The 288358-nt window shown below is 40.4% G+C and overlaps 1 protein-coding gene across 4 annotated transcripts; it reads left to right on the forward strand.

The window, feature by feature from the left end:
• Positions 1 to 278: 278 nt before the first annotated feature.
• Positions 279 to 178021, forward strand: LOC126249058 (uncharacterized). Of its 4 annotated transcripts, none has more exons than XM_049950699.1 (11): positions 279 to 965; positions 22572 to 22758; positions 35750 to 35798; positions 54214 to 54485; positions 80551 to 80785; positions 96615 to 96804; positions 99547 to 99668; positions 139658 to 139781; positions 156144 to 157136; positions 157821 to 157970; positions 175759 to 178021. In XM_049950699.1, exons 3-10 carry the CDS (start codon positions 35792 to 35794, stop codon positions 157951 to 157953), a joined length of 2076 nt encoding a protein of 691 aa, XP_049806656.1. In that variant the 5' UTR covers positions 279 to 965; positions 22572 to 22758; positions 35750 to 35791; the 3' UTR covers positions 157954 to 157970; positions 175759 to 178021. The 4 variants fall into 4 exon arrangements, with proteins under 4 accessions (XP_049806656.1, XP_049806657.1, XP_049806655.1 ...); XM_049950700.1 differs by lacking the exon at positions 22572 to 22758 and adding an exon at positions 45466 to 45703; XM_049950698.1 differs by lacking the exon at positions 22572 to 22758.
• Positions 178022 to 288358: the final 110337 nt, after the last annotated feature.

Below are 288358 nucleotides of genomic sequence, written 5' to 3' on the forward strand. Positions count from 1 at the left end.
CTAATCTAACTACTTAAAACAGTAGGTTAGCTTCAAATCTATTGTACACCTGTCCGTAGTCTACCGCTAACATTTCCTTAAATATCGTTAATGTCATTTCTATGTTAGACCTTAGGTACATAAGGATCTGACGAATAAGTCTGTTGAGATAATTTCATTCTGACTAAGCTATGAAGTAAGCAATTTCGGAGAACAATAAGGAACTACCGACAGATAACGTACAACACGTACAAGCGGATGTCACTGAATGTGGTGGGGGAAGCAGTTGACTCAGTGTAAGGTTTATCTTCCATTTCAGTGGAGGCTGCACAATGAATGAAAATTGCGTGTCAAATTTGACATAGTAACTCTGCACTAATTTAAAAACTCGGCTAGGAATTAAAAAAGTGATTTGAGACGAAACGTAAAAATACAGTCTATTTTTCTACATTATTACTACAGTGTGCGGTAATTATATACTTTCGAAGTGGGAAGTGAACTCATTGTTTTGGTTGTACCCTGATAATGTTTGAGATATAACAGTGAATAAGACTTGCAGAAAAAAGATAGAGTGTAACTAACATGCCGGGAGGAAATCAGTACAATTTCTTGTACCGACGCCGTCGCAATGAACATCTCGTGAGAAATAACGTTCGTTTTAAACAGTAGTTGTGCATCAGACTATGTACTGTGTGTGTGTGTGTTAGTTACGCATCCCAGAATGATTTAGTGCCAAAGTGCATGTGGACATGAGCCTTTCACGAAGTAAGGCCCAAATTTTGGACGGTTTTGAAGGATCTCACAGATACGTTTTCCAGAGGTTTGTTTATGGACCTCTGAGAGACCAAATCCAGTGTTCGGCAGACGCCCACCGATGATGAATGCATTTCTTGTTGTTTAACACTAATAAATTGTTTTCCGGTGGTATGCAGAAGCAATCCGACGGCTATGTAATTGATCAGCACCAGGGATTTTTAGCTTGTAAAGTAAGTGGAACAATTATATGAAGATAAAATCTTTTGATCTCTGAACTAGAGATGTAGCAGAGTAGTTTACAAATAATGAAACCGACTGAATGAGGTGAAATTGTTGTGTGTTTTACGTTACTTAAAACTGCCTATAAACGCTCATACAAATTGAAGGTAAACAACACTTGACAGGATACATGTAAAGAGATGAAAAAGCTGCCTATGCTGAAGACAAAGATTTAGATGTGACCTGTGAGTGATACTAATATTTGCTGACATTTGTCTGACATAGTGTGTGCGTTGTGTCTAGTATTCTACACATATTATTGAATGTGTTATTTCTTTCTTGTTTCAGTAGCATCAGATAACCTATATTGTTATTAGCATTTTGAGTAACTGGAAACATATCATTAAATGATATTTTTATATTACTTGTACAGATAACAAATAGAAGTAGTGTATACACACATCATAGAGCACTCAAAGTATGAATCCAAGATATCTTTTTCTATGGTTCTCATGCCTGTATGCTGTACACTAATAGATATTTGAACATTATAATCAATGTAGGCCTGAATATAAAACACTGTGGGCATGGAAAGTTGACAAGGGCTGATTTATTTGGGAAAGACAGCTGTAATAATTGTGTACAGTTCACAGCATGCAGTTCATATTTTTCTCTTGTCCACTTGTCTCCTTCATATTAGAAAATACAGAGAACACCACTCTTTTCTTTCAAAAGAGGGAATGTGGAGGTATAGTCTAGGTATGGAGACTAGTTCTTTCTTTATACCTTTTCCACAACACAAGAATGTATTGGTTGAGTTCCAAGCCACAGTTAGGTGGATATTGCAAATTACTATTGTAGGTAAGCTGTCATGGTGGCGGTCATGCCACACTGTACTAGTGAATGGTGCAACCAGTACAGTAGGCCTACATTGAGACAATACACATGTGCAAAGCAAATTGTTCACTACAGTACTAGACAATACACACATTGCTGTCATTTGCAAATTATTTGTTTTAAATTTAATAACTTTTACACGTTCTACATCTTTTGAATCTTTTGTCCCATCTAATAATCTAATAACACATGACAAAATTCTAACTTTCTGCATGCCATTTTATTTGTTGTTATTTTGGCAAATCGGCTTTGGTGTGTTTTATACTTGTTTCTGTACCAAAATTGGATTCATCATATTAGTGTGATGATAGATTTCCTGTAGTATTATGAATGCCACTTTCATTCTTTGCTTGTGGTGAATTGTTGATTAGAAAATAATATGAATTTGAGAGGATTGAAATAGTCCATATTTCTTAAATATATGCACAAAAAAATATAGGGCTTTGAAATACACTCATAATTATAATAGTTTTATTTTAACCAGTCCACAGTTACTGACTCAATGGTGGTTTCCTCAAAAATATTATTCTTTGGAAACAAGAGTAATATATTGACTCTGTATGGTATTCTGGTACTGTAATAGGGCTCAATCTCCAGTTGGTGCTAGGATATTCTTTCTTTCACTTGCGACTTCTGCTGATACTGACATTGTTTTGTATACTTGAATATGTCAGCTTGTAACATGGTAGGGAGTACATAGTGAATTTATAATCCCCCCCCCTATGATTTTCTGGGTCAGTCAGTTCAAAGGTCGAAAGAAAGCAAGGGCATTCCACCTCCAGTAAGATCACGCTGATTAAATCACTGTCCCTGTGTGTGTGTGTGTGTGTGTGTGTGTGTGTGTGTGTGTGTGTGTGTGTGTGTGTGTGTGTGTGTGTCCTTCCTCATACTGTTCTTTATCTTATCATACAGAATATTATGATGTGCCTTACCAAAGAAGACACAAACTAATACTCAGAATGACTGTAAAAATTATTAATGTATGTCAAGTTATCCACCGTACAGAGGTCTAACAGTGACTTCCTTCAATTTGCCATGCCCGTTCCCTTAATTACTCATGCAAATTGTGAGCCAATAAGAATATATTATAAGGACACCAACATTTTATGATTTATAAGTCCCAAGTTCCTGAAAATTATCATTTGAGTATTACTTGTACAATCAAGTTTATATGCAAGTAAATTGCATTATACAGAGTTGTAGTAAAAATATAATTGTAGAAAATGTGAAATGTGCTGGTGTGCATGTGTCAGAATTATTTCAGGAAGGCTACCCTGACTAAATGGGACAGGCTATGGTTTAAGCTCCCATGAGACAGACATTGCTGCAGTATGTGAATGCCATCCTACCTCGGCCCATTTTCAGTCAGTCAGTGGGTGCAAGAGGTTCCTTCTTACTTGTACTCATTATGTTCTCCAGCTTCAGTTGATCCATTTACAATAATGGTAAACTGAAGAGAACTGGTAACTTAATTGGTGGTATAGTCTAGTAAATCTAACTTTACCGGTATGGAAAATAGTCTTCAGAGAAAGGGGCTCTCTTATATATTGTAGATGTTTTAATTATGCAGAAATATATCCCTTCTTTGAAGTGATTGAATTTTATAACCATATTCTTCTTCCTGCCGTAAATCTTTACAAGATGAGACTTGTTGTGCACTGGTTGTGACTGTGGATTCTTATTTATGATTTAGCTGCTCCTCATCAGATAGCAAATGCCTAAATAGTTCTTTAAACATCACAACTTCCTCTTCCCCCCTCCAAACTGAGTAATGCATACCACTTGGTGTCTAAATTGGTAACTGTCAGAGTTAATGTGAAATATGTTAAGTTACACCATGGTTTGAAGTCCACTATAAACTGATTTTTCTGTAACTAGTAATGTAAATCAGTTCATAATTCGGAAAAAAGGTACTGGCATACCACAGTTGGGACCATGTCTACTAAAGCACTACAGTGCTAAAACAGACATTTGGATTGAGCACTGCTTTATTTTTTAATGGAGTACATAGTACGAAGGGACCACACCATACTGTCTGTTCGAATTTCAGAATTTGTTGTTGTCAATGTGGTGTCAGTGTCAACATCTCTACATCTACATCTACATTCATACTCCGCAAGCCACCCAACGGTGTGTGGCGACACATTTTCTAAATCTGGTCCACAGTGATTTGCAGATGTTATCTAGGCTAAAATTAGTATTACATGCATTTAGGTGCGTACTTGACAGAGATGACAATTTTTGAGCAGGTGTGCTTATTATTGTCCACTTACTGAATTTTATTTTCGAGAGAGTAGTAGTCTTATTCCCACAGGAGATGAGGAAAGCAGTGCTTTCTCCAAATTTCCAATGCAGTGCTTGTTTGTTGTACTACTTCACTTTTTCTTCCGAATCCTTGAACACATTTCAGTCATTTAAAAAGTCATTACAGTGTTTCAAATACAACTAGTGTCATTGATGAAAATTTTAATCTCCATAGTAGAAATGTGGACACTGAAAGTCGTGAGTGGAATACAAACAGTGCATAGACTAACGATTTTCACTCACCACCTGGTTCAGCTGTTTCATGTAGACAGGCCTTTAAACAAGATTTAATTGTGTAGCTAAGTTTCAAATAATATCCTTCCTGAGAATTATCTCTTCTCTTCAAGGAAGATGTTGTCATAAAGGCTTAACTGTAGGTTCAGTCGTATTTATGTGCTTCTCCACTCTTCAACTATCTTTGGTGTGTAAGTATTTTTATATGGAAGGATAATACATCCATTAGACGTCGAGAACTTGTTTTACATTTCGTTTATGTGAGCTAAAGAAGATACAAAATTTCCCGGCAGATTAAAACTGTGTTGCAGTTTGATACTAGAACTCAGAATGTTGCAATGATGGGCAAATCAAAGTTTGAGTCCTGCTACATCACACAGTTTGAAACTGTCAGGAAGTTTCAAAACAGCTACTGCTGCTGAGTGAAGGTTTCATTCTCTAAAAGTAGGTATAATTTAGCTGTGGATATTCAGGGACAAAATAAATATGTGGCCCGCAATGAAATGAACTCCCTCTTGCTAATGCTGTCACACCATATATTTTACGTCTTTGTGCATTGTGAATGTTTGGTATAAAAATTAGTTTTTGGGGCTTGTCTTTCATTGTATCTATTGACAACAAATCCACATATGTACGTAATTAGATTACTGCTGCATTTTCCCCACATTTTGCATTTTATTTGCATACCAGATGTCCCAAAAAATATGTACCGATACCATACCTGTAATTTTAATGTTACAAACACACTGTGCGAAAATAAAACGTGTCACTGCAGATATGACTTGAACAATTTCTTAAATTGTCAAGGTTGGAAATATTGCTTCAGTTGTAAGATTATTTTCTCGCTGATGGTACACCGCGTCCTCTACTTGTCCATTGCGACACTTGCAGTCACAGCACAAAGTTATCACACTTGATGATGGGCGCGTTGGAGCTTGAAACTGGTCTTGGTTTAAGCTTTGTAAAATAAAAAGATCATTACAACTGGAGTGGTATTTTAAAGCTCTGCTATAATTCTCAATTGCGGATATTCCTCCAGTGGGATTGTTTGTTCTTAAATAGTTCTTTTGTATATCTTGTTCATACTTTGAAAGAGATTGCTATAAATTTTTGGTCATTTTTAGTGTGCATTTTTAGCACAAACTAGTATTTTTGCATGATTATGGTGGGATAGTAGTATCACTTTCCTTTAGGAGTGTATCATTTTTTTCTGTTACATTGCTGTTAAAAACTGCAGTGTCTAGCTAATGTAAATGCATGTTAGTGAAAGAATATTGAAAGCTTTGAAATTTATTTCAATTCAACATTCTTAAATTCTTGTTGTAGATATTGAATATAGTGAGTAGAGCCATGGGTGTCCACAGAAATTTATGTAAAAGGGGGCAAGGTCCTAAAAATTGCAGTTTATTATAGAAATAGCAATCTGCCAAGGCTTCATCATGAGTAGCATCAAGTATATATGACCAAATGACTTGTCTGGTCTAACTGTATTAAATTAAATACTTGAACCGTCCATTTGAATCAGTCTGTTTATTTGTGAGAATGTATCAAAATCTCTAAAGTAGTTCCTGAGATTCGCCTTGATGTACAGACAGAGAATGTGGCAGAAGGCAGGTGCCTTGAATTTAGTGATAGGCCTATTTATGGACTATTTTTTTTAGTTTCACACCATATCTCACACGAAGAACTAAGTCTGTTGAGAAGTACAAAACATGTTGTGTTTCATTCAATTGACAGTTATCCAGTCACTATTGTTTTTTGAAGATAAAGTACTCTGATAGCTGAATTTATGTTTTATTCATTCTTAGCCTGTGTATTCTAGGTGACAAGCTTCAGCTTATCTTACTGGGTATGTCATACAATTTTGTGTGCAGACACTCAAAGATGAAAGAAATATCAATATTATGACTGCATACACCATTTTACATTCTGTCAGGGCCTGATTACAATGAACATAAATTAAATTTACAATGAGAAATCACATTCTAATGGTGCATAAAAGGTCTTTGAAACATATTTATTACATATTTCCTGCTCTAATGTAACAGCTGAAATTGTTACATTGAACTCATATGTAAGTGCATTTCTGTGTAAGATACACATCAAACATTTTTTAATGATTTTTAATTCCTATGATTTCTTTAATTTAGTTAGATAGCTTATTAAAAAAACTGCGTGCCCCTTCTTCCTCTGGAGCATTCATTGTCAGGAGTTTCACTGTCTTGTGTAATAATTTTCCTTCCCTTTTATTATGTAGTTTTATTAAGAAGGTTTCATTCTCTCTCTCTCTCTCTCTCTCTCTCTCTCTCTCTCTCTCACACACACACACACACACACACACACGGGGGGGGGGGGGGGGGGGGATAAAACTGTCATTGTATTGTATACAGGACTATCTGAGCGGTATAGCTACACAGTGTACTCTCTTATGTAACAATTGAACAGAACAGATGTGGAAATATAACAAATTTTCCTGAGAACTTTCTCTTCCACACAATTTGTCATTTTTTGGCTCAGGAAGATCTGCGTGCTTGTCATTTTACATACAGCATCTACAGGCTCTCCCCACCCCCACCCACCCATATGTCAGATACTTATCGATAATAGTTACCAAAATTGCTGCATGCTACATTAACTGCCTCTCCATGTATTTCAGTTTTTTTTCTCTGTTCAGTTTGAAACATTTTGTATATTTTTTTAGGTTGATTATAAAATATTGTTTTGTCATTGATTCTTATTTGCTTTTCCAATATTCAGGACTGCTATCTTTTGAAGCTCCTCCTTTGTTTGTGTAGAACAGCTAAATTATCTTTTCATCAGCATACATTGTAAGTTTCTTATTTATATTGCGTGGAAAATTGTTGGAGTATATATTTCACAGTCCTTTCCAAGGCCTGTTCTAGTTTTGAAAACAGAAATCATAATCCACTATTGGCTTGCTTAGCCTATCGTAGCTTCACCAGAGCCCTGTTAGCCATCACTTTTCACGGTTCCTGTAGGACCTTCACAGCTACCATAGCGGTCCCGAGGCACACACAGTCCCCACTGTACCTCATTCCTACAGCCAATCCCCTACTTCATATGGGATGAAATTTAGTATAAGTAAGAGTGAGATGATTATCACAACAAGAATGAAGAAGAGAGGAAAAACTGGAATAACAGTTGGTGGGGAATGATTGAGGAGAGTGGAGAGTTTAAAGTACGTAGGAAACCTGATACAGGAAGATGGAAAAAATGACAGTGAAATAAACGAGCAGGGGAGAAAAGCAGAAGCATTTCGGAAGAGTGTCAGAAGCCTGATATGGAGACATCTGAAACCTAGGGTATGAAAGGAAGAGAGCAAAGCAAAGTACAAGCTAGTGAGATGAAATTCTTGAGGAACAGTATTGGATTGACAAAGATTGACAGGTTAAGAAATGAGAGGATCAGAGAGTTAATGAAGGTGGAACCATCACAGGAGGAGATAGAGAAATGAAGGCTGAGATGGTATGGGCATTTTAAGAGAATGGGTGAGAAGAGGATACCCAGGAGAATACACAAGATGAAACTGGAAAGAAAGAGACCAAGAGGATGACTAAGAGACAGATGGCTGAAATGAGTGGAGGAATGCATCCAGAAGAAAGGAGAAGACTGGACCAAAGTGAAGACAGAGAGATGGTGGCAAGACAGAAGACAACGGAGAGGCTTATGTTCCAAACAGACGTGGCCAGAGGCTGGAAACTGTCCACAACTGGAAACTGTCCACAACTGTCCTAGATGATGGTGGTGATGATGATGATATTTCACAGTGAAGTAATGTTGATGGAGAAACACTATTTAGGAACATATATTTTACTATGTGTAATGTGTCCCCAGCACTATACAAAGGCATATTAGACAAAGATGTATAGCACAGAACATCTAGCATACACATTTAAGAATACATATAATGAGCAAAGAGATCCATACACATAAACTCACTATCGATATAACAAATATTTTGTTCACCAAATCCCAAAATCTGCCCTTGAAAATATTTTTGTGCGCTCACAATAATACTGGATACACCACCACCTCAAACCACTGTGCATGGAATGTTATGTTGTTAAACAATACAGTTTTACCGATTTCTGGAATATGTCTTTACCGAGAGGCTTGGTCAATAAATCAGAAAGCATTTCCTCTGTACACAAATAGAGTATTTTAATATTTGTCTGTTTGTGTGGTACCTAATAAAATGTTGCCTAATATAAATGTGCTTGGACCACACACCTGTTGTTTGGTTTTGACCTAACTTGATTGCTCCCGTTTTGTCACAAAACATGTTGGTTGGCTCAATAATTACGTGGCTCAATATCACCTATTAAGAGCCCTTACCATAGCACTTCTTGTATGGTGAAAGACAATGCCGTATATTCAGCCTAAACAGTACTCAAGTCACTATTCTATGTTTCTTGCAAGACCAGGATATTAATCCTCCTGTCAACTTGAAATAGCTACCTGCAATAGAATGTCTGTTATACAGCTCATTTCCCCAGTCTGCGTCACTGTAACATTACAGATTCCAGTTTCCTGTCTTGGAGTACCTTAATTCCCCCCCCCCCCCCGCCCCCCCCCCCCCCCTCCGTTCCTCTCCCGGATCGCGCGAGTGAAAAACGACTGTCTGAATCCCTCAGTACGAGCTCTAATTTCTCTTATCTTTGAATGGTGATCATTGCGCGATTTCAAAGTTGGTGGTAATAATATATGCTCGACATCCTCGGCGAAGATCGGATTTTGTTATTTAGTGAGCAGCCCCCTCTGTTTAGCACATCGTCTATCTGCAAGTGTGTCCCCACTTCAAACTTTCTATCAGATTTGTAACACTCTCGTGATGGCTAAATGTACCAGTCACGAATCTTGCCGCTCTTCTTTGGACCTTCTCAATCTCTTGAATCAGACCCAACTAGTAAGGGTCCCATAGAGATGAACAATACTCTAAGACTGGACGAACTAATGTATTGTAAGCAATTTCCTTTGTTGAAGGACTGCATCGCTTCAGGATTCTACCTATAAACTGCAATCTAGAGTTCGTCTTGCCGGTTACTTATGTAATCTGATCATTTCATTTGAGATCATTTTGAATAGTCACACCCAGATACTTGACGGATGTTACCGCTTCCAAAGACTTTGCATTTATTTTATACTCGTACATTAATGGGGATTTTCGTCTTGTTATACGCAATAGGTTACACTTACTAATATTAAGAGATAACTGCCAGTCATTACACCACACATTTATTTTCTGCAAATACTCATTGATTCATTCACAACTTTCATGTGATACTACTTTCATGTGATACTACTTTCATGTGATACTACTTTCATGTGATACTACTTTCATGTGATACTACTTTCATGTGATACTACTTTCATGTGATACTACTTTCATGTGATACTACTTTCCTGTAGACTAAAGCATCATCGGGAAACAGTCTAATGCCCCTGTCAGTACCATCAACCAGATCGTTTACGTAAATCGTAAAAATCAGCAAACCTATTACGCTGCCCTGGGGCACACATGAAGTTACGCTTGTTTCTGTTGAAGTCACCCCATTCAGGATGACATACTGCTCTCTGTCTGTCAGAAAATTTTCTCTCCCACCGCATATATCATTGGATAGACCATAAGTGCGCACTTTTTGGAGCAAGTGACAGTGCGGAACTGAGTCGAACGCCTTTCAAAAGTCGAGAAATAAGGCATCAACCTGGGAGCCGGTATGTAGAGCCTGTTGTATATCATGCACAGAGGGCCAACTGTGTCTCACATGACTGCTGTTTCCTAAAACTGTGCTGGTTTCTGCAGATGAGCGTCTCAGAGTCTAGAAAGGACATTATGTCTGAATACAAAATATGTTCCCTGACTCTACAACAAATCGATGTCAGTGAAATTGCCCGGTAATTATGAGCATCTGATTTTTTCCCCTTTTTATAGATTGGTATGACCTGGGCCCTCTTCCATCCCCGTGGAACTTTCCGCTGTTCCAATGATCTCTGATAGAAGATGGATAAGAATGGTGCTATTTTTTGTAGCGTGGCCTTCCTGGCGTATAAGGATCTTAACTGTTTTACAATTCCAGATACACTAAACACTATGTCAGCCATCCTTGCATTTGTTCAATAAATGAAAGGGGTAATGGTGCGCAGTCCTCTACCGTAAATGAGTTTTTAAAAGCTAGGTTTAGAATTTCTGCCCTCTGTTTCTCATCATCCATTACATTACCCGTACTGTCAGCAAGAGAAGGTGTTGAATTATTTGTAGTGTTCATAGATTTTACGTACGACCAAAATGTTTTGGGGTTATTTTTAGAATCTGCAGATAAAATATTGCTTTCAAATTCATTAAAAGAATCTCCCATTGACCTTTTGACAGCTGCTTTCATTTCGCATAATTTCTGTTTGTCGGTGGGGCAGTGACTACGTTTTAAACAACTGTGCAAAATTCTCTGCTTTCTCAGCAACTTCCAAATATGTTTGTTGTACCAAGGTGGATTCTTTCCTTCCCCTATATTTTTGCAAGGCACATACTTCTCTAGCACGTGGTGGACAATACCTTTAAATTCCGACCAAAGATGCTCAATATCTTTGTGTCCCGTGGTGAATGCTTGGAGCTGACTATGAAGATATTCATTAATGACACTTTTATTTGCTTTCCCGAACAAGAAAACTCTGTGATGTTTCTTTGGTTTTTTGTGCAACTTCCACTGACATAAAAATAGAAGCCACAACGACATTATGGTTGCTAATACCTTCTTCTAGATTAACTTCTTTATAAAGATCAGGTCTGTTTGTTGCCAGGATATCTAATATGTTCCCATATCGAGTTGGTTTTCTAACCAATTGTTCAAGGTTGTATGTTGAGAGCACTTCTAGAATAACTTCACATGAATCTTTGCTTCTGCCCCCTGTGATAAGAGTGTAATTCTCCCAATCAATGTATGCTAGATTAAAGTCTCCACCTATAACTGCCTCCCCATGAACCATGGACCTTGCCGTTGGTGGGGAGGCTTGCGTGCCTCATCGATACAGATAGCCGTACCGTAGGTACAACCACAACGGAGGGGTATCTGTTGAGAGGCCAGACAAACGTGTGGTTCCTGAAGAGGGGCAGCAGCCTTTTCAGTAGTTGCAAGGGCAACAGTCTGGATGATTGACTGATCTGGCCTTGTAACAATAACCAAAACGGCCTTGCTGTGCTGGTACTGCGAACGGCTGAAAGCAAGGGGAAACTACGGCCGTAATTTTTCCCGAGGGCATGCAGCCTTACTGTATGATTAAATGATGATGGCGTCCTCTTGGGTAAAATATTCCGGAGGTAAAATAGTCCCCCATTCGGATCTCCGGGCGGGGACTACTCAAGAGGATGTCGTTATCAGGAGAAAGAAAACTGGCGTTCTACGGATCGGAGCGTGGAATGTCAGGTCCCTTAATCGGGCAGGTAGGTTAGAAAATTTGAAAAGGGAAATGGATAGGTTAAAGTTAGATATAGTGGGAATTAGTGAAGTTCGGTGGCAGGAGGAACAAGACTTCTGGTCAGGTGACTACAGGGTTATAAACACAAAGTCAAATAGGGGTAATGCAGGAGTAGGTTTAATAATGAATAGGAAAATAGGAACGCGGGTAAGCTACTACAAACAGCTTAGTGAACGCATAATTGTGGCCAAGATAGATACGAAGCCCACACCTACTACAGTAGTACAAGTTTATATGCCAACTAGCTCCGCAGATGACGAAGAAATTGAAGAAATGTATGATGAAATAAAAGAAATTATTCAGATTGTGAAGGGAGACGAAAATTAAATAGTCATGGGTGACTGGAATTCGAGTGTAGGAAAAGGGAGAGAAGGAAACGTAGTAGGTGAATATGGATTGGGGCTAAGAAATGAAAGAGGAAGCCGCCTGGTAGAATTTTGCACAGAGCACAATTTAATCATAGCTAACACTTGGTTTAAGAATCATGATAGAAGGTTGTATACATGGAAGAACCCTGGAGATACTAAAAGGTATCAGATTGATTATATAATGGTAAGACAGAGATTTAGGAACCAGGTTTTAAATTGTAAGACATTTCCAGGGGCAGATGTGGACTCTGACCACAATCTATTGGTTATGACCTGTAGATTAAAACTGAAGAAACTACAAAAAGGTGGGAATTTAAGGAGATGGGACCTGGATAAACTGAAAGAACCAGAGGTTGTACAGAGTTTCAGGGAGAGCATAATGGAACAATTGACAGGAATGGGGGAAAGAAATACAGTAGAAGAAGAATGGGTAGCTTTGAGGGATGAAGTAGTGAAGGCAGCAGAGGATCAAGTAGGTAAAAATACGAGGGCTAGTAGAAATCCTTGGGTAACAGAAGAAATATTGAATTTAATTGATGAAAGGAGAAAATATAAAAATGCAGTAAATGAAGCAGGCAAAAAGGAATACAAACGTCTCAAAAATGAGATCGACAGGAAGTGCAAAATGGCTAAGCAGGGATGGCTAGAGGACAAATGTAAGGATGTAGAGGCTTATCTCACTAGGGGTAAGATAGATACTGCCTACAGGAAAATTAGAGAGACCTTTGGAGATAAGAGAACCACTTGTATGAACATCAAGAGCTCAGATGGAAACCCAGTTCTAACCAAAGAAGGGAAAGCAGAAAGGTGGAAGGAGTATATAGAGGGTCTGTACAAGGGCGATGTACTTGAGGACAATATTATGGAAATGGAAGAGGATGTAGATGAAGATGAAATGGGAGATACGATACTACGTGAAGAGTTTGACAGAGCACTGAAAGACCTGAGTCGAAACAAGGCCCCCGGAGTAGACAACATTCCATTGGAACTACTGACGGCCTTGGGAGAGCCAGTCCTGACAAAACTCTACCATCTGGTGAGCAAGATGTATGAAACAGGCGAAATACCCTCAGACTTCAAGAAGAATATAATAATTCCAATCCCAAAGAAAGCAGGTGTTGACAGATGTGAGAATTACCGAACAATCAGTTTAATAAGCCACAGCTGCAAAATACTAACACGAATTCTTTACAGACGAATGGAAAAACTAGTAGAAGCCGACCTCGGGGAAGATCAGTTTGGATTCCGTAGAAAGACTGGAACACGTGAGGCAATACTGACCTTACGACTTATCTTAGAAGAAAGATTAAGGAAAGGCAAACCTACGTTTCTAGCATTTGTAGACTTAGAGAAAGCTTTTGACAATGTTGACTGGAATACTCTCTTTCAAATTCTAAGGGTGGCAGGGGTAAAATACAGGGAGCGAAAGGCTATTTACAATTTGTACAGAAACCAGATGGCAGTTATAAGAGTTGAGGGATATGAAAGGGAAGCAGTGGTTGGGAAGGGAGTAAGACAGGGTTGTAGCCTCTCCCCGATGTTATTCAATCTGTATATTGACCAAGCAGTAAAGGAAACAAAAGAAAAATTCGGAGTAGGTATTAAAATCCATGGAGAAGAAATAAAAACTTTGAGGTTCGCTGATGACATTGTAATTCTGTCAGAGACAGCAAAGGACTTGGAAGAGCAGTTGAATGGAATGGATGGTGTCTTGAAGGGAGGATATAAGATGAACATCAACAAAAGCAAAACAAGGATAATGGAATGTAGTCGAATTAAGTCGGGTGATGTTGAGGGTATTAGATTAGGAAATGAGACACTTAAAGTAGTAAAGGAGTTTTGCTATTTGGGGAGCAAAATAACTGATGATGGTCGAAGTAGAGAGGATATAAAATGTAGACTGGCAATGGCAAGGAAAGCGTTTCTGAAGAAGAGAAATTTGTTAACATCGAGTATAGATTTAAGTGTCAGGAAGTCTTTTCTGAAAGTATTTGTATGGAGTGTAGCCATGTATGGAAGTGAAACATGGACGATAAATAGTTTGGACAAGAAGAGAATAGAAGCTTTCGAAATGTGGTGCTACAGAAGAATGCTGAAGATTAGATGGGTGGATCACATAACTAATGAGGAGGTACTGAACAGGATTGGGGAGAAGAGGAGTTTGTGGCACAACTTGACCAGAAGAAGGGATCGGTTGGTAGGACATGTTCTGAGGCATCAAGGGATCACCAATTTAGTATTGGAGGGCAGCGTGGAGGGTAAAAATCGTAGGGGGAGACCAAGAGATGCATACACTAAGCAGATTCAGAAGGATGTAGGTTGCAGTAGGTACTGGGAGATGAAGAAGCTTGCACAGGATAGAGTAGCATGGAGAGCTGCATCAAACCAGTCTCAGGACTGAAGACCACAACAACAACACCTATAACTGATGGCTAATAGGAATATTTATTTCCTATGTCCTCAAGACTTTCCCTGAAATGTTCTGCGACGTTTGTTGCAGATGCTGGTGGTCTATAAAAACATCCTAATACAAAGGTCAGCTTTATCCAGACTATTTCACAGTCCGACCCAGTATTGATCTCAACTGCAATGAACTGCAATGAACACACCACCTCCCATTGCATCAGTCCTATCCTTCCTAAACATTGTCCAATCCGAGTTCAAAATTTCACTGCTATTTATGTCTGGTTTCAACCAGCTTTTGGTACCTAATGCAATATTGGCATTCCTACTCTTTATTTCAGAGAGTAACTCGGGGACCTCGCTACAGACTCTTAGACAATTTACTAACATTAGATGTAGCATATTTAAATCCTTTGGAATGACTTGTTTAGACGAACTAACAATTTTTACAGTTGGCACACCCACATCAGTGACATGAACTGGTAATTTTTCAGGCCAATGGTGTGTTTCCCGTGGGGAAGAACCTAATCTGAAAAAAAAAAAACCCATGTGCACGCCACAAGTACTGTGCTACCCATATAGCTGCTTCCTGTGTGTAGTGCACCCCTGATCTATCGAGGGACGTCCTACAACCCTCCACTCCATAGCGAAGGTTGAGGAATCTACAACCATTTTCGTCACAGAGTCGATGTTGCCTCTGGTTTAGATTCTCCACTCGACTCCAAACCAGAGGACCCTGATCCACCCAGGGTACAGTGCTGCAATTCGTCAGCTTGGCTTCCACTCCTAGAGAGATGAAGGCCACCTTTGCCAATTTAGCCAGCTGTCGAAAGGACCCAAGGATTTCCTCGGAATCCCAACAACAGACATTGTTGGTGCCGACATGTCCAACAATCTGCAGCTGGCTGCACCCTGAACGCTCAATAGCTGTCGGAAGAGCCTCTTTCACATCCTGGAAAGGCCCCCAGGCAAGCACACCGAGTGAACATTGGAATTTTTCCTCACCCTAGCCGCCTAACATTGGAGCTCCCAGTAACTAGCTAACCCCTGCCCCCGCATGCTTGTCCAGACCTTGCCGAAGGAGCGGCCACTATCCCGGCAGAAGGCGCATTCTGATCCAGCTCAGCCTCCCCCCCCTCCCCCCCCCCCTGCATCAGATATCACACTAAATCTATTAGCAAAGTGCATGGGATTTGGCAGGAGCCTGCGTCCGCCATGCAGCCTTTGCCTCGTGGCTCGAGACCTCGACACAATCCGCCACCCACAGTGAGGTGAGAGTGGGCCGGCTGGCTCAGTCGCACCTGATGGTGGCTCAGTGACAGAGAGCTGTGACATCCCCCCCTGCGCATCTAGTACAGCAGAGGCTGCCCCAGACACCCCATCCCCACCACACCTCAAGGTGGCACTCAGGAGCTTGTTGACTGTGGTCAACAAAGCTTCCAGCTGCGTTTGGACTGTGGCCAACTCCTCCTGTATCCGCACACAACAGACACAGTCCCTATCCATCTAGCTAATAACTGATTTACTATAAGAAACGTAAGGTGACCTACTGCCACACAAGGTTTACATTTACACTCTAGTTGGCAGAAAGGACACTCAATAATGAAAATAAAAATTCATGGCAAAAGCTAGATCTGGTGCTTATTTTCCTGCTAGGGCCTATCTAGTGAATACTAAAGAATAAGACAGTGACCTACAGTAAACTGCTATGGGCTATCTAGTGAATATTATTAACGAATTGAAGAGTAACCTATGGTAAGCTACACCTACTGATTATCCCTTGTATTTATAATGTAAAGAAACATTTACATACACACAGAAATGACCTAATAAAACTATAAAACTGCTACCTTAAATGTACCGAGTCTAAATGACACTAATAAACGTAGATATTGAGTATTGTACACTGACAGAGGCGGGTACAAACCAAAACCTTTAGCTAACAATAAGAGTTCAGAATGTAAAGCACAAATACGAACTCTACTTTATAGGAACCGATGGGTTTACAGTACACGATCACTAAAGCTCACAACAAGCTAAGGAACTTAAGCAGATGGCGAGGTGAGTTTTAGATTTCTGCTAACTAAACTGTAAGTAAGAAGGGCTCAGAAGTTGTATTGTAACACTGATTTACTCAGATATTGTAGTGTAACACTAATTTACGCTGTATTTTACGTGTGCTTAACTGTTAATGGTTGCAGGTTGCACTAGTCAAACGTATAGAAGTGAGGTTAGAATTCACTGTCAGTATCATTTTTCCGAATAAACTGCAACCCAGTGTTTAATTCTTGGGTCTTTGCAAAAACTACTTAGAGTATTATTATCAAAGGCAATATCTTGCCTCAATATAAAAGACTTTCCACTGCCTCCAAATAAGTTACTTTATTTTTACATTTCATCTTCTTCTGCCACTAACAACTTCACACCATGTTCCATAGGTGTGGAAACTGGCTTGCAATTATTCGTGCCAAATTCTTCTAGTATTCCCTTCCTGTACATTGATTGGTCACTTAACAAGTCTTCTCCCTTGTCACTTCTTATGATCTTCATACCAAGATACTGTTTCACTTCACCTAAAGCATGCATATCAAATTCAGATTAAAGTTGTTTCTTGGAACTATTCTTTGAACTATTGTCCACCCATATAGCCAAAATTATAGTTTCTTTGCCATTCCTTCTGTGATATATACCAGGATGTTTTATCATAAGCATTGATTCCAACATACATACTCCTTTCCGGATGTCAGTTCTTATTCTTTTCTTTAGGAGTTTTCTTGGCTTCCTCTGGCAGAATCACAGAAATGTCCTCCTACAATTCTCCATCGAGCTATGTGGTCTTTTCTTCCATATGGCGGATTAATAAATTTTCTTTTACAGCAAGGAGCAGGAGATAGTTTAAAGAAATGTATTTCACTGGAGGTGAGAATGTTCATGTATAGTCTATGTTCTCTGTGTCATAGCAGCCTTTAACTATGAAATGAGCTTTAAAATTTTGTTTTGAATCTTCCAGGTTTTCAATACTGAAGACCCATCTCACTCGTATGGGTTGCTTTCCTTGTGGTGTGGCAACCCATTCATAAGTATCAGTCGTGGAAAAAGACTGTAATTCCTTTTCTATACCTTTCTTCCAATTATCTGCATTTGAGCAGGTCAAGGCTGCTTCAGCTGTAAGAGGGTCATTGTTAACATTTGAGGAGCCACATAAATCTCATAATCTGGATACAGCTTAGGTTTCATTGTATGTGATTGAAGGCCTTAAGTTTACATCCTCACTGCGGGTGTTTCCTGGATCTCATTATCCATTTCAATAAACGTATCTGGTTGTTCCTGAACAACTTCTTCAGGTCCTTTAGTTTCTAAATTTACTGGTGACTTTGCATATTATTGGACATCATCTTCATGATTAATAGCTACAAATACTTTTTCACCATTTGTTTTGTTTTCACCAGATTCTAAGAATATTACATCTCTATTAGTTCGTACCTTTTGGTTTTAGGATTAATCTGTAACCTTGGAATGTTCACAGTATCCAATAAATATAGATTTTTCAGATTTAGAATACCATTTTCTTGTAAGTTGTTTAGGAACTTGTACTGAGGCCTTACATCCAAAAATTCTTAGATGATCAAGATCAGGTTTCTTTCCAGTCCAGACTTCATATGGATTCTTGTTTGGTACAGCTTTAGTATGTGATCCGTTATTATAGATACACTGCAGTTGATACTGCTTCTGGCCAGTAACATTTTGGTAATCCTGCATCCTTTAACATGCTCGCTGTTTTCTCTACAGTCATTCTGTTAGCCTGTTCTGCTACTGCATTTGAGCAGAACTATAGCGAATTGTAGTTTGATGTCAGATTACTAATTCACTTAATTATTGCTTAAACTGTTTTTCGACATATTTGGTACCATTGTCTGATTTGATAACTTTTATCTTCTCATCTGTCTGCCTTTCAACTGGCACGAAAACTGGAAAATATTTAACTCACTTTGTCCTTGGTTCCAAGGAAATAAACATGGATGTATCTTGAAAAATCATCAGTCAAGGTATGAAATAACAACTGCCTCCTATGGAATCTTCTTCCATAAGCCCACAAAGGTCTGTGTGCATCAGCTGCAGAAGCTTAGTAAATCTATTTTTACTTGTTTTAAATGATACTCTGGCTTGCTTTCCTTTTGGATGCCATAAAAAAAATTTTGCGGAATGTACTGGGTAACTATTTCCAACTGGAAAACATCTAATTTTTAAAAATGCCTTTCTTTACTTTCTGTGGCTACCATCCTGCCATTCCAATCAACTATTTCTTCGCCATTTAAATAAAAAATTACCTGGTTGCCCTTATTCACTGTACCACTCACTGAAAGCAAATTTGTAGCAACGTTCTTCATTTAATGTACATTATGTGTTGTAATATCTTGTGATTATCCTTTAACATTTAAATTGAAGTTTATCTTTCCAACTAGTTCACATTTGTATTTGAGGACCATCCACTGTTTAAACGTCAATGTTTATTTTTGGAGAAACATCATACAAAACTGAGTGGTCTTTGGTAATATGCATAGGAGCTCCAGAATCCAGGAACCAATTTGTACTCTTGCTTTCAGTTTTGCCATAAGAATAACATGCAGTAACTGCCTTTACCTTTATTGTCTGGATTGCTTGTCTTCCTTTCTGGACCTTTTGAAACTTGACTTTTTTCTTGTGTACTTGTTTTTTTCCATGCACTGTGGTGCAAAAGTCCCATTCCTTGGCATTTATAACGTGAAACACATTTCTTCTTTTTGTATTTTGAATATAAAGCTGTTTCCCTATCCTGGATAGAGTATTCTTGTACATTCTTGCTTTTGCACAATCACCTGTAATTGGTATCCCTGAACTCTCGAAGCCAATTATCATGGGGGAGTACTTATTTGGTAGTCCCACTAGTAACAAGGTACTAATTCATTCTTCAGCAGTGCTGAATCTGATAATTCTTAGACATTTCAAAGTGGATATGATTTCGTTTACATATTCATCACCATTTTTACGTTCATCTAAAAGCTTGATGATAAGCTTTAGCAACCCACTTTCCTAGTTTAACCTCTGTCTTCAAAAGCTCGTCCTAGATTGTCCCATACTTCCTTGCTGTGCTGACCTTTTCTATATAAACATAGTTTACAGGATCAATTAGAGGAATTAATTTGGATTTTTCTTCATGATCTTTGTTTTGAAAATCTGAATCCATGGACTTTAAGGTTTCATCAATGACATCCCAAAGGTCATCCAACTGTAGATAAGCTCCTACTGCAAACTTCCAAGTTGTGTTATTCGTTTGATCCATGAGCATCTCAGTCTGTGGTGTTTGCTAGTCAAACTTATTTAATTCAGTCTTCCTAGGCCCATAACGTGTTGGATTATATATTTGCACAGAGAAATAATGTTGACAGAGAAACACTATTTAGGGACATATATTTTAAAAATTTTAAAGTGTTCCCAGCACTATACAAAGGTATACTATACAAAGCCACATAACACAGAACATCTACCATAGATCATGTAGCATAGGCATTTGAGAATACATGTAACAAGCAAAGAGATCTATACACAAAAACTCACTGCTGACGTAACAAACATTTTGTCCAACAAATCCAAACAGAAATAATTTACATAGAGAATAAATAATATTGGTCAGAACATTGAGGCACACTGTGTTTGTCAATTTTTGCTCAGCTCTGTAATTGATTATTTCTGTGTGCTGTTTCGTATTCATCATGTATAAATTTGTTATGTAATAGCATTTCCCTCAAACCCAATGCTGATAAAACTCCATTAGTTTGAAATGATTCTAGCAGATTTCATTGGTGTATACTAACTTCATCTTATTGTATAATTAATATGAATATTAATGCCACATTTTGATTCAGTGATCACTCCTCTTCTTATCCGATGCATTTGGGTCGAAAGGGGTATAGATGTACATACCTACAGAGTAGTATGGCTGTTTTTTTTTTTTTTTTTTTTTTTTTTTTTTTTTTTTTTTTTTTTTTCTTGCTTGTAAAACTGAATGTAGACTCAGGAAGTCATCATGGGTATCATTCATCCACTGAAAAATGGTAACCTAATTTTGGAATTGCATTGTACAACAAGAAGAGGGTTTGCTTGAGAGAATTGGGGATGGAAGCCAAGCAGCTGTACTGCAGTCATGTTCATGATATGCTAGGATTTTTTGGCAGTATACGGGTGCCAAGGTCTACCTTCTCTGCATCTTAATAAGAGCTTTGAGATGGAGTGATAGAGAGAAGATTTGGGTGTCAATTTTGGCTCTACTCTGTACAGATTTCCGTACACTTTATATGCAGGATAGTGCCAAGGAAATGGCATAATATCCCATGAACTGCATGACAAAACACAAATCCAGTTTATGCAGTAATTATTAAAGCCACAGCAGTATTTCCCATTGGCTTTTCAATGCAAAATCTACTGTTTAATAGACTTGCAAACAGTCATTGGTGGCAGTGTGTGAGAATATTGTAATAAACAAAAATGTATACACTCCAGATTCCAGTAGGGGATCAAGCAGCCCACTTGCACCCCCTCTCCCCCCCATAACCTTACAAGTTGCCAACAAGTACAGCTGAGAGTTTTTTTTTCCCAAATTAATGTAGGGTTTCAAAACGCATAAGCTCATAGGAGGTATTTTCATGTTAAGTGTGTTTAGTGCGGCTGTCATTTTGCTGAGTGAGACCGACCACATAATAAAATTCACCAACATGGGAGTTCTGGCTGTAGAGAAGCACTATCACACCTGCTTGTTCAGAGACACTGTAGAAATACGAAAACACAGGAATAGCTTCAACAAGAAAGAAGAAAGCCTTAAGGTAAATGGATCCTGGCTTCCCGTACTGCAGCAAATGACCATCACAGATAGCAACAGGAAAACCGCTCTGGAAATGACCGCGGAGGAGCCCTCGGACGTTGGTTTGCCAGGTACATATAGTCAGTGCCTGCGAGCTTAGCTCCAGTTTACCACCGACAATATAGGGGGAAGCTTTGACAATGCCAGCCACTCGTACTGTTGAAGTCAGTAAAATCATCAGACAAACGTCGGCCAAAGAATCCTAGACAGACGCCAATAGGCAGTTTGAAATTAATTATATTCAAACTGAGAACGTGTTCAAAAATTCTGGAGCAAACCGATGTTAAGAATATTCGTCTCTAATTATGTGTATTTTACCCTTGTTATATATAATAGTTGCCACACGCTAAATAAGTAAATATATATACAGGAGTGACTTGTGCTTACTTCCTATTGTTTGGGATTTTGCACTGGTTGAGAGATTCGTGATAAATGAAAGCTATTATGGTGATAATTGCGGAATTTTGTTGGAAAGTGCTTAAGCAGTTATTTGCAGAACTGTTCATTTGGTGTAAGGCATCATTTACTGGCCATTGGCCTTCCTTCTCCCCTGAATGTTTATATCATTGACAGATGTGACAATTTTGTTAACATCTACATTTGAAATCAAATCATTAGTGCAAAAGGAGGAAATAGTAAATGTTTAAGTTACTGAGCATGAAGACCTTGTCATATCATGAAGGAATTTCAGTGGCTTGTTTGAGTTTATTATCTATGTACTCCAACCTGAACAATTACTTTTATTTTTAAGAAACAACATTGAACTTGTTTTAGCAAGTGTTATTTCAGTATTAATTAAGCCCTTTTAATGCATATTCTACTTACAATAGTGTGATATAATATATGATTCACTAGTATTGACTGTTCTCTGATGAGAATAACTTGATAGGCCTACAATGAGCTGTTAATGCTGTGCCTCATGCTACTTTCAGTCTTCAGAGAAGAAAATGAATTATCGCAGTTTAAGTAAAATTTATGTAGCCTGAAATTATTGTAGATTAGATTACATGTACTTTTCGTTCCAGTTGATCCATAGTGAAGAGATCCTCCAGAATGTAGAACATGTCAGAAGAACAAGAATACACAATATATATTTCCAATGAAAAACACATACAAGTATGCTAATGAGCCTTCCAAAGATCCCAAGTGGAAAGATCGTCATGGATGTAGAATGAGTTGAAAAAAAATTTTAAACATATTTTTGTGCATGAGGTAATGAACATGAAAAGAAGAATAATTTTACAACACTTAATTACGGTGATCTCATTACTGCACTGAATGTGTACAGAGGTCAGATTGTTCTAATATTTGCATTGTTTTATATTATTAATAATATGTGCTTGCGCGCGCGCACACACACACACACACACACACACACACACACACACACACACACACACACACAAATTAGTTGTTTGTACTGAGTAATTCATCAGAGGAGTTGGAAGAGTTGGCCACCAATAAGCCCTTTATGCTCCTCTTAAACTGACACACAGACACACACACACACACACACACACACACACACACACAAATTAGTTGTTTGTACTGAGTAATTCATCAGAGGAGTAGGAAGAGTTGGCCACCAATAAATAAGCCTTTTATGCTCCTCTTAAACTGAACTTTATTGATAGTTAAACTATTATGGCTGCTAACAAGCCATTGAAAATGTGTATTCCTGAATAGTGATCACCTTTCTGGACCATTACTCACATTTATAGAACTGATTCCATTAATTGAGCTGTTGGTTTAAGGAATAAATACATTGGGAAGCAGTGGTTAACCTCCCTAGCTCCCTAAACAGGCCTCTGCATGATGTTTTGGAGTTCACACCACAAATAATTATTACATGTTTTTGTACCCAGAAAACTTAAGCTTGGCTTATGAGTAACCCCCTCCCCCCCCCCCCCCTAAAAAAACAACCTCATATGACATTATGGAATGAAAGTAAGCACAGTATGTCAGCTTTTTTTATTTTTATGTCCCCCATGCCTGACAACATTTGTTCTGTGGTGTGCTCCTCCCAGTTAAATTTATCATCAAGCTGTAATCCCAAGAATTTAACATTGTCCACTTCTTCAATCTCTCTGTCATCATATTTTGGGCGCATGCTGGTGGGGAAACCTCTTCCAATTCTGATTTGTGTTAAGTGTGTTTTTTTTTTTCAAATTTTAGTGACACACAGTAGGCTAGGGACCATTTATTAATGTCCATGAAAATTCCATTAACTGATCTTTCTAAGACTCCACTTCATTTACTATTTATTGCAATGTTTGTAGCATCTGCAAACAAAACGAACTTGGCATCCGGTAATGTTGCTGATGAAAGGTTACTGATATACACAGGAAAAAGCAGTGACTCTAAGATGGAACCTGTGGGATGGCACATTTAATTAGTTCCCAGTTGGTTCATGCGTGGTAGCTTCATTTATGTCTCTTACCTTATGACACCTTTTGTTTTCTGTCAGACATATAGGAATTGAACCCTTTTGCAACATTTCCAGTTACACTGTAATATTCTAATTTACTGAAAAGGATATTGTGATTTACTCAGTCATGTGCATTTGACAGATCACAAAGCATACCAGTAGCCTGTAATTTATTGTGTAATGAATTAAGAACATTTTCACTGTATGTTTAGATAACCTTCTCAGTATCAGAACTATTTAGAAATCCAAACTGAGATTTGGACAATATATTATTTGGGTTAGATAGAGCAGCAATAAGTCATGGAATTAAGTTGCTTTAATATGACATTGATAGTCACAACGCAGATCAGATTTCGACCTGTGTCAGGTCATTATCAATGCAGTGCGGAATTGTTACAGTTGCTCGTGCTCAAGTGAATTCTTACACAGTTCAACCCCATGGAGGGCAACCTCATGAATATATTATTTGTTGGCAGGTGGTTAAGAAGCTGACTGTATATTACCTTTTCGAAAAGTTTTGAGAATTCTGGCAAATGTGAAATTGGACAGAAATTTGACACCATTCATTTATCTCCTTTCTTGAACAAAGGCAAAATTCCATCATCTTTCAACCACTCAGGAAATGTCCCACTGATAAACAGCTGGTTAAACAGATAGCTTAATATGTTACCAAACTCAGAAGCACACTCTTTAATAAACTTCGTTGATATTTTATTGTGGCCACTAGAATTTTTTTGATATTAAATTTTTTATGATGGGCATTACTTCTGCTTGGGTAGTGAGGGTCATATTTATGTTAGTGAAGTTATGTGTACTGTATGGCCTGAGGTCCTCCATTACACCATCTACTGAACCTGACAACACCATTTTTTCAGTAACAGTTATGAAATGTTTGTTAAAAGTTTTGCAACATTGCACACATCTGTTACAAATCTATCATTTACTCTTTGATGCTATTTGCCCCTCTTCATGTCTGGTTCCACCAATCGCCTCCTTCACTATATGCCATATTGTCATTATTTTGTTATCCAATATGATTATCTTTTTCTTGTAATGCATTTGTTTTGATGTCCATATTAATATCTTAAATATTTTGCAGTATGTCTTGTAATGTGCTATAGCATCAACATCAGAGCTGTTTCTGACTGACACATGCAGTTTTCTTTTTCTTTTACACAATATCTTTATTCATTGAGTAATCCATGGTTTCTTTGTAAACTTTAGTCTAATCTGGGTTATTTTTTGGGGAGAAAACAGTGTTCAAATAAGATATGTAATTTTAATGAAAGTGTTGTATATTTCATTCGTGCCATTAGCACTGTATACATCACTCCAGTTCATATCTCTGAGGAGTGTCATAAAATAATCAATTTTTTGCTTACCAACCAGCCTCTTGAATTCAGATTTAATATATTTTATATCCTGTTCAGTATTAACAATTAACAAAAGGAACTGCATGTTATGGTGTGATTTTGTTATATAACTTCGTTCATTAGACCTGTCTATAAAGGTATGTGGCTGTTAGTGAGCAAGTAGTTACCCTGTGACTTTTCATTCTTTCCCGACGGATCTGTTGCAAATGCACTTCTCGGATTTGCCGCCGGATCGTATCATGTAGCTCGCTCAGTATTTCATTGATGCAACTGCTCGACGTTGTCAGTTGATGGTAGCTGCTGCTGTCGCTGCTGCAGTCACACCTTGCAGCAGTGACAGCAGCAGCTACCACCACCTGATGATGTCTAGCAGTTGCATCAATGAAATATTGTGCGAGTTACACAATATGATCCGTCGGCAAACCCGAGAAGCGTATTTGCAAGTAGTTACCCTAGTTGGGAAGTTTACAGTAGGAATTAACTCAAATTATAGTGTTACTGACTGTATTAGATTCTACCTGAAAGAGTTTTTAAGAAAATCTACATTAAAGTCACCAGCAACCACTGTTTCTTTGACCAGTTGATTTTCAAGGTGATTTATGAACAGATTAAAATTACCTGCAGGTGCTCAATATACACTTGCTATTACAAATCATTTATTATTAAATTTTACTTCTGTTGCATATGAGGTTGGTGATAGTGCCTGAGAACAGATACAAAGTCAATATTGGTATGTCTTGATGCTGATGCAATCTTTGCCAGGTCACGCTTTATACTGTACCCAGGACCTCTATGTCAAAGCAATTACCTGGCCCATCTGCTATAATCATGATGTCTTCCTTGGTGAAGCCTTTGCAAAGTGGTCCTAAATCCTCATGTCACCTGCTCCAGACCAGCACTAGGTTAAAAAAAAATTTGACCTGGTATTCAGATTCAGGTTCATCCTGGAAAAGTTGGCTGACATCTGTAGCATGAGAACTACCTAAAAACAAAACTTTCTTTTTCCTTACTGCCTTCTCTACATTTTTAGTTTTTAATTTGCTGCTGAAAATTTGTTGTTCCCTGTCTACACTTGCATCTGCTTGAGGCTCTTGAGTTACTAACTGAAGTCACAAGTCAAACTCATTTTTTCACATTCACCACAAAGCTGTCAGATGTAGCTGTAAGCCTGTTCCTCCTGTTGCCTGTTTCCACTTCCCACCTCTATTTATCCTTCTTGTGAGCTTATTCACCAGACCATCATGGCTAAACAAGATATTTGCAACAACAGAATCACATGCTTCAAAAGCAGGATAGATCATAGATGTGCTTATTAGTGTAATAGTGTTCCCAAAAACATATAAAATTTGAGTTGCACATAACTAGGTGCAGCCAAAAAAATCTCACTTTTTACTTTAAAAACTTCCTAGTAACTATAAATTTGAGCTGGAAGTACTTCTCAACCCAACTGTTCAACAATAACAAACAGGAACTGAACCTGCATAAGCCAACATAGAAACATTTGTACAGTCGGATTCATATCAACACTTTCATATTATAATCACATTCAGCCAGAGAATACATGTTGATTAGAAATTGAGAAGTTCAGTATGACTCAGTAGTACAATGAGTTGTAACGGTTATTCCACCCAATAGAAAGACAATTTTGAAGTGAATTATGCTATGGTTGTGTAATGCAGCAAAAGGTAAGCAGTTAAAGTTACTGCTGATGAGTAAAAAACTTTGATTTTATTGAAAGTATTTCAGTAGTATGCTGTTAACTATTTTCATATAACAATGAGCAATGATGGTGGAATAATGAAATTGGATAAATTACTATGTCAAGAATTTATAACTGAATGATACCTCACTTCAGTGGAAGAGAGTTTACTGTACTGACTGAAGTTGGTTAGTTTGTTGAGGTTTCGCCTTCATGTTGTGTAGGTATTCTTGTTGCTTTTAAAGTTCTTGGGCATATCATAACATGTTGTTGTAGAAACTACATATTATTTCAATTAAGCAGATGCTTTTCATCTTCAGCAATAAACAGTTGCTGTAGCACCTGAGGATGAACAGTTGCCTCTTTAATATATTGTGTAGTTTCTACAATAACATTTGCTGCTATACCTGAGAACCTTGTAAGCAGTTATTATGCCAAGGGAAACTTAAAGGAGCACACTATTCTTACTGTTCATTCATAATTTTCCCATTTGAATTAAAGGAATATAATTGCTTTTGCACATTAGTGGCTATACATATAGAATCCATCACCACTGTAGCTATTTTTAAGACTCAGTGGAATGACAACAAGTACACCAGACAATTTTAGATGATAACAGACACGTTGCACTGCTACTTCTCGGCACACTTTCTGAGCATCAGTGTCATAGTACTCTACGCCCGACTCCTTTCCGTATATTAATTACAGATTATGTACAAAGTATTTTTTGAAGATTTTGCAGGGAAATAACTAATCTGTTTTAGTTTAAATAATTCTTATACTGAGTGGCAGCATATAGATGTGCACTTTCTGTTAGACTTTGGACCGAGTGAGGTGGTACAGTGATTAGCACACTGTACTCATATTAGGGACGATGACGGTTCAAACCCACATCCAGCCATCCTGATTTAGGTTTTCTGTGATTTCCCTAAATCGCTTCAGGAAATGCCGGGATGGTTCCTGTGAAAGTGCATGGCTGACTTCCTTCCCCATCCTTCCCTAATCTGATGGGACAGCTGTTTGGTCCCCTCCCCCAAATCAACAGACTGACCTTAGACTTTGGAATCGCACATGCTGCTGGTTAACATATGGACCCATTGTATTTTCTGTACAGCTAAAATGGACCTGCTGTAGGTGGCTCAGTCGGCGTTTCATGATGCTTACACATGTGCAAAAATCTTTCTTCGTGGCAAAATGTATACCTCGGTAACTTCCGTGTTTTACAGAAATGACAAGTATTCCATTTCCTAAAGACCCAGTGAAGGAATACCAAAAAAGGATGAATAAGGGGAAAAAAGTCATGTAGTCACAATTTTTTTGTACAGTGGTAGGAGGGAGTGTCATGAACAACATACTAAAAACCCTGAGTGGTGGGGTGTGAGCATTGAAAGGTGGGGAGGGAGGAGGGGACGAGTGTTTAAACTACATTAAATTTTCTACAACAAAAAGTCCTATACATTTTTTCTCTAGAACTAATAGTTTCCATGTTGCAGAGGATGGAAAAATACATATTATTAAAAATAGTGCTTTAATGGTATAAAATTAATGTTTGCTATTAAATCAAGTGAGTTAAGAACAAATATTAAACATGTGTACCACATCTAAATGCAGTAGACTGTATTAAGGGAAAAAATTGTGTTCTGAGGACATAACAGGGTAGAGGGATAGGAGAGTAGAAGCACAAGGGAAGGCAGGCTGCCAGATTGTGATCATTCAACTCCTTCCTTCATAGGTCTGCAGACAGAAGAGCAAGGAAGTGATTCCCCACTCTGTCTACACCACAACATCACAAGAAACAACTACACGATGTTTCATGAAGTTACACCTACTCTCTGTAGCACACCTTATGAATCAGTGGCAACACAATGCGTGGGCATGTTCGGGGGTGTTTCATTTCCATTAAGTGCATTAACGCTACATGCAATGCCCAGTATGAGTTACTAATGATACTAATGCAAGAAACTCTTATGGACCAAATCTATGCAAAGTTCTACACCCTGCTAGAGGGAAAAGTGATTCTTAGTCATCTGGTACATCAGCTGTAGAATTCTTCCGGGAAAGGCAAATTCCCACCCACCACAAGCACTGCTCACTTTTCGTTTTGCAGACAAAATATACTCCCCAGCATTTTCTGTCAATCTCCTTTATGTGAGATGGTGAAGACAACTACACTAAGCTTGTGTTTATGTAATAGTTATTTACAGCTCATTAAATGAGTGCTTACTTGCACTTCTTAAGTCAGCTATCATGTGAAAATGTCAAACGGATGAAGCTGTCAACTGTCTACCGTACTGAATAGCCTGTTACAAGTGTAACATGCTGTCAATAAATGTACAACAATGTCAATTTAATTGTTTCCGCTATCACTGGCTAGAATACTTTTCACAGCACGAGGGGTGTCAAACGTACTGCCTCAGCCTCAGCTCTCCCAACATCTGAAGAGGCCCAGAGGCTTAAACTGCCTCCTCTCTAGATGCTGTTGAATTTTATGTATCTCAGTATTAGTCAAGCAATGTGTTGCAGCCATTTCTATTCTAGACTTGAACATAATCAGTCCCATTACTTCAGACATATTCACATCTGCCTTGGAAGGTATACAGTGGATGTGAGATAACTGGCTCTGCTCAGGGCAGCCCACTCTACAAGTGATAGCAATTCCTAAGCGGAAGAGATTTATCCAGTCTGCCAGTAGCACAGTTAGTGGTGAGAGAAGTGCAGTATCTTCCTGGTCAGCCATTAAGTCACCACTAAGTGACTACAACCCAATTGCATAGTTTCATGATATGTTGTCAACAACAGATAGCAACAAGTTGCTACATTTACCAGTTCAGTCCCTTTCCCACCAACACTGTATGGATCACTGACAACATGACACAAATTATACACTTTTCCATTTTCTTTTGAAATGTCTGGAATGGTCTAGTGTCTGATAATTTTAGTGTAACATTTTATCACCTTCTTTTGACAGCTGTTTTGAAACTAATGTATATTGATGTAATGTCTAGTGCTTGCTCCATTCCAATTAGCAGGTCTGCATGGATAAGTGAAATGCTATCAAAATCAGCAAGTCCCTTATCCCCATTTGAAACTATACAAAAGAATTGCAAGGATAGTTTTATATAGGTTTGGAGGACACTGTCAATCCCAGCCTGGCACAAATTTTCAGCTTTCCCCATTGTTTTCAGTCAGTGCGTGCTTGCAGCCAATGTCTGTAATTCCTTTGTGTCTTAACCTTACATCTCTTTTCTAGCTGTTTTTAAGATTGTTTGCTGTTTCAATTGAAAATGCTCATTTGCGTGTGTGGGTGTATTTAATTGACCAGCAAGGTAATTTCAGTTTTAATGACAAATCTTTTTACATTTAAACTGTCCAGGATGTCTACTTCATGTAGAGTTTCCAGGTCTCTATAATGAGGCTGCAAAAGTGCTACAATATTTTGATTGACATATTTGTGTGAAAAAAGTGTGAAATTTTTGTGTCTGTCCATATGCTGGCAGTTCATACCAGACAAAAATTATATTATGTCTTCATCATGCCAAAAATAATTAAGTAACACTGAAAATTTGTTTTGTTTGTGATCTATGATGTTGAAAAATGTGGAATATAAAACAAGTCATATGCGGTGTGACAACACTGCTATTTAAATGCAGAGTATTTGCTGCAGTTTTCCCCTCTTCCCCCTCCTTGGGCTCAGACAGCATGGTGTGGCAGGAGATAAAATGTGCAGTGAAGCCGAGTGATTTGGCATTCAGGCTTGGGAATGGCCCACGGGCAAAAATCTTGGCTACCCATGCGATATGTACTCACATTGCTTCAGATGGAATGAAATGTTGTCTGTATTTCTAATTTCATTGACACACACTCCCAATAATATTAACCTTGCTGCATGCTTTATTTGGTCACTACAGAATTGTAAAGCAGTAATTGAGGATAGCACAAATTAATCCTAGCAGTTAGCTATTGTAGTGGCCTGACACATTTTTGGGAACATGCATCATAGATTTCATGAAAATGTCTTTGAAACATAAGTCAACAGGTGCAGATAAAGGGATTGTAGCTAAAAATTAAGGACAGGAGCAGATGTTTTCTGAACCTACTGTATGAAATTTGTCAGCTGACATTTACTTTCTTTGCCGCTTCATGCATATAAATACACTCCTGGAAATTGAAATAAGAACACCGTGAATTCATTGTCCCAGGAAGGGGAAACTTTATTGACACATTCCTGGGGTCAGATACATCACATGATCACACTGACAGAACCACAGGCACATAGACACAGGCAACAGAGCATGCACAATGTCGGCACTAGTACAGTGTATATCCACCTTTCGCAGCAATGCAGGCTGCTATTCTCCCATGGAGACGATCGTAGAGATGCTGGATGTAGTCCTGTGGAACGGCTTGCCATGCCATTTCCACCTGGCGCCTCAGTTGGACCAGCGTTCGTGCTGGACGTGCAGACCGCGTGAGACGACGCTTCATCCAGTCCCAAACATGCTCAATGGGGGACAGATCCGGAGATCGTGCTGGCCAGGGTAGTTGACTTACACCTTCTAGAGCACGTTGGGTGGCACGGGATACATGTGGACGTGCATTGTCCTGTTGGAACAGCAAGTTCCCTTGCCGGTCTAGGAATGGTAGAACGATGGGTTCAATGACGGTTTGGATGTACCGTGCACTATTCAGTGTCCCCTCGACGATCACCAGTGGTGTACGGCCAGTGTAGGAGATCGCTCCCCACACCATGATGCCGGGTGTTGGCCCTGTGTGCCTCGGTCGTATGCAGTCCTGATTGTGGCGCTCACCTGCACGGCGCCAAACACGCATACGACCATCATTGGCACCAAGGCAGAAGCGACTCTCATCGCTGAAGACGACACGTCTCCATTCGTCCCTCCATTCACGCCTGACGCGACACCACTGGAGGCGGGCTGCACGATGTTGGGGCGTGAGCGGAAGACGGCCTAACGGTGTGCGGGACCGTAGCCCAGCTTCATGGAGGCGGTTGCGAATGGTCCTCGCCGATACTCCATGAGCAACAGTGTCCCTAATTTGCTGGGAAGTGGCAGTGCGGTCCCCTACGGCACTGCATAGGATCCTACGGTCTTGGCGTACATCTGTGCGTTGCTGCGGTCCGGTCCCAGGTCGACGGGCACGTGCACCTTCCGCCGACCACTGGCGACAACATCGATGTACTGTGGAGACCTCACGCCCCACGTGTTGAGCAATTCGGCGGTACGTCCACCCGGCCTCCCGCATGCCCACTATACGCCCTCGCTCAAAGTCTGTCAACTGCACATACGGTTCACGTCCACGCTGTCGCGGCATGCTACCAGTGTTAAAGACTGCGATGGAGCTCCGTATGCCACGGCAAACTGGCTGACACTGACGGCGGCGGTGCACAAATGCTGCGCAGCTAGCGCCATTCGACGGCCAACACCGCGGTTCCTGGTGTTTCCGCTGTGCCGTGCGTGTGATAATTGCTTGTACAGCCCTCTCGCAGTGTCCGGAGCAAGTATGGTGGGTCCGACACACCGGTGTCAATGTGTTCTTTTTTCCATTTCCAGGAGTGTATGTGGACCACATGTAATGTTATAATATTATAATATTTACACTGTTCTTCAAGTTTTATCCCAAAGGTGTTTAATACTGCAAATATCTGCATCTGTGCACATATTTCTGTGGATAGCTAGCAGATCCCATCTTGTGGTTTAATGTAATTGTCCTGTTGTTGTGCCATTGGTTTTTGTAAAGATTCCGGTTCTTCATATGCACCCAAGGTATTTGTAATATGCTACGAGGTGACAGAAGTCGTGGAATACCTCCTAGTAATGTGTCAGATCCTGACATAGTGCCAGGAAGTTTCATAGTGCAGCAACTCGATATGGCGTGGGGTCAACAAGTCCTCGGAAGTCCCCGGCAGAAATATTGAGGCACGCTGCCTCTGTAGCCATCCGTAATTTCGAAAGTGTTGCCAGTGAAGGATTTTGAGCGTGAACTGACCTCTCAATTACGTCCCATAAATGTTTGATGGGTGTCCAAATAATTCACTTGAATTGTTCAGTATGTTTTCAAACCAATCACGAACAATTGTGGTCTGGTGACATGATGCATTGTCATCATTAAAAATTCCATCATTGTTTGGGAACATGAAGTCCATGAATGGCTGCAAATGGTTTCCAGGTAGCTGAACATAACCATTTCCAGTTAATGATAAATTCAGTTCTAGCAGAGGACCCAGCCCATTTTATGTGAACACAGCCCACACCGTTACAGAGCTATCACCAGATTTCACAGTGCTTTGTCAATAAGTTGGATCTGTGGCTTTATGTGATCTGCACCACACTCGAATCGTACCATCAGCTCTTACCGACTGAAATTTGGACTCGTGTGACCAGGCCACAATTTTCGTCATCTAGGATCCGACCGATATGGGCACGAACCCAGGAGAGGCACTCCAGGCATCTGTGTCAGTCGTCTGCTGCACTGTCCTAACGGATACATTCATTGCGTGCCCCACATTGATCTTTGGAGAAATTTCACGCACTGTTGCTTGTCTGTTAGCACTGACAACTCTATGCAATTGCCGCTTCTCTTGACCGTCAAGTGAAGGCCGCCAGCCACTGCGTTGTCCGTGGTGAGAGATAATGCCTAAAATTTGGTATTCTCTGTACATTCTTGACATTGAGACTCGGAATATCGAATTCCCAAATGATTTTAAAAATGGGATATCTCGTGCGTCTAGCTCGAACTGCCATTCCGCATTCAAAGACTGTTAATTCCCATCGTGCAGCCGTAATCGGGTCAGAAACCTTTTAACGTGACTCATGTGAATACAAATGACAGCTTTGTGAACGTACTCCCATTTAATACCTCGCGTATGTGATACTGCCGCTATCTGTATATGTACGTATCGCTGTCCCGTGACTTTGTTAACTTCTGTGTAAATAATTGGACACAGTGGTCTAAAAATGCATTTACAGTATGTGAGGGGAGGAATAGGCATATATTTGTGTAACACGAGCATGCTGTGTTGGAACAGTGAATGGGACACACTTTTATGAGCTGCTTGAATAGTGAATTGGGAAATAGTAACTTGCAATCATTAGTGCTTTGCAGCCAAACAGTGTGGTTATGTTTGTGTGAACAGTTGGTGTTGTGTCTATTTCTATACGGTTTTATCGTGCCTTTCATTTTAGTGATCAGTAGGGCATCCTGTATTTACTTTGAGATCTGTAATTAAGAAAGTTATAGACACTGAGAGTGTATACAAGAGTCGAGTACACTGACGAGCCAAAACATTACGACTACTGTGCGCCAAGACATTTGATGCAGTCTGGTGGCAGTGCAGGCATATGACACGGTAAATAAGTACATTAGCTGAGCAGAGACGAATGGGAAATCATTCTAGCAACAATACCAGCTGCAAGTTGGAAAATCCAGTGACATAAGTGACTTTGACAAAGGACAGATTGTCGTGACCTCGCATCTGGGAACAAGCATCTCAGAAATAGTGAAGCAATTCATTGCTACTATCTATGCAAAGCAGTTGAAGGGCAGTGGAACCGGGAATAGACAACAAGGTGTTAAATGTCCGTGCCTCATCAAAAAAGTTGAGATCTGAAGGATAGTTGGCAATTTGTGACAAATATGGTGATAGAGTACACTGCTGGTTCGAGCACATGTATTTGTGAGCACAGTGTTCGTTATTGAACTTGGGATTCTGTAGCAGATGAAATATACGTGTTCCCACGTCGACCCAATGACGACGTCAGTTACAATTGCAATGGGCGAGAGATCGTCGAGATAGTACTGTGTATCAATGGACACGTGTCACTTGGTCATTACAGTTCTTGCTACACTATGTCAGTAGTTATGTCCGTATACACTGTCATCCAGGCGAGAGTCTGCTTGAAATGTGCACTGGTGGAGGCCAGTGGGGAGGGGGGAGAGCTTTACATTATGTGGGATGTTGAAGGCACCGTGATGGACGTGGACTACATGAACATATTGTAGACCACCTGCATCCTGTTGTGTTTGATATCTTCCCTAACTATGATAGCATCTTCCAGCATAACAACTCTCCCTGTCACACGGCCGGAACCAGGATACATTGATTTGAGGAGAATGCTTGTTAAATCGCGTCGATTTCTCGGCTGCCAAATTCACCTAATGAAACGTGTCCCAGATGCTATCGGGCACCAGCTCTGTGCCCACAAACCACTGGAGTGTAATTTACAGGAACTGCATGACCTGTTCATAGACATTTGGTGCCACATACTTCTCAAAATCTACCAGGGACTTTCCGAATCCGTGCCACGCTTAATAGCTGCTGCATAGCGTTCCATAGATTAATCGTCACACTATTGAAGAGGTGTTCGTAATGTTTTGGATCTTCATTGTATATGTAATTGTTTATCGAACATATTTGATGAGGTTCTTCCTAGATAAATTTCTCACGTGTCAGGTTGTTGCCCACATCTGAACCTTCTGGAAAATGTAGGAACCAGATTTTACAGTCTATGTGACCCTTGTGTACAGTCTTTGCTTGCTAAAATTAGAGTCATCATTTATTTGTTGGAATGTTTGCTAGTTTTATGATTATTTAAAATGCAGTAGCTTTCTTTGTTTCCAGTTGAGTAGTATTTTTATAAAAAATTTACTTCAAACTTTGTTTGATAAAGTTCTTCTAATTTACAGATGATGGCAGAATTTTAAGCTTCGTGGCAGATCATTTCTGATATGATGGGTACGTAGATCATCTCTTTGTTCAAATACTTGAAGTATTTAACTAGTTTTTCCCAAAGTCTTAGCAAAATTTGAATGCTAATAATATTTGTGTCAAAAGAGATGCATTTACTTACCTTGGGAGTAAATAGGAAGTACGAAATCAATGCAGACAGGTGTATTCAAATGTACAAATGTGGTTAGTCTCGTATCGCTTTTCACATTTTTAAGACATTGCTTAAGGGGATCTGGGCATCGTGGTCTTTATTTTTTTGCTATTATTTTAAAATATAGCAACACAGAGACTTCAGTAGATACTGACAGGAGACTCTAACCAAATAATTAGTGTATTGTCTTCGATGTGACAAAAATTTAAATATTGTGGAGTCCATAATGAAGTGAAAATTGATTTTTATCTTACACTCTGAATTATGTAGGGTCTTGGGATGGAATAACAACAATATTATGAAAAGGATAGATTGCTACGCACCATATAGAGAGACGGTGCATTGCAGAGGGGCAGACTGCTATAAATTTTAAGCTTTGGGCCAAAAGGCCTTCTTCTGAAATAGAAAATACATACACACACACACACACACACACACACACACACACACACACACATTATGGCTGTGGCTGGACTGCAGACAGTAACTACACTTGATGATAGCAGCATTCTGATGTAGATAGTGGAGGTAAGGAGAGGGCATGGGGTGGGGAGGGGATGGAAGCAAGATAGGGGTGAGGGGAGGTATAGTGCTGCTTGTGCGAGCATGCATGAACATAGTGGGGACAGGATATGTCCTTCCTGGTCACCATGACCAACTATATCCTCACCCACAATTACTTCTCCTTTGAAGGATTTGAGTGCAAACAAATCCATGGCACAGAAATGGGTGTCCACATGACCCTATCCTATGTCAACCTATTATGGGCCATCTAGAGGAATTCTTCCTAACCACTCAGAATGCCAAACCCCTCACCTGGTTCAGATTCACTGATATCTGTGTGTTTTGAACTGAGGGTGAAGACACCCTATCAACATTCCTCCAAAGCTCAACACCTTCTCCTCCATTACTTTAACTGGTCCTCCTCAACCCAACAAGCCACCTTCCTCAATGTTGACCTCCACCTCAAGGATGGCAACATCAGTATCTCTGTCCTCATCAAACCCACCAACCCCGAGCAATACCTCCACTTTGACAGCTACCACCCATTCCATAGTAAGAAGTCCCTTCCATGTGGCCTAGCCACCGTGTTCATCACATCTGCAGTGATGAACAGTGCTTCTCCAAATAAACTGAGGCTCACACTGAGGACTTCACAGGCCAAAATTACCATCCCAAACTTGTACAGAAACAGATCTCCCATGTCATGTGACCCCAGTCACCTACCACCTACCGCCTCCCATCTCCGACATACCTTCCGTCCAGCCACAAAGGAACAATCCACTCATCACTCAGTACCACCCAGGTCTGGAGCAACTGAATCACATTCTCTGTCAGGGTTGTGATTAGCTTTTTTGAATTGAGCAGGTGAGAACTCTCCCTGCAAGACATCTTGCATTTCCTAAACTCCCTTGCCTCAACCTTCGCTAGTCGCTGTCCTCCACCTGCCTATAGAATTGCCTCATCCCACTCGACACTACACAGCCTTTTATTCAAGCATTGCACCCACCAGTCTTTTTCCCCTTCTGGGTCTTTCTCTTTTTTCTCTGCCCCCCCCCCCCCCCTGCCCACAACCTCCTGACTGCACTCCCTGCCCTACCCTGTTTCCACCACATCCCTGCACGCTCACACAAGTAGCACTATACGTTCCCACACACGTACTCTGCTATCCGTCCCTGTTCAATGCCGCTTCCTTAACCCCACCGCGTACAGAGATTGCTGCTACTGTCTGACACAGTTGCTCTCTGCAGTCTGGCCACAGCGGCCACACGATGGTCATGTGTGTGTAAGCTGTGTGTATGTGTGTGTGTTTTCTGTTTTGGAAGCAGGGCTTATGGCCAAAAGCTTAAATATGTAGCAGTCTGCCTGTTGTACCTGTCTGCTGCAACTCAGTGTCTCCTCTATATGGTGAGTCCTTTTCGTAATATTGTTGTTATTCTGAATTCTTTGTAATTTTGATTTTGGATGCACTGTGCTTCCTCACGATTCAAAATAAAAGGTCAGAACAAATTTTAGTCTTTTAATTATTAACTCATTAAACAATAAAGCAGGAACATTTACTACTAATTTCTTGTTTTGTGTATTTAAAAAAATTTAGAAGTTAATTTTTTCTTCTAATAATGTAAGGACGTATGAGATGCTCCAGCTTAAAATATTTAATACATTATTAAATTATCTGGTTCATTATGTGGGCACACACTGCATTATTATTCATGCTTTTTGTAAATATTAGATGAGATAATGATACCTAAGTATGCAAAAACATTGATTACAGGAAACTGAAACTAAAGGTTTGCATTGCTTTTCTTCTCAGTAATAACATGTCAGAACACTCCAGCTCCATAATCTACTCGATTCTGTGTATCTTTTTCATCATCTTCAGTTTTCTCTCTTTTCTTCGTTATTCTGGCTCCTTTGTTGGTTTTCAGCAGCTTTTTCACCTACAGCAGCAGGTTGCCTGTCCTTATGTAGAAGCCAATCTTTCATATTGTCCCTAGTTTTAATGCCTAGTCTGCTCCCGGTTTTTAATCTGCTTGTTACTCCATCATTAAAACATATTATGGCATCCATCCTACCAATACCAATACAATGCCTCTCTCCTGCCAGGAACTGTAAAATGCACCAACAATATCAATAGATTGACAAATATTTACAGTACTGTTTCACAGTATATTTATTCTCTCATGAAGTTTGTTCTAAATAATACACTACAGTTCTAAGGCACAATGAGGTACATAATTGCAATACCAGAAGGAAAAATGACATTCAGTAGACCACATTAAGGTTGTTTTTAGCACAAAAAGGGGTGCACAATGCTGCTCCAAATATTTTTGATCACTTACCCAGTGATATAAAATGTCTGACATACAGCAAAGTAAAATTTGATAACAAACTGAGAAAGTTTCTCATTGGCCACTCCTTCCATTCCATAGAGGAATTTCTATTACTATAATGTGTAAAAAGGTTGTGGGTAGGAATTAAAAACTTATAAGTGTTCAGAATGTAACCGTATGTACGACTAAATTTGCAATGTGAATGTAAAATGACTCATTCCACATCATTAGGATCTGTCATGCAAAATGATCCGTGGAACATGCAACTAACCAACCAAACAACCAACCAACCAACCAACTTTCTAACTTTCTTTTACTGCCCTCTGTATAGATGCTTCACTGATTTCAATTAGGGCAATATGCAACTGATTATAATACCTCTCAAATTTGACAACTGGTGGTAAGAAATCCACCCAGAGCACACTGCTTTTCTTCACTTCTTAATACACCTCACAGAATAAGTGAGGCGAATATTCACTTCACAATTCTTTGAGCACAGTACAGATATCATTGTCTTTTCATAATGTTACATACTTGGCATTCCATTACATTTTTTCTAGATAGACCTCTTCTGTTACTTATGTCCTCACTAAATATAAAGGATTTTTCACTATTACAGTATTTACATTTATCAACAGACAAAAGTAATTTTGAAATCTTGCACTTACTAATTAAAATATTACCATTATTCTCATTTTTTACAATGCCAATGTCTTTTTCACTTTCTGTAAAATCTTTCAACTTGGGTTTTGAAGCACTGCCTGACAAACTTTGAGGCATAATCTCGCTTCACTGCAGCATAATGATTTCTTCATTTTTGTTACAATACCCAACAACACACTTGTATTGATTAACTTAAAATTTACAACTGCAATTAAGCATCATAGTTTTTGTCATTTTGGGATGAAAAATCATTTAAGTACACCTGAAATGGTCACAACAACAAGTTTACCACACAAACACCTGCAAAAAAAAACAAAATAACCTGAAGTAAACAACTTGTATTATCAGAAAGACAAATTACTCACATTACAGTCAGTTTGTTCTTAAAATGAGTTACTATGGAAGTATTGGCAGCAAAATTAAATAACAATGTTTTGTGTTTGACAGTAGTATGACAGCTAGCCATTTAAAAAACACACACTGCATCTGCTTTAGAAAGGCATTTAAACACGAAAATGATGATGTAATATACATGAAATATATATTTTTAGAATCAGAAACAATCACAGAATTTTATTAAATAAACCCAAATTTCCATTTTTTTAAATTATTATTATTATTTTTTTTTAATATGCTCATGACGCCCAGGTCCCCCTTAATTGTGAGAAAAAGATATGGAAACTGCACAGCTTTGTAAGGGAATGAAAAAGTGCCCCCAAACACTGGATCAGGAGACAGACATTGGGCAAGAAATTATTTGGAAGAATTTACAGGCTATATTGTAGGATAATTTGTTCCTGTTGGATATTAGGTGGTTGTAAAACTCTGTACTCAGTACTCCTGAATGCTGGGGCAGAGAAAACTTTCCTTATTATAATTTGGAATGCCTTCATTTCCTTTAGCATTTGCACAACTTACCCTGTTTCACTCCTTTCTTTTCCCCTGGTGAACAAATTATTCAAAATTCATGAAAAATAATGTTTTTAATTTTCTCACTATTGCTTTATGTGTAGTAGTGGTATTTGGTAAATGTTTCTTCCAGTATTTTCCCATGTAAGTTCCATGGGACCTTTGAACTATTTTAGGTTGTAAATTGCCGCGTACAAACTGTAGTTGACATATTAAAATTGTTTTTAACACTGGAAGAAGAGCCATATCTCTTGCGAGTCCTGGATAAATACTGTTCAGTGTTTATGATGTGGCTGATGACGGGCTTCACTAGGCACTATGGCTGTGTGCTATGCAGAGTTATAATTTAAAATTTTCTCTTTTGTACGTGCTTTAAGAAGTCAGTTACAGTCACGTTTTAAGATTACATTACATAAGAGTTATTTTCATTTTAAAACTAGATAGACATACATAGATCAAGTGGCAGACTTAGCTATACCTTGTCTGTATTTTTTTCTTGTCTGCACTAAGAGTTTCATTAAAAAAAAAATCAGCAAGTGATTTTGTTCACATATTGTTCAACAAATGGCGTTTGCTCCAGAGAGCAAAGAATGTGAAATTGGATTTTACTATTGATGTAATTAAAGCATATTGTGTTCTGGAGCTTGAAGACACATTTACTGTGAAATTATTTGAATCTGCCTCAAACTTGGATGAAAGAAGAAGAAATGAGTTAACAATAAGAAACAGATTTGCTGTGACTGATTATTTTTTAAGTGAGGCTGGTAAAAATTCCTTGGTAGGACACCAGAATCTGAGGTCTTACAGAAAGTATAATATGAGTTCGCATATGAATTTCCATTTACATGTACAATTTTTTTTAATTTCATTGTTCCACCTTGCTTAGTACTTTTGGTAATTGTATCTGTAAATACTTCTGAAACATAATAAAACAAACTAATTGGCCGTGTCCTCACACTGTCTAGCAATCCATTTTAAAGCAGTGCTTTCTAAACATGGTTTGTTGTATGTTCTATTTTTATTGACATATCACTAGTTCCAATAACATAATTGTCCAAGGCTATAATGTGGTGTAATTCCTGTGATGCAAAGGAATCGATCCCTTTGTCACTTGTTCACGAAACAAATGTGGGAACAGTATCCTTTGTCACACCTTGTAAGAAATTATAATGGATGCTGCCACAGATGCATTCGTGCTGTCTTGTTACTTGCCGTCTTTTCATATCGATCCAGCAGAAACACAAATGTTGCACACATAAACACTGTGTCACATGACCGTTACTGCAACTTGTCAAATTGCATATCGTATTGTCTCTATGGGAACCGTGCCTACCACTCACATACAACCCATGTGGAGGGAGATCATCCTTGATACTCACAAAGCTAGTGGCTCATTGGTTAAAGAACTGGATCCCATGTAGGAGGAAGAGGATTCAAACTCTCATTTAGCCCTCTAGATTTGGTTTTTTAACAGTTTTTCTAAATTGTGTAAGGCAAATACTGAGATGGTTCCTTTGGAAAGGGCATGGCTGTTTTCATTTCCAATTTTTGTCTAACTTATATGACTTTGTTGTTGAAGAGAGATTAACATTACTCATCTCTTTGATACCAAAACCAAATTTTAGTGTATTATTGCGATAAATATTATTATGGAGTGTTCTGCTTATGAGGTTGAGACATATCATCTCTTTGGGCTCTTACATGTGGTCCTTTGCTCAACCCTAATAAAGTCTTCTTGCTTTCCAGACTACTTCCGCACTCGAAATATATACTGACTGTCTAATGCTGTTAGTACACATTGCACAGGTGTGTGGTGATTTATTGTGAATATCAAATTATGATTTGGCCAAGTTTACAGGTTGGCAAGCTTGTCATCCTTCAGTCATTTCTCATCCTTTTGAATATACTTTATTTTGTGCTTTTTCCTGCAAGATTTAGGATTTTAGGATGGAATAATTGGTGCGGTAGGGCTGTAGTGTATTTTTTTATACTGTAATTGCACAAAATCATCAAGAATGAACTTCAGATAATGTAAATGTAATTACTTCTCAACTTCTCCTACTTTTGGCACAGGTATTGAAGCTATATGAAGAAAAAGTAAACAGCAGCAGATTTTTCTTTAATGGCAATTCTATAGTCTTCTTGGATCTGAAATACACAGTGTAAGAGAGAGGCTTGTTGTAGTGCTGTTATTTCAGACCCGCTATTGTCAGTGCGATAAGAAAATCTTACATGGTTAAAAATAAATTTCTTTGGGTCCTGGAATTTTGTTTGCAAATATAGTAGAGCTGGTACAGCAGGTAGTGAAAGTCAGTATTGGGAGGATTTGGGGGGAGGGGATAAATTTGATCAAATATCTGGAAAATCTTAAGAAATAAACATGTGAGCTTCTGAGTAGTGAGACTGAAAATAAAATCTACCTTTTTTACTGAAGCAAAGTAATTATGTGTTTGAGTTAAGGACTGATCAAAGAGGCACACAAAGGAAGTAAAATAATTTGGCATTAGTGCACAAGGTTAATATGAAAATCTAATTGAAAATGAAAATTTACTATATCATAGAGACTGTACAGTTCAGTGTTCTTCTAAAAATGTGAGGAATGTAAAGTTATTGTTCCTTATCCAACAAAAGAGAAGTTTTATAGTAAATATTGAATTTAGAAGGAAGGTCAGTGTTGACCGTAATATTGATGGTTTATTGACAGCAAAATCGATTTTCAATCACATAGTGATCATCTTCAGTGCTGTGGTGTACAAATTAAACTCATAGGCACTGGTGTCAAGTTGTTATCAGTAAAAAGCTAAGAAACAATCACAATAAAACAATAAAAATCGATTTTGCTGTCAATAAACCATCAATATTACGACCAACACTGACCTTCCTTCTAATTTTAAATATATGGTCGTTGTGGACACAGCACTCTATGGAGCCACCAATCAAATATTGAATTGAATAGAGAAATTGCCTACAGTGTATCTGTCTATTTGGTTTGTGCTTTGTCAGGGGGGAAAATGTGTTGGTATAAATTTCCTGGGCTCCATGTTAAGTGCACTGAAAGGCTCCTCTTTGCCAGACTGACTCAGCATGAAGCCCAACAGTTTTTATACTAGTTTAGCTCACTGGGTAATCCTATGATGTTGTATAGTTTTGTTGTCTCTTCCAGGTACAAATTTAAATCGGCATGGCCTCATTAAGAATGTGATGTGGCTCACTTACCCGTATATTTAATGTTACAGATTTACTCCTTCGTAAAGCATTTCAAAAATGAAGTGACGAATGGAGATTTATGGTGGTTATCTTCTGTTTAATAACAGAAAATTCAAACATGTAACTTAATTTAGTCATCAGCATCAGTTATCAGTCTTGTTAAGTCTGTTCCATCTTAAAGAATTGCAGAATTGGGCTTTCCGTCTTTTCTGTGGTCTTCCAGTACTACAATTCATTATGATTCAACTATTTTATCAGATTTACTGCAATTTCTTCCATGTACTCTTTATACCCTATGTGGATTTTGTATCTTCATTTCAGATGTGATCAACTCTGGTAGCTTACCACTATCATTTCCTCGTTTCCCTGTTCAATTTGCGAATGGTACATGGGAAGAAGAATGATGGTTGATAAACCCCCTTATCAACTCCAGTTTCTCCAGTTTTTCTCATTTTACGACATGCATGTGGGGAGAAGTAACACGACACCCAACTCCTCTTGAAATGTACGCTTGCAGAATTTCAACAGTAAACCTCTCTGTTGTAGCATTGCCACGGGAGTTTGTTGAGCACCCCCGTAACACTCACATGCTTACTAAATGATCATATGACAATGTACTGCTCTCTATTGGGTCTTCTCCATCCCTTCTATTAATGCAATCTGGTAAGGTGCCCAGGATGATGAGTAGTACTCAATTATCAGTTTTGTAAGTGTTTTGCAAGCCACTTCTTTTGTGGATTAACTATTCTTCCAATTAATCTCAACATGACACCATTTTTTCCTGTAATTCATTTTATGTGTTCTTTTCATTTTAGGTCATTCAAGACAGTTACTCCTAGGTATTTTATGGTAGTTACTGTTTCCAGTGGTTTGTCGCCAGTAGTGCAATCGAAAAATAGTGGATTTCTTCACCTTTTAATATGCGAGACATTACATTTATTCACATTAAAGCTTAATTGGCAGTCACTGCACCAATAATTAATCCTCTGCAAATCATCTTGCATTTCACTACAGTCTTCTAGTGTTGCAGCCTTCCTATAGATAACAGCATCGTCTGGGAACATTTAAGTATATATTGTAAACAGGAAAGTTACAGGCACTATAACACTTGTGAGGGATACAACTAAAATTACCTTTATATTTGTCAGTTTCATCATTTTAAGAGCATTGTGTTGAGTTTATCTGCTAGGAACTCCTGAGTCCAGTCACAGATCAGGTCCAATTCTCTGTCACTAAACAACAGTGTTAATCCGTATCAATTGCTTTTCGGAAGTCGAGGAATACAGCACCGATCTCGGTGTATTTCACAGCAGTGTTCTATATATTTCATAACTGAACAGAGCTAGGTGTGTTATGCAAAATCTCTATTAACGGAATCCGTGTTGACTTTTATAGAACTTTCCCTTCTCAAAAAATGTCATTATGTATGGACATAAAAAAATGTTCCATATTTCTACACCAGATAGTGATATAGACTTGTACTGTGTGCATCTGTCAGATGATCACTATTGAAAACTAGCGATTTGCCCAAGATTTGCATGGGTGACACGAAGTATCTATGGCCAGTGACTTGTCTGGCATAATGGTAACAAATTATCTGCACAAACCTCCCTCATGAATCAGTCTATCCATTAGTGAAAACCATATCAGTATCCCTACATCAGTCCCTGAGCTTAGCCTTCACATGCAGACAGGAAAATACAGCAGGAGACTTTAATTTAGTAATATGAGGTGATTACAATTAAACTGTCCCATGAAAAACAAATGAATATAGTACAATGAAACTTCATGCAAACCTATGTAAAGACATGCAGAAGAGAAATAATGAATAAACTACTGAAAGAAACACATTTTAATTTCCTCATAAGAGGGTAATGTTTGTTAATTGCGTACCATGTCTACATTCCAGGTTACAAACATTCCTCAATGTGATGACCACCTGCATCCATGACAGCCCACAACTGCACGAGAGATTGCTCTACTGCTGCCCAAAACATCCCAGATGGGATGCTGGTTACCTTCCTCACTAAGCTCATCTTCAACCTCCAACACTTTTTAGTATCCAACACAAGTTCAAATCTGATAATCTTGGTGGCCACATAGTTTGGAACAGTTGGCCAATGGCGGAGTTATCTCACAAGCAAATGGCAAGTCATGACACTAACAACACAAATCCTGCAGCACACAGTCTGTACATTAACCCTATAAAGTTGGGTGCCTATACTGTAAAGAGTTTTCTGTCTATGCTGTCTCAAGTACCGAAATTTTAATTACAGCCACCCTCTATGTATAAATAGGAATAACGTGTGCTTTTTTTCTAATTATTTGTTATCCCTCATTGCTCCAGAGATTTGTGGTATACTGCTGTTAGAAGGGAAGCAAGTTTTTTCTCATAATCTCTATAGAATCACCGAAGTATGTCATATTGACTAGATTTTTTGCTTCTGTTGAGCTATTTTAATTGCTTTTCTATTCCGTAATCTGTCATTTCAGCATTTGTACAATGATTGGAAGGAGGAACCCTATCACAGTCTTCTGCAAAGAAACCATTTTGGAAGAGTAAATTCAGTATTTCAATTTTCTTTCTGTCATCTTCTGCTTTGGTGCCAGTATGGTCACTGATCAACTGAATACGTGATTTTGATCTACAAATAAACTTATGTAAGACCAGTACTTCTTAGGTGCTTTTATCACATTGGTTGACAGAACTTTACTTTAAAGTTCATTGAACTCTTCAGTCATTGCCCTGCTTATGCTCATTTTGGGCTTGTTCAGCTTTTGTTTGTCAACTAGATTTTGACATCACTTAATTCTTTGATTAAACTTTCTTTGCTTCTGTAGCAACTTTTTAACATCATTATTAAACGTATTCCCCATCCCTCACAATTATGCTGGGCATGTACTGGTGTAAAGCATATTGTACAGTGCTATGAAAGTTAATCTATTTGTGCTCTCCATCATGCTCCTCAGAAATAAATATTTGTAGAATGGAAATTCTAAAATAGGTAAGTGCCATTAAACTGGATTTTAGTTATAGTGAAAAACATAATAAATACCAGAGAACAAGATCGGTATATTTTATCAAAATTTTGTATTGAGTTACATTTCAAATTACTCTATAATATTTATAGAGATGTTTTCTTACAGTCAATGGAAATAACGTTTTGGAAAATTGTCCTCAAAAATTGGAAAGGGCTATATGCCATAATGCAGATACTGTAGTTATTTGCTAAATACTTGTAACCTGAAAAAAGTGTAAGGAGATGTTTAGAACAATTCAGTTACATTATCAAATGCTAAGAGATAACACGCATTACAATATATTGTGATACTGAAAACAGTGAAACAATAAATCCATAAAATAAAAAGTGACACTTATTTTGCACACAAATCAAGATAAAACTGTTTGTTTCCTTCAAGATAGTCAGTCATTGAAAGCAAGTTCTTTTAAAGCTATGATTTCTTGCTCATCATTCAGCAAATCTTAACTCAGTGACTCCTGCTGGTCCGGGGGTTAGAATAGGCCCGAGGTATTCCTGCCTGTTGTAAGAGGCAGCTAAAAGCAGTCTCTCACATTTCGGCCTTTATGTGATGGTCCCCTGTAGGGTTTGACCTCCATTTTTCAAAATTTTCCTGAAGAGTGAGCCAATTGGGAAAGGGTGCCTTACACGGTGCATCGAGATCTTCAGCCCACTTTCTTGTCGTCGCATTGCAGTCCCACCCGTTCTCCATCTCTTGGGCGAGGACACCTTTCTGGGTGCGTTTTCCACCGTGCACTACGCAGTGTCACTTTCTGTGCCGACGATGACCGTGTACTTCTTTGCACCTCATATCCAGCACGGTAGCCAGTCCGTTATGGTGGGGCCGTCGTGTACCCTGTTGTAAAACAGTAAACTGGTATCCGAGATTGCAGGAATTCTTTTTATTCCACGATTACCGGTTTCGGCGAAACTAAAGCCACCGTCATCAGATCTTATGACACGTACAGGTTACAACATCGAGGCAAACAATGGTCATAAGATCCAATGACGGCGGCTTTAGTTTCGCTGAAACCAGTAATTGTGGAATAAAAATAATTCCTGCTATCTTGGCTACCAGTTTGTTGTTTTACAACCGTCTAGATCACTCCCACACGAACACAATGTGATCCCTACAAAATGTACCCAGTCGGTTGTAGCCCCCTGACTACACAGGGACCACTCTGCCGATGCCCGCACCGTTAACTCCCCACGTATGCCGAGGAGTAGATGCCCGTCACCCCGAGTCGTCGGGACTCCCGGCAGTAGCCGTCCTGCCAAGTGGCCTTTGCTGCGGCTGGGTGGCACTCGTGGGGAGGGCCCCAGGTCGTAGTGGGTGGCATCAGGGTGGATGATACGCCAGGAAGCATAGTATGTCATCTCTTGCTGGTGGTCCACTGCCAGCAGTCTCTAAGCGGGCAAAGCCTAACTACAATGCTAAGAAATATGACCCCAAGTTGTTCCCCTCCCTGGCTCCACCATGGGAGGAATGTCAGGCTAAAGATGGTAGTGAAGCTTATTCGCGCCGGTACCTCGTATATACGAGAGTTGGAGAACATTTTGTGTTCGTGAAGCCTCAGTTTTTTGTGGAGCATTTAGAGAACAAGTTTGGGGAGGTGGAGGGCTTGTCCAAAATGCGCTCTGGGTCAGTTTTGATAAAAACAGCATCCTCTGCCCAGTCACAGGCATTACTCGCTTGTGGCAAGTTGGGGAATGTTTCTGTTACCATCACGTCTCATAAGAGCTGAAATATTTTCTAGGGTATTCTATTCCACAGGGACCTTCTTTTGCAGTCTGGTGACGAACTGGATGCCAATTTAGAGCAGCGAGGTGTTCATCGTGTCCGGCGCGTCCATTGGGGCCCGAGGGATAACCGGGTTGCCACCGGTGCGTTCATCTCGGCCTTCAAGGATGACACATTGCGTGAGAAGGTCGAGGTGATGGTCTACCGCTATGACGTCAAGCAATATATTCCTTCCCCGATGCAGCACTTACGTGTTGGAAGTTTGGCCGTATGTCTTCCCGCTGTACTTCCGGCCCCACCTGTCGAGATTGTGGACGTCCGTCGCATCCCAATACTCCGTGTGCCCCACCTCTCATCTGTGTCAACTGCGGGGAGCACCATTCACGTTGCTCGCGAGACTGCAGGATTTTATAGAAAAAGAGGAAAATCATGGAATATAGGACCCTGGACTGACTGACCTAAGAGGAAATTTGAGCACCTACATCCTGTTTCTATAACCTCCTCATATGCCGCTGCTACAAGAACAGTTGTCACTCCATCAGTTCCTTGAATTCCTGTCGACTCTCAGAACCAGGAGATACACCTGCCCACTTGATGGTGGGGGGCACTTCTCTCCCTGTTGCTCACGCGGGTATCAGACCCCAACAGGTGTCCCTGGCGTTACCATCAATGGTGTGCCATATACCGTGAAAATGTGATTGCCAAGTTTGAGCCTCTGTGTTGGAGAACTACCCCTCTAGCCTTTTGCACCCTCAAACGGCAGATGGAGAGGAAAGTCCTCTCGTTCACTACACGCCACAGTGAACCCTATAATGCCCCATTTACGGAGTGGCAGCTCCTCAGCGCACCTGCACATTGTCCCAACACAGCTGCTGGGCCAGATCGGATCCACAGTCAGATGATTAGACATCTCTCGTCTGACTACAATGTCATTTCCTCGTCATCTTCAACGGGATCTGGTGTGATGGTGTCTTTCCATCGCAATGGGGGGAGAGCACCATCATCCCGGTGGTCAAACCCGGTAAAAACCCGCTTGATTTGGATAGCTATCGGCCCATCAGCCTCACCAACGTTGTTTGTAAGTTGCTGGCATTTGCCTAGTGACAGGAGCTTTTAGAAAGAGTCCGGTGACCAGTGTCCTGGTGGAGGCTGGAGGCCCTCCATTGCACATCTGATGTGCACAACTGCTCACCAATTAAATTACACACATTCGTAGTTCTCCTGAGCATCAAAATTGCTGTCTCCTTTTTCCACCTGTGTCAGTTCATCTCCCACATTGGCGGCCCAGGTTAGGGCTAACGATTGCGGTTCGCATGCGATCCCTTCTGTCTGAACTGGAGTCCTTCCCTTTACCACCTCCTATCCAGGTCCATCTGCATACACCTCCAGGCTGCAGATTTTTCTGGACCTTTCGCATGACACTTAGGACTCAGTTACTCCTGCACTCTCTGATGTCACTTCCTCTTGATTCTTGATGTATTCAGGGGCTCTGAAGTGGTTTACACTGACAGCTCGATGGCTTATGGTCATGTTGGCTTCGCCTTCATCAAGAGACCATTTTGAACAGCATTCCTTACCCGATAGCTGCAGTGTATTCACTGCAGAGCTGGTGGCCATCTCTCGTGCACTTCAGTATATCTGTTCATGTCCCAGGGAATCGTTTCTCCTGTGCATTGATTCCTTGAGCAGCCTACAAGCTATTGATCAGTGCTACCCTTGCCATCCTTTGGTAGCATCCATCCAGGAGTCCATCTTTGCCCTGGACAGGTCCTGTCGTTCAGTGGTGTTTGTCTGGACCCCAGGACACGTCGGCATCCCAGGCAATGAACTTGGTGACAGGCTGGCCAAACAGGCTATGTGGAAACCACTTCTGGTGACGGGCATCTCTGAACCTGACCTGCGTTCTGACTTACGCCGTAGGGTTTTTCGGCTTTGGGAGACGGAATGGCATAACAGTACACACAACAAACTGCGTGGCATTATGGAAACTACAAATGTGTGGAAGACTTCCATGTGGGCCTCTCGCAGGGAATTAGTTGTCCTCTGCCGGATCCGCATTGGCCACACTTGGGCGACCCACGGTTACCTCCTGCGCCGTAAAGACCTGCCTGAGTGTCGATGCAGTGCCTGGTTGACAGTGGCCCATATTCTGGTGCACTGTCCCACTTTCACTGCCCAATGACAAAATCTTGGGTTAGCAGACTCGTTGCCGCTAATTTTATCTGGCAACACCCTAGTGCTTCTAGGGTGGAGGTTATAATGTGTTGCAGGCATCTCCTTTTTTATTCTCGTGGTCTGCCAGCCATGGTAATCTGCTTTGCTGTTTTAATCTCTTCATCCTGTTTCTTGCGTTCCTGTGGTTTTCTTGTCCCCTTTTGTCCATTTACATGTTTGTTGCCCTTCATCATTGTTGTGATTTTTCCTTTCATTCCATTTTGAGTTGTCAGTCTTGTTTATTTTATTCTCACACTTGTGGCATTGTTTTATTCAGAACAAGGGACTGATGACCTCGTAGTTTGGTTTCTTTCCCTCTTTTTTTAATCCAACCAACCAACCAACTTAACTCAGTGGACAGTATGTCAAATAATCTACAATCTTTCTTAAAAACATTGTAGTGTGACCACATTTCCATTTTATTGAAGTATTTCTTGTATTTCACGACACCAGGATTGTCGCTATCTACTCGTAGCCACACTAATTCTGATATCTTCAACTTGTTGGTGTCAGTAACTTTTGCAGGTACTTTATAAAGTCAATAATCTTTCCCATCATTTTTACAGTTGTAAAAGGCCGCATTGGCCGTGCACTCGGACAACTTCAGCTGGAACTTGACACTTTGTTATTTTGCCCCAGCACTTCTCAACCAGTGCAAAATCTTGGTCGGAAGAAGAGAAACTGTGCCCAACCACTAAAAATTTGTTATTGATTCTTTTAAACAGTCCTGCACTGACCAGAAACATGTAGAGGAATAAGATCGTGCATTTTTTTAAATTTTCCTACAACAATTATCACACCAAACACGGTTCTTTTTTGTGTTAAAGGACTGTCAGGGTCATCAGCAACTTGAAGCACATAAGATTCCGTCTAGTTTCCACCTCGAGAGGACTCTCCATCGTGCCAAACACACATTATCCCATCTCCAGTATTGCAAACACGAATGCTGAAATTGTATGAACAACATTCCGGCTCGAGCTGCCGGAGTTGGCTGTTAACGTGTGCATGAGGTGTGCTTGCTTATGTGTGTGAATGGTGTGTGTTTCTCTTTTACTGATGATGGCTGTGGTGGAAAGTTTTATATAAGTGTCTTTTAATTGTGCCTTACTGCAACTTAACGTGCCTTATTTACGATAAGAAGCAATCTATCTTTTCCTTCGTCATTGAAATTGTATAAATTGTTGTTGTCAAGAGTAATAAATATTTAGATGTTTGAGTTTAGGTAGCTGAAACACTTTCTGTATGTCCATGATTATATTGCATATATTGCTGTCAAGTAATGTTGAGGCAATACTGTCACTTTTCGTGGCATTGAAAGCTGCTTCAGCTTTTCGATGGTGTAGTTCCAATTTTAATTTTGCTGAAGCAGCTTCAGCTGTGTGTCTATTTTTCATGGCTATATTGTAGCAGTCACAGCCTTTGCAAGTGTCTACATGAGATTTCTGAAAGGAAAGTTGAGGAAAGCCATTGTGCAAAAACCTGCAATAAAACTTATATGTCACCTTACCATTTAGGGTATTTGATCAGAAATGCCTTCCAAGCCTTTCCATATTTAAATCGCAACTCAAATACTGCTTCTGTGTTTTCCTTCTTTTTTCCTCTTCACCAGGGTTTCAGTTAGCTTTGTAGTAATTCCAAAAATGTCCATAAAAGTCTTCTTGCATAGCCTTAAATGATTCTCATTTTCATCTGGAACAATGAAGCTTATCAGACATTAACTTCGACTCTCGGTAGGCTCAGTATATGAGGCATCTCAGTGTCTTGCAAATGGCAATACTTGCAATGAGCCAAGTAAGTAGCTACCATGACTGTTCATGTCTTGCTTGTGAAATGCATGAAAGAGAGCCTTCATAATATTAAAAGTGATGTCCTTGCATTGATATTGGCAGCTACATATAACCTGAAAGTAAAAAACACTGTGATTGTACATTACTTGACAATTACTTTAGTTGACACAGTATTTTTATAGTTTCAGAAGACTTATTCTTTCATTGCCTTCAGATATGCAGTTGGTGCAAAATACGGTTTTAGAGCAGTTTAGTTACAGTAGAGTTGGGTGATTTTTCTCATTGACGTGCACATTCTCTTTGTTTTCTCTAAATGGCGTAACAGGAACTGTATTCACACCGTGAAATTACTTCTTCCTAGTTGAAATATATTTATTGCTCCCCACATACTATTTCAGATGACTGTATGACAGTCTACATTTCAAGATTACATACCTCAAAAGATTACTTATTAAAACTTAATGATGTATTACTGCAGATGATGGTAATTTCTTTTCTTGCTTATCAACATTTCTGTAGTTATGATAACTTTCACCACTAATTCTTGAATTGTGTTGTTGTTTCCTAAGACTCATAATTTTCCATTAAGATTTAAAAATCATGTTACTAGTAGCTACTCAATCTATGTCCATTGTAGACATGTTGAGTGGAAATGAGAGATGTGCGTAACTTCACACATTAGGTGACAGGCACATAGTGCTACAGCTTCCAAACAGCATGGACGTACACCAAGAGCCACGTGTAGCCATTTCAACTAGTTGCAGCAGAAAGATGACATAGAACTTTTAGAAGAGAACTGGAATTGACACACAGTTCATTTACATGGCAATAACTCATTTTTAATAAAAGTAGCACTTATTACATTCAGAATTCCAGCTCTACATTTTTTTGTTGACTACTTGGACACTGAGCAGTTTATCAGGTCAGTATCCTATGACTGAGTGTTGAAGCCTAATTTCTGCTGCCTGGATTTTTCAATTTTGTTGTGTCCAGCTCTATGCTCTGTACAGGAGTTAGAGGTACTGATGTGGTTCTATAAAATCTCATCATTGATGAAACATTGGTTTTGCAACTTAGGTTCTTTTAATTGTGCCATGTAAACTAGAATAGGATTTAATTTTGGTGCCAGTCTCACTGGAGCTGTTTAAAGTTTAAACTACAACCAAGGCATCTAAAAACATTGGCGTGTTCCACCAGTTTGTCTCCTATGAATATTTTTGCTGTTGTCAGTTGTATACCAGTGGATATTTGTATCTTAATTTTATGCATAAATATTTCAAAATTACCTTTTTTGTTATTTCCAGTTTGTGGATTGACTTCTGTAAGTTATCTTCTGATTCTCTTGTAATGAGGGGAAAGAGCCACTTTCCTCTACCTGGATGATGGATGGAACATAAATGCACGTAACTGCTTAGAACATTGCTCTATCTTCCAAACAATTTATTGTCCATTTTCTACTACTACTCGTGCTGCTGCTGCTGCTGCTGCTGCTGCTACTACTACTACTACTACTACTACTACTACTACTACTACTACTACTACTACTACTACTACCAACCCCCCCCCCCCCCCCCCCCCCCACACACACACACACACACAGGGTGGTTTTCCACAACTGCAGAAAAGCTAGTGAAATGTTTTGATCTATTACACATATCAGTCTGTGCCACCCATCAATTAGCTGCAGTTGAGTGCTTGTCTGTTTTCATTTTGTATTGTAGTGACACATGTTCATCTTGTAGTCTGTAGCATTGAGTGTCATGGCTGGGAACTGGAGATATTTATTTACAGTAAAATTTTTAAAAAAGTTAATTTTTTATTATGCACCATTTAATAATTTAGACATTTAGATTAAGTATAGAATTACACTATTATGTTTGCCCTTGGCTGTGTAGATGGTGAAAGTCTGGATGCACAGCAAAGTAGCCAGAGAGAGTTAATGGCCTCTTTAGAATCGCGCAAGAATTCAATAGAGCTGAAACTGCAGGACTGCACTCAAGAATTGAAGGAGCTGTGTATTAAAGAAGCTGAACTAACAGGAGTTCTTCCTCCTGAGATACCATTAGAACCAGGCGAGTCTCCTCCACAGTTTCGCAAGCGTGTGGGCACAGCTTTCCAGTACCCAGAAAACTTAATAAATGGATGCAAGATATCAAAGTCAAAAGAAGTAAGTATATTTGTATATACATTTACACAGTAAGTTTGATGTAATTAGTTATATATATACTGCAACAGGAATGAAGTGATGTAATTTCCCATGTTGTATGTTTTAGCTTAGTCCCCCTCCTCCTTTTTTAATTTATCAAATAATTATATCTTAATTGTGAAGTATTTCCTGCAGATTTCCAAATTGAAATAGTCTGTAATTGTTGCATATATTGTTTACTTGATAATATGTATTTAACCCCCCCCCCCTCCCCCCCTCTTTTCCTTCTTACTAGGTGCTGTGTATTTATTTAACAGTGGAGGTGAAAGTCGTGGCACAAATTGAGAGCCTTTGATGTAGCAGCCTTAAGCAGTGTTCCATTATTGTGTTCAAAATTAATCAATCATTTTCATCTTCATAGATCACACAGTATCTAGAGATGTTATTGGAGAGTTGCTGTATAAGATATGTATTTAGTCTCAAGATTCTCCATCATCATCATTAGAAGTTACCCATAGGCTGTGCAGTACTTGATTTATTTGACTGAATTATGTCACGAAGATCTCACAAAGTCACAGAGCTTCCTTATTCTACCTGAGGTTATGTCAGATGTCTGTGATGGAAAACCATTGGTAGTGATTGTGATTTCTTTAGATGGTGGATGACTCAGCAGATTTTACTGTTGCATTTCAGCATCAAGCACCCATTTCCATGCACCACTGAGGTATATCCAGTGTCCTGGTTAAAGTAATTGTTACACATTCTGATCCCAGTGGCTTCTCTGATGACAGAATCCAGAATCCCAGTAGGTAGGTGCATGTTCTGTGCAGAATTCTTATTGACTGAGCAGTGTAGCTACTATGGCAGTCATAAGAACAAATAAATGAAGTACTACATTGCCTACGGATAACTCCTGACTGTGACGTCAGAAAAAGTTGGTGAAAGCTGTGGTTGAATACATACCTGATATGGAAAGAACTCCGTGAAGCAGTCATTCAAGTCTGTTGCTGTGAAAATGTACGTTGTTATGTTAATATGATGCTTTTATAGACCACGTTCCTCAGAAGCCATGATGACAACATTTTAGGAAAAAATTAGGTTTTATCACAAATAAATTTTCTGCTCATGCTGTGGCAAATACCGACTTGTAGCTTAAAGGCTCATGATATGAACAAGTGGTAGAAACAGGGACTTATGTGATATTGTACTAAGTGTCTTATACAGAAATTATCTTGAACAGTTAGAGAACTGACCCTTAAGAGTAATTTCTGAGATCTGATTGCCAAGGGATCACAAACTTTGTGATTCACTAAACATAGAGAATTCAATTGATGACCTTATGGCTATTATAGCATCAATAACTATATGCGTTAAAAGAAATTTGAAGAAAGGCAGGAAAATTTTGCTGCTGAGCAAATGCAACAAAAAAGGATGACAGATTACCTGAGTAGTCAGCATCAAACATTCATCTCAAGCAGTGGAGGTATGGAATATCAATGCATAAAACTCAACAGTATTGTACAGTACACTTCAGCAAGATTGTGAGGGATGAGACATACCTATCCTGGTTCAGTAGTCATGTTAAAATGTTGCTACAGAAGCAGAGAGAGGTTCATCAGAAATTCAAACAGAGCCAAATTCTTCTTGTCAAACAACAGCTGAACAAATCCAAAGTGAGTATGAGGAGAACAAAAATAGAAGAGTTCAATGAATTAGCAGGTAACAGTCTGTCCCTAATCTGACAAGAATTCATAAGAAATTTAGCCTTGCATAAATCAGTAAACATTTTAAATTCATCTATCAGCTAACTAGTATCAAAATGGATGACAGCACAGACAAGGACAAAATTTTTGATACCATCTTCCAGAATTGTTTCACTGGGAAGATCATACTACAGTTCCTCCTGTCTGTCATTATATGAGTACTGATGTGGTTCATTATACTGATGTGATAGGTACAGAGAGAAATAATTGTGTAATAGACAATAAACTAAATTTTGTCAATACAGGTAATGTAATTGGAGCTTATGGCATATATGCAAAATTATATATAGATTAAGCAAAAGAACTTTCTCCCCTTACAGCAGCAGTTTATTGTCAGTTTCTGTGCCAAGTAAATGTTCTAAGCAGGGTGTATGCAACCCGGGAGATCCGGGAGAAACCCGGGAAGTTTTCATCCAGGAGAAAACTGGGGAAAAAAAAAACAGGAATTTTTTAGAATTCTGGGAATTTTTTGTTGTTTTAGTTTTGAGTTAATTTTTTGTAATTTTGACTGGTGAGAATCAATACTCTAACAAAGAATATTACTGTATCCTGCTACTGCAGAATAATACTGTAACAATAAAATGGAACAAGGAAAAAAAAAGACATAAATTGCAAAGGAAATGTGCCATATACAACAACAAAACACAGTGCTCATACAAGTGTTTGCCAACAGCAAAATGTGTCAAAGGCTTTAGGAAGGCTATGCAATGCTTCATAACAACAAATTGCCTCCAATGAGCGTGACATCACAACTGTTTACATTAGTTTCGTTTTAGCAGTTACGAGCGGGCTCATGCGCAGTTGAGTGACGTGTGAGTAGTACCTTCTCCCGTTTCTGGCTACAGAAATATTGCTGTTTGCTATGTAGCAGTCGCAACAAGCAGCTAGATGCAACCTGGAAAAATTTTACTGCCACGCCCAAGCTGCCAGATTCACGCATGCGCAGCAAGCCCAAATCTATGAGGAGGGGGGGTGTCAAATTCATATTCTTATATTCTTGAGAAGAAGAAACCTTGTTTCACAAAGCACCTAGTATCCAGCGCACATTGGTCTATCAATTACTCATATGATTTTGATGCGTATTCCTGTTGGATTTGACTCTGTAAGTTGATTTCTGAATGAACCATAAGCCGCGTGGGGTAGCCGTACGGTCTAAGGCGATTTGTTACGGTTTGTGCGGCTCCCCCCGTCAGAGGTTCGAAGCCTCCTATGGGCGTGGGTGTATGTGTTGTCCTTAGCATAAGTTAGATTAAGTAGTTTGTAATCCTAGGGACCGATGACATCAGCAGTTTGGTCCCATAGTAAAAAAAAAAAAGAAAATAATAATAATAATAATAATAATAATAATAATAATACCCGTGGAGGCCCGGGAAAAGAATAGGCCTCCGGTATGTTCTGCCAGTCGTAAAAGGCGACGAAAAGAACAAACCACTAATAGGGCTAACCCCCCTTTAGTGTGATTAGTTGGTTCAGGACAGAACTAAAGAAGCCTCGGACAAGCGCCGTCATGGTCGGGGACGACGCTTGAACCCTATGCCCGCCCACAATGGTAACGACACTGCTAGCCAACTGGAAAATGATTTAAATCCAAATAGAGGTGTTTTGCAGGATATGCTTCCTGCAACCACCCTAGAAGGAAAACAAAGACAGAGGATGAGATGGTCAGATGAAGTTAATCGACACCTCATGTTCTGTTATTACCAAGCAACAAACCTAGGAACCAACACAACTGGATACAGATCACAAGTATACACAACATTTATTACCAGATACCCAGAATTAAAATTTTTAACAGAACAACGACTAGCTGATCAGGTCCGTGTAATAATCAAAAATAACAGGATACCCCAGTCAGAATTAGAAAACATCAAACAACAAGTACAACAAATACTGGAACAAAATAATGTGCAATCAGAAGAAGAAGAAAATACAGTAATGGACTCAAACATCCCAGAGCAAACAAACAAAGAACAACACGCACCAATTAAACAATCAGAGGAAAACGAAATCTTAAGACAGCCACCAGAACAAGCACAAATAGAACACAAAGTGACACACATGTTAGATATAGAAGAAAAATTTCAGCTGACATATATAGAATACAAAGACACAAATACAGACATAAGACCATTCTTGCATAGACCACCAAATAACCCACAAGTCGAAACAACAATAAAAACTATCAACACAATCATACACAACAAAATAAATGAAAACACAACTATGGAAGAGTTACAACTACTGGTTTATATAGGAGCACTCACTACACTAAATATACACACTAGACAGAGATCAGAACCAACCAACACACAGAAGAAACCCCCAAAACCAGCATGGCAACACAGGCTACAGATCAGAATGGAAAAACTGAGAAAAGACATCGGACAGCTAACACAATTTATAAGAAATGAAATCTTGGAAAAAAAACGAAAAAGGTTAGGTAAAATCTCACAACAAGAAGCGACAGAGCAATTAGACGAAAAGAAGCAGAAATTACAAGCATTAGCCAAACGACTCAGAAGATACAAAAAAAGTGAAAATAGAAGGAAACAAAACCAAACATTCAACACAAACCAAAAGAAATTTTACCAGACAATAGATAACACACACATTAAAATAAACAATCCACCAAACATAACAGACATGGAACACTTCTGGAGCAACATATGGTCTAACCCGCTACAACATAACAGGCATGCACGGTGGATACAAGCAGAAACAGACACATACAAGATGATACCACAAATGCCTGAAGTGATAATTTTGCAACATGAAGTCACCCAAGCAATTAATTCTACTCACAATTGGAAAGCCGCTGGAAATGATAAAATAGCAAATTTCTGGTTAAAGAAGTTCACCTCAACACATTCACAACTAACTAAATTATTTAACAGTTACATTGCAGACCCATACACATTCCCTGATACACTTACACATGGAATAACTTATCTGAAACCTAAAGATCAAGCAGACACAGCGAACCCAGCTAAATATCGCCCCATAACATGCCTACCAACAATATACAAAATATTAACCTCAATCATTAAACAGAAATTAATGACACATACAACACAGAACAAAATTATAAATGAAGAACAAAAAGGCTGTTGCAAAGGAGCACGAGGATGTAAAGAGCAACTGATAATAGATGCAGAGGTGACATATCAAGCTAAAACTAAACAAAGGTCGCTACATTACGCATACATTGATTACCAAAAAGCTTTTGATAGTGTACCCCACTCATGGTTACTACAAATATTGGAAATATACAAAGTAGATCCTAAATTGATACAGTTCCTAAACATAGTAATGAAAAATTGGAAAACCACACTTAATATCCAAACAAATTCAAATAATATCACATCACAGCCAATACAGATTAAGCGTGGAATATACCAAGGAGACTCATTAAGTCCTTTCTGGTTCTGCCTTGCTCTGAACCCACTATCCAACATGCTAAATAATACAAATTATGGATACAATATTACTGGAACATACCCACACAAAATCACACATTTGCTATACATGGATGATCTAAAACTACTGGCAGCAACAAATCAACAACTCAACCAATTACTAAAGATAACAGAAGTATTCAGCAATGATATAAGTATGGCTTTTGGAACAGACAAATGTAAGAAAAATAGCATAGTCAAGGGAAAACACACTAAACAAGAAGATTACATATTGGATAACCACAGCGACTGCATAAAAGCGATGGAAAAAACGGATGCCTATAAATATCTAGGATACAGACAAAAAATAGGAATAGATAATACAAATATTAAAGAAGAACTAAAAGAAAAATATAGACAAAGACTAACAAAAATACTGAAAACAGAATTGACAGCAAGAAACAAGACCAAAGCTATAAATACTTATGCCATACCAATATTGACCTACTCATTTGGAGTAGTGAAATGGAGTAACACAGACCTAGAAGCACTCAATACACTTACACGATCACAATGCCATAAATATAGAATACATCACATACATTCAGCAACAGAAAGATTCACATTAAGCAGAAAGGAAGGAGGAAGGGGATTTATCGATATAAAAAACCTACATTATGGACAGGTAGACAATTTAAGAAAATTCTTTATAGAACGAGCAGAAACTAGCAAAATACACAAAGCAATCACTCATATAAATACATCGGCTACACCACTAAAATTTCATAACCACCTCTACAACCCTTTAGACCACATAACATCAACAGATACGAAGAAAGTAAATTGGAAAAAGAAAACACTTCATGGCAAGCACCCGTATCATCTAACACAGCCACACATCGATCAAGACGCATCCAACACATGGCTAAGAAAAGGCAATATATACAGTGAGACAGAAGGATTCATGATTGCAATACAGGATCAAACAATAAACACCAGGTATTACAGCAAGCATATTATTAAAGATCCCAATACCACAACAGATAAATGCAGACTTTGTAAACAACAAATAGAAACAGTAGATCACATCACAAGCGGATGTACAATACTAGCAAATACAGAATACCCCAGAAGACATGACAATGTCGCAAAAATAATACATCAACAGCTTGCCTTACAACATAAACTTATAAAACAACACGTTCCTACATACAAGTATGCACCACAAAATGTACTGGAGAATGATGAATACAAATTATACTGGAACAGAACCATTATAACAGATAAAACAACGCCACATAACAAACCTGACATCATACTCACCAATAAAAAGAAGAAATTAACACAACTAATCGAAATATCCATACCCAATACAACAAATATACAAAAGAAAACAGGAGAAAAAATTGAAAAATACATCCAACTGGCTGAGGAAGTCAAAGACATGTGGCATCAGCATAAAGTTGACATCATACCAATTATAGTGTCAACTACAGGAGTCATACCACACAATATCCACCAGTACATCAATGCAATACAGCTACATCCAAACACATTTATACAACTACAGAAATCCGTAATTATTGATACATGTTCAATTACCCGAAAGTTCCTAAATGCAATATAACACATACCGTACAGTTAATAGGAAGTGACGCTTGATCAAGGTCCGCGTCACTTTCCATTCTCAAAGTAGTAAAGTAATAATAATAATAATAATAATAATAATAATAAAATCCCGTGGAGGCCCGGGAAAAGAATAGGCCTCCGGTATGTTCTGCCAGTCGTAAAAGGCGACGAAAAGAACAAACCACTAATAGGGCTAACCCCCCTTTTAGTGTGATTAGTTGGTTCAGGACAGAACTAAAGAAGCCTCGGACAAGCGCCGTCATGGTCGGGGACGACGCTTGAACCCTATGCCCGCCCACAATGGTAACGACACTGCTAGCCAACTGGAAAATGATTCAAATCCAAATAGAGGTGTTTTGCAGGATATGCTTCCTGCAACCACCCTAGAAGGAAAACAAAGACAGAGGATGAGATGGTCAGATGAAGTTAATCGACACCTCATGTTCTGTTATTACCAAGCAACAAACCTAGGAACCAACACAACTGGATACAGATCACAAGTATACACAACATTTATTACCAGATACCCAGAATTAAAATTTTTAACAGAACAACGACTAGCTGATCAGATCCGTGTAATAATCAAAAATAACAGGATACCCCAGTCAGAATTAGAAAACATCAAACAACAAGTACAACAAATACTGGAACAAAATAATGTGCAATCAGAAGAAGAAGAAAATACAGTAATGGACTCGAACATCCCAGAGCAAACAAACAAAGAACAACACGCACCAATTAAACAGTCAGAGGAAAACGAAATCTTAAGACAGCCACCAGAACAAGCACAAATAGAACACGAAGTGACACACATGTTAGATATAGAAGAAAAATTTCAGCTGACATATATAGAATACAAAGACACAAATACAGACATTAGACCATTCTTGCATAGACTGCCAAATAACCCACAAGTCGAAACAACAATAAAAACTATCAACACAATCATACACAACAAAATAAATGAAAACACAACTATGGAAGAGTTACAACTACTGGTTTATATAGGAGCACTCACTACACTAAATATACACACTAGGCAGAGATCAGAACCAACCAACACACAGAAGGAACCCACAAAACCAGCATGGCAACACAGGCTACAGATCAGAATAGAAAGACCGAGAAAAGTCATCGGACAGCTAACACATCTTATAAGAAATGAAATGTCAGAAAAAAAACCGAAAAAGGTTAGGTAAAATCTCACAACAAGAAGTGATAGAGCAATTAGATGAAAAGAAGCAGAAATTACAAGCATTGGCCAAATGACTTTGAAGATACAAAAAAAGTGAAAATAGAAGGAAACAAAACCAAACATTCAACACAAACCAAAAGAAATTTTACCAGACAACACACACATTAAAATAGACAATCCACCAAACATAGAAGACATGGAACACTCCTGGAGCAACATATGGTCAAACCCGGTACAACATAACAGGCATGCACGGTGGATACAAGCAGAAACAGATACGTACAAGATGATACCACAAATGCCTGAAGTGATAATTTTGCAAAATGAAGTCACCCAAGCAATTAATTCTACTCACAATTGGAAAGCCCCTGGAAAAGATAAAATAGCAAATTTCTGGCTAAAGAAATTCACCTCAACACATTCACATCTAACTAAATTATTTAACAGTTACATTGCAGACCCATACACATTCCCTGATACACTTACACATGGAATAACTTATCTGAAACCTAAAGATCAAGCAGACACAGCAAACCCAGCTAAATATCGCCCCATAATATGCCTACCAACAATATACAAAATATTAACTTCAGTCATTACACAGAAATTAATGACACGTACAACACAGAACAAAATTATAAATGAAGAACAAAAAGGCTGTTGCAAAGGAGCACGAGGATGTAAAGAGCAACTGATAATAGATGCAGAGGTGACATATCAAGCTAAAACTAAACAAAGGTCGCTACACTATGCATACATTGATTACCAAAAAGCTTTTGATAGTGTACCCCACTCATGGTTACTACAAATATTGGAAATATACAAAGTAGATCCTAAATTGATACAGTTCCTAAACATAGTAATGAAAAATTGGAAAACCACACTTAATATCCAAACAAATTCAAATAATATCACATCACAGCCAATACAGATTAAGCATGGAATATATCAAGGAGACTCATTAAGTCCTTTCTGGTTCTGCCTTGCTCTGAACCCAGTATCCAACATGCTAAATAATACAAATTATGGATACAATATTACTGGAACATACCCACACAAAATCACACATCTGCTATACATGGATGATCTAAAACTACTGGCAGCAACAAATCAGCAACTCAACCAATTACTAAAGACAACAGAAGTATTCAGCAATGATATAAGTATGGCTTTTGGAACAGACAAATGTAAGAAAAATAGCATAGTCAAGGGAAAACACACTAAACAAGAAGATTAAATATTGGATAACCACAGCGACTGCATAGAAGCAATGGAAAAAACAGATGCCTATAAATATCTAGGATACAGACAAAAAATAGGAATAGATAATACAAATATTAAAGAAGAACTAAAAGAAAAATATAGACAAAGACTAACAAAAATACTGAAAACAGAATTGACAGCAAGAAACAAGACAAAAGCTATAAATACTTATGTTATACCAATATTGACCTACTCATTTGGAGTAGTGAAATGGAGTAACACAGACCTAGAAGCACTCAATACACTTACACGATCACAATGCCACAAATATAGAATACATCACATACATTCAGCAACTGAAAGATTCACATTAAGTAGAAAGGAAGGAGGAAGGGCATTTATCGACATAAAAAACCTACATTATGGACAGGTAGACAATTTAAGAAAATTCTTTATAGAACGAGCAGAAACTAGCAAAATACACAAAGCAATCACTCATATAAATACATCGGCTACACCACTGCAATTTCATAACCACTTCTACAACCCTTTAGATCACATAACATCAACAGATACGAAGAAAGTAAATTGGAAAAAGAAAACACTACATGGCAAGCACCCGTATCATCTAACACAGCCACACATCGATCAAGACGCATCCAACACATGGTTAAGAAAAGGCAATATATACAGTGAGACGGAAGGATTCATGATTGCAATACAGGATCAAACAATAAACACCAGATATTACAGCAAGCATATTAATAAAGATCCCAATACCACAACAGATAAATGCAGACTTTGCAAACAACAAATAGAAACAGTAGATCACATCACAAGTGGATGTACAATACTAGCAAATACAGAATACCCCAGAAGACATGACAATGTAGCAAAAATAATACATCATAATACATCAACAGCTTGCCTTACAACATAAACTTATAAAACAACATGTTCCCACATACAAGTATGCACCACAAAATGTACTGGAGAATGATGAATACAAATTATACTGGAACAGAACCATTATAACAGATAAAACAACACCACATAACAAACCTGACATCATACTCACCAATAAAAAGAAGAAATTAACACAACTAATCGAAATATCCATACCCAATACAACAAATATACAAAAGAAAACAGGAGAAAAAATTGAAAAATACATCCAACTGGCTGAGGAAGTCAAGGACATGTGGCATCAGGATAAAGTTGACATTATACCAATTATACTATCAACTACAGGAGTCATACCACACAATATCCACCAGTACATCTATGCAATACAGCTACATCCAAACTTATACATACAACTACAGAAATCAGTAATTATTGATACATGTTCAATTACCCGAAAGTTCCTAAATGCAATATAACACATACCATACAGTTAAAAGGAAGTGACGCTTGATCAAGGTCCGCGTCACTTTCCATTTTTAACCAGACTTAATGTCTGAGAAAGTAAAGAAAGAATGAATAATAATAATAATAATAATAATAATAAATTGATTTTTGAATACATGCATAGTGTATGTGATGTCTGTGTAAGGGGAATCCTTGTTGCATCTAGAAATAAACTTTCCTGCAGGCAAAAGGGGACTGGGCTATACAAGTTGAGCGGAATAAAGCCGAACGAGTGAACGCCAATCACTGTCTGATTATGTTGTTATAAGTACTAGGGAAATCCATAGATTCAGACTACCAGAGTGGAAATAAGCGACTAACAGGAATAACAAGTTAGAAAGATTACGTTTTATCTTCTCGGTGTATCCAGGAAAATGAAATTTTGTCAGAAAATTTTAGGCCAGATTGCTAAACTAGTAAGGACCAGTTGTACACTCCCCGTCTAGCAGCCGCTTAAGTTCTATTGTGGAAGTAGCGCAGAAAATGGTTTGTACGGACATAACAACACCTAACCGCAGAATAATCATGGCTAACTAAACCAGTGCTTCTCGCAGGGTTAGTGAAGTTAACCGGCGAAAAAGTTTTGACAAAGGTAGGAATAATTCCAGAATTAGTCATGACAAGATTGTTTGTTAGAACAAGGACGGAGAAGAAACGGGGCCACCACACAAATTAGGGAAGAATATTTATATTTATATAATTTATATAAAAATCTCGTACTATTACTTTTCGATCTAATGCTCGCGAAACTGGAGCATCTGAATGAAATGTGAAACTATTTTCTAACATAAAGCTTTTTGATTGTAGTAGGCCTAATAGGCATTTTATGTTGGTCTTCGTGAAATATAATCTGCCATGTTATAAAAATGACCATTTGTGCCAAAACAGTCTCGTTTATTTGGTGTGTGTTACAATTTCTGCAGTGTTAGAAAGACCTGTATTGTTTTATCTAGCAGACATTGACAAAATAGACTTAATCAAACCGAGAAACCATGCCAGTCTTGGGTACTATTTGTATTAACAGCTTAAGCAGTATTAGAAAACGATATTTCGATGTTTCGTGTAGCAAAACGTTTGACGAAATTTGATGAAATAATAGATTCTTTCGCAGAAAGGAAAGCACGCCATGTAAAGCTGTAGCAAGGTTAGAGAGAAAACAATGCTAGGAGCTAAGGATTGAAGAAATTTGTACCGTATTGTTTGTCTCTTGTCTTTACTGATTTTATGTATCCTATATTTAATTTTGTCACCCAAAACAGAAAGTTATTAGTTAACAGGCAATAAAGAGTGCAAATGTTCTGAAGAGTTCTTGTTCTCAGATTACAAATAATCCCATCCAGTATTAATTGCGAGGTTTTTTTTTTTATTTTATTTTTTTTAAGAGGGGCATAATGTCAAACCGGGCGACTGGAAGCAGGAGAGGCACCACATGAAATTTTAATTTCCACTGTCGTGAATATAGTTTGATGGCATCCAGTACAAAATATACACTTTTCAATCCCACGGAGCGAAATGGAGTGACATGCGATAGAAGAATGCTGTATGAAGAGGCACTGCACTCTGGCACACTTAAGACGAAATAACATGTCTTACATTTCCTTGAACATATATGTTTTATGTATCAGACTCTTCAGAAAGATGTGCCCAACAAAATGAACATATTTTTGAAAGTTCGATTTTTAAAATTTTTGACATCGTATCTCAAACGCCTGAGGGAGGGGGGCTGGGAGGGCCCGGGGGCGCCACTATCTTAGTATTGCCCCGGTTCGGAAATATTGTAGATCCGGGGCTGATGCACAGAGCAGACTTAGTTATAGTGAGGAAGTGTGTAGTCTCCATGTGACCCGTGCTTACATTTAGTGATTTTGCTGTTTCCTCTTCGTTTACTGCTCTCAAATGGTTCAAATGGCTCTGAGCACTATGGGACTTAACATCTGAGGTCATCAGTCCCCTAGACTTAGAACTACTTAAACCTAACTGACTTAAAGACATGACACACATCCATGCCCGAGGCAGGATTCGAACCTGTGACCGTAGCAGTCGTGCAGTTCCGGACTGAAGTGTCTAGTACCGCTTGGCCACAGCGGCCGACCATCAGCAACATTTCCATCACTATCGCGCAGGGACAGTATTGAATGTTTTTTGCCACTGGTGTACTTTACTTACCATCAGAATCTCTCTGGGTTTTCTACCATATTTTGAGACAATATTTCATTGTGGAAACTGTTAAAAGCATCTCGCATTGATGTCTGCACTAAATTTCGAGCTTCAGTGAAAGTTATCCAGTTTTGGGGATTTTGCATTCTTCTGAATTTGGCATGAACATCCTCTGATGTATTTTTTTCTTTTATGACATAATGTAAGATCTTTTAATGTTCAACACGTATGAACACAGGGCTTCCTGCATCATAGCAGCTGCCAAAGCGTGGTGGCACCTGTTATCTGGCGCTCTCTGACGACTACTGAAACGAACCTATTTCTAACAGGTCACAGGAAAATATTGCTAATGGTGGTTTGAAAAGCGTTACTTTCAAAGTAAATTTCCTTTCACGCAAGTTGAACTATATGCGAGAATGTACGATGAATTTCTTAAATCACACAGCGTTTGACGAGCCATTTAGAAGTATTTTGAGCCCAGAAGATCATGTCGTTATTATGAGCAAATTGATGTAGTGCTATGGGAAGCTCTCTCTCTTCGGTAGCTAATTCATTTGTGGAAAACTTTAAGGACAAGTCACTGGACTTGGGTAAAAATTTTATGGCACATTTGTGTGATATATCTTAAAGTGTAACACAAGCAAAAAATATCAACATTATAAGTGAAAGCTTAGCTTCTCTTGCAGCTTATTAACCTTAGAGCCAATATTATATGTGAAAGCTTTGCTTTACTTGTAGCAACACTATGTATATTAATTTAAAACATTAACTTTTCCTGTTTGTGTATCCATGCTGCTTAACAGTGAGGTTTCTATTAGCTGACTACATCAAGTGTCCTGTGGTCTGAATATCCGCTGCCATCGGCTGGCGGGATCACGTGACATGAGCTACGACTAGCTAACAAAAGTGCATTGCAATCTCGATTACAATGATTTGGAAAGTAACATGTGGTGTTTGGTGGAATTCGAATTTATACTTTCGTAATACGAAAATATGCAGCGTACATGTTACTGCACATCAAAAATTTTTCCGAAAGGAGTTTTCTTCCCTGAGTTTTGTTTTCTAAAGTGCCGGGAAATTCTACGCCAGTGTATAAAAACCTAACCATTCAAAGGATTGATAACTTTTACAGTTCCGAGGGAAAATAGTCTGTTACTTAATAACACGGAAAAAGTTATTTTCATCCAGGAGAAAATGTATTTTTAACCGGGAAATCGAGGAAAAATATGGGATTTTTTTTTCCTTGTCTGCGTATGCACCCTGTCTAAGTGATTATGAAAAGTTGCAGGTCATTTTTGTTTTCAAGAAAGGTCAGCTTATAAATGCACAAAACTATACTCTTATAGTACTGATATCAGTATGTTATAGATCTATGAAGATGTTTTGTGCTCACATAAAATTATGTTTTTGGAGACTGAAAGTCTCCTCAACAGGAATCAGCATGGGATCTTCAGACAGTGATCATGCAAAACTTGACTTGCGCTCATTGTCCATGAGATCTAAATGCAGTGGATGGTAGTTTCTAGGTAGATATAATGTTTTTTGACTTCCAGAAGACATTAGTGTATAGTTGTACACTTTTGCCTATTGAAAAGAATATGAATGTATAAAATACCAGACAAAATTTGTGACTGGAATGAAGCTTTCCTTGCACGTGCACTTGTTACATGGAGAAAATATAAACAATTTTAACATATCGTGCATAAATAGCTGGAAGGATGAACTATTGTTGGATTACATGATTGAGGCATCTTGTATCAAAACTAGCCAAATCATTGAAGGCATATTTTTCAGTGTGGATGAGAAACCTCTAGAGACAAAACGATAATGGTCAGAAACATTTTACTTTCATAGTTACATCCTTAATTGTTTAATATTTAAGTTCTATTGTTTTGTGAAAATGATTCACAGTAATTTTTTTGATGTTGTAAGTTTTGGTCATTTTTGTTCCAATTTTATATAATTTTATTCTTTCTTTATTAAACTATATCCTTTTTAAATTGCAGAACCTTGTGAAAAAAGCTGTTAAGTGAAAATAAAATGCCATTGTAATTAATTTTCTTTATAGCAGTAAAAAAGCATTTCAATATAAATTGGATACTAACATATCAAAAGAACATCAAAACACTGAGGAGAATACGAAATAGGATTTTTCTAACCAAAAGTTTGTAGTTCACTTAGATCTTGAACACAATAAACAGAAAAAAAATATTCAAGTATGTCAACAGAATCATTATTATGATAGACACTGTTAACACATACTGAGTAATATTGTTGTTTTAAGTCTTCAGTGTGTCCTCATTTAGATTACAAAATCAGGACTTTTATGTGAACCATTGACACAGGCTTTGGTGATTGTGTTTTAACCCTTATTACAAGTGCAAGTTGTTTCACTAGTTAATATAATTGCAATGACTGAATGTCTTTCCGTGTTGGGCCAAAGTGTTTTTCTGGGAGATTTTTTGTGTATTTTGTTTTAGAGACAAGAAGTGTAATGCCTTTGGTCACTGTGCAAGGTACCATTTCAACCAGCATTTTTCTTTTTTACACCAACATTGGGACTTCCCAATATCGTGTTTGCAAAATACTTTACTTTTTACATAGACAGAATTTTGTGCATTCTCTGTTTTCTTAATAATAATTCTTTGGGTGTTAGCTAATGGAAAATGCCTTTGAGAAGGAGATTTCAACACATCGGCAGCCTTTCATTTCCAATCATTGAACTCACAAGCCACACCCAAAGGAAAAACAGTTCCATGACTAAATAACATTTGTTCATATTCATTTGGAAATAGGATTGCTTTCACATCAGTTTTGGTAATAAGCCCATGAATATGGAAATTAGTGGAAAAGATTGGTGTTGCCAATATACAGATGAAATATTATGATGTCAAAGAAATAAAATAAAAGGAATTATTTTTCCTACTGGTATTGTCACATTGTTATTAAAAAAAATGCTGTGACATGAAAATTGTTGCTCTTTCCTTGACATGACTGGTTATGAATTCACTGCCTGCAAGAGTTGGCACAACCAAGAATACAGTGCTCTGAAACATGAGGACATGACCGTGTTTGAAACATTTTCTTGTTTCACCTGATAGTGATATACTTCTACTTTAAATTGATAACTTGGATTCATTTTTGTAAATTTTGTGACTTGTCCGGTTATAATATAGACACCTCAGTTGGTTATCAGTTTTTGGGGATAGTCACAGTTATGAAACATACTGAAGTACGACTTTGAAGTAATAAAAGGGGCAGTGACCACGTAAATAGATACCTGACTTAGATTAATTGAAAACACCTCAATGAGATGTAACTCTCCAACAAAGGAGGTAGCTTATGGACTCTTTTTTCTACCAATTCTTGGGCATGGCTTGTTTGTCTGGAAGTAGACAGGGAAGATCCTAAGAAGGGCAGTGCATTTTGCCACATCCTCATTTAACAAGCACGAGAGCACCTCCAGGGACAGATATTGCAAGAGAGTCATTGTGCATCATTCTGTGATATAGTGTTGAAATTCTGAGAATGTGTGTTCCTAGAAGCAACCTTTGAGCAACATATTACCCCCCCCCCCCCCCCACACACACACACACACATGCACGAAGAAGAAATGTAAGTGGTATATGAGATGTACAACTATTGTGTGTCCTGAAATGTTACTAACACTATTGATTATACTGTAGTCATCCTAACTCAAGTTTGTGATGTCAACTGGCTCCAAATTAGTGGACTGTTTTGGACATCGAAGTTTGAGTTTTGTGCTGCATGTTGTCAGAATGTTTGAAAGTAAAATATTTGTGAAGTTCAAATTTCTGCTGAAATTCTCTCAGTTCTCACGACACTTGATAAATATTACTACTTTGCCAATGGGGTGTCTTTTAATGGGACCAAAAACACATTTTGGAGCTGCCAAGCAGTTTGGTGGGGTAATACTAAGGTGATAGAGCCATACATTACTTTTATTATTCATTGCTTGCTGTTAAGAGTTACAGTTTCACATGGATTAGAAGGCAGATTTTGTGTTGGATATCTGTCATGGAAAGACACAGTGGCCATTGCACAAAAATACTAAATACACTAACCTATGTTAGTTAAAACTTTGTTGTCCACTTTAAGACAGAAGTGTCATTCTCATTGCTATCTTTATCTTCCTGACTCCATAGGTACTCTGCAAGCCATTGCATAATGTTAGACAGTTTTTTGAGTGATTTTTCTGCCCTATTCAGTTTTGTATGTGGACCTAAGGAAAAATTACTTGTTTTGTACCTTGGTACGCATTCATATAGTTTTCTCTGACTGGGAGATATTTGATATGTATAGTATGGCCACCTTTTGCTACTTTGTTGTAGCATAATATTGCATATAGTTAGAGATTGTCTGTGCGTCTTGCTCCACCAACTTTCTATTTGTGATTTTGAAGGAAGTTGGGGAGCTAATTGAACACTCTCAAGGACTGGCGAATCAGATTAACACCACCGTACCAGAACCAGGCATACAAAATGCAAAGCACCCCTTGGGATATAAGGGATTGTACATGGACCTGAATGTGATTTTGATGCAATGGAGCAAACATTAGAATACATTATCAGTGAATGCCCAATAAGATGTCAACTGAATTGAAACAACTTTATAAAAGCCTCTCTAAAGGACACTGTCTCATTAATGTCCCTGTAGATAGAACTTGTAATGTGACAACGTGCCATTTAGTGAAGACCAGGCATAGTCAAGGCGCAACGGTAGAGAAAGTGGACGCTTATGCCATCTGTGGACCAGAATCGAAGGCAAAGTGGAAGTGCTTCCACCTGGTGGCAGCTAAATTAAAGAATGCTATGGAGGAGACAGTGTCTGGCTTGTGCTGCACTCTGACAGCGAAATAACAAAAGAATTAAACTAAATAATACTGTTACGTGTAGTAAAAATATAAATGTAATATTACTTTAATATATGAAAATGACTGTAATTGAATATTGTAATGCTATGGTATGTTTAATTTTAAATAGAGAACTTGACGTAATGTAAAATAATGTTTAGGTGTGGGGGGAATCCCCGAGAATGAGAACAGTGTACAGGTTGACGTGTAATATTGGAAGTAGAAGTAAGTTGGCATAGCTCTGAGGCAGAACAAGTGTTAAGTGGTGTAAAAATGACTGCCGGTGTGTGCTACGGTAACGTTGCTAACAGACCATTTAGAAGTGAGCTGAAAACAGATATGGACTTCATTATCATATGGCTACAAGCTAAATGGACACTAAGGCTTGTAAGACGCGGTATTTCGACGGAGATGGACTGTGAGCGGCAAAATAGTACGGTTTCCCACTCTGGGCTACATGGCACTGCACGGTGCAATGCTGTGTTAATTGCGACGAGTTACTTGTGCCAACGGCGAGGTGTGAAGGGACCAGTAGCCGCATCCAACGGCATATGGTGATCTCAATAACCTGATGAGGTCCATTGGTGAGCTCACTTCGGTAGCAACAAACTAGAAGTTATCTTACAGGAGTATCATTATGAATAGTGGTGGTTATACCGACGCCATTACCAGTACATTTATATTCTCTGAAGCATTTTGTGTAATAGTCACACCAAGTTCTCTACAGTGTGTAAAGTTTGGAGGCAATAATAATTTTGTGGTTTAAATTGCATTCCCCAAGCGTAATCAGTTATTTAAAGGAAATAGCTCATTATTACCCCATATCCAGTGATTTGCATGTGCTGCAGCATCAGTGAAAAGTTATGGTGCGTGAGTATCGGCTTAGCTATATTACAAGAGAAAATAGCCAGAATTAATGCCGAAATCGCCAGCAGACGCCGCTTCATGCGTTGGATGGAAGATGCCAGGTACTGTGCCACCTTAATTACTATCCAGCTCGATGTGGTGGCTTTTCAGTACATTGCCATAGTCAAAAATTACTCGGTTCCGTCCAAGCAACGTAATTCTAAATTAGTGTTTTCAGTAACTATATTGACAAGCAGATCTATATTGTTCTTTAATTAAGCGTTCAAGGAAATTGCTGCCTCCACAGTACACATTGTGACTTCAGCACAATGCAAGCTCAATAACATTAAATTCAGTAATTACAATTTGTATAGTTTACATTAACCTAAAACAAGTTCAAGTGTTTATCATGTGTGTTTATGTATTGTGAAATGATTTCAGGCCATGGTAGTGTTTTAAATGAATGATGTCCTCCTGCTAGGCAGTATCAAACATACAGAATTAAGTGCTCCCTGTTCAGTCACTTCAAAGAGATTATCAGTGCTACTAATAATCAAATATAGTCGTAAAAATAAGTTGGTTACACGCCATTATCATTACTTATTCCAAAACCTCCGTGTAGTAGTTGGCTCACCATAGGTTGTCTATTTAAACCGATTACACGTGAGAGCTGCTTTCCGGAAGTCCGATGCAGCATGGTCTAATAATAATAATACAGCAAATTCTGGTAGTGGCATCGCAAACTATGATTGAATTGTGATGTTAATAATATGAGCTGCTATAATTTTATACTTGTTTGTTAATTTTTTCATGTTCGTTTTTATATCTAACTTTCCTGTTGTACATGTGTCACATTTTTCTGTAGTTTTCCCACATACAAAACTAACTAAACATTATTTTTATTTTTATTATTATTACTCAGATTATACAATTTTGCCCATAAGACAGTGTTCAACTTGAATGTTACATGATTATTCTTTTTTTTTTTTTTTTTTTTTTTTCTTTCGTTCTTCTTTTCCTCTTCCCAAAACTCTTCATTCTTTGACTGTGTTCGTGTTTCCTTTACTCTGTCCAGGTTTTCCTTGTTTTCTTACTTTCTTTTATTTCAAATTTCATGTTCATAGTTGTGTTCCTGAATTTGTCTTTCATTTATCATCAAGACACTCTAAAATTTCTAAATAAAATCCAAAACTTCACCATAGCTGCTAGTTACTGCAGACAAAATAAATCACATGGAGGCTCATGTATACTTGACATTCTAACATAACGTTTAAAATAAGAAATGAGTTTGATCATTTGAATGAGGAATGTAGCTTTGAAAGTTGCTGTGTAGAACTTGTACATGTAGGTATTATTGTAATTTCAATTTACAGAATCTTGGGAAATCAAATAACGAACCACTTCCTATAAAAATGAGAAAATATGCTCAAAAGCCTAATTAAAGAAAAAAGTAGTACTAGCAGCTGACTTCAACATCAATGTCATAAGTGAATGCCATGAAGCTGACAAATTCACTGATCTAATAAAAAAAAAAAAAAATGCGGCTTCAAACTAAGCTTCTTAGAATACACCAGAGAAAATGCCCAGTCAGCAACCAGCATTGATAACATTCTGACAAATTATGTATTTGAAGACGTTCATAAATTTTGCTTAGATGTAGGAATCACGTGGGTGATGCTGGGGAATTAGATTAGGAAATGAGACACTTAAAGTAGTAAAGGAGTTTTGCTAACTGATGATGGTCAAAGTAGAGAGGATATAAAATGTAGACTGGCAATGGCAAGGAAAGCGTTTCTGAAGAAGAGAAATTTGTTAATGTCGAGTATAGATTTAAGTGTCAGGAAGTAGTTTCTGAAAGTATGTGTATGGAGTGTAGCCATTTATGGAAGTGAAACATCAGTTTGGACAAGAAGAGAATAGAAGCTTTCGAAATGTGGTGCTACAGAAGAATGCTGAAGATTTGATGGGTAGATCACATAACTAATGATGAGGTATTGAATAGAATTGGGGAGAAGAGGAGTTTGTGGCACAACTTGACTAGAAGAAGGGATCGGTTGGGAGCTGCATCAAACCAGTCTCAGGACTGAAGACCACAACAACAACATAGGAATGTCTGATTATAAAGCACTGTTTATTGAAGTGGCAAAAACAAACACAGAAACCTCACCTAAAAGTAAGCCTAAGTACTTTAAAAGAAATTTCCACTCAGGAAATTTAACTGTATTCCAGTGTATTTGTGTACGTAGAATATTAGCGTTTCCTAATCATGTCTGCAAGTCTCTGTGCGTGGATCAAATAAACCCATTAATGTCTGTTCTGGCATCCAGCAGTTAGTGGTCATTGTCTGTTCACCAAGTTGGTGTGGCTGCTACAGATATGTCTTCATCCAAGCAATCAAGTCTAACATTTCTAATCTCCAACAGAGATCACCACAACCACCTTCAATTTTTAAAAAAATCATGACGGAGCAACAGGTAAGGTATCCAGTACCCCAGGCCCCATTAAATGTACTGGTCTTTCCTGGTCATTGGATTCTGGGGGATCAGGAACACCGTGAAAAAGAGGAGAGTCAGAGCTTCTCGAAACCTCTTCACAAAATGTTAATAATAATAATAAGTAATAATCATATGATGATGATGTAAACATACTTTTGGTTCATGCCTTAATCCATATCATGTCATTCTCATGACCACATCATCAAATATACAAAGGAAGAAGTAGTATTTTTTCACAAGAATGTCTCATTTATTTTAAACATTTCCATTTAAGTTCCTCGAATGTCAACACTGGCGTCTAAAATTGAAGCAACAAATGGAAATTGTTAAAGGTTGTGTTTATTTTGCAACAAAACAATATAAACAGGTGATAGTAAAGTAGAAACAATGTAAAGAACACAGAATGTAAACATCAGCATGCATAACGATAGACAAAAATGTTCTTCATTTTTTTCCAATTTAAAGGATTTGCACACGCATTCCGACAACTGGTTAATGTGCTCAGTATCGAGTGTGACCACCTCTAGGAGCAGTGCAGGCTCGATAGTGATGCAGTATGCTCTCAATGATGTCATCAGTCTCATGTTGCGGCAATAACATCCGTTCTTCCTGCAGAGCTCCTCGCAAGTCTTGGACGGCAGTTGTGGATGCTAACGTGATGTAGCCTGTCTCCCTAGTTTGTCCCAGACAATCTGGAGAGTGAGCAGATCCATGCCATGCATGCAATATCTTCCGTTTCCAAGAAAATGTCAACCACCCGTGCTCTACGAGGTCGAGCATTATCGTCCATCGCTACAAAATCTGGACCCAAAACACTTCGCAACTACCGCACGTCGGGTTTCAAGATCTTGTCGCAGTACCGGACAGCAGTTACACGTTGCTAATTCACTCATACAGTTTCCCGAAGAGGTGTTTGAGTGGTAAACATAATCCGTACTCACACATCTTTAGGGACTCTCCTTGAAATCTGTCTCTTTCCACTATATTTGGGTCCAAATATCGTGTTCAACTTTCGCTCCAGATCGAATCGGGACTCATCTGTGGAAAGAACATTGAACCACTGTCCGACAGTCCGGGTGGCATGTTAGTGACGCCACTCTAGACATTCCCTTCTGTGAAGATGCAGCAGAGGTACATGTACAGCAGGTCTGTGACAATAAAGGCCACTCTGCTGCAGCCTTCTGTACATTGTTTGCCTCAATACAACACTTCCAGTGTATACTGTGAGGTCAGATACCAGTTGCTGTACAGTACTGAGGTGGTACCGTCATGCCCCTACAGTCAAATAACAGTCTTCTCTTTTATGGTGTCACACCTGGTCAGCCGTGTCATTGTTTTCAGGATACAGTTTCAGTCTCCATCGCCACATCTGAGAAACGACAGAACGATTCACATTAAGCTGTCGGGCCATGTCAGTTTGCGCTGGTCCTGCTTCCGTTCTTCCTGTGGCCTTCCGCAGGGACTCTGGTAGGCATCTTGTCTGTGCCATACTGCACCATCTCTGATTGTGTACAGAGGGATTGTGGATGTGGGACTAACTGGCAAATGCTACCCCATTTGATAGGTGCCCTGACATCATCGTTGGCGTGGTTGTCTGTTTACCGGAATGCCGTCTTTCGTGCAGAACACAAACATATGGACATCTGTTGGCAGTTCGTATTATTATATCATGAATTAGACACAGGATGGGGAAATAGCAGTTTGTTGCTTTAATTTTGGACGCCAGTGTCTATTAAACTTTTATATTGTTGATACTGGTATATTATGATTGTAAGTGCATGTCTGCATTTGATTCTACATCTACAGCTACATCTACATATACACGGATACTCTGCAAATCACATTTAAGTGCCTGGCAGAGGGTTCATTGAACCACCTTCACAATTCTGTATTATTCCAATCTCGTATAGAGCGCGGAAAGAACGAACACCTATATCTTTCCATACGAGCCCTGATTTCCTTTATTTTATCGTGATGATCGTTCCTCCCTATGTAGGTCGGTGTCAACAAAATATTTTCTCATTCGAAGGAGAAAGTTGATGATTGGAATTTAATGAGAAGTTTCCGACGCAATGAAAAACGCCTTCCTTTTAATGATGTCCAGTCCAAATCCTGTATCATTTCTGTGAGACTCTCTCCCATATTTCGCGATAATACAAAACGTGCTGCCTTTCTTTGAACTTTTTCAATGTACTCCGTCAATCCTATCTGGTAAGGATCTCACACTGTGCAGGCAGCAGTAGTCTAAAAGAGTACAGATAAGCATAGTGTAGGCAGTCTCCATAGTAGATCTGTTACATTTTCTTAGTGTCCTGCCAATAAAACGCAGTCTTTGGTTAGCCTTCCCCACATTTTCTGTGTGTTCCTTCCAATTTAAGTTGTTCATAATTGTAATGCCTAGGTATTTAGTTGAACTCGTGGCCTTTAGATTTGACTGATTTATCATGTAACCAAAGTTTAACAGATTCCTTTTAGCACTCATATGGATGACTTCACACTTTTCGTTATTTGGAGACAATTGCCAATTTTCACACCATACAGATATCTTTTCTAAATAATTTTGCAATTTGTTTTGATCTTCTGATGACTTTATTAGTTGATAAACGACAGCATCTTCTGCAGACAACCTAAGACGGCTGGTCAGATTGTCTCCCAAATCGTTTATACAGATAAGGAACAGCGAAGGGCCTATAACACTACCTTGGGGAACACGAGACATCTCTTCTGGTTTACTCGATGACTTTCCATCAATTACTATGAACTGTGACCCCTCTGACAGGAAATCACGAATCAAGTGACATAACTGAGATGATATTCCATAAGCCCGCAATTTCACTACAAACTGCTTGTGTGGTACAGTGTCAAAAGCCTTCTGGAAATCCAGGAATATGGAATCAATCTGAAATCCCTTGTCAGTAGCACTCAACATTTCATGCGAGTAAAGAGCTAGTTATGTTTCACAAGAACGATGTTTTCTAAATCCATGTTGACTGTGTCAATAGAGGTAATTCAAAATGTTTGAACACAATTTATGTTCCAAAATCCTACTGCATATCAACATTAATGATATGGGCCTGTAATTTAGTGGATTACTTCTACTACCTTTCTTGAATATTGGTGTGACCTGTGCAGCTTTTCAGTCTTTGGGTACAGACCATTCGTCGAGTTAACAGTATACGATTGTTAAGCATGGAGCTATTGCCTCAGCGTACTCTGAAAGGAACCTAATTAGTATACAGTCTGGACCAGAAGTCTTGCTTGTTTTAAGTGATTTAAGTTGCTTCACTAATCTGAGGATATTTACTTCTACGTTACTCATGTTGGCAGCTATTCTTGATTTGAAGTCTGGAATATTTACTTTCAGAAGGCTGTGTTTAGTGACTCTGTCTTCAGTAGTATCTCCATTGCTATCGGTAGTGTCTCCATTGCTATCATGCAGAGAAGGCATTGATTGTGTCTTGCCGCTAGCATACTTCACATACAACCAGAATCTCTTTGGATTTTCTGCCACGTTTTGAGACAAAGTTTCGCTGTGCAAACTATTATAAGCGTCTTGTATCAAAGTCCGCACTAAATTTCGAGCTTATGTAAAAGATTGCCAGTCTAGGGTATTTTGCATCTGTTTAAGTTTGGTACCCACTGTCATGTCCATTTGTTAAACACTAAAAATGCTGAAGTAATACTCAAGAACTGATCACTCTAGTGTCTTTGCATACAGTTTCCTTTAAGTTTGTCCTGCTGTTTCCCAAAATCCTCCCAACAAATCCAACTCTTCCATTTCCATTCCCTACTTCTGATTTTAATATTTCATATAACTGCTTACTATTAGCCTTAAACGTTTGAATTTTCCAACACATCCCAAAAGTTCACCACTGCTCTTGTAATTGGATACTATCAGGGTTGTTCTCCTTGTTGTGGACATTGTTTTGCATTAATCATGTATTTGAACAGGATTGATTTTAAGTAAGTCAAGTGGTGCATTTTCATACTATCATCTGGAAAGAATACTTTTCATTAGACTATAGTAGCAACAGATAAAAATTACTGTCAGCTGCTGATCTTTTCTGTTAAATCTTGTATGTTTATTGATAATATTAGTGGCCCTATCATTCTTCTTCGGGGTGCAGCTGATGTCACCTTCTATTCTGTTGAATATTTACCATCCAGTATAATGTACTGTTATGTAAAAGTTCTTTGAGGCAGTCACATATTTATGAAGCAACTCTTCATGGTCATATCTTGGTTGGCTGTCAGCAGAATGATACAGTGTCAAACCCACCTTGTAAGTCTAGAAAGATGGAATCTGCTTCATCACCTGCATCTGCCATTTGCAGTATATCATTTGTGAATATAGTGAGCTGTGTTTCATACATATTAAACCCATATTGATTCTTTGAGTGAAGATTTTCCTTCGGGAACACCAAATTTTAGAATATGTCGGAGGATACTGATACAGGTGGGTGTTAGTGGTGTTGAGTTGTAATTCTCTTCATCTTGGTCTTTTTATATAAAGGAATTAACCCTGTGTTCCTGTTACACAAGACTCTCTGCCTCAAAAAGACATTCTTTAAATACGAGAACAGGCAGCTTACTATAGTTTCAACACTAGAGTGATCTGCGAGGGTGAGGATTGGAGGATAGATCAATTCATCTACTTTATATAGGACCAGAACTTCCTAGTAGATTCTGGTTAGATTTTGCAAGCACCAGGCTGTGAAAATTGTAGCTTTCTTACATAGCCCTTCTTATGGATTCAAAAGTTGCCACTACACTTTCTCTAGGAGTTTCTGTATATTCTCTTCAGTAGTAAGTGTGTAGCAATCTCTGCTTTCAGAATATTACCCAGATGGTACATATAACCAAGATCAGTCTTGATTATCAGTTATTTACTTATTTTGTGCATATTTATTTCAAGTGCTCTTTATTATGTGTTTTGGCTGATTCATAGTTTGTTAAATAAATTCTTTAATCATCAGTGATGTGAATGTCGTATGACAACAGAAATATGCTAGTATGAAAGATAACTTAGTGCAGTTGCTTTGTGCCAGTAATAAAAGCTGCCTAATATTGTGTCAAATAAAAAGTAAGAATCATTGTCATAAGTTCAATTTATTTTCCAGGAAGAAACCATTGATACCTTGGAACTGGCACTGAAGATTCAGACAGGTATTGTGGAAGTGGCACTCGGTCTAGCAAATGACCCCAATGCAAGTAAAGCAGTACGCCGTAAGCGTAGACAAGACTACCAACTTGCATATGAACGTCTTCAGGAACTGAAGGCACAACTGGCTAACTGCCGTCAGGCACACAAGACACTGAAGCAAAGAAAAAAGCCACGACCACCGCTTGACTGTGGTATGTTTCTTAACATTCTCTATCTGTTTCCAACTTTTTGTTCCACTAACATTTTTTTATAAATTTTATATGCCTTGCTGTTCTTGCGTCAGCTTACAGTAAGACCATTTTCTCATAAATAATTTTCATATTTTCACCCAAAAACATTTTTATTAATCTCACACAAATTGGGAATTTTTATCATTAAACTGCTTAAAATTTTGGACTAATGAGATTTAGAGAACACAAGTGTTCTATTTCATCATGTGTGACCTTAATTCTAAACCTTTTCTTGCTGCAGCATAAATATCTGCAAAAATTCACTGAAGAGCCAAAGAAACTGGTACAGGCATGCTTATTCAAATACAGAGATACATAAACAGGCAGAATATGGCGCTGCGGTCGGTAGCGCCTATATGAGACAACAACTGTCCGGCGCAGTTGTTAGATTGGTTAGTGCTGCTAGAATGGCAGGTTACCACGATTTAAGTGAGTTTGAATGTGGTGTTACAGTCATAGCATCTCCGAGGTAGCGATGAAGTGGGGTTTTTCCCGTACGACTATTTCGTGAGTGTACTGCGAATATCAGGAATCCAGCAAAACATCAAATCTCCGACATCGCTGTGGCTGGGAAAAGATCCTGCAAGAACGAGACCCACGACAACTGAAAAGAACCCTTCAGTGTGACAGAAGTGCAACCCTTCTGCAAATTGCTGCAGACCTCAATGTTTGGCCATCAAGCGTCAGCGTACCAACCGTTGAACAAAACATCATCGATATAGGCTTTCGGAGTCAAAGGCCCACTTGTGTATCCTTGATGACTGCACAACACAAGTCTTTACACCTCACTCACCTGGGCCCCCAACATCAACATTGGACTGTTGATGACTCTAAATGTGTTGCCTGGTCAGATGAGTCACATTTCAAATTGTATCGAATGGATGGATGTGTACAGGTATGGAGACAACCTCATGAATCCGTGGACGCTGTCAGGGGACCATTCGAGCTGGTGGATCCTCTGTAACGGTGTGGGGCATGTGCAGTTGGAGTGGTATGTGCAATTTGAGTGGTATGGAACCCTTCATACATCTAGATATGACTCTGACAGATGACACATAAGCAAACATCCATTTCCATTGTGCATTCCAATGGAGTTGGGCAGTTCCAGCAGGACAACGCGACACCCCACAGGTCCGGAATTGCTACAAAATGACTCCAGGAACAATCTTATGAGTTTGAACACTTCCGCTATCCACCAGACTCCCCAGACATGAACACTGTTGAGCATATCTGGGAGGCCTTGCAATGTGCTGTTCAAAAGAGATCTCCACCCCATCATACTCTTACAGTTTTATGGACAGCACTGCAGGAATCATCATGTCAGTTCACTCCAGCATTACTTCAGACATTAGTCAAGTCCATGCCACGTCGTGTTGCAGCACTTCTGCTTGCTCGCAGGGGCCCTACACAGTATTAGGTAGGTGTACAGTTTCTTTGGCTCATCAGTGTACATACAACTGGATGCTGTGTCAAATACTAATGTCACAAGATATGTAAGTAGAACACATTCTAGATTTTCTAAATGTTTAATGTGTGTATTGGTGTGTTTATCATCGTAGCTTTTTTGGTCATATCTGAACAGTTCAGGTCATCTCAACCTTTAGTTGTGCATTTTCGCTTGTAACAGCTGTCCACCATTTGTGTACCAGTTTTTTCCTTTATTAACTTCACATATGATATATGTACACACCATCGGCAGGTACATAAATAATTTGAGCTGTTCTCTGTGACTGGTAGAATGGCCACCAGAGTGCATTAGTGTTGTTTGTGTTTAGTGTTGGTACCAGGCCTCATGGGTAATGTGAGGAACACGAACAATATTAAAGTTAAGTGATCATTGTGAAGGACGTGGAGATGCCACACACTCGTGTGAGACAGCATTATTAGCACCTGAAATAGTTTGAAAGGGGAACTCAACATGGGCTCCATTTGGCCAGCTGGTTGAGTTGTGCAATATCCACATTTATGGAGCACTTAAATGTAACACTGCCCATTGTTGTACTCCCTGGGAACATGAGAGTAGGCATTCTCATCACCAAAGATCTGACTGACCACATTTGACCACCACAAGGGAAGGCTGCTGTATTGTGCACCAAGCATACTATAACCCCTTCACACCTGCACCTGCCATCTGGAACATCGTGTCAGCCCGCACCACGGATCAGGCTAGCAGCAGCTGGACTAGGGAATTACCATCCCTAGTGTAGGCTGCTGTTAATACCAAAACACAAATGGCTGAGTTGGAAGTGGTGCCATGACCAGGAAGCATAGACTGCTGATTAATGGCATTGCATTGTGTTCAGTGATGAATCACAGTTCTGAACTACAATGGGTGACCACGACTGGTGACTATGTTATCACTGAGTGAGGTGGGCTCAGTCGTTAGACCACTGCACTCACATTTAGCACGATGACATTCCAACACTGCATTCAGCCATTCTAATTTAGGTTTCCTGTGATTTCCCTGAACCATTCTCTCGTGGAGCATGAGAAAACATGTTGATGAGGTGCTGATGATATCGCAGCATGGAATGCCACGTTCCACTACAGTGCAGAGTGTGAAATAAAGAATCAGGCATGTCACAATTTTGCCTAATGGAGAGGATTGTGATGCACTCTTCTTGATTTTGTCACCTCCAATGATGATTCATCCACTTTCACTACATGCACTCTTATGTGCTGCATACAAAGCCTTCATACAGTTCATTCTGGGCTTAGTTCCTATTTCCTCTAAAACACATTTTCTACTTGTTCAGTGTCATTAAAACATGAAGCTGCATCATAAACAGCAACAGCAAATGCATTTCTTCCCACAAAAGTGGTTCTTGGCAATCTTCCCCATAAACATTGGTTAAAACTCTCATTTGGGTTTTGGGTACTGCCATGAAGACATTTATTGAATAAGTTTTCATTTTAAATGTTCCTGAATATTGGTTTGATGGCTTCCATTACAGCAATTGGTAGAGAATTTCTGCAATGATATCCTTCATCACCAGCAATTGACCTTTGGTAGCCACACCATGATTCACTTCCCTTTGGACACAAGTTGTGGATAGTGTTATTGTCTGTAGACATTTTGTGGAAGTATAAGGCCAAAACTGCCTGTTTCATGTTTCTCAAGTCCCTTTTATTCCTTCTTATTGCCAAGCCACAATGTGTGTCTAGCTTGTCAATTTCTGCTTCAGTCAGTCGCTCTCTCCATTTTATTCATTTGCGATCAGATAATTTTTTTCCTGACAAATCTTGTCTCATCATTCTAAGCCTAATGCCAAATCTTTTCTAAACATGCCCCACACATTCGATCTTCTGAACAATAGTGTCAGTTTCATATGGAGCACATCTTTTAACCTCAAGGAAAGCTTTACTTTCACTGCCACCAAGGTACTTCACCTATTGCAGGCCATGGGAGACAACTGATATGGCAAATAAGCTGACAACTCCTTTTGCTTCCATACCTCCACTTGATTCTTTATAGTTCATATTACATTTATGATCTGGAATCCCTGTCACACAACTGAGACAAAATTTACTCAAAACTTCAAGTTGCCACTATGTCCTTGTCGCCATCAATTTTGGCAATAGATTCTTCAGTAGCGCTTTTCATTGACGATTCTACAACTTCTTCTCCACTGAGTGGTAAGCTATAATATCTCTCAGATTTTACTGGAGGCAGTAGAATATCACAACATAAAACATTTTTGCAGCCTTCTGTCCCTTACCATGTCATACAGTACTCTCACATTTACATCATAACCTTTGTTTATGATTATAGATGTCTAACAAGGCGCACCAAGGTTGCATTTGCTGCAGAGTACAGATAAGTTTGTAACAAGGCCTTTCCTGCCATTCTAATATTTCACCATAGAAAGACACTGCACACCAAAGCAAAGCTTGCACATAACGTTGTCCAATATTAACTGTGACAGTATATTGATATCAAAAATAACATTGCATGAACCCTCATATTCACAGTGTCTGTTTTCAGTAGCACCAAAAATAAGTTTATTGCTTGAAGCACGTAGCAGTGATTCGTTTACTTGCACTGAGGTTGCAGTCTCTTGCCACTGGTGCAACATTTGTTGAAGCATGCTTTACTGCATATCTGCTGCTCTGGTGATGTTGTTTACGGTTGAAGCAACTAATTCTAGGCATCTTGTGTGATAATATGCCACAAATGAGCACGAAACAATGTAGCCATATGAAAATCGATTTGAAATTCACAAAGTCACATTGCAAGACTTTCAGAACAAATCATAAACAAAACTATGCACGTCGATAGCAGTGGATATCGGTAGTCCTTTGTTTTAGGTATGACAGTCCCTGAGGAAAATATATATGTTTGAATTCCACAGAGTGAAATACAATGACCTTGACAGAACATATTGTGCAAAGGAGTGTGGCACTGCACTTCATTACTTTTAAGACCAAATAACATGTCTTATATTTCCTCAACCATGTATTTTTGAAAATTGATTTTAATTTTTGACATCTTACCTCCTTAATGCAGCTATTTTATGTGTATCCGTTTTTGTAAAGAAACTGTGTAATTTACATGCCAGATACGGCGAGAGCACTAAGGTTGCAAACCACAATGAGCAGCACATTCTGTGAGATATATCAGGTTATTTCAGAGCGTGCAGCAAGCTTGACAGACACCACATCTGGTGTGCTTTGTGGTGAGAAACATGACCCACGCGAGGACAATCTAAGTCACTCCAGGCAAATGCTGGGATGGGTCCTTTGAAAGGGCATTGCCTTCCTCATCCTTCTAAACTTTCTGAACTTGTGCTCCATCTCTAATGACCTCCACATGCATCCAAACCACCACGGATGCAACATCGTACTGATAAGTGGGCTCATACTGCTGAGTTCTTTGTAAATTCGAGTCAGATTTGTAATCACTGAAATAACATTACATACCCTCTCAAGCCATGAAGTTTCATTTCATTTCCTCCTCCCCTTCTGGGTGCTTCACTGTTTTATCAGTTTTGTAGTCCAGTATCTATTGATGTTAGCAATGAGGGGGTTCAAGTTTCAGTTTTGGCTTGTAAATGATACTTAAATTCTTATTGAGTAAGGTCACACAGGGTTTATCATACTAAATTCACATTTAGGAAAACTGGGGTTCAAATCCTCACCTGATCATATCAATTTAGGTTTTTTGTCATTTCCCTTAATTGCTTAAGGTCAGTGATAGAATAGTTTCTTTGAAAAGACATAACTGATTTTCTTCCTCATCCTTGTTCAACCTGCACTTGGGCTCCTCCTCTGACGACCTTATCATTGACAGGATGTTAAACCCTAAACTTTCTTCCTTCTTAAATTCTGTATGGTGCCAGGAATGTCATTCATCTTATGAGGTTGATTTAGGAACCAGTTAATGTGGAAGCTCTACCATGCATTTCTCAGCATAGCACTGATTCACAGAAATTACACCAGAGAAGTTACCAGTCAGAAGTCATGTTGTGCAACAATTTAAATTCGAGAGGTGTAAGTATTATGGTGAGCTTTATTAGATCATGTAGTATGTTACTGGTCAGTTTTGGCCTGGTCAGTTTGTGTCACTATATTTAAAAACTATTTAGTGCTACATAGGAAAAGATATACCAAAAAGCTGTATATATTGTATTGTGTAGCCCACCATATAACTGAAATGCTGTTCACAATTGGTTTCCAAGTCTTTGCTTAAGATATTTAACAGTACAATCTGACCTTTGACTTCAAGAGACATAAACCAAGGGAAGTCTGTGGAAACAAAAGGACACATTGTGCTGTTGAATACTTTAAGCAAGGACTTTGCAAATGATCTGTCAGCAGTGTTTTAGTTATATGACATGCTAGACAATGCTTTCCCGTATACAGTATGTGATATTAACATTGAAATATATGTTGTGAAACATGTTCCCATATTGCACTGAATAATTTTTAAATGTAATGACACATATTTCACCAATACAAATGCATTTAAAAGTAAACATAGGCTGAAACTGTCCAATAAGGTACTACATGATGTAATAAAGTACATCTGTATATATAAAAAAAAAAATCAATAACCTGTAGCGGACAAAAAAAGGGTGATAGCATACATAGCATTTGTTATTTTTGTTTTCGCAACAGATATGAACATGAAATTTAGCAAACCATTTCAAAGTATAATACTCAGTCTCAAATTTTCTGTTGCACATTACAGAAAAATTAGATGTTTTTAACTTATAAGAGAGAACTGGTTGCTACCAAACTTTCCTGTACTCAATTACGAAAGTAATGCTTATGTTGTCTCTGAGCGACATTCTCCTCCAGAACTAACTACTATGAAGAAAAAAAAAAGAAGAAAAAAACCACACACACACACACACACACACACGAATGAGGGTGGAGGGAAGGTGGGACTGGGGAGGTAGAGACAGCAACTGCGCTAGATAAGAATATGAGGTTAGTTTGGTGTAGGCAGAGGGAGTGGAATATGGTGCACAATGACCTGAAGGAGTGAATCTGATGGCAACAGAAATAATCTGATAATTCCAGAATGAGATTTTCACTCTGCAGCGGAGTGTGCGCTGATATGAAACTTTCTGGCAGATTAAAACTGTGTGCCCAACTGAGAATCGAACTCGGGACCTTTGCCTTTCGCAGGCAAGTGCTCTACCATCTGAGCTACCGAAGCACGACTCACGCCCGGTACTCACTGCTTTACTTCTGGCAGTACCTCGTCTCCTACCTTCCAAACTTTACAGAAGCTCTCCTGCGAACCTTGCAGAACTAGCAGTCCTGAAAGAAAGGATAATGCGGAGACATGGCTTAGCCACAGCCTGGGGGATGTTTCCAGAATGAGATTTTCACTCTGCAGCGGAGTGTGTGCTGATATGAAACTTTCTGGCAGATTAAAACTGTGTGCCTGACTGAGACTCGAACTCAGGACCTTTGCCTTTCGCGGGCAAGTGCTCTACCATCTGAGCTACCGAAGCACTACTCACGCCCGGTACTCACTGCTTTACTTCTGCCAGCACCTCGTCTCCTACCTTCCAAACTTTACAGAAGCTCTCCTGCGAACCTTGCAGAACTAGCACTCCTTTCTTTCAGGAGTGCCAGTTCTGCAAGATTCGCAGGAGAGCTTCTGTAAAGTTTGGAAGGTAGGAGACGAGGTACTGACAGAAGTAAAGCAGTGAGTACCGGGCGTGAGTCGTGCTTCGGTAGCTCAGATGGTAGAGCACTTGCCCGCGAAAGGCAAAGGTCCAGAGTTCGAGTCTCAGTCGGGCACACAGTTTTAATCTGCCAGGAAGTTTCAATCTGATAATTGATTGTCAGAAATATTACCTCAGGTTTCAGCTATATTATCATACAAAATGGTTGTTCTCATAGAATAATCAGTGCATTGGTACTCAATATGTTATAGAGTCCGTATCCTTTGTATCATGGTAATTTACTTGTGTCACAGTTGGAGGACAGCTGCCAAAGGTAATGGACACCCATGCAGTGCCTGTTTACGAAGTAAGGTGACAAACCAACTTTAGGACCACTGCCATCAGTATCTGCACCCACCAGAATCTTGGGCAATATAAGAAATTGTATCCCTCATTTCAAACCCAGTTCTGTAAACTAATAGTTCAGTTTGTACATCTCTCACATGTGGTACAAGTAGTAACATATTAACTTTTCAGAGCCACGGGATTGTGCAATAGTATGTTTATACAGGGTGAGCCAAAAGTTATATCCCATAGGACAAAATCTACATTGGTGATTCAATTGTCTTGGCCCATATGACAAAGTCATATGAAAGGAACAATCATTCAAAATAAAAAAGTCAAGTAAACATGGGTGCTAAAATGCATACCTTAGAAGCTGTGACTGTTTGTTCAATAGAAAAGATGGGTTTCACAGTAATGAAGATGAACAAGTGCTCACAGCTCTTAATGTATGCACTTTAGAGCCGATGTTTACTAGACATTTTTGTTTCAAATTATCATTCCTGTCCTATCCCTGACTATGATTTTGTTCCATGGGTCAAGACTATTGAATCACAAGTGTACACCTTGTCCTATGGGACACGACTTTCAAATCCCCCTGTATACCAGACTGTGTGAGTTTAGATAGATAGATAGTCACATTCCGTAGGTAATCTGAATAATTTTTCTATCAAAATGTACATCTACATTGATACTCTGCGAGCCACCATACGATGCTTGACGGAGGATACCCTGTACCACTACTTGGCATTTCCTATCCTGTTCCACTCACAAATAGTGTGAGGGAAAAACAAGTGTCTTTATGCCTCCAATGAGCCTTAATTTCTCGAATCTTATCTTCACAGTCCTTATGCGCAATGTATGTTGGCAGCAGTAGAATCTTTCCGCAGTCAGCTTTAACTGTCAGTTCTCTAAATTTTCCCAATAGTGTTTCTTGAAATGAACGTCACCTTCCCTCCAGGGATTCCCATTAGTTCCCAAAGCATCTCTGTAACACTAGTGTATTGTTCAAACCTACCGGTAACAAATCTAACAGCGCACAGTTGAATTGCTTCGATGTCTTCCTTCAATCTGACCTGGTATGGATCCCAAACACGCAAGCAGTGCTCAAGAATAGGTCACACCAGCATGCTATATGTGGTCTCCTTTACAGGTGAACCACTCTTTCCTAAAATTCTCCCCATAAACTGAAGACTACCATTTGACTACCATGTGCCTTCCCTACAACAGTTTTCACATGCTCATTCCACATCATGTCGCTTTGCAACATTATGCCCAGATATTTAAACGACCTGACTGTGTCGAGCAGGACACTATTAATATTGTATCCAAACATTACAGGTTTGATCTTCATACTCATCCTGCATTAACTTTCATTTTTCCACATTAATGGCTAGCTGCCATTCATCACACCAACTGAAAATTTTGTCTAAATCATCTTGTATCTTCCTATAGTCACTCAACTTCGACACCTTACCGTGCACCATGGCATCCAAAAAAAAAAAAAAAAAAAAAAAAAAATGCAGATTGCTGCCCACCCTGTCTGTCTAATTATTCGTGTATATAAAGAACAACAGCGGTCATGTCATACTTCCCTGGGGCACTCCAGATGATACCCTTGTCTTTGACGAACACTCCCCCTCGAGGACAACATTCTGTGTTCTATTATTTAAGAAGTCTGAACCACTCACATATCTGTGAACTTATTCCATATGCCCGTACCCTTGTCAGCAGCCTGCAATGAGGCACAGTGTCAAATGCTTTCCGGAAATCTAGAAATATGGAATCTACCTGTTGCCCTTCATACATCGTTCACAGTATATCATGTGAGAAAAGGGCAAGCTGAGTTTCGCACAAGCAATGCATCCTAAAATCATGCTGATTCGTGGACATAAGCTTCTCTGTCTCAAGAAAGTTTATTTTACTCAAACTGAGAATATGTTCAAGGATTCTGCAGCAAACGGAAGTTAGAGATTTTGGTCTGTATTTTACAGGTCCTTTCTTTTACCCTTTTTGTATACTGGACTCATCTGCACTTTTTTTCTGGTCACGTGGGATTTTGTGCTGGGCAAGAGATTCATGATAAATGCAAGCTAAGCTAGGTAAGGGGACAGTGCCATAGAGTATCCATTGTAAAATCGAACTGTGACTCCATCTGGACCTGGTGATTCATTGGCTTTCAAATCTTTCAGTTGTTTCTGTACACCAGGTATGCTTATTACTATGTCATCCATATAGGAGTCTTTCAAATGGTCAAATGATGGTATGTCTGTATGATTCTCCTGTGTGAACGATTTCTTGACTCTGAAATTTAAAACTTCAGCTTTCATTTTGCTATCTTCAACAGCCACACCAGACTGGTCAACAAGGAACTGAATGGATGCCCTTGACCCACATAGCGATTTTACATAGGACCAGAATTTTCTTGGGTTCTCTGTCAGATCTTTTGCTAAGGTGTGACAATGGTAGTTATATGCTCCGTACATACACTCCTGGAAATTGAAATAAGAACACCGTGAATTCATTGTCCCAGGAAGGGGAAACTTTATTGACACATTCCTGGGGTCAGATACATCACATGATCACACTGACAGAACCGCAGGCACATAGACACAGGCAACAGAGCATGCACAATGTCGGCACTAGTACAGTGTATATCCACCTTTCGCAGCAATGCAGGCTGCTATTCTCCCATGGAGACGTTCGTAGAGATGCTGGATGTAGTCCTGTGGAACGGCTTGCCATGCCATTTCCACCTGGCGCCTCAGTTGGACCAGCGTTCGTGCTGGACGTGCAGACCGCGTGAGACGATGCTTCATCCAGTCCCAAACATGCTCAATGGGGGACAGATCCGGAGATCTTGCTGGCCAGGGTAGTTGACTTACACCTTCTAGAGCACGTTGGGTGGTACGGGATACATGCGGACATGCATTGTCCTGTTGGAACAGCAAGTTCCCTTGCCGGTCTGGGAATGGTAGAACGATGGGTTCAATGACGGTTTGGATGTACCGTGCACTATTCAGTGTCCCCTCGACGATCACCAGTGGTGTACGGCCAGTGTAGGAGATCGCTCCCCACACCATGATGCCGGGTGTTGGCCCTGTGTGCCTCGGTCGTATGCAGTCCTGATTGTGGCGCTCACCTGCACAGCGCCAAACACGCATACAACCATCATTGGCACCAAGGCAGAAGCGACTCTCATCGCTGAAGACGACACGTCTCCATTTGTCCCTCCATTCACGCCTGTCGCGACACCACTGGAGGCGGGCTGCACGATGTTGGGGCGTGAGCGGAAGACGGCCTAACGGTGTGCGGGACCGTAGCCCAGCTTCATGGAGACGGTTGCGAATGGTCCTCGCCGATATCCCAGGAGCAACAGTGTCCCTAATTTGCTGGGAAGTGGCGGTGCGGTCCCCTACGGCACTGCGTAGGATCCTACGGTCTTGGCGTGCGTCGCTGCGGTCCGGTCCCAGGTCGACGGGCACGTGCACCTTCCGCCGACCACTGGCGACAACATCGATGTACTGTGGAGACCTCACGCCCCACGTGTTGAGCAATTCGGCGGTACGTCCACCCGGCCTCCCGCATGCCCACTATACGCCCTCGCTCAAAGTCCGTCAACTGCACATACGGTTCACGTCCACGCTGTCGCGGCATGCTACCAGTGTTAAAGACTGAGATGGAGCTCCGTATGCCACGGCAAACTGGCTGACACTGACGGCGGTGGTGCACAAATGCTGCGCAGCTAGCGCCATTCGACGGCCAACACCGCGGTTCCTGGTGTGTCTGCTGTGCCGTGCGTGTGATCATTGCTTGTACAGCCCTCTCACAGTGTCCGGAGCAAGTATGGTGGGTCTGACACACCGGTGTCAATGTGTTCTTTTTTCCATTTCCAGGAGTGTAGATCTTTTCACATATGCACAAATCTCTACTAACCTTAATCTGTCATCATTTGTGCATTCCCTTTTGAACCAGAAGTGCAACAGCCCCTGCTTCCTCAGAATCCACTGAATTGATAAACTTCACTAAAGCACCAACATACCACTTAGCCAAACACACACACACACACACACTCTCTCTCTCTCTCTCTCTCTCTCTCTCTCTCTCTCTCTCTCCTGCAGACAATATACAAATACACTCAAAAAAAAGTCTAAAGAACTAGAGTGACTTAATAGAAAAAATAAGAAATGAAAACATACCAAACACAGCAACGTTGGTTTCATTTGACATAATTTCCATGGACACACACATCCCAACAGAAGAAACCATCATCATAATAGAAAGAAACCTCCAACTACAAAGAACATACCCACAACAAACATACAAGAAATATCGACTATACTCAGGCTCATAACAGAGCAAAACTACTTCACATTCAACAACAGATTTTACTCTCAACAAGATGGACTACCCATAGGATCCCCAATCAGTGGCCTCCTAGCTGACATTTGCCTCAATCAGATAGAAAAACAAATCTTTGACAAAATAGTAATATCAAAACAGTACAAAATAATATATTGGTAAAGATATGTAGATGACATAATTTGCTTAATAGATGAACCACAGCCTCACATAAAAGAATTTCATGACAACATAAACTCCATCCACCCACAAATACAATACACCATTAAAACACAAACAGATGAAAAACTTAATTTCTTGCATCTCGCCATACACAATAGGAACAACAAACATGAACTCACAATGTACAGAAAAAACCCACAATCACAGCACTATTATTCATAATCAATCCAATCACCCCATAACTCGCAAAGAAGCCAGCTTCAGATACTTACTTCACAGACTGAATAAAATACCCATGAACAAACATGATTACGCACAAGAACTGAACACAATAAAACAAATTGCATAGAAGAATGGATATGATGCAAAGAGAGTAAACAGAAGAAACCACAAAATACAAAAACAAACAACACATAACCATGAAACACACACACAAACAAACACAACACACAACAAATCAGCAGACAGTAAGCAAAAAATGGCACATAATGACTTACAACAACAAAGTCACACGCAGGGCGGGTAATATACTGAAGAAAAAAGGACTCGAACATCGCATACAGAACCAACAACACAATACAAAGCAGACTTGGAAGAAATACCACCAACACTGACAAATACAGCCAGTCCGATATACACCAACTTACTTGCAACTGCTGTCGATCTGTATATATGGGCCAAACATGTAGGAATTTCAGAACCAGGTATACAGAACACCTCACAGCACTGAAAAGCAATAGCTCACACTCAACATTTGCAGACCACCTGATAGCACACAATCACCACCCAACAAACATTGAAACTGACTTACACATCCTAAAAACTAGTAGCAGCTTATACCAAAAATTAACCATAGAAGAAAACTATCACATCCAGAAATCAATAACCCAAGGAAAGAAAGTACTCAAAGAATACACATCACTGTGTAACAAAACCCTCTTCACCACAATATAAGAACTATACAAATAACACCCACATGAAAACTACTCATGGGGGGGGGGGGGGGGGGAACCTCTCTCTCTCTCTCTCTCTCTCTCTCTCTCTCTCTCTCTCTCTCCCCCCCCCCCCACCCCAGTACTCAAAACACACACACACACACACACACACACACACACACACACACACACACACAAACAAACAAACAAACCATACACCACTGATACCAAATACAATTCAAACTCGTGCGCCTCAACCAGCCAAACATGCTACAAAACAAATGAATCCCACACAGCCACAACAACATGTAATGGCAGCAAAAACTCCGCCTGTGTTTTGAGAAATCGAAAAAGTGCAGTGCCAAGCTACCGTAGGTCACAAAGTAAGCCTATTTACTTCGCCAACAACATAGGGGAATGCACCACAACTGTAAGTTACACACAAAACACATGATTTAGACTCATTTCCATCCGTAAATGCATAACAAACAGAAAAATAAATTACATTTTGCTGTTTACAGATGACAAGTTGTATATTGTGTAGCAGAAAAGCTACTAAAATAAATGGACAATAGCTTCATGTAAGGTATGTTAACTAATGCATACATCCACTTTTCGCCAATTGAGCTATAAATGGAACTTTGACATTATGTTATAAACAACACAAATGTTAATATGTAACAGGGTGCAACAAAACAGGAAAAAGGTGTCTTCCATAAGGCGGAACTTCTCATCCCATTTTCGTAGCACGCACGGACATAACAAGAAGAACTGCACCACGAGATGATTATTACATGTCCACCTGCAAATGGATGGACTTCCTAAACGTATTGGCATTCCTGATGTTGTCCAGTGCTTCTCCATACCCTAACACTTCTAGTGACTAGTCTTGTCAGCAAACATGATATTACTCTGTTCTGAAATGGTCCACTGTTGATGTGCAACACCACAGGTCTTTCAATTGCGCTGGTTCCTTTGGTTCGGTGAAAAACTTCTCATTGGTCTTCTGGGATGGAAACCACCCTGATGCAATCGTCTACACACTGTTTGGTCTGAGATACAAATACCTGTTGCCTAGAATAAATCATTTCCAATATTTCTGCAGATGATGTTGGGCGCCTACATTGGTGTTGACATAAGAGGATGACCAATGCGAGGTCTGTCATTCACATTTCCCACCCGTCAGCATCTTTCGACATCTAAGGCACACCACTTGAGTGCCGTGTAACTGACTGGCAACATCTTCCTGTGTATGACCTGCTGAAAGTAAAGCCACTATCCTGGCTATGTAAAAGTATTGTATGCCTCTATGTGGCTTGTTACTGCAGTGTTGAACACAAAATTGTGTGAAGTTGTTGTCGATACTGCTCACAGTTTGCCAGGGTAGCAGAGGTATGTTTTGATGACTGGGAAACGGCTACAAAGCATGCCAGTAGTAAACACCTTCCAGTATATCGGCAGTAACTAGATAATGCCTGAAGTGCCTAGGTGAGTGAGATTTCTAGTATCATAGACTACATTTTACAGTAATATCCCAAACTTTTGTTGAGTAGTGTAGGTATTATGCAGTAGTCTCGGTTTCTTTAGAAGTTTCCTTACAAGTTTCTTTACAGTGACTGTATACCATGGAGGATCCCTTCCATTATGAACTGTCCTACTGGGTACATACCTATGCAGAGCATTGTCAACTATTCTCTTAAATGTGAGCCACAGTTCCTCTACATAATCATGTCCTGAGCTAAAAGTTTCGAGTTCCTCATTGAGGTATGACACTATTGTCTGTCCAGTTTGCTGAACATGCAAATCTCTCTGCTTGTTTCAGTTGCTGTCTGTTTTGGTATTCATTGTTGCTATAATTGTCTCGTGGCCATTGATACTAGTTTGTAAGTAGACTTCCTCAAAGAGGTCAAGTCTGTCTGTTGCCATTAGATCCAACATATTTCCATCACAAGAGGGGTTTGGAACAATCTAGGTAGTTTTCAGAGAAGGAATTTAGTAACATTTCGCATGATGTCTTGTTGCACCACAACTAACAAAACTGTAGCTGTTCTCATTGATTGTTGGATGATTAATGTCTCCTCCAATGATCATTGTAGTATTAGGAAACTTATGTACAAGCAAACTGAGGTCTCCACTTAAGTTTAGGTTAACTCTGGGTTGGAGCAGCAAATCAACCCTGGCATTTTCAAAGTAATCGTACAGCCATTCAGGGAAACCAAAGAAAATCTAAATCTGTATTCCAGGTGTGAACTGGAACATCACTCCTCCAGAATATGGAATATGGGTCCATTGCCAAAAGAGGGACAATTTAATGGCTTACAGGCAGGTAGTGAGTTGAGATAGCTGACTGACTTGCAGTTCAATGTACTAGATTCTGCTCAAGATAATTTTAGGAATAATAAATGATGCATCAAGTGGAAGCTGCATTGTTAATCACACGTAAACCTAGCATACCTGTAAGAACATTGTGATTCTAACAATCAATATCATACAAAATCATACAAAAAATTTTTATTATTTGATTGCTGGAAATGGAAAAGAAAACAGTTGAGGGTGACTTTATTTGAAAGCATTGAGGCTAACTCTATTCAATGCCACAATTATTCTTGCTATTAGGGCAGTCAACATCACATTACTACAACAGCTGAACAGGAAAGTAACAATATTTATAAATTGATATCCTGAAAATCAGAGCTGGAGTTTTTTTTTCCACTGAAACATTAATATGTAATATAAGTGTTTAATTCACTTGATAATTTTTGTAATATATATTTCCATCTTGCTGAATAAAATGCTATAATTGCTAAAAAAAAAAAAGAAATGTACCTGGAATTTATTTTACACATTTTTCTTTGTTTGGATTTTCAGAAATAGGCACCAGCACATTGCCAATCCAGAAGGCAGAAAATGAAACAGACTCACGATGCCCAAATTATTGGCACCAAACTCATGATGATACAGTTGATGGTGTAGCTTTATTCAGACATTCTGCTGCACAAAATGTCTTTTTGAGGCACCCGCAGGATGCAAAAGCTGTTTACACCCTTCAGCACCACAGGTACTTTCTTTTCATTATGCTAATAGTAGTGATGATGACACATACAGCAGCAGTAGAAGTGAAGGTATTCTGGATAGCTGTAAAATATCAAGTCTCAAGAACTTTGAATGATAGAAAACCTGTCTTTGGGGTATTTTTTTTCATTTGGTGTGTGTGTGTGTGTGTGTGTGTGTGTGTGTGTGTGTGTGTGTGTGTGTGTGTAGGGGAGATTGGGGGACTTAGACTATTTAGAAATTATTTATTGTATTCTCAGGATACACAATATTGCCAGAATATGAATTGTATAAGAAGTATACAAAATGATGTAGCAAGGTAAGTGACATATACTGCCAGCAAGAATGGTACATTAACAAATTTTACACTTTATAATGTTCCAAAAGAAACTGTTGAAAGATGTGACCGAGTATAGCATTTATTTTGTTCAAGCTATTCCATTTCAACTGTGAAAATCTGTTTGTTTTCTGTATGGTCTCTCGTCAGCTAATAATTCCCCATTAAAGGCAAGAGGTAAGGCAGTGACAATACTTAGCCCTCATATTGGACCCTTCCATGATTAGGTTATCATAAACAAACACCTCCATTTCTGATTACATCTAAAGAGGATGGGAAAGTTGAGAAATTGTAACACTGTTTAGTGTTGTGCAATAGTAACACTTCATTCCATGTGTATCAAACAGTGGTTTGTCAAATGAAACATACCGAGTTTTCCTTCATTGTTTAGAGCTTCTGTTGGTAATAAAGAAAGGGGGAGAGAGGAATCTTGGATAATGTGACTGCCTGATTGAAGGTTGGTTCTTTATTTGTTGCAACTTGAATAACTGTATTATGGAATAGAGTTTACTGAGTTTATTAATCTCTAGATTACAGATTTCCACTGTATTTTAAGTCGATATTGAATATTATAATATAAGTATTTTCACTGCATCTCTGTAAAACTGTTTGCTGATGTAAGGTATGTGACTTTTGCTGCCAGTGCTGCTCTACTACGCCAATAAAATTTATATTGTAGTCTAGCTCATAGTTTCTAATCAGTTACAAATGGTTTTTTTTTCTTAAATGTTTGTTCTCCATTTGTATTTGTATTTATATTTTTTATTGGTCCTATTGTCTACATAGAAGCTTAAGCATAAGACATTGGACAAGTCAAGTTATAAATGTACAGGCTGATAGTCATTTCAAGGCATACATATTTAAGGTTGCAATAATACACTTTACACGTAAGTATTTATATAACACATTTCATAAATTTAAGTATTCTTCAATGGAGTAAAAGCAGTGATGCTGTAAATATGACTTTAGAGATTTTCCAAATGTATTGACCTTTGTGATAGCTTTTACGTTTTCAGGAAGTTTGTTATAAAGCTTAACTCCCATGTGAAAAGTACCTTTTTGGCACAGTGCTGTGCTGATTTGAGTCATATGTAAGTTTCTGTTTTGTCTTGTAAAGTGATCATGTATATCACAGTTTTTTGCAGTCTCCAGTCCTTACCTATCACATTTAATTTAAAGAACAAAAGGGTTTCCATAATGTATACACATGGTAATGGAGGAATACCAGGTTTCTTAAACAGGGGTTTACAAGAGTCTCTAAACTTGCACCCAAACAAGATTCTAATGGCCCCTTTTTTATAGTTTAAAAGTGCTATTAACTTTTTTAGAGTTTCCCAGAAGATGACCCCATATCTAAGACGAGAATGAAAGTACCCATGATATGCATTCAATACTGTTTTCTCACTACAGCATGATTTTAATGAACAAAGAAGGTAACATGTTTTGCTCAGTTCTGCATTGAGATATTCAGTATGCTTATTCCATCTGATGTTACTCTGCAGCCAAAGTCCTAAGAATTTGGTTTCAGTATTGTTACCAACTGGTTCGTCATTGATAGGGACTGATGGGATAAACATGTCCTTGTTAGGAACAGTGTGGAATTTTAGAGCAATAGTTTTCTTACTGTTTATTACAAGCTGATTACTCTGTGCCCAGCTGCTAAGTTGTTTTGTGACCGCATTTACTGTCTGCTGTAACTGTTCATCATCGTCTCCTTTTAGTAGAATCATGGTGTCATCTGCAAATATGATTGTTTTGTGTGCATCAACATTGAAGCTTAGATCATTTATGTACAGAAGAAACAGAAGGGGTCCCATTACTGATCCTTGGGGTACACCACATTTAATTTGTTTATAGTCAGATAAGTGATTAGATACAGTTTTTAGTTCAACATTTGTGTGCTTGATCTGCCTGCTTACGATTAGTCAGGAAGGAACGGATCCACTTGTTGGACAGACCTCGAATACCGTATCTTTCAAGCTTTGATAGCAGAATTTTATGATCCACCATGCCAAAAGCTTTTGACAAGTCAATGAATGCTCCTATTGTTTCCTGTTTTTTGTCCATCAGGTTTAAGATGGAATTGATGCACTCATAAACGGCAGTTGTCGTTGACCTCTTATTTCTGAATCCATGTTGTTCATTACATAGGATGCTGTTTTTATTTATAAATTTCGTAAGTTTGTCATACATAACTTTTTCCAGTACTTTAGAGATGCAGGAGGAAATTGTGATGGGTCTGTAGTTATTTACATTGTCTTTATCCCCTTTTTTATATACAGGAATAACTTTTGATGTTTTCAACACATCGGGGAAAGTGCCTGCCTGAAGTGAGCAGTCACATAACTGTGTGAGTACTGCAATTAGGTTTGATGCACTCTCCTTTAACATTGTTTTTCATTGTGTTTGCAGGCATGGGTACTATCAATCACATTTCGTACCAGGCCAATATGGAGGACATCACTATCCAACACTTGCTTCATGTGCCCATCCAGAGTTGGAACGTATGGGATACTGGACACATCATGATCATAGTAAGAGATTTCATACATTATCATTTGAAGTACGCTTACAGTTTGTATTCTTAGGACAAAAATGTTAAAGTGTAACAGAAACTAAAAATGGACTCACTTTTGTATAATAAAAATAAGCATGTATCAACTGAAGAAATAACACTTCAAGGAGTGGTACTGATGTAAGGGCAATTAAAGAGAATGGGAGGTTTCATTTAACCACCAAGTGAAATAAAAGAAATCAGAACAAAAACAATGTACCAATAAGTTACATATGTATGAACATTGGAATTACAAAACAGATTTGAATATCGAGGGGGATTACTCTCATCTCATCCACAGAATTCAGGAAGCTCCTAGGTCATCCAAAATGACAAGCTCCTTGAGTAGACAACCTATATATGCAATCAGTGTGTAGGTGTCAATGTGCACTACTTGTCAATAGCTGCATATTAAATTTGCTCAATCACTTTTTTTGTTTTAATTTAGTTGTCAGATTTTGTGGGCCAGTCTGAGCTTAAGCTACTTGATCATCAATGAAGTCACTTCATTTTTCATTCAGTGCTGATACAAATAATTCATCCATTGTGAAAAATTGTCACCTTCTTCATAAAAAGGTCTCTAAATTCCATTAAGGGATTGTTTCTTCTGCTAATGTTCCATTACACAGTGACATCTCAATAAGCCATTAACTAACCTTATGAAATTCAGACAATTAGTAAGTGTCCCATAGTAGCATAACTGTATCAAATCATTAACTACAATAAAGGTGTGATAATGTGCAGTGACATTATGCACATGTTGAATATGGAGATCAAAGCTTGAGGTGAAATGAAGACAGCTAAATTTACAGTGCTACTTGATATGCTGATTTTGCAAATCGTGTAAAAACTGGATTTATGAGGCTGAAAGTAAAACCTTGCATTTGAAACCCGTGTTGTTGTTTCAAGCATCAGAAATTTGAGCTCTGTGACATTTAAAGGTCAAATGATATGCAGAAAATACGATTTGGCAGCTCGTGCTGAAGAAACTGTATGCCCCTGACTTCTGTGTCAATTACTGGAGCAAACACAAAGTTTAGAGCGTGAAATGATCCATTCTCCTAAAATAAAATGGAAATATAAGAGCTGAAAATCACTTGGCACAGACCATGTGTTGAGGCAAAGACAACTTACAAGTCACATTACCCCCCCCCCCCCCCTTGCATTTTTTATATATTTCAGTGTTCTGTCATAAGAATGGGATTTATCTAACAAGAAAATAAGAAATTATACAGAATGGCTAAGGATAACAGCTATATCAGAACAAAGTGGAAATTGGCCACAAGTGACCCAAACCATAGATCAGATACTTAGCACAGTTCATTATCAGTTAGTCAGGATAAGTACCAGATATTTATGCCACTAGGTGTGAACTCCGATAATGCTGTCGTCAGGCTGAAACAGTGGCTGTGATGGTGTACGGATAGTGGTAGCCCTGCTGTCGAAGTGCTGCAGTGGTGCTGTGCTAGGAAAGACTGCTGTAGCAGAGGTTTATCGTACGGTGTGTCTCCGGTCTCCCTACACGGTGTGACATCTGTAATGTGCCGAGTGTAGCATTTGTATACAATCCTGCACGTAATCGCCTTCACTGTCCTTACCTCAATGTCAGGTTAAGATGCGAGCTCTCTGTTTCCCGAAGACTGAAGTGACTCACCCTGTGGCGGCTCAATCGTGCAGTAGATGGGAGCACCCTATCTACACTGGCAGCTACGTAACAGTGTCCGGGACAAGTTGTTCCTTCAGTGTGATTATGTCACCAGGAGACAGTGGGCAATATGTGTTACTTACACATCTCAGTATCCTCTGGATTAATATTACTTTGAGGAGTGGCAGTATCGTGGCAGAGGACTGACACGATTTTGTGTTGCCCAGAAGATAACTGCATCTGGACAGTGACCCTCTTTGTTTGTCCCAGGCATGCACAGTTAATGGGCACTGTAGTGAAGACAGTAGATGCAGCAATGACAGTCGTAGATTTAGTGGTAGCTGCTGCTGTGTCTGACATGGAGGTCTGCTTGTTACCTTGTTTATTGTAGGTGCAGTTGGTTTCAATGGCAGGAAAACTTTGTGAAATCAGCATCAGTGATAAACACCCAGCATCCACGTGTTGCAGTGACCAGTATCAACCTTGGCCATTGGCAAAACACTTGCACCCAGTCAGAAGCACCCAGGTAGCCATGACAACACATCAACATTTGTGCTGTGCTGTTGGTTTGTAATGGATATCATAGTTTATAATTGCTTAGAAAGAAAGTTCACTTATATAAACTTTAGGCTGTTTCCTTGATAAGCTGCGGGTATGAGTCAAAAAGTGGCTGTAATGGGTTATAGTTTGTGGCCAAAGTTGTTACCTTTTAGGAAAATGTGATTTTTTTTTTTAAACTAACAGTGGGCTGCCCCAGCTGGTGGTGACACTTGTCTCTGTACTTTGGTGATGGGGACACTTTATAAATAAATCACCAAAATGAGGTGAAACCTTTGGAATTGTTGTGGCAGAGGCAGTGTGTCAGATATACCACTACATTTCAAGATATTCAGGAAAAGCACTGAAAAATGAAGTGCATCAACACAGATTGTAGTTATTGATACATACACAACAAATTTCTGATGAAAGTGTATGTACAGAAGTGCAGTGAATGAGCTTGCTGTTTGTTAACTGTTGACCAGCTACAGCAACAAGGGAGTAGTAACACCATTAGAAACAAAGGAAGAAAAGTAGTACCACCATCTAAGCCAGCCAGCTCCATGAAATCAGGAAGAGACAACCAAGTAAAAGAATCAAGAAATGTCAGAAAAACAGACTCAAAAACAGCATATCTTTAGATGCCCATAATCTCAAATGCAAATCCTAATCAAGTAGTAAAATAATTCTACTTAATTTCTGGTGCACGATAAATAATATAAATTTAGGATATCAGTTACAGTCAAGTTAAATTGGAGTCATCACATAGAAAATGTTGTGAGGAAGCTTGTAATAGTGTGAGGTGGTGCCATCCTACTTCTTCTCCTACCACTCCTGCCATCCAGATAATATTTTTGTTTATTTGATCTCGTGTCGTAAGTAACATATATACGACTACTACACAAACTGGTACTTAAGCAGAAAATTATAAAATTTTATTAGTCACTATCTAATTTCCAGATTACTGATGCCAGTAGCCTAATTAGTTTACTGGGAAATAATTTGTGTGAGGAAATAGCCATAATTTAAGATTAATCAACAACACGTGAAGATGAAATTTTCAGTGAGCTAATAGATGTATATTTGTATAGCTAATTTTCAAAGCTTCATTCTCCTGTTCTCTGTAGCTATCTTACTTTTCCCAAAAAGTTCCATTCAAGAAATTATTCGTAATCAAAGTTCTCAGGTTCCGGAACATTCAAATCCTAAATAATTTGTATATCCCAAATTCATTACCATAGTTTTGTAGCCCAGATTTTTCTGATTTTAAAAATGCTTACTTTCAGTAGGAGAAATTGCAAATCATTCAGTCTAAAAATTTTCATTTTTAGCCATTTTTAGTGGGCTCCGTGTCCTCAGAGATTATAATTTTGCCTTTTATCCCAAATGAAACTATATACTTACCTTAACTATATACCTTTTCAAGTCTCAGACATCTGTGATGTATCTGTGCAGACTGAAGCGATGAATGAAAATTTGTACCAAGGTCAAAATTCAAACCTGGGTCTCCAGCTCAGTAGGCTGATGTGCTAATCATACACCAACTTGGCACAGTGGCTTTGCGCAACTGCATAGACTACCCTAGCATGCCTCCCTCCTCAGTCCAATAGGGTGAATATCATGTAGGCTGTGGCGTGAATGAAAATTTAGATTGAGGAAGGAGGCATGCTAGGGTAGCCTGTGCACTTGTGCAAAGCCACTGTGCCGTGGTGGCATAGTGGTTGACGCATCTGTAGTGAGCAGGAGACCCGGATTCAAATTCCAGCCTTGGTACAAATTTTCATTCATTGCTTCATTCTGCATTATATATCATAGATGATTGAGACTTGGAAAGACCTCTGGAACCATATAATTTCATTTGGTTAAAGCACCTATGCCTGGGTTTTAGGCGGGATCCCCCGTTTCTTTCAATGCTGAGGTGCTATTCCAATACAGCTGGAAAGCCTCTGTACTGCTGTTTGAGTTTATGGGGAAATGACATGTGGGCTGAGGCGTGAATGACAATTTGGATTGAGAACAGAGGTGTGCTAGGGTAGTCTGTGCAGTTGTGCAAAGCCACTTTGCCAGGGTGGTATAGTGGATAGTGCAACTGCCTAGTGAGAAGGAGACCCAGGTATGAATCCTGGTCGTGGTACAAATTTTCATTTGTCACTTCAGTCTGCTTTTATACATTTTTCCTCTTTGTTAATCATACCACTAATAGTTAAAATGACTTGCTGTGCTGTTTATTATAAAATTATATTCTCTGATTTTGCTTTCTTTCCCGTTATTAACTAAGCTGGCCACTGTGGCCAAGTGGTTCTAGGCACATCACTCCGTAACCGCATTGCTACTACGGTCGCAGGTTCGAATCCTGCCTTGGGCGTGGATGTGTGTGATGTCCTTAGGTTAGTTAGGTGTAAGTAGTTCTAAGTCTAGGGGACTGATGACCTCAGATGTTAAGTCCCATAGTGCTTAGAGCCATTTGAACCATTTGATAGTAATTAAATGCAATAACAAAATTTAATTATTATTCTTTTGTCTATCTAGTAGTAGTTGTTCAGGATAAGGGTTAAGTCAGTAGTCAACCATAATGTCAACGATTCTGTGTCACCATTAGTCATTTGGCACCTAATAGCTAAATTATCGACATTTCTATGTGCCAGCCGACATGAGCAATCCTGATTTACTTATCAAAAAGTACCGAGTCTGCAGGTATTATGTTAACATTATGTATTTGTGAATCACTGTGTTGGAGAAGTGTATATGTGCATAATTTTTACAAAACAATTCAAAAGCCATTGATTAGCAAGAGCAATGGCCAAAAGTCCAATATGGTCCAAATCATAGGTTGTGAAATGGCTGTGAAAACGTGGCTAGTATGGTTTGTGGCCTTCTTGGAAGACACACTGCATGCACAACAAATGGCCATACTGTTCACAAGTGAGTTCAAGGGTGCCTGTGGAAGTCGCACCAATTCCACCTCCAGAGCAGTTTTTAACTCCGGAATGGTTCCGGGGGTGAGAGGGGTGGGGAAAGGGGAGGGGAGGGGGTGTTGCTACTGCCCTCCCAAGAGCATCTCAAGCATGTTCAATAAGATTCAGATCAGGTCATTTAGCCAGTCAAACCATGCAGTGAATAGCCTTACTTTGCAGATATTCATTAACCAGTCGGGCCCTTTGTGGCCATGCGTTGTAATCCATAAAAATGAAATGAGAGCCAACAGCACTCTTAAAAGGCTGCACATAGTTTTTTAGGATCTCCTGCATGTACCTCTGGGCATTCACAGAACCATTGCCAAACACATGGAGCATTGTGTGGGTATCGTGCATGATCCGTGCCCAAATTGGCACACCTCCACCACGTGTCTGTTTCCCTGATTATGTGGGGATGCTGTCATGTCCCATGTTCCCTCCATATGAAGACTTGCCAAGAGTCAGGTTGTAGACTAAATCTGGACTCTTCCATGAAGAGATCATTACCATATTGAATTGTCCACTGTCTGTGTTGTATGCACCACCATTGTAAACGCTCTCTTTTGTGGGAGAGGGTGAGTGGGAAGTACATGGCCAGCTTTCTAGCATATACGCCCTGTCTCATGTTGCCTTCTGGCAATTGTCTTCATGGAAACTGATTTTTTGAGGCAACAGCGAGGTATGAAAGAGTTGGGTGATTGTAGAAGTCCTCTGGCGCTTGTCTGAAAGCACCAAATACTGATTGTCATTGGCTATTGTGGCTTGTGGACAACCTTGTCCTGAAACTTCCTGGCAGATTAAAACTGTGTGCCCAACTGAGAATCGAACTCGGGACCTTTGCCTTTCGCCGGCAGAAGTAAAGCTGTGAGGACCGAGCGTGAGTCGTGCTTCGGTAGCTCAGATGGTAGAGCACTTGCCTGCGAAAGGCAAAGGTCCCGAGTTTGAGTCTCAGTTGGGCACACAGTGTTAATCTGCCAGGAAGTTCCATATCAGCGCACACTCCGCTGCAGAGTGAAAATCTCATTCTGGAAACCTTGTCCTGGTCTTCTGCTCAGTGTCCCACTTGTTTTAAACTGCACCCACAAATTCGAGATGACACTTGGTGTTACATCTGGTTGTCTTGCAACCTGAGCTTGGTACTGCCCTGCCTCAAGCCTACCAACGATTATCCATCTTATACCATTGCCTAAGTGATGATGTGTACTCATTTCACCTAAACAAACAGAAAGGAAATGACATTATTCCTAGAAGGCAATGACTACTGTTCTGTGGTGTGGACGTAGCTGTGCAGACTTTTATACTTCCCACTGGCATTGGACAGCCCACATGAACATGTAACCTTATCTCAGCAATGCCAGGACCACAGTGTTTGTGTATGGCACCCCACAGTCCCGGTTTTGTGTGTGTGTTTTTTTTTTTTTTTTTCGGAGAAATTTGGGAAAATGGCACCCATCTCTTAATTTTGTCCACCATTGTAGCAGGAGGGTGATCCAAGATGACAAATTTATAAGATTGCCAACAATGAATCATCAGGTCATGTAAGCTACAAAGTGAACCAAGGCTTGCATTTAATTGGCAAAACAAATAGAAGATGCAAGAAATCCACTGAAGAGACTACGTACACTACACTAGTCCATCCCCTCTGGAGTGTTGCTGCATGGTATCTGATCCTTTGCAGATAGATTGACAGAGGACAACAAACAAGTTCAAAGGAGGACAGATTGTTTTGTGTTATTACAGTGTTATGGATGTGAGCAGTGCATCAGGGTGGTAATCATTAAAACAAAGGCATTTTTTGGTGCGGTGAGAGCTTTTCACAAAGTTTTAATCACCTCCTTCCTCCTCCAAATATTTTGTTGAGTCTGACTTACATAGGGAGAAATGGCCATTGTAATAAAATAAGGTAAATCACAACCCACACGAAATAGTCTGAAAGTGGTTCTCTGAACCTTCTGCGAAACACTTTTAAGTGTGAATTGCAGAGTAATCATGTAGATATGGACTTCAGTGTACTATGGGGCTCTAAGCTATCCTACACCAGAGTTGTGTTGTTGAGACCTTTGTTACCTCAGAAGATTCCTGTCTTCTAAATGTCAGTGGTTATGCTGGAGTCGGGTCATTCTTTACCGTTGACTTGACAGTCTGCTCTCCTACATTTTCAGTGGAAAATGGTCACAGACTTGCATTCACGAGACAACTTCCCTGTCTGGATCCGCTCCACGGTTAGAGTAATACCAAAATGCATACCGTATTTACTTGAATCTAAGCCGCACTTTTTTCCGGTTTTTGTAATCCAAAAAACCACCTGCGGCTTAGAATCGAGTGCAAAGTAAGCGGACGTTCTGAAAAATGTTAGTAGGTGTTGCCACAACTAACTTCTGCCGTCAAATATATGTAGCGCAACACAGGTATGCTTTGCAGGCACAAAGATAAATACTGGCGCCAAAACCTCTGCGTCAGTAAATAAATTAAAAGAACAGGTAGAAGAATGTAAACATTATGCCAGGTATTCTTTCGTGTTTGCTGCTACCTCATTTAAATCCTGTCTGCCTAATAAACTACGAAACTAGACCGAGAAGACGTGGAAGAATATACATATCATGTTATGTTTATATTCGTATTATTCTTATGCTGTATAGTGATACAGTCAGAAATGAAGCACGGCAACTGCCTAAATTTTTAAATCTAAGATGACTAATTTCTGTGTAGACTGTAATGTACTAAAGAGGTGTCTGCAAAGATTTTCTAACGGAGAAAAATTTTCGCTAAACTCTCGTTCAGAACATCTTCTATTATACGCAGCTATTATTTGGTTCTTGTTGATCATTATCAAAGAAAGCGGCAGTGTAAGTAACAACAAAAAGCAGTCTCTTGCCATTGTTTCGCTAATGAGATAATTTCTCTCTTTTTTTATTGTAAGCGGTGGTAGTGCGCACTAAGCAAGCCACGCCGCGAGCGGCGACAGGCCGTAAACACTTGTTATCAGAATGCGACAAACAATGCACGACACAGTACAATAATGCATTTTCAGCTTAGAGTGACGTAAACAACTATAACAAAGAGAACGGCACTTATCAGATCAAAGCAAAATAAGCAATCGATTCAAACCAGACAAAGCACGTGAAAAAGGAAGGGTACCCGTATAAATACGGACGGAGCGCCTGACACACAGCAATGGCTACTTGGTAAAGCTTAACTGTTGAGCTTACGACTCAAACCAAACTACTGTAGCTGTATCTTCATCCATTCGACCTCAATTGTGTTTCACGTTACAATGGACCAACTTTGTTTCGATTTGGAGGGGCGGTCTAAAACTTTTCTCTCACCTTGAATTTCGAGTCTCAAATTTCAGGAGCGGCTTAGATTCGGGTAATTTTTTTTTCCTTGATTTCGAGTCTTATTTTTTAGGTGCAGCTTAGATTCGAGTGCGGCTTACATTCGAGTAAATACGGTAGTCAGTAGAGCAAACTGGAGGGGGGGGGGGGTGCTGTAGGTATAGGGAGCATCTCATTACTAATGTGAACCTTTTTGTATGTAATGCATCTGTCCCAAAGTCCTCAGTCCAGCTTCAAAGGTAGCATGTCTCATCTAGCAGGGGATGAGTATCCTCCACAGTTAGTCAGGCAGGCAACTATGAAATGCTTCAGGTACCAATAGTCTGCTTAGAACCTCACAGCCTTTCAGATCCTGAAGCCAAAGACAGTAAAATATAATAAATCACACTAAACAAGAAGATTCTGTGATATGTATTTATGAACTTCTTACATAATTTCATGAATTGTGTAAGGTTATGGGAAACTAAAAAGAGGATTTCTGGCAAATTTGTTGTGAATCAGTAACGGCTGTACTGAAACAGAGGTGTTTCACCACTGCTCTTGAAATCATTACCCTCATGATGGCGAAGTACTTCTCTTTGATCACTGTCACGTGAAACCAGAATCCACTCTTCCACTACTGACTGGCATTAAAGGTGACTGGTGACTGGAACTTCCTTTTCAATAACCCTGAAAATTACAGCTGCATCTTTTCTATGTGGGAGCTGGATTCTTCATTGTCTGTGGCCTTGAAAATGTCGTAGTTGATTCCTTGGATGATTAGAGACTTCCTTAACTGATGGAGGGAGCAAGTTTTGACATCCGCCTGAAACGGGGAAAGACTGTACTGTGTCCAGTAGTTATTGTGGTGCTGCTCCTCCAAGCTATATAATGAAGTGACTCGCAGTTAACTAACATTTGACCAGGGTTTTTAAAACCGGGAAATTACTTTCCTCACTTTCAGTGTGTGTTCAGGAGGTATCATTTAACCTCTGACATACTTATATGGTTCCCATACCTGAAGCACATAACTTGAAGACCTAAGTGTATAAGCACATCAGCTATATGTCATTTGGAACAGAATGAATGTGTCTGTTCTAAATCTTTTCAAATGGAATGTGTTTTTTTGTGGTCGTGGCTTTACAATGGCTGAATTATTTGCATTTGGGCTTGACCATTTTATCATTCGTCCACTTCGCCATGAGAACATTAGGCCAGTAACAGGGCATATAAAACACTTGCCATACAGAATGATTTGTAATGTACTGACCCCCCTCCCAGTCTTTGGCATTCCATATTACTGTCTGCTCTGCAATAAAGCAATAAAGAACTTTAATGATTCAGCTGAGCATGATCTACGGTATTGTTACTGTGTGTGACCCATATAGTTGGGCATAATTCAGCATGACATTGTTCACCATTGAGATATTTTGTTGCTTACAGAGGGAGAAACCGTTGGCTACTCTACAATATTCTCAAAATCTGTCCTCAAGATTTGTTTACCATGTTTCATACAGTATTATATTTAATCAAAATAGCACTGGACAGGTTAGATGTTGCCATGCCATTATATTCCTTATCTGCTTTGATTCCCCTTCACACTTATACAGCAAATAAGATCAGCCACCCCAGGACACCTCTCTCTCCCTGCTGTGGTAGAGGAAAGCTGTTTGTTATATATAAAGGCAGGCTTATATTCAAGGAAACTAAACTGCATACAAAGCAGCTGAAGATATTGGCTTAAAATACATTGTAGAACTGGTTACCAGGTCCTGCATGCTAACATGGTTTTTTTGTTTATTTTGGGAGGGGGGGGGGGGGTTGTGTAACAACAAGCTGCAGCCGGTGAAGCCAGTAGTATAGCTGTGGCTTTCAACCTTCTAGCAACTGATGTGAGAGCCAGTAATTTAAATGTGCCTTCAAGTAGGATACTGTTAAATGTGACAGAGATTGCTACTCTGGCCAGAGGACTCACCAATGTGTCGTGCTTGGGATGTGCAGATTTCTGTACAACACATTTTAGCAGAAAATATTTTATGTCATAACAAAAGGGCAGAAACCAGTTTACCAGGTGCTCTGGGCTTTAGTTTTGCTGGCAAGGATACGAACGCCCCCAAGGGCTCAGCATTTGTTTGCCGGGAACGATCTCGGCGACCCTCGAGTTCCCGAGCTTCCCGAACTGGGGACTGGGAAGTACCGCAAGTCCTCTGTCACCGTAAGCTCAGAGCATGCTTCACACGATGGTGGAGTGTTGTTTGTCACAGGGTCCGAGGATCTCGGCTCAACTGCTCAAATTGCGAGGATGGTATAACCCTCATAAAAAACCCTCAATCTCGACGTGTGCTGTGCAGTGACGAGGTGCATGGCTCCCGAGGAGGCACGGCACAGTCACTAGCGGGCAAGTGGGTCTCTGTCTGGGTTTACTTCTTTCCCCAGCTGCTCGTGGGAATTCCGTGAAGCCTAGATCTAACATTTCAACTCCCAGCAGTTCGGGTGGTCCATTTGGAAGCATTTACACCCGAACTCCTAAGAGGTGTCACGTGGATAGTCTCTCCGCATTCTCTCCGAATGTCGGAGAAAGTCAGTGTTAACGGGCCACGTCCTGTGGTAGCTAATGTGTCTGTTGCGATGGAACGTGTGGGCAGTTCTTTTGAAAAATTGTCACCCTTCTCTATCTGTAAAGCTCTGGAGGGACTCGCAGGGCAATTCAAATCTGTCAAGAGGCTGCACAGCAGTACTGTCTCGCTCGAGACTCACGAGGCTCCCCGAGTAAACGAGCTGTCGAATGCCGAGCTACTCGGAGGATATCCCACCGACAGTGAGCTGCACACTGGGTAAATAGTGTTAATGAAGCCGAGACATTACAGATACGGATACAGACGAACTGCATCAGGGATGTGTAACAGCACAGATGACTCAAGTCCAGAATGTTACGAAAAAAGTTGACGGTGAACTTCAGAAGTCAGCACCTTATATCCTGTCATTCAGTCAGCTGAAGTTGCCCGAGTATATTACAGCGGGCTTTCTCCACCTTAAGGTCATGCCTTATGTCCCAAATCCGATGCACTGCTTCGAGTGTCAACACTTCGGTCACACCACTGTGGGTTGTAACGGTCGGGCTATGTGGTGACGCGACCCACGGACCGGGTTTTCAATTTACTGTCCCACGTGCCTTGTACTCTGATGCGAAGAAAGAATTTATTCACAGTCGGGCACCAAGTTTTGTGAAATCTCTTGCCTCGACATTGGAGCAGCCTGCCCAGAAAATCAGTGCTAGCACTCGGACTGTGAAGGTTGAGCAGCACACGTGTACCTGTACCTGTAAATGCCTACCTATACCTGTAAAGACAACTGCCAGTCTGCACCGCTGGTCCTATCGCTGAAACGTTAGTAGTTGCAAAATGTAATGTCAGTGAAGATAGAAAACCCTCTTGGCAGACATCAGAAGAGATCCAGCAGAGTGTTCCTATTACATCAGCCTTGCTACCATCCCCAAATCCTAGCAGGGGACCATACATGCTCGAGTAGTTATTGTAGTGTCTCCCCCCCCCCCCCCCCCCCTAGCTGTGTGGCGAAGACCTTGGAGCAAACGGTCAACTGCCTCCTTGTCTGAATCATAGAGTCCAGGCAGCTCCTTAATCGCTTTCAGTATGGACCCGGGTGGCTCCGTATTTGATAACCTGGCCTTCCTGGAGGTAGCTATACTAAAGGGTTTCCTTTACTGGCGTCACCTTCTGGGTAATATTTTGACACAACTATGTGGAGGTATCTCATTCTCAGGTAGCTCCACGAATGGTGTTTTTATGGATGTCTTCCGATTTTTGTTTGGTCTTTCCTCTCACCACGCTATTTTCGATACAGAGTCGGTGATGCCCACTTTGCTGTGTGACCAATTGCCAGCCTAGATGGAATTCTGAATACATTTGTTTGTGTGGGGATGGGATCTCCTCCCCCTCTGTCTTTCTTACACCCGTATTGTGGACCTCGATTCTCCACCTCGAGTTGTAAAAGTGTCCTTGGCAACATGCATCCCACAGCGAAGGGCTACCTCCGTCGGAGCTTACTCGGCCCGACAAGTCAGTGGTTGAAGGATGCACAGGTTATGAGTGAAGAAGAATTTGCTCATCCTCAGTTCCAGACTGACTTCCCAGTAAATCCCAAACTTAGGTAAAACTCCATAAGGGGAACAAAAAGAAAAAGAAAGAAAGAAGGCAGGCAAGGAATAACCCCTCCCCCAATCCTTACACACACACACACACACACACACACACACACACACACCAAATTATGCATGTTGATGTTATTCCTAGTCAACAGGTGATCGTTGAAACGTGACCCATCTTCTTGCCTTCTTCCCACAACCCCTGGCTACACTTATAGCCATCATCCAGTGGAACTTTTGGCTATTTTCTCTCCCTAGTGGAACTTGGACAACTACTACTATAATTTTATGCAGTATCATATATTGCCTTTCAAGAAACATTTTTTGCTGAAACATATGCCATTATTCTAAGCAGTCACTGCCCCTAGTTTAGAAGTAGAGTAACCCTGAATGAAAATCAGCTCATGTCTGTACATTGATACTTGCAGATATCTTATATACAATATACTCAATACAGCTTTAGATGCTGTGGCTATTTGCATACGGGCAAGTATGGATTTTGTTCTCTCTGGTTTCTGCCTTCTACCAGATACTATAACTCTAGCCTCCTCCCCTCAATAAGAGGGTACACGATAATCTCTGCTCGAGTGACTGTTTCCTGCTTGTCATGTCTGTTTTGCATGGGCATCCAGCTCAGTACCCACCGTGATGGGACTTCAACATGATTTCACACTACCACCTGCTGCTAATTCTCGAGCGTATTTTGATAACATACTACAGGAGACAACTAACACAAGACCAAAAGCAGTGGAATTAATTAGCCCCCTTTTGTTCGGAATTTCTCATCAGGAGTCCATCCTATTGTGGACACAAGAAAATGCCGAGATCAACAAACAGTGTAGATGGGAACTCCAATGACACAGGTGTCATTCATTCTAAGAAAACTATATTGCATTTAAAAGACTCCATGCTGGGGCACTCTGTCTCATTAAACATCAGAATAAGGGACTACTAGGAAAGATATGTCACTACCATAGTGATCCATGCCACCTCTTCACAGGCCAAGTTGTGTTGTGTCTATGTGCCACCAGCTTACAAACAGTACCCCTGGTTGGCAGTGTTCACACTAATTGTGCTGTTAACATGTGACCCCTTATAAGGCTCCTTTCAGTTACTGGAAACTTCTCTGCACTCTGAGAGTTGATCACAACATGATACTGGTACGTGACAGAACCCACAACCACTTGCTACAACATCTATCCATGCTTAACAAACACACAAATCTTGTGGTCTGTAATGGTATTGGTTGTGAGAATGTGTTCCCAACCCAGTGAAGGGAAAGAATTGGTTGTCTCAGTCCTGAAACAAGGTAAAAGTGCAAAAGAAACAGACAGCCTAATGCAGGATTGGCTCAGGTGACTGTTAACATAGGGGGGTTATGTAGAATTTTACTAAAGAGGTTCAGGTAGTGATTGTGGGTGGGGCTGGTAATAGTATTGACAGGGATGGGGAGTATGACATAGATGGTGACCTGGAAAAGATAGCCACTCATTCACTAGACATGGCCTGCACCTCAACTGGTATGGAAAGGGGAGGTTGGCAAAGCTTAAAGGTGACAGCATAGGTGGAGGTGGTGGGATCACTCACGGCAAAATTCCGGTAGTTGTGGGTGTTAGAGCTGTACGTTTTTTAGATTGAAGTCAGCTGATAGGTATTCCTGCTTAAGGGAAGTCTCTCTAACAAAGAAACCACTTTCGACAAAGCTTAGGTATCCGATTAATGAGGGAATTAGTATATTGCATCAAAATATACCAGGTATTAGAGATAAAGTTTGTGAACTGCTTATAGATGTTGACTCTGAAATTATTGGTATATCTGAACACTTCTTACATAAGGAGATAATTCAGAGGCTTCCTTTACCAGGATACAGGTTGGCTGGCAGCTTTTCTAGGAGCTCTTTGCGGTGTGAGGGAGTAGCCATGTATATGAAAGACCGTATCCCATTTGAGTCAATTGATCTGACATGTTCCACATCCTGGAGGACCTCCTCACTACAGATCAGTTGGAATGAAAGTAAATTTAATCTAACCTAATCTAATCTGATGTTTCAAAGTACTGCACTGAAAAGGTGTTTGAATGTTGTGCAGGTGTGGTTAAATTTAGTGGAGCTAAACTTCTTACTGTTGTTATTTATAGATCCGCAGACTCCGATTCCACAACATTTTTGCTAAAGCTAGAGGAGGTTCTTGGTTCACTTTGTAGGAAATACAAAAAGTTAGTTATATGCGGTGACTTCAATATTAATTGTATAAGTGATTGTGCAACGAAAAGGATGCTGGTAGACCACCTTAAGTCATATAATCTTATGCAAACCCTATTCTTTCCAACAAGAGTGCAAGGGAACAGTAGAACAGCCATAGACAATATTTTTGTTCATTCCTCATTACTAGAAGGGCATTCTGTTAGCAAAAAGGTGAATGGCCTTTCAGATCATGATGCACAAATTTTAACTCTAAAAGATTTTTGTGCTGCAACACATGTTAAATATAGTTATCAACTTTTTAGGAAAGCTGATCCAGTTGCTGTAGAGACCTTTGTAAACCTTATCAAGGAACAAGAGTGGCAAGATAATTATAGTGCTGACACAGTAGGCGATAAATATAATGCTTTCCTCAAGACTTTTCTCGTGCTCTTTCAAAGTTGATTTTCGTTAGAACGTTCAAAACAGGGTACTAGCACAAACAGGCAGCCTGGGTGGCTGACTAAAGGGATAAGAATATCTTGTAGAACAAAGTGACAATTATATCAAAACCTTAGAAACAGTCACAATCTAAATGCAGCAGCCCATTACAAAAAGTATTGTAAGGTGCTTAAAAAAGTTATTAGGAAGGCAAAAAGTATGTGGTATGCAGATAGAATAGCTAAGTCTCAGGATAAAATTAAAACCATATGGTCAGTCGTAAAGGAAGTGGTTGGTCTGCAGAGACAGGTCGAGGATATAGAATCAGTGCGTAGTGTGGATGTCCGTGTTACTGATAAGTTGCATATGTGTACAGTATTTAATAATCACTTTCTGAATATAGCAGGTGAACTAAATAGAAACCCATTCCCAACAGAGAATCATATAGCGCTCGTAGAAAAAAGTGTTCCGAGACTGTTACCTGCAATGCTCCTCCATGATACTAACAAGAGGGAGATTGAGTTAATAATTAAATTACTAAATACCAGAAGAATGCTGAAGATTAAATGGGTAGATCACATAACTAACGATGAAGTATTGAATAGAATTGGGGAGAAGAGGAGTATGTGGCACAACTTGACAAAAAGAAGGGACCGGTTAGTAGGACATGTTCTGAGGCATCAAGGGATCACAAATTTAGCATTGGAGGGCAGTGTGGAGGGTAAAAATCGTAGAGGGAGACCAAGAGATGAATACACTAAGCAGATTCAGAAGGATGTGGGTTGCAGTAAGTACTGGGAGATGAAGAAGCTTGCACAGGATAGGGTAGCATGGAGAGCTGCATCAAACCATTCTCAGGACTGAAGACCACAACAACAAACAAAGACCAAGAACTCGCATCGATATGACGGGGTATCTAGCAGAATACTGAAGTATTGTTCTATGTATGTTAGCCCAGTACTTAGCCATATCTGTAACTTTTCCTTTAGGAGTGGTCGGTTTCCTGACCAATTAAAGTACTCGGTAGTGAAACCACTTTTGATAAAGGGAGATAGGGATAATGTTGACAATTATAGACCTATTTCTATGCCATCGGTGTTTGCTAAAGTTATCGAGAGGGTTGTATATACAAGGTTACTGGAGCATTTAAATTCACATAATTTCCTGTCAAATGTACAGTTTGTTTTAGAAATGGCTTAACAACTGAAAATGCTATATTCTCTTTTCTCTGTGAGGTTTTGGATGGATTAAATAAAATGTTGCGAACGTTAGGTGTTTTCTTTGATTTAACGACGGCTTTTGACTGTGTTGACCACAAAATGTTACTGCAGAAGTTGGACCATTATGGAGTAAGGGGAGTAGCTTACAATTGGTTCGCCTCTTACTTTAAGAACAGAAAGCAGCAGGTAATTCTCCGCAATATTGAGAGTGGTAGTGATGTTCAGTCCCAATGGGGCACTGTTAAGTGGGACGTTCCCCAAGGGTCGGTGCTGGGGCCACTGCTGTTTCTTATTTATATAAATGATATGTCTTCTAGTATTACAGGTGATTCAAAAATATTTCTGTTTGCTGATGACACCAGCTTGGTAGTGAAGGATCTTGTGTGTAATATTGAAACATTATCAAATAATATAGTTCATGAAATAAGTCTATGGCTTGTGGAAAATAATTTGATGCTAAATCACAGTAAGACTCAGATTTTACAGTTTCTAACTCACAATTCAACAGGAACTGATATTTTGTTCAGACAGAATGGGCATATTATAAGCGAGACGGAACAGTTCAAGTTCATAGGCGTTCGGATAGATAGTAAGCTGTTGTGGAAAGCCCATGTTCAGGATCTTGTTCAGAAACTAAATGGTGCTTTATTTACCATTAGAACAGTATCTGAAATAAGTGACATTTCAACACGAAAAGTAGCTTACTTCGCATATATTCATACGCTTATGTCATATGGTATTATTTTTTGGGGTAATTCTTCTGATTCAAAAAGGGTATTTTTGGCTCAAAAACTGGCTGTTCGAGCCATGTGTGGTGTAAGTTTGAGAACCTCTTGTCGACCCCTATTCAATAGTCTGAGAATTTTGACATTGCCCTCACAGTATATATTTTCTTTAATGTCGTTTGTTGTTAGCAATATTAGCTTATTCCCAAGAGTTAGCAGCTTTCACTCAGTTAATACAAGGCAGAAATCAAATCTGCATGTGGAATGCAGTTCCTTGATTTTTGTGCAGAAAGGAGTGCAATATTCTGCTGCATCCATTTTCAATAAGCTACCACAAGAACTCAAAAATCTTAGCAGTAGCCCAAACACTTTTAAGTCTAAACTGAAGATTTTCCTCATGGCTCACTCCTTCTATTCTGTCGTGGAGCTCCTGGAAGAGGTAAAAAATTAAGCAAATTCCACATTGTTGATTTTCTTTATTTAAACTTACAACTTGTTGCCTGAATATGTTTCTTATATTTCATTTTATCTGTTTCTACAATCGTGTTATAATTTCATGTATTGACTCGTTCCATGACCATGGAGACTTCTCCTTAATGTGGTCCCACGGAACAATAAATAAATAAATAAATAATAAATAAACAAACAGCTATACACCCATCAGCCTCACATTTTTATCAAGACACAAGGGAATTAATGACATTTAGCTGAATTAATGGCATGTACATTAACTGGGAAACTGGATTATTTGTGCCAGACAAGAAGTCGAACCCGGGTTTCGTGCTTACTAGGCAGATCCTCTGACCACTAAACCTCTAGACACAGTGGTCATCGCAACTGCACGGACTACCCTAGCGTGCCTCCCTTCAGACCAAATTCTCAACTTATCCACACACTACTAACATAGTGCCCCTGCCCATTATGCTTATCACTCACAATGTTTCGCCAATTCCCATGAGAGTTCTAGCATGGTGTGCATCTGCACTGAAGGGATCATTGGCCAGTCTTGGCTTAATTAAGTATATGTGGTGTCTGTTCTTTCAGACATCTTGGAAAGAAGAGGCACTATTTTGATCCTGCAGCCATTATAAATCAAGACACAAAGGGATTAATGGCACTTAGCTGGTAGTGGGCATTGATTTATATCAATGGAGAAAGTTGAAAATCTGCGCCAGATCAGGCTTTGAACCCAGATCTCCTACTCATTAGGTAGATGCTCTGACCATTAAGCCATCCAGACACAGTGGTCACTCAACTGGTCAGACTGCACTAGCACGCCTCCCATCAGACCAAAATTCTCAGCTTATCCACTCACTACTGACATAGTGCCCCTGCCCCTTATCCTCATTACTCGTGGTGTTTTGATTCCCGTAAGAGTTTGAGCATGGTGGCTGCAGGATCAAAATAGTGTCTGCTCTTTTGGACATGTCCAAGAGAACAGAAACCACATATATATCACATTTTTATGTAAGATGTTTGAACAAATGGTGAACCAGTGGTGATGTTAGTCTTTCGAGGTGAAGATTTTTTGTCCAACTCCCTGTGGTGATTTCAAGAGGGCTGTTCCATAACTATCCATTTAATTCACATAAATCTGCTATAAGGATGGCTTTTGCCCACCGTCAATACCTAATCTCTATATTCGTTGACTTAAGAAAGGTCTATGAAACCTCACGACGATACCGCATCCTTACTACACTGTATGAGTGGGCTTTCAGAGGGTCCTTTCCAATTTTTATATCTAATTTTCTGTCTGTCTGGTTGTTTCATATTTAAACTGATGCAGTCTGTATTACCCTCCATATCCATTATAATAATCTGGGCTTTTACGCCGTGGTCGGTTGATGAATTCTGTGTCAATTCCCAACGTTTTGTCCCCGTCTGCGGAGAGCATCTTCAAGGGGGTCTGTAGCTTGATGGAAGGTCCAACACACCAACTGGCTCGCTACTGACTGCCGCTAAATTCCGTGTCCACACACTCCCGCGCCGAGGCGTGATGTCTCGTGTTTTGAAAACGTCAGTGCAATTGGCCGCTGTCCGCTGCCGTCGATCGCAGTTGCCATCACCCCGTAGTGGACGGGTGGTACACATCTTCTTCAACACCGGCATCCATATACCGTTTAATTTCACGCCCTCCTCCTTTTGATTGAAATTATTAGGGTTTTTGGCGATTTCGATTGCCTTCCTGTAGAGCCTTTCATAATACCCGCTTGTGGCCGCTAGTACTTGCGTCTCCTCGAAACGAATATGGTGGTTACCTGGCTGGAAAGCGTGCTCCACAACAGCTGATCGTTCCGTTTCTCCTCTTCTACAATTGTCCTTATGCTCATCCAAACGTTTTGAAACAGTTCTTTTAGTGGTACCCACATAAACATCTCTACAGCTGCATGGGATCCTATACACTCCAGCTTTTTCCAATGGTTTGCGAGCGTCCTTGGCAGGCTTAAGGTATTCCTGTATCTTTCTGGTGGGCTTGTAAATTACGGTAATATTCCGCTTCGTCAAGATCCTCCCTATTCTTTCCGTTACATTTTTAACAAATGGCAGGAAAACCTTAGATTTTGCAGTAGCCTGTACGTCACTATGATTTCTGCGTGGCTGTCTCAATGCACGTTTTATTTCGATGGACGAATATCCGTTTTTCATTAGTGTATTGTGGAGATGTTCCATCTCAGTGTCGAGCTACTCAGGTTCACAAATATTTATAGCTCTGTCCGCTAACGTCTTGATAACACCCCGCTTCTGTTGTGGGTGATGGTTCAAATCCCGGTGCAAATAACGGTCCGTGTGTGTGGGTTTGAGGTACACTGAGTGGCCGAAACTACCATTTTCGTTTCTAAAAACAAGCACACCAAGGAAATGTAATTTGCCATCTACCTCCTCCTCCATTGTAAACTAAATTCTCGAGTTTATAATATTCAGATGTTCGTGGAACCGGCTTAGTTCCTCCCTGCCATGTATCCACAGCACAAACGTGTCATCCACGTATCGGAACCATACATTTGTTTTTTTGCTGGCAGTACCTAAGGCCTGTTCTTCGAATTTCTCCATAAAGAAGTTTGCAATTACGGGACTTAGGGGGCTTCCCATAGCCACACGATCCATTTGTTCATAAAACTGTTCATTCCACTTGAAGTATGTAGTCGTCAAACAACACTTAAACAGTTCTGAAATATTGGCAGGAAAAATTCGATCCAGCTGTTCCAATACATCATTAAGTGGAATCATGGTAATCAGCGATACCACAACGAAGCTGACCAATATGTCCTCCGGCTGGACCACTATACCATTCAATCTGCTGATGAAATGTGTCAAATTCTTTATATAAGAGTCCGAATGGCCCACATGTGGTTTTGACAGCGTAGTCAAAAACTTGGCTAACGAGTAGGTGGGCGAACCAGTGGCACTTAGTATCGGTCTTAACGGAACATTGTCTTTATGAATTTTGGGCAATCCATAAAGCCTTGGTGGTAGCGCAACCGAATTGCAGAGACCTTTCTGTACACTCTCTTCAATGGAGGACTTTTTTATTAACCGCGACACAGTTCTAAGAACGTTGTTAGTGGGGTCCTTATTCAGCTTCCTATATGCTTGCAGATCCAGTAGATCAGTAATTTTACTCTGATAGTCAGCCACATCCATAACCACCGTTGCGCTTCCTTTGTCAGCTGGGAGAATCAAAATACTATCGTCGTCATTCAGGAGTTTGAAAGCTCTTCACTCACCCACAGTTATATTACTCTTTGGTGGTATTGCATTGGCTAATATTCTCCCTGTTTCTATATGGATTTCTTCAGCTGTTACAGAATCCACACTGCGAATTCCTGCTTCTACACTGGCTACAATTTCTTCCATGGGCACAAAACGTGGACTAACAGCAAAATTTCCTCCCTTGGCAAGCACAGATGTCTCATCGTCAGATAACGAATGTTTGGATAAATTGATAATGATTCGGGAAATGTCTAAATGCCAAACAGTCTGATTAGGTAGCAAATTATCAAACTTCTTCTTCTGCCTACTAGACGTTGTTAACATACGCTTCCCCATGGTATCATGCAGCAGTCTATCAATTTTATCCCAGTCACCGCTGCACAGTTTATTACTGATAGTAATATGGAGAGACATTAACTTACAGTTTGTGCTTGCCAAGTCCCATCGTATCTGCTGAATGTGCTCTCATAGTAAGGCCCCCTCAGTCCATTTGAAAATGCGTTGTGCCTTTCCCGAATAGAACAGTCACTTTATCTTCAGAAACTTCAGTATAATGCCGACGACTCTGCAATGAGACTGGAATGTGAGGGAACACAAAACCTGCACTCTCTTCTTCTGGAGTCCTTCCAGGCATCGCACTTCTCTTGACATCTCCTCCCCGTAGAGGCATCTGATACTAAAATGTAGACTTTCACGGCCAGAAATGTCATGTCCATTATAATTATCCGGACTGTTATGCTGTGGTCGGTTGATGAATTCTGTGTCAATTCCCAACGTTTCGTCGTGCAGTAGCGTTCTCGCTTCCCACGCCTGGGTTCCCGGGTTCGATTCCCGGCGGGGTCAGGGATTTTCTCTGCCTCGTGATGGCTGGGTGTTGTGTGCTGTCCTTAGGTTAGTTAGGTTTAAGTAGTTCTAAGTTCTAGGGGACTTATGACCACAGCAGTTGAGTCCCATAGTGCTCAGAGCCATTTGAACCCAACGTTTCGTCCCCGTCTGCAGAGAGCATCTTCAAGGGGGTCTGTAGCTCGATGGAAAGTCCAACACACCCACTGGCTCACTACTGACTGCCGCTAAATTCCATGTCCACGTGCTTTGAAAAGGTCAGTGCAGTTGGCCGCTGTCTGCTACCATCGATCGCCTTTGCCATCACCCAGTAGTGAACGGGTGGTACACATCTTATTCAACACCAGTATCCATATACCGTTTAATTTCACGCCCTCCTCCTTTCGATTGAAATAATTAGGGTGTTTGGCAATGTCAGTTGCCTCCCTGTAGAGCCTTTCATAATATCCACTTGTGGCCGCTAGTACTTGCGTCTCCTCGAAACGAATATAGTGGTTACCTGGCTGGAAAGCATGCTCCGCAACAGCTGATCATTCTGTTTCTCCTCTTCTACAATTGCCCTTGTGCTCTTCCAAACGTTTTGAAACAGTTCTTTTATTGGTACCCTAATAATTTCAGTCGAAAGGAGGAGGGCGTGAAATTAAACGGTATATGGATGCTGGTGTTGAAGAAGATGTGTACCATCCGTCCACTACTGGGTGATGGCAACGGCGATCGACGGCAGCAGACAGCGGCCAATTGCACTGACCTTTTCAAAGCACGTGGACACGGAATTTAGCGGCAGTCAGTAGCGAGCCAGTGGGTGTGTTGGACTTTCCATTGAGCTACAGACCCCCTTGAAGATGTCCTCCGCAGACGGGGATGAAACGTTGGGAAATGACACAGAATTCATCAACTGACCACGGCATAACAGCCCAGTTTATTATAATGGACATGACATTTTCAGCCATGAAAGTCTACATTTTAGTATTACCCTCCATAGGCAGAATAATGGAGTCCCACAAGTGTGTGTGCCGAGTCTGATCCTCTTCCTGATGGTCTCATCATTTTTATATGTCAACGACTTTTATATTTAGTACAGTCCGTCAACCACAAGTGTTGCTGAACATTAGGCACAGGGCACCTTAAGGTAAGCCCAGTCCAGTGCCCCACCAAGTGAGGTGGTGCAGTGGTTATCATACTGGCTCGCATTCAGGAAAATTGTGCTTCAAATATGCATTTGGCCATAAAAATTTAGGTTTTCCATGATTTCCCTAAATTGCTCCAGGCAAATGCCGGGATGGTTCCCCTGAAAGGGCATGGCCAATTTCCTTCTCCATTCTTGTAATAATGTGTGCTTGCAGTCCATCTCTAATGAATATAATGATGTGTTAAGCATTCCTGCTGATGTAGAAATGTTCATCCAGATCCAGAACTTTAACTTCATAATAAACTGCTCAGTTGATGAGTCATCTCACTTTTTGGGATTTTTAATTGCTGCCCTGTTGACCTGCCTAGGACATATTTGTTACCTTAAGTGCCAGTTGAAACTCGACACACTCCTGTGCTTCACTAACACTGAGAATGATGTGGCTGCTCCTACTTGTTGTATCATTATAAAGCCCTTGTTGTAGCTTTGACAGGATTATGGGATTTGGCTTATGGATTAGTGGCCCAACAGTGATATGGCTGTTGGAACTCATGTACCATTATGTGATTCAATTTGTAACTGGTACCTTTTGGAAAAACTCTGTGGACAGCTTCCTGGCAGAGACTGGACTTACAGATCAGAGGCCAGAAAGTACTACTGAATTATGCAAGCTACGCTGAACTCCCAAATTAACATGTCAATTTTTAGTGAAAAGGGGCTTCACCTCTCACAAAGGTGAGCCATATCCATTCTTCCAGAATCAGTGTATCTGAAGTCTCTTCATTCTGACCTTCGTATTTCCTTCTTGAACCTTCCTGTCAGATCATCTTTGTGTATCCCCCATGGAGCATACCTCACCCAAAGATCCATCTGGACCTATCCTTCAGACCGAAGGAAATATTAGACCTGTCTACATTTTAGCACTTGCTCTTCTTCATTCCTGGCCAATTTCCTGATTCAAAAGTCATCAGTACTGACAGCTTGGAAGTTGACAATTATGTCAGCTTTCCCTCACAAAATCAGGGAGTCTCAAGCAACACTCCTTACCCCACGTGCAGTGCTTTTACTGCAGAACTAGTGGCCATTATCCAAGCCCTTCATTACACTTCCACTTAAACTCATGAGAATTTTCTAATTTGCAGTGACACACTAAGCAGTCTACAGTCCATAAACCAATGCAGTCCTCAAAACACATTGGTTTTAGTAATACACTATCTCCTTTCTGACCATTGTGGTGTGCTCTGTTTGTAAAGACCTCATCTCTGGTGGAACATTAAACCCAAATTCGTTTCTGTGGTGTCACCACTAGGTGGTAGCTTAAATCGGCCGCGGTCCATTAGTACATGTCGGACCCGCGTGTCGCCACTGTCAGGATCGCAGACCGAGCGCCACCACAAGGCAGGTCTCGAGAGACTGACTAGCACTCGCCCCAGTTGTACGACGACTTTGCTAGCGACTACACTGACGAAGCCTTTCTCTCATTTGCCGAGAGACAGTTAGAATAGCCTTCGGCTAAGTCCATGGCTACGACCTAGCAAGGCGCCATTAACCATTTGTAACGTTGCATGTACCTCAAGATAGAGTCTCACTTGTATCATCCAGAATGCTGTATACCAAAGGACGATATAAAAGTTAAGTGTTCTAGTAGCTACGTTCTTTTCTTTATCACATTCATTACGAATCCTGTTCCAGATTTAACGCCAGACGGCGTGAGTTGACGCGTGCCCTTTCGGCTACTTCACTGTGGACTGGCTGCCTTAACAGTCCACAACAGTTTCCACATCCACCCACTAACCCACGCTGTCTACTAACTGATCTGATTTAGTTTTGTATGCTTTAATTGCCTTGACAACAAAACTATACCATTGGAAATGAGATGTAAAATGGAGAGAAAAAGACAAGTTTGTACTTGCATATTTTATTTGTATAACCATCTTCAGCTTTAATTATTTTACCACAGTAAATGACTAGAAATTGCATAGAATATATTGTTGATATATCATTTCTGCCACAAATGGTTTGTTTTTGTGAATACAAATGGTTGCAGAATTGGCACTTGATGCATAGCGAGTAGAAGAGAAAGTGTGCTTACTCCCACCCGTTAACACAGGCAGCATAGGGCGGGTGGCGTGCTTGTGAACTACGAGCAGCACTGTCACTTGAGACTCAAGTTCGTGCGGTTTTGCTTTATCCGAAGGTGTGTTTCGCTATTGTCTGTGCTTATTTTGAGTGTGTATTTATGGTGTTGAGAGTGAACGTTGAAGCGTTGAATTCTGTGGTGAATAAGTGGTGTTTAGGGATACAGTTACTCGTATTTGAAGAAGGATAAAAAATGCCGACTTGTTTCATTCCAGCGTGCAGATCTGGCTACCGAGAAAGTAAAGGTAAACATTTTTTTAGGCCTCCAAAAGATGAAGTAGAATTTGCAAAATGGGTCAGAGCAAATCCTCGGAAAGACAGCATTCTAACTCGCAATTGTTTCGTGTGTGATTCACATTTTTATGAGGAACTTATTATAAAAGCTGACGTGTTTATCATCGAGGGTAAACAAGTTAAAATTCCTAGACAAAGGTGGTCTCTAAAATCAGGGGCAGTTCCTCATTTATTTCAAAATGTACCAAAATATCTATCGAAACTATTACACAAAAGAAAACCACCGCCAGTAAAACACTCACAAAAGAGTAGCTGCTGTAAAGAAAACGTTCAACAAGAAGTTCCGATGTTTCCCAGTGTTTCATTTGTCGAGGAAAATGTACAGAAGGTACCGGTGCAGTGCTCATTTCACGAAAGAGAACATTTAAGTGTAAGAAGTTGGAAGTTGTGGGGTTACGTAATAAACTAAGAACAGCGAATGCAGAAATCCATCTACTGTGAAAGCAGGTCTCAGACGAAAAGCGTAAGACAGCTCAATCAAATCTCCTAGATCATTCCGAACTGAGTAAGAAACAGAAAATGATAGTAGACACTATGATAAAGACATGCCAATTAAAAAGCACTAAGGGAATGCGGTATGATGACGAGTTTCTTCTAGAGAGCGTGCTCTTAAAAATTTGAGTCGCCCAAAGGATACAGACATTGTTTGAAGCATGATTTGTTGCCACTTCCTTCTGAAACACACCTTCGAAATTTAGTAAAGGGTCTCAAATGCTCATATGGAATCAATACACACGCTGTGAAGGCCATTAAGAATTATTTTCGGGAAGAACAAGATGAAAACAAACGCTTAGGTGTGCTGATTTTTGATGAAATTAAGCTCCAAGTAGAACTGCAGTTTAATAACAATTCCCTGAAAGTGGATGGTTTCTTCAATTTAGGAGAGTATACTCCGGATGACTGTAAGAATAAACTTGCCACTCATGCTCTCGTGTTCATGTTTTCTCCTCTGTTGCTTAACTGGATCCAACCTGTTGCTGTGTATGCAAGTCGCAATGCAACTCCAGGCGACGTCGTCTTGCAGATATTAATTCAAGTGATTATCCAGCTGGAACAAGAATTATTGCATTCACTTGTGATGACAGTCAACCGAATAAAAACGTCTGGCAATGTCTTGGAATTAGTGGCAAAAAAAAATAAAGTAACTTGCTCTATATCAAATCCTCGTGACGAAACCAGAAGAGTTTGGGCATTTTCAGATGCTGTTCACGCAATAAAGTGCGTAAGAAATAATTTCTGTGATAAAACCGAAGTACTTTTTAACGACGAGATCATTAACTATAATTTTTATCGCAAAGTCTATCAAGAGGATAATTTCCCAGGGTTTGCTGGATTGATAGTTTGCCACAAGTTAACTTCCACCGACTTGAATCTGACGTCATTTCAGAGAATGAATGTAAGATTAGCCCTGCAGTTATACAGGAAGTCACTAGCCAACGACATAAAATTCTTCAGGGAATTTAAAGCAACAGGATTCGAAGGTAGTGAATCAACGGAATCATTCACTAGATGTATGAACAACGTAGTGGATGCACTTAATTCTTAATTTCCTAAGGATGCATTTTACAAAAACTCAGAGGCTCACAGAACATCAGTGAAATGGAAAAGTATTCTCGCCGATAAAAATAACAGCTTTGCTTCGGAAAGAACTCTCCAGTGTCTAAGAGTAACCATTGAAAGTACATTGGCGATATCTGAATATTTGTGGGGAAAAGGTTTCAGCTATGTCTTGACTGCATCAGTATTGTAAGGTCTCCGAGTTGCAATGATCACCCGTCAGTAATAAGACTTCTTGAGCATTCACATGTTACAGTGTGTTTACATTCCTGTAAAACTAGCCCTATCTTCCAGCGGAAACTGCAAATGTAAATGTGAATTTTCATTGACGTCATATGTATGTCAAGTGAGGACGTTAGCCAGACATTTGCAGCAAAAGAACAGAGACAGAGTTCTGGAAAAGGAAGACATAATTAAAAAAATGCTCCCATGTTCCACATAACTTCAGAGGCTCATCCCAGTCCACAACATATTCCGGAGAGTCTCGAAAGCACCACAGGAAAGGAATGTTTAGTTTATCATCTGGCAGGTTCCGTGGTGCATCGAGCAAGAAAAGCCGTAAAATGCCGTAAGTATTTGTGCCTTCTAAGTGGAAATTCCTCTGACATCTCATTCTCTTTACTTACATCTATTAGAGATTACGGCTCTTCTACAGAAAAGGCATTGCTCACATATCCATCGAAAGGCGTCTTCAATGTTGTTATGTAGGTGGAAAATATAGTCGCGGTAAACTCCGTGAGGACATTTTATGGGGCGACATTTTTTATGATTGCCTCAATAGTTTGGACCACATAAGTGTTGAAATATCTAATGTTGGGTGCTGCAAAGATCATGTAATGGACATCGTTCCCTAGCTGATTCTTCATTATATGAAATGCCGGTTTTTCACTGGCATTAAACAAATTTGGAAGGAGCTGAAGTCTTCAAAAACTTCCAAGACTGCCTGGAAGCTATCCAGACTAGCTGACAACTGATGTCTACTTAGGTAAGTTAATTAAATCCATCTACTTTTCACATGATTACATAAATGTTATGAATGAATAAGTTCATGTGCAGCGTTTGGCGTAATAACATGTATTTCCGTTGGTCACAAGCGGAGCAACTGACATCTCACGGTGGAACCTGTGAACTAGTGGAGACGGCACACTTTTTCTTCTACTCACTATGTTTGATGTAATTTATGTATTTACTATGATAAAATTTTTGTTAGCAGATATGCCTGAGCATGAAATACCAGAAATATGAAAAGAATAGAATGCTAGTCACCGTGTAGGGAAGATGTTGAGTTGCAGAAGGTACAGTGAAAAAGACTGCTAAAATATTAAAGCTTTCAAGAAAGTCTTTTTTTCTGCAGTAGAAACACACACACACACACACACACGTCCATATGTAGGATGAATGTAACACAGATTGAGGCTCTAGTGTCCTGAGACAGTGGCTATGTGTGTGTAAGTTGTACTTGTGTGTGTGTTTTCTACTGCAGAAGAAGGACTTTGACTGAAAGCTTTAATATTTTAGCACTCCTTTTTTCATTGTGCCTGATTGTGGCCCTACACCTCCACTAGATAGTGAGTAACAATATGTCCTTTCCATATTGTTGTTATTCCAGCCTGGAGTTTCCATTGTTTGAATATGTAGTAACAAATTCTGAAATCAGTTGCATTAATAAAGGCATTTTAATTGCAACAGAGATGGTGTTGTGATAATATGTTTCAAGTGACAACCAGCTGTCACAGAATCTATTCGGTACACATGAATAAAATGAAACTTAAAAAATAATTTGCAAACTCGTTACATTATCACAGTTGAAGACTGAATTTGCTTTGAGAATGATGAAGGGTAATGTGTTTAGTTACTAATACATTGTTTCTCACCAATATTAGTATGATTTGTACTGGCATGGCGTGGAGGTAACCAAGCTTATTAGTTAGTAATGAAAGTACTTCAGTGTGAAACACACAAATATATTATCTTCATAGAAATTGCTTCGCATTGCGTATTAAATATGCAAAGCTCTGAAATGAAGCTCTGATTGCCAAATAGCTAAAATTAATGGCAAATATCTAGTTCGCTGGATTGTTCCCCTGAAATTTATATCTTCCATTCCAGTGGTGCTCCTTTTCTGCCAAAATTTCAAAATCTTTCATTGACATCTGTAGTGAAGTTTTAGTAATCAGCAACATGTTTTATGTTCATGCCATACAACAAATAATTCCCACTATCTCTTCTACAGTATGTTTTTGTCTTCCAACAATGACTACATGTTTATCTGTCTCTTTTTGTACTGTTTGGTGTTACCAATGAACATTACAGATTGCTAAACCATCACCTTCACTAGACAGAGCATAGCAGAAATTGTGAATACACAATGAGGAATTGGGACTTTGCTTTTTAGAGTATCACCATTGCAGCAGTTGGTAATGTTTATTTTCCATACTAGTTTTGGAATATACTCATTCCATATTTGAATGGATGTACACCATATTATGCCAAGCGTGCCTCATGGGGCAAAACCTTTTGCAAACAGCACTGGAAAAAGATTGACAATTTCTGATACTTGGTGTGATTGCATCTAAAATAAATAAATCACCATGTCCAGATGGAATCGCAGTTCCATTTTACAAAGAGTACTCTATGGCATAGACTCCTTACCTAGCTTGCATTTATTGTGAATCTCTCACCCAGCACAAAGTCCCGAGCGGCTCAAAAAAGGGCAGGTGACTCCAGTATATAAAAAAGGTAAAAGAACAGAAGCACAAAATTACAGACCAATATCCCTCATTTCTGTTTTCTGCAGAATCCTTGAACACATTCTCAGTTTGAATATAATAAACTTTCTTGAGGCTAAGAAGTTTATGTCCACGAGTTAGCATGGTTTTAGAAAGCACTGCTTGTGCGAAACTTGGCTTGCCCTTTTCTCACACGATATACTGAGAACTGTGGATGGAGAGCAACAGGCAGATTCCATATTTCTAGATTTTCGAAGTATTTGACACGGTACCCCATTGCAGACTGTTAATGAAGGCACAAGCATATGGAATAAGTTGACAGATATGTGAGTGGCTCGGAGACTTCTTAAGTAATGAGACCCAGTATATTGTCCTTGATGGCAAGTGTTCATCAGAGACAAGTATAGCGTCAGGAGAGCCCCAGGGAAGTCTAACATGACCACTTTTGTTCCCTATAGACATAAATTATTTTGAAGGCAGGGTGAGCAACAATCTGTGGTTGTTTGCTGATGATGCCATGGTGTACGGTAAGTTGTTGAAGTTGAGTGACTGTAGGAAGATACAAGACGACTTAGACAGAATTTCCATTTGGTGTGATGAATGGCAGCTAGTCCTAAATGTGGAAAAATGAAAGTTAATGTGGACGAGGAGGAAGAACAAACCTGTAATGTTCGGATACAGTATTACTAGTGTCCTGCTTGACACAGTCCAGTCATTTAAATATCTGGGCTTAACGTTGCAAAGCGATATGAGGTGGAATGAGCATGTGAAAACTGTGGTAGGGAAGGCAAATGGTTGACTTCGGTTTATGGGGAGAATTTGAAGAAAGTGTGGTTCACCTGCAATGAATACTGCTTGAGTGTTTGGGATCCGTACCAGGCTGGTTTGTAGGAAGACATCGAAGCAGTTTAGAGGAGGCCTGCTAGATCTGTTATATTAGGATTGAACAAAACATAAGTGTTAGGGAGATGCTTTGGGAACTCAAATGGGATTCTGTGGAGGGAAAGTGGCATTCTTTTCAAGAAACACTATTGATAAAATTTAGAAATCTGGCATTTGAAGCTGACTGCTGAACGATTCTGCTGCCACCAACATAAGGTACGAGAAATTAGGGCTCATATGGAGTCATATAGATAGCCGTTTTTTCCACACTCTATTTGTGAGTGGAACAGAAGGGGAAATGACAAGTAGTGATAACGGTACCCTCCGCCATGCATCTTACGGTGGGTTGTGGAGTATCGATGTAGATGTAGATCTATGTATAACGATGTTCTTCAGTGTGGAACATATTAATAGTAGACTTAAGTAATCACTTCACATGTTTGCTTTGGTGGATACTTCACATGTTTGCTTTGGTGGATAGTACAGGTTTTACAAAACTGAGGTCTCTTCTTTGTATTCACCTGATTTAGAAGTTGTTTGTCAGTAGCAGTTCAACTGCAAATGTTTTTGTTTGTGTAGCTCCAATCATAATATTTTCTTCTTCTTCTTCTTCTTCTTCTTCTTCACCTTCTATATGCATAAGCTCAACAGTCTGTTTCATTGAAGGGATTTCCTTGTGAGAGGTGAAAGGCCTCTTTGATCTCTTCTAGTTTTATCAGTAACTTTAATGGTATTTAGCTAGTGACTTATATTAATCAGATACCCCTTTTCTGTGAACTTTGTATATTGCTGCGAACTGTGCCGCATGCATTGTGTGCTGCATCCTTTGTGGCATCGCTGGCTGGCATGCTGCGGGTCGCCACTTCAAACCTAACCACAAGTAGTTATTTGTTATTCAGTGTTTATCATTTGTGGAAGGTTGTCAAGATTTCTTATGCTTGTCACGTTTTTGTAATCTGGAATATTTGATGTTCATATAAATAGCAGCACACACTGTCCACGAATTAGGGTCTCTTCTGTCTGTATGTTGATGTTTGTAATAAACATGCTTTCAGTGCTAACCATTGTGCTTCATTGATGACCCTGATTTCATATTGTGATTTGATTGTGGTTACTATGTGACATTGTTTGGTGGAGATGCCTGGCACTTCAAAACCTCTACATGACCATGGCTCCATTATGCAACATCAAAGCTATCATCTACATGGACAGACCAGAATCCAAGCAGTATATCATTCTCCTGGACTGTATATTCACAAGACCAATGGATAAAAGGCAAGCCAGCAGTATGTTAGCTGTACATCAAGCATTCATCAGTGTTCTCCGTAGATGATACGAGGGCTATCCACAAAGTACATTACGTTTAGGAATTAAAAATAAATAAAGTATTGGAATTTTTTTATTATATACAGATGAAAGCCACACTTAAATAATACTTTTCTACATAGTTGCCATTTAAATTAAGGCACTTATCGTAGCGATGGACGAGCTTGGAAATTCCTTCGTCGTAAAATTCGGCCGCCTGCGCCTTCAACCACGTGGTTACCTCTTCTTGAAGCCGTGCGTCATCATCAAAACGCTGCATAGCCAACCACTTCTTCATTGCTGGGAATAAGTGGAAGTCGCTCGGTGCCAGGTCGGGACTGTACGGTGGATGAGGAAACAACTCCCACTTAAAAGATTTGAGAACTTCACGAGTGGCATTTGCCGTGTGGGCCCGGGCGTTGTCGTGAATCAGCAAGATCTTTGAGCCCAACTTTCTCCTGCGCTTGTTTTGTATTGCTCTTCTGAGGTTGTGCAGAGTTTGGCAATATCTTTGAGAGTTTATTGTAGTGCCTCTTTCCAGGAAATCCACAAAAATCACACCTTTTCTGTACCAAAAGAGGGAACCACGTGGTTGAAGGCGAAGGCGGTGGAATTTTACGACGAAGGAATTTCCAAGCTCGTCCATCGCTAAGCTAAGTGCCTTAATTTAAATGGCAACTATGTAGAAAAGTAGTATTTAAGTGTGGCTTTCATCTGTATATAATAAAAAAAAATTTTCAGTACTTTCTTTATTTTTAATTCCAAAACGTAATGTACTTTGTGGATAGCCCTCGTAGAATGAAGACGATGAAGTGGCCGAAAGAATTTGACTGAGTCACCAAATATAACAGGTCGGATGACGTGATGCGCTTGGCAGATGTGTTGTTTTACTTGCACACCACAGCTTTGAGAACAATGAAAAGAGGCTTGTTGGCCAGGACAAATTCCAGGCTGAACTAAAGAAAATGTTATGCAACAACAGCGGGAAGTCCACTTAGCAGAACATTTGGAGAATAGAGCCCAATGTCATGGGTAAGTGAGTTTTTCATACAGAATGTCACAGTATGGATTCAAATGTAACATAAGCCAATAAAATCTCACACTCATGAAAGTAGTTGCAGAAGACATGCACCAAGATCTTCTGGTAAGGGATGTTACAACAACTGAGGGATCCTTCAGGTACGAACTGACTCTCTTTCTCTCTCTTTATTTTAATTGACAATCAAATTCGTGTGGCCCGACTGTTAACATTTTGTGAATTGTCCAACCTGTTCTCTAAAACTTTGAGGTGATGTTTTTAAAATGTTATCAGGGTGGCTGGCTCAGCTGTGTTCTTTGTAAGTGATCAGCCAGCCACATATTCCTGTGAAACAATTTTACCTTTGTCTTAGTAGATTTACCTATCAGTTTTCAAATGTTGTGGCTGTTTCTGCCACTGAATGTATCAGGATGACCAAATGTAGTGGAAAGACATCAAATGTAGAGGATGGGTGCCAAATGTAGTGGGTGATGCCAGGAGGTGTCGTATTAAAACTCAGCGAGAACTTTCCGAGTGATTTATTGTTTTTTTAGCTACAGTGCCCTCGTTCCTCTTGGTCTGCATCACAGGCCCCCGCAATGCTGAGAAAGCACCCCAGCGGCCCTTGTAATGCAATGCTGTGTCAAGCCGGCCTCGTATGCCAGCAGGAGTTGTGTCGTTGTCAGGATGCCACAGTTGACTCGGCAGTCTGCGTCCCTGCTGACTCAGCTGTGACCGTCCTCGTTGCCTCCGCGCCGCTCCGAGGAGCCGCAGAGCGGCCTGCTGACAACTGCGAGATGGTCCGTGCCGTGTTCCTTCGCCGGTGTGGCTTAGGACACGTCGACAACAGGCGGCGTGTGTCGGAATCCGGGACGACTGCCCGCAGTAGTGAGCAGTGGAGTGGCCTGCCGCTGGCTGGCTGGCTACAGACCCCGCGTCGGCCTCAGGGGGTCGAACCGATGACCCACTGTGGACTAGAACACTGACGCCCCATCTGCTGCTGTGTGTAGCCGGTGGTGTGACACGCCCTGCCATCCAGGAGAGCTGCCACACTTTAATGAATCTCGTTAGAAAATGGCACCTATTTATACTCGGTTGTGCGCCTCTGTTTTGCTAAGCGCATCGCTACGCATCACGTACACATAACATGCTAGGTTGGCCAGTGGCCCCCTTCTGCATGCGCCATGCAAACTGCTGTGTGTGCCTTCTCCAGCAGTGCTATGTCCCTGTGGCCTCTATTTGCCTTCGCAACTGCCGGTATGCGTAACTCACTGCAGTCCGGCCCGCACCTTGTGCTCAGAATATCGCACAAAACTAACTTTCCCTATCCTAAAAGGTGGTGCCGCTACACAAACATCCAAACAATTTTAATGCTATGTCCTATGGTGTAAGCTGCTAAGAATGTATGAGCGATCATGGATGAGATTCAGGGAGAGTGAGTACAATTATATCTCTTTTCTCACATTTTCTCCATTTTAACCACATTCGCCTCTATTTTCATATGGCCACTGATAAACTTGTCGTTGAATGCCCCTAACCCACAAAGACACACATTCTTGGATGGGACTTCTTGCAGGCATCACAAGCAGTTGAAGACTGTGGAAGATTGAAACTCCAAATTAATAAAGCTATTCCAACAAGCATACATAACAAAGAATTCTCTGTGCAGTTGTTTGCCACTGAAAATGTTGTTATCCTGCCTTCATCAATGAGATGCATTCCAACCACCAATCTAGGTGCTCAGTTGAACTATGAAGCTTTTGTTGATTACAAAAAGCTAGTCAGGCTCATAAAAGAAATCCAAATGCCCGCAATGATCGTAAGCATTGTAGTCAAGGAGAGCATTAAATCACTAATTGTCATAAGCAGCCACAACTAATCCCTCAAGGTACATGTGAAAGAACAGCTGAACCAGTCTGGGAAGGGCGGCTCATTGCAGTTAATAAAGGATCGTGCTCTGCTATCACTGCAGGCAACACAACGGAGGAACCTGTTAATGAACTGCCAATGGGATCTGGCTTGACTGAGGAACAATGTCAGTGAGTTTTAGCTGTTCTACACCAGTTATCATGCTTTCAGATCTGAAGTGGAAAAAAGACAGACCAAGCAGCCCAAGGTAAAACACCGTATCAACAGTAGGGATCATCCACCAACTAGCCAAGAGTCCATGGTCCTCTCTTATGAACTTTGCGAAGAAGAAGGATGGCACGGTGTTCCTGTTTTGACTACTGGCCATTGAACAAAATCGTGAAGAAAGATGTGTACCCACTGCCATTCGTTGATTACACCCTAGATTGCCTGAAAGGAGCAAAGTGTTTCTCAACTATGGACATGCAGGAGAGCTAACAACAGATCGAGATTGATGAAGCTGACTGGGAAAAAGGCTGCCTTCATAGCTTCTTATGGCCTCTATGAGTCCAAAGTTATTTGATTTGGACAACCTGTTGACACCTGAAATGGAAAATGTGTTTCCTATCTGGATGACACTGTAGTTTTTCCAAGACATTTGAAGAACATCTCAGCTGCCTGACAACCATGTTGAAGTGTGTTCAAATCACAGCTCCAATTGAATCCCAAAAAGTGACCCTTCACCATCCAAGAAATAAAAATCTTGGGGCACCAAGTTAATGTTGAGTCCATCCCGATCCAGAGACAATAAGAGCAGTCACAGATTTGGTGACTTCTTGGTATATTTATGATGTGAGGTACTACCAGCAATTCATAAAGGATTTTTGCACCAAGGCACATACATTGCAAAAAACTACTGCAGAGAGATGCCAAATTTTTGTGGATTGAGTTGCAAGTAAGATCATTCCTTGTTCTCAAGAAGGTTCCACCATCATCTTCAGTCTTAGCACTGTATGATGAGACTGCCGAGATAGAACTGCATAATAATGTTTAGCAATTATGGGACAGGGGCAGTTCTGGTACAAATTCAGGAAGGTTTTGTAAAGGTAATAGCTTATGCTTTCAGAGTACTGTCCAAGTCTGAGGTCAACTACTCTACTACTAAGAAAGAGTACATTGCAGTTGTGTGGACCATCAACCGTTTCTGGACATATTTATTTGGCAAACCATTCACAATTGTTATGGACCATGCGATGCCACTATCTGAATGTACTGTAATATTTTTAGACCATGCGACATCAGACGTCTGGAAAGTGGCTATCGCATGTAATAAGCCTGAATAGCTTTAGTTCAAACTACTACACAGAATTACTGAATAAATATTGGCTATGGCATACAAGAAATCAAATGTTAAATGAATTCTGATTTTCATTAACAAAAATAACCTCTTTGAAGTGACTGAACAGATTGCACTAACTGATGTACGTTAATCACGCCTAAAAGGCGAACAACATTTACGTAACACAATATACACACACACACACATGATAAACACTTGAACTTGCTGTAAGTTAGATTGATGTACACCAACTGTCAGTAATGATTTTAATGTTACTGAATTTGCATTGTACTGATGATACAATGAGTACTGTGGTGGCAATAAATTCTTTAATTGAATAATCAATGAACACTATAGAACTGATGGTTACTAGAGACATTAAAAACATTACTTTAGAATCATTTTGTTCTAATGAAACTGAATGAGTTTTTACGTTGATAATGTACTGAAAAGCCACCACATCGAGTTGAAGTGTAATTAATGTGGCATAGTACATGGTGTCTTCTGTCAGTTGTATAATCCGGCGTTAAGTGATGGATTTGGGATAATCGTGAACTATTTTCTGTAAATAATTGATGACACTCATGGAATGCACTTTGAATCACAAACTTGTTATTTCACTCAGACATTACACTTTAGAGAACTTGACTTGATAAATACATAAACTGGTTCGCTACGGATAAATCCACTTGTTATGGCGGCGGTATAAAATGCACTGTTCATAAAAACACCGTCGTACGATAACTACTAGTTCGTTGCTTGTGCTTGCGTGAGCTCATCAATGGATCTCATATGGTAGTAAGATCACATTGCAACATAAGCTGCAGACACTGGTCACTTCTTTCCTTGCTGCTGGTTGCTGCAGTCCGTCGTAAATCACGCAGACTTCCACAAGGCGTGCCATGTGCTTTTTGAGTGGGAACAGCAACTATATTGCTCACAACCTGTCTCCGTCGAAATGTTGCATCCTGCAAGCCTTATTGTCCATTTGACTTGCTGACACACCATAAATCCAGTTCGTGTTTGTTGTAAGCTCACTTTTAACTGTCTATAAGCAACATTACCGTACCGTGCTTAAACCTTCACATTCGCGCCGTGTAATCTCTGTTCTGCATCTGAACAGTTCCAGAACACATCTCTCTCTACTGCCAAATTGACGCACCAACCTGTATTGTCCGCGTTCTCGGGGATTTCCCTCACATTTAAACATTAATTTACACTACGCCAAGTTCTCTATTTACAAATGGACATACCATAACATTACCATATTCAATTACAGTCATTTGATATTTTTTACCATATGTAATAATATTATCCTAGTTTCATGCTTCTTTATTTCGTCGTCCGGGCGCAGCACTATTCAGATAATGTCTTACTCGTAGCGCTATTTCATTTGACTGCCACCAGGTGGAAGCACCTGTGCTTTTGTTTGCGCAACTATCCAGCAGATGGCATGAGCGTTCACTTATTCAACTGCTGCGCCTTTGCTACGCTTCGTCGTGGCATTACAACCACCATTCTCTATACTGGCTCACTAGGCAAAAGGATCCGTTGGATCGACTGATGAGATGGCATGGAGGGTTCAGAAGTATGATGTTACAGTGATATACGAAAGCAGATGCAAATGCAAGGATGCCAACTGCATTTCAAGGGATCCATTGGTGGAACACAGCAGCAAGGATGAAATCTCAGTCGTCTCTGCACTAAATGACATAGCTGCTGAACAGAGGGAAGATCCAGCATTGTTGAACACTATAGAAGCCTCAGAGAAAGAGGAACTGACCAGAAGAGAATTTCAGTTAATAAACGGAGCATTGCATAAGAGGAACTAGTGCTTGTCACATGAGCTCATCTATGGCTGGGTATCACGGCCAGGTTTCAGCCGATCTGTTAGTCACTGTGTGAGGCACTGTAAGCAATGCCCCCAATGGAAGCACATGCCGCATTTACCTGGCGCTGTAAGCAATGCCCCCAATGGAAGCACATGCCGCATTTACCTGGCGCTGTAAGCAATGCCACCAATGGAAGCACATGCCGCATTTACCTCTGAGGCTTCTCATACAAATCTTGCCTGTAGCAGCACCATTCCATTGAATTGGAATTGACCTTTTGAGGTCCTGAAGTCAACAAATGGGAATTGACTACCTCATGTGCTGCACTGCCACCAAAGCTGATCTGACTGCTTAAGCTCCAGAAATTACAAGGTTCCCCGTATAGACATAATTCTAAAGCGTGAAGCAATTTGATGATCTATGATAGTGGAAAAGTTTTTCTGTCAAGACAAGTATCAGAGGTAATTTGATATTGTGGCATAAACCACAAGATAACTGCCTACCATCCACATATGAATGGCCTCGTAGATTGCTTTAATAAGACGTTGGCAGATACGCTCTTGTGTACATTGATGTCAAACGGGGAGACTGGGCTACAGTACTGCTCTTCATGTCATTTGCATATAATGCAGCAAAGCAAGATGTTGCAGTCTTCACATCATTCTTTCTACTCCACAGTCATGGCGCTGAAACAACAATGGGTACACTGTTCCCATTTCATCTGGACAATACTCAGGATGACTACATGAAACATCTCATCACCAGGATTAAGCAAGCAAAATGGCTGGCTTGCATACACACTGTGGATGCCCATGAGGGCTAGGAGCACTAGAGGCTAGAATGCCAAGCACTGGCCAGTGAGCTACAGCCCAGGATATTTTTTACGCTTTTGCAGAAAGTGGGACTATCAGAAAAGTTACTAAAGTGTTACTTTGGGCCATGTCATAGCCTACGTCGCTTGTCAGTTGTCACATACGATGTAAAGGATTATGACCCTTCATCAAGAAGACAAAAGCTCAAAGACATTGTCCGTGTCCTCCATATGAAGCCACACTGCAGTACCGAGGTGCAGATTGACAATGGGTGCTTTCAATTCAAGGAAACTGAAGACACTCTAGGCGACCACAAAGCTTTGACCAGAGGAGCTACTTTCGATGGTCATCATCACGAAGAGGATGTGACAACATATAGAACACAAGTATCCACCAGCACTTTGATACAGAGGACGTTTGACAACATCTAGATCCAGGGTGCTGCAGTCGACTCCAATGAGAACTTCTGAAACAGCGGATTACTGTTTCTCCAGCAGAGGGAGCAATGCTATGAGCTGTGCTGCATGTGTGGCGTAGCGGTTAGCATCACTAACTGGTGTGCTAAGGGTCACCAGTTCAAACCAAACCACAAGCAGTTATTTGTTATTTAGTATTTACCATTTATGGAATGTTCTTGAATTTTGTTATGGTTTTTATGTTCTTCTGTTCTGGGATTTTCAGTGTTTGTATAAATTGCCACATGCTCAATTGAGTAATTTAGTTCTGTTCTGCTTGTATGTTGGTGTTCATAATAAATTTGCTTTCAGTGCTAAGTACTGTACTTCATTGATGACCCTACTTTGGATATGGATGTGATTGTGGGAACAATATGAAGATATTAGTATGCCTATGTATACAGTAGTTCGAGGTGCCCCTAATAGTTTTGTGACTGCTCTCACTGATGCACCAACTAAGTGGGAACTGATAATGGGCCTTGATTGAACTATGTAAGGTCAAACATGACCATAGATCAGCACAGCATCACAACAATTACAGATGTAATAGTGTCTCAGGACTTTCATAGGGGTGTTATACTGAAATGGGAAAATAAAAGGTGGTGTCAGTCTGTTACAGGTAAAAAAATGGATTCTGTAAGTGAAATATTTGTATCTGGGTGTTCATATTGTTGCCCAACCTCTGTGTATATTATGAGAATATGAAAATATAGTTTATTTTTTGTAGGTTCTCTATTTCTATTGTCTCAGGTGAGCTGCTAAATTTATGAATTTTGCTAAATTCTTTAGGATACAATACTTATAGGATCAGGTATTACATATACTTACTTCAATTACAACATATACTTACTTCAATTTAAAAGGACTCAATCTTTATTTTTTTGCTGTTAAATTCCCAGGTCCAGTTTCAGTAAACAGGATACATGATGTCCCAGATCAAGAAAAATCTTGGTACTCTTCGACTCATCATCCAGTTCGTGGGGTCTCGTCTGAATGTATTGAGTCACAGCATGATCGTGAATGGTATGAAGTATTATTTGTAATTAAAACCAGTAATATCATAGTTCATTAACAGTGATGCAATTTTTTCATCAGATTTCATCCCCTCCTCCCTCAGATGGCATGCGGCCATTCAACAGTCTTTTATGTAAAACAGTAAGATGTATCAGTTCATTATGAGATACATAATATGTGTGTCAAGTCAGGAATCAAACCTGGTCTTGTAACGCTGGTCTTTAGCACTTTGACCAAGAAGTACTTGGGAAGCTGTGTTTTATTTGCATTTTTTATTTGGTCAAATAAATTGTAGAAAAAGTGCCGGCTATTAATTCTCTGTATCTGTGAAATGTTTTTCATATTTTTCTTGTAGCTTAAGCCTGAAATTCCTGTTTTGCCAGACTGCTCCTCCACCTCCTCCTGATACGATGAGGCTTTGATGTAATGAACTCTGAGTACCTGAATTGAAGTGATAGAAATCAAATGGCATTGACTATTATTGGCGGCATTGTGGCCACAACTGCCTTTAGGTAATAGATAGCTCGACATTTTATGTGGTTAATAATGTTCTTGTTGTTGCTGTTGTTGTTATCACCTCAGACTGAAGACTGGTCTGATGCAGCTCTCCGTGCTACACTATCCTGTGCAAGCTTTTTCAACTCGGACTAACTACTGCAACCTACATCCTTCTGTACCAACTTACTGTCTTTATCTCTTGTGTTTATGATTTTTATCTGCCACATTTCCCTCCAATACTAAATTGGTGATTCCTTGATTTCTCAGAATGTGTCCTATCAACCAGTCCCTTCTTTTAGTCAAGTTGTGCCACAAATTTCCTGTTTCCCCAGTTCTGTTTAGTACCTCCTCGTTGATGTTGTGGTCTTCAGTTCAGGGACTGGTTTGATGCAGCTCTCCATTCTACTCTATCCTGTGCAAGCTTCTTCATCTCCCAGTACCTACTGCAGCCTACATCCTTCTGAATCTGTTTAGAGTATTCATCTCTTGGTCTCCCTTCACGATTTTTACCCTCCACGCTGCCCTCCAATACTAAACTGGTGATCCCTTGATGCCTCAGAATTTGTCCTACCAACCAATCCCTTCTTCTAGTCAAGTTGTGCCACAAACTTCTCTTCTCCCCAATCCTATTCAGTACTTCCTCATTAGTTATGTGATCTACCCATCTAATCTTCAGCATTCCTCTGTAGCACCACATTTCGAAATCTTCTATTCTCTTCTTGTCCAAACTATTTATCGTCCATGTTTCACTTCCATACATGGCTACACTCCATACAAATACTTTCAGAAACGACTTCATGACACTTAAATCTATACTCGAGGTTAACAAATTTCTCTTTTTCAGGAACTCTTTCCTTGCCATTGCCAGTCTACATTTTAAATACTCTCTACTTCGACCATCATCAGTTATTTTGCTCCCCAAATAGCAAAACTCGTTTAATACTTCAAGCGTCTCATTTCCTAATCTAATTCCCTCAGCATCACCCGATTTAATTCGACTACATTCCATTATCCCCATTTTGTTTTTCTTGATGTTCAGCTTATATCCTCCTTTCAAGACACTGTACATTCCTTTCAGCTGCCCTTCCAGGTCCTTTGCTGTCTCTGACAGAATTACAATGTCATCGCAAACCTCAAAGTTTTTATTTCTTCTCCATAGATTTTAATTCCTACTCCGAATTTTTCTTTTGTTTCCTTTACTGCTTGCTCTATATACAGATTGAATAACATTGGGGAGAGGCTACAACCCTGTCTCACTCCCTTCCCAACCACTGCTTACCTTTCATGCCCCTCGACTCTTATAACTGCCATCTGGTTTCTGTACAAATCGTAAATAGCCTTTCCCTCCCTGTATTTGACCCCTGCCACCTTCAGAATTTGAAAGTGAATATTCCAGTCAACATTGTCAAAAGCTTTCTCTAAGTCTACAAATGCTAGAAATGGTTTGCCTTTCCTTAATCTATTTTCTAAGATATGTCGTAGGGTCAGTATTGCCTCACGTGTTCCAACATATCTACGGAATCCAAACTGATCTTCCCCAAGGTCGGCTTCTACCAGTTTTTCCATTCGTCTGTAAAGAATTTGTGTTACTATTTTGCAGCCGTGACTTATTAAACTGATAGTTTGGTAATTTTCACATCTGTCAACACCTGCTTTCTTTGGAATTGGAATTATTATAGTCTTCGTGAAGTCTGAGGGTATTTCGCCTGTCTTATACATCTTGCTCACTAAATTGTAGAGTTTTGTTAGGCCTGGCTCTCCCAAGGCTGTCAGTAGTTCTAATGGAATGTTGTCTACTCCCAGGGCCTTGTTTCGACTTAGGTCTTTCAGTGCTCTGTCAAACTCTTCACGCAGTATTGTATGTCCTATTTCATCTTCATCTACATTCTCTTCCATTTCCATAATATTGTCCTCGAGAACATCGCCCTTGTATAGACCGTCTATAAACTTCCACGTTTCTGCTTTCCCTTCTTTGCTTAGAACTGGGTTTCCATCTGAGCTCTTGATATTCATGCAAGTGGTTCTCTTTTCTCCAAAGGCCTCTTTAATTTTCCTGTAGGCAGTATCTATCTTACCCCTAGTGATATGCGCCTCTACATCCTTACATTTGTCCTCTACCTACTCACATAATGTACCCATCTAAACTTTATCATTCTTCTGTAGCACCACATTTCAAAAGCTTCTATTCTTTTCTTGTCTAAACAGCTTATTACCCATGTTTCACTTCCATACATGGCTACACTCCAGACAAACACCTACAGAAAAGACTTCCTAACTCTTGAATCTGTATCCAATGTTACCAAATTTCTCTTCTTCAGAAATACTTTTCTTGTCATTGCCAGTCTACATTTTATATCCTCTGTACTTTAGCTGTCATCAGTTATTTTGCTGGCCAAATAGCAAAACTCATCTACTACTTTTAATGTCTTGTTTCCTAATCTAATTCCCTCAGCATCACCTAATTTAATTTGACTACATCCCATTATTCTTGTTTTGCTTTTGTTGATTTTCATCTTATATCCTCCTTTCAAGGTGTTGTCCATTCCGTTCAACTGCCCTTGCAAGTGCTGTCTCCGACAGAATTACAATGTCATCGGCAAACCTCAAAGTCTTTATTTCTTCTCCCTGAACTTTAATTCCTACTCCAAATTTTTCTTTGGTTTCCTTTACTGCTTGATCATTCTACACATTGAATAATGTCAGTGACAGGCTACAACCCTGTCTCACTGCATTCTCAACCACTGCTTCCCTTCCATGCCTGTTGACCCATATAACTGCTGTCTGGTTTCTGTACAAATTGTAAAATGTCTTTTACTCCCTGTATTTTACCCCTGCTACATTCTGAGGTTATTTTGCCTGTCTCATGCATCTTGCACACCATATGGAATAGTTTTGTTATGGGTAAGTCTATCAGTAATTCTGATGGAATGTTTACTCCATGGGCCTTGTTTTCTTTTACACCTTTAAGAGCTTTTCAAATTCTTCTTGGAATATCATGTCTCCCATCTCATCTTCATCTACATCCTCTTCCTGTTCTACAACATTGCCTTCAAGTTCATCTCCCATATATAGACCCTCTATATATTCCTTCCATTTTTCAGCTTGCTCTTCTTTGCTTAGTATTGGTTTTCCAACTGAGCTCTTGATATTCATATAGCTGCTTCCCTTTTCTTCTTTAATTTTCATGTAGGCAGTATCTATCTTTCGCCTAGCAAAATTTTCTTCTAAACCTTTACAGTTAACCTCTAGCCATTGCTCCTTAGCCATTTTGCACTTCCTGTCAATCTCATTTTTTAGGCATTTCTATCCGCTTTTGCCTGCTTCATTTGCTGTCTTTTGATATTTCTCCTTTAAGCAATTGAATGCAATATATCCTGTGATAGGCCTTGTCTTTTTACCTATTTGATCCTCTGCTGCCTTCACTATTTCTTCTGTCAAGGCTACCCATTCATCTTCTGCTGTATTTCTTTTCCTTTTACTAGTCAGTCATTGCCTAATACTCCCTCTGAAACTCTCAGCAACCGCTGGTTCTTTCAACTTATTTCCTATCTTCTTGCAATTTCTTCAGTTTTAATCTGCAGTTCACAATCAAAAAATTATGGTCAGAGTCCACATGTGGCCCTGGAAATGTCTTATAGTTTGAAATCTGGTTCCACATCCTCTGTCTTATTTTATATAATCAGTCCGAAACCAGTTGGCATCTCAAGGTCTCTTCCACATATACAGCCTTCTTTCGTGGTTCTTAATGATAATTAAATTGTGCTCTGTGCAAAATTTTGCCAGGGTGGCTTCATCTCATATTCCTTTCCTCCAGTCTACATTCGCCTGCAATTTTTCCTTTTCTTTGTTTTCCTGCTGTTGAATTCCAGTCCTCCATCACAGTTTAATTTTCATCTCCCTCAACTATTTGAATAAATTTTTTTTATTTCATCTTACATTTCCTCAATTGCTACATCACTTGCGGAGCTAGTTCGCCTGCAAACCTGTACTGCTGTGATGGGTATGGGCTTAGTGTCTATCTTGGCTACAGTAACATGTTCACTATGCTGTACATAGTAGCTTATCCACATTCCTGTTTTCTTATTCTTTATTAGACCAACTCCTGCATTACCCCTATTTGATTTTGTATTTATAACGCTGTATTCACCTGACCAGAAGTCCTGTTCCTCCTGCCACCGAACGTGACTATTCCCACTATATCTGACTTCATCCTCTCTATTTCCCTTCTTATATTTTCTAAACTACCTACCTGATTAAGGGATCTAACATTCCATGATCCAACCTGTAGAATGCCAGTTTTGTTTCTCTGATGTTGACATGTTCCTGAGTGGTCCCTATTTGGAGATTCAAATGGAGGACTACTTTACCTCCAGAGTATTTTATCCAAAAGGATTCCATCATCATGTAACCATACATTAGAGCTGCATGCCCTCAGGAAAAATTAGAGTTGTAATTTCCCCTTGCTTTCAGCTCTTCGCAATACCGGCATAGCATGGCCTTTTGGTTGATTTTACAAGGCCAGATTAGCCAGTCAACCCGACTATGGCTCCTACAATAATTGAACCGAGCGAGGTGGCGCAGTGGTAAGACACTGGACTCGCATTCGGGAGGACGACGGTTCAATCCCGCGTCCGGCCATCCTGATTTAGGTTTTCCGTGATTTCCCTAAATCACTCCAGGCAAATGCCGGGATGGTTCCTCTGAAAGGGCACGGCCGACTTCCTTCCCCATCCTTCCCTACTCCGATGAGACCGATGACCACGCTGTCTGGTCTCCTTCCCCAAACCAACCAACCAACCAATAATTGAAAATTCAAGTGCCCTTCTTCAGGAGCCACACATTTGTCTGGCCTCTCACCAGAGGTGTTTGCACCTATGGTATGGCTATCTGTATTGTTGAGGCACACGTGCATCTGTAATCTATAGCATCCGTAATCTCAAGTGCAATTACATGTAACATTTTAGCAAGTGTTAACTTTGCTTTGGCTAGCTAAATTTGATGGTGACCAGAAAGCTGTTAATACTAGCTAGTGTCATTCAGTTTCCTGTGATTCTGCAACTCCAACTCCCAGTTGTTTGGGTTGGCAGTCAGGGTGTAGTAACATCCAGTGAAACAAGGGGACAAGCTGTCTTCAGCATATTAACAGAACATATATAATGTGTCAGAATGTAGTTGTTGATGTTAAAAGAGAGAAGTCAGAAAGGGAGGGGAGATTTTTAAAATTATCTGCAGTTATTACTTAAAACAAGGGAGAAACTGTGTACTGGAGATTTTTGTGTTGTAACAATTTCAGCACCTCAGCATAACCCTGACTGTCATATGACAGTTTGAATTGCAGAACTCCTTGATATGTCTTAGAGACATTGCAATGTGACATTACATCAAGCATATTTCTATTTCAAAACCACAGAATGTGAAGAAGTTTGAGAAGATTTCTGAATTATGGAAGATTATGAGAGGAGAAAGAATCATGAATTTGAGAAGATGATTGGTTTCAGCTTGGCATTAGATTTACCTGTTCACCAGAATGCACAGCAGATGACTATGTATCTTAAACTGTGGTGGTATTTTCTCCATCTGGTGAGTGCTATAAATGACAAGAATTTGGTTCTTGTGCCATGGTATGTTAATGTTTGGTGGGGTAAAGGAAAGTTATCAGATTGGTGATAAGATGATCTCTTATCTGTCCATTCCCACAGGCATGTTTCAACTGTTCAGCAGAAATATAGCTTGGAGAAGACCATGAACAAAATATAAGAGTAACAAAACATGTAACCAAGTGATGTGGCTCAGTGTTTAGCACACTGGGCTCACATTTTGAAGGAGTGAGGTTTAAATGGGGACAGTTTAAGTAATCCTGATTTAGATTTTATGTGGAAAATGCTGGGATGTTTCATTTCTAAGGATATGACTTATTTCCTGCTTCATTCTTGCCCTAAATGACCTCGTGCTCTATCTCTAATGATTTCTGTCAGTGGGATGTTGAGCCCGAAACTTCCTTCTTTCATTTATCAGAATATGAACTGCAGTTGTTCCTACAAAGGTTTACAGATTCTGTAGATGGAAGATGCAAAAGCAGAAAGTTGCAGAAGCAGAAATGTCTATGTTGAAGGCTATGGAAGCAAGTAGAAATCCAGTGATATGTAATTGCACTTGTAGGTGTGAATCTGCTAACCAATCTGTTGTCTTCAAACCAAAGGTAGGGCATATTGCACATGGTGTTCCTGAATTTCCTGCTGTCTCACAGCAAACAATAATGACAGTGCCACCATTATCATCTTCTGCAATGAAAGCAGCTCTGTCTCCTCTTTCTCTGCAGATTGAGGTGGTGTATGAACGATTGGAACACATCTACCTGAGTGTTGATTAGAAATGTAACTTCACGTGGAAGGTATCCAGCTATACCTTCTAATCTATTTCTCTTCATCCTTATGTTTGACAAAACAAAGAAACAAGAAAAGATAAACTTTGGAAGTAATTAGCTTCCATAATATAGTGGAACTGGGCTTCATTTGAAGGAACTGATCAGCCCATAGAAGTGTGTGCTTGTGAATTAATACTGAGAAATAGTTCACTTTTAATTGTAAATATATATAAATCTACACTGGCCAATTTTGAATTGTTTCTGAGGAATTTGGATTCCTTACTATACTATCTGTGAGACAGCAGCGGGCAGTTAATAGTCTGTGGTGACTTCTGTGCAGATTTTCTGAAGTATTCTGATAGGAAAAATGATCTGGAAACCTTATTTGAATTCTGCAATATGATCTCAATAATCAACTTTCCAACACTGGTGGATAAAGACAGTAGGACCCTAAGTGATAATGTTTTCTCTGGTGAAGCTCAAAGCAAGAAAATGACTGTTTACTGAGGAACAAATGGTATCTCTGATCATGATGCACAGTTAGTTAGGATAAATAACATGGTGCCTTACAGTATGGATACTCCTCAGGGAAATCAGTTAGAATAATTAATGACTCCAGGACAAATGGTTTTTTAAGAATAGTGTACAGATGACGACATGGGATGAAATTTATGATGAACCAAATGCTAACATAAAATTTAATCATTATAAATTCATATCATCATTTGAAAATAGCTATCAACATAAGCTAATCAGAAGGGACATTAACGATTTAAAACAACCATGGATCGCTAGAGGGATTAAAGTATCATGTGAAAGGAAAAGGGAAAATGTACTTTTTGCCAAGAACAAGTAGAGATCCTGCAATAGTTGCACACTACAAAAACTACTCAAAATTAGTAAGAAAAATTATCAGAAAATCAAGGCAAGTGCACATTGTCAGAAGTCAGTGATTCCAACAACAGACTGAAGGCTATATGGAATGTAGAGAAGTGAGAGACAGAACAGGATAACATTACTGTTCAACTGAGTACAAGGGCTATCAATGTGTCACAGATAGCAAATATATTTAATACTCATTTATTAAATGTAGCAGAAAGGGACAAACAGTTCCAGAGAAACATCACACCAATATGTTGAGAAACCAACTCTGATGAAATTCAGTCATATGAATATACCACCAACTTCTCCTTGAGAAAGTAAGAAAATTATACATTCTCTTAAAAACAAAAGCTCATCTGGTTTTGATGGTGTTTCCAATAAAGTACTAAATATTTGTTCCCATATAATAATACCTGTCTTATCTGAATTTGTAAAGAATCACTAACTCAAGGCAAATTTCAAGTGAGACTGAAATATGCCATTGTTAAACCCCTCTTTAAGGAAGGTGATAGGAAGGACTTCAGTAAGTACTGGCCTGTTTTGCTACTGACATTTTTCAAAATTTATGAGAAGGTGATGTATTCTAGAATAGTATCTCATCTTAGCAACAGTATTTGCCTCAGAAAATCACAGTTGGGTTTTAGAAGAGTTGTTCTACTGAGTTGCCATTTACATGTTAACTCATCAAATTTGCATTAAATAACAAAATAGTGCCAGTTGGTATTTTCTGTTGCCTATTAAAGGCATTTGACTTTGTGAATCACAATATTCTCCTAGATAAACTGAAGTTTTGTGGGATTAATGGTATAGCCAACCAATGGATAATGTAATATCTAACCAAAACAATGCAGAAAGTTTTCTGACTGGTGAGAAATCACATATGGGGTTCCCCAAGACTCAATCTTAAATCTGTTATTCCTCATATGTGTAAACAATCTCCCATCCAGTATACAACAAACAGAATTAGTGCTTTTTGCAGATGACACTAGTGTTGTAATCAATCCACCCCGACATACAGCAACAGAAAAAAATGGTAAACAAGTTTCTTAAAAGTATCATTGACTGGTTTGCTGCAGATGGTCTTGCCCTCAAGTTTAAAAATACAGAACATATTAAGTTCTGGACAGCTAAGGCTATTACACCAGTGATAAGGTAACACATGGTGAGGATTTAATAACTAGGGCGGAAACTCAAAATTCTTAGGTGTCAATACTGATGAGACTTTAAACTGGAAAAAGCAGATCTTGGAACTCCTAAAACAACTTAGTTCTGCCATATTTGCACTGAGAATCATTGCAAACTTTGGCGAGAGAGAAATTAGTAAGATGACATATTTTGCATATTTTCATTCAATAATACCACACGGAATAATGTTCTGAGGTAATTCATCTTTCGGAAAGCAAGTCTTCTTTGCTCAAAAATGTGCTGTAGGAGTATGTGGTGCTCACCTATCATCATCTTGTAGAGATTTCTTTAAGGAGTTGGGCATTTTGACTACTGCTTCACAGTATATTTATTCCCTCATGGTTTGTTATAAATAATCCACTGAAGTTTAAATGAAACATTTCTGCACATAATTGCACTGCCAGAAGGAAGAATGACATTACTCCACATTAAAATAGTCTTTAGCACAAAAATGTTTGCATAATGTTGCAGCCAAAATTTTTGGATCACTTAACACAGTGATATAAGAAGTCTGATAATCAGCAAAGTAAAATTTGAAAATAATCTGAAAAAGTTTCTCTTTCACAACTCACTCTGTTTTGTAAAAGAATTTGTGTTACAGTGATGTGTAAAAGATGATGGTAAGGAATTACTAACACACATCTGCATATAATAATAATAATAATAATAATAATAATAATAATAATAATAAGTATGCACCACAAAGTGCACTGGAGAATGATGAATTCAAATTATACTGGAACAGAACCGTTATAACAGATAAAACAACACCACATAACAAACCTGACATCATACTCACCAATAAAAAGAAGAAATTAACACAACTAATCGAAATATCCATACCCAATACAACAAATATACAGAAGAAAACAAGAGAAAAAATTGAAAAAGACATCCAACTGGCTGAGGAAGTCAAGGATATGTAGCATCAGGATAAAGTTGACATTATACCAATTATACTATCAACTACAGGAGTCATACCACACAATATCCACCAGTACATCAATGCAATACAGCTACATCCAAACTTATATATACAACTACAGAAATCAGTAATTATTGATACATGTTCAATTACCCGAAAGTTCCTAAATGCAATATAACACATACCATACAGTTAAAAGGAAGTGACGCTTGATCAAGGTCCGTGTCACTTTCCATTTTTAACCAGACTTAACGTCTGAGAAAGTAAAGAATAATAATAATAATAATAATAACTTTTAAATGATCAACATTAGGCACATTTAGAAAATAATTATGATGTAATATAAAATGACTGGGCCCATGTCATCACTGTTTTTTATGCAAATGATCCATAGAACATGAAACTAATGAAGTAATTAGCTCCTAATAGGTAAGATAAGTTTTTGTTAGCGTGAAGAGGTGTAGGGGAAACCTTTATACCATTCCTGTTAAGGCTGTGGAGTTTGCCCCAGAAGCAAGATTAATCACAGAGATGGCGGGCTTCAAAGTGTAGTTATTATCCTTCTTTCTCCATTTGATTCCCTTTAAATTCAATTAGAAATACAAAATACTGCTATATGCGTGTTCCAGAATATAACAGCATTCTCTGTATTCTGTGTCACCTTGTAAAATACCTTATTATTGTGCAATCATGCTTTAATTTACTCCTTGGAGACTGAAGTTCACATAGCATACTGCAAGGTTTGACATCAGCTTATCCCAGGTTAATACTGTCAACAACCTAATACAACCAAAAGACACTTGTCTCCCAAATTTGTATCACATGGCTGACTTCATTGTTGTTCATGCCATTCTTCAAAATTACACTGTTGTATTTGCTCTCATTCCTTTGTGTGCAAGAGACCATTAGGCTTTCAAAAGTTGTGACTAAAGACTAACAAATTACTAAAGACAAGAATTCTGCAAATTACGGGGAGGGGGGGGGGGGGAGTACATGAGAATATTTAATAGAAAAGCTTGATGTTATACTGGAATTGTCATCTTACATAGTAGTTTTCCAGAAACAATTCCAGCACAAGAATTTTGGACGAGTTTCATGATCCAGTGTTTCAGTATCAGATGTGAAATGATACTAAGAGTGAATGGGTTTAAAGTCTGTCAGAAGAATACTTGACATTTAGGAATTTCAAAATAAGTTGTGTAGTGAGTGACACATCCACAGAAGCAATGACATGCGTTATAAGGTTATTTGAGACTATATCTAGGACAATCACACCCTTCCCAATAATTATCATAGTATGGCACTTACCGCGCCCTCCCGGTTAGCCGTGTAGTCTAACGCACTGCTTTCCGGGCAGGAAGGCATGCTGGTCCCCGGCACAAATCTGCCCGGTGGATTAGTGTCAAGATCTGGTGTGCCAGCCAGTCTGTGGATGGTTTTTAAGGCAGTTTTCCATCTGCCTCGGCAAATGCAAGCTGGTTCCCCTTATTCCGCCTCAGTTACACTATGTCGGCGATTGCTGCGCAAATACTTTCTCCACATTCGCGTACACCATAATTACTCCACCACGCAAACATTTGGGGTTACACTTGTCTGGTGTGATACGTTCCTGGGGGTGTCCACTGGGGGCCGAATCACATAATAACCCTGGGTTCGATGTGGGGTGGCGATGAGGTGAGTGGACTGCTGTAGCCTGTTGTGGGGTTCTGAACCACTGAGGGCTATGGCGGGGACAAAGCCTCTCCATCGTTTCTAGTACAATACAGTGGCACTTACCAGTAGCATTGGAAAGACTACTGAGTGTTAAAAAAAACTACTGCTTGCTATGAAGTTTTGTAGGTGGAAAGCTTAATAGTTGCTTTCAGTGGGGAGTTTGGAAGTATCATTTCACCCTTAATGTTGGAAAAGGACACACAGGATTTCCATACATAAACATTACCCTAATAGGGTATTTCTCTCTTTTTTTGTGGAGACATCTTGCATCAACTTTTTAAATGAGGCTTGTGAGACTATGCGCTTCTCCCCCTCCCCTCCGCCCCTCAACCCACCCATCTCTCTGTTCCCTCACCCTTTTAGTTGATGAGTAATAACTAAAAAATTTTGTGTAGAGCAACATATGGAAGCATGTGCCACTGAACTTAAACTCAATGATGGCACTTTCATAATTGTAACAGTGTGTAGGTCCCCTCAGGGAATTTCCAGCTATTTCTAGAAAACTTGGATGCTTTGTTGTGCTATCTGTCTGACAGGGGGAAGCAAATTATCATTTGTGGGGATTTCAATGTTGATTCCCTGAAAGAGTGTAATAGGAAGAATGACCTTGTAGTATTACTCAGTTCTTTCAATTTGAGCTCCGTCATTGATTTTCCTACTCAGATAACAAAGAACAGCAGTATATTGATAGATAACTGTTTTATAGACCAAGATAAGTTTAAGGACATAAATGCTTATCCTGTTGAGAATGGTCTTTCAGATCATGGTGCACAGCTAGTTACAGTACATGACATAGCTCCATGCAGTATATCAAATCAGACTTTCAAAGCAGTGCGTTCAATTAACAATATAAATATTGCAAACTTTAGGGAAAGCCTACAGCAGCTAGACTGGGATGAAGTGTATAAGGAACCCAATGCAAACTTGAAATATAACTTATTTCACGATACATTTTTAAGGGTATTTGAAAATTGTTTTCCCAAGAAAATAGTTAAACATAATTCCAAGAAAATATATAAAAAACCTTGGCTAACTAAAGGAATAAGAATATCTTGCAACCATAAAAGAGAACTGTATCTAACAGCAAGAGGGAGTACTGACCCCGAAATTGTTCAATATTATAAAAACTTTTGTGCGGTACTAAGAAAAGTTATTGAAAAGTCCAGAAGCATGTGTATCATGTCTGAGATCAGTAACTCTGATAATAAAATTAAAGCAATTTGGAATATTATTGAAAGGGAAACAGGGCAACCAAGAGCACAGGAAGACTTTAGTGCCATTTTCTAAATGTTGTGGAGAAAATAGGATCTAGATCTTTGATAGAAGAGGCAAGGCTACTAATAGAGGAGGCCATACCTGTGCAGTTTGAAACGACTGTAATTCCACCAACCTCTCCCTTTGAAATCAGTAAAATAATAAACTCACTGAAAAGTAAAAGCTCTTACGGAATTGATGGCATTTCCAGCAAGGTACTTAAAGCTTGTTCCCCACAGATAAGTAGGATTCTCAGCCACGTATGTAATAGCTCTTTGGAGCAGGGTGTTTTCCTCGATAGACTGAAATATGCCATTGTAAAACCATTGCATAAAAAGGGGGATACGTCGGATGTCAACAACTACCGCCCAATCTCTCTTCTGACAGCTCTATCAAAAATTTTTGAGAAAGTAATGTATTCAAGAGTAGCCTCCCATATTTGTAAAAATAAAGTACTATCAAAATGTCAGTTTGGTTTTCAGAAAGGCTTTTCAACAGAAAATGCTATATACGCTTTCACTGATGAAATATTAAATGCTCTGAATAACCGGACATCACCCATTGGTATTTTTTGTGATCTCTCAAAGGCCTTTGATTGTGTAAATCATGGAATTCTTTTAGATAAGCTAAATCATTACGGTTTGAGGGGGGGCAGTGCACAAATGGTTTAATTCATACTTAACTGGAACAATGCAGAAAGTTGTAATAAGTGGTTCATGTAATGTTAAAACAACAGCTGATTCCTCAAACTGGGGGACTATCAAGTACGGGATCCCACAGGGTTCAATCTTAGGTACATTAATGACTTACCATTCCACATTGATGAAGATGCAAAGTTAGTTCTTTTTGCTGATGATACAAGTATAGTAATAACATCCAAAAACCAAGAACTAAGTGGTGTAATTGTAAATGATGTTTTTCACAAAATTATTAAGTGGTTCTCAGCAAACGGACTCTCTTTAAATTTTGATAAAACACAGTATATACAGTTCCATACAGTAAATGGCACAACTCCAGTAATAAATATAGACTTTGAATAGAAGTCTGTAGCTAAGGTAGAATTTTCAAAATTTTTAGGTGTGTCCATTGATGAGAGGTTAAACTGGAAGCAACACATTGATGGTCTGTTGAAACGTCTGAGTTCAGCTACGTATGCTATTAGGGTTATTGCAAATTTTGGTGATAAGAATCTCAGTAAATTAGCTTACTATGCCTACTTTCATTCACTGCTTTTGTATGGCATCATATTCTGGGGTAATTCATCGTTGAGTAGAAAAGTATTCATTGCTCAAAAACGTGTAATCAGAATAATTGCTGGAGCCCACCCACGGTCATCCTACAGACATGTATTTAAGGATCTAGGGATTCTCACAGTATATATATTCACTTATGAAATTTGTTGTTAATAATCCAACCCAGTTCAAAAGTAATAGCAGTGTTCATAGCTATAACACCAGGAGAAAGGATGGTCTTCACTATGCAGGGTTAAATCTGACTTTGGCACAGAAAGGGGTAAATTATGCTGCCACAAAAGTCTTTGGTCACCTACCAAACAGCATCAAAAGCCTGACAGATAGCCAACTAACATTTAAAAATAAATTAAAAGAATTTCTAGATGACAACTCCTTCTACTCATTGGCTGAATTTTTAGATATAAATTAAGGGGAAAAAAACAACAACTTAAACATTAGTGTCGTGCAATATTTTGTGTAATTTAATATCTTATACAGACATCTTTTATTAACCTGGCGCGTTCCACATCGTTACGAAGTGTCGTATTCATGATCTATGGAACAAGTATTAATCTAATCTAATCTAATCTAATCTATCTTTCAGACCACTTTGCCACCATTTGGTAGAAGCAGTAACAAGAGCAGCAGTAATGACAACAACAGAGGAATATGTTTCTTCCATTTATCATAGAAGTAAAAGCTATACATTGCCTCATATAGATTCACTAAAGTTTAAGAGGTCATGAAATTGCAGTTAGGTGTTTTTACTCTTTCTCTACTAGTAGACACACTTACCATCACACAGCCACACAAACATGCAGACGTTGTTCCTGTGGTGTTCTTTTAGATAAGATTACTCTATATCCATGAATTCTGAAGAGATGGATTACTGGGTTGTGGAAAGAAGTCAAGGATGCACATTTTGTTGTGCTTGATATCATTTTTTATTACTGTGTTCATATTAGTAATAATACAATTGCAGTCATTAACTTTAAGACTTTCTGTGAAGATGCTGTTTCATGGAATAGATGGAGCTGCCCACCAGAAAATTTTGTAACTCAATCATAAATGCTACCACATTATCCATAGTACATTTAAAGTGCTCTGGCAGGTTTTTGAATACATGTGAACTCACATATGACTCATTTCTGTACTACCATCAAGCAATAAAAGTCTTTTTAAAAGTTGTTCAGTTGCTGTTAGTCATGGAGAAAATTATTTCAGTTTTGCATGTGCACTGGTTTATTTATTAATTTATTATTATTATTATTATTATTATTATTATTACTTTTTTATCAAAGCAGGGAAACACAGCCCCCACTTGCTTGTCACCAATTTGCAGTGGCTAAAAGTTGTAAGCAAGCTGAGTAAGCTATGGCCAGTAAAAACTTAAAAAATTGTCATTAGTGGTCTTCTGACAAAGGTAGAAGTGCAGTATACTGGGTACCTACCCCAAGCTAAATCAGTCTATGTCTTGAGGAAGGCTGTAACATGGTCAAAACACAGGTTGTTTTATTATTCTACTATTTTCAGTATTACTTATGCTGAAATAATAGTACATCCAGAAGAATTTTAATGAATGGGAGCCTACATATTTGTCATGTTAAATGTTCTGTAGGGCCATATAAGCAGTAGTTTCCCTTTAATCTGCCTCTAAATGTTTGAGTGTATCAGAATATTGATGTCCTCAGTATTCATTAATGACTTAGTTTGAGATTTCAAGTGAAAGATGAGTCAAACACCACTAGATTTTTTAGAATAAGTAGTCTCTTGTAGGCTTGATAATTTAAAATGATTAGTGACATGATAACATTATGAAAAGAAGAGATTGCTGCTCACCATATAGCAGAGATGTTGAGTCACAGATAGACACAACAAAAAGATTATCAAACAAGTAAGCTTTCGGCTAGAAAGGCCTTCATTGATTTTGACAAAACACACACACACACACACACACACACACACACACGTTGTGTGTGTGTGTGTGTGTGTGTGTGTGTGTGTGTGTGTGTGTGTTTTGTCTAATTTGGATGAAGGCCTTTTTGGCCAAAAGCTTACTTGTTTGACAGTCTTTTTGTTGTGCGTATTTACTACTCAACATCTCTGCTATATGTTGAGTAGTAATCTATCCGTTTCATAATAGTGACATGACAGTTTGCTGAAAGACAAAATTTTGCTGGCTGTGATTACTTCGACACCTCAAATATGTAGGGAGAGTTGTGCTGCCTGACTAGTGACAGTGACAACAATGTAGAGTAGATTTAATGAGCCTCTATTATTTTTACGCTTTCATTTTTTTGTGATCTAATCTTTTGCAGGTTTGGAAGTCTAGATAGAAGAAAGGTGGTTGGCTCAACTCAGAGTGATGCCGATTATAGCTCAGACCCAAGGTGCACAGACAGAAATAATGGATACTGTCTCGTTCCACCGCATGGACATTTCACACACAAAGTGTCATTGCCTCAAACACTGCTCCCAAATCAGATGTACCCTGAAGCTGCGAGCATCGATTCCCACGGTTTAGTGCGTGCACACTCTCTTGACAGTGTTGGACAACAACATAGTGGAGTGGATCACTGTTCTAGCAACAGAAAGCCCAAAGAGAAGGAGTGGTACGAAACATCATTAGATTCAACACCTCGACGCACGAAGCTCATTTCTCAGCGACACGGTAGCCCCATTTCTCAGCGACACGGTAGCCCCATTTCTCAGCAACACGGTAGCCCCATTTCTCAGAGGCACGGTAGCCCCATTTCTCAGCGACATGGTAGCCCCTCTGTAATTAGGACAGGAGGAACTACAGTGAAAATGATGAGTGAAGATATAGATGTCATTTCCCGTGATCCATCTGCTCTCAAAAAGTGTGAAGTGAGCGCCGAAGTTTGTAATAATGATGTGTCACATAATGGAGAAATATCCGTACCTATTAGCGTTCGTGGCTTGTTGTCTTCACCTGTGTCTGCCACTTTAGATGGTGCACGTTCCGAAGGTAGTGATACTTCTGTTACTATGATGACTGCAAATACTGCTACTACACCCACGATGCTCACTGTAGGTAGCTTTGATACAATTGTTCCTTTTGAATCCCCAAAGAATCATACTGTAGTTCAAGCTGGTATGTGGCAGCCATACCGTGAAGTGACAAAGCCATTTGAAATGTCAGATTTTTATAAGTACAGTACAAAATTCCGCAAATCAGCAAGTAATACTTGTCAACAGCCTCAGGCCTCACCCCAGCAAAAAGGAATATATCAGCCTCTGCAGCCCATGACATGTAAACCTTTGGATCCTGCTGCATCGGATGAATTAAGGTAAACTACTAATCATTTAAGTGAGAAGTTTCATGTAGCCATCAAATTGAATGTTACTGCAATAAATTTTTATCTTAAGTAAGTAGTGCATATTTGTTTCATGTGTCTATCTCAGTTGTTTTACGGTGTGAGATAATATATACATTTGTATGAAAAAGAAAGTTCACTTGAGAAAAATGTAAAATTATGGGATAGAACAGCTGGTTAGCACTTACCTCCAGAAGCTGAAATTCTTAGTACTGCCAATAGGCACACAGAAGAGTACAAGAAACTATCCTAGCTTTGGGAAACCTTTAGTTCCTCCCTCCAGGAGGAGAAACAGATAGCTTGAGGATGGGTAAAAAAGGAAGGGCAGATCACTCGAACACCGAGGTGAGAGGAACCCACCTTTTGCGAAGACGGCAGGATCACAACGTATGAATCCCTCTCATCATTAGATCTGAATGACCTTCCATTTCTTTGCATTCATTAACAAATGCCATTCTCTGTCACCAAGGAAGAAATTATTAGTTTAGTTCCAAAAGATAGGACAGTTCCTTGAACTTTTAGCCAAATATATGTACATTTGCAAATACTGGTAATAAACCATATGCACACCAAAATACAAAATATATCTAATGAAAAAGTTACCTTCTCAGTAACAGTTCAGTAATTCTTGGTGTTTGCTAATTTGTCTTGAAACAGGGTCCAGGATGCATCCCCAAATCCTTCAGTTAAAGATACTGTAACTCCAGAGTCAGTTGGAGACACATTCTCAAATGAAATGTTGGCATGGTATCAAGATCAGAATGTTCCTCGATCTGCAACGTTGGTGTGATAAATACTAGTTTCCATGTAAGTACTTTTACTGTTGCTCAAATGTTCTGTTTAGTATTGTTCAAATGGCTGGTGTATCAAATACTGATTGTGTACATCAGTTGCATGGCTATTAATTACAGAGAACAAGTTGAGAACATGTGAAACGTTATCTTAATGTTACTAATCAGGTGGAAAGAAGGGAGATGTTAAATGTGGAATTCTTTGTCTAAAATAAATAAATAAATAAATAAATAAAATGAGCACAAGACTTGAACCAGACTAAGTACCACAATGGCATGGACCTACCAAAATTAACGTTTCTTGCTGTCACTCGACGATACTTGGCAGTTTGGACTAATCCAAGATAATGGTACACAGCTTTTTACACCACAAATTAAGCTGCCATAACTGTGAATCCTAGACACCATGGTTTTTCATTTCTTGATTGCTATAAATGAGGTTATTTCCAACATTCTCTTCTTGCAGTGACCATACAAATAAAACCCACTCTCAGATGATAAGAACTGAATGATGGTAGTAATAATATTGAAAGATATAAATACACAGCGTTCTGCGATTGGTGTCACTCCTTCTGAATCATCTTAGAAGATACTTGAAATACTAAAATAACTGACCTTTCAACCACGTTGCAGCAGCTTTCCTCAAGACCTTTCTCATAGCTGAAATGTCAGTTATTTTAATGTTTTAAGTGTTTTATATGATGATGTGGCACTACATCCAAAAATATATTAATAAGAATGTTGGAAAAGTTTGGTGTGGATGATAAAGCAAGAAACATAATTTGGCAAACACTAATAAACACATATCTACATCTATCTACGTCTACATCCATACTATGCAAACCACCTCAAAGTGCATGGCAGGGCATATGTCCCATTGTATCAGTTAGGGATTCTTCCCATTCCATTCACATATGGAGCACAGGGAGAAAGATCATTTGAATGCCTCTGTGCATGCTGTAATTATTCTAATCTTGTCCTCATGATCCCTATGTGAGCGATAGTTAAGGGGTTATACTATATTCCTAGAGTCATGATTTAAAGCTGGTTCTTGAAACTTTGTTAGTAGACTTTGTCAGAATAGTTTATGTCTATCTTCAGTTTCTTCAGTGCCACTGCCACTCTCTCCCACAGGTCAAACAATCCTGTTTCCATTCATGCTGCCCTTCTCTATGTACATTCAGTATACCCTGTTGTCCTATTTGGTATGGGTCCCACACACGTGAGAAATATTCTAGAATGGGTTGCACGAGTTATTTGTAAGCAATCTCCTTCATAGACTGATTACACTTCCCGGTGTTATACCAATAAACCGAGGTCTACCACATGTTTACAATGTGTTACACCCAGTCAGTTTTATGTGTTGGCCAATTCCAACAGTGACTCGTTGAAATAGTCGTAGTATACGATATTTTTTCATTTTGTGGAGTTCACAATTTTACATTTAACCTAAGGTGCCAATCTTTGCACCACTTTGAAAACTTATCAAGATCTGACTGAATATTTATGCACCATCTTTCAGAGTACTTCATTATCTATAACTGTAACATCTGCAAAAAGTCTGTGGTTACTATTAAAATTGTACGCAAGGCCATTAATATACAACATGAACAGCAAGGTTCTCAACACACATCTGTGAGCACACCCAAAGTTACTTCTAACATCTGATGATTACTCTCCGTCCAAGATAACATGCTGTGCCCTCCCTACCTGAAAGTCCTCATTCCAGTTACAAATTTTACTTGATACCCCATACGACAGTACCTTTGACAATAAGTTTAGGTGTGGCAGTGCATCATATGCTTTTCTGAAATCAAGAAATACCACACCTACCTGACTGCCTTAATCCAGAACTTCCAGTATGTCATATGAGAGAAGTGCAAGTTGGGTTTCACATGATCAGTGTTTTCGGAAACCGTGCTGGTTGGCATGGAGGAGGTTCAAGGTAACTCCTTATGTTTGAGTCAAACAATGGAAAATCCAGGATGGAGTGTAACAGTATTGTGAAAAAGAAAGTTGCTACTCCCCATATAGCAGAGATACGGAGTTGCAGATAGGCACAACAAAAAGACTGTCACTAACATAGCTTTCAGCCAGTAAGGCCTTCATCAGAATTAGACAGCAAACACACACACACACACACACACACACACACACACAGAGTCTTTTTGTTGTACCTATCTGTGACTCAGCATCTCCGCTATATGGTGAAGAGCAACTTACCTTTTCACATTATGTTTGAGGTCAGAATATGTTCTAAGATTCTACAACAAATTGATGTCAGAGATAGTGGAGGTTAGTTTTGTGTATTACTTGTACTACTATTCATGTAAACAAGTGTTACCTGTGCTTTCTTGCAACTATCTCACTGCTACCAATTTCAGGTTTCAACAAACTTTCTGTACTTAGTATTATATGAGCTTCGCTGCTTATCGGGAGTGCTTTGAACTTTGGCACTTTGTTGCAAATGCTTTGGCAGTTAACAACTAGGATTTTAATACTCTCACCTGTGAGAGCTATTTGTTTTTATCTTATAGTGATACTTCTGGTTTTCCTGCAGCTATCACTATCTGGATTGGATGGAGAGTCTCCCAATCTAAAGGGAAAAAAAAATCTTGTGTCCACCTCACACACAGACAGCTATCTGGGTAGCAGCTCCTGGCATGTAGTGCACCATTTACAGGCACCGTACAGTTCTGCATCCTGTGGTGCAAGTCTGTGAGGTTGCAACCTTGCTTGTCACAGAACATTCAAACTCTCTGATTCAGCTCTTCCACTCTATTCAAAATCGAGGGTCCATTATCAGTTCTGTGGACAATGTTGTAAATTGTGAGCTTCGTTGAAACTTCATGTGGTAGGCTGGTCTTCTCAGCCTCCTATGCCTTTTGTTGGAATGATCCGTGTATGACCTCGGAGCCCAGACTACAGGCATCATTTGTTCCAATGTGTGCCACAACCTCCAGCTGCTTGCACCCTGCTCTCTCAGTGGCTGGAATAGCCTCTTCAACATGTTGCGTGAGGCTCCCAGGCATACATACTTAGAAAATTAATAGGCTGTACCTTTTTGCATTTGACTCCTCCTGACACCTGACAAAAAAGATTTCCCCAAAACAGGCGAAGTGAGTTCCACTGGCTCAGTTTCAGTGAAAGAGCACCTCGAACTTGTTGGTTAGAGGGATTGATGTAACACCTGAGTCGTCCCTAGTGCCTGTCCACACTGTAGAGGAGCCTAGATCTACAATTGAAATGTCACTCACAGTCAAGTGGATGAGTAATGACAGATTCTGTACTTTGTACAGAGGAATTAGGATCCACAGGAGAGGATAGTACTCGTGGTACCTTTGGTACCAATACCACAGGTACTTGAATCTTGGGGGCTCTCCAATACACCGATTCACAGCAGCTGCCAATCATTTGACTGTAGTCAGGGCAATTTCCAGCTGCTTAAAAACATCAATCAACTCATCCCGTGTTCGAGAACAGCATTCACATTGGGGCTGCATTTTATCTGGTGCAATGTATTACAGACCAGTGAACAAATAACTTTGAACGAAACCTGCTGATTACGTTTAATATGCTTTTTTTTATTTATTAGGGCAGCTCGTTTTGTATTATCACGTAATAGGGGAGAGAGTGTGGCAGATATGATACGCGAGTTGGGATGGAAGTCATTAAAGCAAAGACGTTTTTCGTTGCGGCGAGATCTGTTTACGAAATTTCAGTCACCAACTTTCTCTTCCAAATGCGAAAATATTTTGTTGGGCCCAACCTACATAGGTAGGAATGATCATCAAAATAAAATAAGAGAAATCAGAGCTCGAACAGAAAGGTTTAGATGTTCATTTTTCCCGCGCGCTGTTCGGGAGTGGAATGGTAGAGAGATAGTATGATTGTGGTTCGATGAACCCTCTGCCAAACACTTAAATGTGAATTGCAGAGTAGTCGTGTAGATGTAGATCTATTGAGCTAAAAAAAAATTACTAATTCCCTATGAGAATTGCAACAAATACACAAAATGAGATTTCTATTAAGGCAACAGAAAAACCTGTGCTATAAGCTAAACTTTTTGAAGTTAGTTATAGTTATTAGAAAACCCAAAAATAGAGTTAATTTATGATAAATATCAGTAATAATACTCCTCTTTAAGGGAAAACTAGATATAACACAGTAAGTTAGCTAAATATCTACTATGGTAACTAAATCGCAAACGCCAAGTTACTAAAAATTAGATTATGCACAGGACAATGGTAACTCCGGAAAGTTCTCAAAACTGTGTTGATATAAAATGAAATTTGAGGCAATCTGTTCTTAGGCAGTAACTGTGACTCATAAATGCTGATTTGCCATGAAATAAGTTATCAAAAAATACTCATACTGTTGTAGTTGTTGTTGTTGTTGTGGTGGTCTTCAGTCCTGAGACTGGTTTGATGCAGCTCTCCATGCTGCTCTATCCTATGCAAGCTCCTTCATCTCCCAGTACCTACTGCAACCTACATCCTTCTGAATCTGTTTAGTGTATTCATCTCTTGGTCTCCCTCTACGATTTTTACCCTCCACGCTGCCCTCCAATACTAAACTGGTGATCCCTTGATGCCACAGAACATGACCTACCAACCAATCCCTTCTTCTAGTCAAGTTGTGCCACAAACTTCTCTTCTCCCCAGTCCGAATCAACACCTCCTCATTAGTTATGTGATCTACCCATCTAACCTTCAGCATTCTTCTGTAGCACCACATTTCAAAAGCTTCTATTCTCTTCTTGTCCAAACTATTTATCGTCCATGTTTCACTTCCATACATGGCTACACTCCATACAAATACTTTCAGAAACGACTTCCTGACACTTAAATCTATACTCGATGTTAACAAATTTCTCTTCCTCGGAAATGCTTTCCTTGCCATTGCCAGTCTACATTTTATATCCGCTCTACTTTGATCATCATCAGTTATTTTGCTCCCCAAATAGCAAAACTCCTTTACTACTTTAAGTGTCTCATTTCCTAATCTAATTCCCTCAGCATCACCCGACTTAATTCGGCTACATTCCGTTATCCTCGTTTTGCTTTTGTCGATGTTCATCTTATATCCTCCTTTCAAGACCCTGTCCATTCCGTTCAACTGCTCTTCCAAGTCCTTTGCTGTCTCTGACAGAATTACAATGCCATTGGCAAACCTCAAAGTTTTAATTTCTTCTCCATGGATTTTAATACCTACTCCGAATTTTTCTCTTGTTTCCTTCACTGCTTGCTCAATATAGAGATTGAATAACATTGGGGAGAGGCTACAACCTTGTCTCACTCCCTTCCCAACCACTGCTTCCCTTTGATGTCCCTCGACTCTTATAACTGCCATCTGGTTTCTGTACAAATTGTAAATAGCCTTTCGCTCCCTGTATTTTACCCCTGCCACCTTTAGAATTTGAAAGAGAGTATTCCAGTTAACATTGTCAAAAGCTTTCTCTAAGTCTACAAATGCTAGAAACGTAGGTTTGCCTTTCCTTAATCTAGCTTCTAAGATAAGTCGTAGGGTCAGTATTGCCTCACGTGTTCTGATATTTCTATGGAATCCAAACTGATCTTCCCCGAGGCCGGCTTCTACCAATTTTTCCATTCATCTGTAAAGAATTCACGTTAGTATTTTGCAGCTGTGACTTATTAAAGTGATAGTTCGGTAATTTTCACATCTGTCAACACCTGCTTTCTTTGGAATTGGAATTATTATATTCTTCTTGAAGTCTGAGCGTATTTCGCCTGTCTCATACATCTTGCTCACCAGATGGTAGAGTTTTGTCAGGACTGGCTCTCCCAAGGCTGTCAGTAGTTCTAATGGAATGTTGTCTACTCCCGGGGCTTTGTTTCGACCCGGGTCTTTCAGTGCTCTGTCAAACTCTTCACGCAGTATCATATCTCCCATTTCATCTTCATCTACATCCTCTTCCATTTCCAAAATATTGTCCTCAAGTACATCGCCCTTGTATAGACCCTCTATATACTCCTTCCACCTTTCTGCTTTCCCTTCTTTGCTTAGAACTGGGTTTCCATCTGAGCTCTTGATATTCATAAAAGTGGTTCTCTTTTCTCCAAAGGTCTCTTTAATTTTCCTGTAGGCAGTATCTATCTTACCCCTAGTGAGATAAGCCTCTACATCCTTACATTTGTCCTCTAGCCTTCTCTGCTTAGCCATTTTGCACTTCCTGTCGATCTCATTTTTGAGACGTTTGTATTCCTTTTTGCCTGCTTCATTTACTGCATTTTTGTATTTTCTCCTTTCATCAATTAAATTCAATATTTCTTCTGTTACCCTACTGTATTTCTTTCCCCCATTCTTGTCAATTGTTCCCTTATGCTCCCCTTGAAACTCTCTACAACCTCTTGTTCTTTCAGTTTATCCATGTTCCATCTCCTTAAATTCCCACCTTTTGGCAGTTTCTTCAATTTTAATCTACAGTTCATAATCAATAGATTGTGGTCAGTGTCCACATCTGCCCCTGGAAATGTCTTACAATTTAAAACCTGGTTCCTAAATCTCTGTCTTACCATTATATAATCTATCTGAAACCTCTCAGTATCTCCAGGCTTATTCCATGTATACAATCTTCTTTTATGATTCTTGAACCAACTGATAACTTACGAAAATATACCAGGTGTATAAGTATGAAACTGGAATTTGCTGCAATAATTACACATCTGTTGTTTGAAACTGATAAACAATATTTTATTCAAAATAATCTCCATTGCTATTTATACATTTCTCCCAACTTTCTGGCAGGCTATGAACACCACGCATAAAGAAAAGGTAAGTTCCTCTTTTGAAGCAAACCAATCAAGTAGCCATTTTCATACATTCTCATACAAATTGAAGCACTGTTCAGTGAGAGGATGTCCCAGTGATGCAAATAGGTGATAATTGGATGGAGCCAAGTCTGGGGAATAAGCCACAGTTGCCAACTGAGTGCCTTGATCCTTTCCCCGACCCGTTTTGCTGTGTGTGATGGGGCGTTATCATGGAGCAGTATGACTTTGTGTTGCCTTTTTCCATATTCTGGTCATTTTTCATATTATATATTGATTTAAATCGATCATTTACTGTTGGTAGCAATCAGTGTTAATGTTTTCACCAGGTTTTAGCAGCTCATAATATATGACACCCTTCTGACCCCACCAAACAAAGAGCATTGTCTTCTTTCCAAAGTGTTTCAGTCTTGCAGTGGATGTCGATGGTATTCCAGGATTCGCCCACGATTTGCAATGCTCAGGATCCATTTTTCATCACCTGTCACTATTTGATGGTGAAACTACTTTCTTTTGTATCTGGGCAGCAGCATTTCACAAGTGGTCTTTCCAGTTATTTGCTGTCTTTCATTCAGTTTGTGCGGAACCCATTTTCCCACTTTCTGCACTTTTCCCATAGCTTTCAACCGAAGAGAAATGACTTTCTGCGTCACATCCAATTGTTCTGCAAGTTCCTGTTGAGTTTGAGGATCATATTCATCCAATAAGACCTGCAATTCATTGTCTTCAAACTTTTTTATTGGTTTTCCGCACTCGTTGTTTCTCAGGTGAAATTGATCACTTTTGAATTTTTTGAACCACTCGAAACACAGTGCTTTCCCAAGAGCATGTTCGCCGAAACCTTTGACAAGCATTCGATTAAATTCTTGAGCAGTTTTCTTCAAATGATAACAGAAAAACAATGCTGTTCACAAATCGTAGTTTGTAGGCACAAAACTTGACATGTTTACGGGTTTGAAAGGGATACCAGTGTATGGAATTTGGATTACTGTGCGTTGACATTTTTCGTCAGCCATTACAGAAAACAGATAGCACTGCAGATGCAGTCTCATGGGCGCTACACTGACAACTAGCGCCATCTACAGGGAAATTCCAGTTTCATACTTCTACACCTGGTAGTTTTGTAAGTGTCAACAGATTCTCAAAAATAACCTTTTCCTCATGTAATTATACAATGACATTAGAAAACTATTGTTTTGAACAGGGATAGACCTATTGTTCTCAGAAATTTTAAAAGAGCACAAACAAGTTAAAGCGTACAATTGACGATAACAGTAGGAATTTATCACAGAACTCATGAATGTTCGAAATTTCTCAATATATCACAGTAAAAGCGGGTATTGTTGCAATCTGTGAAAGATTATGCAGAAGCACTGTGACAGTAGAATACGCGAATCCAGAACTTCGAATCAGCACATAAATTTTGCATCCACAGTCTCACAAAGTAGAAAATTCAGAAATCAGCTTTTTACATATAAATACATATGCAAATTGCATGGCTTTTTTACTTAGCTGTTCTGTGCCAACTTCTACACTGGCGTACCAAAGAAGAGTAACCTCAGCATGAGTTTCTTGGTCAAAGTCTAGAAAAATGTGCAGCAGCAACAAAGCATATCTTCTGCCAGTTGTAGGTAACAATGTATAATCTAAAGTTACAATTTTTAGCAATGTATTTGCAACTTTCGAGAAAACCTAGAATGACATATTTACAGCCAACTGGTTCACATATATGAAAAAAGGTTATGCAAGAAAAGTTTCAAACATATCAAGTGGAAAAAAATCTCCCTGATACAAGCCGCTCCAAGAAATTGGAAGCAGTCTGAAAGAGATGAAGACTGAAGAACATGAAATTCTGAAAGAGAGAAATTTCAAAATAAGGTTTTAGATTCCATTTCCTTGCCTTGGTGGCTCTGTGATAAAGTGCAAGACTACAAATCCAAAATCTTCGTTGATCTATTATGGATTGTGGGATGACAGCTGGCACAAACTACTTGATGCAATAATTTACCAACAGCCGTATGATTTGTAGAAGTTTATTTTATTTTATGAACTTCTATGTGCTACCAGTTTCAGCATTACATTGATGCCATCTTCAGGCCTCACTCATCATAGTCGTAAAATCGCTATACACAGAAGGCGCCATATAACTGGATCAGTGAATCAATCGTCCTGCAACAGCTCTTGGTGGCCAGGCGACACAGACTGAGGCGGTTTGCAAACATCGATGTGTCCAAAACAAAAAAAAACAAAAAAAAGTCTCAGATTGAATCCCCAGTTGATCCTAGGATTTTTATCTATTGATTATCATTTCTTTCACTGCAGGCAATGTTGGTTGATGGGGAAAAATGCCAAGTCGCACTACATTTCAGAATCCTTATTGAACTGTAGGTCACCCTATAGCCGGCCGAGTCGGCTGTCAGTTCTAAGGTCAGAGGAAGGCAACAGCATACCACCACCAACAGAACCATGCCTAGCGAAACACTATCATTCAAAACAGTCTTCAGAGTGATGACTGCTTTACTATCTCCAAGAAAATTAAAACAGCAAACTGGAACAAATTGGTCAGAAGCTCAGAAACGCCAGCACTCTGATGTAATGAAAAATTATTGGAAAAACTAGAAGCTAAATGATAAGTAGTTACTTATGTGGTTCATAGGGGGACCAAATTGAGTAGAAATGTGAAAATTGCCTTTTTTTTTTTTTTGGGGGGGGGGGGTGTAATTGTGCAGCAGTTTTAAAGCTAAAAAACTATTATAATAGCAACCCAATGTCTACACAACGCCTGTCTGCATGTTTTCCAGCACATGCTGTAACTTTGGATTAGAAATAGACTGTTCAAAATGTTATGACCCATCCCCATGTCTTACACAGTTTGTGTTTTTCATCAACTTCTTCTTCATTCCCCTCCTCTCCCTCCCCTCCTCTCCCCTCCCCTCTTTTTGCCCACAAGAAACCTCTGACTACAGCCAGCAGTAGTTTTCTGTCTCAAGGAACAATGTAGCATATGCACACTGTCCAGTCTGTTAGTAGACCTTGAAGGATCATTTCATGCTTAAACCATACATGCACTGTCACTTCATAGCAAGAAGGCTCGTAAACACAGGAAGTTTCCTGTCGAGTTGGAATACACCACAGTGAAACATCATCAATCAAATATGTTTTGTTTTTATTTGAGAGGAAAATAAGTTATTTAGTTTCAAGAGGCTGCTTCTTAAAATCCCTGCTCCTTTTAAATATAAGCTCACAACCACTTGCAGATATGCAGATGGTGCAAATGATGCAAAAACTCATTTTTAGCAGTTATACCAGTCATTACTGGTGCCATTAAATTACAGATATCTGTCCGCATTAAGGAGGACATATCTGTATAGTACAATACAGTCAGATAATAATGTTATTTATTCTGTTGCAAAACAAAACCTCTTTGGATGCAATGGTATTTTGTAATCGGCTGCTTCTGTCCTCAGGAAGATAATCTGGACATAGATGTAGTCAACTTCCACAGAAACAACAGATGATTACACAAACCGACTGGCTTTCACTTCAGTTAGGTAAATCATGGTCTGTGTCTTACTCATTTTACAAAATACGCTGTCCAGTCCTATTAATGTGATCACCTGTCAAAAGCCCGAATAAGCAGCTTTTTCCAGCACAAGACGTGCAGGAAGAGTGTCGGTGAGGTTCAGGAATGTACCGACAGGGATCTGGACCGTGCCAACTTCAGTACTGCAGCCAGCTGCGCTAGATTTCTCGGTCGGTAATCCGTGGCGCACACATCTCGATAGAGGTGGTCACACGGATTCATGACTGTGTTTAAATCTGAGGAGTTTGGTAGCCAGAGGAGTACTAAACTCATCCTGGTGCAATTCAAACCACACACATACACTGTGAGCAGTGTGTGACATTGTGTTGTCCTACTGGTAAATGGCATTGTGCTAAGGAAAACTAGGAAAACTGCATGTAGGGGTGCAAATGGTCCCCAAGGTTAGATGCATACTTGTATTTATTCATTGTGCTTTATAGAATGATGAGATCATCCAGGGAATGCCACAAAAACATTCCCCATGCCATAATGTTCCTCCTCCTGTGTAGATCCTTCCAGTGGTTGTTGCAGGGTGTTTGCTTTCATACATTTCACACACTGCATGCCTATGGCCATCTGTCCAATAGAGCATAAAATTGTGATTTATCTGAAGAGGCCACCTGTCATCACTCAGTGAACGTCCAGTTGCGGTATCGGTGTGCAAATTCCAGCCTTCATCGCCGATGAACAACAGTTAGCACGGGTGCTCGAACCAGGCACCTGCTGCAGAGGCCCGTGCACTGTAACGGCCACTCGGTTCATCTGGGTGGTCAGCTGCTCAACAGTTGTTGCACGTCTGTTCGCCCGTACGCATCCCCCACAGCTGCTGTTCACCCCTGTCATCTGAGGCCCATCGTCCACCGTAGTTGCCTCAGTGCCAGTTTTGGATAGTGCCCTTTTGCCCTGTACGGTATAGTTTGATTGGCGTGGTGTCCACAAATTGCCAAAAACATGGTCAAAATGTATAGAAAGCAATGGTCAGTACTTTGAATAAAATGTTTTTACTTTTCAATTCAAAATTTGTGTTTTATTTTCACAAAAAAAAAAAAAAACGCTCATTTCATACCAGTACACCTGGTAAAACGTGTTCATGATGCAGGAAAGAGTGCAGTCATTGTCCTAATGTGGGAACAGAGTGATTTATCTGATGTCCAAAAGGGCATAATCATTGGTTTTGGGGTCAAGGGTGGAAGCATTTTGAAATGGATAAGTTTGTAAACTGTTCGCGTGCCAAACTATACCGTACATACGTGGCAAAAGGGCACTATCCAAAACTGGCACTGAGGCAACTATGGATTTTAAGAAGCAGCCTCTTGAAACTAAATAACTTACTTACCTCTCAAATAAAAACAAAACATATTCGAGTGATGATGTGTCACTGTGGTGTATTCCAACTCGACAGGAAACTTCCTGTGTTTACGAGCCTTCTTGCTATGAAGTGACAGTGCATGTATGGTTTAAGCTTTAAATGACCCTTCAAGGTCTACTGACAGACTGGACAGTGTACATATGCTGCATTGTTCCTTGAGACAGAAAACTACTGCTGGCTGTAATCAGAGGTTTCCTGTGGGCAAAAAGAGGGGAGGGGAGAGGAGGGGAGGGATAGGAGGAGAATGAAGAAGAAGTTGATGAAAAACACAAACTGTGTAAGACATGGGGATGGGTCATAACATTTTGAACAGTCTATTTCTAATCCAAAGTTACAGCATGTGCTGGAAAACATGCAGACAGGCGTTGTGTAGACATTGGGTTGCTATTATAATAGTTTTTTAGCTTTAAAACTGCTGCACAATTACACCCCCCCCCCCCCAAAAAAAAAAAAAAAGGCAATTTTCACATTTCTACTCAATTTGGTCCCCCTATGAACCACATAAGTAACTACTTATCATTTAGCTTCTAGTTTTTCCAATAATTTTTCATTACATCAGAGTGCTGGCGTTTCTGAGCTTCTGACCAATTTGTTCCAGTTTGCTGTTTTAATTTTCTTGGAGATAGTAAAGCAGTCATCACTCTGAAGACTGTTTTGAATGGTAGTGTTTTGCTAGGCATGGCTCTGTTGGTGGTGGTATGCTGTTGCCTTCCTCTGACCTTAGAACTATGGTGCAAAATTTGACAAATGGTTTTTTGGTTTTCCATCTGTCTTTCATTCAATTCATGTGGCACCCATTTTCCACGCTTTTGGATCTTTCCCATAGCTTTCAAACGGTCAGAAATTGTTTGTTGTGCAACATTTAGCATTGCTGCCATTTGCTTCTGACTCAAAGTATCACCTTCATCCAATATTGCTTGCAATTCGGCGTCTTCGAACTTTTTTGGTGGTCTTCCACGTTCTTCATTTCTTACATCAAAATCATTATTTTGGAACCATTGAAACCATCTTTTGCATGTTGCTTCTGATAGAGCATGATCACCATATGCCTCGACAAGCATTTGATGCGACTCTGCAGCACTTTTTTTCAAATGAAAACAAAAAATTAATGCTTTCCGCAAATCATTACTTTCTGGTACAAAATTCAACATTGTTAACATGATGAAAACATGATGATGTGTGTTCCATGATTTGATGTATACTAAATATCTTTGACAGGTGTCATACCAACCAAACAAAAAAAAATTAAGGCTCGTTCACAACAAATGTTCCCTATCATACACATTTGTATCTTAACGCTCATTTCATACCGGTACACCTGGTATATGCCCTCCACTGCTAGTACTACCATCTGCCATCTGAGTGTGGTTATTGCACATTGGCATTGACCATTGGCAATGGTCACATTAATGCTACTGGCCTGTGTGTATGGACAGTTTGAATGTGTTTCCCTGGAACTGACACTTAATCTGTTACCCCTTATCATCAGTATATTTCTGTTCATGGATGCTGTTATGTAAATTTGGTTTCCTGATAATTTGCACAACCCAAAAAATCAGGTTTCTAACTTTTTCCATATGAAAGTGAAACTATCAGTATTCATAGTGTCCATACTTTGAAGGCATTTTGAGAAGACTGTTGGGTTGATGTGTAACAAGTCATCAGATAATATAATTTCTGCAGTTCTACACTGCTGCGTGTTTCCAGTTGTCAGTGACTTTCATTTCAGTTAATTTTTCTCTGACTTTGACCAGTTTTGTCCATTGATTGTTACAGAATTGTTAGTGTGTTACTGAATATTTCACAGAAAGTACTAAAAATTTTTCTGAATTTTTTTCTGTCTCAAAATTGTTGTCTTTCACATACCATCTGCTCAGGTTTCCCTTACTCCTTACTTCAGTGGGGAGTAACCTCCCCCCCCCCCCCCACTCCATCCTGCATGGAGAGGAGCCTTGGGTAACAGAAGAGTGGTCTGAAGTTAATTCGTATTGTACTGCCTGCAGTAGAAATGGGACCCGTGTTTTGTGTTTCATGAAAGAGAGAAAACCGTCTTACAGAGCTTTTCAAAGGAAACATTTACAGTGTTGCAGGTGAAGGACATTTTGAAAATCAAATATGCTGAATGCGGCAAAAATAAAAAAATGTTATTCATCAGTTGTAGTGAGGCTGCACCACTTATTCACAAATACTCATATGATTTGAATTACTATTTGCGTGAAATCTTCAAGTTATAAGGACTCAGTAGCAAGCCAGAAAAAATGGGACATATCTTATTATGTGTATCATCTTGACTATACTGTGAAAACAGATACAAATCAGAACACATCAAGTTATAAAATAAAATGAGATAATTTCTTTCCATGAAACAGCACTCTCATGCTCAGTCTTAAACATATTTTGAAGTTCTGTGGCAATAATGGTTGCAATTACGGTTGGACTCTTAGGGCATACCCAGTGAGAGCTGGGTGAGGGTAGCCACTCTCCTCCCCCTCTCAAAGAAAAACACACTATGTGATCTAAAGTATCCAGACACCTGGCTGAAAATGACTTAAAAGTTCGTGGTGCCATCCATCGGTAATGCTGAAATTCAATATTATGTTGGCCCACCCTTAGCCTTGATGGTCGCTTCCACTCTCACAGGCATACGTTCAGTCTGGTGCTGGAAGGTTTCTTGGGGAATAGCAGCCCATTCTTCACAGAGTGCTGCACTGAGGAGAGGTATCGATGTCGGTCGGAGAGGCCTGTCACAGAGTCTTCATTCCAAAACATCCCAAACATGTTCTATAGGATTCAGGTCAGGACTCAGCGCAGGGCAGTCCATTACAGGGATGTTATTGTCGTGTAATCGCTCTGCCACAGGCCGTGCATTATGAACAGGTGCCCGACCATGTTGAAAGATGTAATCACCATCGCTGAATTGCTCTTCAACAGTGGGAAGCAATGAGGTGCTTAAAACATCAATATAGGCCTGTGCTGTGATAGTGCCATGCAAAACAACAAAGGGTGCAAGCCCCCTCCATGAAAAACATGACCAGACCATAACACCATCGCCTCCAAATTTTACTGTTGGCACTACACACACTGGCAAACGATGTTCACTGGGGATTTGCCATACCTACACCATGTCATCGGATCGCCACATCGTGTACCGTGATTCGTCACTCCACACAATGTTTTTTCCACTGTTCAGTCATTCAATGTTTATGCTCCTTACATCAAGTGAGGCGTCGTTTAGCATGTGTGGCTTACGAGCAGCTGCTCGACCATAGAATCCAAATTTTCTCACATCCCGCCTAACTGTCATAGTACTTGCTGTGGACCCTGATGCAGTTTGGAATTCCGGGAATTCCTGTGTGATTGTCTGGATAGATGTCTGCCTATTGCACATTACGACCCTCTTCAACTGTCGGCAGTCTCTGTCAGTCAACAGGTCAGCCTGTACGCTTTTGTGCTGTGCAAGTCCCTTCACATTTCCACTTCACTATAACATCGGAAACAATGGACCTAGGGATGTTGAGGAGTGTGGAAGTCTCGCATACAGATGTATGACGCAAGTGACACTCGGTCACCTGACCACGTTCAAAGTCCACGAGTTCCGTGGAGCACCCCATTCTGCTCTCTCACGATGTCTAATGGTTACTGAGGTCGCTAATATGGAGTGCCTGGCAGTAGGTGGCAGCACGACGCACCTAATATGAAAAATGTATGTTTTTGGGGGTGTCCGGATACTTTTGATCACGTAGTGTATCTTAGAGAACCGAACTTGTATCCTGTTGTCCCACCAGACAATTCAGTATCAGTGTGAAGAAAGATCAAATCTTCTTTTTCTCATGCCTTTGACCCACATTGGCAGAGGGTCAGCACGGTTATTTACAGGCTTGGCAAGGTTAATTTAAGGGATAGCAGATGCCATTCTTGTCACCACCCCATTACCTCCCAGAGCAGAATTTGTGCACCCCAACGGTCTGCACGTAGTATTATTCATGTGGATGTGAGCGAAAGTTTTTCTGAATGTTCACAAATTGTGTCACTAAGGTGGGACTTAGGTACCAGCCCAGTATTCACTTAGCAGGATGTGGGAAAGTGCCCAAAAACCACATCTAGGCTGGCCAGCGAACTGAACCCCCTCATTAATGTGTTAGGTAGATTCAGTTTGGGGCCAGCACAATTGTCTGTCCTGGAAGTGGCACTTCAGCTCACACGGTTGTCTGTGTGGGTCAAAGAAAGGTAGTATATGTAATGGGTATTGACTAATAGGAAGTTCACCCAGAATCATCCTCTGCAACCCCTCTCCTCTTGTCACGAGTTCATTACCGGTTGGACTGCCAATGCTCATAATGCTTTGTGACCACAAAAACCATTATACGTGCTCATATTGAAACAAATGAAAGAAGATTGCTCGTGATCAGGTGTGTCGTACCTCGCTGCAGTTCACTATTATCTTGCGAGCATTCCGTGTGTAACTTTTATTTGTATTCTGTGTTGTACGACAATCTTTAACTGCAATTATTTTACTGTGGTGCAGTTCCTCTAGCACTCGAAAAAACAATTTGTGAGTTATTCGTGGCAACACTGTAGAAAAGGTTTTTCTTTTGAAGGGTGAGGAAGGCTGTATGGTTGTAGGTGGTATATTCTTGGTGGAGTATAGATAATGGAAGGAGTGAAGGTGACAAATCATCATATAGTCGAGCAGTCGATATGTATGCAAACAAGACAGAAATCGTTGCTAAGCTTTCAGACAAATCCTTCTTCATAGCCAACAGAATACACATACACTTATACCTACACCTGCACAGCTTCATATCCTAGCCGGCTGCACTGTACCTGCACAGCGGTGCCAGTACAGTGTAATCGGCCAGGTCAATGTTGGCGTGCAGGTGTACGTACGTGTGTATTCTGTTAACTCTGAACGAGAGTTTGTCTGAAAGTTTAACGACATTTTTCAACTCATTTATGTGCCTAACACTCTCTCAACACCTCAATTATAAGGCAAGTTGTAACCTTTACTCTTTCCATTATGTAGATGTTCATTAGTAAAGATTAATTTCAACAAGCTATATGCTGTAGTGTAATTTACACGATTCGATCACTTTTTAGTAAGCTTTCAATCACCATTCAACGTCGCTCAAGTATTTTAATGCGAGCCACTGTATTGCTGCTGATCGTAGCCAAACAGTACGAGGGGCATTCGGTAAGAAATGCGTCTCATTTTTTATGAAAGCAGGTCGGTTTTATTCAGGATTCGAATACACAATATTATTCCCCACGTTTGTGGCGGCCTTACGCCACCTTACCGGAAGGTCGACGTTCGGGGCCAGTGCCTTGCCGCACCAATAATCTCCGTGACACCCACGTACCGCTTCCCGTGGAGTGCATCCTGCGTTGCGCCAAACAGATGAAAGTTGGAAGGTGTCTGTGGCCTTATGTTGTGCCGTGAGGAAGCTAGTGAGCACACACTTTTGATTACCCCAACTGATGGATACGTGTACCGGCACTACTAGCAGAGATGTCCAGCTGAGCAACGAGCTGTTTCATTGTGATTTATTGATCACCTTGAATGAGATTATCCACACGTGCCAACATTGCAGAAGTGACAGCTGTGTAGGGCCCACCAGCATGCGGGACATTTGACAGGTTAGCACGACCTTGTTGCAGTGATGACACCCACTGACTCATTGTGCTTTTATTCACTGCTAGATCTCTGTAGACACTCTGCATGTTCCTAAGAATAAGTGTGTTATTTTGGTTTTCCATCAAAAGTAACTAATTACAGCTCTCTGCACGGAATGAAACTCCATTAGAAAACTCCATTAGAAAACTCCATTAGAAAACTCCATTAGAAAACACCATTTTGAAGGCTAGATGTAGTGCTGCAATGTATTAGAACCCCGTGAAACTGTAAGGGCAGAAGCGGGAATATTCCGTGATGTCACTCGACAAACTCCGCATTTTTCGACTGAAACTGGGCGGAGAAGAAATGTTTTGCATTACTTGCTGAATGCCACTCGTAGTAGCTGTGTTTTATGTATGTCCCTCTTAAAATGTAATCTTTATGTTCCAGGATGCGAGGAGCTAACCGTGGAATACCTAAAGGCATGAAGAATTTGTAAACAGTTATGACAGTGTGATTTGAGAAATGTGCAGTCGATTGTGATGAAGTTAACGAGTCCGTGTACTCCCCGTCTTCAATAATGTGCCCCCGCCCCCACCCGGCCGTGTGGCCACACTGACCAAAATGATTTTGTGTAACACATAGTGCCTTATATGAAATTGTAATTTTTTAAGAAATGTTGATTTAGTGCAACAATCCCCGTGTTTGAGTACAATTGATGCCTTAAAAGTGTGATATTTAAGTGAATGAAAAATAATTTTAGGAATATTTTGATGAAATCAGTATGACTGATATTTTATTTGAGATGAAATTTCACCTTAGATTTGTGTGGGAACTTCGATCTCTCTCTCTCTCTCTCTCTCTCTCTCTCTCTCTCTCTGCCTGCCCCCTCCCCTTATATATAGAAATGGCGGATAAAACCAGACATGGAACAAGATTGAACAGTTTTGTGAACCAGAAATTTCCAATTTTCATATAGTTGAAGCAAATTATACAGTATCATGTGTCAAATTAAACAGCAACCTCATCAACAATGTCCACCTCTGTGTAACTAATGGAGGCTGTTACTGCTTAGACTTAAAATATACAGGGTGGCCATAATAGAGCTGTCTTGGAAAATGTTTATAAATCTGACACAAAGTATATTACCCTAGTTAATGGACAGGAGAACCATTCTTTAAATAAGAGACTGAAAAAGGCCACCATTGATATTATTTCAGAAAGCTCTTTGCTGCTATCATTACAATGTCACAAAATATCAAAAGAACTTTTTGCGCGAGTTGGAAATTTGGCTACCGTGTTTTGAAATGTGAGCAGCAATACATTAATGATTTCAGTTGCAAACTGTCCACTGTCTGTCTGGTAAATTTTTGAGTGTATAGGTTGAGATTAGCTGATATTGTTGAAGACATTTATTATTAAGAATTTAATATAGGATAGGCATTTTTGCATTTGTTGTTGAATGTGCCATAGAACTGGAGCATTCACATGTAGAACCTTTGTTTTTCATTAATTTTCCTGTTGTAATGATTAGTGTTACTGAACCTATCCTGATAATTTTTCCCAAGGCCAATTTGAGTTCCAGTGTTAGTCAAAGTATCTACATTTGGCCTTCTTCCTTTCATGAACTTTTGCTGATTTTTGTCTAATGCTGAAACAGTTGTTGAGATAGTCAAATAAGATGGCCCAGGGGTATCAGTTTTATTTCATTTGACATGGAATTTGTACTATTAATATTGAACCCATGAAAATGAAAGTTCTGTACCTGCTCAAAACTGAAGCCTATTGCTGATAATTTATTGAAGTTATTTTCTTTCCTGCTGAATATGATAAGTAATTTGTATTATGTCATTAATAGCAAGGCCTCTAGGTTGTGTGGCAATATCTGAAGTTTCTGTATGACTACTTCTAGAGTCAGATAGAAAAGAGTATAGGGAGGACATCCTCTTGTCTGACTTTTGTACTGATGCTAAACCAAGTACTTAATATTCCGTATACTCACACAGCAGTGCTGGAATCAGCCAGTAGTTCTTGAATGAGTGAGAAGTGTTTAGATGGTACACCAAATAGTTACACGTGATTTAGCATGTCTGCCTTAATATTATCAAAGCTATTTCTGTTTCTAATGCGTTTCATATTTCTTATGAGTGATTCTGTCAAATATCTGTAAAAATGTGCTTTTTTCCCCCAATAAGTAGATTATACAAAATGTGAAACTGCAGTGCTTAACTTCGACTAAGCAATTAGATATGAAAGAACTATTAAGAAAGGTCTGCGTAGAGAACCCAGTAACTCAAATGTTTCATATGTGATGTGATTGTGATTATGTAATCCTTTTCTTTCTGTGTGTAAAGTGTAAAGCTGAATCCATTGTAAGTACAGCTACACCTCATTCACAAAATTTCATCTGTTACTGTATAAGTTACTTTCAGATTATCATTTTTATCTAATGTGTGAACTCTAGTTTCATCATCATTAAGTAATGTTCCCATGCAATAATGTTCATGTATAAAACAGGATCATAAAAGCAGTATATTTTTCAGAACATCAATTACCTCTTGTCTTGTGGCACAAAGTTATTACATTATTACAGAGAGGAGAAAACTGGAAGCAGGGAGGGAGATGGTTATGTATTTTGTACATAAATTATGCTTGTACATATCAACAGACTGTATAACTTATATTTTTATCACAATATATATTTTTTGTATTTTGTACAAAAAAAAAATTTATTAACCTCAGATATAACATACCAATTCCTATTCCCACCACTTGTATTTACCAACTGGTTATGTGAAATAGTGCAGACCTTCTGTCATAGGTTTTATTGTTTTCTAGTTGCAGGTATATATAGACCTAAAGATGTGTGTTATACATCCTATGGGGAGCCACATGGCAATATATTTCCTTTCAGATAAGTTAAGGGAAGTTATCTCTCAAATTATAATGAATTCATAGCACAATCAAAGCACAGTTTGCAGTTAATAATGAACATAAGTAATTTAGAGAGAGTGAAAGAATTGCAAAAATTGTAAAATCATTCCAGAGTAGAGATGAGTATTTTTAACAGTAATAACAACTCTTAACTCGTGGTCATAAATACTTTAGCAATGGGAAAACTGAGAGATAAATACTTGGAATATCCATCTTGTTCACCAGCCTTGCCAGTGACAGATTTCAACAACTAAAGGCATCTTGGTTGGATAATGCTTGGAGTTAAATGTAGAGGTTATGGCAACTTCTTATAGGTATTTTTTCAGACTTTCTTGAATTGCATTTCAGGGATGCAGTCTTTTTCATTGAAAATGCACTGAACCCAGTGCATTAATATGAAAGTGGACTGTCAGAAAGCATGTACATTTTTACCTAAATGTGATTGCTAAGCTAAGAACTTATTTGTACTATAGTATTCTCATGAGCCTTCTGAGAGTAAGAGCTGTGATAGATGAAGATATATTCTGAAGTATAGCGGCCTCTTTTCTTATTTCTGTAACTTAAAGAAAATATTTTCATTTATCCAAGGAATCGCTTACACCTGGTGGGGGGAGGGAGGTGGTGGCACACTTAATGGAAATTTTACTAACAAGGTGAGGGTATGACACTGATTTTGATCAAGTTTTCCAAGGACATTCCATACTGAAAATAAATACACATGTTTCACCTTTTCATTAGACACTCTAGTTTTTGAAAAAATCCAGATCAAAGTTGATGACAGAAAATTGTATTATTTTTTTATTATTAAAATATGGGGTCCAATGTTAAGTCCGTGTTCAATTCTCTGTTACTGTTTCATTTTCAATTGATATTTTGTTAAGTGTATCTGATAATATTCTGATAATTTGGATACTTTTCTTCACCTTTTTTTTTAAGGAAAGCATCAAGAAGCATGATTAATAATCAAATAAGTGTATATAATGTATTTACAGTTATTTTCATCATGATACATACTACAAAAGCTGTGTAAATGAAATCACACACTTGTACATTGTGCAATATTCTATCACTGCATCCGGAAAACTGCTGCTTACAGTGGTTTTATCTCTGCAAGGATCCAACGGAAAATTGAGGCCGTGGCTCAAGAGGTTGAAGCTCTCCAGAGGGATTTGGAAAAATTTTGCATGGTATTCAATTAATGGGGTAGCCCAACTGACATGACACAATATGATAGGACTTTCGTAGATAATGATGCTCACCGACCTGTACAGTGAAAGTGGTGCCACCAAAATACACTACTGGCCATTAAAATTGCTAGACCAAGAAGAAATGCAGATGATAAATGAGTATCCATTGGACAAATATATTATACTAGAACTGACATGTGATTACATTTTCACGCAATTTGGGTGCATTGATCCTGAGAAATCAGTACCCAGAAAAACCACCTCTGGCCATAATAACGGCCTTGATACGCCTGGGCATTGAATCAAACAGAGCTTGGATGGCGAGTACAGGTACAGCTGCCCATGCAGCTTCAACACGATACCACTGTTCATCAAGAGTACTGACTGGCATATTGTGATGAGCCAGTTGCTCAGCCACCATTGATCAGGCATTTTCAATTGGTGAGAGATCTGGAGAATGTGCTGGCCAGGGCAGCAGTCGAGCATTTTCTGTATCCAGAAAGGCCCGTACAGGACCTGCAACATGTGGTCGTGCATTATCCTGCTGAAATGTAGGGTTTTGCAGGGGTCGAATGAAGGGTAGAGTCATGGGTTGTAACACATCTGAAATGTAACGTCCACTGTTCAAAGTGCCGTCAATGCGAACAAGAGGTGACCGAGACGTGTAACCAGTGGCACCCCATACCATCACGCCGGATGATACGCCAGTATCGCGAGGACGAATACACACTTCCAATGTGCATTCACCGCTATGTCGCCAAACACGGATGTGACCATCATGATGCTGTAAACAGAACCTGAAGTTATCCGAAAAAATGACGTTTTGCCATTCGTGCACCCAGGTTCGTTGTTGAGTACACCATCGCAGGCGCTCTGTGATGCTGCGTCAAGGGTAACCGCAGACATGGTCTCCGAGCTGATAGTCCATGCTGCTGCAAACATCATCTAACTGTTCGTTCAGATGGTTGTTGTCTTGCAAACATCCCCATCTGTTGACTCGGGGATCGAGACTTGGCTGCACGATCCATTACAGCCATGCGGATAAGATGCCTGTCATCTCGACTGCTAGTGATACGAGGCCGTTGGGGTCCAGCACGGCGTTCCGTATTACCCTCCTGAACCCACTAGTTCCATATTCTGCTAATAGTCAGTGGATCTCAACCATCGCGAGCAGCAATGTCGCGATACGATAAACTGCAATCGCGATAGGCTACAATCCGACCTTTATCAAAGTCAGAAACGTGATGGTACGCATTTCTCCTCCTTACACGAGGCATCACAACGACGTTTCACCAGGCAACGCCAGTCAACTGCTGTTTGTGTATGAGAAATCGGTTGGAAACTTTCCTCATGTTAGCACGTTGTAGGTGTCGCCACCGGCGCCAACCTTGTGTGAATGCTCTGAAAAGCTAATCATTTGCATATCACAGCATCTTCTTCCTGTTGTTTAAATTTCGCATCTGTAGCACGTCATCTTCGTGGTGTAGCAATTTTAATGGCCTGTAGTGCATATTTCTGTGTCAACGGTGTGAAGTTTACTTCTTCTGACAGGTAAAGAATTTTGTCGCGTGACCTCAAAATAATGTTACATCACAGCAGAGCAGAGAATTACAAGGTAGGGTAGATGCTATCAAAATTCATTCATTGGTTCATAACCAGTTGTCTGCACCTGTCTTCAAGATATACTTTGATACACACAGTGTGAGAAATATTTATGTTTTGTCTGTTTCCATGATAAGTTTCACCCCAGTGATTGTGCAAACACTCACAAATAGTCGATCAGCTTGGATTATGCAATAATATACCTTATATTTATTTTGTACTATGTATCATGGTGAAAATACCTGTAAATAAATTATATACACTTACTTGATTATTAATCACACCTCCTGATGTTTTACTTTAAAAAGGCAAAGACAAGTTTTCAGATTACCAGAATATTATCAGGTACATGGAAAAAAATGAGGAATGAAAACAAAGTCCTGACCAAGAATCAACCTCGGACCAGTGGTTAGGTATTCTAATGCCTCTATTGCTGAACCGCCGATCTCACTTTGCTAGATGTCTAGAATGATGGGTACCTGTATTACAGCATGAAAAGACAACGATGTTAATAACTGGGACATTATTACCTTTGGAACCCATATTATAGTAATAAAAATGTTTGTTGTTAGACCATATTTCTGTGTGTAGCATTGAAAATATTATTTTCTGTCATCAACTTTGACCTCGATTTTTGTCAAACCTTGGTGGTGTCTAGCAAAAAGTCAAACATGTGTCTCTTTGTTTTCCGGATATAATGTCCTTGCAAAACTTAGTTGAAATCGGTGATCTGCATGTCAGACTCTCCGTTTGTAAGTAATTACACACCATTTTGACAACTGACTTATTTGTCTTCATCAACTGCTGTGAATGATAGTCTTAAATGTTACACAGCAGCATTGGATAGCATAAGCCAAGCCAAGTGAGTGGTTGCACGAGGAACATTAGCTGATGGTTTTATCCTCCTCAGTCAGTAAACTAAGTAATATGTATGTCCAGGGTGGTTCTGGGCCAACCTCTACTTAGCGCATACCCAGCTCCAACTGCTTCTCATTATTGAGCTGTGTTTTAATTCCTAGTGACTTAACCCAAGTCTATTTTGTCCAACTAATGAACTACAATGGATGTCACTGGACAGATCAAAATATCATTTTATTTGAATGTAAATTTTTCTGGCACATATTGCTGACAAAATCTTGTTGAGCTTCCATCTGTGTGACTGTTGAAATTCCACAATGTTTTGATGAGTGTTACTATTTTGTAAGAATTGTAACACTGAAACAACAACGCTAAAAGAAGGAATTGCTAGCTTACAATTCATAGTCAGTTCCTTAAGAAGCGATATTGACTCACTCAAGAAAGAAAATCGGGATCTGCAATCGAAGCCAACACTAAGTGAAGTGATGCAAGACAAAAGTAATATATCGTCCGAGTGGGTAAAAGTGTCGTACAAAAATAGTGTCCCAACTACAAAAAGAACAAGAAAGTCTGCTAAAACTGTCACATTTTCGGAAAAAACAAGTATCATGTTTTGCAAACAAGTGACTGTGATAACGACTCTCCAAATGATCGTGAACTTGAAAAAGTCAGTGAACTGAAAATGAATAGCGGTTTTTCAAATAATGTCAACAACAAACACAGATCATCAGGGAAACAGAGTAATGTACTATTACTAACAGACAGAATCTATCCAGCGTGCTCCGTGAGAAAAATCGCGACATAGCAGTGACTAGTGTAGTGAAACCGGGAGCGGGATGTAAAAATGTTGTAGACATTAACTCTCAGACGAAATTAATGCAAGAAAATGACTTTCTCGTCTGTATAATGGGTTCAAATGATGTAGCAAAAAATGAAGCAGAGGTTTGCGTGAAAACGCTACAGAATTTTTTACAAGCTAATAAAAGCAGAAACACAGTAGTTGCCAGACTTTCTCATAGGCATGATCTAATTTATAGTTCATGTGTAAACAAAGAAATTCGGAAAACAAACATTAAAATAAGGAAACTGTGTTCTTAATACGCTAAGTGCGATGTACTGGATATAAGCAAGCTGCATCGAAATCTGCACACGAAGCATGGAATGCATTTGAACTATGAAGGGAAAAGTTTTGTTTGTGATCGTGTTAGTGAAATAATTAAAGAAAGACTTGCAAGGGATAGAACAATTTATCAGCTTGCTGAACATCCTTCCCACAGCGAGGAAAACAAAATAAACAAGAAAGAAGAACGAAAATACAACACTGCTGACGTTCCTAATTTAAACTAGAGGTATGTGATGCTGTAAATGTGATTCCCAATTACCAAATCGTGAATACGCCCGAACTAAAAACTTATCACCATAATGTGCAATCCCTGCGTAATAAGATCGATGAAATTAACGTTCTATTAACACATGAACTTAATGATGTCTCAGTGTTATGCATTTATGAGCACTGGCTTAACCCAGAATTAATCCAGAATACGAAAATAAACAAATTTGTCTTGGCTGCTTACTACTGCAGGAAAAACAGCAAGCAGGGTGGGGTAGCAATTTACACAAAGGATAATGTAGATTTTATTACACTACCTGACTTAACTAAGGCAAATGTCGAAAAGGATTATGAAATTGCAGCTATAAAAATTACTCAGTTCAACCTGGTTATTGCTACAGTTTACCGATCACCATCCAGGAATTTTAAACTTTTCTTAAACAAAATGGAGTCATTGCTAAATAAAGTAAATAAAATGGATTGTGAATTGATAATCTGTGGTGACTTCAATATTGACTTCCTCACGAATAGTGGAAATAGGGAGACCATTTTGAACCTACAATTTAAAGGCTGAAGTAAAAGCAGCTACCTGAGTATCAGAAACTTGCCAAACAGCTCTTGATCAGTTTCTAGTCAAGAAGAGTTTACACAACACCTCACTAAAAATTTCCAATGCAGGTTTTAGTGATCATCTTGCTCAAATATTAAGCATAAAAGTACAAGGCAGTATTGTTAACAACATGTCTTTCATAACAGCATATCGAAGTTATAATCAGCATAATGTGAACTACTTCAACAACTTATTACAGAAAGAAAAATGGCTAGGAGCGTACAAAATGAACGATATAAATGAGAAATTCAACACTTTCATTGATACATTAACCCATTTCTTTGAACTTGCATTCCCACTGAAAACATTAACCATACGGGGAAACTCTAGAACAAACAGCTGGATCACAAAGGGAATAAGGGTTTCATGCCAGAAGAAAAGACTACTTCATGAAATATGTAACTCAAAAAATTCCTCACCTGTAGTACGCGCATACTATAAAAAATACTCCAAAAATATTAAGAAAAGCAATAAAAGCAGCAAAAATAATGCATAATGATGAAATCATTTATAATTCAGCTAATAAATCAAAGGCTATGTGGAGTGTTATAAAAAAAGAATGTGGAGAATACAGACAACCTTGCAAAAATATAACACTATCACATAAAAAAAGTAACAAACCCCTTAGAAGTAGCCAACACATTTAACAACTTTTTCACAGGTGTTGCTGAAAATATGTTACAATCAAACTTTAAGAGCATCCAGGCAAAAGAATATAAAATAAGTACATGTAGAGGATCAATGTACATCAATTCTGTTTCACAAGATGAAGTAGCTAAAGCAATAAAAGGACTAAAAAATTTCAAATCGGCAGGTATTGATGGTATATCTGCAACAATGTTAAAGAAGAGTGCATCAAACCTAATTGAAGTACTCACACATTTATGCGACTGCTCACTTCAGGCAGGCACTTTCCCTGATGTGTTGAAAACATCAAAAGTTATTCCTGTATATAAAAAAGGGGATAAAGACAATGTAAATAACTACAGACCCATCACAATTTCCTCCTGCATCTCTAAAGTACTGGAAAAAGTTATGTATGAGAAACTTATGAAATTTATAAATAAAAACAGCATCCTATGTAATGAACAACATGGATTCAGAAATAAGAGGTCATCGACAACTGCTGTGTATGAGTGCATCAGTTCCATCCTAAACCTGGTGGACAAAAAACAGGAAACAATAGGAGTCTTTATTGACTTGTCAAAAGCTTTTGACATGGTGGACCATAAAATTCTGGTATCAAAGCTAGAAAGATGGTATTCGAGGTCTGTCAAACAAGTGGATCAGTTCCTTCCTGACTAATCGTATGCAGGCAGTGTGCATCAAGCACACAAATATTGAACTAAAAACTGTATCTAATCACTTATCCGACTATAAACAAATAAAATGTGGTGTACCCCAAGGATCAGTATTGGGACCCCTTCTGTTTCTTCTGTACATAAATGATCTAAGCTTAAATATTGATGCACACAAAACAATCATATTTGCATATAACGCCACGATTCTACTAAAAGGAGACGATGACGAACAGTTACAGCAGACAGTAAACACGGTCACGAAACAACTTAGCAGCTGGGCACAGAGTAATCAGCTTGTAATAAACAGTAAGAAAACCATTGCTCTAAAATTCCACAATGTTCCTAACAAGGACATGTTTATCCCAACAGTCTCTATCAATGACGAAGCAGTTGGCAACAGTACTGAAACCAAATTCTTAGGACTTCGGCTGCAGAGTAACATCAGATGGAATAAGCATATTGAATATCTCAATGCAGAACTGAGCAAAACATGTTACCTTCTTTGTTCATTAAAATCATGCTGTAGTGAAAAAACAGTATTGAATGCATATCATGTGTACTTTCATTCTCCTCTTAGATATGGGGTCACCTTCTGGGGAAACTCTAAAACAGCTAATAGCACTTTTAAACTACAAAAAAGGGCCATTAGAATCTTGTTCGGGTGCAAGCCTAGAGACTCTTGTAAACCCCTGTTTAAGAAACCTGGTATTCCTCCATTACTGTGCGTATACGTTATCGAAACCCTTTTGTTATTTAAATTAAATGTAACAGGCAAGGACCGGAGACTGCAAAAAAACTGCGATATACATTAGCACTTTACCAGACAAAACAGAAACTTACATATGACTCAAATCAGCACAGCACTGTGCCAAAAAGGTACTTTTCAGATGGGAGTTAAGCTTTATAACAAACTTCCTGAAAACATAAAAGCTATCACTGAGGTCAATACATTTGGAAAATCTCTAAAGTCATATTTACAGCATCACTGCTTTTACTCCATTGAAGAATATTTAAATTTATGAAATGTGTTATATAAATACTTACGTGTAAAGTGTATTATTGTAAGCTTAAATATGTATGGCTTGAAATGACTTTCAGCCTGTATATTTATAACTTGACTTGTCCAATGTCTTATGCATAAGCTGCTATGTAGACAACAGGACCAATAAAATACAATCTACAATCATCTACACTAGAAGATTGCTAGATTGACATCTTTGACTGAAGATTATGAGGGACACTGATTGAAACATCAAGGAGTTCGGACGCAGCCATCTGGATGGAAGCCCAAGATGATTTCATCTTCCTTTTATTTTACTTTCATTACTGAGCAGTTTCAGCTATGAAGCCATTTTCAAAGCTTTGAATAGTATAACATATCATAATAGACATCCTTAGATTAGAATCTAAGAACTCATTAAATTATTCAGTGGTAAATAAGATAGTGTGAACTTGAACCAATATGATGTCTATAAACACTAAACATTATATTTTTGAATGCCCTGCTGCAAACTCTCTCTTAGCAGATAAGGGAAACTTAACGGTAGATAAATTGTTTCTCCCATATATATTCTTTCTCCATAAATACAATTTTAAACAAAATGTGTATACACAATAATGTGCTGTTTCATTTTCTCCCTCACAATCGGGTTTAACAGATAACAGGTAAGTTGTCTTTATGGCTTATTGGGTTATGATTAAAATACTACTCTGAAATCTGAAATGTCCGAACTTTGTAATCCAACTCGTTTGGAGATTAAAACCACGTGAAATACTGTCACTGAAGCTTCTGCCTTCACGGATCCAATTGCTGGAGTCAGAGCTATTTTTATTGCTTGAACAGCCGACATTTTCCTAGTACAGCAGGTCGCTAATAACGCTGCTGATACTTTTATTCCATGTATCGCAGGAAACCCATGTGCCTACACTAATTCTTATTAAGTCAGACGGACGCCCTTAGGCCCGCTGTACCACGGTATCGCAGATAGCTCCAATGCACTGCCTACCCCTCAATTATTAGACAGGTTGCCTTAGCACTGTCCGCCGGTTGCTCCATTGCCCTGCAAATTATATAATCGTCAATCCAAGTCTGCAGATTGCACTAATGCACTGCTGAACTTATTAGTCGAGTCACTCGCAGGTAGCTCATTCGCACCGCGAACTTGTACTTACACGTCACCGAATCCTAGGCTCCTCGGTTGACCACAAAACAATTCATACATCAATTACCATGAGACAATTTGCGCTCACACTACGCCTTTGGCACTCAACCACAAATGAACTGAGCCCCAGACGCTCTTTTATTACATTTTATACAACGCCACTTTCTCCTACATGGCAATTCCATTGCAAAATCATCGGATTCTGCCAAAGATTCAGATACCGTTCCCGAAATGACAGCCTTTTCCGTTGCTGACGGATTCGTTGCTTTTCACCATCTGACAGTGCAAACTGCACTTTTAAGAACAATGTTGTTATATACACTGTCGGATTCTACTGACGTAGTCCCTTATGCACTTCGTCGACCGACTAAGAAACAACAATCCCCTGACGGATTTCGTATCCGATTCGGAAGTTTATGTTCGGGAAATAGTCCCTTTATTTTATTTCTTGTCAGTTATTATTACTTCAATGTCATGTCTTATTGTTATCAATTTATAGTTATGATTAATGTTAGTACACTTTATGGTTGTTTCTCGACTGGAAGTATCTCTGATAGCACCTATTGGCCTTCAATTCGTACCCGCCATCAGCTACCATTAGTCACACATTTACACAACACTTCATAACAACGCCGGCCGAAGTGGCCGTGCGGTTAAAGGCGCTGCAGTCTGGAATCGCCAGACCGCTACGGTCGCAGGTTCGAATCCTGCCTCGGGCATGGATGTTTGTGATGTCCTTAGGTTAGTTAGGTTTAACTAGTTCTAAGTTCTAGGGGACTAATGACCTCAGCAGTTGAGTCCCATAGTGCTCAGGGCCACTTCATAACAACATTTCATACGCCCAATAACAACTTACAACACACTCACACTGTTCATATCGACACTACCTTGGTGTAACCTGTTGATGTTACCAGACCCCTATTGTCATATACTAAGTACATGAACAAGGCTTTTATCGTTTATGCCCTCCGCTCTTCGGAAGGGGAAAGTGAAGTACGTACGTATGTACGTTATGTTCAGTAGCAGATTCTTTTAATCAACAACGTAATCAATTTACCTGTTAAACACTTAAGTTGTTCTGTTAAAATGGAATCAAACGTCTTTGTGACATCAGCTATTCGTTTATTATTGCTTTGCAATAAACTGTTACTTTTAAGTTGCACTTACGATGCCTTAGTCTCGGACGCAGAGCCACTAGCGCTCTCCGACGCTGTTATCTGAGCTCAGCACTCTGCCGGCTCAGCGCTGATAAAGCTGCGCTGCGCCGCCTCCACAGCTTCAGGCCCAGCCTCTGTATTCACGAGCAACAGACTCTCTCTCGCTAACATTCATTTCCGACTTCAGTACAGTTAATCTCTCTATTGACCACTTCTCTAAGTAAAGATCCTATGATTATTGAGTTAACTTGAGTTGTCCTACCCTCATTCGGGTTTTCTACAGCTGAAAAACCACTCAATATTATTTCTGAAATTTATAAAGTACTTCACCTGTCTCGCCGTGTCGAGCCTTAGTGGGGTGGGTGCCCCTGCGTAGTGGCCAATGCGTGGGAGGTGCCTAGGCTGTGCAGGTTTACACCGCGATCACAGGATTCCTTCTCATTTTATTCATTAAAAAAAAAACTTTCTTCGTACAAAATCTCAAATTAATTAACGACACTTGGCCTTCGTCCCATAGCAGGTTGAAAAATTTTTTCCAGCGAGCTACGCTTAGTCTGCGCTGCGTGGTACTGCCTCCGCGTTCAGCGCCTTTTTTGCTGACGCGTGATTGATCAGCGGATACTCAGTATTGAATTACACCATTGTCTTGCCGCCTTGCTACCCCCACGGCTGCCAAACTGTTGCTTGCCTGCCGTGATTCTACTTCGTGGCCTTCTTCATCAGTAGGCGTGACTGAACTGGTCCATCGTCGCTTCTTGCCAGGTAATTATTGCTACAACGTTCTACCCCCTCTGTCATCTCTGAATTACTCATCAAGTAAGCCAGGAAATTTTTACTTGTAGGGTCACTAATACTTTCTCTCGCAGTCGACCGTTATCAACATTGGAAGCTGAAAGCAACCTCCGTTCAAATGGCTGTCAATTTACCATCCGCAATGGGAAGCATGTTAACCTCAATGGTTGTCGTCGTCGCCGTTAAGGCTCCTCCATTTCACGTCTACCCTTCCACATCTTGCGTGCTTTTTGGACGTCGTCATAATCTGGTGCATACCCCACATTACGCTATTGTGTTAGCTGATGTCAACTTAACACTATTAGAAGAGGAAGACCGTGCTTTATATGATACAGCTCAGCAATTGTCAAAATATGAAACCTTCTTGACGCAGACGAAGGAACATGAGTTTCTCCGATCTTTGTGGGAAGTGACTAGAATTATTTCAACCCTTCGAAGTCAATTGAACAGTATTAGGGATGCAGTACCACGGCCTCGTTTCAAACGAGCCTGGTTGCCCGTTGGAGGTACATTATTAAAAACTGTCTTTGGGACTCCTGACGAAACAGACGCAAAACGCTGGGATTTGGACACACAGCAAGCGCTTTCGGAAACACAAGTTAATCACGAAGTGTTGGTACATCAACAGGTGCGCCTGACACATCTTGAGAATAACCTGTTAGCCACAACTAGACAAATACAAGTTGTAGCCGACAGATTAACACGACACTATGGTGCACTTGAACAATCCTTTAACCAAGAGTGGACTCATCTTCGCTCGGGATTACGTAATCTGACTATCACATTGGACATTGTGAAGACCACGCAGATTCTTTTATTTAACATACACACAGCACAGTTACACGTGCACATGTTACACTCGGCCATTCAACTCGAACTGCAAGGAAAGCTCAGTCCACATCTGTTACCCTCAGAGCCCTTCTTGCACATCCTTTCACCACCATGTTGTTTGACAGACTTAAGAATTTTTAATAGTTAGTCGGGATCGACAAACTCACGCCACTCTCTCTCACGCTGAACTATCCAGTTGCTTCCATACAACACATTACTTATGCTCCACGCTAATTTTACACACTAACACTACTGAGTGCGAGATGTCACTGTTTTTAGCTGAAACTACTACACCTCCATGTCCTCGTGTTCTAGTCTCATTTCGTCAACCAATAATTCAGCCTGTTGGCAATAGTTTTCTGTTCGCTGTTCCACAGACTGTCACCGCCACCCTGGTGTGCCACCGTTCAATGTCAGAGACTGAATCGTACCGGGTAACACCTAATAATAGTGGCCTAGTGTATAATAGTTCAAGATGTGACGTATAAGCTGCTTCTATGAGGATATCAGCTCAATTGCACTCCACCTTTCAAGTCACCATTCCCAAATTTACCTTATACCTTCCTGAACTCTCTTTTAAACTCCATCACCATGAGAAGCTAAAGAATTTACCGAATACCAATGATTCAGATCTACTCCAATCGATCAGTCATCTCCTTACCCAGAACATAACCAAGTTGCTCTTGACCGAGTGGCCTCACATATTGCTGATTGGCACCAAACCAAGCGATTAACCACCGTTGTATTACCAGGCGCTGGTTCGGTAATCATCATTGTAATGATTCTGATTATAGTATCCTGGATACTCTGTAAAAGAGGGTTTTGCAAACGTTTCACTTCCTTCTGAAAAGTAGTACCACCCCCACAACCTTAAGGTGAATATCACACCTGAAACTACCTGCCAACCTTGGTACATGCGATCAGGTACGACCCCCCCCCCCCCCCCCTTAGAATTAAGTTGTAGTCTAGGTGTCAGGTCAATGAACTAATTTTGTAATGGATTTCTATTTCTATGTAAAGTCTATGGAATTACAATTTAACTGTCGAGTGTTAACCCTCATGTAAGTCATTTTGTTTTCTCTTTAAATTTTTGTCATTTTGTAATGTTCTCATTCACCCACTTGGGCAATTACCATTGTAATCCTAGATTTAAGAACTCAAAGTAATATTACGGGGAAAAACCCCCTTGTGACTGCTAGGCCTGGGAGCATTCTCTCACCACCACGAGGGTGGAGTGTTTCAGTGTGCTGTGCTCCGGTGTCCCTCATCATCGCCTGGGTACCCACCACCAATGATACCGCCGACACACACACACAGTATGGCGCCGCCCCACTGCCGTCGCACCAACTTCACAAGTTTGTTATTCAAGAGCCTTCCTTCAGGCCCTTCAGGCCACTTTGTAACTTTTGCACATATTGATATTTATACTATGTTATGGATGTTAATTTCTGGGACCCTTTATAATGATCATATATTTTTTAAATGGAATAATCAATTAGAATAAGCTCATTCATTTTCATCCAGAGAGCCTTCTTCGGAAGGGGAAAGGATGTGCAGGGAGGAGACCCCCCAAGAGGGATCATTGCCGACAAAATTTTATTAAATAAAATTTTCCATGCATAATGTTTGGTCGTAGCCGGCTTGGGCATACTGTGGTGGAAGATGCTGGCCGGAAAACCATGGTCGGCACATTCCTGCCACGTGCTCCTCGGTCAGACTCAAGTCCCACGGGTTGGTTGCGCTGACGGGGGTACGCTACTAGCAAGGCGCGTTGGCGGAATCAATCCTCCAATCAGAGACTAATCGTGTGATCACGTGGGGACGCGGCCGGGAGCGGCGAGGGCGGCTTGGAAACAGGTCCGCGCTCTCTTAGCTTCAGACCTCGGCCCCGAGTAGTCGCTCCTCTAGCCTCTGCCTCTCTGATGAGCAGACGGCAACTCCGCTTGGGGCTGCTCAGCCCTACGTAGGCACCAATGTATCATCGTTACAGGAATAAACTGGGTCCATTCCACTTCATTACTTTTCAATTTACAACGCCCTCCGCTCCTGACCTCTATCCTGACGAACAAAACGATCTTCTTCTTCCTCCCACATGTTTCTGTTTGATCGCATTTTTAGCTGTATACGTCGCTGTCAGTATACAGCTCTTCAAACAGCCCATCTTGTTCCTGTTCTTCTTCTTGTTTAGTGCGCAACGTACAGCGTTCATAACTCGCTCGAAATTCAGCACCCCTACATCCAACTTGATTTTTCCACGCACGGTTTTATCAAATGCAAATGCTGCAATGCGTTTACCTATACCGATATCCTTGCTTCTCCGTATCGCCTTAGCCTTATCAGCTAAAATCCTATCTGCAATGTAACGACTTGATAGGTCTTTATTTGCTGTGTATGCAATGTCGTGTTCCATACGTGCTTCGTCGAGCAGATTGACTCCCTTATCACCTCGGGCCAAGCGTTTCTGCAGCTTTGTCCCAGGCCCACAGTAGTTATACGCAGGGATGTGTAATTCCACAGGTAGTTTGTCTAGAGTACCACCGCTTCCTCTAATGTGTCTTCCAGCGCGCATGTTACGCTACTGTGGCGGCTGCGGACAATGCACGCAAATCGCCGGCATCAAGCCAACTGTTTCGTGTAGCAGGAAAACCATGTGCCTTATTTCCTCGACGCCTTATGACTCTCTCCACGAGAAAAACATCCGGTTCTCAGCTTTTCTGCATCTCCTCAGTGTAGAAGGAGCCTGCAATTTCTTCACCTTTAATGTCCTTCAATATATAAGTTCTTGGATTCGTTCGTTGCACTTTTGAAACTGTAAATATCTCAGTTAACCAGTTCGGTAAGTATGATTTCTCAAATATCCTCTTGTGTTTTGAGATACGCACCAAATCACCTACATTAAATTTCTGTTGCGTGGATCCAGCATCTTAACGCGATAGTACACGGTATCCACGAGACCATTATCACTAACATCGATTGTTCTCATTTTTCGTCATTCGTCAATTCCATCCTGGGACCAGTGACCTTGTGGTTAGTATCCTACCCCAAATCAACCAACCAATTCCATCAATTCAAAATACAAGAAAATGATACTTTATACTGCAACTGCGGAAACACATCACCTGGATAATGCTGTCTGGCCATTACATACTAAAGAACAGCTTGCAATACCTAGATTAAGATCTACTTTCACTAAATACAATCAACTTCAGGAATGTCTCGGGTGTGTGTCAGGAGCCGAGACGACTGCCCTCGGTAGTGAGCCGAAGAGTGGCTGCTGGCTGGCTGCGGACCCTGCGTTGGCCTCGGAGGGTCGAACCGACGACCCGCTGTGGACTGGACCCTGGCGCCCCAACTGTTGCTGCGTATAGCCGGTGGTGTGACACGCCTCGCCGTCCAGGAGAGCTGCCACACTTAAATGAATCTCGTTAGTAAACAGCACCTATTTAGATGCGGCTGTGCACCTCTGTTTTGCTAATGCACCGCTCCATGTCACGTATGCACACCTCGGTTGCGCCAGTGAGCCCCTTCTGTCTGTAGCTTGCGCCATGCCAACCTCTGCATTTACGCTTTTCAGCGGTTCGACGGACCTGCAGCCTCCATTCTACTTCGCAACCGCTGGTCAGCGTAACTTACTGTCGACAGGCCCGTGCCTGGCTGTAACTTGTGTGCTCAGGAATGTTGCACCAAATCTACCTTTCCTATCATAAACGTTGGTGCCGCTACATTATTCTCCTCTTTGGAAAGACCCAGTCCCCAGGTCGACCTTTAATTAACTCTTAACTTGTTTCGGTCGGCATCTATGGCATATTTCCTTACTACTAGAAAACTTAAATGTGGTCTAATGCCCCTTAAAACCATGACATGAAGCAAAACGTAAAAATTCCTTACTGGACGACCACTACTCGATCAACCCCTTACCTACTCGTCTCACGCCCTCGGTATCCAATCCACTGGACTTGGACTACCCTTGGTTGCCTTTTGGAATTAGCTCTCCGCCTGATCAGAAGGAAAACAACACATAACAAAGTTAAGGCTGTGATGACACTTGGCACAGAGGTGCTCAAAGTGATCGTTATTTTCCGTTGCCTTTCCCTGTACTGAGCGACATGTTGAACAACCTGTTCGGCTGATATGCGCTCCTCTTGCTCTAAAATAAACTGGTCTACGGATCTCAAGAGACCTGGCACCAGAGTTTGATTTAACAAGGACAGATTCTGCCCTGACAAAAAAACTCTAAAGTGGCTTCTGGCCAGTACAGCTGTGGCTGCGTAACATTCACCTTCGTGACTCCTGAAATTAGCGCTGGCAGGTGGAAGGTTGGTCCTATTCTGTTACACTTAGGTCCATTGATTAAAATTCCGCTCCCCTCGAGCTCTATGCGATTCGCTTCTACAAATACTCCACGCTCAAAACAACTTGCTATTACTACCAAAGTCTCGTAGGAGGAGAAGATCCAATGCATCCCGACCCATTGCAAGCTCAATTTTGGCTCCACAATGTTCCTTGGACAGTCTATTCCTTTCTCCTTGTCTAAAAATAACTGCACCGTGCATGTTTCCCATATTTGTAGCTTCACAGGCCTCTAGCATTCTTATGCAGGTACAGGCGCTTTCTGCGTGAGCATCTCCGCACTACGACACCCACTCCAGTCAGACCCTTCCATACATTACAGACAAAAGGATAGTCTTACAGTATTTAAATACTCAATGATTACATGTATGATCTATTAAATAGCCGGTCAGTGTTGCCGAGCGGTTCTAGGCGCTTCAGTCTGGAATCGCGCGACCGCTACGGTCGCAGTTTCAAATCCTGCCTCGGGCATGTATGTGTGTGATGTCCTTAGGTTAGTTAGGTTTAAGTAGTTCCAAGTTATAGGGGAATGATGACCTCAGATGTTAAGTCCCATAGTGCTCAGAGCCATTTGAACCATTTTATCTATTACATATATTGGTAATAAAAGAATCTTTGTCCTAAAAACATAAAATCATACACCCAACTTTTCTACACATACGACATCAACATTTATCCCTTTTCTATATACAGTCCACACTTGTGCTATTGATTGTACCTGTCGTACCTCATACAAAACATGAAAGTGTTAAAAAAAAGGAATAAGAAATAATCTATGCAGCTCATAATTACCCATCGCACAATATAATATAGTAGACGACTTTAACATCCTATCACAGTGAACATATTAGAAACTGTTGATTCTAAAACTACCATATACAACACGCCTTGTGACAGACTGAAATTAATACCCCTTGAAAGTGTTCTAAAAAAAAAAAAAAAAAAAGAAACAATCATCTATACAGCTCACAATTACCTATCACATAATATCAAATAGTAAACTACTTTAACATCCTAACACACTAAACATTTTAGAAACTGATGATTCTAAATCTACAACATACAATGCACCTTTGTGCTTGTGACAGACAGAAATTACTATCTCTTTACATATTTTACCTTTTATTATATATAACAACATTTCTAGGACATGTGTGTACCATCCACATGACGTCATACCCTTACCTACCATCGAGGTTCATCCAAATAAAACAATAAAGCACAATAATGTTTTCCTTATGGATCGGTAGCATCCCCTTTACAGGAGTGTGTACACTGATGACACTACTCTACGACTCTCACTCAACTGACACCACATTTTCCTGCTCATTCAATCAATTAATACTCCAACAGAATAGGTCTAGAAGTCAGCTAACCTTAACACCACCACACTCACGTCAACATACCATACCATTGCTCCCTTATACTCAACCACATAACACATGGAGTTGTTACAGAGATAGCATTCCAGTCACCGATTTCGTCCTTTCACTCCGGCACCTCTCTCCATCGGCTTACCTCTGCATTCACTTTACCGATTATTCATCCTGCTAAATATCAACTTAGAATTGCGCCATTTCATCTAAGAACAAAAAATACACAAATTATTCATCCTGCAAAAGTAACTGTACAAATTCTTGGGACCGTTTTGATTAGTTATACAGGTACCAGGCTTCAACAACAACAACAACAAAATATTATATATTCCATATTGCAAATGTTATGGTAAGAATTAGATTTACACTTATATTACATTTTACGTATTCCACAACGTTTACCATCTGGATCTCATACTCCCTTTATGTCCTTTCACGTTGTGCTGTTGTCGTCATCTCTTCATTCGTATTTCGGCTCTCCGTCCGTCCATTACTCCATCATTTCCTGGTCTTCCTTCGCCATTCACATCAATCTCGATTGCAGCATACACAGGCCTCTCTGTAACATACATCTAAGACATCTCCACATTATTCAATTCTACTCACCTTTATTTACCACTGTTTCATCACGTCAAATCTGTCTTTATTAATCACACTGCTTCACGTCGCTTCTCTCCTTAAATATCACCTTTATCCACTACTATTTATCACGTCGCTTCTCTCTCTATCTACCATCTTTATCCACTCATTAACCATCACGTCGTTTCTGCTTGATCCTTATTCATATGACAAAAAATACGTACATGCACCACTCTGTCGACTCCTGTTCATGACTCATTCGACCAGTCTATTCCGTCATATTTCCTGACATCCCGCCTGAAAATTCTTATGTTCGATTTGACCCTGCACTACGTTACACACCACAAATAAATACACTGCCTATCTACCATAACCTGCCTACTTTCGATCTATCCTTAACTTTTCCATAATTTGATCTTAGAAATGTGATGAAGCCCACGCGATTGTTTTCCCTTGATCGTCTCAATCAGTACAGCATTTTCATGGACAATCCGCCTCACTCTGAATGGTCCACTATGTATACAGTTAAGAATTTGCTAGTTAGGAATCTGTGCTTCTTTGATAATTAGAACCTTGTCTCCTACTGCTAATTCAATCTTACGGATCTTTCCTTTCTGCTTCTCCTGCCTATCCTTAGCTGCTTTCTTAATACGCTCTATCGCAACCTTGACAATTTCCGTGTGCCTCTGCTTTCCTGATCGCGGAAAATCTACCAGCTCCCTGACTCGATCTGGTGGTGGTTCATTCTTTAGTACTGTAATTGGTGATGAACTAGTTGCTCCATGTGGTAGCTCATTGAGGATGTCCTGAAAATCTTTGAGAAAAATACTCCAGCTTCTATGTTGCCTATGGCAATAGATCTTACACAGCCTTCCCAGTTCTTTTACCACTCTTCCACTAGGGTTTCTTGCAGCATTGTATCGGGATATGAACACCGATTTTATCCTTCTTCTCTTCAGTGTTGGTTAGCCAATGTCTGGATCTATATTGTGGTCCACTGTCAGCTATGAACTTTACTACAGTTCTTATTTCTCGCAAAAAGTTTTTAACCATCGCTGCTGCTACTGTCCTTCCCGTCGCACGTCTCACGCTTCAATGCGGTAAAAGTCACATACTTTGACACCAATTCCATTGCTACCAAAACATATCTATATCCCTGCACTGAGCCGGCCAAGGTGGCCAGGCGGTTCTAGGCGCTTCAGTCCAGAACCGCGTGACTGCTACGGTCGCAGGTTCGAATCCTGCCTCGGGCATGGATGTGTGTGATGTGCTTAGGTTAGTTAGGTTTAAGTAGTTCTAAGTTGTAGCGGACTGATGACCTAAGATGATAAGTCCCATAGTGCTCAGAGCCATTTGAACCATTTATCCCTGCACTGACTTAGGTAGCGGGCCAAACAAATCTGTTGCTCCGAATTCCCTCAATCTACCTAGCACTATCGGAAAAAGCGGTGCTTTGCATGAGATAACGATTTTGCCTTCTGGCACAATTTGCAACTACCAAGCACGTTCTTGATCCTCCTCTCCATACTAATGAAATTTACTGATTCCCTTAATTTCTTTCAGCATTTCCTTGCCCCATAATGCCCATAACTTAGGTGCGTATACCAGATCAGCTTGTTGACTATTTCATTTGGTATACACAACACCCAGTCCTGTGTGTTGGGATTTCTACGGTAGAAAAAGACCCCGTTCTGAATTGTATAGAAGCGCGCTATATTGGCATCTAAGTTCGCTCTAACTCTGTCCTTCACCATTCTCCATGACGCGTCGTTATCCTGCTCTTTCGCGATATTTGTGAGTACCGCCCCTATGTATTTCTCGAACGGCACACCCTGCATATACAATATGTCATATCTGTTCTCGTTTACCTCCTCATCAAAGCATTGACTATGACCTACTGGGTTCCTCGACAACGCATCTGCCACTATATTCTGTGGCCCAGGAACATACATGACCGTAAACTGAAACTCCTGTAAATAGAGTGCCCACCTAGCGAGTCGTCTATGGTTAAGTTTGGCCGACATCAGAAACTGTAGTCACTTGTGGTCAGTATAGATTTTAGTTTGCCTCCCATACCAATAGTATCTAAACTTACTAAAACCCCATACTATTGGCAAAGCTTCAAGCTCAGTTACCGTGTAATTTCTGTCAGCTTTGCTAAGCACTCGGCTCGCAAATGCAATAGGTTGTTGTATTACTTCTCCTTCTTGCTCTTGCTCTTGGAACAATGTTACCCCAAGTCCACTACGGGAACTGTCTGTGGCCATACGAAACTCTTTCCCAAGGTCTGGATGCCCGAGAAGAGGTGCCGATCGCACTGCCTTCTTTAATGCCTCATACTCTTCCTGCGCGACAGGGTTCCAATTCCATACCGTTTTCTTTCCAGTCAGCTGACATAGTCTGGGTGTCGCTGCACCCCCAATCTTAATAAACCTCCTGTAAAAATTGATTAATCATAAATAACCCCGTTGCTGGCGTTTTGTTCTTGGCACCGGAAAATCTCTGATTGATTCGAGTTTGTCTGGATTTGGTCTTATTCCCTCTGGCGTCAAAATGTGACCTAGAAACTCGATTTCATTTCATCCAAATTCTGACTTTTCCAAATTCACGGTTACCCCATGTCTCTCCAATGCACCGAGCAATATGCTTCCCAGTTTCTTTCTGTTATCAGGACATCATCCACGTACTGTGTTACCTTATCTTTTATTTAATTAGGAACGACAGTATTTAGTTCTCTGATAAATGCCGCGGGTGATACATTTAACCAAAATGGTAATTTCCGGAATTGATACGTTTTCCCGTAGCACAAGAAAGCTGTGTATTTTCTACACCCCCTATCTAACTCGACCTGCCAGAAACTCATTCTCAAATCAACTGAGCTGAGAACACTGATCCTGTGAAACCTTTGTAGCAATTCGTCAAGTGTCAGTGGCCGATCTGCCTCTGGCTCTATTATCTTGTTAATCCTTCTTGCGTCCAAAACTAGTCTAATTGGCCCATCCTTGTTTTTCAGCACAGACTAAGGGGCTGTTGTACGGACTGGATGCTGTTTTGATAATCCCTTGTTGTAGCATGCTTTCGATCTCAGCTTCCACTCTTTCTCAGTACACAACAGGTATCGGGTACACTTGGGCCCTCAACTGTTTATGAGGCTTGACCTTGAATCTATACACAAAATTTCTTATTGTACCCACATCATGTTTAAATACCTTCCTGTTCTCGTATAAAATTTTCTGCAATTCACCGTAGACCGTGGTCCCTCGTAAATGCCAGATTTTCTCCCTGATCTCCTTCTCCAAACATTTATGAACTTCCTTCTTCTCTTGTTCGAACCCCTTATTATGTGCCTGTCTACCTGACTTTACCGTGAGACATAATGCTAAATGTGCGTTATCGTTAGCACACAAGCAATCGTTGAATCTTAATGTGATTTCCTCCGAATCTCGTTTCAACTCCATCGAACTATTTCTCATGTTAACGATTGCTTTATATTGGTTCAAAAAATTTACGCCTAATATCCCTTAAACATGAACACTGTACTAAACCTCTTCGCCTGGCACACAAAGTCTACCTGCGCTTGTAACTTCACCTCAATTCCCTTTCTTGTAACTGTCCCTCTCACTGTTGTCTGCAATGGCAACGTTGGCCATGGTTTTGTAAGACTACAACACTTAAACACATCTTACCTCAAAAAACTCATTACACTGCCTGTGTCGATGACATATGGTACGATTACATTATTTATTTCTACGCTAATTATTGGGTGGACTTCACTCCCCACATCTCCTACCTCCTCTAACAGATTCTCCCTTAGTTTTCTGTAATCGATATACCTAATATTTACATCATTAATAGTCCTGGCTTGTACCCCTCTATCATGTAGTCACCTTCTTTTCCCTCCGTCATTGTGACAGTGATTGTCCTGTCGTGAACCCAATGACTGCCTATCCTCTCTTCACCCATCATTTTCATTTTCCCTTCTTCTTCCATCTCTGTCCTATCTTCTATTTTCCCGGTTTCACGGTCGATATCCCCATGAATTCTGCCCCCTATTTCCTCGCCATCTTCCATTTCCGTCATTCCTCTGATTCCATGCTCTCCTGTCATTCTGATAGTTTCTGCCGTTCCTATCCTCGACTCTGTCTGACCTATGAGTCGTGTCTCCGTTCACGATGTTGCTCTCATTACCCAGTTCCTGTAACAAGTGCTGAAATGACGCAGAATCGTCTAAGCCTCTGCCTACTATCGATATATCCCTGCGCAATTTCACTGGCAACTTCGTTATACAGATCCTAATGAGCTGCCCAGGTTCGCGTATGGCACATCCAGATACCTATTTCGTCTCAGCATTTCCTGATAACACGCCACTGGATCTCTTATACCACCTTCGTTAGAATTTGGCATCATCAATATGCTTTGCTTAATCTGGTCCTGCTTACTTTTCGATCAGAATTTATTTAAAAACTTGTCACGAAATTTCTTGTAGCTACTACAGTCTTTAATAACTTCCTGCATTTTCGCTCTAGCCTCGTCCCTAAAATGGTTACACACAAACTTCATTTTGAGGAGCGGTCCCCACGATGAAGGTAATGAATCTTGAAATTGAGACAGCCACAGGCATGGATGTTGGTAGTTATCAGGATCCGGAAAACAAGTGTACGTTTGTACCGACACGAAGTGCCTCCTACATTCTTCTTCCGCATTTATGTTCCGACCTTGGACTATACCCAGTTGAGTTTGCCACCTGTTTTATCCGACACAATCGTTCTTCTTACTCTCTGAGTTCGTCTTCCTCTTTCTGCCTATTTTCTGTTTTTGAATTTATCTCACTCTCCCTCTCCAGTCTACCTGGTGGTGTGCCACCTTCGCTACCGCACGCTAATTGCGACTGTGCTAGTTCTTCCCTATGTTTCCTATTTATTTCTAATTGCGCCTGTTTAAACTGTAATAGTGATTGTATCTCCTCCTGGTCGGCATAAACCTCTCGCTGCGTACTGTCAGAGCCTGTCTCGCCTCTTATACTGATCTTTTCTACATCTGCACAAATCTTATTCATTCTGATCACTACCTCCGCAACTTCATCCCTGTGTTTACTTAGCACCACTTCCTGCCGGGTGACTTGAGCTTCCGTGCTGTATAATGCCCCTTGTTTATCTGCAAGTAAGTCCTCCACTACCTCTTTGATTCGCTCATCCGGCAACACATCCCTACATTCTGTAATATCACTCTCTATTGCAATTATTCGTAACTCAGAATTATTGGCTTTTTCTTTCACAACGTCACATACTTGCTTCAACGCACCCAGATTCTTCTCCCCCTCATCTAACCGATTATTAAATGCGGACAGACACTCGTCAATAACTAAGTGTAGCTTCCTCATTGCCTCTTTATTTCCCTTATCCATTTTCTCCAATCTTTCCTTACTATCTTTATCCATCGCTTCCAATATGTCCTTATTATCTTTCTCCATCGCTTCCAATCTTTCCTTATTCACTTCCAATCTTTCCTTATTCTCCATATCTCTCTCCTTATTATCTCTATCCATCCTCTGTAAAAACTGCAATAGCACATTGTCATTTGCTACTTTCAGTGCGCTCACCTCGTTTGCCTGAGAAACCGTAGCTTCGCTAAGGGTAGCTACACTTTCACCGCATACCTGACCTCGTCCCGGCTCGCCCACGTCGTCGGGAAAAGCCCCTGATTGTGGGCAAAGCCCGCCGCCTAACGGATCACCTAGCCGCAGTCCGCTGACCAATTCAGCCCCTTCTGAATGTTTGCTGTTCTCGCTCATTAACCCAGGGTCGACACATACTTCTTGCTCCACTACGCCACCTGCTACGTTCACACCAGAATCACTCTTCTCCATGGTGACTACACTTTCCGACTGCGACCTAATTACTACGGACATTACGAAAAAAAAATTCATACAACGATCTTCCAGCCTTGGAGGATGTGGCAATCAATTACATAAAAAAATAAAAGATCCTCACCAATCCAGACAGAAATTGCAAACAAAAAAATTTACTTCTTAGCGCTATCACAATATACATAAAAATCTTGACAAATCCCATCAAGAAAAAAAAAAAATCTTAACAGCAAACCCTAACAGCACAATCCTGGCAGGTTCGAAATTATGAGAGGCACCCACATGCCTTCCTCAGACTGTGGCATCAAGTAGTCAGGCCAGGAAGATGCGAGTGGATTTATTCTTATCTCTCGAGTAACATCAATGATTGATTATGAGCTCTAGTACCCACAATTAAGCTACAAATTATTCTATTGTTTTAAAATTGCGCAACGGAAACGGATAACGCACATCTGACTATTAGGAATTTACACAACTCTGATCATTCGCTACTCTCTGGCAATACCACATTTTCTTTCTTACCCAACGGCTTTGATCAACACGTGGCCATCGCACTGAATATGAATGGCGCACACATAATAAATTCTGGATATCATAACTACGCACTGTCCGAAGAACAAGGCCACCAATCTTTTTCTTTTCACTATCTTTTTTATTATGATAAATTCTATTATGATTCATAGATAACATAAACACATCATTACATTTTATACAACAATTACACATGAGAAACTCCGCCCAGTGGGCATGGCTTTACATTAGGATTATCTTATGGTCTCGTAATTATCTAACGCTACAGTGCACTTTCTGGATAGGAGGGTGGATCTTTTGCTATATCTCACACTTCGACTCTCACACCCATCATCACGAAAATGTACTCCAGAGTGAGCAGTACAAAAAGGAACATGCATAACCCACTGCCTCTGAACATGTCTTGCTACTCTCCCATGCAAACCACACATACTTAAATTACATGAAATACATCACACAGGCAACATAGAATACATCACAAAGAATGGTCACAACGTTAGAATCACTTCACTTTCAGCTTTCCAACTTCAATTAGTATTCATCCCAGTTTCACACGACACTGCCCCACTTCGTAAATTTTCTTTCCTACGACGAACTCTGGAGGATATATGCACGTCTTCCTGTGCAATGTAAGCCAAGTGCCGTTGCTGGATAGACGGCTGACTCACCTTGCTTCTCTCTCAGAGTATTAGAGTTTGAGCCGGCCGAAGTGGCCGCGCGGTTCTGGCGCTGCAGTCTGGAACCGCGAGACCGCTACGGTCGCAGGTTCGAATCCTGCCTCGGGCATGGATGTGTGTGATGTCCTTAGGTTAGTTAGGTTTAACTAGTTCTAAGTTCTAGGGGACTAATGACCTCAGCAGTTGAGTCCCATAGTGCTCAGAGCCATTTGAACCATTAGAGTTTGAATCTAGCGTCACACAGTAACATAACACGCAAAGTAATATTAAGATCATATTCGTCAAACACGCGAGTCCTCAACTGATACATTGGACGAGTAATTCTCTTTATCATTCGTCTCATACACAGTTTGAGACTCACACAGTACTCACCACGTGGAAGTGCTCGTCTCTAATTTCAGGTCCTGCTCACGCCATTTCTTAAATATTTCCAACTTATAGTACAGACGCCAGTAATTCGGCTTAACTTTAGCACTCGCAAGTATTTCAAATTGGTACTAGCACTTGCCAGTATTTCATCTTATTGCTACACATGGTTTCATTGTGACCGTTGGTAACTTCCTAAGATTACTGCGATCCCCTTAATATTACCTACCTGTCGTTTAATTCTCCCCACAAAAGTTCCCGAAATAGAGAAATAATTATTCCAAACTACTCTTACGTATTTCACATGCATACCATCCTCTCCATTCTTTTGTCCTTATGGAGCACACCGAAGACAGGTCTTACCAACACAAGATCCAGCGCCAGAGTGCTGAAACATGCCCGTTCTTCAGGTCATCTCGCACCTCCGCCGAGGTGGGGGAGCACCATACTACCGTATTGGTCAGCCACATTTCAGGTGCTCAAAGCTCAGGTAAATTTCATCTCTTTGGTTCCACCAAAGGTGACCAAAGGACCGTCTGGAAGGTGATCATATATTGCACACTCACTATCTGCAGTTAGCAGACGACCATACATTCATTCAATCCACAGATCTCACCAAATTGGATGCAGGGATTTATTTTGTGGGAGTGCACATGTAATCAGTTAAATAAATAAATTGTCCTTCTTTCCCACACTGGTATCCAGCTTCGGTGTATTAAGTGAAATTGAGTTATTATTACAAAAAATATGTTGTTCTGACAAGAATAACGAAGAATGTTGTGCCTATTTTCAATGTCGGGCGGTACTGTACCCTTTCACCACCCGCTACCAATGCAGAAAAAATGGCACGGTACTATCCTTGCAATGCGAGGGTAGTTCCGAACATTTTTTTAAGAAAACTGTAGTCGAACAAATGAAGCAAGTCATCATAATAGCCAGGAGGAGACCTTAGTCCCTGGTGAGCTCAAATAGATGACCAAACACTGTTACTTTACCAAATTACTGACACAGTTATTGCATTATTGTACTCTCCACAATCCGGAGTAACATACACATACAAACTTACATCAATCCAAATGACAAATAAAACATTACATCATACAAATAAAAATAATAGTGAGATAAAAATTTGCTTAGTTACCGGGATCTCCGTTATTTTTAGGAGTAATCCAAACATCACAAATTCTATACCAAATAAAAAATACTAATTGTACTCATGAAATTTTAAAAAGTTCACCGTCCAAACACTGAGCAAGTAATCTGACATTCATAAATTGCAGGGTAATAATCCTTACACAGTAATGTATAAATACAAATCTAAATCAACAAAAGAAAAAAAATTGCGTACACTAGTTACATGTAGAATGTCAGGCTCCATACCATTACTCTAAAATGTACCTCAAACCTACAGAGAAATTAAACTGAGAAGAAAAACAATGAAATATACCACAAGTTACATATTGGTTACGTAATATAGTCCATCTAAGACATCATGTCATACCTCATTAACCATCATGACTTAAGCAATTGCCACCACTACTCGACTGTGGGTTTAACCTTATCCTTGTCCACCAGTACAAAAAAGCTGCTGCTGAGCTAGTCAGTCCATCAACTTTGATCAATACACGCAGTAAATAGTTAGCAATAAGTGCTTGAATCCACCAGTAACTCTCGTATTTTACTCTACTGCTCATTTCTCTGTTGTTGCATATTTAGACGACAAGAACTTGCATTTCGACTAGCCTCCGTTACACTTCAATGTGAAATATCACCACTGTGATAATGCAAATAAGTGGCTTCAGTCAACACACCAACAAGATTATTACTGTCCACGACATCAAAATACATCACTTAATTCCGATATTTGTTGTGCAATGCAAACTCTTGTCCCCTGTGACAACCTTACTGACCAATGCAACAAGAGCCGCTACGTTAGTATTACTACACTGTCAAATAATTAAAGCATCCTTGTACCAAATATTCTAATAAACTTGCTATGTGAACTTGATAATCCAGAAAAAACAAAAAAAAAAACAACAACTATTCCAAACGCATATGTTAATGAAATAAAATTACACTTGCTGTCCCTTGAGTAATAAAACATATAAAAAATTTACACAATTGCAAATACAAATACATTATTCCCTATCTAGCAAGTCACACGGAATCATTTCATTTTACGATTTTCTTGGGGTCAAAAAGTTGCTGACAGTTTTCCTAGAAACACTGTCTCAGTGTCAAAGCTCCCCCATGGTTACCCGGACGAAAGTCTTTAGGTAACTCAAATCGGCATTTTCAGCACGCACTGAACAGTAAACTGTATCTCACATTAAACACAAATGTCATAGTCACTCTCAGATTACCATCCACACGAATCTGGTCGTCCAGAAATGGCCCTACAACTACTATTACCCACGGTACAGTCCTTTCGGTTTATGGTGTAATTAAAAGTCTTAAGTTCCAACAAACAGCCCTTATTCCCGCACCAATTAAAGCAATGTCTCCTACTACAAATGGAAATGTCAATGTCCCACTTTAGTTTCTTGCGTTCAGACAATAATTAGTCACCAAACGACAACTGTCCTCTTTAAGTATACCAAGTGTCCCACATGCATTTTACAAAACACACTTAACAAGTCACTCCCAAAAGTTTATGGATCCCACCGTTCAGTGGTCAAGACAAAACAAAGTATTTCAACTTAGTACTAGCACTCGCAGGTATTTCAACTTAGTACTAGCACTCGCAAGTATTTTATCTTATTGCCACACGTGGTTTCATTGTGACCGTCATCCTAAGATTACTACGATCCCCTTAATATTACCTGCCTGTCATTTAATTCTCCCCCCAAAAGTTCCTGATATAGAGAAATAATTATTCCAAACTACTCTTAAGTATTTCACATGCATACCATCCTCTCCACTCTCTTGTCTTTACGGAGCACACCTAAGACAGGTCTTACCAACACAAGATCAAGCGCCAGAGTGCTGAAACATGACCGTTCTTCAGGTCATCTCGCACCTCCGCCGAGGTGGGGAAGCACCATGCTACCGTATTGGTCAGCCACATTTCAGGTGCTCAAAGCTCAGGTAAATTTCATCTCTTTGGTTCCACCAAAAGTGACCAAAGGACTGTCTCAAAGATGATCATATATTGCACATTCACTATCTGCTGTTAGCAGACGACCATACATTCATTCATTTCACAGATCTCACCAAATTGGATGTAGGGATTTATTTTGTGGGAGTGCACATGTGATCAATTAAATAAATAAATTGTCCTTCTTTCCTACACTGGTATCCAGCTTCGGTGTATTAAGTGAAATTGAATTCTTATTACAAAAAATATGTTGTTCTGAAAAGATTAACGAAGAATTTTGTACCTATTTTCAGTGTCCGGGCGGTACTGTACCCTTTGAGTCTGACAAATAGGTTCCAGGTGTTGTCTGTGGCTGACAGTGTCGCTGAGCCAGATGCTGCCGCCTGTCTCGTTTCAGAGGAAACCACTCAGCCTACAAGATCCAGGCAATCACAGAGGGTGGGATTATTGGTAGTTGGGAGCTCCAACGTTAGGCGCGTTGTGGAGCCCCTTAGGGACTTGGCTGACAAGGAGGGTAAGAAATCCAATGAGCACTCCGTGTGCATACCAGGTGGAGTCATTCCAGATGTGGAAAGGGTCCTCCGGGATGCCATGAAGAGCACAGCCAACTGCAGGTGGTGGCTCACGTCGGTATCAATGATGTGTGTCACTTTGGATCAGAAGAGATTCTCTCTGGTTTCGAGCAGCTAACAGAAGTGGTAAAGGCTGCCAGTCTTGCTTGCAAGATTAAAGCAGAGCTGACCATTTGCAGCCTAGTCGACAGGACCGACTGAGGACCTCTGGTACAGAGCCGAGTGAATCAGAGGCTCAGGTGGTTCTGCGACCGTGTAGGCTGCAGATTTCTCTACTTGCGCCAAAGAGTGGTTGGGTTTCGTGTTCCGCTGAATATGTCAGGTGTCCACTATACGCAGGAGGCGGCTACACGGGTAGCAGGGACTGTGTGGCGTGGACTCGGCGGTTTTTTAGGTTAGAAGGTCTCGGGAAAACAAAATAAGGGCTTCAGTTACAAAGGGTGCAGGCTGAACACAGGAAGAACGTAGATACAGGAACCATTGGTACAACAGTTGTAAATTGTCATAGCTTTGTTGGGAAAGTACCAGAGCTCCAAGCGCTAATAGAAAGCACTGATGCTCAAATCTTTATAGGCACTGAAACCTGGCTAAAGCCGGATATAAGCTCAGCCGAAAATGTTTGCCAAGAACCTAACGGTGTTCCGAAAGGATAGGCTAAACACGGTTGGCAGTGGCGTGTTTGTTGCTGTCAGAAGTAGTTTAACTTGTCGCGAAATTGAAGTAGATACTTCCTGTGAGTTAGTATGGGCAGAGGTCATTGTTGGCAACCGGAATAAAATAATAATAGGATCCTTTTACCTACCTCCCAATTCAGATGATACAGTTGCTGAAAGGTTCAGAGAAAACTTGAGTTTGATTTCAAACACGTACCCGACTCATACGATAATAGTTGGTGGTGCCTTTAATTTACCCTCGACATGTTGGCGAAAATACATGTTTAATTCCGGAGGTACACATAAAGTATTATCCGAAATTGTGCTACACGCATTATCTGAAAATTATTTCGAGCAGTTAGCTCATGAACCCACGCGAATAGTAAACGGTTATGAAAACACACTTGACCTCGTAGCAACAAATAATCCTGAGTTAATAACGAGCATGAAAACCGATTCAGGGATTAGTGAACACAGGGTTGTCGCAGCGAGATTGAATATTGTAATCCTCAAATCCTTGAAAAAAGCGAAAAATATACCTATTCAAAAAAGCAGATAAAAATTCACTTGACGCCTTCCTGAGAGACAATCTCCACTCATTACAAATTAATAATATAAGTGCAGACCATATGTGGCTTAAATTCAGAGAAATAGTATCGGCAGCAATTGAGAGATTTATACCAAATAAATTAACAAACGACGGAGCTGATCCTCCTTGGTACACAAAACGGGTTAGGACACTATTGCAGAAACAACGAAACAAACATGCCAAATTTAAACAGACGCAAAATCCCAAAGATTGGCAATCTTTAACAGAAGCTGGTAATTTAGCGCGAACTTCAATGTGAGATGCCTATAACAGTTTCCACAACGAAACTTCGTCTCGAAACCTGGCAGAAAACCAAAGAGATTCTGGTCGTATGTGATGTATGTTAGCGGCAAGAAACAATCAATGCCTTCTCTGCACGATAGCAATGAAGATACTATCGAAGACAGTGCTGCCAAAGCAGAGTTACTAAACACAGCCTTCCGAAATGCCTTCACAAAGGAAGACGAAGTAAAAATTTCAGAATTCGAATCGAGAACAGCTGCCAACATGAGTAACATAGAAGTAAATATCCTCGGAGTAGTGAAGCAACTTAAATCACTTAATAAAAGCAAGTCTTCTGGTCCAGACTGTATACCAATTAGGTTCCTTTCGCAGTGTGCTGTTGCATTAGCTCCAAACTTAACAATCAAATACAACCGTTCGCTCGACGAAGGATCCGTACCCAAAGACTGGAAAGCTGCACAGGTCACACCAATATTCAAGAAAGGTAGTAGGAGTAATCCACTAAGTTACAGGCCCATATCGTTAACGTCGATATGCAGCAGGATTTTAGAGCATATATTGTGTTCGAACATTATGAATTACCTCGAAGAAAACGGTCTATTGACACACAGTAAACATGGCTTTAGAAAACATCTTTCCTGTGAAAAAAAAAAAAAAAAGGCTCTGGGCACTATGGGACTTAACATCTGAGGTCATCAGTCCCCTAGACTTAGAACTACCTAAACCTAACTAACCTAAGGACATCACACACATCCATGCCCGAGGCAGGATTCGAACCTGCGACCGTAGCAGCAGCGTGGTTCCGGACTGCAGCGCCTAGAACCGCTCGGCGACAGCTGCCGGCTTGTGAAACACAACTAGCTCTCTATTCACATGAAGTATTGAGTGCTACTGACAAGGGATTTCAGATCGATTCCATGTTTCTGGATTTCCGGAAGGCTTTTGGCACATTACCACACAAGCAGCTCGTAGTGAAATTGCGTGCTTGTGGAATATAGTCTCAGTTATGTGACTGGATTTGTGATTTCCTATTAAAGAGGTCACAGTTTTTAGTAATTGACGGTAAGTCATCGGGTAAACAGAAGTGATTTCAGGCGTTCCCCAAGGTAGTGCTACAGGCCCTTTGCTGTTCCTTATTATGTTAACGATTTTGGAGACAATCCGAGCAGCCGTCTACGGTTGTTTGCAGATGACGCTGCCGTTTATCGACTAATAAAGTCATCATTAGACCAAAACAAACTGCAAAACGATTTAGAAAAGATATCTGAATGGTGCGAAAAGTGGCAGTTGATCTTAAATAACGAAAAGTGTGAGGTCATCCACATGAGTGCTAAAAGGAACTCTTTAAACTTCGGTTACACGATAAATCAGTCTAATCTAAAAGCCGTAAATTCAACTAAATACCTAGGTATCACAATAACGAAAAAATTAAATTGGAAGGAACACATAGAAAATGTTGTGGGGAAAGCTAACCAGAGACTGCGTTTTATTGACAGGACACTTAGAAAATGTAACAGATCTACTAAGGAGACTGCCTACACCACGCTTGTCCGTTCTCTTTTAGAATACTGCTGTGCAGTGTGGGATCCTTACCATATAGGACTGACGGAGTACATCGAAAAAGTTCAAAGAAAGACAGCACGTTTTGTATTATCGCGAAATTTTGGAGAGAGTGTCACAGAAATGATACAGGATTTGGGCTGGACATCATTAAAAGAAAGGCGTTTTTCATTGCGTCGGAATCTTCTCACGAAATTCCAGCCATTAACTTTCACCTCCGAATGCGAAAATATTTTGTTGACACCGACCTACATAGGGAGGAACGATCACCAAGATAAAATAAGGGAAATCAGAGCTCGTACGGAAAGATATAGGTGTTCATTCTTTCCGCGCGCTACACGAGATCGGAATAATACAGAATTGTGAAGATGGTTCGATGAACCCTCTGCCAGGCACTTAAATGTGATTTGCAGAGTATCCATGTAGACGTAGCTGTAGATTAGCGACACATTTATTAGATTGTGCTTCCAAGGATGCGGTACATGTGATTATGCCCACTGAGGAAAATAAGTTCATTAAATTTCAAAATGCTCACCACCAGCAGCGTTGTCCTTTTGTTGTGTACGCCGATTTTGAATGCTTGTTGGCTCCTATTACTCGTTGCGAAGGGAATCCCCTAGCCTCACACACAAATTTCACACAAAAACACGTACCTTATGCGGCAGCGTTCCAAGTTGTATGTGCATATGATTCTAAACTTAACAGCTATCAGTCTTATGTAGGGAACGATCCAGCGGTTTGGCTTCTCACTGAGGTTGAAAAACTTTCATGGGAAGTTGACAGGCTCTACAGCTTCAACATTCCCATGACCAAATAAAAGGAAGATGATGAATTGTATGAAAAGGCGGTTAATGGTCATATTTGTGGGTTGGCCTCGTAGAGACCACTGTCATCTTACGGGTAAGTTCCGCGGTGCAGCTCATAACGCATGCAACTTGAAGTACCAGTTACCTATACACAAACCCGTCTTTTTTCATAATTTGAGCGCGTATGACGCTCATTTTCTTGTTGAGCACTTGGCTAAATTCGGTAAGAACAATGATCAGGTCAGTGTCCTCCCTGAAAGTGTTGAGGAGTACTTTTTTTTTTCAAAACGAATGACGCCAAAAATTAGGCTCCACTTCCTTGCCTCTTCACGCTTTATTCAGACTTCACTCCAGAAACTGGTTGAGACGTTACCTCAGAATGATAAGCATATCACTCGATCTGTATTTCCCGATGAGGAAAATTCCAACTTGCGACTAGGAAAGGATTTTTCCTATACGAGTATGTTGATAGTATGGCAAAACTCAATGAAACCAGGCTTGCCGACATATCTGCATTTACCAGTATTCTCACATGCGATGCCATAACAACGGAAGATTATGAGCATGCCGTGAACTCTGGTGGGAATTCAACATCCCCAATTTGGGAGAACATGCAAGGTTATATATGGACATGGACGTGCGTTTGCTTGCAGATGTTTTCGAAAAGTTCTGGAGTGTATGTATGACAACGTACTCTCTGGACCCAGCCTTAATACATGGCACCTGGGTTGTCCTGGGAAGCTATGCTAAAGAAAACGGGCCACAGCATTGAACTTTTGACTGATGCTGCAATGGTTCTATTTTTTGAGCGAGGGATCCTTGGGGGACTTTGTCAATGTGTTCACAGGCAGGCCAAGGCAAATAACCTGCGGATGGGTGTCGAGTTCAACGCATCCCTTGATTCTAGTTACATTTTGTACTTAGATGTTAACAACTTATATGGGCATGCCATGATGCAGCCACTGCCAGTATGTGGGTTCCGGTGGCTGGCCGAAGACGAATTGAAGGGATTAGGTGGACAAATAATGGGTCTTGCGGCTGATTCTGATGTAGGGTATGTGCTTGATGCAGACACGCATACCCTAATAATTTACATGGAGAGACAAGCGACTTGCCGTTATGTCCAGAGCAACAAATTCCACGAGGAAGCACCATCATTAAACTGTTGGCTACTGTTGGAGATAAGCAGAGGTACATTATTCATTATCGTAATCTCAAGCAGTGCCTCAGATTAGCGTTGAAACTTGTTAGAGTCACCTAGGAACCTCGTTCAAGCAATCCCCTTGGTTGAAGGAGCATATTGAACTAAATACCGAAAAGAGGACGGTCGCGAGTAATGAGTTTGAAAAAGACTTTTATGAATTAATGAATAATTCCATTTTCGGGAAAACTATGCACAATGTACGAAATGAACGCGATATTGTCATTAGAACCGCATGGGAAGGGCGTTATGGCATGAGAAAATGTATAGCCAGGCCAAATTTTAAGCATGCCACCATCTTCAATGAAAACTTTGTTGCTTTGGAGATGTCGAAGACTGCAGTAGAATTTATGAAGCCTATATATTTGGGGATGTGCATACTGGATATCTCCAAATTGTACATGTAACGATTCCACTACGAGTTTTCGAAACCTCATTTTGTAGATCCAAAGTTACTTTATATGGATACAGAAAGCTTTATCTACTGGATCAAGATCTGCAATCCATATGAAGTAATTAGGTGCAATGGTAAAGAATTCGACACGTTTTATTATAGGGCCGATAATTCTTACGGTATTGTTTCTCAGAACAAGAAGGTTATCGGTCTCATGAAAGACGAGTCGAATGGTTTACCAATTGTTGAATTTGTGGAATTGAGGTCCAAAATGTATGCATATCGTACAATGGACGGGGGCTCTCAGAGGCGGGCAAAGGGTGTTAGACGCATGGCACCTCGTGTTCTTACAGTCGAGGACTATTTGCAGTGCCTTTATAGTCGGTGTTCAAGGCGCTCGTCCACACATGGTTCAGCAAATTAGCATTCGATCACAAGGTTACGAAGTGTACACTGAGCTACAGTCTAAAGTCGGATTGTCTCCTCATGATGATAGAAGAGTCATTTGTGAGGATGGGGTGGAAACCCTCCCATAATCACTCTATTTACTTGAAACGAAAGTAGGGGTGGGGGACTCTGGTTGATTGATGGAGAGGGAAAGAGCGTGTGAATGCGGTGAATGGGGGTTATGCATGGAAATACCTGTGGGAGCCTGTGTTACGTTCATGTGTGTGTAAATACATATTAATTATTTTTTGAAAGAAAATGATAAAAATGGTTCAAATGGCTCTGAGCACTATGGGACTTAACATTTATGGTCATCAGTCCCCTAGAACTTAGAACTACTTAAACCTAACTAACCTAAGGACATCACACAACACCCAGTCATCACGTGATAAAAATGAATATATTTTAAAAACTCAAAGAAAAGTGTATTTACGTAAATATTATTTGACAAGTATTAGTACATAATATATGAACAAAAGATAAATTATATCATAGTGTAAATATTGGATGAGAGTGTTGTGTTGTGTATCACTTTGCGTGCTTCCGTGTATGTCTGAGTGTGCGAGTGAGTATGGGAGCCTATGTTACTTATATATATATATATATATATATATATATATATATATATATATATATATATATATATATATATTATTTTTTGAAAGAAAATGATAAAAGTGAAAAAAATTTTAAAAACTCAAAGCAAAGTGTATTTACATAAATATTTTTTGACCAGTATTAGTACGTAATATATGAACACAAGATAAATTTTTCACTTTACTTTTACCTTCTATATGAAGAAAAAATAAACTTTTCGCACTTCAAATGTGCTTCCGTGCGAGTGGTTATAGATATTAGATTTTAGTTCGTTAGTTTCACCTACCACTGTCCATCCAGTCACAACTAGTTTTAAGTACGTGAGTTACACCAATTAAATTTTTTATATATTTTCACTTGCTTGTTGTAGTGGAAATTGTTTATAGCCATCGACTTCAATATATATATACTCCTGGAAATTGAAATAAGAACACCGTGAATTCATTGTCCCAGGAAGGGGAAACTTTATTGACACATTCCTGGAGTCAGATACATCACATGATCACACTGACAGAACCACAGGCACATAGACACAGGTAACAGAGCATGCACAATGTCGGCACTAGTACAGTGTATATCCACCTTTCGCAGCAATGCAGGCTGCTATTCTCCCATGGAGACGATCGTAGAGATGCTGGATGTAGTCCTGTGGAACGGCTTGCCATGCCATTTCCACCTGGCGCCTCAGTTGGACCAGCGTTCGTGCTGGACGTGCAGACCATGTGAGACGACGCTTCATCCAGTCCCAAACATGCTCAATGGGGGACAGATCCGGAGATCTTGCTGGCCAGGGTAGTTGACTTACACCTTCTAGAGCACGTTGGGTGGCACGGGATACATGCGGACGTGCATTGTCCTGTTGGAACAGCAAGTTCCCTTGCCGGTCTAGGAATGGTAGAACGATGGGTTCGATGACGGTTTGGATGTACCGTGCACTATTCAGTGTCCCCTCGACGATCACCAGTGGTGTACGGCCAGTGTAGGAGATCGCTCCCCACACCATGATGCCGGGTGTTGGCCCTGTGTGCCTCGGTCGTATGCAGTCCTGATTGTGGCGCTCACCTGCACGGCGCCAAACACGCATACGACCATCATTGGTACCAAGGCAGAAGCGACTCTCATCGCTGAAGACGACACGTCTCCATTCGTCCCTCCATTCACGCCTGTCGCGACACCACTGGAGGCGGGCTGCACGATGTTGGGGCGTGAGCGGAAGACGGCCTAACGGTGTGCGGGACCGTAGCCCAGCTTCATGGAGACGGTTGCGAATGGTCCTCGCCGATACCCCAGGAGCAACAGTGTCCCTAATTTGCTGGGAAGTGGCGGTGCGGTCCGCTACGGCACTGCGTAGGATCCTACGGTCTTGGCGTGCATCCGTGCGTCGCTGCGGTCCGGTCCCAGGTCGACGGGCACGTGCACGTTCCGCCGACCACTGGCGACAACATCGATGTACTGTGGAGACCTCACGCCCCACGTGTTGAGCAATTCAGCGGTACGTCCACCCGGCCTCCCGCATGCCCACTATACGCCCTCGCTGAAAGTCCGTCAACTGCACATACGGTTCACGTCCACGCTGTCGCGGCATGCTACCAGTGTTAAAGACTGCGATGGAGCTCCGTATGCCACGGCAAACTGGCTGACACTGACGGCGGCGGTGCACAAATGCTGCGCAGCTAGCGAAATTCGACGGCCAACACCGCGGTTCCTGGTGTGTCCGCTGTGCCGTGCGTGTGATCATTGCTTGTACAGCCCTCTCGCAGTGTCCGGAGCAAGTATGGTGGGTCTGACACACCGGTGTCAATGTGTTCCTGGAAATGGAAAAAAGAACACATTGACACCGGTGTGTCAGACCCACCATACTTGCTCCGGACACTGCGAGAGGGCTGTACAAGCAATGATCACACGCACGGCACAGCGGACACACCAGGAACCGCGGTGTTGGCCGTCGAATGGCGCTAGCTGCGCAGCATATGTGCACCGCCGCCGTCAGTGTCAGCCAGTTTGCCGTGGCATACGGAGCTCCATCGCAGTCTTTAACACTGGTAGCATGCCGCGACAGCGTGGACGTGAACCGTATGTGCAGTTGACGGACTTTCAGCGAGGGCGTATAGTGGGCATGCGGGAGGCCGGGTGGACGTACCGCCGAATTGCTCAACACGAGGGGCGTGAGGTCTCCACAGTACATCGATGTTGTCGCCAGTGGTCGGCGGAAGGTGCACGTGCCCGTCGACCTGGGACCGGACCGCAGCGACGCACGGATGCACGCCAAGACCGTAGGATCCTACGCAGTGCCGTAGCGGACCGCACCGCCACTTCCCAGCAAATTAGGGACACTGTTGCTCCTGGGGTATCGGCGAGGACCATTCGCAACCGTCTCCATGAAGCTGGGCTACGGTCCCGCACACCGTTAGGCCGTCTTCCGCTCACGCCCCAACATCGTGCAGCCCGCCTCCAGTGGTGTCGTGACAGGCGTGAATGGAGGGACGAATGGAGACGTGTCGTCTTCAGCGATGAGAGTCGCTTCTGCCTTGGTGCCAATGGTGGTCGTATGCGTGTTTGGCGCCGTGCAGGTGAGCGCCACAATCAGGACTGCATACGACCGAGGCACACAGGGCCAACACCCGGCATCATGGTGTGGGGAGCGATCTCCTACACTGGCCGTACACCACTGGTGATCGTCGAGGGGACACTGAATAGTGCACGGTACATCCAAACCGTCATCGAACCCATCGTTCTACCATTCCTAGACCGGCAAGGGAACTTGCTGTTCCAACAGGACAATGCACGTCCGCATGTATCCCGTGCCACCCAACGTGCTCTAGAAGGTGTAAGTCAACTACCCTGGCCAGCAAGATCTCCGGATCTGTCCCCCATTGAGCATGTTTGGGACTGGATGAAGCGTCGTCTCACATGGTCTGCACGTCCAGCACGAACGCTGGTCCAGCTGAGGCGCCAGGTGGAAATGGCATGGCAAGCCGTTCCACAGGACTACATCCAGCATCTCTACGATCGTCTCCATGGGAGAATAGCAGCCTGCATTGCTGCGAAAGGTGGATATACACTGTACTAGTGCCGACATTGTGCATGCTCTGTTACCTGTGTCTATGTGCCTGTGGTTCTGTCAGTGTGATCATGTGATGTATCTGACCCCAGGAATGTGTCAATAAAGTTTCCCCTTCCTGGGACAATGAATTCACGGTGTTCTTATTTCAATTTCCAGGAGTGTATATACAGGGTGAGTCATCTAACATTACCGCTGGATATATTTCGTAAACCACATCAAATACCGACGAATCGATTCCACAGACCCAACGTGAGGAGAGGGGCTAGTGTAATTGGTTAATACAAACTATAAAAAAATGCACGGAAGTATGTTTTTTAAAACAAACCTACGTTTTTTTTAAATGGAACCCCGTTAGTTTTGTTAGCACATCTGAACATATAAACAAATACGTAATCAGTGCCATTTGTTGCATTGTAAAATGTTAAGTACATCCGGAGATATTGTAACCTAAATTTGGCGCTTGAGTAACACTCCTCCGCTGTACGATCGTGTGTATCGGAGAGCACCGAATTACGTAGGGATCCAAAGGGAACGGTGATGGACCTTAGATGCAGAAGAGACTGGAACAGCACATTACGTCCACATACCACATACGTCGACGCGTTTCCAGTGGGACGTTTTCGAGCAACGTTGTCAGATCATTCTGTAGAAACGCGATGTATGTTGCAGCTGTTTGGGCCCCTGCAATGAAGTGAGGACCAATGAGGTGGTCGCCAATGATTCCGCACCATACATTTACAGTCCACGGTCGCTGTCGCTCTACCTGTCTGAGCCAGCGAGGATTGTCCACGGACCAGTAATGCATGTTCCGTAGATTGACTGCCCCATGGTTTGTGAAACCCGCTTCATTGGTAAACAGGTAGAACTGCAACGCATTCTCTGTTAGTGCCCATTGACAGAATTGCACTCGATGATTAAAGTCATCACCATGTAATTGCTGATGTAGCGACACATGAAACGGGTGAAAGCGGTGACGATGCAGTATGCGCATGACACTACGTTGACTCAGTCCGCCGGCTCTCGCAATGTCCCGTGTACTCATGTGTGGGTTCATGGCAACAGCAGCTAACACACCAACTGCACCCGCTTCTCCTGTGACGGGCCTGTTACGGACCCGTTTGCGTGCTACGACCATACCTGTTGCATACAGTTGGCGGTAGATGTTTTGCAATGTGCGGCACGTTGAATGCTCTCTGTCCGGGTACCGTTCTGCATACACCCTGCAGGCCTCAGCTGCATTTCGTCGACACTCACCATAGATGAGTATCATCTCCGCATTTTCAGAGTTCGAATAAACCATGGCCACAGTTCCTACAACACTACACTATCACAGACGTCTGGTAACACGGTGTACTACAGTTGGTCGCCGTGCGGAGACGAATGCAGAATAACAATAGCAGCAAGCGCTACATGCGGACACTGCGACAGCTGGACCAAACCACAACAGTGCACTACAGCCACACTCGTAAACACGGTCGTCATCGTAAACATGTCCCTGCAGATGCTGCTCGCCGACAGTGGCCCGTGTTTGTTACAACACGCAACTGAACGTCGGAGGTTTCAAGCTTCAACTGTCAACTTTAGGGTACAATATCTCCGGATGAGTCACAGTAGTGTCATGCGCATACTGCATCGTCACCGCTTTCACCCGTTTCATGCGTCGCTACATCAGCAATTACATGGTGATGACTTTAATCATCGAGTGCAATTCTGTCAATGGGCACTAACAGAGAATGCGTTGCAGTTCTACCTGTTTACCAATGAAGCGGGTTTCACAAACCATGGGGCAGTCAATCTACGGAACATGCATTACTGGTCCGTGGACAATCCTCGCTGGCTCAGACAGGTAGAGCGACAGCGACCGTGGACTGTAAATGTATGGTGCGGAATCATTGGCGACCACCTCATTGGTCCTCACTTCATTGCAGGGGCCCAAACAGCTGCAACATACATCATGTTTCTACAGAATGATCTGACAACGTTGCTCGAAAATGTCCCACTGGAAACGCGTCGACGTATGTGGTATCAGCATGATGGTGCACCTGCACATTCCGCAATTAACACTAGGCTGACCCTTGACAGGATGTTCGACGGGCGTTTCATAGGACGTGGAGGACGCATAAATTGGCCAGCCCGTTCTCCTGATCTTACACCTCTGGACTTCTTTCTGTGGGGTACGTTAAAGGAGAATGTGTACCGTGATGTGCCTACAACCCCAGAGGATATGAAACAACGTATTGTGGCAGCCTGCGGCGACGTTACACCAGATGTACTGTGGCGTGTACGACATTCATTACGCCAGAGATTGCAATTGTGTGCAGCAAATGATGGCCACCACTTGAACATCTATTAGACTGACATGTCGAGACACACTCTATTGCACTCCGTAATTGAAAACGGAAACCACGTGTGTACGTGTACCTCACCCCTCATGGTAATGTACATGTGCGTCAGTGAAAAAGACCAATAAAAAGGTGGTAGCAAGTGGACGTAATGTGCTGTTCCAGTCTCTTCTGTACCTAAGGTCCATCTCCGTTCCCTTTGGATCCCTACGTAATTCGGTGCTCTCCGATACACACGATCGAACAGCGGAGGAGTGGTACTCAAGTGTCAACTTTAGGTTACAATATCTCCGGATGTAGTTAATATTTTACAATGCAACAGACGGCACTGATTACGTATTTGTTTATATGTTCAGATGTGCTAACAAAACTAACGGGGTTACATTTAAAAAAAACGTAGGTTTGTTTTAAAAAACATACTTCCGTGCATTTTTTTATAGTTTGTATTAACCAATTACACCAGCCCCTCTCCTCACGTTCGGTCTGAGGAATCGATTCGTCAGTATTTGATGTGGTTTACGAAATATATCCAGCGGTAATGTTAGGTGACTCAACCTGTATATATATATATATAGAAACGGAACTTGTTGTACCGTTCCAATGTTTTAATAAATTGCTAGCACGCAGAAATTATTAGCAAGAGTTTCTTCTCTTGCAGGTAATACCTCAGTTGGTGTCCAAAAGGAGAGAATGGACTAAACAGGGTTATTTATTGAATTTTTTTCTGTTGTGTACCACGTTTCCCATTTTCATTTCCTTTGTGCGGCCTGGACGGTATAAATGAGTGAGTGTGTGAACTAACAGAAAGCTTTAGGCACAGATTGTAACACTGCACGAATGGTCGTTCTGGGGTAGGGTAGTACCAACGCCCCAAGCGTGAACAAGTTTAGCAGAGACCAAGTTTGCAGGTCAGGGCAAAGATGACATATAGGCGCGCGTATTGGCTCTGTCAGGTTGGCGCGCAACCCCCACCACGTTTGTAAGCGGAACGGTTAGGCGAATTCGGTTGGAGAGGCACTTGTTCCTGGGTCGTGGTGCTGGACAGACATGGAGACGCAGCTCTCGTTTTGGTAATGTTAACATAGGTATTAGATTGTCTGAAATCTGCTCTGTAATGAAGTTCAAATGGCTCTGAGCGCTATGGGACTCAACATCTATGGTCATCAGTCCCCTAGAACTACTTAAACCTAACAAACCTAAGGACATCACATACATCCATGCTCGAGGCAGGATTCGAACCTGCGACCGTAGCAGTCGCGCGGCTCCGGACTGAGCGCCTAGAACCGCTAGACCACCGCGGCCGGCTGTAATGAAGTCCAGATGTTGAAATCAGGTGCGAAATTACCACTGAACCCCATAAGGGAATAGATTTTCTTAATTTACTCGAATTTCAGTAGACCTTGCGTTAGTGCCTTGTTCAGGCAACGCACCATGTGCCTTAAGCTCACGGTCACGTTATTGCTCTGTGCTTAACGGAAATTCACTCATTGAATGTATTTTAATCTGCTCTTCCATTTACAGTAATATTTAGGGATTTTTTATTTATTATCCATATGTTTTCTTTGTGAACTTGCTTTCGCGCCTCGTGGTCGGTTGGAGCAACCGCCGCATTGGTAAATTGTAGTTTCGGTTTAAAAATATATTGTACACGATGAATAATCATACGATAGTGAGCGAGTGTAAAATAGGGAAGGAATAATCGTGTGTGTCCATATTTTTCTGGATTTCTGTTGGCTACTGAAACTTGGCCATGTGGGTTGAACAGTACTGAAGTCATATTTCTTGTGCACCCCCATAACGAGTTGATTTGTTGGCGATGTTGTGCGTTAAGTAAAACACTCGTGCCACTAGGAAAAGTATCGGATTTTAATGCCCACTGATTTGATAAAGATTTGCGAAGTACTCTTCCACCCTGACCTAGTTTTGCTTGTATTGTCTTTGCGGAACTTGTTCTGAGTAATCTATAGTAACTGAATGAAATAACCGAGGGTTTAGGTATAATCGTGCGGTTGTATAGAATTACATTGAAGCCAGGTCTGCGCTCCTCTGTCCCATTCCATAATTACGTGGCGAAACTGAACCATGTTAACTAGAGACCGGTTTTGATGATGTACATTGCAAGAGAAACGCGACTAGTTGTTGAAATACCATCGGTACTGAATAAATATCAATTAATCTCTACCCTCGACTGATTATTTACTCCTTCAATCATAAAGAATAGGTGGCAGTCAGTTCCACAGTCGAATTCTGGGTCATGAAAGCAAATAAAAGCTATATAATGCCTATTAAGCCCTGTATAAGTGCCTTCTGTAGTGGTTCAAAAAAATGCGTTATCCGTTGCGTTCAAATTTCTGCCGGTTCGTTAAAACCTTCCGCTAGAAATTATTAATACCCAGCAATAACTCGCAGGGGCCAGTAATTTCCTGGACCACACGAATTTAAGAAACCATTTACTACAGACGGTAGCTAGCAGGAGCGGTAGGACATGTCAAAGCGACGGTAATCTACCTACTTAGGTGGACTTATACAACCACCAGTACTGGAAGGTTGCGTTGCAATATGAGAAACATGCTTATATTTGTCAATAATGTAAAATGTTAAACAGGTATCTGCAAACAGCAGAAGGTTGATATTTTTCGTCAAAAACCAATGACGTATCTGTAAATTCTTATATAATGTGAAAACTGAATCATGTTGTTGTAAACTGATATTTCGCAAATACTGTTAAAAAATTCTGAATTAAATAATAAATTCATTTATTATTGGTCAAATGTGTGTGAAATCTTATGGGACTTAACTGCTAAGGTCATCCGTCCCTAAGCTTACACACTCCTTAACCTAAATTATCCTAAAGACAAACACACACACACCCATACCCGAGGGAGGACTCGAACCTTCGCCGGGACGAGCCGCACAGTCCATAACTACAGCGCCTCATACCGCTCGGCTAATCCCGCGAGGCTCATTTATTGTTATATTGTAAAAATGTCGAATCTTGTTATTATTTCACCCCTCAATAATGATAATTCTTACTATTAAAAAAATATTATAAATGTATTTTTGTGTGTCTACAAGACGTGGATACAGCCACATTGCACTGCACAGACCTATAAGGTTTGCTGCTTTAAAAACAAATCCTTTCTGAATGACACGTGCTGGACTTCGTCCGGCGGTCACGAACACGCAGCGTGCCTCAGCCACGCGCCTGCCACCTGACACATCGCCACTGAACTGTCAGTCACTGAACCACACGCAGGTGAAGTGAAAGCTGGCCTATTACTGACTCAGGTAACATTACTCAGCACGTCAAGGCTGAGGTATGTGTCTCAGACAGTTCCAGTGGAATTCGCTTCATATACAATATCCCCCAATAAACTTACATTCTACGGATGTAGGGTGTCATAGAAAGAAAGAAAAAGAGCAAATTTTATTCAATAATAAATGATTATTTATTTGTAATCCAACTTAAAAAGTAATTTTACATTCTCATATGCAGTTGCAAAAGCACTTTTTTGGTAAATGTTCTTCAGTTGATGGATAGATGGACATCCATACAATTCCAGGTCTTGAATAGAAGCAAATTTAAATATTCCACTCAGCCAGATAATCTTCTCATCACCTTTAATGTAGATGATTGTCTCCTTGTGATCAAATACTCGGAGCACTCGTACCAAATCTTTATTGTGTTAACCACATTGCACTTCTACATGTTTTAATGCATTTCACATCCTTGAATGATTTCGGCGATGCAACTCTTGATGCAAATGTTCCTATTAATCCATCACTTTGTGTGAATGTTATTAATGCACAGTCTTTAATTATGAATCGCTTGCATTCATCGTAGTAAAATCCTTGAACGTCAGCTACGATCCTCACACCTTGAGGTAACTTCGTGACCTGCCTTAGAGCTAGCAGAGCGCCTATTGTGGGCAGTAGTTAACTACAGAATCATGCAGAACTAGAGCATACGCTGCAGTGTGATCTGGGAAGTTTGTTGAAGATTCAAATTCAATCCGTACATCTACAGACACTGTTTTAATTATCTCATTCTGTTTTGAACAGTCAATCACGTTTATTGGTGCTAGCTTCTTGAAACTCTGTGGACTGAGTAGGCATTCTTCTCTTTCAACGCCTTCGTAGTAAGATGCTTGGAATCTTGCATACATGTAAAATGCCAGACTATATACATTGCTGTCCCACTATAGATGTAGATTCTCGTATGGGTAGTATTCGGAATTCAAGTAGACTCTGGCGATAGTTAACTTGCAGTGTTCAAATTCAGTTGAGTCCTTTGATACATTCCCACGCCTTTGAGTTTGAAATGCGAGTATGATGAATCGAGATGCTTCCAACTGCACTTACGTTTTAATAGTCCAAGTATGTGTTGATGCTGTAGGTAGGACTGGGTATTCAAAAAAGCTCCCATGATCGGAAGGTTAGTGGTAGATAGTTGCCCGCATTCAGATCTTTTAAGAGCTTCAAGCGTTCCTCGTCAGCAACAGTGATGTGAGGCACTTTTCATACTGTATTATTAATCTTGATTTGAACATTCTCTGCAGCTGTTTGAAAGAATGAATTCGCGTCACTTGCACTCTGCACCAAAATAAGCTCCTTTGCAGCATTCATAATAATTCGCTGCATGTCCTCAAAATAACCCATAAGCATTTTTAGTGGCACGCACGTGGTAAATCGGTTGTATCCCTCGTCACCATCCAGCGCATCTGTGAACCACCCCGCATTTTCCAAGCTGTTAGAATCAGAGGCTGGTGCTGGAACGTACAGCTTAAGGGTTGACATTATGCCGACATTGCGTGTGCATCGATTTCGATACCGTTAAGTTCATAATGTATCTCTTGAAACAGGAATACTAGAGCATTGCACGTCAGCTTCGAGAGCATTAACGCAGTGCCGTCAGCTTTCTTAAATGTACAGTCCAGATACAGAAAGCTCTTGCAAGGCAGTGTTTCGGCGTCCTGATGCTGGGTTACAATCCTAATTTCATCATTTTTGTTAAATGTGCTTGAAGCGTAGGTTTTTTCTGAGTGGTTTCATGACGTATATTTCGATCATCATACTCTACTGACTGAGTTACATTGAGCGACGTAATTTTGCGGTTTGAAATCTGCTGAAATAAGGAATTCGTAATTAAGGCATGTTATCACCTTGTGCTTCCACAATTCACTGACGGGTTGTGAGTTCGGTGTGCTAGCTTTATACCTTACTCCCATCTCGCCTTAGATGCAAGCGTACAATGATCTCTTCTCCTCGAAAGTTAACGAGCTGATAATTCTGGTCAACAATACTCAGTTCTAGGTAATCCAATGTCTGAACTGTCACTGGGAGATATATAGCTTTTGTGGCGGCTTGAACTATTTTATACCCAGTATCAACTGTAGGGAAGAATCCGTAAATTGAGTGACTCAACTTATCGTTTAAGTATGAGTTTGTGGCAATATTGCATTCAACGTGGATTGTGCTGACTGGAAGAATATCTACAGCTTGATCTGATGCGTAAAATTTACTGAGGTCCTTCACCAAAACACGATCCTTTGCAAAACTTAGTAGTGGACCTATTGAATTACTCTGTCTAAAGTCGATTGTAGCACTCTCTGTCCATATTTCAGATTCAAAGGTATTAATGTTTGCCCGTAGTTCGATATCTTTTCCTAACTGTTTTAAGACCTTGTTTAAATCATCAGTATCATAGGCACCAGGCTGTGTTTGTAGAAGCTCCTTCCGACCGTCAGTTTCCAGATGCATTTTATTGTTGCTCTTTGTGATATTTGGAATGCCGTTATACGTCTCCAGACCAATCAGCACAATACTCCAGTCCCCTGCAGTTAAATCAATCGGCGGAAAGTAATTTGCACGTAATACTGATCCTCACTCTTTTAAAGTCAGAGTGTATGACATTGCGTCTAAACCTCAAATGATGACTCTTTTATATGTGTGGATGTTCGCACACCTGCTCTGACGAGGAGATGAGATAGTGCACATTCTAGACTTCTCACCGCTCGGTCTAAATATAGCGCTCATTCCAGAGGCTCACTGATGCAGGCGATGGCTAATTTGCCATAGCTGTGATGAGGAAGATAACGCAGAGTTGCCCACACAGGTATGTGTTCAAGTCCTGATATCGCCGGAAATTGTAGAAGACACATCTTTTGCTGGTGAAGTAGCGTTGTAATTCTTCAGGCGGCTGTAAATCCCCAAATGAATCGAAATATTGTACTGTATGTGCACTTTTCTTAACATACGCCACTCAATGGGTCCCTGGACCCCCAGCAATATCTAAATTTACAATTCCGCACTCATTAGTCCACCATATGGTCTTCGGTAATGTATCCCACATAAAGACGCCACGGAATCCAGGAATGTGAAGTTTTTCCTTAGGAATATTAACCAGATCTTTATTCGTGAGCGCTCGATCAGATAGGATAACTAATGGACCTTTTTTTTTATTTATGAAGAGACCTAGTCCTTTCCTGTATGGTTTCATGTCGAGGCCCTTTCCGATAGTTACTGCTTCCATGGCCCGATTACGTCTGCTGGTTTCCTCTAGTTGCACCTGTGCATTCTGTGCGTTTTTGACCGTTTTGACTACAGTTGCAGCCCGCCTGTAAGTAACCTACGCCAACAGAGCTGCAAGGGCTGGAACGAGGAGCGGAATAATTCCATCTGATGTCTTTCTTTGGTAGTGGTAGGGCCCTAGGTGGTTTAATTACAGTCTTCTTCTTCTTGTTCTTCTTCCACCCTTCAACACACATTTAGCTGCACTCATCGAAGTGAGAATACAGTTTTTCAAACAACCTGGTTTCTTCTTATTCGCCCCCAAAGCTGTTCTTGCTGCATTCATAATTCGTTTGAAATTCATCGCCCCCCCCAAGCACAACTTAATTTTTCCACACATGGTTTTATCAACTACGAATGCAGCAACCTGCTGGCCTATTCCGAGATCTTTTATTCGCCTTATTTGCTTCACTTTATGGGCTAATATTCGGTCGGCAACGTGGCGTGTTGGGAGATCCTTATTTGCAGCGTATGTGAGTTCGTGTTCAAGGCAGGCTTCATCTAGTAGGTTAATACCTCTATCACTGCGTGCCAGGCGTTTCTGAAGCTTTGTTCCAGACCCACAGAAGTTATATCCCGGAATGTGCAATTCAACAGGCAATTTGTCGAGAATACTGTAGGGAAGCAGCATACTCATGCCTTATAAAATTCACATCAGTCTTTCCATTGTGTGCCAGCCTAGTCCGCTGTAGCTAGCTCTGACGTCATAAATATTGCGCAATACTTTAAAATGAAGTAAATAACCTGAAACGTTTCTAGCATGTCAGGAGTAATACAAAATCAATATGTGTTGGATATAAGTCCAATAACTTTAACCATTTTCGAAATTTGGATGTTTTTCTGTACAAATCATTGGCGCTACAGAAAAGAGCTAGAAACTTAAAAATTTATATTTAGATTCCTTTTGCATAATAATTTAGTAGAAACAGTATTCTGGATCTCACAAATTAAAATTTTAGTAGAAATTCATGATTTTCTGGTTTTTGTCTTAGAAATTAAGGAAGCAAAGATTTATTCGATAACTTAAAGTGTGCATTACTAGCCCAGTGGCTAGTCGGGAGAGCAGATTTGATCAGGCGTTCCCTTAGCCGTCCGCACCGCGGCTTATGTGTAAGAATGCTGCGCGAGAAAAAGGAAAGCCCCAGTTCTACATCTACATCTACATTCATACTCTGCAAGCCACCCAACGGTGTGTGGCGGAGGGCACTTTACGTGCCACTGTCATTACCTCCCTTTCCTGTTCCAGTCGCGTATGGTTCGCGGGAAGAACGACTGTCTGAAAGCCTCCGTGCGCGCTCTAATCTCTCTAATTTTACATTCGTGATCTCCTCGGGAGGTATAAGTAGGGGGAAGCAACATACTCGATACCTCATCCAGAAACGCACCCTCTCGAAACCTGGCGAGCAAGCTACACTGCGATGCAGAGCGCCTCTCTTGCAGAGTCTGCCACTTGAGTTTACTAAACATCTCCGTAACGCTATCACGGTTACCAAATAACCCTGTGACGAAACGCACCGCTCTTCTTTGGATCTTCTCTATCTCCTCCGTCAACCCGATCTGGTACGGATCCCACACTGATGAGCAATACTCAAGTATAGGTCGAACGAGTGTTTTGTAAGCCACCTCCTTTGTTGCTGGACTACATTTTCTAAGCACTCTCCCAATGAATCTCAACCTGGTACCCGCCTTACCAACAATTAATTTTATATGATCATTCCACTTCAAATCGTTCCGCACGCATACTCCCAGATATTTTACAGAAGTAACTGCTACCAGTGTTTGTTCCGCTATGATATAATCATACAATAAAGGATCCTTCTTTCTATGTATTCGCAATACATTACATTTGTCTATGTTAAGGGACAGTTGCCACTCCCTGCACCAAGTGCCTATCCGCTGCAGATCTTCCTGCATTTCGCTACAATTTTCTAATGCTGCAACTTCTCTGTATACTACAGCATCATCCGCGAAAAGCCGCATGGAACTTCCGACACTATCTACTAGGTCATTTATATATATTGTGAAAAGCAATGGTCCCATAACACTCCCCTGTGGCACGCCAGAGGTTACCTTAACGTCTGTAGACGTCTCTCCATTGATAACAACATGCTGTGTTCTGTTTGCTAAAAAATCTTCAATCCAGCCACACAGCTGGTCTGATATTCCGTAGGCTCTTACTTTGTTTATCAGGCGACAGTGCGGAACTGTATCGAACGCCTTCCGGAAGTCAAGAAAAATAGCATCTACCTGGGAGCCTGTATCTAATATTTTCTGGGTCTCATGAACAAATAACGCGAGTTGGGTCTCACACGATCGCTGTTTCCGGAATCCATGTTGATTCCTACATAGTAGATTCTGGGTTTCCAAAAACGACATGATACTCGAGCAAAAAACATGTTCTAAAATTCTACAACAGATCGACGTCAGAGATATAGGTCTATAGTTTTGCGCATCTGCTCGACGACCCTTCTTGAAGACTGGGACTACCTGTGCTCTTTTCCAATCATTTGGAACCCTCCGTTCCTCTAGAGACTTGCGGTACACGGCTGTTAGAAGGGGGGCAAGTTCTTTCGCGTACTCTGTGTAGAATCGAATTGGTATCCCGTCAGGTCCAGTGGACTTTCCTCTGTTGAGTGATTCCAGTTGCTTTTCTATTCCTTGGACACTTATTTCGATGTCAGTCATTTTTTCGTTTGTGCGAGGATTTAGAGAAGGAACTGCAGTGCGGTCTTCCTCTGTGAAACAGCTTTGGAAAAAGGTGTTTAGTATTTCAGCTTTACGCGTGTCATCCTCTGTTTCAATGGGCCCGTGTTGCGCTCTCTCTCACTGACTCCACAGCGCTCTCTCTCGCACGCTCAAGGTCACGCGCATTACAAAAAGAAACATAAGTACAATACACACTCCACAGCGCTCTCTCTCGCACACTCAAGGTCACGCGCATTACAAAAAGAAACATAAGTACATGGCTAAGTTTAAGTTTATGCATGGCTGTGTGTATTGTACTTATGTTTCTGTTTGTAATGCGCGTGACCTTGAGTGTGCGAGAGAGAGCGCTGTGGAGTGTGTATTGTACTTATGTTTCTGTGTGTAATGCGCGTGACCTTGAGTGTGCGAGAGAGAGCGCTGTGGAGTTCTATCCAGACGCTGATTAGCGCACCACCTGTGCCAGGAGTCGCGTCGCGTCAGTATCGTTGATATAAACAGCCTCGGATGCAGTAATAAGTTACTCGGGATACGCGTAGCCATGAAATCGTTTTCGAGTGAAGTGGTAATTTTGGGATGACGTTGATGATCTATCTTTAGTTTGCGTATGTCGTATTTTCACGTGCCGCTGCAGAACAGACATTCTACCGTTATTAGCGTGGCGTTTGATGAACATTATCATCAAATTATGGCGAGCATTCACTTAAACATTTAATTTGAACAGTTATAGTGGCATCAGCGCATTAGCCTCTGAAGTGCTCTGGTAGTTGGATAGTTTGGAATCTTTTTGGTCTGTGACTTTCAGAATATAGTGAACATTTTAGAGAGAATGGTTTTTGATTATGAATGCCAGACAATCTGCTAATTCCTCAGAGCTATAAGCTGTAACTATAAATGTATTTCTCAGATGAAGTGGGCACTAGGAATTCTAATTACAGGCTTCACGTTTTGCTAATCACTTTGTGGTTGCCAATATTGTAGTTAGAGAGCCAGTGTTGAGAACGGCAAACAGCATAAATACAAAACATTTATTCTACTAATATCCACCCGCCGCCGCACATATGGTGCATCTGCCGGGAAAGAAACTGAGTAAAAGTGAAAGAGATTTTAAGTATTCGGATTCGGGAGTGAAATGCGACACGCAACTAAGTAATAGAACAGTGATAGTGTTACGTGTGCATGTGGACGACGCAATTGGATTAACAACGCATCTGGATTGACGGAGCTGGCACTGAGTCTAGCGGCGCTGCCGGCATCGCGAGAAGCCAGTTTCGCATCACTGCAGTCGTCCGCCGGAGCAACCGGAGCCGCGCCTGCAGTTGCGGGCCACGCAAACACACAGCAGCCGTCGAAGTGCCTTCTGCAGTTCAACGCGCCACGTCACATCAGTAATCCTGGTACGCCGCGCTGGCAACGGCATACGTCGTGCAGAAGGAACTAAGTTAAGTGAAAAGCTGTTAAAATTTTTACTAACCTGCACTAAAAGACTGTCGGCGATGGAACCGCCAGAAGAAACTGAGGTTAAACTTAAATCAGAACCTATGTCTGTTGAGGGAACTGTAAATCCAGACAACGGTTCAAGTGTAAATATGCATGAAAATAGTAATGTTAAAGTGAAATATGAAGTATTGTCTCCTGACAGTAGTGTGAAAAGGGGCAATGATTCAATAATAGAGACCCCTGTAGTAAAGCAGGAATCAGAAATTGTTAATTTATTGGATGATAGTTTATCTGATGAGTTAAAAACGAAACAGGCATCAGAGGTGGTAGAGTTTAAAAAGGGTAAGTTAGATATGACTGATCAATCAGATGTTTCATTTCGTTTTAATGATTCTGGCATTGGAGCTAGTTTTTCGTCACCTGAGGGTGATAAAAAACCAGCTAGTGAGCAACCCAAAGATACTGGGGCTATTGATTTAAATGTTATATTACAAGCAATAGCTACCAGTAATGCTAAAATGACAGATGAATTAAAGTCTGAAATAACTGAGGTCAAAAGCAGTAATGCTGAATTAAAGTATGGGATTGTGGCCAGCCAAACTAATTTTAATAAACGATTGGAGGTAATGGACAATACCTTCAAGGCTGGTTGCAATAAGTTGAATGAGGATCTGGACAGTTTGAATTATAAAATTGATTACAATCATGAGGGTATCAAGAAAAAGGTTGCTCAACAATTGTCTGAAATGTATAAAACAGTAAAATCCGAAGTTGCTGAGGTTCGCAAAGATTTCCAAATGGAAGATGCGAAGCTGGAGCACAAGTTACAGAAAAGATCGAGGCGGAATCTGAACAGTGCTCAGATAGGTTTAAAGGTGTTAATATAAAATTAACATATGTCAACCAGAAGTAGATGCAGTCAAAACTGATACTACTCATATTGTGCAAAGAGTAGATAATGTTGAAATGAGAGTAGAAAACATTAGTACTAACATTGCTAACATTGAGAGTAAAGTAGCTTCAGTAACTTCTGGTAATGGTAGTATACAACAAGTTGTAGCTGCAAACGCCGCATTTATCGGATGTCGGCAGTTCTTGCGGTTCGATCCAGATAAAAATATCCACCCGCTAGATTTCTGGAACGATTTTGAAGATGTGATTCCACCAACTTGGTCTGAACGAGAGAAAATCTCATTTATTAGAAGCCATTTAGCAGGTGACGCCATGCGTTGGTCAGCTGATGTTATGTTGAAGTGTAAAACATTAGCGGAATTTAAAACAGCTTTCATTAATGAGTATTGGTCTAGCAATAAGCAAAATTAAGTGTTGAGAGAATTTTGGAGTGGAAAACGCTTCAATGCAGGCAAGGAATCTATTAAAGAGTTTGCTAGGTCATGGATTTCACGTTTGTCACATTTGGCGGAAAAGCTGAAACCTGAAACGATAATACTAGGTCTTGAAGCCAAACTGCCATGGTATTGGCAAACTAGAATTGTATCTGCCCCTAGAGACAATCTTGATCGTTTCCTTGAGTATTTGGAACGTGTAGAGCGTGTTGCTGCCAATGAGGAGCAAGCACGTAATAACAGAAATGGTAATAACACTAGTAGTAATTTTAAGAACGAGCGGAATGGCAATGTAAACATCAAAACAGTAGGTGTTCGCCATCATAAGAGAGGTAGGAATTGGAGAAATAATTATCAGAACCAACAATGGCATCCAAATGATAGTAATTTTGTTCCGAACAAAATTATGCAGGTAAACAAGTGCGGAAAGCAATGCTGTGCCAGTTAACTATAATGGAAATAAAGGAAACAGTAGTAGGCCGAGGCAGGGAAACTAGTTCCCATCTATGAGGACACTGGCGCTCACCAGGCGGTTACTTTTCCTAAGCCAGTAATTACAGTAATTGGTAAGACAGATCAGAATACTCAGACTGAACATGTGGATGAGGGATCGGAAGCATCTAAGGATACAGCAGAAATATTAGATCACTCACAGTATTTAATAGGTACCATGTTAGAGACGCTTTCTAAGTGGGAAGAGAAAGAGAAGGCGCACCAGTGTAACGGTAGGGAAGAGCTACAAAATACTGAACTGTCAGGTGAAGAAGGAGAAGAAATTCATGCTTATATTTGCGATAAGGATCATGTTCTCTTATCTAAAGTGCCTGTACAGGATGTTGATACTGTACTAATAGATTTAGGACAGGAGGTAAGTGAGAATGTAGAGGATAGCCTGTTGTGGGTCGATGAACCCAGTAGCTGTAACCAGTTGTCACTTGAGAAGGAACCCGACGATAATAGTGAAAGTGGTTTAGCTGTAACTAGTGTTATGCCCGGTCTGGAGGCACAGAATCGCTCAGACTACAGTAATTTGGGTCATGTTCAGCAAACTAAATGTAATGATGTCGTGCGGTGTTTCGATTTAAAATTAATAGACCGACTGGAAAAGGCAGCTGAAAATGTAATTCAGGAAACCCCTACACACTTTGACCTAAATGTAATGAAGACAGATGTCGATCACTTTAGTTGGAGACAAATCCAAAACGAACTATTGTATGAGTTTGAGGAACCACCGGTACAACCTAGAATAAGCCACCCTATAATAATAGTGAATATGTTGGGTATCAATGTACGTTGTCTCTTAGACAGTGGAAGTGAGGTGAGTGCGATATCTCAGTCCTTCTTTGATGCATTACCTAGTAAAGACAAGCTTACCGTAATGAGGGTATTAGGACTAAGAATAATTGGTGCTATTGGCAAGGTGTCATAAACGGTAAAACAAGAAGCTTTGATGCCCTTTAACATTAATGGTAATTTAATTGATCATCCATGCTTAATTGTAAATAATCTCAGTATTGAGGTTTTAATTGGCATAGATTTCTTGTCTAAATATCAGAGTGTTGTTGACTTTGAAAGAAGCCATTTAAAAATGGTCTTGCCGATAACCGGAGAAATTGCGGTACCTTTTATTGATAAACATGTAGTAACCAATGATGAAACTTGGGAGCTGCCTATACGAGTTCTGAAAAATAGGAGATGTTGGGACGAAGGTGTTAATCTTAGTAAAAGTAAGCTAAACACAGAAGAAGAAGTAGAAATAGAGAACGAACAAGAAGTGCACAAGACTATAGCTTTCGCAAGTCGCTCTTTACAGGCAGCAGAGAGAAATTATGGCATCTCAGAACTGGAAGCATTGGCAATTGTATTTGGGGTACAGAAGTTTGAGCAGTATCTATTAGGTCACAAGATAATTGTTTACAGTGACCATAAGGCGTTGACCTTTTTAAAGACCTGTAAGTTGAGGAATGCTCGTTTGGTAAGATGGTCATTGTATCTCCAGCAGTTTGACCTTGAGGTTAGATATATTCAAGGGAAAGATAATTTGGTAGCTGATGGGTTATCTAGAAGTGCGGAGCTCTGTGATGACGCGGGAATTACAGCAACAGACCTAAGTGAAATACGAATATTTGGGTTGCACGAAGCAAAGGAAGAAAGTGCATTAAAGAGGGTGATTAAGAACTTGAGACGTGAGCAGAATGCAGATGACCAGCTGAAATTAGTAAAGAGTTATTTGAGAGATGCCAACTATCATAAGGTTTCGCAATACTACTGTCTGCATAAAGATATTCTGTAGGGAGGAGGTTGTTCTGTAACCTCTACACAGTGTGGCAGCTGTGCAGTCCCAGCTGTGTGAGATCTTCTTTCCTTTTCAGGTCTCACTCATTCTTCATCTTTTCTATCCATCTAAAATTTCGACCTCTTCTTTCCAACACATTACATTTTCCGTTATGGTTATCAAGCCAATAATAAGCTAATGAATTCTGTAGAGAGGAGGTTGTTCTGTAACCTCTACACAGTGTGGCAGCTGTGCAGTCCCAGCTGTGTGAGATCTTCTTTCCCATTTCAGGTCTCACTCTATCTTCATCTTTCCTATCCACCAAAGTTTCGACTCCTTCTTTGCAATACAAAAATTTTCCGTTATGGCTATCAAGCCATGAGTTCAGTAACCATTCTATCCACCGATTAGTGAAGAAAATACCTAATGTGACAAACCTAACAGTGACATAAACAACAGAGAAGTACGATGTAATTAAGATACAAAGGTATTTGAGTACAAAGTTGTTGTTTTATTGGAGATGGTCCACCAACAGTAATTTAAAAAGATATACAAATTCGTGTACAAGCAGGATCTTAAGTGGCAGTGAAACCTATTGTATGCTGTAGAGCTAACTAATTAATAGTAAAAGAGATTGCTTAGTGTTATGAAAAATATGCAGATAAGTTGTAAGAATGAACTCACCTTATGTAGCAAGGAATGGCAGTATAATAGAATTGAACAGTGTTTGTAGTTGAGACGTGAAGGACACGTCCTTGAAATATTTATAAGGTTGGAGCTGGCCATTATTTGGTGTAGTGTGTGACAGGACACACCTACACGCATTGAGGTTATGAGTTGGAGGCGTGAATGCGACCATAGGTACCCTTATGTTAGATGAGACAGAGCAGCTCATGGTGTCCTATAGGTTCAAGGAATTTAGCATTACGCTCGTCCATAATTACTTAATGCACTTTAGTGGTAGGTCGAGAGAGACTACCTGTGGTTTCAGCGTCCGATCGAGTGGAAATGGATTGCCACGTGAGCAAACTGATCAGCTGCAATACACTATAGATATGAAATAATGTGCTATCCTATGGTTTAAATTTTAATGGAGTGAGTATTACTTAAGCTCATACACTAGCAAAGTAAGTAAGTACATAATTGCAGATGTGGAACTGACACAGCAGCAGAAGACGAATAAGTGGATTTAGTAGTCAACTAAACGTACTGTGTTTTGAACACTCAGAACTGTACTATTACCACAAGTTACTCACATGCACAAAGAAGCTGAGAAGACAACTGCTAATCAAATATACTCATACTATCTCTAAGAATAAGGTAATCGAAGATGAGTCAGCAAAGTAAATAAAATACAAATCTATCAAGAACGTACCGAGCATTGGTTCAGTGTTCTGGCCCAGAAATAATAAATTGAGATTAAATAGGGTTTATGATTGTATGCCTTGAGCATAAATTTTCTCTAGTACGTGACTAACGGCGTTTTGAGCCATTTGTTTACCGATTTTATCACAGTTAAGTAACCGTGAGAGTAAAACCGAAAAAGTTCTGTTAACTTTGTTCCAGTAACATATTGAAATATAAAATGTATATATCCCCATTTGATTGTGACCCACCCTTAGATATTAAGTGAACAGAGTCTGAGGCACTCTTTTTGTTTGTTCTACAGGACAAACCAGATAATGGCAGCCTGGTAGCTGCGTGAAAGCATGGAGTGACTTGGACACAACTCACAGTGACCCCTCCCCTTTCCCCATGTAATTTAGAGTGAACGTAAAGGACGCACACCATAGCAACTTCCCCTCTTCTACCCTTGTGAATGGAAGTGTAGAACGCCAGCCAAAGCGGCTACAACCACACGTGTAAAAATGAAATTGTCATGATTTGTGAAATTTTCTTTCAGGTTTAGAAAAGACTGCTAAGATATAATGATCTGTTTATGTATCATGAATAACTGTTATTTTCTTTGAATTTGTGTATGTAAAAATATTTACAGACAATTTAATGGATTTAAGATTTTCATAATTTTACATATTTTTATGTGTTTGTCTAAAGCAATATGTATGCCAAAGTGGTTCATTGATTTTGCTCAAATTTTGAGTGATAATGTTGCTTAAGAGGCAGTGAACATGCCAGCAATTTAAATAATTGAAGTAGGTAATAAGTTTTCTTTTAATATTTCTATATGTTTACATTTCAATTTTAATTTTCATAGGGAGTTAGCTGTACTCTTGCTTCCCTTTTTGTAATTAAATTTTTTTCATTTACATTCAAAAAAATTAAGTAGAGGGTGATGTAGGGAAGCAGCATACTCACGCCTTATAAAATTCACATCAGTCTTTCCACTGTGTGCCAGCCTAGTCCGCTGTAGCTAGCTCTGACGTCATAAATATTGCGCAATTCTTTAAAATGAAGTAAGTAACCTGAAACGTTTCTAGCATGTCAGGAGTAATACAAAATCAATATGTGTTGGATATCAGTTCAATAACTTTAACCATTTTCGAAATTTGGATGTTTTTCTGTACAAATCATTGGCGCTACAGAAAAGAGCTAGAAACTTAAAAATTTATATTTAGATTCCTTTTGCATAATAATTTAGTAGAAACAGTATTCTGGATCTCACAAATTAAAATATTAGTAGAAATTCATGATTTTCTGGTTTTTGTCTTAGAAATTAAGGAAGCAAAGATTTATTCGATAACTTAAAGTGTGCATTACTAGCCCAGTGGCTAGTCGGGAGAGCAGATTTGATCAGGCGTTCCCTTAGCCGTCCGCTCTTTGTGATATTTGGAATGCCGTTATACGTCTCCAGACCAATCAGCACAATACTCCAGTCCCCTGCAGTTAAATCAATCGGCGGAAAGTAATTTGCACGTAATACTGATCCTCACTCTTTTAAAGTCAGAGTGTATGACATTGCGTCTAAACCTCAAATGATGACTCTTTTATATGTGTGGATGTTCGCACACCTGCTCTGACGAGGAGAGGAGATAGTGCACATTCTAGACTTCTCATCGCTCGATCTAAATATAGCGCTCATTCCAGAGGCTCACTGATGCAGGCGATGGCTAATTTGCCATAGCTGTGATGAGGAAGATAACGCAGAGATGCCCACACAGGTATGTGTTAAAGTCCTGATATCGCCGGAAATTGTAGAAGACACATCTTTTGCTGGTGAAGTAGCGTTGTAATTCTTCAGGCGGCTGTAAATCCCCAAACGAATCGAAATATTGTACTGTATGTGCACTTTTCTTAACATACGCCACTCAATGGGTCCCTGGACCCCCAGCAATATCTAAATTTACAATTCCGCACTCATTAGTCCACCATATGGTCTTCGGTAATGTATCCCACATAAAGACGCCACGGAATCCAGGAATTGAAGTTTTTCCTTAGGAATATTAACCAGATCTTTATTCGTGAGCGCTCGATCAGATAGGATAACTAATGGACCTTTTTTTATTTATGAAGAGACCTAGTCCTTTCCTGTATGGTTTCATGTCGAGGCCCTTTCCGATAGTTACTGCTTCCATGGCCCGATTACGTTTGCTGGTTTCCTCTAGTTGCACCTGTGCATTCTGTGCGTTTTTGACCGTTTTGACTACAGTTGCAGCCCGCCTGTAACCTACGCCAACAGAGCTGCAAGGGCTGGAACGAGGAGCGGAATAATTCCATCTGATGTCTTTCTTTGGTAGTGGTAGGGCCCTAGGTGGTTTAATTACAGTCTTCTTCTTCTTGTTCTTCTTCCACCCTTCAACACACATTTAGCTGCACTCATCGAAGTGAGAATACAGTTTTTCAAACAACCTGGTTTCTTCTTATTCGCCCCCAAAGCTGTTCTTGCTGCATTCATAATTCGTTTGAAATTCATCGCCCCCCCAAGCACAACTTAATTTTTCCACACATGGTTTTATCAACTACGAATGCAGCAACCTGCTGACCTATTCCGAGATCTTTTATTCGCCTTATTTGCTTCACTTTATGGGCTAATATTCGGTCGGCAACGTGGCGTGTTGGGAGATCCTTATTTGCAGCGTATGTGAGTTCGTGTTCAAGGCAGGCTTCATCTAGTAGGTTAATACCTCTATCACTGCGTGCCAGGCGTTTCTGAAGCTTTGTTCCAGACCCACAGAAGTTATATCCCGGAATGTGCAATTCAACAGGCAATTTGTCGAGAATACTGTAGGGAAGCAGCATACTCATGCCTTATAAAATTCACATCAGTCTTTCCATTGTGTGCCAGCCTAGTCCGCTGTAGCTAGCTCTGACGTCATAAATATTGCGCAATACTTTAAAATGAAGTAAATAACCTGAAACGTTTCTAGCATGTCAGGAGTAATACAAAATCAATATGTGTTGGATATAAGTTCAATAACTTTAACCATTTTCGAAATTTGGATGTTTTTTTGTACAAATCATTGGCGCTACAGAGAAGAGCTAGAAACTTAAAAATTTATATTTAGATTCCTTTTGCATAATAATTTAGTAGAAACAGTATTCTGGATCTCACAAATTAAAATATTAGTAGAAATTCATGATTTTCTGGTTTTTGTCTTAGAAATTAAGGAAGCAAAGATTTATTCGATAACTTAAAGTGTGCATTACTAGCCCAGTGGCTAGTCGGGAGAGCAGATTTGATCAGGCGTTCCCTTAGCCGTCCGCACCGCGGCTTATGTGTAAGAATGCTGCGCGAGAAAAAGGAAAGCCCCAGTTCTCTCCAGACGCTGATTAGCGCACCACCTGTGCCAGGAGTCGCGTCGCGTCGGTATCGTTGATATAAACAGCCTCGGATGTAGTAATAAGTTACTCGGGATACGCGTAGCCATGAAATCGTTTTCGAGTGAAGTGGTAATTTTGGGATGACGTTGATGATCTATCTTTAGTTTGCGTATGTCGTATTTTCACGTGCCGCTGCAGAACAGACATTCTACCGTTATTAGCGTGGCGTTTGATGAACATTATCATCAAATTATGTCGAGCATTCACTTAAACATTTAATTTGAACAGTTATAGTGGCATCAGCGCATTAGCCTCTGAAGTACTCTGGTAGTTGGATTGTTTGGATTCTTTTTGGTCTGTGACTTTCAGAATATAGTGAACATTTTAGAGAGAATGGTTTTTGATTATGAATGCCAGACAATCTGCTAATTCCTCAGAGCTATAAGCTGTAACTATAAATGTATTTCTCAGATGAAGTGGGCACTAGGAATTCTAATTACAGGCTTCACGTTTTGCTAATCACTTTGTGGTTGCCAATATTGTAGTTAGAGAGCCAGTGTTGAGAACGGCAAACAGCATAAATACAAAACATTTATTCTACTAATATCCACCTGCTGCCCCACAATACCACCTCCACCTCTTGTTATGGTGTGTCTCCTATCATGCATGGTACGCTACTGATGAGATAGAGGTCTACGCTCCCTGTTATATACTAACTCGTCAGCGTCAATCGAACTATTTTCTGGTGATGGATATCCTAACCATTTAACTGGCGCTCTATTCCCGCGACGTCTTATCACGCATTCAATTAGAAATACATCTGGTTCAGTACTCTTCTGCAAATCCTCCGTGTAAATGCATCCTGCAATTTTTCCACCCTTGCCATCCTTTAAGATATATGTCCTAGGGTTCGTTCTCTGCCCTTTGGATACTGTGAATACCTCTGCTGACCAGTTTGGTAAGTACGATTTCTCAAACTCTGTCTTGTATTTAGATATACATACTAAGTCACCTACACTGAACCTCTGTTTGCGCGGGTCCAGCATTTTAATGCAGAAATATACAGTGTCCATGAGTGAATTATTGCGAACATCGATGGGTCTCATTTTTATTGTACTATGTTTGGTTCGATTATACCATGCAGTTATCTGTGGGATGATATCTAACCACTTGTACGAACCGCGAAGATTAAAGCGCATCCACATTTGAGATTTGACCGTTCTGTTCAAATGCTCCACAATGCCAGCTTTCAGGTGGGTGAACGTGGAGTAGTGGTTTATCCCGTACCGCTCCATCATAGTCTTGAAATGTTCATTGTAAAACTCACCACCATGATTGGTTTGAAGATTGTCTGGGCATCGATTCGTTTCTGTCTGCAGCAAACGCTCAAACACTACAACAAGTTTTCACGGCTAATGCCCATGCGAATTTAGAATGTGTATCAATAACCATTAGAATATATTTCAGACCATTATTCTCATGTGAATATTGCCGCATATCTACTAGATCAGCTTGCCACAAGTCATCCAACTCTTTAATCATAACATGCCTGCGAGGGTATGTTTTGCGTGCTGGCTTGTGCAGTTCTCGAACTACCATCCCCATACTTATTCGATGATACCTCTCTCTCGAAGCTCAGAGATTATCGAAACATTCTCATTCGAATGAGCAGTATTGCCTGCACAGCCAACGACATCAACAGTCGAAGTCTGTCTATTAGTTATCCGGCTCATCGTAATATATATACTACGGGAGTTGATTGCTCGCACCTTTGTGCTGAAAGTCTACATGCTCACCAATGCTTTTAGGTTGCTCATTCAGTAAAGGCTGTATAATGGTTGTGTATTTAGAGTTTTGTGGGTTTCTCAGTATTCCGTCAGGATTTTTATACAGCTCAGTTAATTGTAGTATTTCAAGATACACTTTGTGATCATTGTTAGGGTATTTTAAGTTTTTTGAGGACCTTAGGATGATTAGATCCATTAAGCCAGGTGTTCTTTTAAACTCTGTATATCCAATGCGTATTGTGCTATCGGATAAACTTATACTGTAGTTTGAGAGCCTATCATGCACGGTCTCTCCCTGATGACACCAAATGTTCTATCTATCTTACCCGCCCCATACTGGTTGGTGAAGTCTGCGATTGGATCATTAGCACGTGAAGCCACCCTACTGACACATTCGGTAACAGGTTTAAAAGTTTCTCTTAGTGTTTGCTAGCGATCCATATGTCCCAACCTCAGCAAGTGTAATTTCTCTCTATCTGCTTTGCGCCAATGAATGACTTTATTCTTTGTCGACATCTCGGAGCATACTAATCAGAGCTCTGCATATCACGTGGTTTTATATATGCTTTGTTGTTGTTGTTCTTCTTCTTGTTTCCTACGCCTCCTTCTTCAATAACAACCTCAGCTTCTATCTTCCCCTCAATTGCGCTAATTCTATTCTCTAGCCGATTTTGGTTAAGCGCAAGAAGTTTCTGTGTGTCCTTTAATTCACTTACAACCTTACCGAGTCTTCCCTCAAGATTGTTAAATTTCATATTGGTGTACATGCGAGCATTCTGTCTATGCACACCTAACCTCTAGCGTCCGCCATGCATGCGAATTTGTCCATGGTGTAGTGACTACTGACGCACTCAGCTATTTTGTACGTTTATATATGGAGAAACTCCTGGAAGTTCCGGCTATACCTACTGTCATTCAGTTTGCGACTTTTATCAATAACGAGAAACCCGTATTGTGAGTGCTTCCAACAATCAGCACATATCTTTACAAATTCATTGTATGACATGTCCGTCCCTACATGAGCCAGGTACATGTGTTTCAAATTGAGACTGTCTTGTTTGAAGACTATAATGAGGTTGGCGTTATCCCTCACCAACTGTTTTGGGATCCTGGAATATGTCTACATTTACATCTACATTTATACTCCACAAGCCGCCCAACGGTGTGTGGTGGAGGACACTTTACGTGCCACTGTCATTACCTCCCTGACTTAAATAAAATACGTCAACACATATATGACGACCAAAGCAGAAATATCTACGGATTTGATCCTGTTGTTCAACAGCCACATCGTCAAATATGAAGACAGTGTTAGGCTTTACCTCTTCAGGTGGGGGGATGTCGTCGCTTTCACTGAATGCTCTGTACATTACACCATCTACCCCATCTAATATTTTCTGCAGTAACTGGTACTTGGGTAGAAAGAGTGTTTTGGAGAAGACGAAAAGGTGCTTGAAGCAGACTACTTCTATGTGCGTTAACAGAGCCATGAGGACATTTGTTTTACCACAGTTGGAAGGACCTACAATTATCGCTCGTATGGTGTCAGGAAGGAGTGCTCCATTCTTCTTCTTCTTGTCAATCTTCTGGTCTTGGTCATCATCACAGGGCCAGTCACCTATAACAAAGTCCTTGCACCGAGGGTGCTTCACTCAGCCTGCCATGATACCTACTATGCTAGGTAATGGCGTGCAATAGGCTTTTATGTGATAAATAATATGTGTGTGTATCCACTACAGCGCAGTCACCTTACCAACTGAGCTACAACGGCTACACGATAGAATGAACTCCAAGTGGTATATTTCAAGGGACGAGTGTCACATACATTAACTTACATAAACGTATACTAACGTGCATTAACGTATGTGACATTTTTGTCTAGAGAAATAAAAAAGACAAACAGAAATTTAAGATTATAAATATATTTATTTATTCACGATCTACAATTATGATCAGCATGGAAAACAATAAGTTCCTTTTTTTTTGAAACGGTGCAGCAGAAGTACAGTATTTGGAAAATAGCTACTTTTTGTCTCCCTCAGATTCAGCACATTTATCTCGTAATGTTATAGGCGCATTGCAATAGTCTGGTATTCCATTAGTAAATTTGAGTTCAACATTTTCAACACCTATTCGAGGAATAGCACAAGACTTTGGCACTGCAGTTATACAGATACTAAGACAATGATCTATATCTTCTACGTGAATGCTACATGTGTGAAGCCAGTTAATGATGTCACTGTATACTGCTTGAACATATGGGTGCCATCTATTTAGTCTCTCTATTGTACTAGTTACTGCTATGTCTAAATTGAATAAGTTATCAACAATCGAGTGCTGCATGAAAATACTATGACCATCAGCACTTTTAATTCTTAGTGTAGCATCGTCATACATTGATAGAATACTCACAGTTAGACTGCCTGTACATGTCCTGGTAGGAGTGGGATGGAGCGTATTCGGTAGTCATATGCTTCTTGATGTATGATTTTACATGACAGAGTTCATCCCACTCATAGTCGGAAAACCTAACTTTATTATTTTTTGGCACATTTTCGAGCACTAACACAGTTGACAGGCTACCGCCTTGTGAAACTTCAAGTCCTACACGAAGACATTTTGAACCACTAACTGTTAACACATAGCATGAGGCGAACAGTAAAGGCTGTGGTGCACTAGTGGTCGGTATCTTCTCATCCACAACATCCACACCAGCGCAGTTAGCCTGCTGTTCTTGCACTGATGGTTGTATGTCTCTTGTGCGATGATCAATGGACGGCGTGTACAAAGGAGTCCAGTACTGTGAAGCCACCTCACACGCAGTCTCTGGCACTGGCATTAGCACCTCGCTATCCTGCACCAGCATCCTGAGAAACTGTACTACAGGATCCTGCGTGGACCCCGACAGGTTGGAACCTGCTGACGCTGATGTCACGGGTGAAGCTAGCGGACAAAGAAGAATATTCATAAGCGTAATATGCTGCTGCTACAAAAATAATAATAATAGTAATCTTGCGAAATAGATTCTTACTTTTCTGCTGCTTCCTCCTCCTATTCCGCCGCTGCTGCTGCTGCTGTGGTGACTGACGCTTCATCTTGACTGACTGACTGACCTGAACAGAGATCGAGCAGCTGCTGAGTCCTCCTTATATACCATCCGCCTACGTCATCATGATGCCAAGTTCATATTGGCTGAATTGTGTGATCACATGACCTATCGAAGTGCCCTCTAGCGGTGAGCTCGTGAACTAGATCAGTTCTTCGGTCTGCTGGATCGGAGGCAGTCGTCTCTTGTGGGCTCGGAGCTTATATAGTGCTTTTAGAAAAGGCAGACAGTTCTAACAATAGCAGATGTTTCCATGAGGTGGGTAATGCATCTTTAAAGCATCTCGTTGCCACTCATTTATTTGCAGGACCGTGTTCTTCCTCTTCATATGTTCGAGCATTAATGCGCGCTTCCATTCCGCATGTAGGAGTCTATAGGGGCAGCCCTCGACTGTATGCTTACAGACAACATAGCTGTTAAACTCATCCCGCTGAAACACCAATAACTCATCGACAGAACACATTCGGCACGACCACAAGGATGGGGGCTGAGCATCTGATCTTCAGTGGTACATATCGAGTATACGAATATGCTGAGACTGAAGTGAATTGACATCAACTGGACATATCTTACGTTTTGGGAGAGTGAATGCTTCATGATGAATATCTCGACAATTTGCCCATGCGCATGAGTATGTGCTGGTTACGATATGCATCCTGGCTCCATCCTTCTGCATTGCCAAAATCTGCTGAACAGAATTCTTGTACTTATTCCTCCTACACTCGTCCATTATCATACTCTTCCATATGTGATATGGTGGCTACACTCCATCGAAAGTCGACAAGTAATGCAGCTATTGAAAGCTGCTGTATCCTTCACATTCATCTCGATGATCGAACACATGACGATGGTTTCACAACAACAGCTCAGCAAAGACTGAATGTGCACCACCAATTACGATCATCTGAGTGGATAAAAAAATTATCACCATCTTAGATAACGGTACTCGCGTCATCAGCTGACGTCAAGACAGCATCCTCTGTGTACCTAGCCACGTGCGGGATACACTGGGTACAGCCATCTTGAATAACAGTACTTGCATCATGATCTGACGTAACAGTGGCGCTCTCTGGTGGCGACAATATGAACTAAGCCAGTTGGAGTCCAGACCCAGTGGCGAACACACATGCTTGAAACTGGTTAAATAATAAAGACAAGTCCCTTTTTCCCGCCATTTTTCTTGGTGTGACGCATTATCATGTTGGGATTTCAACTTTGAGTCATTTCCTGGGGGTTGGGGGTTAGGTTAGTGGAGATAGCCCAATTGACCTTCTTCCTGCCAAAATTCGCCATCTTGGACTACGTCCTCACCGCCATTTTGGATGACGTCATCGCCGCATTCTTGGATAACGGTACTTTGTGCCACAATCACCCCTGTTCCAATACTTATGGAATCACATATTTTAAATGTTATTTATATGGGAGAAGATTTCAGGTAGTGACAAATCATGCTCCATTGAAGTGGTTGTTGGGGTTGAAGGATCCGTCCACTAGACTCGCTAGGTAGGCTGTGAGGCTTAGTGAATTCGACTACAAGGTAGTGCACAAGCCTGAGAAGAAGCATGGTAATGCGGATGCACTAAGTAGCAAGGTGGCAAAAGTAGAAGTCATAAGTTATGACATAGCAGTATGGCAAGAATTACAGGATGCAGACGACGATTGTAAATTGTATCGAACACAGCCACAATTTAATGTGTACGACGGCCTTCTGTGCAGGGAAACGGCGCTAGGACCAAGGGTAGTAGTGCCAGCGAAGCTGAGGGATGAGGTTTTAAAGGGAGCACATGATCACGTGTTATCCGGTCATGTAGGGTGTAGAGTGACGAATAGGAGGGTGGTGGAGAGGTACTGGTGGAGAGGTAGGAAAGTAGATGTGGATCAGTATGTCAAGAATTGTATACCATGTGCGCAGAGAACGGATTTGAGTCGGAAACAGATACAGCTACAACGATTACCGGAAGCAACATCTCCATTCTCTGTGTTATGACCTTTCAGGTGAACACCATCGGGGAACAGATTCGTTCTGACAATAATAGACCATTTTTCGAGGTATGTGGAGATGGTGGCTATGCCAGATCAACAGGCAGCAATGGTCACGCAAGCGTTAGTGAACAAATTGGATTTTGAAGTTTGGTGCACCGGAGACAATAAATTACTGACCAAGGGACCAATTTCATGTCGGATTTAATGAAGGAACTGTGTAAATTGTTGAACGTAAAGAAGTTGAGGACGAGCGCGTTACATCCACAAGCCAACGGAAGGACAGAACGGGTACACAGAACAATCGGGAAGATGCTGAGTTTTTATGTGGATTCTCATCACCATCAGTGGAAATAGGATTTGAAGCATATTGTATGCGCATATAATGCAAAAGTCCATACCAATACCGGTTTGTCTTCGTATGAGGTAGTGCACAGGCGAAAAATGCCGTCACCGTTTGATTTAGTGAAGCTACAGAAAGGAAGGATTGGTGAATCTGTACATCAGTTCACGAGAACAATTCGGGACGTTTGGAAACGGGTACAAAAGGCGAATACAAAGGCTTTGGAAAGGCAGGAAGATGCAGTGAAGCGGAAAGGAAGTTAACCGCAATATAGAGTGGGGCATTGGGTAATGGTGTCCAGCCCATATATGCAAAATGGGAAAACGAAGAAGTTCCTCACGAGGTATCAATGGTCATACCAAGTTGTTGAAACCACATCCCCGTTAACTTCAGCTGCCAACTAGAACAACGATAGTACACATTGGGCTGTTGCGGCCATTTAAGGGTTGTCCCAATGTGATTCCAGGTATGTCGCAGGAAGGAAAGAGGAAGAAAGAGAGAGTGAAGAGAGGTGTACAGCGCAGAGAAAGCTACGAAGAGAGAGTACAGCATGATGTACCGTATGTTTTGCAATCCAGAAAGTAGTGGACTATATATAGTTTTTTTCTTGTTATGTGTCATTGGGTTTGCGTAGATTAATTAGGTATTGTAGTTTCATACATGTAAGTGTATTCGAGTATTGTAAGCCTGCTAGGCACAGCAGTCTTTTTGAAGAGAGAGGAAGAGCGATGGTGATCCCTGTCCTCAGGTCACTGAGAAGGGGAGTGTTGGCGGTAATCCATCTCTTCAGCATCGCCTTACGAGTGCAGCAGCTGGGTGCAGGTGTGCTGTACTCGAGGCAGGAAGATGTGGTGGTGTCAAGTCACCAGTGGGCATTAAGGTTGGTACGGAATGTATGGGAATGAAGTAAGGCTTGAGGAAGTGTTTGAGGAGCTTAGGCAATGTGCAGAGGGCAAAGGAATGCTGAAGGAAGTAGCTGGGGAGTATAATAAATTGTATCAGGCTTATGAGACGCTACGGAAGCAGGTAGGACGGATGGGGGAAGCGGTGCCACGGATAAGACGTAAACGAGAGTGACTTAACACAGGAGGGGAAATATTGAAAACAGTCCTTGGAACCACAGACGAAAGCGATATAAAGGAGATGAACAACATGGTGGAAGTAGTAGGGCAACTTGCAGAGGGGAATAGAGCAGCGGAAGCTTAGCATGCAACCCAGATAGGGACATTGGAAGGGGAAGTCCTGAATAACACACGGTTACTCCGTTCATTAGCAGGGCTGTTATTGGAATACGCTAAGGCGTCGGAAGACATGATAAATCGTAACCTGGGAACCTTACAGGGGCGTCTGGAAGTCCTAGATAGCCAGGTGGTGTTAACTAGACTTCTGCAGGGGGTTTCTGACAAGTGTGGGATGTGCAGGGAGTGATAACGAATCTTCAAGAAGATCATCATCACGCTTTGCGAGGCGAGATAAGTAGCGATTTGTTACCACCGGAGCCGGGCGTTGTGGCCGTGCGGTTCTAGGCGCTTGTGTGTGATGTCCTTAGGTTAGTTAGGTTTAAGTAGTTCTAAGTTCTTGAGGAACTGATGACCACAGATGTTAAGTCCCATAGTGCTCAGAGCCATTTGAACCATTTTGTTACCACCGGACCAATAATTACGCTGGTTGCACAAGGCGCAGAAGGAACTACCGTCAGGGTTATATTTAATAATGGAGCCCAGCGAGGAAATTTGCCGTTTTTCTACTATGTTGCAACAGTAAAGGTAACGACCGACCGCGCACGAGTGTATATTTTGATCCAATTCCCAGTTATGGGGAAAAACGCATGCTTTCAATGTTACACGGTCCACCCGTATCCAGTGAAATGGGGAGCATTGAGCAAGTTTGTAGAACTAAAAACTGAGGAGGTATTGCTGATCTCGGCAGTTAACAGCCGGTATGCCGAGATGACAAGGGAGGAATTACAGAGCTGCCATAGGGGGAAGGTAACGGTATGTACAGCCAGGGTGATAAGCACCAATCCGGACACGTGCACGGTGCAGTTTTTTTTAGCTAGGAGGAAAGAAATAGACTGCCCAAGGGACATCGTGGAGCCAAAATTGAGCTTGCAACGGGCCGGGATCATTGGATCTTCTCCATCTACGAAAAATTAATACTAGTAGCAAGTTGTTTTGAGCAGGGAGTATTTGCCAAAGCGAAACGTATAGAGCTCGAGGGGAGCGGAATTTTAATCAATGGAACTGCGTGTAACATAATAGGACCAACCTTCCAACTGCCAGCATCTATCTCAGGAGTCACACAATTGAATGTTACGCAGCCACAGATGTACTGTCGAGAAGCCACTTCAGAGTTTTGCCGAGGCAGAATCTGACCTTTTTAAATCAAACTCTGGAGCCAGGCCTGTTGAGATCCGTAAACCAGTTCATTTTAGAGCAAGAGTGGCGCATATCAGCCGAACAGCTTGTGCAACGTGTTGCTCAGTATAGGGAAAGGCAACGACAATTAACGATCGTTTTGAGCATCTCTGTGCTAAGTGCCATCGCAGATTTAACTTTGTTATGTGTTGTTTTCATTCTGATCAAGCGGAGAGCCAATTCCAAGAGGGAACCAAAGGTAATCCGAGTCCCAGTGGATTGGATACTGAGGGCGTGAGACGAGCAGGTAAGGGGTTGATCGAGCAGTGGTCGTTCAGTAAGGAATTTTTACGTTTTGCTTCATGTCATGGTTTTAAGGGGCACTAGACCACATTTAAGTTTCCTAGTAGTAAGGAAATATGCCATAGATGCCGATCCAAACAAGTTAAGAGTTAGTTAAAGGTCGACCCGTGGACCAGGTCTTTCCGAAGGGGGGAATAATGTAGCGGCACCACCGTTTGGGATAGGAAAAGTCAGTTTTGGTACAGTATTTCTGACTGCGCAAGTTACAGCCAGGTGCAGGCCTGTTTACAGTGAGTTACACTCACCAGCAGTTGCTCTCTAAGTTTTTATATATTTTTAGGTTTCAGATACATATTTTAACGGTTTTTATGATAATATTTACTATATAAGTGACTTATTAGTGGTTTCTTCATTCACCTCTGCCTTTCTTGTGTTGTGACCTGATATTTGTGAGTGTTTCGTATCGAGCAACTTAACCTCTTACCTGTGTTTACATTCCGCGCTGACCAGTTGCAGCTGTAGCGGCGCATCAAAAGCTAAGTACTAATTAATTGTTTGTGTTTAGTGGTTTATTTAGGAACTTTAGTAGTCTTCAACCGGTGCTCTTGGTGTTTTCTGGTGAAATAATTTCAGAAGAACTTTTTGGGAACTCTTTTCACTTTCGTTACTGTGTCATTAGACGTTTGATTTTCTTTCTGTGCCGGCCGCGGTGGCCATGCGGTTGTAGGCACGTCAGTCCGGATCCGCGCGACTGCTACGGTCGCAGGTTCGAATCCTGCCTCGGGCATGGATGTGTGTGATGTCCTTAGGTTAGTTAGGTTTAAGTAGTTCTAAGTTCTAGGGGACTGATGACCTAAGATGTTAAGTCCCATAGTGCTCAGAGCCATTTCTTTCTGTGTTAGCCTTTTGTTATATTCTCATTTGTTGTCGATTAATACTGTTAATAATAGTAGTTACTTCCCTTGTAGAGTAAGTTTGTGATTATTATAGTCAGTTTTTTAACATTTTATCGTAGTAGCGGAACTTAGATAAAGTAATTCTTGAGTTTCTCCCGGCGTATTTGATAATCAAAATATCCACGGGTGTGCTGCCGGTCTATAGTGTCCAACGGGCACAATATTTCGGCGATCATACATGTCGCCATCATCAGGTGAACTGACGGACTGAGCTCCTGTGAACGTGCCGGCATGGAGATCCGTACGCTATGGATGCTCAGAAGGAACTGGGTTCGGTCGCGGCGGCGGCCGATTTAAATACCCTCCGCCCGCGGCGCGCTCCCTCCGCCGTCCGCGCCCCGCGCCACGGTCGCGCGGTGGAACAGATTGCGACGGCGTCTGAGATGACGTCGGTGTGATAGCTCTGTCCGCCGTGGTCGTCACAACTATACGTTTGCTCGATTTACTCTTGATTAACCCAATCGCTGGTTCCCAAGCCTTGCTAAGATTATAGCCACAGTCACGGTTTATGGGGTGCGAATTTCGATGGCCTCTCTAACAACGCTGTCCCAGTATCTCGACGTCTGTACCAGAATCCTCGTGCGGTCATACTCCATGGCGTGATTTTCCGACAAACAATGTTCAGCGACCGCCGACTTGCTCGGATATATCAGTCGAGTGTGCCTCTGGTGTTCACGGCATCGATCCTCGACGGTACGCATCGTCTGACCAATATACGACTTGCCACATTGACACGGAATCTGGTACACGCCGGCCTTCCTCAAACCGAGGTCATCTTTGGCAGTCTGTTCCACCGCGCGACCGTGGCGCGGGGCGCGGACGGCGGAGGGAGCGCGCCGCGGGCGGAGGGTATTTAAATCGGCCGCCGCCGCGACCGAACCCAGTTCCCTCTGAGCATCCATAGCGTACGGATCTCCGTGCCGGCACGTTCACAGGAGCTCAGTCCGTCAGTTCACCTGATGATGGCGACATGTATGATCGCCGAAATATTGTGCCCGTTGGACACTATAGACCGGCAGCACACCCGTGGATATTTTGATTAAGAAGGTTCTGCTGTTAGGTAGGTCTCATGGCAGAGGTGTACGCCAGCATTTGCAGAAAGTGTTGGGGAGTGAGTACCAGGTCACAAGCATTGTGAAGCCTGTGAAGACATCGTTATTTTGCGATATATATACATACATACATACATATATATATATATATATATATATATATATATATATATATATTGTTTTTTTTCGTCTGTTCATATATCTTTGATCTTGTAGCGCATTTTTCTTTTGTCCTGTAATATAGAGATAAAAGTTGTTTTCTAGATGTAATATGTAACTGGAAATTATTTCTTTTTTGTAAGTAGATAAATATGTTTAGGGTTTATTGATTGTGGAAAGCTTTAATTTTTTTTGTTTATCATTTACTGCAATAAGTGTGGTAGGAAATAGTTGTTTAAAGATATATGTAATTAAAGATATATGTAATTTACTTTGATGTTGTATAAACTGTGGGCGAGAGTATTGAGAGAGAGAGCAATATCGATAGTCGATCCAACAAAGCGGGGGGTGTTGTTGGGTAGCTAGATAGGCGGACCATGTTTTACTGTGGGAGTCGTGACTTTTACGAGCTGTTGAAGATTGAGTTTAGTGGCGAGCGATGTACGAAAATGGTTCAAATGGTCTGGTTCAATGGTCCAACTGGCTCTAAGCTCTATGGGACTTAACATCTATGGTCATCAGTCTCCTAGTACTTAGAACTACTTAAACCTAACTAACCTAAGGACATCACATAACACCCAGTCCCAGTCATCACGAGGCAGAAAAAATCACTGACCCCGCTGGGAATCGAACTCGGGAACCCGGCAACCGATGTACGTTTTTAATGACTGTTTTATACCAGGACGTGATATGATAATAGTGAGTGTAGAAACTGGGCGAAGTAAATACTGAGACTGTGCCGTGAGACAAAGTAACTATGACAATGCAACCGAGAATGGACGGTATTGTAGCTCTGTGTCTGTGAATTGAACTGCACTTGTATTTTGACTTTGTTTTCGTACACTCAAGTACTGTGAACTTACGTATTTATTCGCGTTTCGATGACCTATCGGACGCCTATAATCAGTAACAGTTGTTCTGAACTTACGTGAACTGTCTATGTGTGTGAGTACATTCCCGCCCAGGACGCTTTTTCGCGATCGCGGCACTCATAATACGAATTGACTTTCTACAGAGTTCGCGGTCGGAAAGTTTTATAAACTGTGCGTGGCATAAGTAAACTTAAATTGTGTGCACCAGAAACATTAAAACTGTGCACATACGGACATCTGTAACAACAATTACATTGACCAGCCTGTGGCCTGTAAAATGCCACTGTAATCAGATTTGCAACTTAATGAATACCACCGCCCGCCCGATTACGAGGAAAGAATCATCAGCTGCAATCACACGACCGTGGGAGCAGATGTCAGCGTTTCACCAGGACCAGCCAGCTGCCGTCGTCACAACACACAAGATAAGATTTAAAGGCAGTGCTCTCCTCTCAAAGACTCAAAATTATTGCAGACACTTTTAATTTGTAATTTCTTTTCCTTTTGGCTGACATTCACATAACATTTGTCTTCTTTAGAATAAAAGTGTTCTCCACGAAGTGATGTGTTCCATGTAGACATTGTTGACTTTCATTAGCAGTAGCAATTTCCCTTTTAATTATTTCCATTGTATTTTACATTTTAAATCCACTGCCGCAGCATGTGTATTTTTTATAACTTTTGGAGGGTATGTGTTTAAATTCGTGTGCCGTAACATTTACCAGAAGTATTGTAATGCTTTGCAAGAGCGCCCGCCATAAATTTCTTAAATGTCGACCAATGACAGTGTAGCTCGCTTGCTATTGGTGCTAACATTCTATAGTGAGTAATTCAAAGTTGGGTAGCTGTCAAACCACACGGGTTGTGATTACTTTGCATGAGAGTCGTGTAAAATTGTCGGCTCATCACTCAACTTTGGTATTCTTTTGCTTATTGATGTTAGAAGCAAATTTTTTTGTCAATGTCCTTAAGTCTTATTTAAAATGGTTATTCTATGCTAAACTGGGATAAATGCACGGTCAGATATTGTGTTGAGAAGTAAAATTTGGAGAAACGTCTAATTAGATACGACTTGATTTTGACTGCATTAGTTAACACGGTACTTTTCGGGTATTTTGGCGATACTTAGTGACACGGTAGAATCGCAGTCGTCACATATGGCGACCGTGGAGTGACAGGACAGGGTATTTTGACGCTGTCTTACAGAATTGCAATCTTTGGATCTCAGTTTCAAAATTTTGATAATTAGTGGTAGTGGTTTGTTTGTGTTAGGATCAGAAAATAGACAAGATGACTATTAAAGAGGATGAACGTGTAGCCAGTTTTAAAGTGTGGGATGACGAGCAAAGGGAAAATAAAGAACATGAAATTGCTATGGAAAAGGTGGAAAAGGATACAGTAATTGAGACAGAACCATAGGTTGATAAATATGTAGATGGAACAGGAGGGGTAAAAAGGATGTTTGCTGTACTGTTAGCGGAAATGAGAGGAATGAAAGAGGGCCATAAAGGTTTAAGAGAAGATATAGACGGTATAAATAAGAAAATGGAAGCTGTTGACAAAAAGGTGGATGCTGTTAGCAAATCACAAAAGGATATGGGAGAAGAGCTAAAGAATTTAGATAGGAAATTTGAACAAAGGTTTGAGGATTTTAAAAGGGAACTAGATGATGGGATAGAAAAGAGGATTTCAAATATAAAGTTGGATATAGGCAAAGATTTTGACAACTTTAAAGATGATGTTAAAGAGACATTTAAAAACACTGAATTTGAGCCGATAGAAAAGCAAAAGAGTTTTAGGGAGGAGGTAAATGGAAGGGTAGATTGCTTGGATAAGAATATTGTAGCACAGGCTGAAGTGTGTGATAAAAGACAGACAGAAGTGAAGGAATATTGTGTAGAATTTTACAGTAACATAGTAAGAAAGCTCAAGAAGAAGTGGGAAGAATCAGGGAGTCCACTTCTGTGATTGAGAAAAGAGTAGGAACTTTGGAAAGAAAAGTAGAAGATAGGAATTGTACAGCTCCATCTGTGGTAGTACATATGAGAGATGGTAGTAATTTTAATAATATAGTATTTAATCCTAAAGGCAACGTCCATCCAGTGGCTTTTGTAAATAGTTTACGAAGTCAGTTTACTGTAGAGTGGAATGAGAAATATAAATTAAGGAGGGCAAGTGCATGTTTAAAGGGTGAGAGTTTAGATTGGGGAGCAGATGCACCAGATACATATGAAACTTTTGAGGATTTAGTGTTAGCTTTTCTAGAAGAGTACTGGTCTACAGAAAAACAGAGTGATGTAATTGAGGCTTTTAAGAAGGCACCATGGCATAACAACCGAAATAGGGAGAGCATGAGAGAATATTGTGAAAGATGGATCAATGGTTGAAGCATTTGGACAGTACTTGGAGTGATCGAGATACAATAGAAGTACTGATGGGGAAGTTACCGCCTAATAGTAGATGTGGATTAATAGGGCATAATAATAATCTGAAAGATTTTCTGAATAGGGTGAGGGATGTGGATAGATGGTAGACAAATTGTTCTTTTAATGTAAATAGAGATTCTTGGAGGTACCAAGAAAACAGGGAACAGACCAGTAGAGTGAATCAGGTAAATGTGAGAGGTAAGGGCGAAAGAGGTCTGTAACCTCCCCCTCACTTATCGACCGTAATGACAGTGAAAAATTGAACCGTGTGCACCTAATGGAAATTTGGGAAAAGCAATCATCACTGAAGTTAATTTGTCGGTAAAGAGGGAGAAAAGGGTTAAATCTAAATTAAAGTAAAAATGCAAATGAAATTGGTGAAAATTAATTTTGAGAAAAGGGTAAACTTAATAAAGAAAGTAAATGTGCGGTCAATACGTTAACAATTAATTGGCGTTAATTAGATATTTGAGATTTGGGGAAAATTACGGTCGCCAGTCTTATGGACAACTACTATAATAACTGAAAATGAAAGATTAATGCACATATAATTAGCACTAAAAGCGTGGCAACAGAAGGTTTGTCAGAAGTAATAAATTTCGCTACACTCTGACTTAATTTAGCAAAAGAATTAATAAAACCGGAAAATTGAAAGTTAATTTAGTGACTGAAATTAATAGTGAACTTTGTTTCTGGAGCACTACGAAATTCAATAAAATAAGGTTAGTCTTGGGCTACCTCAACAATCATTTCAAAAGCTACTTGAATCTACGCAATTTAGAAATAAGAGATTTAACTTTGAACTTGAATTAAATGATTCTGAACAATAAACAATAGTAAAATTTAGTACTTACCAAGCTGAGCTGCAGTCACAGGTAAGCTAAAATGTGCTAACAAAACTTGCACTCTTAATTTCTGCTTGTGTAATCTAAATAATGTAGCCAGCTATGAATACTTTAACTGAACTTTGAAATTAAAGCAGTGAAATGGAATGATATTGCTTTAATGCTGGCGTATGAATTTCAACGACACTTGGGTTCATTCCAGAAAAGGAAGGGACCCTGCTTGGTAATGCAATGGGACAATGAGCAACAAAGATTCATGCTAAGTTGCTGTACTTTTGTGATGCAACAGTTTGAAAAGCTGAGGTCTGCCATACAGTTCCAAAACTTTATTTGCTTTCAGTCTTCCTTGTTGGTTGATTGAAGGTTTGCAGTCGTGGATCAGGGAGGTGGCGACAAGCACTCATTGTCGGCCGTCACTGTTGCAGAAGGTGGATGTTGGCACGCCTTCTTCTCGACACGGTCACCAGGTGAAGCGGGCTCTTGATCAGCGCCAGCTAATGCTTCCCGTCCTCGATACCGTGTCAGAAACTATCATAGCAAGTCGAGCGCAATTAAATGCTGCCAAACCCTGAAAGCGCGGCAACTCGCGGGAGCGTCACACAACACACCTGCTCCACCGCCCTACTCCAGCCAGACTCCCTCTGCCCACACTCCATGCGGCAGAGTTAGCCCTACCAAAGATCCTAAACACTTTGGTTCTCCACACGACCTATCGATGTAATCGTTCGATAGCATAGTTTTCCCTAGGCCAGACCCAGCGTAAAAATACAAATAATATTTACAAAGCAAACTAATTATACATCGACATAAATATATATATACAAATAGTAGAACAATTACAATATATAAAGACACACAAATGTCATAACTTCAGGTAACAAAATAAGGAAAAAAATGTATAGTGCAATTGATGGAAATAGTAGGATATGCATTTCCGGCATTACACGTCGAGGGAATTTTAGGAGTAATGATAGAGGTTATGATAGGAGAGGAAGTTTAAATACGGGAAACGGTACACTGCAACAGTAGGGTCCCATGCTGGGGCGGGTCAAGTATACCAATCATGGTGATAGGGGTTGTGGAAGTCAGAACTTGGTATCTGAAGAGTTAGGGCCCAAAATTAAGCGTGGGAATAATATAGAATTGGGAGGTTCATGTATGGAGGTATTTTCTCATATGTATGATGGCATTACAGAATATGAAAAGCCTAATGCAGGTTTGGCTCAGGCGACTGTTAACATAGGGGGGTTATGTAGGGATTTTACTAAAGAGGATCAGGTAGTGATTGTTGGTGGGGCTGATAATAGTATTGATAGGGATGGGGAGTATGACATAGATGGTGACCTGAAAAAGATAGCCACTCAGACTGGCAACACGAATGTGCATTCCGTGGAACTGTTTCAGCGTCACGAATGGCCTCATCCTAATACAGCCATCAGGCGTAATAACATGAGACTTGGGGGTGCGCTGATGACAGAAGCCATGGGTCACATTTCAGTGGTGTCGGTGGAGTCTATCAGCAGGACAGGTTTCACTAGACATGGCCTGCGCCTCAACAGGTATGGAAAGGGGAGGTTGGCCAAGCTTATAGGTGACAGCATAGGTGGGGGTGGTGGGATTACTCATGGGAAAATTCCTGTAGTAGTGGGTGTTAGAGCTGCACCTTTTTTAGATTGAAGTCAGCTGATGGATATTCCTGCTGAAGGGAAGTCTCTCTAATAAACGAACCACTTCCGACAAAGCTTAGGTATCCGAGTAATGAGGGAATTAGTATAATATTTCATCAAAATATACAAGGCATTAGAGATAAAGTTAGTGAACTGCTTATAGATGTTGACTCTGAAATTATCGCTATATCTGAACACTTCTTAAATAAGGAGATAATTCAGAGGCTTCCTTTACCAGGATACAGGTTGGCTGGCAGCTTTTCTAGGAGCTCTTTGCAGTGTGGGGGAGTAGCCGTGTATGTGAAAAAGCGCATCCCATTTGAGTCAATTGATGTTTCAAAGTACTGCACAAAAATGGTGTTTGAATGTTGTGCAGGTGTGGTTAAATTTAGTGGAGCTAAACTTCTAACTGTTGTTATTTATAGATCCCCAGACTCCGATTTCACAACATTTTTGCTAAAGCTAGAGGAGGTTCTTGGTTCACTTTATAGGAAATACAAAAAGTTAGTTATATGTGGTGACTTCAGTATTATCGTATAAGTGCTTGTGCAAGGAAAAGGATGCTGGTAGTCCTCCTTAATTAATATAATCTTATGCAAACCGTATTCTTTCCAACGAGAGTGCAAGGGAACAGTAGAACAACCACAGACAACATTTATGTTCATTCCTCATTACTAGAAGGGCAATCTGTTAGCAAAAAAGTGAATGGCCTTTCAGATCATGATGCACAAATTTTAACTGTAAAAGATTTTTGTGCTGCAACACATATTAAATATAGTTATCAACTTTTTAGGAAAGCTGACCCAGTTGCTGTAGAGACCTTTGTAAACCTTATCAAGGAACAAGAGTGGCAAGATGTTTATAGTACTGATACAGTAGACGATAAATGTAATGCTTTCCTCAAGACTTTTCTCGTGCTCTTTGAAAGTTGCTTTCCGTTAGAACGTTCAAAACAGGGTACTAGCACAAACAGGCAGCCTGGGTGGCTGACTAGAGGGATCTTGTAGAACAAAGTGGCAATTATATCAAAACGTTAGAAACAGTCAAAATCTAAATGCAGCAGTCCATTACAAACAGTATTGTAAGGTGCTTAAAAATGTTATTAGGAAGGCATAACGCATGTGGTATGCAGATAGAATAGCTAAGTCTCAGGATAAAATTAAAACCATATTGTCAGTCGTAAAGGAAGTGGCTGGTCTGCAGAGACAGGTCGAGGATACAGAATCAGTGTGTAGTGGGAATGTCCGTGTTACTTATAAGTTGCATATATGCACAGTATTTAATAATCTGTTTCTGAATATAGCAGGTGAACTAAATAGAAACCTAGTCCTAACAGGGAATCATATAGCGCTCTTAGAAAAAAGTGTTCCAAGACTGTACCTGAAATGCTCCTTGATGATACTGACAAGAGGGAGATTGAGTTAATAATTAAATCACTAAAGACCAAGAACTCTCATGGATATGACGGGGTATCTAACAGAATACTGAAGTATTGTTCTATGTATGTTAGCCCACTACTTAGCCATATCTGTAACTTTTCCTTTAGGAGTGGTCAGTTTCCTGACCGATTAAAATACTTGGTAGTGAAGCCATTTTATAAAAAGGGAGACAGGGATAAAGTTGACAATTATAGACCTATTTCTATGCCATCAGTGTTTGCTAAAGTTATCGAGAGGGTTGTATATACAAGGTTACTGGAGCATTTAAAATCACATAATTTGCTGTCAAATGTACAGTTTGTTTTAGAAATGGCTTAACAACTGACAATGCTATATTCTATTTTCTCTGTGAGGTTTTGGACGGATTAAATAAAAGGTTGCGAACGTTAGGTGGTTTCTTTGATTTAACGACGGCTTTTGACTGTGTTGACCACAAAATGTTACTGCAGAAGTTGGACCATTATGGAGTAAGGGGAGTAGCTTATAATTGGTTCGCCTCTTACTTTAAGAACAGAAAGCAGCAGGTAATTCTCCGCAATATTGAGTGGTAGTGATGTTCAGTCCCAATGGGGCACTGTTAAGTGGGGCGTTCCCCAAGGGTCGGTGCTGGGGCCACTGCTGTTTCTTATTTACATAAATGATATGCCTTCTAGTATTGCAGGCGATTCAAAAATATTTCTGTTTGCTGATGACACCAGCTTTGTAGTGAAGGATATTGTGTGTAATATTGAAACATTATCAAATAATGTAGTTTATGAAATAAGTTCGTGGCTTGTGGAAAATAATTTGATGCTAAATCACAGTAAGACTCAGTTTTTACAGTTTCTAACTCACAATTCAACAAGAACTGATATTTTGATCAGACAGAATGGGCATATTATAAGCGAGACGGAACAGTTCAAGTTCGTAGGCGTTCGGATAGATAGTAAGCAGTTGTGGAAAGCCCATGTTCAGGACCTTGTTCAGAAACAAAATGCTGCTTTATTTACCATTAGAACATTATCTGAAATAAGTGACATTTCAACATGAAAAGTAGTCTACTTTGCATATTTTTATACGCTTATGTCATATGGTATTATTTTTTGGGGTAATTCTTCTGATTCAAAAAGGGTATTTTTGGCTCAAAAACTGGCTGTTCGAGCCATGTGTGGTGTAAGTTTGAGAACGTCTTGTCGACCCCTATTCAATAGTCTGAGAATTTTGACATTGCCCTCACAGTATATATTTTCTTTAATGTCGTTTGTTGTTAGCAATATTAGCTTATTCCCAAGAGTTAGCAGTTTTCACTCAGTTAATACTAGGCAGAAATCAAATCTGCATGTGGAATGCACTTCCTTGACTCTTGTGCAGAAAGGAGTGCAATATTCTGCTGCATCCATTTTCAATAAGCTACCACAAGAACTCAAAAATCTTACCAGTAGCCCAAACACTTTTAAGTCTAAACTGAAGAGTTTCCTCATGGCTCACTCCTTCTATTCTGTCGAGGAGCTCCTGGAAGAGCTGAAAAATTAAGCAAATTCCACATTGTTGATTTTCTTTATTTAAACTTACAACTTGTCGCCTGAATATGTTTCTTATATTTCATTTTATCTGTTTCTACTATCGTGTTGTAATTTCATGTATTGACTCGTTCCATGACCATGGACACTTCTTCTTAATTTGGTCCCACGGAACAATAAATAAATAAATAAAATAAAATAAATAGAGGCCACAGGGGCGTAGAACCGCCGTAAAAAGTACACACAGCGCTTTGCATGGCGCAAGTCACAGTCAGAAGGGGCCCACTGGCCAACCTAAGTGTTACGAGTACGTGACACGGAGAGGAACGTTTAGCAAAACACAGGCGCACAGCTGCGTATAAATAGGTGCCAGTTCACTAACAAGGCATTCGAGTGTGGCAGATCTCCTGGACGGCGGGGCGTCTCACACCACCGGCTACACACAGCAGCAGATGGGGCGCCTGCGTCCCAGTCCACGGCAAGTCGCCGGTTCGACCCTCTGAGGCCAATGCAGGGTCCGCAGCCAGCCAGCAGCGGGCCACTAAATGGCAGTCGTCTTGGCTCCCAACATGCACCGGAGACATCCTGGGCGAGGGCCGCAGGGACGACGGATTGAGGGCGCTCGTTTTCGCCGCGTTCTTAGCCTCGCCGGCGAGGGAGCGCGCCGCGGGTCGCCTTGCAGTGGCGAATGCTTCGGTAGTATTTTACGGATTTTTTCCTAAGGATATCTGTAAATTAGTTCATCAAATTGCAATTCCATCAACTCAGGTAGTTAACTAAACTGCTCGTCCAGACTGGTATACAGCATGAATGAACAGGAATCCCTAGTTGTATATTTGGTCACCACAACCCACAAGTTTTTCTCGAGCAATGAGTTATAAGCCAACAACTTGAACGCCCTTTTTGACAACCTGACTAAGGTTAGTACTTTGGCAAGCTGCGTTCTGTGCCACTGTTGATATCAAATTGACATGCAAATTAATCAAATTGTGACAGCTGCTTATTGATTTATGACTTTAACCTACTGCTCTACTAAATGGTCTTTCATGTTACCCCAAAATCTTAACATATTGTTGTGTTAATTGGGAATAATACATCCTTCTGAGATATCCCCCTCCCATCCCCCTCCACCCCCACCCACTCATCTGGAAACCTCCAACCCTTCCCCTTGCTGATACAAGCTTACTTTTAGGACTGAGTCATTCGAATAGCCCCCTCCCAATCTATCAGTTTGATTGACTAATTAATGAACATCTCTTCCTCTGGTAAATCGTCCAGGCGCACTCCCCCATCTGGAAACTGATGAGAAAAGGACTCAGTCTGTGCTGGATTGGGTTTTTAAAGCACTATAGAGATCCTAAGTTGGTTCTCTCCGCTACATTCAGAAGGAGGAGAAGGGCCTACTGTATGACAGGAAATTCAAATCAGTGTCAATTACATACCAAAGAATATACTGTTTGTTTATAAAATTCAAGTGGCAGTGGGTGGCTCTCTCTTTTATTTGGTGGGAAAATTCATCATTCTCTGTTGTTTCAGAAGATGCAGGTCTTGTAGAATACATCGAAGAAAGTAATTAAATCGATCACTTTTTTTCTGATTGTGAAAGGAATACCATCACGAAATTGACATCAACATAGCTCACTGCACGTAATTACGTTACTAATAAACTTCCAATCTTGTCTTCAGACCGAGTAGACGTTCCGGCCACTTTATGTATTCCTGTGCATACAGATCGGGAGAGAAGCTGCGCTATGCCCAACCAGGCCTGCGACCGATGTCAGATGCCACACCGCCAGCCGCCGCATGTATTACCCTGCACACAGCTCCAGGTCACGAGGTGCGCATATTAGAAGTTGCGCCAATTTCTGAACGATGTGTCAGGTCACGACAACCCTTTGGTATTGATACCAGACTCACTTCCTTTCTCTCCCTCTCCCCTCTCTCTCCCTCCCTCCCTCCCTCCCTCCCTCCCCCCCCCCTCTCTCTCTCTCTCTCTCTCTATCTCTCTCTCTCGCTCTCGCTCTCGCTCTCTGTCTCAAGTGGTTGCTTCCTATTTGTGTAAACCAACGTATGCAAACACACACAGACTAAGATGTTCCCCCAACCCCTCCTCCCTTCCATACCCCTCCCCTGCCCTTTCGCCCCTCATACAAACCTGGTGTTAGTAGACAGTACATCCCTTCGTTCTCGCACTTCCATTGCTATGGAAACCTGTAACGGATGGAACAAAATCATACATACAAGAGGAACTAGGTAGGATATGTTCTGTGCTACACAATCCCGAACGTAGTCCTGAACAAAGAAGTGGATATCTCCGAAACCCCAGCTGTGGATGTCCTGAAATTATCCCTCACTCTATCAGATTGATTGACTAATTAATTAAATCGATACCCTTTGTGTGTGGCCAAATATCCTTCCATCCTATTGGTGGATACTGCGAGTGGTATATTTGACGACATTCTATCCTGCAACTGTTCAGTTTCCAAACTCTAGTCTTCCCCCTTCTCGATTTTTTCCCTTGCCTCCTGTTGGCGGATACAGGCACAGTTAAGTCACTTTGTAGGACATCCATTAGGTTAGAGATAGCTAAAAACTTCAAATTTCAACTCAGTTGCATGCTATGTCCTTCAAAAATTTGCAGGAGTGGCTGATGTGTTCTCACAATACCAGTATCGGAAACAATAAATTGATCAATCGGGAATTTGACATTATGATTGGGTTTTTAAAGCACTATAGAGATCCTAAGTTGGTTCTCTCCACTACATTCAGAAGGAGGAGAAGGGCCTATTGCACAATAGGATAGAGATAACAACAAACACCACTGCAAGCCAAAGTCCACTGAAATGCACTGAGGAGGACAAAATGCAACACACTTAAACCACAATCCATTCTGTAGTAGTAGTTGTCATGGCTGGATCTCAGAGCTCATTGAAATACTCACACATCCCGCATACTCGTGTCCCAATGTCCACAGCACCCCAGGCCAGATGACACGCACTGCTAGTTGCTAAACTGGACGTGCGTCTCAGCGACGGTGCAGCCGGACTCGGACTGCCGTAGTCGACAAATACTGTGACACTGAATATAGACCGTGATTACAGTGGTGTGCATTACAAGACTGAACGTGCGAGAGCACGTCGCCAGTGGTGTAAGCTCGCAATAAAATCACTCTTCTCACCGAATTTAGAAAATGATTCTATACTGACGTATCTGTCGCCAGCACGCTGGTTCGGTAAAGATGAAGCGCGAAGATCGATTAGTAGTAGCTGTATCAAGCTCACTAGCATGAAGAAGGCCAGAGACACACCCACAAGCAACACGTCGCTGACGCTCTCTCACCAGCATGTATATAGGCCGGTGCTGCTGACCAGAAGGCCTCACCCACTCACTAGGCCACCCAGTTTGGCATCTGTCAGCATACTCACAGAGCGGGTTTAGTTCATCACAGGCTACGGTGGTACATAGCAAACAGATTAGCGACTATAGCGGGACTATTACTGGTGAGCTTGTACCGCAACACATGGCCTCTGCTCCGGTTACATAAAGTTTACAATTCATGTAAATAAAGAACTGTATAATCCATGTGTGCATTTGTGTTGTCGAAAGAGGATACCGGCCACCCATAATTACATCCTCTCCCTTGCTTCCTTGCTGTACGAGACTCTGCAGTGGCAAACAGGGATAATACATTGGTGGTTGAAGATAATCAACTTGGCCCAAGATTGTACTTCCTTCTCTTGTGTTTTAGCTTGCAGGGGTACTCATGTTCAAGTGTTTCTATTTGCTAATTTGTTGTTGTGTTCTTGCTTGTATTCTAGAAGGGGAGTCGCAGAACTAATCAAATTTCTCTTTTCAGAGGCTTTGCTTGCTTTTTGCTATAATGTTGTTGTTGTGGTCTTCAGTCCAGAGACTGGTTTGATGCAGCATGTAATGTGACAACATGCCATTTAGTGAAGGTCAGGCATAGTCAAGGCGCAACTGTAGAGAAAGTGGACGCTTATGCCATCTGTGGGCCAGAATCAAAGTCAAAGCGCAAGTGCTTCCCCCTGGTGGCAGCTAAATTAAAGAACGCTATGTGGGAGACAGTGTCTGGCTTGTGCTGCACTCCTACAGTGGAATAACAAAAGAATTAAACTAAATAATATTGTTACATGTAGTAAAAATATAAATGTAGTATTACTTTAATGTATGAAAATGACTGTAATTGAATATTGTAATGCTATGGTGTGTTTAATTGTAAATCGAGAACTTGGCGTTATGTAAAATAATGTTTAGGTGTGGGGGAATCCCCGAGAATGAGAACAGTGTACAGGCTGGTGCGTAATATTGACGGTTGAAGTAAGTTGGCGTAGCTCTGAGGCAGAACAAGTGTTAAGTGGCATAAAAGTGACTGCCGGTGTGTGCTACGGTGACGTTGCTAACAGACCACTTGAAATGAGCTGAAAACAGATTGTAACGACAACTGTATCTATAATAATTTTTTCCTTTATGAATTTAGATAAGTTAATGTTGGCAGGGTTTTGAACTTCTTTTTCGGCTCGTATAGTGATGTTAAAGAAACTGCGAGTAACTTTTGTAATGAATATTATTATTTATGTTAGATTTCAGAGAATGTGATAATCAAAAGAAAGTGTACTTAATGTTAAAAATATTGTAAAATATGGAAATTGTAATTTAAACACTTGGTCCATACGTAGGTAATGCATTAGAATATGTGTAATAGAAAACCTGTGGTGAATACCCTACCTGTAGGGGAGCGGGAAAAGGTGGAGGCAGGCGAGCGCGGGAAAACGCACACTGGGCGCGGTTCGGCGCAACGGGCACAGGAGTCAGTCGGAGGCGAGAGTCAGTAAGAGTCGGAGTGGTAAATTGATCCGAGGAACAAGTACTGTACCGAGGAGGCTACCTAGGAAAAGTGGATTACATTGAGCCTCGGGTACACCGATTCCGACGACTACCTGGCATGGCTATATTCTGAGGCACAATATTGGAAAGATTACGACGCTAAGAAGATGGAAAGTGCCTATGTAGCGTGAGCCTTAGCCGCGCTTGTATGTGTGCCGTGCTGCCCGTAACCTCGCTGCCCGCCAACCGCCGCACCGACTTGCACAGGTCAAACCTTTATTTCATCTTTAGAAGTGTAAATGTGTGGACCAGTGTCGAAACTGTTTCTAATTGTGTAATAATAACGTGAATTTTACCAGAATTGCTTTAGCCATGACTTATCCTGATCACTGACCTAGACAGGATCCTTACCTCGTATTGTGCAACCCGAGTATCCTGAACTGAAAGTTTATAATTAGTGTAAATGAGAATTATCAGCAATCAAACTTTTGCTATAAAGAAATTTAAAAGTTCTGTGAACTATTGCAAATGTTGGTAGAAGTATAAATAAACTGAAAGATAGTCTTTTGAATTGAGTTAGCGATGCTATTTAATTAACTTGAGACAGAACTAATGACAGTTAAATTATTCAGAAGTAAAACAAAAGATTGGTTATCCATTGATTGAGAAATTTGAGTGTTAATTTGACTTTTAGTAATTAACAGCTTCAGTATAACGACCATAACAGTTTCAGGGCCCCCCCCTTTTCTTGTTCATTCTTTCAAACCTTGAAATGTGCTGATCAGATTTGACCAGTAAAGTTAAGTTCTACATTAATCCTAAGTGCATTAGTGTTGTTTTTCAATTTTAATAGTGACATTGTATGTGGGCTTCAAAACTGGGTATCCTAGGGCAATCTATGCCCGATTTCAGTCTGATCAATATACAAAAATGCAATTTGTAGTAATCATTGATGTGTGGTGTTGTGTGAATTTGTCTCGTCCAAATTAGTACCAAGATAGAAAGCTTTAGTTCAGTGGATTTTTCCGGGTCCAAACTTTGCCATATAACGCATCATTACTACGCGTGACTATGTTTGTACATGTAACAACTTGTACTAGGAAAAGCTCACTCATTGCCTAAGTAGGCTGGCGACCGAATTATTAATCAAAGGTAGCATCTACTGTGATTACTTCTTGTACATGCGAACGAGCAATTGTGCTTCACATATGTTTGACGCATCACTGTAGTTATTTACTGATTACAAGTCCGATCTTGCTTCTATTAGGTACACGCGGTCAATTTATGTACTAAAATCCTTGTTTATAAGGTGAAGCCCGTGAACTTATTACAGTACAGGCTTTATACAGCTAACGTACGTCCGTAAAGGGCGGTAGCGTTACATGTGGCTTCCCGGTGACAGGACATCCAGTTGTAGTCGATTACAAATTAACGTAAAGATCGAACAGTGGATGTCCAGTGGCACGAATAGCAATAAAGATCAGTAAAATAAATTGCAGGAGCGTCAGGTATAATAGTGTGGTGTAGTTGGTATCTAGTATGGATAGAAACGTAGGCAGGGTAGATGCGCCAAGCGAAATGGAGAATGCGGCTGGCAGTAGCAGGAGTTTACGCGGCCAGATAACAGATGGCGTTAGCGGAAGACAATTAGCATACATACAGTACCATGAACACGTCAACGAGCAGATTGAAATGTCGAGATCGTATCGAACACAGCAAGGGACAAAACAGGAAGTAGAGGATGACTTGGTAGATGATAGTGGGTACGTGAACGAATCCACTGACATGTTTGATTCACCACAGATAAAGAAAGAACCGAAAGAGACTGTTGAAGTAGAATCGGAACACATCGATCCTGTAGAACAAAACAGTATAAAAATTTTAAGTATGAATGACTTATTTGAACAATTAACCAAACAAATTGCAGGACAGAATGAACAGCTTAAAACGCACGTAGACGAGCAACTCAAAACACAGAATGAACAGCTTAAAACGCACGTAGACGAGCAACTCAAAACACAGAAAGAACAGCTTAAAACGCACGTTGACGAGCAGCTCAAAACGCAGGGCCATCAGCTAAATACACAGAATGAACAGCTTAAAACACACGTGGATCAAATTAAAGCACAGGTCGAAGGACAGGGAATTAAAATTAGTAAACAAATAGAACAAGTAGAACAGAAAGTGGGTAATTTAAGTTCTGTGGTAAATACTCTGAAATTTGAAATTGATACCATTAACAAAAATATGGATACTATGCAGGAGGAAATTGGAAACATTAATAGTAGATTCGATGTTGAAATTCTCAACATCCAAGAGAAAGTAGAACCTCTGGTTGAAACTAAGGTAGACGAAAAAGTTTTCGGTCTTAAAACTGAGATCGTAAACGAATGTCAACACGGAATATCACGGTTGGAAAAGGTAGTTTTAAAAACTGAAAGGGATTTAGATAAAAAAGTAACCGGATGTGTTCAAAATTGTGAACAAAATACTACGAAAATTCAAGGCAAAATTTTTGACCTTGAGAACAAAATTAAAGATAGGCCTGGTGTTGTCTGTAATAGCACACCGATTACGAAGCTGTTAGAAGGCGAGGAACGCTTCGATCCAGCCAAAAAACATAACGGGTGGCATCCGTTAGATTTTATCAAAAATTGCGAGAGAATATTTCCTGAGCACCTGTCTGATCAGGAAAAGATAAACGTTGTAATTAGCGCCTTAGCCGGTGATGCTAAGCGCTGGGGAATAAATTTAAATACCGAACGAATGACGTTCGAAGAATTCAGGCAGAAATTTACGGAAGAATATTGGTCCGAACAAAAGCAGGACCACTTATGGCGGGAGTTCATCATGGCCAAACAGCATGATAACAGGGGCAGAAATTCTTTGAAAGATTTCTGCGAGTATTGGTACCGAAAATTGACACATTTAAGAGGCCGAAGGTCAGATTCAGAAATTATCTGGGAGTTATATAAAAAGCTTCCAGAAGATTCAAAGAGGTATGTAGGAAGCAATCATCGTAGCTTCCAAGCATTTCTAGAAAGAGTCGAAGACGAAGATCATTGGCGCGAAAGTCGTGCCAATTATCGAAATTTTGGTAACCGTGATAACCGACATAATGATGAAAGAAATGAGGGCGAAGGATTTCGCGTCAATATGATACAAAGAGGTAGAGGCAGAGGTAGAGGAAGAGGAAATTATTCAGGTCGCGGTAGAGAGTATACCGCGCAACATAATAACGACGCGGGAAACTAATTTCCGCGAACGTTGCGGGCCAAACGGAAGCGGACAATACATACCGGCCCCGATTTGAAAAAAGATACCGGACCGACCGTAATGTAATGAGACAGGCTACGGGCAGGCATGGAATGCTGCGGCGTATGGTAGCGAAACAAGCGTCAGCTGCGAGCCAGAATGAGTCATTTCTGCCGCACAGAACGCTACATGTTAACAGGCGAGTGGAGCATCAGAGGGCAACGACCCAGCCTAGCAGAACATCTGTTGGGAAAGAAGCCGCTAGAAATACGGCAGCAGTAGATACGGACATAGCCGTCAGAGCTAATGAAAAATTTACGAGTGATAATTCCGTGGCAAAGGAACCGGCAAAGGAAACTGTGAATACACAGAGAGGTGCGGTTAGCAGTGTTTGCAATAAAATTAAAGGCGAGGATGAATTAGCAGAAGTAACTGATTGGCGTGTGCAGATCGATAATCTGTACAAGGGCCTAAAGCAATGTGAGTGGGAGGATTTTAAGAAGGAGTATGAGGCAAAGAAAGTAGTTAATAGGAAAGGAAATGATAGGGACGTCGATAAGGTGACGTGGCCCGAATTGAAAGGGGAGAGAATAAATAGCGCCGCGCAAAGTACGCGTGCCGTCAATAAGAGGCAGATTAAGAATGGGAAGGATTTGGAGGATGAAATCCTCAGCATTGACGAAGAAATAACTTCTGCTAACAGTCCGCAAATAGTACAAGCTGCTACCGATAGGCACCGCGGAGAAGGGGCAGATGATTACCTGAAAGTAATCAAAGTCCACGAGGATTACACCGAATATGAAGTCACAGTGGATGTGAATAAAGCTGAGGATGAGGCCGTATTGCCAAAAGAGGACATTGAGTTAAAATCCAAGCCTGACGACAATACAGAGGAGGAACTTAGTGCCTGTCTCAGAAAAGCTTTTATGTTAGAACCTGAAAGCGATCCGGAATGGTCGGATTCCGACGATAGTTCGGATGATGAAAGGTACGCAAATACGGACGAAAATGAATGTACTAACTCTCCCTATTGTGCGAAAGTAGAGTACTTAAGTGACTATGATATTCAGAAAGAAAGTAGTGGTGATTCTAGTGAAGATGAAATTTCAGGTGTAAATGAAAATGAATATACTTTTACTGAAAGAGGGTATGAGAAAATCAGTGAAAGTGAAGAGGATGCAGTTAATGTCGATATTGTACCTAACAATGGCAACGTATCAAAACAAAATCCAGACGTTGAAACAGAACAGAGAAAGAAAGAACCACCAGACAACTCAGGGTGTATTTCGCAGAGGGTTCAGGTTATTAATAACTTTGAACTTCCGGAACCCAAGAAACCGCCAGATATATGCAAAGTGAATGTGAAAAGCATATCTTGGGACGATGCTATCGTCGACCCGGATTTGCTCAAGGAAGACCACGATAATGAAAAACATGCGACGGTTAGACAAACTATAATACCAGTTGAAATTTATAACGTGAAATTGCAAGTACTTCTTGATACTGGGTCTCAGATAAGTGCAATTTCTCAGTCATTTTTCGAACTCATTTGTGATAAGCCTGGGCTAGTAATTATGTCAGTGACAGGTGTAAAAATTGTTGGTGCAACTGGTAAGGCTAGTAAGCCGGTAAAGAACCAGATTTTGGTTGAATTTAGCATAAAAGGACAAAAATTTGAACATGATTTTTTGGTTGTGCCAGACTTGAGTACTGAAATGATTTTGGGGATAGATTGGTTGGATAAAGAAAAGGTTATCATTGATTGTAGCCAGGGAGTGATCAAAATTAATAGTACATTTAGGAATGTGGAATTAAATTTTGAGGAAAGTGGGAAAGTGTTTGAGTCTGAGATCGATTCTTTGTTGTTGGAAATCGACCAAGGGAATGATGGGTTGACAAACAAGTACGAGGTGTACCATGTCCAGAGAATATTAAATGAGAGTAACGAGCAGGGGCATGAATTTAAGGGGATGGTGGAAAATTTAGAGGGAATATCTACCGAACAGAAATCAGAATTGCTTGAAATTTTAGATAATAACAGCCCCGTATTTTCGGACAAACCTGGCCTAGTTAAGGATTTTGAATACCAGATTGAAACCATAGAGCATAAACCTTTTTTCGTAAGACCGTTTTCGATACCCATATCAAAGAGGCAGGCTGTTCAAGTAGAAATAGATAAAATGATAGAGTGGGGGGTAATCGAACGAAGTAGCAGCGAGTATAATAGTCCCCTTATCATAGTGAACAAAAGGGATGGGGGAGTGAGAGTAGTTATCGACGCCAGGACTTTAAACAAAATTGTAAAGAAGGAAATTGACAGACCTGAAAATCTGGACGAAATGCTCCAAAAATTTTATAACGTGAAATATTTAACCAGTCTGGATATGACAGCCGGATATTGGCAAATCCCATTAAGTAAAGAATCCCGTAAATATACTGCTTTTCTATTTGCCGGGAAATGCTATCAGTATAAAGTAGTGCCGTTCGGGCTTAGCACATCTGTGGCAGTATTTATTAGGGCACTGGACTTTGTGTTGGGGAGAGAACTGAGTTCCCGGCTAACCATTTATGTAGACGATTTACTGATTGCTACAGAAACATGGCAAGAGCATTGCGAGTTATTGCGAAAAGTTTTTGTTGCTCTACAAGCAGGGGGCATGACACTTAAGTGGAAGAAATGTGAATTTGTAAAATCGGAAATAAAGTTTCTGGGGCACATTATTACTACAAACGGCATTGGAAAAGATCCGGAAAAGTTAAGTGCAATATCAGGGTGTCCAGTTCCTAGAAATAGAAAACAATTGAAAGCCTTTTTAGGTTTATGTGGATTCTATAGAAAATTCGTCAAAGGGCAAGTTTTTAATAGTCCTCATTTGAATAATCTACTTAAGAAAAATAGTGCTTTTGTGTGGACTGAAGGGTGTATGAGGGATTTCGAAAAATTAAAATACGAACTTTTGAGTGACAATATTTTGCATCACCCCATACTCTCGGAACCTTTCCATATGAGTACTGACAGCAGTGCGTATGGAATTGGTATAGAAATTTTCCAAGAAATCTGTAATGGCGAAGAAATCGAACACAGGACTATCGCGTTTGCAAGTAGAACTCTAACAAAATACGAGAGAAACTACACTATTTCGGAAAAGGAAGCTTTAGCCATTATATGGGGGCTAAAGAAATTTAGAAATTATCTGTGGGGCCATAAGCTCGTCATACATACTGACCACAAAGCTTTAACTTTTCTTAAAGATTGCCGTTTACTAAATGGTAGACTAACTCGTTGGGCGTTATACCTACAACAATTTGATTACGAAATTTATTATGTCAAAGGTACTGAGAATTATGTGGCAGATGCTTTATCTCGATTGCCTAATGGTATGAGTGAAGTGCCAAATGAAAATGGGGAAGAGGGTACTTTTCAGATAAGGTATATGAATGAGGTTTCAGGAAAGAGGAAAATTGAGCAGATATGTAAAAATATGAGGTACCACCAGAATGAGGATTCAACCTGGAAATCAGTGAAGGTAAAATTTGACAGTGTGCAGTATCCTCAAATTAAGAAGTATTATAAAAATTATAAGGGCATTTTATATAGGAAGAAAGATTTAGTTACTGAGGAATGGAGGGTATGTTGGCCAACCCAGTTTGACACCTATGTCATAGATTATTTTCATTTAGCATTGGGGCATAGTGGGCCAAAGAAATGTCTAGATAAATTGAACAATGTAATAGTGATTACTGGTAGTATGAGTAAGAAGGTAAAGGAACGAATTAAGTCATGCGATGTCTGTCAAAAGGCCAAAGTGCCGAACAAAACTAGTAGGGGACTAATGCAAAGTACGTTGCCTGAAGACACCCTAGACTTATTATCGGTGGATTTATATGGTCCCCTCCCAAAGACTTCGGGAAATTGTGCATATATTTTGGTGATTTTGGAAGTATTTTCAAAATTTGTGAAATTATACTCCTTGAAAAAAGCGACAGCAAAAGCTGTATTTAGTAGGATGGTCGAATACTTCAGGACCATCGGGAAACCCAAAGCAGTACTATCTGACAATGGACCCCAGTTAATATCCAAAATTTGGAAGGAGGGAATGGAGAAAGTTGGTGTGGAGGTTAAATATATTGCCGCCTACCATCCTGCAAGCAACCCGGTTGAAAGGTACATGCGAGAAATCGGGAGATTGTGTAGAACATACTGCAGTCACAATCATAGAGCCTGGGGCAGATTTATATCGGATTTTGAGAATGTCATGAATACATTACATCATGAAACTACAGGATTTCCTCCGGAAGAAATTTTGTTAGACAGAAGTAGTAAAAGTTTAATTGAAGAAAAACTAGAGTTTCCACCTTGTACAAGTTTGGGGTTGGATCAAAAGAAAGAATTGGTGATAAAAAGGGCAAAGCAAAAAGCTGAAGCTAGATCTAAAAGACACAATAAAAATTTAAAAGTTTCAAAATTTAAAATTGGAGATTATGTTCTTTTAAAAACCCACGAAAAGTCTAGTGAACTAAACCATGAAATTCCAAAATTTAAATATATTTATAATGGACCATATATAATACAGAATGTTCCACACGACAATGCTTACTACCTGATCTACCCAAAATCCAAAAGACCTTTAGGTGTAAGAAATATTGTGGACCTGAAACTGTATGTTCCTAGAAATGAGTGAAATAAGAATAATCAGAAAACGACTGGCAATAAATGTGCTGTATCTTATGCTGAACCCAAGTTATTCTAAAAGTAACTAATCTTTGTAAATGTCTGTATACCCTTGAAAGTGTGCTAATGTAGTTATGTAAGTTTCAGATTACCACTTGTACCGTAACTGTAAAAATGTATGGAGAAAGGATAAAGGCTATAAGCCAGATAAAAGATGGGCCTGTCAAAAAGGAAAATGGGCAGTGTATGAATCATGATATGAAGGACTGCCAAATACTAATGAGGGCAGATAAATAGTCGATGGAAAATTGTAAATATGATCCAGAAGAAGTGACAATATGAAGTGAAAAGGACTGCCCAAATCCGCATAATAGGCAGCAAATAGGTGTATTTAAATTTTTTCAATATATGTGTGTGTACTTTGTTTAGTAAGTAAGGAAATGGACTGCTATTCAAAACAAGCAGCGACAAATTATTTTATAGTGTGTACAAAATATGCAATTGTTTTGTAATTAAATGTTTGTATTCCATAATTTTAAATTATTTCTTTGATAAATTTAGGAAAAATAATTAAATTACTATTTTAGTAATGTTATGATGATAAGTTGGACTGTGCAAAAGGCACTTGAGTAAATGACAAGTAAATGTTTTTGGTATGTTAAAAAAAAATATAGACCTATATAATGTGAGTGAAAGGAAGTAGGTGGTATAAAATTTTGGACATTTACGTAAAAAGGATTCAGAACAACTGTATAAATGTAATATTTAGTGTTCCCATTAAATTTACACGTTGTGAAAATTACTGGAAACAGGGGCATGTGTAACGACAACTGTATCTATAATAATTTTTTCCTTTATGAATTTAGATAAGTTAATGTTGGCAGGGTTTTGAACTTCTTTTTCGGCTCGTATAGTGATGTTAAAGAAACTGCGAGTAACTTTTGTAATGAATATTATTATTTATGTTAGATTTCAGAGAATGTGATAATCAAAAGAAAGTGTACTTAATGTTAAAAATATTGTAAAATATGGAAATTGTAATTTAAACACTTGGTCCATACGTAGGTAATGCATTAGAATATGTGTAATAGAAAACCTGTGGTGAATACCCTACCTGTAGGGGAGCGGGAAAAGGTGGAGGCAGGCGAGCGCGGGAAAACGCACACTGGGCGCGGTTCGGCGCAACGGGCACAGGAGTCAGTCGGAGGCGAGAGTCAGTAAGAGTCGGAGTGGTAAATTGATCCGAGGAACAAGTACTGTACCGAGGAGGCTACCTAGGAAAAGTGGATTACATTGAGCCTCGGGTACACCGATTCCGACGACTACCTGGCATGGCTATATTCTGAGGCACAATATTGGAAAGATTACGACGCTAAGAAGATGGAAAGTGCCTATGTAGCGTGAGCCTTAGCCGCGCTTGTATGTGTGCCGTGCTGCCCGTAACCTCGCTGCCCGCCAACCGCCGCACCGACTTGCACAGGTCAAACCTTTATTTCATCTTTAGAAGTGTAAATGTGTGGACCAGTGTCGAAACTGTTTCTAATTGTGTAATAATAACGTGAATTTTACCAGAATTGCTTTAGCCATGACTTATCCTGATCACTGACCTAGACAGGATCCTTACCTCGTATTGTGCAACCCGAGTATCCTGAACTGAAAGTTTATAATTAGTGTAAATGAGAATTATCAGCAATCAAACTTTTGCTATAAAGAAATTTAAAAGTTCTGTGAACTATTGCAAATGTTGGTAGAAGTATAAATAAACTGAAAGATAGTCTTTTGAATTGAGTTAGCGATGCTATTTAATTAACTTGAGACAGAACTAATGACAGTTAAATTATTCAGAAGTAAAACAAAAGATTGGTTATCCATTGATTGAGAAATTTGAGTGTTAATTTGACTTTTAGTAATTAACAGCTTCAGTATAACGACCATAACAGTTTCAGGGCCCCCCCCTTTTCTTGTTCATTCTTTCAAACCTTGAAATGTGCTGATCAGATTTGACCAGTAAAGTTAAGTTCTACATTAATCCTAAGTGCATTAGTGTTGTTTTTCAATTTTAATAGTGACATTGTATGTGGGCTTCAAAACTGGGTATCCTAGGGCAATCTATGCCCGATTTCAGTCTGATCAATATACAAAAATGCAATTTGTAGTAATCATTGATGTGTGGTGTTGTGTGAATTTGTCTCGTCCAAATTAGTACCAAGATAGAAAGCTTTAGTTCAGTGGATTTTTCCGGGTCCAATCTTTGCCATATAACGCATCATTACTACGCGTGACTATGTTTGTACATGTAACAACTTGTACTAGGAAAAGCTCACTCATTGCCTAAGTAGGCTGGCGACCGAATTATTAATCAAAGGTAGCATCTACTGTGATTACTTCTTGTACATGCGAACGAGCAATTGTGCTTCACATATGTTTGACGCATCACTGTAGTTATTTACTGATTACAAGTCCGATCTTGCTTCTATTAGGTACACGCGGTCAATTTATGTACTAAAATCCTTGTTTATAAGGTGAAGCCCGTGAACTTATTACAGTACAGGCTTTATACAGCTAACGTACGTCCGTAAAGGGCGGTAGCGTTACAAGATATGGACTTCGTTTATCGTATGGCTACAAGCTAAATGGACACTAAGGCTTGTAAGACGCGATATTTCGACGGAGATGGGCTGTGAGCGGCAAAATAGTACGGTTTCCCGCTCTGGGGTACGTGGTACCGCATGGTGCAATGTTGCATTAATTGCGACGAGTTGCTTGTGCCAACGGCGATGTGTGAAGGGACCAGTAGCCGCATCCAACAGCGTATTGTGATCTCAATAACTGATGAGGTCCATTGGTGAGCTCACTTCGGTAGCATTAAACTAGAAGTTATCTTACAGGAGTATTATTATGAACAGTGGTGGTTATACCGACGCCATTACAAGTACATATATTCTGTGAATCAGTTTGTGTAATAGTCAAACCAAGTTCTCTACAGTGTGTAAAGCTTGAGGCAATAATAATTTTGTGGTTTAAATTCCATTCCCCATGTGTAATCAATTATATAAAGGAAATAGCTCATTATTAACCCATAGCCAGTGATTTCTATATGCTCCAACATCAGTGAAAAGTTATGGTACGTGAGAATCGGTGTAGCTATATGCGTTGGATGGAAGATGCCAGGTACTGTGCCACCTTAATTACTATCCAGCTCGATGTGGTACTCTTCAGTACATTGCCATAGTCAAAAATTACTCGGTTCCGTCCGAGCAAGGTAATCCTCAGTTAGTGTTTTCAGTAACTACGAGGTGCATTCAAGTTCTAAGGCTTCCGATTTTTTTTCTAATTAACTACTCACCTGAAATCGATGAAACTGGCGTTACTTCTCGACGTAATCGCCCTGCAGACGTACACATTTTTCACAACGCTGACGCCATGATTCCATCGCAGCGGCGAAGGCTTCTTTAGGAGTCTGTTTTGACCACTGGAAAATCGCTGAGGCAATAGCAGCACAGCTGGTGAATGTGCGGCCACGGAGAGTGTCTTTCATTGTTGGAAAAAGCCAAAAGTCACTAGGAGCCAGGTCAGGTGAGTAGGGAGCATGAGGAATCACTTCAAAGTTGTTATCACGAAGACACTGTTGCGTAACGTTAGCTCGATGTGCAGGTGCGTTGTCTTGGTGAAACAGCACACGCGCAGCCCTTCCTGGACGTTTTTGTTGCAGTGCAGGAAGGAATTTGTTCTTCAAAACATTTTCGTAGGATGCACCTGTTACCGTAGTGCCCTTTGGAACGCAACGGGTAAGGATTACGCCCTCGCTGTCCCAGAACATGGACACCATCATTTTTTCAGCACTGGCGGTTACCCGAAATTTTTTTGGTGGCGGTGAATCTGTGTGCTTCCATTGAGCTGACTGGCGCTTTGTTTCTGGATTGAAAAATGGCATCCACGTCTCATCCATTGTCACAACCGACGAAAAGAAAGTCCCATTCATGCTGTCGTTGCGCATCAACATTGCTTGTCAACATGGCACACGGGCTGCCATGTGGTCGTCCGTCAGCATTCGTGGCACCCACCTGGATGACACTTTCCGCATTTTCAGGTCGTCATGCAGGATTGTGTGCACAGAACCCACAGAAATGTCAACTTGGGAGGTGATCTGTTCAACAGTCATTCGGCGATCCCCCAAAACAATTCTCTCCACTTTCTCGATCATTTCGTCAGACCAGCTTGTGAGAGCGCGAGGTTGTTTCGGTTTGTTGTCACACGATGTTCTGCCTTCATTAAACTGTAGCACCCACGAACACACTTTCGACACATTCATAACTCCATTACCACGTCTCCTTCAACTGTCGATGAATTTGGTTTCACACCACGCAAATTCAGAAACCGAATGATTGCACGCTGTTCAAGTAAGGAAAACGTCGCCATTTTAAGTATTTAAAACAGCTCTCATTCTCGCCGCTGGCGGTAAAATTCCATCTGCCGTACGGTGCTGCTATCTCTGGGACATATTGACAATGAACGCGGCCTCATTTTAAAACAATGCGCATGTTTCTATCTCTTTCCAGTCCGGAGAAAAAAAATCGGAGGCCTTAGAACTTGAATGCACCTCATATATTGACAAGCAGATCTATATTGTTCTTTGATTAAGCGTTCAAGGAAATTTCTGCCACCACAGTACACATCGTGCCTTCAGCACAATGCAAGTTCAATAACATTAAATTCAGTAATTACAATTTGTGTAGTTTACATTAACCTAAAACAATTTCACGTGTTTATCATGTGTGTTTATGTATTGTGAAACGATTTCAGGCTGTGGTAGTGTTTAAATGAATAATATCCTCCTGCTAGGCAATATCAAACATACAGAGTTAAGTGCTCCATGTTCAGTCACTTCAAAGAGATTATCAGTGCTACTAATAATCAAATATAGACGTAAAAATAAGTTGGTTACGCGCCATTATCATTATTTATTCCAAAAATTCTGTGTAGTAGTTGGATAACCATAGGGTGTCTATTCAAACCTATTACATGCGAGAGCCGCTTTCCGGAAGTCCATTGCCGCATGGTCTAATAATAATACAGCAAATTCGGGTAGTGGCATCGCAAGCTCTCCATGCTACTCTATCCTGTGCAAGCTTCTTCATCTCCCAGTACCTACTGCAACCAACATCCTTCTGAATCTGTTTAGTGTATTCATCTCTTGGTCTCCCTCTACGATTTTTACTCTCCACGCTGCCCTCCAATACTAAATTGGTGATCCCTTTATGCCTCAGAATATGTCCTACCAACCGATCCCTTCTTCTAGTCAAGCTGTGCCACAAATTTCTCTTCTCCCCAATTCTATTCAATACTTCCTCATTAGTTATGTGATCTACCCATCCAATCTTCAGCATCCTTCTGTAGCACAACATTTCGAAAGCTTCTGTTCTCTTTTTGTCTAAACTATTTATCGTCCATGTTTCACTTCCATACATGGCTACACTCCATACATGGCTACACTCCATACAAATACTTTCAGAAACGACTTCCTGACACTTAAATCTACACTCGATGTTAACAAATTTCTCTTCTTCAGAAACGCTTTTTTTTCCATTGCCAGTCTACATTTTATATCCTCTCTACTTCGACCATCATCAGTTATTTTGCTCCCCAAATAGCAAAACTCATTTACTACTTTAAGCATCTCATTTCCTAATCTAATTCCCACAGCATCACCCGGCTTAATTCGACTACATTCCATTATCCTCGTTTTGCTTTTGTTGATGTTCATCTTATATCCTCATTTTAAGACACTGTCCATTCCGTTCAACTGCTCTTCCAAGTCCTTTGCTGTCTCTGACAGAATTACAATGTCATCGGCGAACCTCAAAGTTTTTATTTCTTCTCCATAGATTTTAACTCCTACTCCGAATTTTTCTTTTGTTTCCTTTACTGCTTGCTTAATATACAGATTGAATAACATCGGGGATAGGCTACAACCCTGTCTCACTCCTCTCCCAACCACTGCTTCCCTTTCATGCTCCTCGACTCTTATAACTGCCATCTGGTTTCTGTACAAATTGTAAATAGCCTTTCCCTCCCTGTATTTGACCCCTGCCACCTTCAGAATTTGAAAGTGAGTATTCCAGTCAACATTGTGAATAGCTTTCTCTAAGTCTACAAATTCTAGAAATGTAGGTTTGCCTTTCTTTAATCTATTTTCTAAGACAAGTCGTAGGGTCAACATTGCCTCACGTGTTCCAACATTTCTACAGAATCCAAACTGATCTTCTCCGAGGTCGGCTTCTACCAGTTTTTCCATTCGTCTGTAAAGAATTCGTGTTAGTATTTTTAAGCCGTGGCTTATTAAACTTATAGTTCGGTAAGTTTCACATCTGTCAACACCTGCTTTCTTTGGGATTGGAATTATTATATTCTTCTTGAAGTCTAAGGGTATTTCGCCTCTCTCATATATCTTGCTCACCAGATGGTAGAATTTTGTCAGGACTGGCTCTCCCAAGGCTACCAGTAGTTCTAATGGAATGTTGTCCACTTCCAGGGCCTTGTTATATATATTAATGTCTTCGTGTAAACCACGAATTCTCCACCCCCTCCGCACCCTGCCCCCGCGCCGCAGTCGCAGATAGCCAATGTGATGGAGCCAACACAAGTTTTTTCAGTTTCAGAACCAACAAATTGCTACCTCACTGACCACAGTACAACTACTGGCTGCACAAGCCGTGTCGGCCACACAACCACAGCCGACTAACCAATCAGCCCAAGTGCCGCTGACCAGTACAACACCGTTCTGGAAATTTAAAGGAAACAGAGGAGGAATGGAGTGAATACCTGACTCAGTTCGAAGCACATTGTCAAGTTCATCGTGTTCAAGGTACTTTAAAGTTACAATATTTCATTCCCATTGCGGGGTCTCCAGTGTTCAGGTTAATGCAAAAACTATTTTCAACAGCGTCTCCCGACGAACTCGTCTATAACCAAGTAATCGCTGCCTTAACTCAGTACTGTGACCAGCAAGTCCAAGTAGCTGGTTAGTTCTTTCGTTTGAAGAAAAAACCGTAACAGACGTACCGGCCGTGGAACACAGAATTAAAGGGCACGAGTAGTAAGTGTAAATTTAAGTGTAGTTGTGGCAACTTTTACAGGGATTTAATGCTACGTGATGCAACGACGTGATGCAATAGCATTCACTGTCCCAGATAGTGGGATGCGGGAACATATCTTAACGTACTCTAAACCATCACTTCCCCAAGTATTGCAAATCTCAGAGCAATATGAGTCGGGTGCCGTAGCGGCCGATAAGTTTTTCCAGGCCCCGAATTGTCATGTCGACTCGCCCCAAGCAGTCACCACAACGAGCGTACACAGCCGCCTGGATAGACATGAAATAGGCCTGTGAATTTAGTGAAGCCTTGCTCTAGATGTTTTGTTCACCATAAAAGACAGGATTTCCCATTACATAACGCAACTTGCTACACATGTGGGAAAAAAGGCCATGTCTAAGCAGTTTGTTTGCAACAGCACAAAAACGACAATTTTGCCCGCTTCCAGAAAAACCAGGCTCGTGCACATGCTGTGAGTGCTGTGATTTCAAACACTACTTTGCTTAGTCGTGCCACGTACGAACAGTTCGGCTCACGACACCCAAGCACGTAACTGCTTACAACAGACAGGAAATCCCAGTGCTTGGACAGTGTAGTTTGCCTGCCACTTACAAATCTCACACTAGGACAGTGAATTTTGCTGTGCTGAAATCGAGAAACAGTGAGAACATATTCGGTTTAAATGCTTTTGATTTGTTTGGACTTAGTATCCGAGACAATGAACTTTCAGTGTCTGCTTTTGAACCAAAAGACAATGTAGCTAACTTACTTAAAGACTTTCCTCAACTATTTTCAGAAGGAATGGGAAAAGCTAATAACTTTGTAGCGCATGTTACATTGAAAGACAATGCATAGCTCAAGTTTTTCCTGGTCCTCCCCGTTCCAATTGCTTTAAGACGCAAAGTAGCCACTGAATTGAAAGATTGCAAGAAAATGGTGTAACTGCTCCCATTCAAGCTAGTCAGTGGGCAAGTCCTCTCGTTTTATTGCCTAAGTCTTCTGGTCGAATTTGCATTTGTGTTGACTTCAAGTCTACAGTCAACCCACAAACAATTCCATTAGATAAAGAATCACAGAAAGTGCTTTTTGTAAATTTACACTTGTTCAAGTATTTACGTTTGCCCTTCGGCAGTGCTTCCGACTCGCCGTTTTTCAACCTTACTTGGAATAGCTGACTGCAGAAGTGCCATTTTGTTCAAACTACCTTGAAGATATTGTCGTCTTAGGTCGCACACCAAAGAAATACGTTGCCAATTTGTGTACTCTTTTTCGACTGTTGTCAGATTCAAGATTCGAGTGTCGTCTCGAAAAATGTGACTTTTTTCAAACTGTACTCCAGTACATAGGTCATGTGATAAACAGTCAGTGTGTGCACCCCCTCCAATCTCATTTGCTTGCAATCCGTGACCTGCCTGTTCCTCGCAATGTGTCTGAACTGCAATCAGTACTAGGCAAGATGACATACTACGACGGTATCCTAAAAGTGAGGTCTCCTATTTTTTATAAGTACATAGACGTGTTTATTTCTACAATGGTTTACATTAGTTTGCAGCTTGAACGTTTAGCTATTTTTCGACATAAGCACCATTTCTGTCGATGCATTTTTGTAGACGCTGTGCCAGTGTTTGTATGCCGTGCTGTTCAGAAGCTTATGAACCTCTTCTTTCACCTTGTCATCGGAGCTGAATCGCTTTCCAGCCAAATGTTCTTTTAACCTAGGGAACAGGTGATAGTCACTGGGCGCTAAGTCAGGACTATAGGGCGGTTGGGTGATTATGTTCCACTGAAACTGTTGCAGGAGAGTAACGGTTTGCCGAGCGATGTGTGGGCGAGCGTTGTCATGGAGAATGTGTACGCCCTTGCTCAACATTCCTCTTCTCCGGTTCTGAATTGTCCGTTTGAGTTTTTTCAGAGTCTCATAGTACCTGTTAGGGTTAATTGTGGTCCCAGTGGCCATAAAGTCGACCAACAATACCCCTTTCCGATCCCAAAAAACGGTTGTCGTGACTTTACCGGCAGACTGTTGTAAGTAGGCTGTTTATGTTTTCTTATTGGCAACGTTACGTAGCGCTCTGTAAGAAAATCACTGTCTGTGCTGTGTGCAGTCTGTGGCTAGTTTGCATTGTTGTCTGCCATTGTAGTGTTGGGGAGCGGCAGCTGGATGTGAACAGCGCGTAGCGTTGCACAGTTGGAGGTGAGCCGCCAGTAGTGGTGGATGTGGGGAGAGAGATGGCGGAGTTTTGAAATTTGTAAGACTGGATGTCAATTATGACTATTAAGGTAAATACATTGTTTGTTCTCTATTAAAATCTTTCATTTGCTAACTATGCCTATCAGTAGTTAGTGCCTTCCGTAGTTTGAATCTTTTATTTAGCTGGCAGTAGTGGCGCTCGCTGTATTGCAGTAGTTCGAGTAACAAAGATTTTTGGTGAGGTAAGTGATTTGTGAAAGGTATAGGTTAATGTTAGTCAGGGCCATTCTTTTGTAGGGGTTTTTGAAAGTCAGATTGCGTTGCGCTAAAAATATTGTGTGTCAGTTTAAGCACAGTCTTGTACAATTGTTCTAAGGGGACGTTTCATATGGCGACCCTGCCAGGATACCTCACTGGAATCTTCTGATTTTTTCTTGTAGTTTGTGTAATTAGTGTAGCTATTGTTTATTGCTAGTGCGTAATCATAGAGAGAATTTCCTTTGTAGTTGTAGTTTTTCATTGTTGTACAGTAAAACAGTTGTGGCATGCATGTAGATTTGCGCCAAGTATTTCGCAGCTGCAGTTAACTAGATATTATTTTCAGTGCTATGTTAATGTGTTCTCTTATTTTTGCTCTTCAAATTGTGCTTTTATGTGTTATCGTGTGAAATATTGTGACAATAATGGCGTGTGAAAAACGTAACACTAGGCTACAAAGTAAACTGAGAAATAATAGTGACGACGAGCGTAGCTTATCAGCACCACTGTGTAATGAATTAACAGACATTCAAAGTGGTAATTTGGTAATTGTGCATAGGGAAATGGAGCGGGCAGCAAATAATGGCGTAGACAGTGGAACAATTAGTGAACAGGGAAGCATTATTGATCAATCGGTCGGCAACAGCTCGCCTCGGGAATCCGAAATGACAGGACACAGTTTCGCAAATACTGTAGATTCAGGTTTTGGGTCCCCACCGTTTTCTCAAATAAGTCAAGACACATTTTCTGCTCGTCAAAATGTAAATGTTGCCGGTGGAAATGCACTGCCGAAAAGCATAGAGGAACATATTCCAGACACTAATACATTATTATTGCAATTAATGCAGCAAATGAAACAAAATCAGAGACAAACACAGCAACAGTTAGACACAATGGAACAAAATCTTCAAAAGTTAGACACAATGGAACAACACCAAAGACAAACACAGCAACAGCTTCAAAAGTTAGACTCACTGGAACAAACTCTTGAACAAACACGTGAAGATTTAACTACTGAGTTACATAACATTGAATCGAAATGTCAAAAAGCCTGTAATGACGTAAAAACACAAATTTGTGAGCATTTTCAACCTATTTTTTCGCGGCATGAAAATGCATTACAGAATCACGAAGCAGCCATAAAAGAACTGCAAATTATTGTTCATGAAAATCATGAGACCTTGCAAGCTAAAATTGACTCTGTTGCATCTACCGATACGGTTACACAACTTGCAAAAACTCAGGAAAACTTAAAGGACACAGTAGATACGATTTCAACACAAATGGACACTCTGAAACTTGGTTCAGAAAAACATACAGAGGAAATAATTTTACTATCGGATAAAGTAGCCGAACTTTCAGATCAGTTCACTAACTTATCTACAAAGGTAGATGATGATCTGAATGACACAACACCTGTAGCCTTCACTGACACTGAAGAGTATGAAGAAATTAGAAAATTCAAACAAAATCAAAATCAAATCAATACACAGTACAAAAGAGAAATCCGGGAAGTGCAAGATCAGTTGGCACAAGTAATACAAGAATTATGTATTTCAGAGGACACTCGCGCCTCAATATGGGAAGAGGGACATAGAAATACGGAACAGCCACAAAATAATAACACAGCGCATTTCGGAAATTATGAAAGAAATTGGCAAGGTGCCCCGAATTTTGAAATGGAACCGCCGAAACGACGTAACAATGACCGATATGCGACTCGCCGACATGATGACTTTGACTATAAGCTGTTCATTACTACACGTAAATTCAAAACATTTAAGAATTCTGGCAACGACATTCATCCACAAGCATGGCTCCATGAATTCTCTCATTGTTTTCCTCCCAACTGGTCGTTAGAACACAGATTAGAATTTATGTGTGGCTATTTAGAGAATGAACCAGCTGTAAGAATGCGATCGGTCATTCACGATTGTCACAGTGAAGGAGAATTTTACCATGCCTTCCTCTCAGCATATTGGTCTCAAGCTACACAAGACCGAGTAAAACATAGCATCATGATGATGAAACACTTTGAACAATCTGAATTTTCCAGTCTTGTCAAATATTTTGAAGACATGTTGCATAAGAATCAGTATCTTTCAAACCCATACAGCCCCTCAGAACTCATCCGCATTTGCTTAATCAAATTACCTGAACATTTACGACATATTATTTTGGCAGGACGTTGCAAAGATGACATTGAAGCTTTTCAGGGACTGTTACAAGAACTGGAAATTGACACTGACAATCGCGGAACGCGAAAACAGGAGCACAACAATTACAGGTCACATCTGTCACAATTCCGCGATGACAGAAATAATACACGACAAGGCTATTCTTACAACGTAAATCGTGACCAAAACAGACACCACCCGTATTACAACCACTGGCAGAGTAATAGTTACAGAGAAAGAGCGCATTTCCGTAGTAATGAATATGACAGAGACAATCATAGAAACAGACAATTTGGCAACCAGAACTATTATTATCACGGGAGACAGAATAACTTCAGATGCAATGGTCCACCGTGCAGTGATAATTCAGGGAGAAAGTTTCCACCACTTAACCGACAAGAAAGAAACTACAGGAACTACCGACATGACGACAGACGATATAATCATAACGACAGACCTGAATTTCATCAGAACTGGCGGGATTTAAACAGGGCTGGGCCCTCTGGGCAAGGTGAATTTGTAGAAGTTAGACCTCCAAATCCCAATAACGACGCGCGCCAACAAAGAAACAGACAATGACTCGCACCACAGGCAGCCACGTGCGCCGGCTGGCTCAGAGAAAAATAACATAGACACTAACATTGAGAAAAATTCCAGTATTCTTTACCGACGTATACCACATGATAATTGCGTTGAAGCTGAAACTCTGTGTACTAGAAAAAGTAAAGGTTTACACCACATTTCACATGTAAAACCGTTTATTGAAAGATAATCTGCTTTTTAACTTTGTCTTTGCCATAAAACTTTTCACTTACATTTCTAGTATGCTTTGTCAGACTTAAGAAACTGTTAACATGCAACAATGTTTGAAGTTAAATATCCAGTCTAGAACCTAGGGAACATTTTTAAACAGAAGTTACGAATGCATTGTTATTGTGAACAGACGACACAGTGTTATTGTGTGTGTACATTCTTGCTTGTTAGTTGCTCGATTATGTAACGACTATAAGGCTTACATACTTAGAACATATACAGCTAATGAGATATTAATGCAACATTTTGGTTTACTTGAAAAGATACTCTTTATTTGAAGTACATTCGGTGAGATTAAAGATGACTTAGCATTTGGTTTCTTTGATAGCTACACGATTATATCACGATGCTATTAATATGTGACACAATTTACAATGTTGCTTTTGTGGTGTATCTGTTTTATATCTGCACAGTTTTTCTGAATTATTCTGGAAAGTAAAACATGTTTTAGTAGTAACTTTTGTGGTATAGCTACAATGAGACTGCCTTTTCCATAGCACAACAATACGTTACAGCACAGTACAAAATTGTTAAGGCTTTCGTGGCCACTTGTTGACAAACTGCCTATTGGCTTCTGTCTCGGGTTCTTCGGCCGACGTTCATCTAATGATTTTTCTGACGTTTCGCCAGCACGAGTGGCTGGCATTGTCAAAGCTTCACCCTCCATTGCCGGTGGTGAACTGGAGGCGAGCTCGCGGCCGCAGACTATATGTACCTGGCGCGCCAACGTCCGAGGGCTTCTCCGCGGTCATTTCCGGTGCGGTTCTCCTCTTGCTACCTGCGACGGTCGTTCGCTGCAGTACGGGAAGCCAGGATCCGTTTACCTTAAGGCTTTCCTCTTTCTTGTTGAAACTGTTCGCGTGTTTTTGGATTTCTACAGCTTCTCTGAACAAGCGCGTGTGATAGTGCTTCTCTACAGCCAGAACTTCTGTGTCGGCGAATTTTATTACGTGGTCGGTCTCATTCAGTGCGTGCTCTGCCACGGCCGATTTCTCCACCTGCCCCAACCTGCAATGTCGCTTATGCTCTTTGATCCTGGTGTTAATGGATCGTCCAGTCATTCCGACATAAACTTTTCCGCATGTACAAGGTATACGGTATATTCCCGACATTGCAAGTGGGTCTCTTTTCTCCTTCGCCGATCTAAGACACTCTTTGATCTTCCTTGTCGGTTTGAAAATCGTCTTTACGCCGTGTTTGCGCAATATACGGCCGATTCTGTCCGTCACTCTGGGAATGTATGGCAGAAAGGCCGTACCCGACATTTCTTTTTCTGGTTCTTTACTTCGCCGAGTGTTTAACTCTGTTACACTTCTAATGTAATTTGTGGAGTACCCATTGCTCCTCAGAACAGTTTCCAGGTGTTGCATTTCTCGTTTGAGGTGTTGAGGCTCACATATTCGTCCTGCTCTCGTTACGAGCGTACTAATCATGCCTCTTTTCTGGCTCGGGTGGTGGTTTGACAGTTTGTGCAGGTATCGGTCCGTGTGTGTCGGTTTTCGATACACGCTGTGTCCCAGGTTTTCGCCGTCCCTTGTGACCAGCACATCTAGAAATGGCAGTTTCCTGTCCTTTTCTACCTCCATGGTAAATGTTATGTTGGCATGGAGGCTGTTCAAGTGTCTCAGGAATTCACCGAGCTGTTCTTCACCATGGCTCCACACCACGAAAGTATCATCGACGTACCTGTACCACACCTTAGGTTTGCAAGTCGCCGAGTCCAGTGCCTGTGCTTCGAATTGTTCCATGAAGAAGTTGGCCACCACTGGACTGAGAGGACTACCCATGGCGACGCCTTCCAGCTGTTCGTAGAAATCGCCATTCCACGTGAAATAGCTCGTGGTGAGACATGCGTAGAAGAGCTTTTTGATGTCTTGCGGGAACATGGAACCGATGTGCTCCAGAGCGTCGCTGAGTGGCACTTTCGTAAATAACGAAACAACATCAAAACTGACCAGGATGTCGTTTGGCGCAAGTTTCAGTTTCTTCAGCTTCTCAATGAAATGTCCTGAGTCCTTAATGTATGTGTCGGTCTTTCCCACGTGTGGCTGGAGCAGAGAGGCCAAGTGTTTCGCCAGTTTATACGTTGGTGAGCCAGGAGCGCTAACGATCGGTCTCAGTGGAACGTTGTTCTTATGGATCTTGGGTAATCCATACAGCCGAGGTGGTAGGGCTTCTGTGTTGCGCAGGTTTCTCTGTATGTCCGCCGGCAGAGAAGACGCCTTGATTAATCGATTCGTATTCCGAGTGATACGCTGCGTCGGATCTGCGCTTAGTTTTCGGTACGTCGTCGGATCTAATAGGTCTCGGATCTTTTGCTCATAATCTTCGGTCTTCATTACGACGGTCGCATTCCCCTTATCGGCAGGCAGTACCAATATACTCTTGTCGGCGTTGAGATTCTTAATGGCTTGTACATATAGTCTGCGGCCGCGAGCTCGCCTCCAGTTCACCACCGGCAATGGAGGGTGAAGCTTTGACAATGCCAGCCACTCGTGCTGGCGAAACGTCAGAAAAATCATTAGATGAACGTCGGCCGAAGAACCCGAGACAGAAGCCAATAGGCAGTTTGTCAACAAGTGGCCACGAAAGCCTTAACAATTTTGTATTACGCCTCTACGGGGAGGAGATTTGCAGATTGTACCGACGCCTTGACCAACGACGGAAGAAGAAAGCGCGACTGATGTCCTCTCTCGCCTTTCTGTCACGGTGCCGAGATGAATGTGCTACACCGAAGTTCTTGAGATGCAAGCGCCTATTCACCACCGCCCAAGCACATCGTATCTACGACAGAATGGAACGAGCTTTTCTTCGTGAGCGAATACATACAACACGGAGAGACTTGGCAAGAACGGATCAGGAACTTCTGGACATTTTCTATCAACTAAGTAGCAGAATGCATCGAGACGACTGGGACAAGATCGACAGCATCACTCACAGGAGCATGCAGAACGAACTCGAGCGCTGCACCGAGCGGCAAAAGAAAAAGTTTGAAAGATGCCGGAAGCAGACCGACAAGGCGATTCCCGACATGTCACACACAGTGGTCAACCTCACTGAACGACAATTGACCGAAGAGGAAGTGTCAGTCCTTCAAAAAGGAGGGAATTTCGCTATCATCCCGAGAACTATACCTATGGAGGACATCATTGCCAACACCGAAGCAGCCATTCGGACCCTTCCTTGTGAAAGGGCAGAGGAAATACGCACTGAAACAGCCAGGATACTGCGCCGAGCAAAACCACCAGCTTGCAACCTGAAGAAAGAAGAGGTACAAGCCATTAAGAATCTCAACGCCGACAAGAGTATATTGGTACTGCCTGCCGATAAGGGGAATGCGACCGTCGTAATGAAGACCGAAGATTATGAGCAAAAGATCCGAGACCTATTAGATCCGACGACGTACCGAAAACTAAGCGCAGATCCGACGCAGCGTATCACTCGGAATACGAATCGATTAATCAAGGCGTCTTCTCTGCCGGCGGACATACAGAGAAACCTGCGCAACACAGAAGCCCTACCACCTCGGCTGTATGGATTACCCAAGATCCATAAGAACAACGTTCCACTGAGACCGATCGTTAGCGCTCCTGGCTCACCAACGTATAAACTGGCGAAACACTTGGCCTCTCTGCTCCAGCCACACGTGGGAAAGACCGACACATACATTAAGGACTCAGGACATTTCATTGAGAAGCTGAAGAAACTGAAACTTGCGCCAAACGACATCCTGGTCAGTTTTGATGTTGTTTCGTTATTTACGAAAGTGCCACTCAGCGACGCTCTGGAGCACATCGGTTCCATGTTCCCGCAAGACATCAAAAAGC

Source organism: Schistocerca nitens, chromosome 3 (genome assembly GCF_023898315.1).
Source record: "Schistocerca nitens isolate TAMUIC-IGC-003100 chromosome 3, iqSchNite1.1, whole genome shotgun sequence".
Lineage (NCBI taxonomy): Eukaryota > Metazoa > Arthropoda > Insecta > Orthoptera > Acrididae > Schistocerca > Schistocerca nitens.

Excerpts from the sequence above, each read along its gene's own strand:
- LOC126249058 (XM_049950697.1), top strand. The coding sequence starts at position 54,192 with ATGTTTGCCCTTGGCTGTGTAGATGGTGAAAGTCTGGATGCACAGCAA. Across the intron at positions 54,486-80,550 it reads AGATATCAAAGTCAAAAGAA|GAAGAAACCATTGATACCTT; the intron begins GTAAGTATATTT and ends TTTATTTTCCAG. Across the intron at positions 80,786-96,614 it reads ACGACCACCGCTTGACTGTG|AAATAGGCACCAGCACATTG; the intron begins GTATGTTTCTTA and ends TTGGATTTTCAG.